Below are 251,346 nucleotides of genomic sequence, written 5' to 3'. Positions count from 1 at the left end.
TTAGCAGGCGGGTGGTGCCCTCCCTGTACCGGGCATGTCAGGAGAAAGCGGTGAACCATCTCTGCCAGGCAGAGTCGTAGATGTTGTACTTTACCTCGGACATTTGGTCCAGGAAGGGCAGAGCGCACGCTTACTTGTCCCTGATGGCCCACTGGTGGAAAGCCCCAGGGATGGTAGTGGCCAGCTCTTCTGGGACTGGCATGAAGGATGGGTATTGCTGGGCCCTCCATGCGCAAGTCATGGACCAGCCCCACATGGCAGCAGAGATAACGGAGGCCATGAACTGCATGGTGGAGGGGTGGTTGGCCAGTCACCCGCTCGCCTGCGGATACATGGCATGGACGGGGGCACCAACATGGTGAAGGCTGAGCGCGACGGTGGATTCGAGGGCATCTGCAGCATCGCTCATATCTTCCACCTGACTGTGAGGGACGCCCTCGGAATGGGCAGCAGCGAGGCGTATCCCACCCCCATGGCCAGCATCCGTGAGCTGTTGGAGAGCTGCAAGAAGGTGGCTGGGCACTTCCGCCACAGCGTCAAGGGCAGTAGGCTGCTGTGGGAGAAGCAGGTGGAGTTGGGGCTCTTGCAGCACAGGCTGGTGCAGGACGTGGCAACGCTCTGGAACTCCTCCTACCTCATGCTGGAGTGTATGTTGGAGCAACAGCGTGCTGTCCATGAGGTGTCTAGGGTCGAGGACATTAGCATCCAGGCACCCCTGGGCAGGCAGCAGCGGGATGACATGTCCCAGCTCGTGGTGGTCCTCAGGCCATTCCTCGAGGCCACTGAGATGCTGCGCACCAACACCGCCCTCCTCAGCGAGGTGATCCCTGTGACCCGGCATCTCCAGAAGCAGATGGGTGAGCTCCTGGAGAGCGGGGATCCCGTCACAGGCAGGCACTTCCTGCCAGACGTGAGGGAAGTGGTGACAAGGCTGAGGGATGGCCTAGTTTGGCAGGTAGAGCCCCTAGTTCGCCAGGAGAGGATGTACATGTTGGCCACCCTGTGCAATCCGCACCTGAAAGACAACCTTCGTGGGGAAAACTCCTGGACGCTGTGGGTGGAGAAACTGATGGGACAAGTGAGGGGGAACAGGTGAAGAAGCTGGGGCAGGTGCAGGAGGAGGACGAGGCAGGGAGACCGTCCCCCCAACGTTTCCAGTGGCATCACTTCCAACAGGACCATATGCCAGGGGTTATGGGGCAGGGCGGTGCAGTCAGCGGTTGGTGGGAGACGCACCCAACCCATCCGCCAGGACGCTGCCGCAACGTCTGTGCAGCGTAACCTGGCAGAGCCTCTGGAGGACTGGACCACGGACCCCATGGCCTACTGGTCATCCTGCAGCCAAGTTTGGCTGGACTTGGCCGTGTGGCCAGGGAAAGACTCAGCTGCCCACCCACCAGTGTCCCAAGCAAGAGCGTGTTCTCCATGGCAGGTGACGTGGTGACACCTCACCGCTCCTGCTTGGATGCCAACTTAGTGGAGCATCTGGTCTTCCTCAAAGTCAACCTGCCCCTGCTGGGCTACCCCACCCCCAATCCCTTGGGCGACTGAGCTGCACATACAATCACACTAACTGCGCTGTTTTCCCTTCTTTGGGCTGCTTTGTCTTGTCTTTCCTTAAGTCAGGCATAGCATTCCAGTCATTTATTTGTGATAAGTAGGACTTATTTTCTTCCAGTTATTCTTTCAATGAGTTTCAGAACACCAGCCCATGTCTGTATCTGCAAGGGTCCTCCACTCCGGGCATATATGTCCTCCTCCTCCATACTTAATTATGTCAGTCTCTGCGCTCAGTGATGGACCCTAGCTCTGAATGTAAGGGGATGCCATGGCATCTGTCTCCCTCCAATTCCACTGAGATGGCATTGGTCAGCTATGTGGAAGGGCCCTCCTGACAGGCAGGCTGTGTTGTCTTCCGCCCTCAGGGAAAGAGTCTCAGGAGAACCAATTTCGATATTTTATTATTTTTAATGTCAGTGTCCCCACCTTGCGTTGGTGGGTTTATTATTTCAAAACAGTACATTCCTGTATTACTTGGGCTGGAAGACAGTGATTCATTCTCCAGTTTCATGTCCCAGTGAATAATGCAGTGTCACTGTCAATCCGCTTGCTCTTCCCTTTGGCATATAGGGAGTGCTCTTTCTGCATTGCTCCTACATGAGCTCTTGGTGTTGGGCCCAGGGCGGTAGACCTAAAGCCACCCCTCAGGGTGTTCCCCTATGTAAGCGCCCTCTGGAAGGTCTTGGCTTTGGTTTGTTTCTGTGTCCAGCCAGCTTGACCCAGCCGGGCCTTCCGTGAAGAAAATGCCCTGTTGGGCAACTTGTTGTCCCATCTCCAGAATACCTTTGAGTGGGCTAGGCACTGCCCCCTTTACAGAATCGAGTTGCCACTCTGGGCCAGCCACTCTCCGCTTTGCAGAATAAAGCTGGCCTTTCCAGAGTCAGATGCCTCGGCAGGGAAGGCATTGTCGGGTTTCGAGGCACTGCTGTCCCGTCCCTGCCCCCACCTCCTCACCTAGCTCCTTGAGGGAGCCTAACCCTCTTGAGAGAGCATTCTGCTCTCTGGAGTCCAGCTGGGCGGTCTTATGCTCACTCTTTGGGGCAAAGCGTTTCCCAGTTACCCACCACCATCTCTGCACTACATTCGGCATTCTTCATAGTATGAAAGTTTTAATGGCAGGACCATTTTTATATGCTTTCGGAGCAGGAAAAAAAGCAGAATAACACAGCACATAACTATTGCAAAGCCCCACTGCCTCCCTGGCACCAGAATTGCCCTCCCATTGACGTACCGTAGAGGATTTACCGCGTACTCATCCCAAGAGGGCCCTCTCATGACTGTGTTTTGTTCTCAATCTTCCCCATTCCATTCCCTCGCCTGTGGTCGTGTCTGGTCAATGAGTCTGCGCTTGTTTTGTTTTCCCCCACCACCTCCTTGGAATTGTGCTGCTATGGATGTTCCCTTAGGGGAGCTGTAGTCATACCTCGAAAGAGTCCTGTATTGTTATTTGTCGTCACCTTCCCGGGTCACTGGCCAGGCTACCCCACCCTCCAGCCTTTGGGTAACTGAGTGGCACGCTCAATGACAGTGCTGTTTCTCGTGGATTTGTAAAGTTTCTGTCCTTCGTACCATCACAAAGGGCATCGCCTTCTCATTACCAGTAGCGGAGATAACCCTTGACCCATCTGCCTGCCATCCCCTCCCCAGCCACAGGAACCTGAACAGGTTTTATGCGATTTCCCAGTTTAACTGGGATGACCATGTTTATGAATGGCTTGTCTGAAAGACAAGCCTGGTGGGATCAACCAGGTCACCTGCCCACCCCACAGCCTGTGAACATTGCCTGCATGGAGAAGCTGGGCTTGGTGGCCAGGACCCCACGGTGCTATTGCCTATTGGCACCATCCTGCACCTGCGGGTGTCTCTCTGCAAGCCTCCGCCTGCCTGCCTCTGCCCGGCTACATCTGCAAGCCTCCGCCTGCCCGCCTCCGTACGGCTCCTGCAGCATGGCCTCCTAAAAGAGCTTATTGCTGCCCCTGCCATCCAGACCGTGCCTCCCTCCACAGGACTGGCTCAGCCTTTGACTTTGAGCCATAGCGGCGAAGACCCACACTCACCCAGCAGTGTCGTCCTTGAGGAAGGGATAGGCACCCTTGTCGGGCTGGAGCCGCTTTGTATCCACCTTTGTGGCACCAAGCCACTGCTCACTAGAGAATATGCATCAGTGTTGTCTTGTTAGTGGGCCCAGGCTTCTCTTCCCAACACAGTATGCCCTACTGGGAAAGGCACGGCAGTTCGGTCCATCATGCCCTTCTCTTTCGTTCTTTCCTTCTTTTCTTCCTCTCCTTGCTCGATCCGTCAGTTAAGAAAACATGGTACGCATTCCCTGGGTCAATGTCTGCACCCCAGGCAGCTCCTCCCTATAGCAGGCTCGTGGGCACGTAGGGGCAGTACAACCACCACTAGTACTGTCTGGCATAGCTCCTGTGTCGTCCTACCTGGGTCAAAAGACCCCTGAGAGCATGAGGTCAGCACAGATGACAATTGCATACACAGGACACATTATGCTCCCTTGCACCACTCTGATCCTTCGGATCCCTAGAATAAGCTTGGAACTCGGCTTCCATTGGTGGGGTTTTCCTTTCTTTCAGAATAGTAGATTCATCTAGGGCTGGAAAAGAATGGTCCTTTCTCCGGGTTACAGTCACGGGGAATAATGCAGTGTAAATCCCCTCCCTCTTCCCTTTGAGATGTAGGGAGTTCTGAACTGAACAGCCTTCCTTGGCTGTTTGGTGTCGGGCCCGGGGCGGCAGAGTGGCACTTGGACTTCAGGGTATCGCCCTCTGTGAGTCACCTCTTGATGCTCTTGGCCTTGTATTGCTTCCACATCCACTGGACCTGCCCCAGGCAGGCTTTTGACGAAGAATATGCTCTGTTGGGCTACTCGTTCTCCTGTCTCAAGACGAGTTCCCCCTTTTCCGGGCCAGGCGCTGTGCGCTATCAGTACTCAGCGGCCCTGCTGTGCTAGCCACTGCCCTGTTCCTGAGAGAATGGGGCTGTGGGGCTAGGCAGTGACCGCGTTGAAGATACTGCGGCCCTGCTGCTCTAGGCTATGTCTGCGCTCAAAAAGCAATGGCTCCTCCGTGGAAGGGTCTGTCCAGCTTCCTGCTTCCCTTCCCAAGACTTCGATGCCCCAGTGTGCAAGGCAGCAAGGATTTTCACTGCTCCTGTATGCCGTGGGGGGAAAAGGAGATGTGGGCTGAATCGGAGCACCCCTCTCATGATACGGAGTGGTTCAGAGCAGCATCATGCCGCCCTGAGGGAAAGCGCTGCCTCCACCAAGTGCCAGCTCCAGCTCGTCTGTTCGGAGGTCTGCCTAGGCCACATGCATGGTCCAGGAAGGCTGTCCTCCAGAAGCCCACACCGTTGCAAAAGCTGACGGAGAGGGGCAGCAACAGGTGTAGGGATTTTGAATTCCCAAATGAATGGGTGTATCTGGCAGTGCCTCAGCTGCTGACACCCGACTTCCCCTCCAGCACCGTTAGTCAGTCACCGGATTGGGTCCTGGAATCTGGCATTGTTTTCCTCCACCGCCTCCCGGGCACTGCAGTTGCCGTCCTGTCACCGTGAACCCTCGTTAAAGGATTTGAAGTGCGGTCCACCCACATGGGGGCTACACATTATATTTTAATCTCCTCCTCAGCCCATTCCCTCCCCTACCTGCCTGCCCCAGGCTCCGCCAGCCCGCCTGCCTCTGCCGGCCAGCCTCTGCAGGCCTCCCTCTGCCCACCTCCCCCTAGTTTTGGTGGAGAAATTCAAAGGGTAGCTCTGCCAGAAGCTATGTCCGGCAGCCTCCCCCCCTGCCCCCCGGCACCACTGTTGCCGTCCCGTCACCATGTACCCTCGTTAAAGGATTGGAACTGTGGTCCTCCCACAAGGGGTCTATGTATTGTATTTTAATCTCCTCCTCAACACTTTCCCTCCCCTACCTGCCCGCCCCAGGTTCTGCCAGCCCGCCTTCCTCTTCCAGGCTCCGCCAGCCCATTTGCTTGCCCAGGCTCCGCCAGCCCACCTGCCTCCGCCTGCCACTGTAACTACTCCCACAGTCTATGTCCACTCCCCTGGCAGATCTTCCCAATAGATGTGCTCGTTGTCATGTAGGAGCAGTAGAACCACCAAAGGTCCCGACTGGCAGAGTTGCTCTGTCTTCCTGCCTCTGTCACCAGACCACGGAGAGCCTGAGGTCAGCAGAGATGACTGACTGCATCAACTGGACGATAGTTAATATGCACTTGCAGCACTCTCTGTTCCTTGTGGTCCTGAGAATCGGGTTTTACATTGCAACCTGTTCAGTTTTGTAAAGAAAAGGTCTGGCCAAGAAAAGAAAAACTCAAACATAGAAATATCAATACTCATTCTGTGTCGGCCAGAGTACACAACAGCCGATGGAAATTTCTTCCAGCCTGCCTGGCAGGTAAAGTGTATAAGCAGCCATAGAGAGGCTGAGGTGGTGATTCCCCAGAATAAACTTGTTCTGCACGTCAGAGAAACCGGCACTATTGGGCATAGTGACCCCCGCTTCACCCCCTTCTGTGTTTGCTTTGAGTTTCATGTACAAATGAAATTTCACCTGCGCCTTGCACATGAGCCAGTGGGCCAAACTGCCAGAACTCTGGTGGATGGGATGCCCTCGAGGAGTGCTGGGAGGGGCCCAGGTTTCACACACATCCATGGAAACAGGGAGAAGTTACAGCTCTTGGCTTTGGGAGTTTTCCTGGAAAAAGTCAAATTTCACCTGCGTCTAGCACACAAGCCAGTGGGCCAAACTGCCTGGGCTTTGGGGGGTGCAATGCCCTGGAGGGGGGCTGGGAGAGGCCCAGGTGTGACGTGCATGTGTGGAAACAGGGAGAAGTCACAGCTCTTTGCTTTGAGAGTTTCTGTGGAAAAAACATCAGATTTCAACTCTGCCTAGCACAAAAACTGCTGGGCCAAACTGTCTGAAATTTCGCAGGTGGCCTCCTCTCCAGGGGCTTGGAGAGGTCCCCAAATGTCATGCCTGTATCATAAAAACTAAAACACATATGACCATTTGTGTTTTCCCATGCAAGTCTATGGGAAAACGCCAAAACTGCACGATCCGGATATCTGAATCTCGTTTTGGATTCGGATCCAAGTCAGATCAGAGGGGGTCCGAATTGGTCCAAGGTGGATTGGGGTTGCCTCGGATGATCCGAAGCGGCATCGGAAGTGGATCGGGGGGTCTGTGCACAGTCCTAGCATTTTCCCTTCTCCCACACAGCAAGAAGTATCTCTTCTTGGATGCTGCCGGAAATGGCGGAAATTAGGTAATACAAAATGGCTTGTATTACCTAAAAACCAAAAGTATATTTTGTCTTACAAACTATTGTTGTATTCCTATGCAGTTTTAGGCAGCTTTAATTTATTGATCATATTTAAATTTCCAGATTATATCGCCCAGTGGAAGCTGGCCTATGTGGAAGCAGAATGAATGCCATGAGGAACCAGTAATTAAATCATTTGCCCTGTCTTCTGCTTTGTTGCTCAAACATGCCTGCTGACATAGCCAAGGTCATGTTTGTCTTAAATGGAGCCAAGGGGAACAGGAATCCAAAACAAGGAACCCATCACTTCTGCCAGAGCAGAAATATGTTTTGTTGTTATGAGAATCTAAAAGTGTGATGGCCTTCTGGACCAGAGTGAAAAAAAATGCTTTAAAAGGGGACTAGAAGAAGGATAGAAAGGAAGGATTTTGCATGGAATCATGTGTGCTGCTTGAGGTGGGCTCTTTTAGCCTTATAGGCCTTATGGCCCTAAAGAATAATGAGACTTTAGAGGGAGTGAAAGACAAACAGGATTTTACTGTGCGGTTCATCCCTCATATTTTCATGTTTTGATTATTGTATGTAAGAGGTCTTATTGTATTTTTGTGAATGAAGAGAGCTGAAATCAGTTAACAGAACTCCTTCTGTTTCGTGTGATCTAATTTTTGGCATGTCACTCCCCAGTTCTGAATTAATTAAGGCTTTCTAGGCTCAGCCTAGAAGAGCTTTCTGAGTTGTTTCAGAAGTTGAGTCAATCAGCATGCTGATAAATATCTGCTCTTGACAATTAGATCTGACAATACAGTTAATTGTCCTAAGCACCATATAGAAGAATCATACACTTGTGTCCTATTTGAATTATGGACATACTGGAGACTGAACTGCTCCTAGACATGCCATGAAGGAAGAATTTGATTGGCGGGCACTAGAAACAGGGCCTTTTCAGCAATGGCCCCTCAGTTGTGAAACTCCTCCCCAAGGGATATACAGTTGGCTCTATCAATTCCGGATTTTAAACAAGTTTTGAAGACCCAATTGTTTCAGCTAAAAGTAATTTGAGATGCTTTTATTTAATATTTGGATTCTGTATTATTGATAGTTATCTTCTTGTTTAAAAGTGTGTTCTTAATGGCTTTATTAATTTTAGAAATATCTGGGCTGGACTTTGTTAACTTGTGCTTTCAGTCACAGTATTTTGTGGGAACTCTGTATTATAGTTTTGTCTCCTGATGTAGGCTGCCTGGGAGGATATTTTGCCCTGAAAGGTGGCCTAAAATATTTTAAGTAAATTAGGGCATGCTGGCTGGGGCATGCTGGGAGCTGTAGGGCTTTTTTTCTGTCTAAACGAGCATAGGATTGTGCCCTAAATGCATCTGATGTTTTCTTAATAGTGTGGATCTGCACTGAACATCATTACACAGAGTTTGTGTGGACGTTATCTGTGAACATTATTATACAGAGTTTGACCTTACTTTTCTTTGTTGTTGTTCAGTCGTTAAGTCGTGTCCGACTCTTCATGACCCCATGGACCATAGTATGCCAGGCCTTCCTGTCCTCCGCTCTCTCTCGGAGTGTACTCAAGTTCATATTCATTGCATCGGTGATGCTATCTAGCCATCTCATCCTCTGCCGTCCACTTCTCCTTTTGCCTTCAATCTTTCCCAGCATCAGGGTCTTTTCCAGTGAGTTTTCCCTTCGCATTAGGTGGCCAAAATATTTGAGCTTCAGCTTCAGTATCTGTCCTTCCAATGAGCACTCAGGGTTGATTTCCTTTAGGATGGACTGATTTGACCTCCTTGCAGTCTAGGGGACTTGTAAGAGTCTTCTCCAGCACCACAGTTCGAAAGCATCAATTCTTCGGCGCTCAGCCTTCCTTATAGTCCAGTTCTCACAGCCATACGTTGCTACTGGGAAAACCATAGCTTTGATTATACGAATCTTTGTCAGCAAGGTGATGTCTCTGCTTCTTATTATGCTGTCTAGGTTCGCCATAGCTTTCCTCCCAAGGAGCAAGCGTCTTTTAATTTCATGGCTATAGTCACCGTCTGCGGTGATCTTGGAGCCCAAGAAAATAAAATCTGTCACAGCTTCCATTTCTTCCCCTTCTATATGCCAGGAAGTGATGGGGCCAGATGACATGATCTTAGTTTTTTGAATGTTGAGTTTCAAACCAGCTTTTGCACTCTCCACTTTCACCCTCAACAAGAGGCTCTTTAGATCCTCTTTGCTTTCTGCCATTAGGGTGGTATCGTCTGCGTATCTGAGGTTGTTGAGAATTCTCCCGGCAATCTTAATTCCGACCTGTGATTCACCCAACCTGGCATTTCTCATGATGTACTCTGCATATAAATTAAATAAGGGCGACAATATGCAGCCTTGTCGTACTCCTTTCCCAATTTTGAACCAATCAGTTGTTCCATGTCCGGTTCTGACTGTTGCTTCTTGACCCTCGTACAGGTTTCTCAGGAGACAGGTAAGGTGGTCTGGTACTCCCATCTCTTTCAGAATTTGCCACAGTTTGTTGTGATCCACACAATCAAAGGCTTTAGTGTAGTCAATGAAGCAGAAATAGACGTTTTTCTGGAATTCTCTTGCTTTTTCCATGATCCAGCGAATGTTGGCGATTTGTTCTCTAGTTCCTCTGCCTCTTCAAAACCCAGCTTGCACTTCCGGTAGTTCTCGCCTAGCTTGTAGGATGAGCACAACCTTGCTGGCATGTGAAATGAGCGCAATTGTACGGTAGTTTGAACTCTCTTTCGCGTTGCCCTTCTTTGGAACTGGAATGTAAATGACCTTTTCCAGTCTTGTGGCCACTGTTGAGTGTTCCAAATTTGTTGGCATATTGAGTGCAGCACTTTAACAGCATCATCTTTTAGGATCTTAAATAGCTCAGCTGGAAGACTGTCATCTCCGCTAGCTTTGTTGTTACTAATGCTTCCTAAGGCCCACTTGACTTCACTCTCTAGGATGTCCGGCTCAAGTTCAGTGACCACACTATCGTGGCTATCAGGGACATTAAGATCTTTCCTGTATAGTTCTTCTGTGTATTCTTTCCACCTCTTCTTAATCTCATCTGCTTCTGTTAGGTCCCTGCCTTCTTTGTCCTTTATCATGCCCATCTTTGCACAAAACATTCCCTTGAGATCTCTGATTTTCTTGAAGAGATCTCTAGTCTTTCCCATTCTGTTGTTTCCCTCGATTTCTTTGCATTGTTCATTTAAGAAGGCTTTCTTGTCTCTCCTTGCTATTCTCTGGAACTCTGCATTCAGTTGGGTATATCTTCCCCTTTCTCCCTTGCTTTTCACTTCCCTTCTTTCCTCAGCTCCTTGTAAAGCCTCATCAGACAGCCACTTGGCTTTCTTGCGTTTCTTTTTCTTTGCGATGGATTGAGTTGCTGCCTCCTAAACAATGTTACGGGCCTCTGTCCATAGTTCCTCAGGCACTCTGTCTATCAGGTCTAATCCCTTAAATCTATTCCTCACCTCCACTGTATATTCATAAGGGATATGATTTCGGTCATACCTGAATGGTTTAGTGGTTTTCCCTACGTTCTTCAATTTAAGCCGAAATTTTGCAAGAAGAAGCTCATGATCTGAGCCACAGTCAGCGCCAGGTCTTGTTTTTACTGACTGTATAGAGCTTCTCCATCTTTGGCTGCAAAGTACAAAATCAATCTGATTTCGATATTGACTATCTGGTGATGTCCATGTGTAGAGTCACCTCTTGTGCTGTTAGAAAAGAGTGTTTGCTATGATCAGCGTGTTCTCTTGGCAAAACTCTATTAGCCTTTGTCCTGCTTCATTTTGTACACCAAGGCCATGGTTGCCTGTTATCCCGGTGATTTCTTGACTTCCTACTTTAGCATTCCAATCTCCTATGATGAAAAGGACATCTTTTTTTGGTGTTAGTTCTAGAAGGTGTTGTAGGTCTTCATAGAACCGACCCCACTATACTTGAATGGCATAAAATGGGGGTGCCTGGTCACCTGAAGATGAGTCTTTCTCACCACAGGTGACAATATGAGTGTCTATGTTCAAGCCTGCTTTAATTATCTTGTGATTTTAATTCTTTTTTTTTTAATAAACTGTGGACTGGAAATAGATCAGACGGTTGTTTTTTGTGCGCTTACGGTTAGATAGATGGTTGTGCATTTTGTAACAAATAAATTGGATTTAGGGCTGTTGGACACTTGCCACAGCAGATGTTTCCTCATTATTCCCCTGTGTGATTCACTAGGGGCTATTCACTTGATTTGATCAGGCTGGAGCAGAGGGAGAGATAGGAAGCAGAGCCACTCCACTGGCACTGCTGAGAGACCAGCTTCATCAGACTCCTGTCCCTGAACTATTCCCATTCCAGCTTGTCGTTTTAAGAGCTTCTATGTAACTTTAACAGTTGGTGCCTGAACGTGCTTGTTTGCCTCTTTGCTCTTCATCCCCTTTTCCTTTTGTATTGTCTCCTTTAGGTTGTAAGCCTGCAAGAAGGGACTGTCTTGTTTTTATGAATCGTATATAGGCTGCTTTGGGAGCCTTTTCAACTGAAGGAGAGGGAATGCATGTAATAAATAACAAACATTCGACTTGTCAACACCATAGCCTTTGAACAGGAGGCCCACCTCTAGACATATAGGGCCTTGAACTGTGGACTTGCTATATTAGACACAGCTTCTTGGCATGTAGCTACTGTATATTTATAGATGAGTGTTTTCTTTTGAAGTTTTATAGTGTTCACTGCGTGTCCACATGTTTATGCATCTATGCAACCCTCTCTCACAGCTCCTGAGCTCACTGCCTTCATTAAAGGAACCACTGGTAATCCTAAATCCTAGCCAGGGTGCCCATGGATTCAACTGGTGTTTGGATGATAGAATACCCCAAATGCCATTCCCACATGAGTGGGGGATATTGTTGGAAATGTAATACTGGAGAAGAGTTCTATGACACTTTAAAGTCTGCATATTCCTACAGGATCCTAAATTGGAGCAATGGCAGTTACCACTAATTGCCAGATTAAAGGGGTAAGAGAGTGTCTTCGACACCTCAAATTCTCCTGACTGTAAACATCTTGAAGTTTTAAAATTTAAAATGAAATTGTCTGTAAATGGGAAGAGGAAGGGGAGAGATTCTTGAATCCTGAGGGGCATGTGCTGCAGTCACATTTTGAAGGTGTTTCCCAACAAGCTTCATGTTTGAAGAGATTAGAGTTGTATTGCCAAGACAAATTACCAAGAGAACTAGTGTGATGAAGGGGCTAGAGCAGTGATGGGCAACCTTTTGAGCTTGGTGTGTCAAAATTCGCCAAAACACCGAGCATAACTTGGGTGGTGTGTCACTTCGAGAAAAAAACCATAATTTCGCGATATTTATAGTTTAAATAACAAAAATGTATAATTGTAATATATAACTGTATTTAATAAACCAAAAACTAATTATTTAACTTACCTGCTTAGTGACTTCTTTGTTCATCTGTCAGTCGGTTTCTTTTGTTGGTCTTGATATTATTTAACTTGTGTGGGGTGCTGTGAACTACGATAAGTGAGGGGGAGGGGGAATTCTTATTCTTTAACTAACCTGCCTATTAGTGACTTTTTTGTTGCTGAATTTCATTGGCTAAACCTTCAATTGAAGGTTGGTATTTTGTACACTTCAAGCCCAAGCAAGCGCTACTAACTTCATCTGTCAATCTGTTTCTTTTGTTGGTTTTGATATTATTTAACGCTGAGAATAAGGTCTCACAAAAGTACGTAGAGGGAAAAATCGTGAGTAAAGCCATTGCTATATTTTTCAGGGTGCTAAAAGTGTCTGGTAATCGGTTCCAGGCACTCCAAATTTCCTGTTCGTAGTGGCACTCCTCTTGATTCTCCAAGCGGCACTTTTCCAGATTCTCAAGCTTTGACCTCAAGTCGACAAACACCTGAGCCCAGATACTGTCTTGAAATTCTGCAAGTTGCATCTCCAAATCATCAATTTGCATCCATTGGAAACCATTTAATTCCAAACTACTGTAGACTACTACATCAGGATACTTAATTATTTTTATGCTCTGTTCTAGGCTTCTAAATTGATTAAATCTATCACTGAACTGGTCAAGTAACAAGTCTAAAACATGCTGGTACTTTATATGCAAGGGTTCCATTTCATTTTGTACAGCTGCAGTGGCCTTCTCAAAATACTTTGTTACTCGAGGAAAATACTTATAAGTTTTAGTTTCTGCATCTCGCTTGAAAATTTTAAGTTTACTTTCAAAAGCTTTCATGTATCCAAACATAACATCAATACTTTTGCCAAAACCTTGTAACTTTAAGTTCAGTTCATTAATATGAACAGAGAGATCTGTAAAAAATATCAGGGTGTTGACCCACTTATCATCATTGAGCTGAGAAAAGTTTCCCAGATCCTTATCCTCAAGAAATACCTTAATTTCTTCAAAGCACTCCACAAAGCGCTCAAGAACTTTGCCTCGGCTCAGCCATCTTACATTATTGTACATCAGCAGTCCACTGTAGGTGGAATCAACCTCCAGTAAAAGTGCAGAAAATTCTCGCTTGCGAAGGGGGCGAGCAGCTATTAAATTAACTATTTTTGTAACAACTGACATTAAGTCGTTTAAGTCGGTGAATCCTGCCTTGGCACATAAAACCTCCTGATGGATAATACAATGAAAAGGCACAATCGGATGTCCAATAGCTTCTGTAAACAATTTGACAAATCCGACTTTTTTCCCCACCATGTTTGGTGTCCCATCTGTCGTCACTGACACAACTTTAGAGATATCAATGCTTAGGTCACGGAATGTTTGTATAACAACCTTACATATTTTGCTTCCTGATGTACTTGTTGGCACTGATACTAACTTTATCAACTCTTCTCTCATTGTGAGACCATCAGAATATCGACCAATAATGGCCAACTGAGCATGTGATGTGACATCAGTAGTTTCATCAAGAGAGATCAAAAAATATTTACAATTACTTATGTCTCTCTTTAATTGATGTTGTACGTTTGTGTTCATTCTCATTATTCGGTCTTTTATGATATTTCTACTGAGTGGTAACTCAGATATTCTCTTAATAATTGCATCTTTATTCTGCATATCGTGAAATAGAACTGGTGCACATCTTAGGAGAGTTTCTTTAATAAATTCTCCCTCACTGAGTGCTTTTCCATGCTGAGCTATGGAGTGAGCAATGCTCAAACTTGCAGATGTTAAATTTGTAGAGCCTTTTATAAATTTAAGGATGGAATTAGATTGGCTCTTATAAAGGTATAGCTGCCTGGAAATGTATTCCTTCATTTCATCCTCACTTTTTTTCAAGAGCTGGGAATTATTAGTTTCAAAATGTCTATTTATATTCCACGTTGTGCTTACTACCGTTTCAGTACATAGAACGCAAAATGATCTGCCATTTTTTTCTATAATGCCATACATCTCGGTCCATGTCTCTTGAAAGGGTCGGCTACTGCTACTACCACTTCCTTTACTTAACCTTGGTTTTTTATTTTTTGGGTTCTCCATCAGGGGGGCAGTGACAGAAGATAGAATTATAGATAGCCTGTTAGCCCTGCAGGCAATTAGGGGTTAACTAGCCTAACTGACCACAAGATGGCACATGTAACTGTCTTTTAGGAAAGGGCAGGGTTAATAAGCAGAAATAGGGGTTAATAAGGATGCACAACAGTAATAGTGGTGAAATGGAGTCTGCACTATGCTGCAAAATGGCGTTCCTTATATAAATTAAGATGGCTGCCGCTATTTCTAATGGCGGGAAATGGCCCCCATAGCACAGGCCCTCGCCTCTCCCAGCCTCCCCCTCACTTATCTCAGTAATGATGGTCAATTAGAAATCCACGACACCCCAGAACAGTAGATTGGATGATGGTTGCTATGGTTATGTGGTTGCTGGTAATGGCGATCACAGGGCCCCCAGAGATGCGTCCCCCGCGGCATTCCGCTGCTCCCTGCTCCGCCGGCCGGAAGTGAGGTCAAAGATCCCCTAACGACCTAACCGGAAGTCCCAGAACTAGACACTCTGTGCCGGAGTTCTGTTGTTTTGGCCTACAGACCTCCGGCACAGAGTGTGTATACTACACTACAGCAAATGTTTCATCCTTGGCTACTGCACCTGGCCGTGCAGTAGCCGAGGATGAAACATCCTTCTCGGCATGCGGCCCCATACTTCTCTGCATGCGGCCCTATACTTCTCGGCATGCGGCCCCATACTTCTCTGTATGCGACCGCATGCGGCCGCGTGTCATCGAAAATGGCTACGTGTGTCAGTGCTGACATGCATGTCATAGGTTCGCCATCACGGGGCTAGAGTGTCAGACCAGACCGGGGGAGACACAGGTTCAAATTCCCACTCAGCCATGAAGCTCACTCAGGGAAGTTGGGCCAGTCACCCTCTCTCCTCTCAGCCCAGCTTACCTCACAGGCTTGTTGTGAGAATAAAATGGGGAGAGGAAGAGAGTCATTTACACCATCCTGAACTCCTTGGTAGCAGCATGGGATTTTTTGTTTAAAAAAGAGACATCTGTGCTTGACTTTTTCTCTCTCTTTTTTTGTCTATCTTCTATGCCGGAGGAGTGATTTTTCACACTTTCTGCTTGTCAGGAAACCCTTTCCAAATGCGGATTAATCCTTGCATGGTAGCCACAGGACCCAGTGTGGTGCACGTTCAGTTTATAGGGGGTGTTGGCCGGGCCTATTGGACCTCAGTCTTTGCCCCACTTGAACAGGGAGTGTGCCTTAGCATAGACCCAACCATCTTCCTGGGACTGCCTGTTGGCAGGGAAGATTAGTAGTTGTCAGCAAACATATTCAGAGAAGCTTGTCAGCCATTTCTGCAGTGGTGTAAATTTTGAAGTACTGGGGCTTTTCATAACATTTCCCATAGACCGGACCCCAAGGAGAGTCCAAGAATTCAGGCAGCTGTGTTGATCCATATCAACAAACCAGTTCTAGAAGTTTTAACTCCACCAGGAGCAGGCCTTTTGTAAAGTAGATGGGTCTTAATTGCCCATTCAAGACAAAGCCACAGCAAAATCCTTCTCATTACAACAGGGCACAAAATGTTTCTGGGGAAATTCATCCCCCCCCCCCCCAGCTTCTGTGAGAATTTCAGCTAAACTCAAAGGGAATAGGGGATTCTGAGAGGTGTGGGCTGGCAGATGACATCAGCATCCCTGCTAATAAAAAAAGCACCAGGAATGCGTCCCTCTGAGCCCTTGGCTCCACCACACCACTGCATTTCTGAACTCCTCCTTGAGGAAGCCCTGCTAAGCTTCTGAAGAACTCCGGGGTTCTGAATGCCAGGGAGGTGGAATAGCAAAAAGACCCAAGGGTTCCATGTTCAGAGCTCGTAAAGCAAATGCTAATCCAAAGTGGCTACGTTTTCTGAAGGGCAATTGATCGCATTATTGATGGCGCCTCGGAGCAAAGCCTCTCCCCAGTCCTTGGCAAGCAGGGCTTTGATTAGTATGAACCAACCAGTCAGTCAGGAAAGGCCTCTCGGCCAGGTGCAATACACCTGGAATTTCCTGGCACAAGGCTAATGGAAACACGTGGGAGGTGTCCGGATGCAACGTTGTGGGGAAGCTTTATTAAGACACAAGAGAATAACTTTCTCAATATCACTTCCATAAGATGTAATTCCTAATATTGTTTAGGAACCTGGAATGTAATATCAATTAATCAAGGTACTATGGAGGTGGTCAAACATGAGATGAAGACTGAACATCGACATCTTGGGAATCAGCGAACTAAAATGGACAGGCATGGGTGAATTTAATTCAGGTGACCATCATATCTACTACTGTGGGCAAGAATCCCTTAGAAGAAATGGAGTAGCACCCATCGTCAACAAAAGGGTGGGGAAAGCAGTACTGGGGTACAATCTCAAAAACGATAGAATGATCTCAGTACGAATCCAAGGCAAACCATTCAACATCACAGTAATTCAAGTCTATGCCCCAACCACTGATGCCGAAGAAGCTGAGGTTGATCAGTTCTATGAAGACCTACAACACCTTCTAGAACTAACACCAAAAAAAGATGTCCTCTTCATCATAGGGGATTGGAATGCTAAAGTAGGAAGTCAAGAAATCACCGGGTAACAGGCAGGCATGGCCTTGGTGTACAAAATGAAGCAGGACAAAAGCTAAGAGATAGTGCATAGCACCCATTTTTGGGTGCCAAAAAAGAGTTTTGCCAAGAGAACACGCTGATCATAGCAAACACTCTTTTCCAACAGCACAAGAGACGACTCTACACATGGACATCACCAGATGGTCAATATCGAAATCAGATTGATTATGTCCTTTGCAGCCAAAGATGGAGAAGCTCTATACAGTCAGTAAAAACAAGACCTGGAGCTGACTGTGGCTCAGATCATGAGCTTCTTCTTGCAAAATTTCGGCTTAAATTGAAGAACGTAGGGAAAACCACTAAACCATTCAGGTATGACCGAAATCATATCCCTTATGAATATACAGTGGAGGTGAGGAATAGATTTAAGGGATTAGACCTGATAGGCAGAGTGCCTGAGGAACTATGGATGGAGGTCCGTAACGTTGTTCAGGAGGCAGCAACGAAATCCATCCCAAAGAAAAAGAAATGCAAGAAAGCAAAGTTGCTGTCTGATGAAGCTTTACAAGTAGCTGACGAAAGAAGGGAAGCGAAAAGCAAGGGAGAAAGGGGAAGATATATCCAACTGAATGCAGAGTTCCAGAGAATAGCAAGGAGAGACAAGAAGGCCTTCTTAAATGAACAATGCAAAGAAATCGAGGAAAACAACAGAATGGGAAAGACTAGAGATCTCTTCAAGAAAATCGGAGATCTCAAGGGAACGTTTTGTGCAAAGACGGACATGATAAAGGACAAAGAAGGCAGGGACCTAACAGAAGCAGATGAGATTAAGAAGAGGTGGAAAGAATACACAGAAGAACTATACAGGAAAGATCTTAATGTCCCTGATAGCCATGATAGTGCAGTCACTGAACTTGAGCCGGACATCCTAGAAAGTGAAGTCAAGTGGGCCTTAGGAAGCATTAGTAACAACAAAGCTAGCGGAGATGACAGTCTTCCAGCTGAGCTATTTAAAATCCTAAAAGATGATGCTGTTAAAGTGCTGCACTCAATATGCCAACAAATTTGGAACACTCAACAGTGGCCGCAAGACTGGAAAAGGTCAGCTTACATTCCAACTCCAAAGAAGGACAACGCCAAAGAATGTTCAAACTACCGCACAATTGCGCTCATTTCACATGCCAGCAAGGTGATGCTCAAAATCCTACAAGCTAGGCTTCAGCAGTATGCGAACCGAGAACTACCAGAAGTACAAACTGGGTTTCGAAGAGGCAGAGGAACTAGAGAACAAATCACCAACATTCGCTGGGTCATGGAGAAAGCAAGAGAATTCCAGAGAAACGTCTATTTCTGCTTCATTGACTACGCTAAAGCCTTTGATTGTGTGGATCACAACAAACTGTGGCAAATTCTGAAAGAGATGGGAGTACCAGACCACCTTACCTGTCTCCTGAGAAACCTGTACGAGGGTCAAGAAGCAACAGTCAGAACCAGACATGGAACAACCGATTGGTTCAAAATTGGGAAAGGAGTACGACAAGGCTGCATATTGTCACCCTGCTTATTTAACTTATATGCAGAGTACATCATGAGAAACGCCAGGTTGGGTGAATCACAGGTCGGAATTAAGATTGCCAGGAGAATTATCAACAACCTCCGATATGCAGACGATACCACCCTAATGGCAGAAAGTGAAGAGGATCTAAAGAGACTCTTGTTGAGGGTGAAAGTGGAGAGTGCAAAAGCTGGTTTGAAATTCAACATTAAAAAAACTAAGATCATGTCATCTGGCCCCATCACTTCCTGGCATATAGAAGGGGAAGAAATGGAAGCTGTCACAGATTTTATTTTCTTAGTCTCCAAGATCACCGCAGATGGTGACTGTAGCCATGAAATTAAAAGACGCTTGCTCCTTGGGAGGAAAGCTATGGCAAACCTAGACAGCGTAGTAAGAAGCAGAGACATCACCTTGCCAACAAAGGTCCGTCTAATCAAAGTTATGGTTTTTCCAGTAGTAATGTATGGCTGTGAGAGCTGGACTATAAGGAAGGCTGAGCGCCGAAACTGATGCTTTCGAACTGTGGTGCTGGAGAAGACTCTTACGAGTCCCCTGGACTGCAAGGAGGTCAAATCAGTCCATCCTAAAGGAAATCAACCCTGAGTGCTCATTGGAAGGACAGATACTGAAGCTGAAGCTCAAATATTTTGGCCACCTAATGCAAAGAGAAAACTCTCTGGAAAAGACCCTGATGCTGGGAAAGACTGAAGGCAAAAGGAGAAGGGGACGGCAGAGGATGAGATGGCTAGATAGCATCACCGATGCAATGAATATGAATTTGAGCACGCTCTGGGAGAGAGCGCAGGACAGGAAGGCCTGGCATGCTATGGTCCATGGGGTCACGAAGACTTGGACACGACTGAACGACTGAGCAACAACAAGGTGTAAGGGAAGGACTATGGGCTGTTTATCAGCATCTCTTCTGTCATGGCTTACAGAAAACATGTAGCCCTCACAGAGGCCATTCCAACCAACTGCCCTGTGAACAAGAGAGGAAGAGGTAAACTGTCATCATTACCATCTCTTCAAATAGACTCTTAATTGAATATATCCTCCCTCCCTCTCTTTTATTCCTTGTGTGTTGTGGCTTAATTTTTGGATTGTAAGCCTGAGGACAGGGACTGTCATGTTATTTATCTAGGTGCCTTTTTGGCTAAAGGGTGGAGTATAAGTGCTTTAAATAAACAATCAAATAAACAAAGCCAATCTCCAAAACTTGGATAAAGCCAAATTGTGATCCACCTTTACTTGGATTAAACCAAGTTGTGATCCATCTTCACAATTACCCAATCAAGGCAAAGACTGACATAAAATGTCACAGAAGGTTCTTTGTGGTCTGGTGTGAGTCCAGCCCAGTTTGTTCATTAGTACATTGCTCCTTTACTTTGATTTTTAAAGCATGTTTGTTCATTTAGGTGTTGATCCTTTGCATTTTTTAAAAGACAGCAACATCATTAAATAGGCACATTAAATAGGCACTTTCCATAGGTGGATTTTCCTACATGGGGGAGATTTTGTGGGTGCCTTTTCCCAAATTTCATTACTATGAGTTGTTAGAGTTTCCATTCTTCTGATCTGGGCCTCTTCTTTTGTTCTCTAGAAGCCAAAGTGATGAGTGGGGAAAGAATGTGTCTTGATGTTATCATACATGTAAATGCCTGAGCATGAACACTAAGGGAACTCAAAGGCTGGTTCAAGTTTTTTTCCTGCCTGAAGCAAAGGACAAGATGACGAACAGACACACACACACACACACACACACACACACACACACACACTTAGATATAGAAGCAAACCACCCTGGCAATTGAATCTTACTTCAACAAGCATGGTGGGACAGCATTCTCCACTACACCTGAGCACAGCAAGTTAGCTTAGGGGGGTGCAGGCTTAGGAGTAGAGATGTAAAACTTCCAGAAATTTTCAAGGCATGGAAACTCCCCTCCCCTGCCCCCCAGGATTGGGGGTGGTGGTAGTCAGGGGGACAGAAATTTTGGGGAAAATTGAACAAAATATACAACCCTCTTCCTCCCTCTCTCCTTCCTTTTTCACTCTTAGAGATCTAAAATCACTTAGTTACTTTAGGAATTATCTGGTTGGTACTTGGCAATATATGTACTCTAGGATGGAATTAATGAGTTCATATGCCACCCACAATCCTAGGCATACTAACCTAGGCAGAACGCAAAATGATTACTGTAGACATCCATGCACTGGGTTCGAAAGGTGGAGAAACTAGCTCAAAGGCCGACTTGGTGTCTAAACCAAGGACTGCTATGCATGGAAGGCTAAGCCATGGACATGTTCGGTGAGTCTGGATCTGAATGGACTGGACTCAGGTTCTGGAAGCACTATTGGGAAGCAAACTGGGGCTCTAAGGCTTATGAGAGAGAAAGGCATGGGGGGAGAGAACTACAGGCTTGAGAGGGAAGAGGGGCTTTGCAGCGGTTTGTGTGGGGCACGTGCATAGCCCACAGGTGAGCCAACATACTGGGTCTAACTTCTCAACAATCACACAATCACATGATAAGAAAGCAGGTAAAGAGAATAGAGGCTACCATTTGTAGGGAAAAGATCTCCAGAAGATAGCACTTGAAAGTTATCTCTCCAGGGATCCTTCCTGAGGATGATGCTGGGATGCAGAGAAACTCCTGTGGCTACTGCAGAAAGAAGCCTTGAAAAAGGCAGGGAGTGGATCACCGTTTCAGCTAAAGCAGGGACTGTGGTGGCCAGAACTGGAGGTTCTAGAGAAAAGTGTTGATGAGAGTCTCTGGCACAACCCTGGGTTCTGTGGCTTGAGAGGGATTTCAGCAAAAGGGAACAAGAGCCTATGGACATAGCCAGGAACACGGAGCTTGTGACACAACAAAAATGTATGGTAACAAAATCTTTAGGAAAGGACAGGAACCAACAGCACTTGTGATAAAACAGGGATATATGGTGCTGGGGCCTTGGGTGGGCCAGGAACACACAGGCATTTGGAGCCCTGGGTTTTTATATCATTTTTTTAAAGGAAGCATGTCCTTGGGTGAAATGCATACTACAATAATACTTCTTCTGACACTTAGGAAGTTCTCTGTCCAAATTTAATCAAGCTGGGACTTCTTCAAGAATCTGGTACTTAAGGAGGGGGGGACCTCCACAGGACCCCCATACTTATCAGTAATTATGCAACACTGAGGGGTTTTAGTACAGCCAATTAAGTCACATTGCTTAATCTTGACCTTATTATTTGCTTGGGCCTTGTCACCCAATGCAGCTGGAGGCACAAGCCCTCCAGGCTTGTCTCTAGGTGGTAGGCCGAACTTCTGAAAGTGACAGCACAATGTCACACAAAATACCCAGGGAGAGTGTCTCTCAGGTTCTTATGCTAGGCCGACCAACACTGTTCAGTGCAGGTATTATAAGCTAGAACATCCCCAACAGATGGCTGTCCAGCCTTTGCTTGAAGATGTCCAGGGAGGGAGAGCCCATCAGCCCACTAAGCAAATTGTTCCATTGTCAAACTGCTCTTACCATCAAAACGTTTCTCCCAACATTCAGCTGAAATCTACCCTTCTGTAACTTAATCCCATGACATCCGGTCGTGGCCTCTGGGAGCCAACAGAGGACAAGTCTTTGCCCTCATCTATGTGACAGCCCTTCAGGAATTTGAAGATTATCCCTGTTCTTGCTTGGATGTCCTTGTTTCCATCTATCAAGTGTTAGAGGATATGCAAGTTCAAAGCGTAGATGTATCTGCTGCCCCAAGGAGTAACCCAGCCCGTACTTCTCCGCAGTTCTGGAGAGGAGCCTTTTCAGCATGGCTGATGTTATTAGGCCCTAGGATAGTGGTGCCAGAATAGGTGGAGGGCCAGAGGACTTGCTCTAGGAATTGATTTGTTGATGTATTTCTATTGGGTGGTAAGTTTCAGGGTAAAATATGGGAAGAGGGTGTTATTTGTAAGCACTGTTCAAGATTAATTATGTTAAGTCTAATTGTGGATGAAAGAGAAGCAAGATTATAGTGGTAAGAGAAGAAACAGATTAGTTACTCCTAAGGACAAGAGCAGTAAGTTAGTGGGGAGGTGAACGGACTTCCAAGTCCTGACTCTTCATTGCATCCTATATGAGGCTTTATGAGTGAATGTGCATACACACACAAGCACATACATACACACTTCAGCTCACGATGGAATCTGTGACTCAGCATTTCAGTTGTCCTGCATCCTTTGATGGTGTCACCAGCCCATGTAGGTTTGAACCCATGTATTGTGGGTGTTGTTCAATAAATTCTCATTTTGTTTTAACCTTAAATTGAAGCTGGAAGGACGTAGAAAGTCAGTGTGTCCCTGCTCTAAGGTAAGGGGTTGCCAACTTTTAAATTGGCCCTTATGCCTTTAAAAGCAGCTTGATGATCTACAGTTTTCAGCAAGTGGTAATCTCTATGCCCTAGAAAGCTTCACCTTGCTGATTTCTCCAGACCATGTTAGCAAAAGATTAGATTAGATCGTCTTGTTTTACTGATTATATGTAAGCTGCTCTGGAAACCTTTTTGGCTGAGGAACAGGATAAAAACTCTTCACATAAGCAAACAAATAAATAAATGAGCAACCTCCCACCCCCAGTTTGGCAACTGTAAGAACCCATCCACAAGATAACCTCCCTTTCCAAATTCATTCACATAATCCAGTGTTTAGGAAGCCACAAGCACACGGTAGGTGCAAGGACGGCGCACTAAGCCAAGGTGCCTGCAGGGTGGAGATATTCGGGTGACTCAAGCCAAGCCCCCCCAGGGGACAGAAAAAATAAATACAGTAACGAGCAAGCAGGCCAAAGGAATGGAAACTTGGTGCAGCAGCCGGAAGGAAATTCTGAGGCTCTTCTAAACATGTCACATTGACCTAGGGTGACTGCAGGAATCACTCCAGAAGGGGCAACTAATATCATAGACGTCCGCTACACTGGAATTTGTGGGTTGTGCCTGCAGCTTGTGCAGTGGAGGCTGGTGGCTCCGATGTCAGTGGGGCGGTGGATCTGCTCCGGGTTGCAGTCAGAACTCTAAAGGAGCTATCCAAGGTGGGGCTTCTGATTGAAACCTGGAGTGGATTCATTGCCCCATGACATCAGAGCCACCAGCCTCCACTGGAGATTAGATGACTCGGGAACAATCCAGGGAGCCAGAAGCCAATGGATCTGGATCTCTTTCTTAGTTGTGGTTAGAGATTCAGCCGTGGTGGGGAAGGATGCTATTACATAGCGCTGGGTTTCAGCTCAAGAGGCATGGCAATCCTGTCTTGCTGGGAAGGGAGACAGAGGGCTGATTTACAAATGCGAACATGTGATTTAATATCGCATCACTTGATGACTTTGACTTACCTGAGCAGGTGTGCAAAGCTGGGACAGGGCACAGGCAGTGGCCATGTGCAAGCACAGAGGTGTCTAATGCAGTCTTCCATTGTGTTTGGGAGATACGGATGTAAGACTTGATAAGAACAACGTAAAATAAATACACTCCAAACATCTAGTTTTTAAATACATTTTCTTTCTCTTTTTATTTGGTTTTTATCCATTTTTTTCTCTATACCTTTTGGGGTGAAGGGGCAGATTTGGGGGGATTAATGCATATTTTTCCTGTCATTTTGCTGCTGTTGTTGTTGGTATTTTTGTCATTTAAAGATGGAAGAAAAAATCACACGATATCGACCGGGGCAAAGAGCCGGACAAACCGAAACGCACAATTACGGCACGATCAGATACACAGACACTGAGTAATATATAGTCAGAGTGCCACTGGGGATGGGGGTAGGGTGGACAGGGGCCGGGGGGAGGTCTGGGGGAAGCTTTGGCTGCTGTGGAAAAGAGGTTGGTTTGGAGGCCACAGATTCTAGATTGAGAGAAGAGGTGCAGGATTTTTGGGTTAGACCAGAGATAAGGATGGGTGAATGGGAAGATGAATAGAGGAGAACCATAGCTAGTAAAGATGAGAAAAAGAAAGAGGTATAGAGAAAAGGGGGGAAGCAGTGATGGAGTGACAAATCAAACAGATAAAATGAACTAGAGATTGCGGCATGGGGGGAGAAGAGAGAGAGAAAGAACTTGATGGCAAAACACACAAGATCACACCCCTGCTAATCTATGTTAATTATTCCAGACTAACTGTCACACTGTTCCTTATTCACAATCTTGATGGTGGATTAGCGCTGCCATGTGATCGATGGCGGTCCTCTTCAGGAGCTCAGCCTGTGTGGGTACGCGGAGACGCCAGCAGGCTTGCAACCCAGTGAGAAGTGTGTAGACGGGGAGCGCCGGTTTCATGAACTCTTGTCTCCACGTCGGGCCTGTACATTTTTGATGTGCGGGACTGCTCAGGCCGCGGCAGCTGCTTGTATTGGTCCTGCATGGCGGTGCCGTCTCATAGAGTCTGTGCCTCCGCGTAGATCCTGCTGGGTTGTGCGGCTGATGGCAGCTCCAGACAACCTCCCGCGAGCGCTTCTGTGTGTGGAGGCCTCTGAAGCAGGGCTAGAGAGAGCCATGCACTGAAAGAGTGCAGACTTGGACCACCCTAATTGTGTGGATAAAAGGGTGCCAAGGTGAATCCACACTAAAATATAGTGAATATGCCACTTTAGATAGATTAATAAGAGAGGAAGATTAAATTACAGAAGAGAGAAAGAGTGTTTAGAGACAGCATGAGAAAGCGGATGGATAGTGGAAGTCTCCCCCGCAGCCCCCCCCACCCCAAACTGTGGGCCCCAGCTGCACTAGTAATTGTGGCATACATGCTGGTATTAGGGGAAATAATGGGGCTCTGACCCCCAGAAAGACAGCTCAGTAGGAGCGGCACCTCCACCCCCATTTTGCCTTTTGCCTCCCCACTAGAATAAACCCTTCTGCCGTGATTATAAACACCCCCCTTCAAACCAATAACAAGGACTCCAATGCTGTGGATCCCTCCTAAGCTCATCCATTTAACCATCCCCAGTACTGAGCAGCAGGAAGGGGAAACAGGAGAGAAGCACGCAAGAGTTAGGCTGCCCTCTATCCTGACCCCCAAAATGCTGGGGAGGGCGGTGGCCGGGACGGAGGGCTGTATGTGTGTGTGTGTGTATGTGCGTGAAAAACTTTAACTGAAGTGCTGGATACAGAACTGAACCCCAAACTCCCTAAACCTTCACACTGCGTGGCATTCAGACACTCCAGACAGCATCCAGATTGCCCCCACCTCAGACCCCTCCTCCTCATGACCAACTGGCTTTCATTGAGGGCATGCAGAAGGGAGGTGGAGGAGGGTTTACCATGAGTTGGGGGCGGGTGTCAAGGAATGGCAAGAGTCATGCAATGCCTCCCATAATATTGGGTGGGTGGGGTGGGATTCATAGGGTGCGGGGAGGGAAATTGGTAGGTTAGAGAGGAGATTGGATTGCTAGTTTTAGCTGGGAAGCTTAGAGGGCAAAGGCCTGGGGGTGGGACAGGAGGTCAAGGAGCTGTCCTGGGGTGGGTACTGATGTAGGGCGGTGTGTGTGTGCCTGAGGCAATGGGGAGTGGGAGAGGGGGCGGTCTACCTCTAGTTGTAGTTTCTCATATATATATAATATATATATATAAACAGCACGAACATCTACATTCATCCTGGGGGAGGGACCCCGCCAGCCCCCTCCCAGTGCGAGCACCCACGAGCCCCCCCTTTCCCCTACACAAGGGGGACAAGGGGGGGCAGGGACAGGATGGCGGCTTCCTCCTCACAATGCCTCCTACTGGGGGGCAGGGACCTGCGGAGAGAGGGAGAAAAAAAGGGAATGGATGAGCTGACTGCAGAAAACACCAACGCCATTCTGTGATAGGACAACACACGCATGCATGCACGCACGCAACCCCTCCAGGAACAAAGGTATTAGCAGAACTGAAACATACCTCTGAAAGGTCTCTAGGGTGGCCCAGGAGGGTCAACATCCAGGAGAGGGGTGGAGGGCCAACTCCAGCCCTTTGGGGTTCCCCAGAAGGCCACATCCCTTCCCTAAGCCCCACCCCCTTTCCCCTAACCACCAATTGTTTGGTAGTTTCCCAGTTTCTGTGCTGGGAAACCATTCCAAATGGTTGAAAGTCTTCTCCTAAGTTACTGGCAGTAAGGGCTTTACACTACAATATACTGGGGGCAGAGTGTGGGGTTGAATTTTGGCTCCACCCCTTTTGCCTCTGGCACCACCCCCTTTGACTTTGGCCCCACCCACCACTGGAATGTGGCTCCCAATGGTTTCTCTGGAATCGAATTTGGCCCTCAGAAAGAGGCTCTGCATCCCTGATCTGGGGCCTGTGGGTGGAAGGCAGCCTGTCCCTGGCTGAGCAGCATCGGGGAGGGATTGCTCCCCAGCCATGCCATCACTACCCCGTACCCCTAGCAGCTTGTCCTGAGAGAAGAGACACAGAGAGACGCACTGAAGACGTTGACAGGCACCATGAAATGCTAGGCTGCCTTGCAGGCCTGTTCGGAAGTAATAGGCTGCCTGAGTGGGGAAGAGGCAAAGCTTCATCTCCAAGCTGGAGAGGAGTATAGAAAATGTCTTTTCAGAAATCAAATCCTATGCTGATTCCAATTTAGGCTAGCTACCACCTAATTATTTAAGGCAGGGGTGGCCCTTTGAGGGCCTGCAGCAGGTGTCCTGGCCCCTGAATCCCCCAATTCCTCTGAATTTCACCATGCAGGACATGCAAGGGGAATCATCCCCATACACCCTCTTTCCCAATTCTCCTGGGAAACTGGGTGTGTAGGGATGACTCTCCCTGTGCGCCCTGTTTCCCAGCAGAACCGGGAGTGCTGGGAAAGAGGATGAGTGAGGAGAGTCAGACCCACGTGCCTTCTTTCCCAGTAAAATCGCTGTGATGAGGGTGGGGACGCTAAAGCCTCCTCCCCACCACAGCAATCTTCAGCAGGAGGATCTTGTGTGTCTGCATCCCGCGTTCCTGGGTTGTTTCATGATGTCCAAACCCAGGAATTCTGGATTGTTTGGGGGTTAAACAACCCAGAATTAACCCAACAATAAACAATGGGCAATTGCTGGGTTAACTCTGTCTTATTTAACTCCTAAACAACATAGAGTTCCTTGGTTCAGATGTTACAGGGCATTCCTGAGTTGTTCCAGAAAGTGGAAATGGCGAACGCACGGCAGACAGCATGCATGTGCATTCCTGCACAGCCACGCCAATTCCTGGGTTGTTTAACCCGGGAATTGAGCATGACGGACAAACTGGGTCATTGAGTGCATCACGCATAGGCCCTGTCCACTAGTCTGTACAAGCTGATTTTGGAGTGTACACATTCAAGAGGGACCTGCATGAACACAGACTGCTGGTACGCAGTACATTGTAGTGAGTGGTTATAAAGGGATTTTCAATTGGCACATGCTGAAGCAGGTACTCCCTCTTGCCTCAAATCAAATGGAAGTGTGGCGTCATCTGTGCAAGCCACTGTTGTAGCTACACAGATCTATAGAATTGGTGTATTTGTATAATGAACACCATTTGCTGCTGCAGAGTGCATAAGGGACTTAAAACATAAGCGCAACGTAACACCCCACAAAACAGTCAAAGAGAACAATGTGCAGACATTCAGAGATAACCCAACATACTCCATCTACATAACAAACTTACAAATTGTTTTATATCAGTTTAACTGTCATGGCTTCCTGCAAAGAACTGTGAGAATTGTAGTTCAGCAGCGAGGGTGCTGACAATTCTCTGCCATTTTTTCCTTAGTCCCCCTCCCCTTCACAGAACTACATTTCCCAGGGTTCTGTGGGGAGAGAGAATGGCTGTTAAGCCAATTTAGGTTTGTAGCATCGGTACAACAACAGCAGCAACACCACCACACACACCTGGCACAATATCTGTTAACAGAAATAAGGTGTAAAATGTATTTGTTTCTCCTCCATGGATATACATATGCCACATCGCTCCTTTGGTTTACTGTGCCTTGCGCCAGCCCTGTTTCTTTTTCCACACTCCCCATCTGTAAGGGCTTGACCTTATTATGAGTGTAACAAAATCAGGGGTAGTTAGGAGTAGGACACAATACTCTCCAAGTCTAGGACGAAGAGACTATCTTCTCCCACATGGACTACTTTAGTTAGGTATTGTAGTGGGTGCTGTACTATTGCTGTCCTTGTTTCTTACTTAACTGTAGCTTTGACCAGCATTAACTATGATCAGCATCTTGACCTGGGCTGGTAATTCTGGCCATGTTCAATTAACACTGGTTTATCTGTTTGCATATATGCAGGGCTGTGTGCATGCTCTGATTCTGCAGGAGCACAGAAATGGCGAAGCACGTAGTATTACTTGCAGAATCCTGAGCTTCCTGAGCTAGAAGCCTCCCCTGGTAATTGTAAAGGTGTGCCTGAAAGGGTTTGGCCAATGCCTGTGGAAATCTCAAAAGCCAGTGGGTGAGGGATGGGACTAAATAAGATTCCTAGTGGTCACGCCTCACTGCCCTGCATGACTCCTTGCTCCGCCCTATGACTAGCCAAACCACAATAGGTTCTGTAAAAGAAGACTGTGCACATGCTGTTGATTTGCATAATGCACATAGAAGATGCAGAATTCAGTTCCCCTGGCGCAGAATGTTAGCATTCTCAATGTGGAATGTTCACAGCTCTGTCTATGGGTGAGAGAGAACACCATCCCCCTGTCCCCATCCCAGCCAGCTAAATCTTTGTAACTCACCCGCCTACATCTGGTTTGCGAAGGAAGTGGGCCCGCCTTGGACGTAGCCCCCTTGCTGGCCATAGTCTCCCTGCTGACCGTAGCCCTGCTGGCTGTAATCGGGCTGGTAGCCACCCTGCTGCCCATACGTGTCCTGCTGTCCATAGCCTGGGGCTTGGTTGTAGGAATCGGCGTAGGTTTCAGGTGCTGGCGGCTTCTCCTGGGCAGGGGGGTACTTCATGAAGGGGGTGCTCCAACCTGTCTCTTTGAACACAAACCACATGTTCCCCAGCCAAAGCACCAAGTTCAGGAAACCAAAGACCTGGGGACAAAACGAAGACAAGGTGGAGAAAGGGCAATTAAGTATAGCGTGTGGTGTCCTTTCTCCATCTGGAGCAGGACTGTGTTGTGGGGTGAACAAAGGGGACTGTAAGGTAACCCATGTCTCAAAGCAGCAGGTTCATACTGTCTCTCCTGGTCAGACTCTACCCATACACAGCAATCAACACCTGAGGCCCTCCTCCAAGTGCCTCCTTCGAGGGAGGTTTGGAGGATGGCAACAAGGGAGAAGGCCTTCTCGGTGGTGGCTCCCCAACTGTGGAATGCTTTCCTGAGCAAGGTCTGCCTGGTGCCAGCACTGTCATCTTTTTGACACCAGGGCTTTCCTCTACTACCAGGCATTTGATAGCATACGATAATGCATCAGTTGAATTGTTGATAGCTGCTGCTGCTGCTTTAATTGTTTCACGTGTGGCATTTTATTGATAATTGTTTTAACTTTTTGTAAGTTTTAATTTTGTTGTAAGTTGCCTTGAGTCTGTTTTTGAGAAAGGCAACCAAGAAATACAACAACAACAACAACAACAACAACAACACAACATTGGTGCTCTATTCCCTGTCCTTGTGTGGCCATTTGCAAGAAGGGGCAGCTGTGCCTGGTGCCTTAGGCCTGTTCTTGGCTGCTCTTGCGTACTGCCAATGGGCAGCTAGCCACAAGGAGCTACTGCAGCCTCCTATCTGACTTGCTTGGTTGCCAAGCTGCAACCTAGAGGATGAGCATTTATCTTCGAAATGCACAGATGAACAGGATGGGCTGCGGCTCCGTCCAACTGCCCCTCTTCCAGTCCTGGCATCCACTGCTCTCCCCCACCAGCAGTACTGAGTGCTTCAGGTGAGCCTTTCATTGTGCAATCCCCCTGCCTCATCCACAGAATTGTATGGCAGGGTCCAGATGTCATCGTCCTCCATTTCATAGAATCATAGGGTTGGAAGGGGCCTACAAGACCATCGAGTCCAACCTGCTGCTCACTGCAGGAAGCCTGATTCCCAGGCGGTCTCCCATCCAAGTACCAACCAGGGCTGATGCTGCTTGGCTTCCGAGATCATTTGTAACCCTCCCATATTTTCCCACAGCTCCTTCATTCCTTCCTCCATTCCTTCCTTCCTCTTACCACAGAAAAGCCATTGCAGAGGGAAAGATGGAATGGCTGCACAGTGTTTTTTATTTTAGTGCTAGGAGCCCTGTGAAGCACCCCTTGTTTGTCCTACTGCAGATAAAATGGAAGATCAGATGAAAGGGCTGGGAGAGGGACAGGCAAGAGCAACCACGGCTCCCTCCTTAGTCCACTGAAAAGGGGTGGCTCCTATTTCACCTTGCAACCTGACAATCCTAAATGCTGCTGACTCAATAGCTTGTCAGGTGACACAAGGGACCAATGAGGTTTCACCCTGCCCTATAACCCAGTGATTCCCCAAGCAAATATTATGTGAAATGTTGCTCCTGAAGAAGTGGACAATGCTTGTTTGTTTAGGACATTTATTAGCCAATGTTCAGCCCTGGCTCGTGGGGAGAATTATAATTAAAAAAAAAAAGAAAATACAATAGAACCTAATCAAAATAAAAGAGCACCCATTTAAAATGAACATGCTGCATGATGATTCACATACAGGGTTGTACCTGGATTGGCAATTCTGCGAACAGAAGGACTCCTTCCGTTCATGGAAGGTTCCAGGATCTCATGCTTCTCTGGAAAGTCCCCCAGCCATCCAGAGCAGCTTTCAGGAGCCATAGAGTTGTTTTTGAATTGTGGGTTGTTGTTATGTGTGAAACCACAAACAATCCAGAGTTCACAACCCAGTAATAAACCATGGGCTCTCTTCCTGGGTGGTTTGTGGTTAACAACCCATAGTTAAACCATAGTGCAGAGTTTGCACACAATGACAACCTATACTCTGGGTTGTCATTACGTGTGAACCAGTCCATTGTTTAAAAATTGGGAGTTAGAAATCCTTGCTGATCTACTGTAAATCTCCCCGAGATCTTCCAGTAGATGCAGATCTGCCTACCCTGGCCTTAGATCACTACCACCCTGATGATGTATGGTCAGTGGTGTAGCGGAGCCAGGGTTCACTGGGACACAGTGTTGGCACTTTTTTATTAGCAGGGACGCTGATGTCATCTGCCCTCCCCCCCACCTCAGAATCTCTTGCTCTCTCTGAGCTTAGCTGCAATTCTCAAAGTGTCTGGGGGTGGGGTGGTGGTGGAATGAAGTTTCCCAACAACAATAGATTGTTCTCTGTTGTAATGAAAAGTTTTTTTTGTGGTAGCTTGATCTTGAACGCATAATTAAGATCCATTGGCTTTACAAAAGACCTGCTCCTGGAGGAGATGAAGGGCTTTTCTTCACAAGGCATTGTGCTGTCCGTCATGCCCTACTCACAGTTGCTTATGGGTTCTTTAGATAACATGGTGACCCTCCAGTTTTGTTTCTGTTTCTAAAGAGCATTTTCAGTTAGTTTTTTTTAGAGCACAGAAAGTGTGGTATTTAATTGTAAGAGTGAAAGAAAATGATTTTTCCACTTGTGTGTCTGTGCTATTCTGTTATACCACAGTGTCACCTAGAGTTTATGTAGTGGAAAGGCAGGAAAGGAAACACTCTTTGTGTAGTGGTAAATTCTGTGACTGAGATACAGTGGATTAACAACCTCATGTAGAAAAGCTTGAAAACTGTTAGAACTGGTTCCTTAGTATGGATTAACACAGCTGCCTTCCTATTTGGACTTTCCTCGGGAGTGTGGCTATGGGGACTGCCATGATGGGCACACTTCAAAATTTACCACTGCACCACTGTGCACAGTTGCAGGGGTGGGTGGGAAAAGATAGTGATGGGCAAACTATCAGGGAAGCTCCTCCATTCCTGATCCTCTTGCTGATAAACCCCAGAAAAGCTTCCACAGAACTCAAAGGTTCCCTGCCTACAACACAGCTTGAAAAACCACTTGCTCGAATGAATAAGCTTAGTCACGAGTAGATCAGCTAATGGAGGTGCAGCTGTTCTTCTCCCAGCAACAGCTGCATGTGCAAAAAGCTAATCTCAAAAGCTGCATGTGCAAAAAGCTAATCTCAAAAGCAGCATCTTTTCTTTTTGCTGTTGCAAACTGATACAGCTTTGGGAAAATAATAAATCACTCCAAACAGAAGAATATAGGACTGAATTGGTTTCAGCAAGGACAAGAAGGCAAGCCAAGATATCAGGGGGAAAAGACTAAACTCATTGCTTCTGGAATTTCAAGTGTTGGCAAGCATGTTGAAGGGGACATCAAGACCCATAGGGCATGGCTATGGGTCAGATCTGAGAATGCGCAATGATATGCAGATTTAATTAAGACCAGCAGAGGGCGGTAGTGATTATTTGTGTACCCATGGAACAAAAGCATTTCACCTGAAAACGCCTATCCATGAAACAGACATCAGCAAACACACTTATCTACACATCACTGCAGGCATATATACAGGATTTGGGTCACACATACACCCTTACATAGCAGCGGGTGCATGCAAAAGCAACAGCAATGACAAAAAAAAAGACAAAATGCTAACTCTGGTAGATCAGTGCATGCTGGCACCCATACATGCATATTCCAACACATAACACGATTAACAGAAACATAGGTAGTGTTTCAAAATATATTGGAAAAAGGACATAAGAATTTACAAAAGAGAACTTAAACAAAATGTGCCACTTGAAGAAGGAAAGGCCATTGTTCCTATGGTTTTTTAAAATTCCCTTGCATAGTAACACAAGCACATTGCAGCCCCCCAAATAAAGAACGTAACTCTTTTAACTCTCAGTGCCACTGATAAAAAGTTATTATAAGTTATTAAAACTGGCTCCACTGATTATACAATTAAGCTTTACACTGATTAACCTAGTGATTAAGCCAAATTAATGCTGCAGTCCTGTGCATGTTTACTTGGGAGTAAGCCCTGTTGAACACAGGGGGCCTTACTTCTGAGTAAACACATGAATGACTTGCAGCCCTAAGAAATTGAGATGTACAAATGAAGATGCCAAAAAAATATAGTAGATTTTGCTGGAAAACGCACACATACACCATGAAAAAGCACGCAGGAACATCAGCAGTAGCACAATGCACAAAAACGCCCACTACAAAATGCATATGTGAGGTGCACACGTATAAACACACAGCCACATGCATGTCTTGGCAATGGCCCATTCTGGAGGGCTGGAGGACTAACCACAGAGGTGTTGAGGCCAGAGGTGACTGGCTCCCGTACTTCCTCACATTTGACACCTTTTTCCCCACACACGGTCATGCCTTTGAACACATTGTCAGGGTCAGTGGCCGCCTTGACATCAGAAAGCCCCTTGGCCCAAGCACAGGAGCTCACCAACCACATGAAGGTGAAAACAGCCGTGATGACAAAATCCTGCAGCAGAAGAAAAGGAAAGAGGTTTCAGCCGTGGCTGTCCAAAGCATGACAAAGAAACAACTGGCTGGGTGGCAGTGGAGTCGTAGAACCTGCCAGTGCCTGGACCCCGGACCCAACAAGACCTCTGAGGAGGGGGAGCAGGAGCCTATGGCACCCTGCCCCAGCACAGACAGGGAGTCCGGAGAGTCAACACCCCTGAGGGAGAACCAGATCTATGACCCCAATGACACTCTGCCCAAGAAGGCTGCAACAGGAAGTGATCCAATGCCAGCTGTTGGGACCTTCCCCCCACCCCACCCATTCAGACCCTCCAACAATAACAACGTGCCTGTGCCTGTGCTAAAGCTCAGAGCCAGAGGCACAGTGCCTCCAAGTTGGCCCACAGGAGGAGGGGGCAAGGCCCACGTGTGCTTCGGATTAGGGTCCTGAGAAGGGCCACGAAGAGGTGGAGCCATCAGGCCCACTGTTAAATGGCCAGTTCCCAGCTGGAGGAGCTCCATGTGGAAAGGCAGCTTGGGTGGGACACTTCCCTTGCTCACCCAGGCCTCATGGTTGAGACCCTTCTTGTAATTCCTGCTGGACAGCTCCCTGGCTGCTCCAGGCCTCCTGCTTAGTACCTGCTCCTGCTCACTGGTCATTTGGAAATGTCGCGGTTTCAGGCAGTTGCTTAAATGCCCCTTGGCAAACCTATCATTGCATCTAGTCATTTTTTTTAGTTATTATTACATTTATATCCCACCCTTTTTCCTCTTGCAAGGATCCCAAGGTGGCTTACATGATCCTCCTCCTCCTCTCCACTTCATCCTCACAACAGCCCTGTGAGGTAGGTTGGGCTAAGAATCAGTGACTGGCCCAAAGTCACCCAGACAGCTTCATGGCCAAGGGGGGACTAGAACTCAGATCTCCCAAATCCTGATCTGTCAGTCTAACCACCACACCACATTGGCTCTTTCATCTCACGCATGCGCTGCATCCAACACTCACAATCATGGGGCCCTTGTTGTTCTCCCTGTACTTGTCCTGCATGAAGATATAAACAACAATGGCGGCAAGAGAGTAGAGGAAGGCGAAGACTGCAATGGTGACGAAGAATTCAGCAGAGGAGGAGCAGTCTCCGATCAAGAAAACCTTCTCCGTCTCGGTCCCTTTACAAGCTGGAGCATCGAAATACACCTGGTGGAGCCTGGTAAGGAGGAGAAGAGAGTGGAAGAAGCTATGACAGGGGTCCACCCAGATGGGGCGGTCATTATGGCAGAGCAGGATGTCCTCCGGGTTGCTGCTGTTGTTGCTTGAGCTACCAAGGTAACCCAAACTCTATGCTAGGAAATGCGGAATTTTGCAATCTTTATATTTATTACTAAGGGGAGACAGGACTGAAGATTATAAATGTGAATGATTCAGAGAGAGCGAGAGCAAGAGAGAGAGAGAGAGAGATGTTTGCTCTTGTCTCATTGTACTAGAAATCAGGATCATCCAGTGGAACTGATGAGCACTAAGCTAAGAGCAGACAAAAAAAAAAGCATGTCTTCATCTAAATCAGCAGTAGGCAACACGTGGCTCTCCAGATGTTTTGGCCTACAACTCCCATGATCACTTTCCATTGGCTATATTGGCTGGGGCTGATGGGAGCGAGGGCCAAAACTTCTGGATGGTCACACATTACCCATCCCTGATCTAAATGCATAATTCATTTATGGAGAACACACCACCACATGACTGTAAAGAAGGAAATAGACAAATTCACGCATGAGCCCAGGTCATAGTATCAACTGGCTATTAGCAATGATTATTAGCTAAATGGAACCTCCAAATTCAGAAGCAGCATGCCCTTCAATGTCATATGCTAGTAACAGAGGAAACTGCCTTACACTGAGTTGGACCCTTGGTTCACCTAGCCCAGTATTGTTGACATTGACTGCAGCAGCTCTCTCCAGGGTTTCAGACAGGATTTTTTTTCAGCCCTGCCTGGAGATACTGGGGTCAAACCTGGTGCCTTCTGCATGCAAAACATGAGCTCCACCACTGAGCCACGGAGAACAAACAACAGTAGAAAGCCATCATCTTCACGCCCTGCTTATGGGCTTCCTGGAGCTTCTGGCTGGCTGCTGTTGGAAACAGGATGCTGAACCCGGTGGACCCTTGGTCTGATCTAGCAGGGCCCTTCAGATTTTCTTATGCAGACTAAGCAAATGCACATGTTTTTTGCTCATTTGGCCGAATTATCCCCAGGAACTATGGTGGATGCCAAAGCCCTGCCCCATGACTGGTTGGGAATTTATCCAGAAACTCCTAAGGTTTGATCAGGCATGGCACACAGAGTGTGAAACATAACTTCAGACAAATAAGGACTAGAACCCTGCATTTTCTTTTTAAAATTAAAAGCTCAATTCTCAGGAAACTCAATTGTACATGACCAGTATCACCTTCTATAGTTCTTCTACAAGCACGTTGAAGCTCAATATATCCGCAGCCCTGCCTTGCATTCATAAGAACATAAGAAGAGCCCTGCTGGATCAGACCAAGGGTCCATCTAGTCCAGCATTCTGTTCACACAGTGGCCAACCAGCTGTTGACCAGGAACCCACAAGCAGGACATGAGTGCAACAGCACCCTCCCACCAAGCCACAAAGGTTGCAATTCATATCCAGGACTCTTGTATTAGGGCAGCTTCAGATGGATCACAAAGGATTAGGGCTGCAACCCAATTAAATACATTTAAATTGATTTGTCATATGAATTTAATCAATCAATACATTAATCTATTGAGTAAAAATGCACAGATCTGGAAATTGGTAAAAATAATATTATCTGAAGAAGCATACTTTATCTATTATTTTGTTTTGATCATGTACACATCTGCTGTAGTAGGCATCCTCTTAGAAGTGTCATCCCCTACTATGTGCAAGAAAAGGGGAAATGCCTCTTTTAAGATGGTGCTTGCTATCTGCAGTTTTTATAAGTGATTGTATTAAAACACATTTTACAAAGACTGCTGCACATTTTAGCTATTTTTTAAAAAACCGATTAACCATTTAATCCAGACTTCTCCAACCTGGTGTCCTCCAGATGTTTTGAACTTCATCCCCATCAGCACCAGCTAGCATGGCCAATGATCAGGAATGCTTGGAGTTGTAGTCCAAAACATCTGTAGGGCACCAGGTTGAGGAAGGCAGATTTTATCAATTAAACACATTGCAGCCAATGTGAAATCCAAAGCGCAATAACTTCGCATCGTGTATTTTGGATTACTAGATGTTACTAGAGTCATTTTCAAACTGTAGGGCAGTCCGTCCTTGGGAGGCATAGGAGACCTGAAAGGAGGCACCAAGTTCCGGGAACAGATAGGGCCCTTCTTCCCTCGCCAGCCAGGACCTAGGTGGAAGACCAACCCCTCCCCCGCTTAACCTCACTTGGACTGGGAGCGTTATGGCTTCTGCACTTGCCCATCAACTCAACTTGAATTAGGGAGAGCTGATTTTTTTTTTCCGGTGTGTGATTTTAGGATCTGTCAGAGATATTTATTTATTCAATTATTAGACAAATTTATGAAATGTCCCTTTGCGCAGTGGGCCACCCGAGGTGATATCTTGTGTCTATTCCCTGTTCTAAAGGTACTGTTGGAATAGTAGCCCAATCCACCGTTTTTGCACACAGCAGCAGGCTGCATGGACACAACTGCATGCAAGGATCTCTGTATTCTCTCCTGTGGAATGGATGGTGTCAGAGGGTGGGGAGGGGGGTGTTCCAGGAGGTCGAATACATTTAGACAGGGGGGCAAATGCAAAAAGACTGAGAAAAAATGCACTATCTGGGAGAGGAGAAATGCATTATTATTATTATTATTATTATTATTATTATTATTATTATTATTATTATTATTATAAAACAAAATATGGGGCTGCTGTTTTTTTGGCAGCAGCCACGTGTCTCCTGTACAGTCTCTTTCTTGCCCCCCTCATGCCTGCTCTGGGTGTGATCAGTCCTGCCCTTTGTCCAGAGAAGGTACCTTGTGAGCTAACACCTGCCGCCCATCCATTCATTTGTGCTTTACAGCAACCATCGCAGCAGAGGGCTGCATAGTTAGACTATGGAATTCAGTACCACAAAATGTAGTGATGGCTGCCAGTTTGGATGGCTTTAAAAGGGGATTAGATATATTCATGGAGAAGACTATCAATGGCTACTAGTCCTGATGGCTATATGCTGCCTCCAGTTTCAGAGACTGTGTGCCTATGTTGACCAGTTGCTGGGGAACATGGGCAGGAGGGTGCTGTTGCACTCATGTCCTGCTGGTGGGCTTCCCATGGGCAGCTGGTTGGCCACTGTGTGAACAGAATGCTGGACAAGATGGACACTTGTTCTAATCCAGCAGGGCTCTTCTGATGTTCTTGCGTTCTTATGTTCTAGGGCCCAACTCACCGGAAGGGATATGAAAACTGCACATCTATATCGAGATCACTCTCATTCTTGCTGGGGCATTCGACGCTCAGTTTGAATTCTCCAGTGTAGCTGCCACACGTCGCAAATGCAAAGATGGAAAAAAACTGGAGGACAAAATGAAAGAGAGAGAGAGAGAGAATGAAATGAGTGTTCAGGGGAACACAGGGCACTAGACTTTTTCCTGATTTATTTTATTCTATTTATATCCTGCCTTTCTGTCAAAAATGGTACCTAAGGCAGCGAATAATAAAATAAAGATTAAACTAAATAAATCTCACTTAAAAATTACATACCAATCTCAATCGCATACCAGTTTCCCACTTCGATGAGTATGCGAGAAATTACATGACTACCAGGTTTAGGTTAATGTGACAATCCTACACAAGTTTAAACCCCCATGTACAATGTTTTACCACTGTTTAGGATCATCACACAGCTACATACACATGGTAATATCACAGAGGGTTAAAGCAGGAAGGAGGGGAAGCTGCAGGCAGGAAGACTAGAAATGTACAGAGCAACAATCACACAGAAACCCACCAATTTCATAAATGTCTGCACCAACAGTATGACACACAGCAAGGATGTGGTGTTTTGGTTTTTTTAGAGCACAGCGCTAGACAAGAAAAATGCTGGAGGTGTGGCATGAAATCACGCAGATGTCAAACATAATGGGTGGTCATATGTAAATATTGTATGCTTTTGGAAAGAAGTTACAAAAGGAATTAAAGATGTGGCTGGATGTGAACTCCCTTTAGGCCACTTGTTATTTTATTGGGGAAAGTTGATGAAGTTATACAATGGAAAGAAGACTCTAAATCTGTAGCTAACATGTTCTTTGAAGCACATAAGGCAGCTCCCAGTTACTGGAAGCAACAAGGACTTCCAACAACTACGGAATGTCTGAGGAAAATACAGCGCAGTGTGTTTATGCATACATTCACATATAAATATTTACAGGGTGGTTTAAGATTTTGGGTTAAATCGAATGTCACGAGAGTGCAACGAGACTTCCCCTTGCCTTCCCCCTCCCCTGGTGCCCCCCTCCCGCACTCCCCAAAGCTGCTCCGGAGGATCCCTCAACCCTCTGGAGCAGATTGGGGGGGTGAGTCGGGGGCTGCAGGGGGAGAAGAAATCCGTTCCACCAGTGGCTTTGGTCTGCTGGGGGAAGGACAGCACTGGATCCCGTTGGATGATAGGAACAGCTCCACATGCTTCCAGACACTAGGGGGGACAGAGAATGTCCTGTGGCTTGAAAAGTTCCTATTTCTTGCTCCCTCCCCTTCCTCTTCCTTCTTCCTCTGCCTCCACAACCAGGACCATGCAGTCTCTTCCTGAAGTAAGCAAGTAACCGTATTTCATGCCTCTGCTTACTTATACTCATGCACCCAGAGCTAGGGGGTGCTTGTACTTAAACATAGTTACAGATGCTCATTTTATTATTTTTCCTGTAAATATAAAGTATCCTTTTCTGTGAGAAAATGAGGCCTATTCCCAAGTAAATGTATCACAGCAGCAGAAACAAACTCCATTTTATCCCTGTTGTCATTCATGGCAGTGCTAGGATTTAGGTAAGGTTAAAATGTGAAACTGTATGTGCTCAGAGTATTCTGTTTTGTATCAGGGTTGGCAAAGAGTTTTGTTCGGCTCGAATGTATCAGGAATTTAGAAGCAATTGTAAAGCATGGACTGGTGGCGGTGATGTCTATATATGTAGAAAAAGTAAGTGTTAAGTTGCGTGCTTCACAACTGAAGCAACTGATATGGCCGTCTCACCCGTAAGACCATTAAGTCCAAGGTCTAAAATTGCACCACCACTGGTCCTGATCCCCCGCAAGTGTTGCTGAGGGGAATACAAGGACTTCCCAAGTTGTGGGCTTTCCTTGGGCCAGCAAGGGGCACTGTAGAAAGCAAAGTGCTGGATGGTTCTTTTCCGGCTGCAGCTGCGGCTGCAACCTTCTGGTGCTGCGAGCAGCAATCCCGGCCCGGAAGGTGGCGGCAGTGGGAGGGGGATTTTGCTTCATGGTCATCACGGATCAGCTGAGAAACTCACTGTGCTATCATAGGTATTTTTAGAGCACAGCCTGAGCTCAGTATGGAAAGAGACAGAGAAGGAGGGAGGGAGCGCCTTTTCTCCCGTCTTTTAATCCCCCTCCTCCAGCGGCTGAGCGGGGACCAGATATTAACCCAGGCTGACCCACTTTGCTGTCTGCCATCTGACAGGTCTGCATCAGCACCGTTGGAATGGCTTGCGCACCAGGGGAGCAAGGAGAGGCCCAGGGCTTTAAGTGCGTGCTTGACTTCGATGGTTGGCGAGAGGGTATTTCAGATACATGTCAGCATTCATTATCTTGCAAGAAGCGTAAACCTTTCTAATGAAGTGGTTTGGAAAGACGGCAAATACAGTGGCCAAGTGGGAACTGCAACCAAGTGTTGCAGGGGGGAGTGCTCCTGTTCAGGGTCCTAGTTGAACCGCCGGCCTTGCCCTTTTGTAGGATATGGCGTCCTATCCACACCCCCAGGACAGTTAGTTGGCATTCCATGCCCACTGGCCAGGCTCAGTCCTCACTGAACTGTTTTGGGATTCCCCCCCTCCCGCCTTAGAATTTGTTTCCTAAATATATTTTTTTCTGTACTCCTGCAAACCCTGGGGTTCCCCAAACCCTACTGTCACCTCCCTCTTGGATGGGGATGGTGCCATTTTGGCTACAGAAGGAGCCACGTTTGGAGAAGGAGTTCGCAGTATATGGCAGGGCTGCTGAATGTCATGCCCACGGACCATATCTAGCCTGCTTGGGAACCAAATCTGGCCTGCTTGAGGTCCCAATCCATCCATCTGGGTTTCCCCGAGGCCTATGCCCCTTTCCACTGGACCCAACCTCTTTCCCCCTGACTGTGTGTCATTTAGTGGTTTCCCCACGTTTGGTGCACTTTCCCCCACATTCTCAAAGGTTGAAATGCCTCTCTGACACCTTAATGACTAGCAATAAGAGCTTTAAGCTCAAATATGCTGGTATTTTTTTGTATTTTGGCCCTGGCCCTTTTTACCTTAGCTCTCCCACCTTTGTCTTTGGCCCTATGCACCACTGCAATGCAGGTTCTGTGGAGCCTCTCCCAACCTGCCAGAAAGAGGTTCAACGCCCCTGTTTTAAAATGTCAAGATGAATAAGGAGAAGCAGGGAGAGATTGGGCAGGAAGGCCCCAGGCTGAGCACAGCCACAGTGCTTGAGGCAAAGTTGACCAAAGGTCCATCATGTCATGTGGAGGGGGCCACATTAGCATGCATGTGCTTGCTTGTGGAAACACGCACGTGCACACATAGCATTATTGAGCCCTTGACATGCTTGGGCATCAAGGTTGTGTGTACTGAGCCAGTTTGAAGGTTAGGTGCAGGAACGGGCTCAGCTGCAACAGCCACCAAGCAGTTGTGCAGTGTAGCAGCGCTGAAAGGGGTGCCACCAGAGCAGTGCGCAATGTGAGAATTGCACACCAGCCTCCTGTGTGACGCTGCAAGGCTGGCAAAACATCCTAGCAAAAATGTGCACGTCAAACCTCTCATGAGTCTGCAGGACTGTCAGACACCTTCATCCAGAAAATGTCATGTGCATCAGTGTTAAAGTGTAGGACAGGCACCCTACTGGAAGACCCCCTTTAAGAAAAGAGAAAGGGCCCTTCCCACCAGCTTTGTGAGCAGAAGTCTGCAGACAATGCAGCCAGCACTGCATCCCACCCTTCTGTGGTAGAAACCATCAAGCAGATGAAGGGGACTGTGGCAGAAGCTGCACCGCTTTTCACAGGTGCTACAGGGTTTGCGGGACCGCGGTGGCTTAGTGGTTAAGACGCTGAACTGCAGACTGGGAAGGTCGGCAGGTCAGCAGTTCGAGACCCGAGTGCTGCGTGACGGAGTGAGCTCCCGTCTTCAGTCCCAGCTTCTGCCAACCTAGCAGTTCGAAAGCAAGAAATTGCAAGTAGATAAATAGGTACCGCCTCGGCGGGAAAGGTAACATAGTTTCGTGCACCTCGGTGTTCAGTCATGCTGGCCACATGACCACGGAAGTGTCTTTGGACAGCGCTGGCTCTTCGGCTTAGAAACGGGGATGAGCACCACACCCTAGAGTCAGACATGACTGGTTGGGGATACCTTTACCTTTTTTTACCTTTACAGGGTTTGCACATACTTTAAAGGCACTTCTGGGCACTTTTAAAACCTCCATGCAGATGTGCCTCTAGACCAGTTGTTTTGAAGCACACAAGATGGGTTAAGAAGTGCTGGCGAACCTGATAAAGGGATTCAGGGTTTATCAAATGCCTCGGGGGGCAAGTCTGCGTATCTGTGAAAGAGCGAACTGGGGAAAAGGGCATTGGGGCCTAGGCTGCACCAGTAAGGAAGGTTTTGCGTTGATTCAGTTCTTCTAGGTGAAGTGTTTACACGCTACATTGGGCTTGAGCAATTCCGAATCCAGACTTTGTCAGTAAGAAAGATCTAGAATGGCTCCAGGCCCTCTAGAGGCAGGAAGTTTGGGATAGCATTTTGGACACCATCTTGAGACCCAGTGTGGTGCAGTGCTTTGCATGCTGGACTAGGGCTCAAGAGAGCCGGGTTCTAGTCCCCACTCGGCCATGAAGCACACTGGGTGACTTTGGGCCAGTCGCTGACTCTCAGCCTAGCCTACCTCACAGGGTTGTTGTGAGGATAAATGGAGAGGAGGAGGACCATGTATGTTGCCTTGAGCTCCTTGGAGGAAAAGGCAGGATATAAATGTAAAGAATGAATGAATGAATGAGAAAGCAACCTCCGTAATGGCTCCTCTGGCCACTGCTGTGTTACCTGTGGTTAATTGTTACAATACTGAACACTTCTCTTTTTACTGTATGGCTGATAGAAAAGGCAACATTAGCTAAGCTTCCCCCACTATCTTATCCAAGCCGCTCTCTGCTGAGCTCACCTGTGTTCCAATCATCTAGGGACAGGTGTGAGTGTAAATGCTGACTGTGGCATCAGGAAGGATGCTATACCAATGTTTTTGGGGTGTGCGTGTGCTCCCTTCATTCCTGTGGGGAGGCATAAACTCTAACCAGAAAGCAGATGTTTTGAGTTCTGGCCTGGTTTAGGACTCAGTTCTAGTCACAGATCCCCACTTGAGTGCACCCTTTGTAGTTTCTCTCCCTTGCACACATATTTTTGGAGATGGTAGGGCAAAATGTTCCGGAGGGCTGTGTGTGTTTATGGCACATAACATATGAGTTGAAGGACTTACATTAAGCTTAACAATGATGTAGCTGGTTGGAAGTAAGTCTTTCCCAAGCTGGTGCCCTCCATATGTTCCTTAATGGAGCCAATGACCTAGGGAGGTGGTGGGCTCTCCCACACTGGAGGCGTTCAAGACGAGGCTGGACAGCCATCTGTCAGGGATGCTCTGACTTGGATTCCTGCATTGAGCAGGAGGTTGGACGCGATGGCCTTGTAGGCCCCTTCCAACCCTACTATTCTATGATTCTATGATATCTGTTGGCCTGCAACTCCCATCATCCCAGCCAGCAGTGGCCCTACTGGCTGGGGATGTTGGGAGTTGTAGTCCAACATATGTGAAGGACAGCGGATCGGAGAAGTCTGGGAATGCTTAACTAACATTTGCTGAGGCACTAAGCTCCTCATCCTGCACTCTCACTACAGAGGTCCTTTGTGTCCTTCCCATCATGCTGAGTAGGTGCAAACTACTCCTTATTGCCTCCTTCCTTTGTTTTTAAACTGCTGAGGTATCTTTTCTTGACTTACTGGATGTTGTAGGCTGTTCCTTTGTGTGCGACTTTTCACTGAGCAGCCTAACGTGTTATGTCTTGCCTTTATCTGTATATAGAATCATAGGGTCGGAAGTATGACAATTCTCTATGGTTATTTTACGATTTTGTATGTTGTTCTAACCAAGTCTTTAAGGCTGCAGTCCCACAAACCAGGGCCAGTGTCAGGGGTAGGCATGGTGGGGCACCTGCTGAGGGCCCAGTTCCCAGCAGGGGCCTGCTGACAAGGGCCCCTGGAGTTGCTCCTCCTCTTCGCCATGGCAACCTGCTTGCTCACCTGTCTCTCACTCTGGCCCAGATGACAGAGGTGGTGAGAAGGAGGCGCACCTGCCCTGTTTGCTCCCTGGCTCCGTGCCTGTCAAGCAAGCGAGGGATGCGGAAGAGGACAAGGAGCAGATGGTGGTGGCAGTGAGAAGGCAGACTCATCGAGGCAGGGGGCCTCTTGAGGGTGTCTTGCCCGCAACAGTGCTACAAACACTTACCTGGGAATAAGCCCCACTGAACTGAATAGGATTTACTTCTAGGTTGCACTGCAAATGTTATCCATATTGCCTCAGTGTTCAATTTTCACTGGCATCCCAGTGTGATTACCTGAGACCATGTTGTGGACTAAGGAAGCCTTTCCTAACCTGGCACTCTCCAGATGATTTGGACTACAACTCCCATCACTCCAGCCGCTGGCCATGCTGGCTGGGGTAGATGGGAGTTGTAGTCCAACACACCTGGAGGACCCCAGGTTGGAGAAAGCTGGACTAAGATTTATCTTTTAGCAAATCTATATCAGTTGAGGCTATGGACTGCAGCTGTATTGGGATCTATAATCACCTTAGGCCTGTTGAATAAAAATATCTGAAATTATTCCAAACACTGTTGCTTGGGACCTAAAATGGTTGGTTCTTACACTACAATTGCTCCATATTGTACTAGAGGAAGGGCTTGGACTCCTGTTGCTGTGGGTAGGAAGATGTTCCAGATCATTCTGATATTATTGGTGTTTGCATTAATCTAATACCAGTCACCCACCATATACCAGTTCTGTTCTAATGGGTTAGGGCTCCTGGGTCAGAATCACCACTAAAAGATACTTCTAGGGTCTGTTTTAAGGCAGATCAGTTACTCAATAACATGCTTGAAATTGATTCTATGGTCCACTGTGCACAGCAAAAACTCTGATCTGTCTCTGCACAAAACCTGTCCTAGCCGTGCAGGGTCACACCAGCACAATGAGACAGCCAGGAAGTTTGTTACTTTACTATGAGGCAAAGTGAGGCTCCAGGCAGTGGAATTTGGGTAGCACAGAGAGACAGACAGACAGACAGACAGACAGACCTGGCGAATTATGAGCACAATCCACCAGGACATTCTCCTGTACAAGCCCTATTCCCATGCTCTTCCACAGTTTCCCTTCATCTCTGTGAAACAGAGCCCACAATCCAGTGAGTTGTGCCCTCTGTTAATCAGGGAGAAGTATTTTAATTTTAATTTTCCATCTCAAGCACCAAAGTGTTCCTGCTCCTCCCAACTTTTCTAAGGGTTGTTTCCCTGCTCCCCCCCCCCAACACTCGCTTCCAGATTAATGATACTTTGCTGTTCTTATGTTTCCTAAGGAGCATTTGGCTTACCAGGCCACCCCCAATGTGTGATGAGGGCTGTGTGGTACAGTGGTTAGAGAGTCAGACTAGAGCTAGGGAGACCTAAATTTCCACTCAGCCATGACACGCTCATTGGGTACCCTTGAGCTGGTCACTCTCAGCAAGCTACCTCACAGGGTGGTTGTGGGAATAAAATTGGAGATGGGACTGAAGAACCCTATACACTACCTTGGGCCCCTTGGAGGAAAGGTGGGATATAAACGTGATAAATAAATGTTGAATAGAGGACCAAATCTATCAGGAATATCTCTTGCAGAAGCCTCATTGAAATGAATGGGACATGTGCAAGAGCAGACATTGGTCTCTGTGGGAGTTGTGCAAGAGACGTTCCTTACAAGTTGTTCCTATGCCTTTTTAATCCCACAGTACTTGCCCAGTTGTTTGAAAAAACAGTACGACAGAGGTGTGCCAACACCACCACCCCACAATTGTTTTCAGTGAGCCTGATAATATATCTTAATGTTGCCCCACTTTTTGTGGATAAGGGAGCTTATTTCTTCAAATCATGATGTTTATCATTGCTCTTGTCCTTTCTGGGAAGAAAAATAGTTCTTGTCCTTTCTGGAGAAAAAATTGCCTGGAACTGCTCCAGGACATGCCTGTAAGAAAGAATCCAGGAAAAATCCCCACACAATCAGGGGAAGAAAGTTTAGAGTTTCTCCAGGATCTGGATTTGTTAAGATTCATGAATGTAAGAAGCAAATCTAGAAATGCCATCAGTTAGTTAGGAAAAGCTTTGCATCTAGAAGGTGTATGAGGGTGGTTCCTGTAAGGCAGCCTTTCCCAACCTAGGAGACCCAGATGTGGTTGGACTATAACTGCCCATGCCTGGGGGGGGGGGGGCTGATGGGAACTGCCCTTCTTCTGGCCTCTCACTCTCTTTTCCATGCCTCTTGCCAGGTTGCCATGGTCACAGTGATGGTCAAAGCAAGGCCATGGCTCAGTGTGACAGAGCCCCTGCTTTGCATGCCGAAGGTCCCAGGTTTGATCCCTGGCATCCCCAGGTAGGGCTGGAAAAATTGCTGCCTGAAACCCTGGACAGCTGCTGCCAGTCAGTGCCGACAATACTGGGCTGAATGGACCAAGGGTCTGACTTGGTATAAGGCAGCTTCCTGTGTTCCTGTGCCTTTAAAAACAGCTCAGCCCACAGAAAGCAGCCAGTGAAGTCTTTAATGCCTGCAGATTGTGCTTCCGTTACAAGCCCGGGAGGAGGAGCTGGCGTTAAGGGCCTGCAGCCCTCCTGACACAGAGGTGCCACCCTGCCCCTTCCAAGTCAGAGCCACAGGCTGAGCTGCTGCTGCTCTCCCTCACTGCTGCTGGGAGAGGGCGGGGAACGTGGTGTGAGGGCAGGGCCCTTGCCCCATCTGCTGTTAAGCAGCTAGAACCTGCTGGGAAGACCACCAGGGGTGGGGAGTAGAATTAGGGTGGCCAGATGCAAAAGGGGATGGGTGTTTTGAATCTTTAACAGTTTTGTAAAAACTGAAGAGGGAACATTGGAAGCTGCCTTCTACTGAGCCAGACCCTTGGTCCGTTTAGCCCAGTATTGTCGACACTGACTGGCAGCCAGGCTCTCCAGGGTTTCAGGCAGGAGTTTTTCCAGCCCTACCTGGAGATGATGGGGGTCGAACCTGGGACCTTCTGCATGCAAAGCAGGCGATCTACCAGCTCGGCCACGGCCCCTACCTATGAAGGTGCATCTTCTGCACAACTATTAAAGGTGCGGGAGCCCCATCCTCTTTTGCATCAGGGCACCCTAAGCAGAGCGGGCCGTGCGGATGGTCTCTTTCCCTGCCTGCTTTTGGCCTAGACAGAGGGTGGCTCTGCTGGGGTCTCAGACTCACCCACTCTAGCAACTTGACAAAGCCCAGAGGCTCCTTGAAGATCCGGAACTGCCCAACGGCCACAAGCTGTGAAGAGAGAAAGAGGTTTGGGTTAGATGTTCCTGGTTCGGATTGAACAGATGGTGAGTCAGACCATCTGGCCTAGGCCCATGCAGTGTGGGCTGGTGGCTCTGATGGCAGCAGGGCTGTTTCCGTCAGAACCAGTCCGAACTCAAAAGGAGCCATCCAAAGTGCGAGTCAGAGCGGATGTACTGCCCCACTGACATCAGGCCACCAGCCTCCATTGGTCCCATGTACTTCACAGTCACAGGCCTTTGAGGTATTTTAACTGGAGGTGTTGGGGATTGAACCTGGGATGGAATAGATGCAAAGCATGTGTGCTCCCACTCAGCTCCGGGGGCCCCTCCTTCCCCCCTTCATTAAACCCCAATCCCCCCTTAGAACTGTGAAGAGAACAGAGCTCTTTCCAGCTCGGCTTCCCAGTCTCCTGCTTGGCGCTGATCGATTGGCCTCTGCTCTGGTGGGCCAGGTTTGAGGGTTTTCAATGACTAGATAGGCTGAAGAGCAGGGAAGGCAGTCTGAAGGCCTACACCACCCTTTCGCAACCTGGCACCCCATCCCTGATGAGTCAGACTACAACCCCCATCATACCCAGTCAGCAGCCATGGTGGCTTGGGAATAACAGGGGGTGTAGTCCAATACCTCTGGAGGGTGCCATTTTGGGGAAGGCTGGCCTATGCCAAACACGCCGGAACAAGAATTAGCTATATTTGATTCTTCAGGAAAATGGAATTTGTTCCAGGAACCACACAGGGAACTGGGCACAGAGCTGCAGGAGCCCAACTAAGCTCTACTCCTGCCCTGCCCTGGCCCACTCACCTGCACTACCCATATCCTGGAAATCCTGACCGGCACAGGACAATTTACTTACTTGTTTGTTTAATTCTCTGTGCTGTCTTTGTGCCCTAACCACCCCCCATCCTCTCACTTGGACCCTTGTATTAATACATATAACAGAAATATGATAAAAGCAATCTCAAAAGAGCATAATTAAAGCCAATAAAAGAACAGCAATTGAGAGGGCGAGAGTAAAAACAACTAGACAGCAAAGATACATAGCTTAGAAATTTCCACACTCTGTGCCAGGGCATCCTAGCATGTGCTGTGAAATAAGTACATTAAATAATGAACGCCTGCCCTGAGACCCAGGTAGCGACCCACAGAGCAGACAGTCTTTGTAACTTACTGTACTGGTCTTTTATCCTTCCTTTCCTTTCCTTCACTGGAGGTAAGGGGTAATTCCACCCCATTCCCTGCATCAAGTGATCCCCAGTTGCAGAGATGCAGCAGATTTACCTGCTCTCAGAGGAGGCTTCTTTGGCACACCTGTGTGAGTCTCTGCTCTGGGCCTGCCTCCTTCCAGTGACTCATGCAGAAACCCAGGAGGGCAGGCTCCTCTTACAACACGTTCTAAAATCAAACCTGTTTCAGGCATAAGAAAGAAATGCACCTCTAGTTTTCATGCGGTTTTCATTTTAGCTATTAGAGGTTTGGGGAAATACTTGTCTAAACAAACCCTCTCAGAGGCTCCATCATGACATAACTCCCCCACCCCTGCCCCGTCATAACTGGTCTCCCAAAGGCCAGAAAGAGGCTGGACTTGCCCAGTACTCTTTACTTCACTTGGCGGAAGAGTAGCCTCCAGGGTCACAGGCCTTAGAAGTCTTTTTTCCCTGAGGGAAAAAGGTTGGCTTCATTCAGCTGAACTCCAGAGGAGGAGGATGACAGAGGGAGAGGGGGAGAGAGACAGAATATACCAGGATGGGCAAAAGGTAAATCTGGATTTACTGGGAGATCCCTGGGTCACCTGCAGAAGATAGCAAGGGTTTCTGATTCACAATTATTTAATGATAGCTACTTCAAAAGAACTTTCCCCCCGCCACCATCCCTCCAGCACTGAAATAAAGAAAGCATGGGGATTCTAACAGTGATTTTTAATACTTTTGTATGTAAACTACTTAGAGATTTTATTATGATAAGCGGTACTAAATATTACAAGTATCCAGCCAACCAGGAGTGAGTTTTTGTCTGGAAGGACTGTGAGCTCCATTCAGTTCTGGTCCTCAAAACCAATTCCTGGGCTTGGAATTCTTTAATTCTAAGGGTCCGTTTTTTGCACCAGGCTCCAATCGGTGGGTCATGTGGTTCTATTAAAAGCCAATGTGGATCACACAAGCCTGAAGTCTGCCCGCCCCTGGTTTACATGACATGTTGGTGTGTCTTCCTTGCCTTGGCCAGTGGCAGAGGGCAGCCAGGCAGACTGTTTGCCGGCCTCCAATAGCAGGAAAGGGTCCATCCCTGTATCCTGGCTTTGCATATGCCACTGGACAAAGGTAGAAACAGCCTGAGATAACTGACCTCTTGCAGGTCAAAGGTGGTCCGCTCAGGCTGCCTTGCCCAAGGGTCTCCAAAACCCATGGGTGGTGACACCGGTGCCTTGCAAACATACCTTAGCCCGATCTCCAGCAACAGAACATGGCATTTCCCTAATGCATCACATCTTAATCCCATCCACCCCCTCAGTCCCAGACTCAAGCACAGTAATGTCCTCCTTTGCAAGACACTAACAAGAGTTGCTAACCAGGAGTCAGCCTTTTATTGGTCTGACCAGTAAAGCCAGGTTCTGTCAGGTAACTAGTACTGGTGTCTAAAAAAATAAATAAATTATCTGATCTGCCTTTGACCCAGGGGCCTCTTACCCACCAGAATCTATCCTACAGGTTGTGTCCAATGTTGGTCCTACTTACAGCAAACCCATCGCTCGGGGGGGGGGGGGCACTCCAGTGGTGGGCGGGGCTGAAGGCAAAAGGGGTGGGACCAAGAATACCCCAAATAACAGCATATTTTAGTTTAAAGCTCTCACTGCCAGTAACGAAGCCTCAGGAGAGGCATTTCAACCTTTTAGGATGGGGAAAAACTGTGCAAAAGCCGTGAAACCACAACATGATTGGTGGGTGGAGGAAAGCAGTGGGGCCAAGGGAAGGGGCGTGTCTCCTGGGAAATCCTGGTGGGCCAGATTGGGAATCTCAGCGGGCCAGATTTGGCCCCTGGGTCTTAGGTTCTGCATCCCTGCTTCAGGTTTAGCCAGACTTGTCCAGATTTTGCCTTGGCTGTACCTGATCAGGAAACCAGTATCAGGGAACCCCACATTTACCACCATCAAAATTAAAGCAACCAGACAAGTTATTCATCACCCCGAGTGCTATGGCAACAGCCCCTCCCCCACGGCATTGGTCTGACAGACGACATCACTTCCTCATGTCAGCCCACTCCCAGGATCCAGGACCTGCAGGCCAAGGGGCACTGCACCCTGCGATATACAACACCAGCCAGGATCTTTTTAGAATATCGCCACTGACCTGGAAGCCTTTAGAAAACTATTTCCTCTACAAACCCACAAAAGTAATGCATGATACACCCCCGAATGAGAAGCTTCTCTTGATGCCATTGTTCCTACAGTACAGCCATAAACTCTACAAAAGAAAGGAAGAAAATCCATCACGCAACTTGTAAGACACATAAATCCTTCCTACATCGCGCAATACAAAACAAATGCTGAAACCTACCATCTGTCAATAAGTAAATAAATAAATAAATAGCATTTTCAGGTGTTCAAAGTGCTTCAGGTATATTACCTCAGTAACCCTTACAACAACCCTGTATGGTAGGCCAGTATTAATGCAGATGAGAGTTGAGGAATAGTGACTTTGCCAAGCCCCTGTGTGAGGTAATGGGTAAGGTATGATCTGAATTGGGGCTCACAGTTCACAGTTCAACCCTATGCATGTTTACTTGGAAGTTAGTCTCACTGTATTCTATTGGGCTTACTCATAGTTAGGTGTGCACTGGATTGCAGTCTTAGCCACTGCAGCCTCTGTTGCACCCTAAGACAATTTGACACAATATCCATCCAAAACAGCAACAAAATACACACACAGAGACACACATAGCTCCTTCTTCATACACACCCATGGCCCGCACACCTCAGCACAGGGAGAGAGGCAAAAACTTCACAACAGTAACAGTGACATTTACACAACAACCTATTTCTCAGTCTCCACCCACAAACACGTCATTACCACAGCCCGCTACAAAGTCAGTACATCCAGTAACACCATCACACAACATTTCTCATCCTTGCACTGATGCACACGATTGAAAGCCCCATCCCAGTTATGACACACTCTTCCCTGATTTGCACACCCACACAGAAGCAATGCGACACCACTGCCTACGCACATCATCAAAGACCCAAACTGTCCTCCAGCCATCAGACATTTTCCCCCTGCACCACAGAGCAAAACCTCACTCTTGTTCACAAGCAATTCACACCAATTCCCTTCCCAGCACAATCTCACACCTGCACAAAAACATGCCTCTTTGTAAACAACAAAACTTGTCCCCCCCCCCACTCCCCAATTCCTGGTTGCCATCAGTGACACAGATTAGCATCCCTAATTATAAGCATGCATTGGAAAAGCAAAGGCATTCGGAAGTGCAGGCAATAGCTCCTCTCCCCCAAGACTTTAACAAAGCTGAGCCAGGAGCCCCTGGAAGCTTGACACTTCGAGTGGGCTGCCTCTATGGCTAGGCTGGCTTTGCACTCCAGCAGCCAGCCATAAACACTCCTTTGGAGCCAAGAGACAACAACTCCACAATTCCACTTCTCAAATCTCATAATCGAACCCAGTACAAACATTGACGGTGCAATCCTATACAAGTCCACACAGAAGGCAGCCCCATTGAGTCCAATGGTATTTATTTCCAGGACTAAGATGCAACTGAAAAAAGAAATCAATCCATCCAAACCAGCAGGAGCAGAATCAGAGATGGCTGACACAGAAACTCACAGGAGCGAAATGAATGACCATCACTCTCTGATCAAACATCTTTGGGCATTTATCGAAATGTCATTTAGAAACCACCACACCACACCACCCCCATTCTGTTCTTCTTTTCCTCTTGTTAGTTAACTGGAGTTTCTAAATGGAAAAAGAGAGACTGAGTGAGACTGCAATAGTAAACACACTTAGAGGGAATCCTATGTATGTTTAGGCAGAAAAAAATTATTAAAACTCTCAGCATTCCCCAGCCAGACATGCTGGAGTTGTAGGGATTTTTTTTCCTTGTCTAAACATGTGTAGGATTGCACCCTTAGGCTGCAATCCTATGCACACTTATGTGGGAGTAAGTCCCATTGAATTCAGTGGGGCTTACTTCTGAGTAGACATGCATAGGAATGAGCTATGAGAAACAATGCAAAAGGATTCCCTGGCATATCCTCAAACTCTTTCCTCCTCCCTTTCCACAGCTGCTGAAAAGGGTCTTCACACCTCTCCTGACACAGACAAAAAACTAAAAACTCCACACAAGCAACTCTCCATTTCTGAACTCTCTCTCTCTCCCTCCTCTCCCTTCCACATCCTCCCCTGATTAAACAGCTCTGCAATTGCAGCCAAGACACTCCAGGCCTCCTCTGACTGCCTCTTTGGTAGCTCCACTTTCTTCAAATCATCATCGTAAACCAACTAATTTTGGGGTGCTCCATCTGGGAATTGTTCCACCTTGCCGGAACATGAATTCCATCACTTGCGCTAAAATTGTACAACATTGCACCTCCGCCCCCAAGCCAGCTGCTGGAATGGATTAGAAGCAACCCCCCTCCAAAAGCAGTGCCCCATCCCCTCTAAATGCCCCCCCACCGTGCATCCTGCTGCAACGGCTCTAGGGAGCAGAGATTAGAAGATGCCCCAAACTGCATCTCCTCCTTGCCTGCCTTCCAGTTCCTATAGCATGTGACTCCTGGACTGCATCCCTTTAGACCTATTTATTTATTGACAGCCCCTCCCCCCTTCCTACTGTAGATGCTGGAAATAAAATAAAATAATTCCTACCCATAATTCACTCCCCAATATCCCTTGCTCTGCTCCCCTTTCGTCTAAATGCTTTGAAGTTATTCTGCGGCCATATTAATGCTTTCTGCCACCATCTGCTGCAACCAGTCCAGGGAAGCCCTTCTGTCCTAACCCTCCCAATCCTCACGTATCACCTGCACCCCACTTCTTGCCCAACACCCCCAATTTGGATGGGGAGCAACTGCCATTCATCTGCTGTTTCAGTCTTGCCTCCCACCAGACCCACCTTCTACTGCAAAGGGTGGTGGTGTTATAATCATGTGCAAACCAGTCCCTTTTCCCAAATCACCTTCTTTCAATACACCTGATCCCTCGTTTTTCTCACCGCCCCCCTCTACAGTGTCTGTGGCATACATAGCTCTAGCTCTGCCAATCCTCTCTCTCCCCAGTTCCCAGTTACTGTTATGACTAATCCCACCCACCCCCCACCCCATACACACACTTTCTGCCTGTATGGGATTATTATTGACGAACACCAGGGCAGGGATATCAATTGCTATCACGTTCCCCCCCCCCCAATCTGTTTACTGTCGTTGAGCTAATAATGTGCTCTCCAATCCCCCCGCCCCCTCCTAAACAACTCCCCCCACACGGCTGTTCTCCAGCCTCCTTTGGCTCCCCCCAAAATGATGCCAACCAACATTGCGTCGCTTTACTGCATTGCCCCAGCCATTTTGGCCGGTGCATACACGGACTGTTTCGCTCCCCACTTCCACCCCGATCTGCTGCAATGACTAAAGGCGGAATATTCTAGCTCGACGCCACCTCCACCCGCCCCTCATCTTCTGGGGGAGAGATTAGATTTCCCTCGATAAATCTTGTTGCGAATGAAGACGGATGGGTGGGGAATGGGGTCGACCTCCAGCTATCTCTCCCTATAAATAATAATAATAACAACAATAATAATAATAATACCGGATCTGCCTCCCCCACTTCAACCTCCCTCATTGCAGCAATTTCACAGCAACCTCCCCCCCGCTCGGCGAGCAAGGGCTCAGTGCATTTGCAGCGATTTGCTGCAGTGGGAAACGGGTTGGGATCCTCTCGCAGCTCCCGCCTCCCCCCCCAGCTGTAAAACTGGGGCTCGCCCTCCCCTCTCTGCGCCCCACCGATTTTGCTGCACCCGCTCGGCGCAGGGAGGCGAACGCGGCACCTCGCCGTGCCTAGAATAAATCCCGACGGGGATGGGATTACGGGGGGGAAAGTGAGCCGGGAGCGGGGCGAGGCGGGCAGCCTCCCCCGGGACGGGCGCACCAGCGCGGCGGAGGCTCCGGCCACGGGGCGGAGGGGAGCTGTCCGTGGTGTTGAACTCCTCAGCGCTTACCTGATTGACGACTTCCATCTTTGCTTGGGGAAAGCGAGGGCGACGCAGCAGAGCGCAGGGAGGTTGGGGCTGGCGGGGGCGGGGAGAGCTTTATCTGGAACAGCCCTGGAGGGAGGGGCGAAGGGCCGGGTGGGGGGGGAGAGGGAGAACAACAGCGGTGGGGAGAGACTAGAAGAGCCCGAAGGGGATGACGACAAAGGTGCTGGCACGTGAAGGCAAAAGTGGAGCCATGTCCTTCCTTGGCAAAGGGGAGGACCACATTAGACTGGGAAATGGAGGTTAAGGCGGGGGGGGGGGTGTTGAGGGCTGCCACACATCCCTTCATAATTTTTAAGGGTTATCCATATGCTGGAACTTAGAATCATAGAATAGTAGGGTTGGAAGGGGCCCACAAGGCCATCGAGTCCAACCCCCTGCTCAATGCAGGAATCCAAGTCAGAGCATTCCCGACAGGTGGCTGTCCAGCCTCGTCCTGAATGCCTCCAGTGTGGGAGAGCCCACCACCTCCCTAGGTCATTGGCTCCATTGTCGTATAGCTCTATCAGTCAGGAGGTTTTTCCTGATGTTCAGCCGGGATCTGGCTTCCTGTAAATTGAGCCCATTATTCCATGTTCTGCACTCTGGGATGATCAAGAAGAGATGCTGGCCTTCCTCTCTGTGACAACTTTTCAAGGACTTGAAGAGTGCTATCATATCTCCCCTCAGTCTTCTCTTCTCAAGGCTCAACATGCCCAGTTCTTTCAGTCTCTCTTCATAGAGCTTTGTTTCCAGTCCCCTGATCATCTTTGTTGCCCTCCTCTGAACCCTCTCCAGCTTGTCTACATCCTCCTTAAACTGCGGTGCCCAGAACTTGACACAGTACTCCAGATGAGGCCTAACCAGTGCTGAGTAGAGGGGAACTAGTACTTCCTGGGATTTGGAAGCTATGCTTCTATTAATGCAGCCCAAAAGAGCATTGGCCTTTTTTGCAGCCACATCACATTGTTGGCTCATATTCATGTTGTCATGATTGACAACAATTCCAAGATCCTTCTCACTTGTAGTGTTGTTGAGCCACGTATCCCCCATCTTGTAAGTGTGCATCTGGTTTCTTTTTCCTAGGTGCAGAACTTGGCATTTATCTCTATTAAATGTCATTCTGTTATTTTCTGGCCAGCGCTCCAGTCTATCCAGATCACTTGGAATTTTGTTTCTGTCTTCCAAGGTATTGGCTAACCTGCCCAATTTTGTGTCATCTGCAAATTTCATTAGCATTCCCTGCACCTTCTCCTCTAAGTCATTAATACAAATGTTGAAGAGCACTGGCCCCAGGACTGAGCCCTGCCGTACCACACTCATTACCTCTCCCCAGTTTGAGAAGATCCCATTGATAAGCACTCTTTGAGTCCAATTCTGTAGCCAACTGTGGATCGACCTGATGGTTGTTTCATCTAGCCCACTTTGAGCTAGTTTGCTCATCAGGATATCATGGGGCACTTTGTCGAAAGCTTTGCTGAAGTCAAAGTATATTATGTCCACAGCATTCCCACAGTCCACAAGGGAGGTTACTTGATCAAAAAATGAGATCAGATTCATCCGGCAGGATATGTTCTTGACAAATCCATGTTGGCTTCGAGTAATCACTGCATTGTTTTCAAGGTGCTTCCAGATGGATTGCTTTATAATCTGCTCCAGAATTTTCCCAGGGATTGATGTCAGAGTGACTGTTCTGTAGTTCCCAGGTTCCTCGTTTTTACCCTTTTGGAAGACAGGAACAACATTAGCCCTCCTCCAGTCATCTGGCACTTCACCCATCCTCCGTGATTTCTCAAAGATAATAGACAGTGGTTCTGAGAGTTCTTCTGCCAGTTCCTTTATTACTCTAGGGTGCAGTTCATCTGGCCTTGGAGATGTGAACTCATTCAAAGTAATTAGGTGTTCCTTGACCATATGCCTATCAATCTCAATCTGCAATCCTGCCCCTTCAGCCTGTACTTCGCCTTTGCCAGGGGGGTCATAGACCCTCTTTTGAGAGAAGCCTGAGCAAAACTAGGAACTGAGCACTTCTGCCTTTTCTTTGTCATCTGTTATCATTTTTCCATCCTTACTGAACAGTTGAACCACCATTTCTTTCCTCTGTCTTTTACTATGCATGTAGTGGAAGAAAGCTTTTTTGTTGCTTTTAGCATCCCTCACTAACCTCAGCTCATTCTCAGCTTTAGCCTTCCTGATGCCATCCCTGCAATTCTGTGCTATCTGCCTGTACTCTTCCTTTGTTGCTTGGCTTTCCTTCCACTTCCTGTATGTGTCCTTTTTTGTTTTCAGGTCATCTCTAAGCTTTTTGTGAAGCCACATTGGCCTCTTCTGTTGTCTTCTGCCTTTTTTCTTGTTGGAATTGTTTGTAATTGTGCCTTGAGAATTTCCTTTTTTAAAAACTCCCAGCCGTCTTGGACCCCTTTTCTCATTAGAGTTGCTTGCCATGGGACCTTACTTGTCATTGTCCTGAGTTTATTAAAATCAGCTTTCCTAAAATCCTGGGTACGCGTTTGGCTACACTCGGCTTTTGCTTTCTTTAGAACCATGAACTCAAGTGCAACATGGTCGCTTTCCCCCAGAGTTCCTGTAACTGCTACTTTATCCACGAAGTCATCTCTGTTGGTTAGGATTGTTCCTTCCTCTACTTTCTGCAGGAGGAAGTTATCTGCCACACAAGTCAGGAATTTCCTGGAGGGGCCATGTTTTGCAGAATTTGTCTCCCAACAAATATCGGGGAAATTAAAGACCCCCATTACTACTATATCATGCTTCTTTGAAACATTGGCTATTTGCTTTTCAAAAGTTTCATTCTCCTCATCTCCTTGATTGGGTGGCCAGTAGTAGACTCCGACCACCATGTTCCTTTTATTCTTTGCTCCATTTATTTTATCCCAGATGCTCTCGATGGGGCTACCAAGCTCATCCTCCTGTATTTCTGTGGAGAGATATGTATTTTTCACATATATTGCAACCCCACCTCCCTTTCTGTTCTTCCTATTCTTTTTGAACAAGTTTTGAACAAGTCCTTCAATTGCTGTATTCCAGTCATAAGAGTCATCCCACCAAGTCTCAGGTACACCTTTCACGTCATATTTTCCCTCCTGTATTAAGAGTTCAAGTTTGTTCTGTTTGTTTCCCATACTCCAGGCATTAGTATACAGACATCGAAGACCATGTGCTTCATAGTCTGGCTTTCTTCCTACATGTTTGTGAAGACTATTATTGGGTGCTATTAGAGCTGTTCTCTCCATTGTGGTGCATGAGCCTTCGTCCATTGTTACCCGGAACACCTGTGCAGGGATGGATTTATATAGCTCGATCAGTGCATGTGTGTGTGTGTGTGTGTGTGTGTGTGTGATCAACATGGTAACAAAAGTGAGACAGGCTACTGTCCCAAGGAGTTTACAATCTAAAATTTGTTACAGGGGAGTAAAAGAGGGGAAGAAGGTGGTGAGAAGGGCCAGGAGAAGAACATTTAATGTGCAATCCTATGCACCTTTTTCTTTTTAGACAGAAAAAAGTCCTACGATTCCCAGCATTCCCCAGCCAGCCATGTATAGGATTGCACCCTTAGTTTCTGTAGGAGATGAATACTGACAGGCTATGTTAGAAATATAGCACTGATTATTATTTGTTCATTGGTTATTTATTTATTATGGCACAAACCTATGCATGTTTAGAACAAAAGAAAACCCTATAGCTCCCAGCATTCCCCAGCCAGTCTAAAAAGGCATAGGATGGGTCCTTAAATCAATTTATACACAGCTTACCATATCTAAAAAAATAACTCTGAGCTGCCTAAAAAATCAAAAATTAAAATACATAATAATATATACAAATGCTCATCAGTTAAAATGTTTAAAACCAAATCTAAAAGCACAATAATTATTAAGGAGATGAACAGGACAGCACAATCATTCAGGTAAGGCTTGGGTAAAGAGATGGGTCTTTAACAGGTGCCTAAAATATACCACAGTTGGCACCTCCCAAATACTAGGGGGGAGGGCATTCCATAAGTTGGGTGCCACCACAGAAAAGGCCTACTTCTGGGTTGTCGCCAGATGGCAATCTGCAGATCGCAGTGCAACCAGCAAAACCTCCTCTGATGATTGCAGCAGTTATACAGGTCTATACTGGGGGAGGTGATCTGCCAAGTAACCTGGTCCCAAATTATTCAAGGCTTTAGATACCAAAAGCAGGACCTTGAATTTGGCTCAGTAGTTAATAGGTAGCCAGTGCAGTAGCTGATGTGCATGGCCATACATGGCTAGGTGCTCCACTCCACATGTGCAACCCTGTCTAGAACAGGCAAACTCCCCATTTCCTGTCCTTGGGATCTGCCCACCCATAGAGTCTCTGTCTTGATTCTGCCAGGATTCAGTTTCAGTTTATTGGCCCTCATCCAACCCATCACTACCTCCAGGCATTGGTTCAGAACGTGCACGGTCTTTCCTGATTGAGATGTCACAGAGAAATAAAGCTGAGTGTCATCAGCCCCAGATCTCCCAGTGACCACTCCCTGCAGCTTCATATGCATGTTCAGTAGCACTGGGGACAAGATGGTACCCTATGGCAACCCAGAACATAATTGCCAGCCTACCTAGGTTTCAGTGATCCATACCAGATCAGCTCTCTCATCCATGATTGGATCACAGAAGAGTGAGGTCTTATTGAACCAACCTGGCATTGAGCAGCAGCAGCACCAGGTGAGAGGAACCAGCAGCTCTGCTGCCAAGTACCTGCGGAATACAAGAAAGATCAGCACAGGAGATGATCTGCACCAGGGGAGGCTGGTGGCTCCAATGTCAGTGGGACAGTGAATCTGCCCCAGCTTTCAGCCAGAACCCGTCAGAACTCTAAAGGAGCTATCCAAGTGCAACTGGCAATTACCTTTATAGGGACACCTCCATTATCCTCCCCCCTGCCCCTGCTATCCAGACACGTCCCACCCCACTAAGCAATTAACCAACCTCCAACAATCCACGTGCCCTAAAAACACATCCACAAACCCCAAAACATACACACTCATCCTAATACACACACATGCACACGCACCTCAAAGCTGCCAAGAAAATAAAGGAGCAGTGATTCAGTAAAATACTGCAGTCAAAGCCACAACAAGGACATATTCCTACAACCCACCCGCCAAGCATACAAAGTGTATATTCATGGGAAGAAACCAAGTCCTCACCTTGGCAACTGTACGTTGTCATACTGACCTGGTTTGCGAGATTACTGCAGCCCATAGTGAGTTGCAGCACATGCCAGCACATGCTGGACGGCTTTTCTATATTCAAGCCGCGACTGCCACTTCTCGTGTCATGCGAACCCATCAAGAGTGGGCTGTCGGCATTGATAACAAACCATCCACAACCCTAAAATAGCCCATGGGTTGTGGGTTAGCCACACCATCAACCTACCTTCGTTGAGTTTGCACAACACGACAAACTGCAGTTGTAGCTTATGCAAAATGGCCGCCCACACACGGTGCTAAGCCCCGGGGGTAAATTAACCCACCGTAGCTTACTGTGACATGTAAACCGGCCCATTGACTGCTTTCACGTGGGTTGGCCACTTCGGCATCGCCAAAAAAGAGGACACAGATTTGCATAATATTTGCATGTGCTAATTGATATGCATAGATGCAACTTGAGAAAGAATGACTATAACATAAATAGAAACAAAGCACAGGGCACCATAGTGGGGAAGACTGTGGCCAGGTGATCTGTGTGCCTTGCTCTGTCTGCTGTTTGGGTACTAGGTGTTGATGGGCAACTCCAAGGCCCAGTTCTTCTTTCTGATAGTTCTTTAACTTTGTACTGGCCAGCCCTTCAAGTGACAGACTGTCAGCTATAAAGCAGGACACATGGCCACCCTGCTCTCATGCTGTATCAATAAATATATTTTCTAAGTATTATCCTAGCTCTGGGTATCACATACGACCTTATTGTGATGACATGCCTGTGATTACACTGGGATTACATAGGCCCCTTGACCTCATTTTGCCTGACTGGTGTGAAGAGCAGGATGGTCCATCATTTGCCAGTTTGGAAGATGCCAACCCTAGAAGCAGTGTCTGTCCATCATTCATAGCTTCCAGTCTTGTCACAAGGAAGGAGAGTTTATATAGCCATTCGATCTAGGATGGACACTTACGAATTGTCAGAAGAGAGGAAATGCATTGTCAAACAAGAGGACAAAAGGGGGCTTACATTTGCAAAAACTCGCATGTGCTAATTTATATGTGTAGATGCTACCTTAGAAATAATTATTATAATTTAGTACAGAAGTCTGTGACCAGGTGATCTGTGTGCCTGCCTGCTGAGTCTGCAGAGGACAGTTCTTATGGTTCTGTAGCTTTTTTACCAGATTAGGACTGGACGGCCCTTCAAATAGAAGATGGTCCTCTGGCAGCCCTCGAAATAGAGGACTGTCCTCTGCAAAAGAGGATACATGGCCACCCTAATACTGGACAAGAGCCAAATTTTTCAGTGCTGGAGGAAAGAGTTTTATGTATTCATGATGAGTTTACTTTAATGCTTGTTTGTTTTTGCTTGCTACTTGTTAACTTCATTTTGAAGAAGACTGACTTTCTTTGCTGTTCATTCTGCACATTTCTAGTGCAAGCTGGGCCAATTCCTTGTTAGATTGATTCTGTGTTACTGTGTGCAGTGTTACAAAGTAGTGTAATGTTGTTCCTGGGAGCATTGTGAAATAAACATGAAATGTTAACATTATAATATAGGGCATCAAAAAAAAAAATCAATCTCATGACGTTATTAGCCAGAGATGGCCCGGCTCCATTCTAGACATTTTGCCACACCAAGCAGCTGCATGCCATGATCAGAGAGGTGGGCTCCATCATCTCTTGCAATGCCACAGAGCAATAATCTTCACACCAGGGGAGGCTGGTGGCTCTGATTTCAGTGGGGCTGTGAATCCATTCTGGGTTTCAGTCAGAACCAGTCAGAACTCTAAAGGAGCTATCCAAGGCACTTAACCCTATCCCCAAAATGGGTTTGGCACCTTGGATAGCTCCTTTAGGGTTCCAGCTATTTCTGGCTGAAACCCAGAATGGATTCACAGCCCCACCGAAATCGGAGCCACCAACCTACACTGCTTAACGCCCTTTCATGCCCAGGGTGGTGTGGCGGGAAGGTGGTGGCTGTAGCACACTGGAAGAACACACACTTTGCATGCACAAGGTACCAGACTTTGTCCCTGGCATCTCCAGGTAAGGGGCCCTAGGTAGCAGGGCTAGGAAAGCCCCATGAGAATTGCTGCCAAACAGAATAGACAATACTGGATTAGATGGACCAGTGGTCTAACTTGGCATAGAACAGCTTCCTGTGCCTTTCTCTTTGTCTCTGGCCAAGGAGGACAGAAATCATGTTCCTCTAATACTTAACACTGTAAAGGAAGGGGGTATTAAAGGTAAAGGAGGCCTATTCTCCTTTCTCTCTGGGGGATTCCCTTTATTTCTCCTGCTTTCTTTTCCCCTTTTAAAAATAAATGAGCAAAGCTATAAAAGAAAATGGTGGCAATGCCCCTGGTGCAATCCATCTTAGTGTGGGGTGTGACATGCTTGTGACTCCTGATCCACCAATTGAAGACCACTGTCTTGGGGGGGGGGGGGTTGGGAAGCAGCCATCAGTTTGCACATCACTTTATTGGCATCTCTAGTAGTATTGCTACATGACCCACAGAGTCATGTAGCTTTTCTACACAAGGGTGTTAGTCCACTGTATCTACTACTTTTGGTATCGTTGCAAAATTGAGCTCTGAGCACTACACAAGGAGCATTTCCTTTCCTCCTTTTCACAACGTAACCTCTAGCTGGCACTGTGGTATAGTAGAATAGAACAAGTGTGCAAGAGGAAATCACATTTTCTTTTGCTTTCGCAATTAAATGTTGCATTTTCCCTGTTCCAAAAAACTCGCTGAAAGTTCTGCTTAGACACAGAAGACGAACTGGAGAGTCATGACATCATCTAAAGAACCTGCAAACAACCGTGAGTAGGGAATGCCACCCCTTCATGGATAACTCCCTTGTTGTGGCGAAGGGGCTTGCGTAACTCAGTGAAGCCATAAGCTATGTCGTGCAGGGCCACCCAAGACGGACAGGTCATGGCAGAGAGTTCTGACAAAATGTGGTCCACTGGAGAAGGAAATGGCAACCCACTCCAGTATTCTTGCCAAGAAAACCCCATGGAATGTATCACAAGGCTAAAAGATATGACGCCGGAAGATGAGACCCTCAGGTCGGAAGGTGTCCAATATACTACTGGGGAAGAGCAGAGGGTATTTCCAAGTAGCGCCAGAAAGAGTGAAGCGGCTGGGCCAAAGCCGAAAGGACACTCAGCTGTGGATGTGTCTGGTGGTGAAAAGAAAATCCGATGCTGTAAAGAACAATATTGTTTAGGAACCTGGAATGTAAGATCAATGAATCAAGGTAAGCTGGCGGTGGTCAAATATGAGATGGCAAGATTGAACATCGACATCTTGGGAATCAGCGAACTAAAATGGACAGGAATGGGCGAATTTACTTCAGGTGACCATCATAACTACTACTGTGGGCAAGAATCCCTTAGAAGAAATGGAGTAGCACTCATAGTCAACAAAAGGGTGGGAAAAGCGGTACTGGGGTACAATCTTAAAAACGATAGAATGATCTCAGTACAAATCCAAGGCAAACCATTCAACATCACAGTAATTCAAGTCTATGCCCCAACCACTGATGCCGAAGAAGCTGAGGTTGATCGGTTCTATGAAGACCTACAACACCTTCTAGAACTAACACCAAAAAAAGATTTCATCATAGGAGATTGGAATGCTAAAGTAGGAAGTCAAGAAATCACCGGGATAACAGGCAGGCATGGCCTTGGTGTACAAAATGAAGCAGGACAAAAGCTAATAGAGTTTTGCCAGGAGAACACGCTGATCATAGCAAACACTCTTTTCCAACAGCACAAGAGGTGACTCTACACATGGACATCACCAGATGGTCAATATCGAAATCAGATTGATTACGTCCTTTGCAGTCAAAGATGGAGAAGCTCTATACAGTCAGTAAAAACAAGACCTGGAGCTGACTGTGGCTCAGATCATGAGCTTCTTGTTGCAAAATTTCAGCTTAAATTGAAGAACGTAGGGAAAACCACTAAACCTAAAACCACTAAACCATTCAGGTATGACCTAAATCATATCCCTTATGAATATACAGTGGAGGTGAGGAATAGATTTAAGGGATTAGACCTGATAGACAGAGTGCCTGAGGAACTATGGACGGAGGCCCGTAACATTGTTCAGGAGGCAGCAACGAAATCCATCCCAAAGAAAAAGAAATGCAAGAAAGCCAAGTGGCTGTCTGATGAGGCTTTAGAAGTAGCTGAAGAAAGAAGGGAAGCGAAAAGCAAGGGAGAAAGGGGAAGATATATCCAACTGAATGCAGAGTTCCAGAGAATAGCAAGGAGAGACAAGAAGGCCTTCTTAAATGAACAATGCAAAGAAATCGAGGAAAACAACAGAATGGGAAAGACTAGAGATCTCTTCAAGAAAATCAGAGATCTCAAGGGAATGTTTTGTGCAAAGACGGGCATGATAAAGGACAAAGAAGGCAGGGACCTAACAGAAGCAGATGAGATTAAGAAGAGGTGGAAAGAATACACAGAAGAACTATACAGGAAAGATCTTAATGTCCCTGATAGCCATGATAGTGCGGTCACTGAACTTGAGCCGGACATCCTAGAGAGTGAAGTCAAGTGGGCCTTAGGAAGCATTAGTAACAACAAAGCTAGCGGAGATGACAGTCTTCCAGCTGAGCTATTTAAAATCCTAAAAGATGATGCTGTTAAAGTGCTTGCACTCAATATGCCAACAAATTTGGAACACTCAACAGTGGCCGCAAGACTGGAAAAGGTCAGTTTACATTCCAATTCCAAAGAAGGGCAATGCCAAAGAGTGTTCAAACTACTGCACAATTGCGCTCATTTCACATGCCAGCAAGGTGATGCTCAAAATCCTACAAGCTAGGCTTCAGCAGTATGCGAACCGAGAACTACCGGAAGTACAAACTGGGTTTCGAAGAGGCAGAGGAACTAGAGATCAAATCGCCAACGTTCGCTGGATCATGGAGAAAGCAAGAGAATTCCAGAAAAATGTCTATTTCTGCTTCATTGACTACGCTAAAGCCTTGCATTGTGTGGATCACAACAAACTGTGGCAAATTCTTAAAGAGATGGGAGTACCAGACCACCTTACCTGTCTCCTGAGAAACCTGTATGAGGGTCAAGAAGCAACAGTAAGAACCAGACATGGAACAACCGAGTGGTTCAAAATTGGGAAAGGAGTACGACAAGGCTGCATATTGTCACCCTGCTTATTTAACTTATATGCAGAGTACATCATGAGAAACGCCAGGTTGGGTGAATCACAGGTCAGAATTAAGATTGCCGGGAGAATTATCAACAACCTCCGATATGCAGATGATACCACCCTAATGGCAGAAAGCAAAGAGGATCTCAAGAGCCTCTTGTTGAGGGTGAAAGAGGAGAGTGCAAAAGCTGGTTTGAAACTCAACATTAAAAAAACTAAGATCATGTCATCTGGCCCTATCACTTCCTGGCATATAGAAGGGGAAGAAATGGAAGCAGTGACAGATTTTACTTTCTTGGGCTCCAAGATCACCACAGACAGTGACTGTAGCCGTGAAATTAAAAGACGCTTGCTCCTTGGGAGGAAAGCTATGGCAAACCTAGACAGCATAGTAAGAAGCAGAGACATCACCTTGCCGACAAAGGTCCGTCTAATCAAAGCTATGGTTTTCCCAGTAGTAACGTATGGCTGTGAGAGCTGGACTATAAGGAAGGCTGAGCGCCGAAGAATTGATGCTTTCGAACTGTGGTGCTGGAGAAGACTCTTACGAGTCCCCTGGACTGCAAGGAGGTCAAATCAGTCAATCCTAAAGGAAATCAACCCTGACTGCTCATTGGAAGGACAGATACTGAAGCTGAAGCTCAAAATTTTGGCCACCTAATGAGAAGAGAAAACTCTCTGGAAAAGACCCTGATGCTGGGAAAGACTGAAGGCAAAAGGAGAAGGAGACGACAGAGGATGAGATGGCTAGATAGCATCACCGATGCAATGAATATGAACTTGAGCACACTCCGGGAGAGAGTGCAGGACAGGAAGGCCTGGTGTGCTATGGTCCATGGGGTCACGAAGAGTCGGACATGACTGAACGACTGAACAACAAGGGAATGCCAAGCACATGATAAACGCGTGATGTAGAAAAGCCCTCAGTCTGGAAGCTGCCTTATGCCAAGACAGATTTTGGTTCATCAAGCTGTGTATTGCCTACATTGACTGGCAACGGCTCTCCAGGGTTTCAGGCAGGGAACTTTTCCCAACCCTGTCTGAATATGCCAAGATCTCATAAGCTTAGCTGTCTGAATCCCATACACTATATATGTATACACGCACACACACACACACCACCACCACCACCACCGCTAAATATTAGGTGTAGTACCATAGAATTTATGCTTAGTAGCTGACTACAGTACTTAGTTTCTAAGGATCCAACTAGATAAGACGCCATATATACAGTTAGTATTTGCATGAATGACTTAAAAATTGTGACTAGCACCCACAGGGCAAAGCACAATCCAGAATGGGACTCTACCTGGGAGGCAGGGAGGCTTTAACCTTTCCCCCTTTGCTTTGGTCCCAATCCAGATCAGTCTCCCCAACACATACACCTTTGAGGGCCATTAATTGCAATTGATGAGTAAGGCCTGAAATCAATGGAGTTTTAAAGTGCTTAGTATTGGTGGATCATGATTATACACAACATAGTGTACACTATATAGTATACCACAATCTGTATAGTATACAGATTAATGTCATTTATTTACATCAATCATTATCATCATTTATTGTCATTTTTTAAATCCCCACCATCCTGGAGGGGGAAATAGTTTACAATAAATGGTGTTAAACTCTTCATTCAATAGAGGCTCCTAATGGATCGTGACCCTCCTAATCTCCGTTTTTCATACATTTCAAGTCAGCCTAGTCACAGCATGAGTAACACTGCCTTCCCCAACCTGATGCCCTCCTGATGTTTTGAACCACAACTGCCATCTTCATGGACCATGCTGGCTGGGGCTGATGGGACTTGTAGTCCAAAATGTCTGGAGGGCACCAGGTTGGAGAAGGCTGAGCTAGTTCATAAACCAGCACGGTGTAATAGTTAAGGCAGAAGTGGGGAACCTCTTTCAGCCTGAGAGCTGAATTCAATTTTGGAGAAGCGCTCGTGGGCCATGTTCCAGTGGTGGGGAGAAGACAAGGGGCGGGGCCAATGGCAAAAGAGGTGGGGCCACGAATACAAAAAATGCCAGCATAGTGTAGCTTCAAGCTCTCACTGCCAGTGACTCAGCCTCTGGAGAGGCATTTCAACCTTTTAGAATGGGGGGAAACCGCACAAAAGCCAGGAAACCACCAAATGACTGGCGGCTGGGGGAGAGGGGCATGGCCATCTGGGGAACCCGGAGAGCCAGACTGGGTCCCCAGAAGGGCTAGATTTGGCTCCTGAGCCTGAGGAGCCCACCCCTGAGCTAAAGTGTTAGACTTGGATCAAGGAAGCCCAGGTTCAAGTCCCTGCTGAACCGTTGGATGACTTTGGGCCTGTCAGTCTAATTGGCTTACAGGGTTGCTGTGAGGTTTATGGGGGTGGCCGGGGGGGCGGGAGACCATGCATTTTGTGTTGAACTCCTTCAAAGAAAGGTAATGCAATTATGCAATTAACTAATTAATTAATTAATGCAATTAATTAATTAATTAAACTATTACTATTGGGTAGGCGGACACACAAGGTGCACTACAGCCAAGCCTTTTGGTCAGCGCAGCTTCTTCCATAAGCCTGGTGTCATGAACATGGGCTTTCTTATAATATTGGCTGTGGGTGGGTGGGGGCTTTATTCAACTGTGGCTGAAGGGAAGCCTCACAAATCCCTCCCTTGCATTTTATTTATTTATTTACAATATTTGTATACCACTCCATATCTGGAACAGATTTCGGAGCGGTGAACACAAGAGATAAAACAGCAAAAGCATAAAATGATTAAAGCACCAGATTAAAATAATGTTTGTTTTTTAAGAAAGAACTTCGTGGGACAATGGGACTGCTGCCACATAGCAGACAGCTTCTCCTCTTGAGATTCCTCTGCTGCTAGGAATCTAGTACCCTATTTTTATCCGTTGCAGGTCTGCTGCTTGCTAAGCAAGTAGCAAAACCTTACAGGTGTCAGTGGCTGTTCTTTAGGACACAACAGGGGAGATGTTTGCAGCCTCGCAGGTACTGAGGAACAGCAGTTAATCAATTCCAGGTGGTACCTACAAAAGCGGTAGGCAAGAGAGAAAAAATCCAGCAACCGCTATAGTTCACATGGATGCTTGAAGACACACATCAGTGATCTTCAGTTACATGCCTATACAGTTGGATGCAACCTTTTCCGAGGGATAACTGCTTCAATGGTGCCTTTAGCCCTCCCTCACCTGCCACTGAGAAACAGCCATTTCATCAAGCTGCAGCAGTGAGAGGGATGGGAAGGACGGCCACTCTGGAAACACAGATCCTTTGGCTCCTCCTCTCCCTGAACTGTTTCCAGTGACAGCTGGGCATTACAAGAACTCTGTAACTTAAATAACTGCTGTCCGAGGGCTTTTTACATGAGGCTTTTTAACTCAACACTGTACAGAGGCTTCCGCTTCTGGACTCCTTGCAGGATTAAGATTGACTCTTTTACATGTGTTTTTTTTCTGGGGAGGGGTTCTCTTCCTTCCCGTATGTTCCATTAGACAAGCACTAAGATGGTACTGTGGTATAGCAGAATTACACCATTGCACTAGGTTTAATACTGCCATTCACAAATAATACCAGAGTTTCCTCATTAGGTAAAAAAAAACCCTCTAAAATCATTGCGAAGCACAGAGGCCCTGGAGGATGACAGTGATGATGTTGTGTACAGGACCTGCAAACTACTCTAAGTGAGGAATCACGAGCGCACAATAAAGGCCTGATGTAAAAAGGCTTGGCATCTACCCCCTGCCCCCCTCTCCCTCCACATCCCTTTTCCCTTTTGTGTCCCGTCCTTTAGATTGTAAGCCTGAAAACAGGGACTATCTTGATTTTTATATAAAATCTTTACCCCATTCTGGGAGCTTTTTGGCTGAAGAGCAGGGCAAGGTTTTAAACAAATAAATATTTGTGTGTATACATTTGTGTGTGTGTGTTCTAAGTGGTCCATTGACTGTGGGAATTATAAAACTGAGATTGCTGACCTCACAAGTGGTCTTATAATAAGAAAGTGGCCCTACTTTGCATGTACTGTCTTGCAAACAGATACTGTAAACTAGTGAGCAAATGTGGATTCAGTAGTTCTGCACTGTGGAAACCCACTTATAATAAAATATCTCTAGCATAAAGTTAGAAGTTGGTATGTAACCTAGAGTGGCTGGATGAGCAGTTTTGGCTTAGCCCTACATGGAACTGACACTAGGGTGGCTCCCTAGGAGGATCAGTGTTGCAAAACAACCAGCTGTCCAGGGACATGGTGGAATTTGTTTGGGTGGGGGAGATGGGTCAATTTCCTTGGATATGCTATAGGTTTAGAACATCTTGCTTCAGCACAGTAGATTGGACCAGGTATCCCTTGAAAGAGGTTGCACCCAACTTTATAGACATGTAACTGGAGCATCCCCCATTTGGACTATAGCGAGTGGTGGAATCCCCCCCCCCAATGCACAGAAGTGAACGAGGGATTCTAATCCAATCTTGTGAGTGTGAGTGCAGAACATGGATACCAGCAGCTATTCTGGGATAATTGGTGATACAAAGTACAGACCTGTGATCTCATTTATGAGGGACTTGATTCTATAAAGAACTGGTAGTAAACAAAATCAAGGAAAAGAAGGAAAGCCAGGGTGGAATGTTTACTTTTTTCACTCATTTTTTCATTCCATCCAGTAAAACAGGCCTCCTTGTCTTTAAAACAATATTTATTGTTTCCGATAGAAAAAAAGACATCTTCCAGTCTCCTTAGGAACCCCCAGCCTTTCAAAACCCACAATCCTTCCCCAGAGGAAGAAGCCCAGTGCTTTTCCCTTTCTGGACTACTATGGAGGTGTCACGCCTGGAGAAGGGGCAGCCAGGAGCAGACTGCCTAAACCAGAAAAGTACACACACAGTGTTTCTAATAGCTGTTGTTGCATCACCAGCCAAAGTGAGGGCAGCATTTGGCTTCCCATCCTTTGGTCTCCTTTCTTCGCAGTCACTCCCACCGTGGCACGCCTTTGGCAAATCTCTGCCCTTGGCCCAAAGGCTCCAGAGTGCTGGGCCTCTCTGCAGTGATCATCTCTCCTTGCCCCACCAGGGGCACTTCCTGGTCAATAAGAGGTGACGCAGGCCATCTCGTCAGCTAAGTCCTCTTCCTCGCGGGAGCGGAAGGGTTCCTCATCACTGTAAACGGGGCCTAGGCTCCCGACGCCACTGTGCTCTCCATCGCTGCTACACAAGACGTGGCTGCTGCCCCCTTGGCGGCTGCTTTCGCCACCAACAAGCTTGCTGCTCAGCAAGTCTGTTGCAGCACTTTCCATTTCGTCGATGGTCATGTGGCAGGCGTCAGCGATCTCCCGCTTGGTGAAGGCCACAAACTTGGGGTCCTGTGCGTAAAGGCCAAGGCCCTCCGAGATGAGCACCTAGAAGATAAAAGGGGCACGCTACTCAAAGCTACAGAGCCCACCCTGTCCTACCTAGCCAGTGGCTCAGATTAGACATCACACCAAACCATGGTTAGGAAGTTTACCTTTGGCTTAGAGTGATGTCTGAATTGACAAACCATGGCACACTACAATCAGAAACCATGGTTTGAAGTTGGCTTGCAAACCGTGGTTTGTGCGCACTGTGGTTCTGCATGATGCCAAACTGGACAAACCATAGTCATAGATACGGATATGCCTCCAGAAGCTGTTCCATCATGGAAACAGGAGTGAATGTATGAACCTAAGTCTAAGAGGATGGTAAACAAACTCAGACAAGCAGGTCTAAACCATACTTGGCCTGTTTTATAGTTGGCCTGAAGCTTTAAACCATGTCCTAGCTATGGTAAACTATAGCTAGGACAATCCATGATTTGGCATGATGTCTGAATAAAGCCAGTAAGTTCCATAGGTGAACAGCACAATGAACCAGAGGGTTGCACAGGTGAACAATCCTCATTTTCCCATCCTCCAGTATCTAAGACCACACATGTAAATTGATCACTGTAATTCAGCAGAATTTAGCAATTTGACTGCAGAATTCAGCAATCTGAGAAAGCTTGTCTTTAAATTAAAAACCAAGTGCCTGTTCTTAGCCCAAACATTGGTGCAGAGAGGCTCAAAAACACATGGACACTGCCTGCTGCAATCTTAGAAGGGAGTTGGGCAAGCAAGGCTCCCAGTGGTCAGTGGATGTGGGACTTCAGTGCCCTGCATTGGGTCTTTCTTATTTTGCCTTGTCTAGAAGAACTGGAATGAACTGTGCAAAATAAGTACACACACACAGACTGATGCACCCAATTAGTTTTAGACTGCAACATCTGGTTTTCCTTGGTGTGTAATTTGGGTGATTTAATAATTTTCAGTACAGCATGCACACAGTCTTCCCAGTGATCAAATCTCTCATGCCCTAACCAACAAATCTGGGATCAAAACCAGAGCGCGGCAAGGGCAGAGTTCCCACACTGGGGCAGCCAACCCTAACCCGCCTGCCCACCCCAAACACACACACACACACACCAAGTTGTGCAGCAGAGCGTATTTCTGTGTGAGGCACTGGAGGGTCTGAATCTCAAGCAGGGAGTGAGTGGAGGTGGATGCTGGGCCCCGAAGAAGAAGGCAGCCTGCCCTGCCTGCACTCACCGCCTCCACCAGGCTGTCTGCACTGCCACGCTTGCCCCTGTAGCTGTGCTTGAGCTGGCCGGGCATGTGGAGATGGCTGCAGGTGCGGTAGGGCAGCTCCGGCTCGTCCGCGTACCAGCTGGCCCGTGCCACGGGGGGCAGGCTGCTGCTGTTCTTCTCCCAGCTGTGCCCCGGCAACCCGTCCTCCTCCACCAGGATCAGCGGGGCATAGAGCAACCGGCCCCATTTAGGCGGTGTGGCCCACGACTGCGAGGAAGCCGTCAAGGAGCGGCTGCCGCTGTGCCATGACTCATGGCTGCTGCTGCCCTGGTATGGAGGGAAGAGGAGGCGAGAGGCAGCTGGCTGGGTGGGTCGCGACAGCCCAGCCAGACCGTGTAACACATCACATGCACAACTGAACACTGGCCAGTCACACAGCACGTTGCTGGAGGACACGGTGCAGTCAGGTCACAGCTGCAAAACCCAGCTGTGCTCACTATTTGTCATTCATAGAATCGTATTAGTATCCTATCAATGCTACAGTATTATATTAATAACAAGGTGGCTCAGTGTGGTGCAGTGGCTGACGTTCAGACCAACTGCAAGTCCTCATGGGGTGTGCCCTGTCTCCCAGCCTAACCTTCCTACTGGGTTGTTGGGAGGATAAAATAGCTTCTCGAAGGGGAGGGCAGGATACATACGTGATAGATTGGGCTGGAGAACATCCCGATGTTGCTGGACTACAACTCCTATCATCCCTGACCTTGGCCAGGTTGGTTGGGGCTGATGGGGCAACATCTGGAGGGCCACAGGTTACCCATCCCTGAGACAGATAGTTGTGCCAGTCGTGGTGCAGTGGTTAGAGTGCCAGGCCGGGACTCGAGAGACCCAGGTTCTAGTCCCCGCTCGGCCATGATGCTCACTGGGTGGCTTTGGGCCAGTCACTGGCTCTCAGCCTAGCCTACCTCACAGGGTTGTCGTGAGGATAAAATGGAGAGGACAAGGACCGCGTAAGCTGTCTTGGGTTCCGTGCAAGAGGAAAAAGGGTGGGATATAAATGCAATAATAAATAGATAAATCACGTAGGTGTGTTTTGTGGCAATTATTCATTCGGGAAAAGGGCACCGCTTAGCAGCAGCACAGCACCTACTCTCCCTGCAGAGGGTTCGTGCTTCAGTCCCCAGCATCTCAGTTAAAGGATCTCTGTGAGCAGGGCTGGGGAAGGCCCTCCGGACCCGAGACCTTGGAGAGCTTTCCCCAGCAAGAGTGGGCAGTCCAGGAACAGATGGACTAATGGTCTGATATAGGACCAGGCAGCTCCGTGTGTTCATTCACAGTAAAGCTGGGTGACAAGGAGTGGCCAGACAAGAGTCCCATGGACCCCAGCTGGACCACAGCCACATCGTCCTCCTTGTTACCACAGCGCCACAGATAGGACAGCCACGTGGCACAGCCAAATAAAGCAGCAGGATGCAGGATCAGCCGTCACCTGGTCCAGCCAGAAAACAGCAGCACAGTATGCCTGTATCACAGTGGCAGGATATAAATGCAATATGAAATAGATAAATTTATCATCTATAAATTTACATAATATTTATCTAATTGATAAGTATCTGACCCAGCATTCAGGTAACCCATGCTCCAAAGAGATGCGGGCAATGTAAGCTCTGCAAAGAGTCAGCTAACAAAGCAGGGTGATCAGCAAGAAAATGCCTGATTGAGGGCCTCTGCCACCGTACACTACGTTCAGCCCCGCAATTATGGAATGATCTCCCCGACGAGGCCTGCCTGGTGCCAACATTGTTATCTTTTCGGTGCCAGGTTAAAATTACCCTCTTCTCTCAGGCATTTGGCAGCATCATACAATGATTTTTTAATCAGGTCCTGGATTGTCTTTGCTTGATAGTTTAAAAATTGTTTTTAAGTATATGTTGTCTCTGTGTGTGCTATCTGTATATATGTTCTTATGTAAATGGTTTTGTACTTTGTATAATGTATTTTAATGGTTTAAAATTTTTGTAAACTGCCCAGAGAGTTTCGGCTATTGGGTGGTATAGAAATATAATGAACGAATGAATGAAAAAAAGACAGCCCGAAAGTGTACAGTTGTGCTATGTGCTTTGACTTTAACCTCCCCACTAAAATGTACACAGTGTTCCATTCCATGTGAGACAGGTCACACCAATGTGTGGTTGGCCTCATCCCTAGAGCTTATGAAGCGACCCTATAAAAGAGTGCCTTTGAGTATGTGCAGAGTGCCTTTCCCACAGCCAGCCTTCACACACTGGGACTGGCAGGGAAAGAGCTCCTAGAGCAAAGGGCATCATTTTCAAGAAGGTTTTTTTTCCCCCAACACTTGTCCTTTTAGAAATGGAGCCTTGTAGACACACATGTTCATGCTCTCTCACACACATAGCCTGTGCAGAAATCACCTGTGCACGTGCTCGGCAGGGGGGCGCATTCTGGTGGTAGGTGCCTGGGATGGGGATGTCGTCGCAGCTGCCTTGGCGCTGCAGGCACTGGATGCTGAAGGCTGGTTTGCGGCCTACCCAAGGAAGGGAAGGAGGAAATGACAGAGGAAGTGTGAGAGGTTCCTGTTGGTGGGTAGCTGCCACAAAGCACATTCCATCCCCCTTCCCCCGTTTTCTGAACCCAGCCATCACCAAAGTATTCCTTTGTTTGATCAGTTTCTATTCCACCCTTCAACAACATCAGCATCAAATGTCATGCAACAATAAAGCAAAGCAGAAAGAAAGGCAAATAAAACCACGGCACGTAAAGCAAGTCTGCAGCGATTTTAAAGGGCTGGGAAAGAAAAAGCGTTCTCTCCTGGCCCCAAAGTTTACCATCCCAACCATCCTTCCATCCAGTTCCCTCTAATCCTTCCCTCTAATCCTGTGCTTCCCGAATGTCTTAAACTTGGATCCTGCTTCTAAATTTAATTCTACCTTCTGCTCTCACCCCAACCCACCACTATCCCATCTGTTCCGCAGGTGAGTACATGGAGATCCTCGCGTGCGGTTGTGTACGCACAGCCTGCTGCAGCATGTGAGGTACAAGAGCTTCTCCGCCAAGCGCAGGGCCTGCACAGCTTTCGCCTCCGCAAAGCAAATGCAGACTGCCCACCCGCCATGCGCTGGAGCTTGCCAGATGTGCAACAACCCCTTGATTCCACTGATTGTCTACACTGGGCCCTTAACAAAAAGACAAGCTGGGGTGGGCTGCCGGCTAGAGCACTAGGTTCTCAATGTGCAGGTGCCCGACGGAAACCAAAGTTTGGTATTACAGCCCCTGCTTTAAGGAAAGAGCGAGAAAGCCCTGGCATGAGGCACGGGAGTTGCGCATGGGGATTGGGGGGAGGATGTGAAGTACCAGGAAGGGAGGGAAATCTTTCCAAGTTCCATCATCGCACCCAAGCTGAGGCCTGGTGTTCCTCCTTCTCCCCCACTCTCCCAGCTTTGGAGTATTTCCTTGCCCTAGGTCAGGTCTTCACAACTTAGGACCCACCAAGCCAAATGCAGCCCAACAACCAGGTTCTTGATAAACCTCATGTTCTTGCTGCCCAGCACTGTACCCTTCAGACTGTGAGTGAGGAGTGCGGAGGCCAAATAATTAAATGCTCCTTCCTACACATCTCCGGGAGAAGGCTAGGCTGAACTCTTCTCCCTGACACACTAGTTTTCTGTCTGCAAGGAGCTTTGCTTTCCTCACAAGGGAACTTTCAAGCATGCAGCCCTGCCCACCAGCTGTATCCCGAAGTGGCGCAGTCCAGGGCAAGTGTTGCCAGCCGATCCCGCTGCCTGTGGAAAGCGGCTTTCTCCTGAGGGATTCATGCGACACAAGCTGCCTCCCTTGCCCAGCTAACCCTGCGCCCCCCGTCCTGACCTGTGGGTGTCGGAGGCAGGAGGCGCCTGTGCTGGGTTTGCTTGCCGTCCAGGATTCCCTTGACGAGCCCGTGGTTGACGCGCCGGGAGGGGAGGGGCAAAGAGCCACCACAGCCATTATTCCAGTGACGGTGGTGGGGCTGAGGGCCGTGCAGAGTGGGCTGCCTGCATCGGAGAGACATGCAGCCATGAATGGCATTCCTCAGAACCAATCCCAGCCTGCCTTTGTTCTTAACGGCTCCAGCCATGGTAGCGGTGGGTATATGTAGAGCCTCAGGAATCTACACCCCCGGGGCATCTACTCAGTGTCTAGGTTGGCTGCCAGCCACAAGGAATTTGCCACCATCACTTATTGTCCACGCTGGGGGCTGGTTCACATGAGCACCGCAGGTGGGCTGCGGCATGTGCAGGTGGCCATTTTAAATATTCAATCCCTGGTGGGGGGTTGCCATGGTTTGTTGTGTCGTCTGAACCTGGGCGGCAGGGGTTGTTTGAGGGTTAAACAACCTGCAAAGAACCTTACAACAGAGGTTGTTTAACCCTCAAACAGCCCCTGCCACCTGGGTTCGGATGACATGACAAGTTGTGGCCGGGGCGTGAATAGGCAAACTGGCGCCCATAGGCTCTGTGGCTTGTCATGGCTCAAATAAGCCATGGTGGGGTGCAGTGACTGTGTGAACCAGGTCACTGTCACACAGTGCCACTGGGCCCAGATGCCACTTTCTGGTAACTTAAGTGCCACACGGCTCCGGTCAATGTGTGGCTGGAGGAAATGATGCAATCCCTTGCCTGTTGTTGTCTGATCCTCAGGGACGGTGACGATGGCAGAGGAAGAGACCTTGTCACTCCTCCAAGGAGATATTAATTGAAACAATGTGGAACTCGCCCCTTAAGTTGCAAATAGGACCCGTGTCATGTCCAAAGCTGTTCTACTGTGCCTCAGCACCTAATTCTTACCTGTCACGGGAGGCCAGGCTCTCAGAGTCCTCCTCCCGGCTGTAGTATCCCTGCTCAACGGAGGTGTCCTCCCCATAATCCTCGGTGTGCGTGGCTTCTTCTTGCACCATTGGTGGGATGCAGCTGCCATCAGAGCTCCGTCTGGACAGATACGCAGGGCTGTAAGGAACCCTGGAATCCAAGCTCCTGCCCTCCCCACCCAACCACACACCACTGAGACCCACAACCACCTTTCCCCCTCCCCAGGCCAGAACCTCGCTCTGTCCAGCACCTGCTCATCCTGTGTCGGGTAGGAATGTTGGGCAGTTCAGCAGGTTCATCGTTGCCACCGCTGTTCTCCTCGTAGTGGCCCGGCTCATTCGTCATGTGGGACAGGTTGACACCCGAGGGGTGCTGGGAGCCCACAAGGCCATTCATCCAAGTTTTGTTCTCCCGGTCCGGTGAAGTCGCAGCAGCGGAGACATGGCGGTCAGGAGCACTGCCATACAACGCCTCAGAGCTCTGCGGGAGGGAGGAGGCACTCATGTCTTGGAGGCCAAGACTCCTGTAATCCATTGCTGTCTTTGGATCGCTTCACACATTACCTGAAGATGAAAGGCCTGTGGCCAAAGTCCTGGCTGACTATATCAAATCAGTGTGTGAACCTCAGTCTTATCTCTTACTCATCACGTCAACTTCTTCTTTCTTCTTCAGATTCCCTTCCCTTCTGAGGCGCCTCCCTCTGGCCTTCCTCCTTCCCCCCATTACTCTGTCTGGACCATTCCCAAAGGGGACGCCCTTACTGGCACATCTGGTCTAAAATCAAACTGGTTTGATTGCTCTGACTTCCAATATAGGCTTTTCACCACAGAGATACCAAGGCCTGGAACAGGGGATGGGCAACTTGTGGCCCTCCATCTTTTTTTGGCCTACAACTACTATCAGTCCTCACCATTGGCTATGCTGGCTAGGGCTGATGGGAGTTGTAGTTCAACACATCTGGCAGGCACCAGGTTGGGGAAAGGCTGGTCTAGAGCAATGCTGCTTTACATCCATAGAACATCACAGCCTATTTCAGTTTATACCAGAGATATTGGCAGTGTATGATTTTTCTTTCTCTGTGACAATTCCTTCTTCCAACCCCCCTCCCTTGGTCTGCTGCTTTCTCCGGCCCCTGCCTCTTATGCCCCCTCTTTCCACCCTGCCCCTGTATCAGATCAGAGCAACTCAGCCAATGACAGTCAGGGATACTTCCGCCTGCCCTGCCCTCTCTGTCATATTAGGACAACCAGCAGCTTCACCAGTGCTACCTCCACATTTCCTAGGGTGCCCAGGTGGGGAACCTGCAACCCTCTAGATGTTGCTGGGCTAGAACTCCCATCATCTCTGACCATTGGCCATGCTGGCTGGGGATGATGGAAGTTGGAGTCCAATATAATCCGGAGGGCCGCAGGTTTCCCACCAGTTATAGTGCATTACAGTACAGATTTGTCTTATACAGAGATCATCCCTCCTGTGTAGGTCTGGAGTGCAGTGTGCATATTTTTTGTGGAGCTGGCTGTTGCACTGCAGGTTTCATCGTGCTTTCCCTGTGTGGAAATTATCTTTGTATAAGGAAAAAAATGTAATGTTTGAAGTGATCTGCTCATGAAGAGAAAGCACATGGAGGCCACCTAATCCAACACTTGCTCTAAAGCAGGGCTGTCCTTCTCCATTGTCACGCCCTAATTTGAGATGAAGAGGAGAACTGGTTTGCAATGCCAAGACTTGGCACTGGGAAATGTGAAGTAATTGGGAAGAAGAGAGTGCCTCTGAGCATGTGCAAAATGCCATTTAACTCTCTGAAAGTAAATTTTTATATCTGAGGGTAGAGCTTGAGCTACAGCATCTCCCCTTTTAGAAATTAGCTATGAATATGCTACAAGCTACATACAGTGCTGTCTCCAGAATCTGGGGAAAAGGACCTTCAGTGGGGCCCTTTAATCTGGAAGGGGGATGGAACGCAAGCCACGATAATTTGCTCACATCCTCTGTGACTTCCTTGGGTACTCCATGCAAAGTGAGAATGGTGGCTGGGCCCTTGCTGGCTTTGGGGCCTCAGCAAATGTCCTCCATGCCACCTTCTGAAGCCAGTCCTGACAAGCTAGAAATACATTAGGGGGTTTGCTTTGCAGACAGAATTCTTATCCCCTTCCCCCAGATCTCTCACAACCTTAGAGTCTCTCCGCTTCTGCAATTCAAAGCACCATATTGCACACAAATCTGCTGTCCCAGAAACTCAGTAGCAGCCTTTTCCAATTTGAGCACAGAACAGCAGGTATGGAAAAGCCAAGAGAACTGGCTAGTAGAAACATTTCTAATTTGCATTTAGCACTAAGCCTTCTGGGAGGAAAGCTCAAGGAACAGAAACCCGGTTCTGCCTTTCAAAATAAGAAGCTTATTTTACATTACAATTTTAATGTAAAACTACCCTGTAAATTCTTTCCATACCTGGTCATTACCTACATTTTGAAGCATACCCTGAGAGCAACAGCAAACCTAATTAGAACCAAAAGGACAACAACAAGGAGTATGTAGTGCCCTGAGTTCAAGGTTTTGTCTGGCTTGCTCTGTCCCTTCTCTCACCTCCTCTATGGGTTTCCTGCCCACTGCCTTAACTTGCTAAAACAAGCCAGATGGCTCAAAAGCCTGAGCTGAACCACACACCGGTGAAGAAAAGTATCCCTTTTAAACACAAACACAAGCCAATCCCCGCACAACCCCCCCACACACACACACGCACACACACCAATTCTTTCCCAAACTGAGATTTGGTCTTCAGTCTGGTTGTGAATATGAAGCAAAACCCATTGATTAAAACTCCAGTAGACAAATGTTCTAGGCCCTGTGATTGTAGTCCATGATAATCAACACCACATCTCCCCACCACCAATTAGGGGGCAAGGCGACGACTTAGTTCTCACTGGTGGGGCAAACCTGTGCCTGGGCTGTCCTACTTCAGAGTGCAGATGAGGGCTCCTATGACTGAATGCTCCTCCATACAAAAGTATTCCCTGCAGACAGAAAACTAGTGTATCAGGCAGAAGAACCCTAGTCTAGCATTCTCCCTAGCCTATGTTCTCTAAGTGAAGATAATGTTTTTATACGGAGGAGCATTCAGTCTTGTAACCCTGGGCCGATCTACACTGCACCCACCATCGCAATGAATTCGGTGTCCGGTCGGGTTAAATGCTCTTGCATTAAAACATGATTATTCACACTCACCCATTTTCCCCGTTGCAGTGCTTCATCAAATGTGCGAGCTCGGTTCACACTCGAGCGCTGTGCTGTTTTCCTGCTGTTTTCCTGCACGCGCTTGTCTGATCTCGGAAGCTAAGCAGGGTCGGCCCCGGTCAGTAGTTGGACGGGCGACTGCCTGGGAATCAGGCTTCCTGCACTGAGCAGGGGTTATTCTATCCCTTCAAATGAGATTAAGTTTTACCCCCTCCTATCCCCCGCTCCAGATGTTTTTTTAAAAAATTAAGGCGTTATCCTCGCAGAATCGGGGCTTCTCCGCGATGTGTTTTTTTCTAATTCAGGCATGATCTTCAAAGCTTCGAAGTTGTGAAGCTTCACAACTTCGAAGCTTCAAAGATCATGCCTGAATTAGAAAAAAAAACATCGCGGAGAAGCCCCGATTCTGCGAGGATAACGCCTTAATTTAAAAAAACACATCCAGCTCTTTGCTTGTTGCTGAGGAAACAGGGGCTGCTGACAAAGCTATGCGATCATTAGCAGGAAGAAGACATGGGGCCGTCGAGAGCTGTGATTGGACAGGAGGGCCATACAAACACCGCCGTATATGGACAGGCGGGGGAGGGGACTACAACCGGATATGGTAGCGAAGGCGGAAAATCAGAGCACATTAAGGGGAAATACCGGGATATTAGGTATTGAAAGTGGGAGCATGGAAGTGGGAAATTCCAGTTCCAATTTGAGGCGGGTACTGCGTAGTGTGAAAGGCGGGCAGTGAAACCTCATTGGAAGCGAAAAAAGGTGGTAAGTGTAGATCCAGCCCCTTGCACTCTAGGAACAGGTGTAACACCTGAGAGAATATTAGGCCGAAGGCTCACCTTGTAGGTCACTGTCTCCTCCTCACATGCAGTTTCCTTGGCTTCCTCCTCATCCTCTTCTTCCACTAGGTCACAGGACATTGCCCTGCGGATCTCAGGCCCCAGGTCTTGCAAGCTTCTCAACCCAGCCTGAATGGGAGGGATGCACCAGAACAACAGGATCAGCCACCCCGGTATCCTCATTGCCTTCCCTGTCCACTGGGCCAGCTAAGAGGCTCTTCCCCAAACTGGAAGACCCACCTGCAAGGCAGTCGAGTTGCTCGGGGACCCGTCTGGTCCCAGCAGCCCCTTCTCCTTCCGCTTACGGAATTTCCGGAAATAATCCTGGATCAGGAACGTGGCATAGAACTTTCCAACAGTGACCTCCTCCTCTGCCAAGGGAAGAGCTTGTTAGGTGGCTTATTTTGGAGTATCAACACTTCTGTAAAGCTCCCTGTAAACAGCCAGGCTAGTTTTTAAAAGACAGGGAGTCCTGTGGCCTCTTAAAGATCACGTTGTTTAGGGCTGTAATCGTGACAATGCTGCAGGAGTCTCTGGTTTTACACTACAACAGAACAACATGGCTGCTCTCTTCATCCTGGTGGAATGTTGGTTTTCCAAAGCTGATCTGTCTTGCACCCAGACTGCCACTCCCCATGAAGTATCGCATTGTTTTATTTTTACATTACAAAATGTGCAATGTCCATCATGACTGGTGCTGGCTCTTGGCAAAGCTGGCAGCAGCCCCAAGACCCAGGGATGTTGAAAGGGCCCATTGAGTGAACATGGTCTCTAATCTCCCCTACCCACATCTCTCTTGACACTCTAGAAATATCTGGAGAGGGTGGATTAGTTGCTAGGACAAGGGCACGAACCTTCTGGTGGGGGCATCACCTCATCCAATATTTTAGGCTTGGTCCGTTTCCAGATCTTTTTGATGACAGTGCGGAGCTCCTTATTGGCCACATCCAGTTCTCCTACAAGAGTGGGGCAGAAAGAGACTTTCAAATCCATCTTCCAGATTCTTGTAGAAGGAGCCACTGTAGTACCCACGGTCACCACAGGGGGGTGCCTTTAGAACTGAAAGGTGTGAATGGGTGGGTGAATGTCTGACCCAAATAGGTGTAGGGTAAAGCCAGGACAAGAAAAACTGTGGATGGGGCAATGACTTCTGGATTGGACAAGCTAACTTCATGGCCTACAGCAGCCTTCCCCATTGTGGGTCCCTCCAAATGTTTTGGACTGCAACTCCTATCAGCCCCAACCAGCATGGCCAATGGTCAGGGATGATGGGAGATGTAGTCAAAAACATATGGAGGACACCAGGTTAGGGAAGGCTAGTCTACAGCCTAGGGAGTGGCACTTAACTATCCAAAGAACATTTTCTCGGGGAACAGGAAGGGTGGAGCCTGGGAAGAGACCTGATTTTTTATGTTAGTGCTCTGCCCTGGATTACGTAACGTCAGGGGCCTGGATACACTGCCTTAGCTGAATAGCCAGCTATTATCTGTGGTTGCTGGTGATCCCTCCGACACCTTCCCTCCCTCTTATACTGCAAAAGCCAGGGAGAAAAGGAGAGAAGCCTCCCCTCCCCTAAGGTCTCCGGGAAGGGAATTGTTGTGTTGGGCATGTGGGACAGGGGCATTCTCAAGAGGGGTGGGCATTTGCTGCTGGCAACCGGGCTTGTGAAAACCTAGTGATGGTGCCCAGAGAAAAGAGTGGCTCTGAACATATGTAAAATGCATTTCCTCATCAGGAAGTAACCACTCTGCATCTACTAGAGAAGAACAAGAGCCACAAGAACTGTCTTGCACCTCACCTTCAGTCTTGATCTTAAGGGACGTCCGCACCAGGGCAAAGAGGGTGGCGTTGAAGGTGACCATTCCGTCTGAGCTGAGAGGCATGTTCATAGCCACCAGCCTCTGCGGGGACAAATACATTGAACCAAGGATCCTTGCCTCCTCCCCATTCCAGCTCCCCTCTCCAGCTCCCCACTGTAACCCACTGGACACGAGTCCCTTCTTGAGCCACAGAAGGAATCAAGGGCGAGGTCCCAGGCTGAGGGGCTAGGACTCTGCCACTGGACTTTATTCCCCTAGCAAGAGAGGTCCCAGGCGTCCCACTAGCAAGGGTCTCTGGAATTACCTTGCAGGCTACTCGGTGGGGACAGAGTTTCCCAAAGCCCAGGGGTGGCTGTATCCGGCGTAGGAGGGCCACCACATCCAGGTGCTTGATGCGGCCCCTGGAGGAATAGAAGCATTATTTATTGCTTTGTTTGCTTACATCAGCCTCCGCTGACCTGATGCCCTCCAGACGCTTTGGACTACAACTACCATAAGCCCCAGCCAGCATGGCCATTGGTGTGTTCCCAGTGGACACTGCTTCCCTCACTGGGACTACAAGTGGTGGCAGACCAGGATGGTGGAGTCATGACTGAGGAATGGCACCTGCTTCTTAAAAAGATCCAAATCAGGCAGAACCAGCACCAACCTGTCCTCGAGCTCCATCCCTCAGGGTCGGGAAGTGACAACTCCAAAAACAATTTTTACTGCCCCGGTGGTACCCTGTAAAACTGCAAAATATTAAAGTAATATCCTGCTATTGCCTCTAGCGGTAGGAACTGGGATTTCAGGACACTGTATCACTTGATCTCTGCAGTTCAGACAAGGGAAGGTAAAGACCTCGCTCTGCTGCCTCTGAAGGAAAGGTCCAGGACTACTGGCATATCCAGGCATACCACTGCATGTTCCCAGTAGTACAGGTAAAAGAGGTGTGTCTCTTACTTGGCCGCTGGATCATACTCTGACCAGATCCTCTTGAACTCATCAAGATGGTGGGGGCCCAGAATGGACCAATCTCGAGTGAGATAGTCAAAATTGTCCATGATGACAGCAACAAAGAGGTTAATAATCTAGGAGGGGTGAGACAGAGGTCAGTGGATACTCCTAAAGTGCCCATGACAGGCAGGGAGATCAAGACTTCAGAGGCAAACAACCTGAGCCTATGAGCTTTTCTACACGAGGCTGTTAATTGGTTATTAATCCACTGTATCTACTTTCAGTTTTTGTCACAGAACTGAGACCTGAGCACTACACAAACAGCATTTCCTTTCCTGCTTTTCCAGTATATTACCTCTAGGTGGCACTGTGGTATAGCAGAATAGTGCAAATACTCAAGTGAAAAAGGCAGCTTCTTTCGCTTTCACAATTAAATGCCGCATTTTCCCTGCTCTAAAAAAACTCGCTAAAACTTGAGGGTCACAACGTCATCCAAAGAACCTATAAACAATCATGAGTAGGGAATGATGAGCACACGATACATGCCATGTGGAAAAGCTGTATGAATGTTTACTCAGAAGTAAGTCACACTGAGTTGAATGAGGCTTACTCCCAAGTAAGTGTGCATAGGACTGCAGCCAAAATCGAAAAGGTGGATGTTACAGGGTGTCGTATGAGCCAGGGCTCATCAACTCTTCCTTATGGAAACTGTTTTCAGTGGTTGGCTTGGCCTTGGAATGGGCACAACAACAACATGGAGAGAGAGAGAGAAAGAGAGAGACAGAGAGAGAGAGAGCCTTAGAACATGTACTGTGGCCATTTCCTTCCAACACTAATCGCATGTCTAGGATTAGGGAGGAAGGTTGTCACTTTGGAGGATGGCTATGGGCCTTAGTGTCCCTCATTTTAGCAATGAAGCATGGGTAAATTAAGCATGCCAGAGGCAGTGGTGAAAGCAAGGGGGTAAATCAGGTATGGCATGAGGTGCAGGAGCACCACCCAAAGCGATTATGCTCTGAAACACTACATTGTTGCCGTGCTGCTGCTGCTGCTGCAATTCTCTGATCTGTTAGCAAGGCAGAGACAATGGGGAAACATTTTACCATCTTCTCTGGGCAAGGGCAGCTAAGAAGGCAGCTGGAAGCAGGAGGCAATTCTGAGCAGGCAAATGGTGGGCCTGGAAAGTGTTACGCAGACACACATGCAAAGCCCGGCTGCTCGTCTGCTTCAGCTTCTGAGGCAGCTCGCCATTAAAAACAAACCAAGACACCACTTGCAGAGATGGCTCACACACTGCCTGTGTGTGTGACGCCCACTTTGGCCTGCAGGCAGCATGGCTGGCAACAGGCACAAACCCCCCAAAGGCTAGGAGGACGGGGATGTGGGCTTTGTAGGGTAGACGGGGACCCTGTGTCGGGGGGCTGGCTGCAGCTGATGAGGCCATAGGGAAGGGCAGGGTAAGCCTCTCACTGTTGCAGAATCTCACCAGGAAGGCGCAGAGCATGAAGAAGCTGATGAAGTAGATGATGGCAAAGTTGCTGCCACAAGTGAACTCCTCCCCAGGCTCGTAATCGGACTCAGGGTCGCAGCGTTTTCCCGGCAAGCTGGCCAGCATGATCTCCTGCCAGGCTTCCCCTGTGGCACACCTGGAGGGATGGCATGTGAAGGAAGAGGGTGAAGGAGTCTGCCTGGCGCTTGGAGCAGAGCCCACTGAGGGGAGGGGGAGCTGGCACAAATAGCCTTCTTGTGGTTTGCTAGGATGCCCTTCAGGGACGGAGGTGGGCAAGGTAGTCGCCCACCTGTCTAGATCCTCAGGAGCAGCTATCCATGTTGGTCAACTCATCGAGTCTACAACTGAGGGTTCGTGATAAAGAATTCAGTGGGCCTATGTTTGCCAAAGGCCCAAATATTTTTGCTTTCAGGTGTGTCCGTGTCCCGAGGCTGTGTGCGCGCGCGCGTGTGTGTGTGTGTGAGGGAGGGGGACACTGTTTGACCTGTGTTGACAACATTGGTGTCATTAGTTTGAGGTATCAAAAGAGAAATAACCACAAATATTCTTACATTTGAGAACATAATAAGAGCCCTGCTGGACCAGATCAAGGGTCCATCTAGCCCAGCATCATGTACCCTTGCATCCCTTCTCTCCCCTCTTCCCTATCCTGAAATAACAGCCCTTGCTTTTATTTCTGATATGTCCCGAGGCTGAAGTGAACTAAAAGGAAGGAAAAGAGCCCCTGGATAATTAGGGGCCCTCACCTTATTCTGCATCATCATACATTATAATCTCAACTATATGCAGGGAGGGGAAGGAGAACGAGGAAACGTGCTGTTCTCAGTCAAAGTGGAAGAATGAGCGTGAGAAGGAGGAGGAAGAGATACCTGAAAAGCAGCAGCACAGCCTGTGGGAAGGTCTGGAAGTTGTTGTTGCGATTGATTGGTGTACCATCCTGCATGGCCACTTTGCCAAAGGTCTGAAAGGCGAGGAAGCCACTCTCAGGGCCATGCCAGGACGCAATGAATAGATTCCAAATGCTGCATGTTTCTGACACAAACTGGAAGGCAAACAGCTCGGCCCTCCTCCCAACTTGCCTCCTTGTACAGGAGTGGAGGTTGAGAAACAGCAATTCCATGCTGCTAGAGCTACGGCAGGAAGCAGGACTATGCTTCCAGGAATCAGCAAGATCTGGCTTTCTGGCTCCTGTGTGCTTGATCCAAGCCCTGCCCATATATGGGAGTAAGCGAACGTTCACATACGTTCCTCACACACATCGCCTGCTTAACCTGCATACTACAAACACGTATGTGGTACTCTGGTTGGAACAGCATATACATACATACATACATACACGTGTGTACACAAATGCACTTCTGTTGCACACACTCGCTGACATGCACAAGCGCGCCTGTTGAATGCCCCAGTTTTTGAAGCATGTGCCCGTTACGCACCCAGGGCCTTGCACAATGAGGGCACACTGTTCCAGCAAGCTCATCCATGGCTGCCGCTGAGCACACGAGTCACTCAGAGCTGCGCACGGACCAGTTTGCTTCTCGCAAGCACTGGCGAACGGTGGGGGAGGTTCTGTGCTCACCTGCATGCCAATGACGGCATAGATGAAGAAGATCATGGCAATGAGAAGGGCAACATATGGCAAAGCCTGGAGGGAAAACCGACACAGTGAATTCGGAGGACTGAATCTGCCCACCCAGCTGCCAGGCCCAAAGGCTCCTGGTTTGGCCAGCTACCCAGCACGTCCTACCAAAAGCTGCTCCTATTGGCACAAACACTCAGTGTTCCCCAGCATGCTCTTCTCCTTCCTGCCTAAGGACAGAGCAATGCATGCTGGGATCTACAGTCCCAGATCCACAGGGGAGGCAAAGGCCATTCTCCTCCCAGGGAAACTGCTGACCTGGAAGGATTTGATGAAGGTCCAGAGCAGGGTGCGGATACCCTCCCCTTTGCTGAGCAGCTTGACCAGGCGCATGACGCGGAAGAGACGGAAGAACGTGATGGAGATGCGGGAACTGTCCTCTGAGCTCTGTGGAGATTGAAACCAGATATTCAGGCCAAAGAACCCTAGAAAACATACACATGCAGACGTAGTTTGGTGCACAGACACTAAATGCACCCAACTGCCTCACTGGATCAGACCAGGGTTCAGCTAGCCCAGCAATCAGTTTCCAACAGAGGCCAGCAGTCTCCAGAAGTCCACCACTGGAGCATGGAGGTGACAGCCATTTCCTGTTGTCTGCCCAAAGCATCTGGAGCTCAGAGGTACACTGCACCTGTACATGGTGGCTCCATTTAACTCTTATAGCTAATACTTATCCCAGCCACCGATATTCACATATCCACCAATGACAGGGCTGTGAATGCCTTAAGGCAAATGAGGCACATGCCCCCAGCATCTGCCCTGCACAGCAGAGCAACCAGTCCACTGTTAAGCACAGCTGTTGCATCTTTTCTCAGGTGCATGGCTGCCTGCTTTCCCCTTGGCCCAGGCATTTCACTGGTCCAGGATTAAGGGGAACAGTGCTGCGCAGTTGCTAGGCAACCATGCTACTCTCCTTTCCCCTGCATCCATGAGCAGCAAAACATGAGTGGGGAGAGGGGGAGGGAAGTACAGCCTGGGAAAGTGGCAGCAAGAGCAGTGGGGCTGGATCCAGCAACAAGGACAATGAAGGCCCCGCATTTGAGATGGGGCAATGATGATGCCTACCAAACCAGGCCTGCCCATCCTTTGGGGCCAGCCTTGATACAGCACCATCAATCGTCCCCTGCAATGCTTGCGCACACCATGCCAATACTCCCATGCTACCACGGCGACTTCTGCATGCAAGCACTGTGTAATCTTGCAATGTTCACATGCCTTGCCTGGGTCCTGTTGCTGGGCCTATACCTGGGTGAATGAATATTGTGCTTGCGTAGGGCAGGAGTGGGCAGGTGTTGTTGGACTGCAACTCTCCTCAGCCCTGGCCAGCGTCACCTATAGTGAGGGATCATGGGAGTTGCAGTCCAGCAACATCTGAGGGCCACGATTTGCCCACCACTGCCCTATGCAAATGCAATATTCATTCACCCAGGTATAGGCTCAGCATCAGGACCCAAATCCAGCAGCTCAGACATGTCAGGTGGGCCTCCGGCCTTTGACCAGCACTGGCCAAAGGAGGGGATTACAGGGAGACCAACGGAGCTTCCTTAGGTCAACAGCCCAGAACAAGTTACACGATAAAAGCTTCTGGGACATACTGGCTGCCTGGTTTGGGCAACTGGGAGACTCCTGCCTTTGCTGCACCTTGTGCACTGTTGCTTGGCTTCACCTCTATCTTGCCCCACCAGCCCCCGTCTTGACCATCCATGCCAGGCCTGATGACCGCACATCAGTTTCAGCTCTTCACCAATGACACACACGTTGTCCCAAGAAAAAGCACACTCAGAGCTTGGCACGTATGTTCATGTGCAGCATCTGCACCTATTTCCCTGAACTTGAAGGCCATTTCCATTATCACTTGCAACCCCCAAGGCATCTGGGTTTCCTACATCAATCAATGTACCCCCATCCCTTCCTACAGGACTCCTTCGTTACCCCCAAGCCTATACCTCCTGCAGACACTTATTTGTTAAATTTGTATCCTGCCTTTCCTCTCAGGAATTCAAAGTGGCATACATGGCATACTCTGCATGCCCCATTTTATCCTCAGAACAACCCTGTAAGGAAGGATGGGCTGGAAGATAATGACTGGAGCAAGGTCGCCCAGTGAGCTTCAGTGCTGAGTGAACCTGGGCCTCCCCGTCCTAGACTGGCACTCTGCCCCAGCCTTCTCCATCCTGGGGCCCTCCAAAAGCATTGGACTGCAACCCCCATGATTCCATGCTGGCTAGGAATCATGGGAGTTGTAAGCCAACACATCTGGAGAGCACCAGGATGGGAAAGGCCGCTTTAGCCACTGCAACATACATGGACTCTCTTATGGATTTGTCTGTTGTGTACACTTAGCTTTGCCATAGTCAACCCTTCCATAGCTCACACCCCAAACCTTCTTGAGATGAAATACAGGTGAGATACCTCTCCAACATGCCCTCCATTCTAACAGAGGGTAATGAAGAAAATGAGATCCGTGATTGATGATGATGATGACGACGACAACAATGGTGAAGACAGCATCATGTTTCATAACATCCAATGGGAAGCAGCAGCACGGTGGAGAATAGGTGAGAGACAAAAGAAATAGCAGAATGGATGCAAAGACGGATAAACAAAAGATAAAGAGATGGATGATCGTAAAAGTGCATGGGTAAATGAACTCCTAGGGATGTTTTACACCGAAAATGTAAAACAAGTAAAACCTACATAGTGCAGGTTTTGTTTCCTGCATTATGCATATGCAACATTTTGAACAGAAGCTGGTATCTGGGATGGAATTTCGATCTTTCTTTCTTTCTTTCTTTCTTTCTTTCTTTCTTTCTTTCTTTCAAAGCAAGTTTCTAGCCCTCATAGTGGCAGTGGAGCTACGTTGGCATTATACATTCAGCAGAAAGATTCAAGTGTTCACGGCATTCATCCCATTCAACGCTTTCAAACCCCATCAATAGCTTTTCTGGAATTGTGCCTCAACCCCACACAGGTAGTTGCTACAAGGAGAGGAAAAATTAGGTCGTTTTATGGGACTTTTGTGATGATGGCGACGACTCACGTTGACTTCGGTAACGGCAATGTCCACGATGCTCCCGACCACGATCAGAGCATCAAAGGTGTTCCACGCATCACAGAAGTAGTGCTGGAAGAGAACAACAGAAAAAGCGCCCCCCCCCCTAGGACCAATCCTGCATGGATCCTTGTGAAAGGCAATCACAGCTAGGCCCACATACACCCGTCCCCCCACCCCTCTTCCAGCAGCTTCTAGCATTATATAAATCTGAGCAAAATGGCCCAGGATTTCTCCTAATAGGAATGGGGTCCTCTGGGACTGCATTGTGCGCATACACCAATGACCACACTGGCTCCTTGTTCTCTTCTGGGCACAATTCACGGTGATGTTCTGACCTAGAAAGCCCTCCACTGTTCAGGCCTTATCTGTCTTACACATAGCTTGCCACTCCTTGCAATTTTTTCAGATCCTTTGAGAATGACTGCTTAAGGATACCATCTGTGGGCTAAACTACACGTGACATTATATATGTACTGTGCATATGATCCCCACTCTTTTATTTACTTCTGTGTCAGCATGATCAGGACCACCACATACAGGGAGAGGAGGTTCAAGCTTTCCCACCCAGCTGCTTTTTTCCTTTAAATTCACTCACAGACACCCCGCGGGGGCTAAAAGGGGGGGGGACCTCCACTGGCACGAACGGGCACACAAGTCTCCCAGTCTCCCTGTTCTCCTTTGAAGTGTTACCTTGAAACACAGAAGGCGAGCAAATCGTCAGCGAGCTCATTTGCAGTAATATGACAGGTTTCAGAATCTCATGCAAAGATGTATACGTCTGCCCTTGCAGACACCATAAATCCCCAAACTAGATTCTTGGCACAAAAGGGCATTTTCCCACAGGAGGTTTACATTTGCCCTTCTTCAGCCTCTCTTGCTAGTGCCTGGTTCCAAAGATGGGTACGGTCAGGCCTTTGCTAGGAACAGAAGACTGGCAAATGGCCCGCAGCTTCCATCCTTGCTTTTGCACGGAGCAACCAAGAATGTCAGGAGCAATGTGAGAAAATTCTTGGATTGAATGCCCTGCCTCTCCTGGGATAAGGGGGCCTTGCCCGACAGCCCACAAAATCCTGGCGCCAGGATTTTGCCTCTCATGCTCTCCATTAGAGCAAGTGATTGTTGTTAATGCAGAAGACTGAAACAAGAACCGCTTGCATGGACAAGCTCAAACGCTGCAAGGGTTATGGCTCAGTTGAAGGCTACTGGGCAAAGTGGCCTAATGCCAGGATTCATGGCAGGCTTTGGAGCTGAACTTGAACCCTCAATGATGTTCAATAGGCGCAGGGGTAAGAATCCCCTAAGCGAAACAACTCTTGGGAAAAAACCCCCAACTCCCAAACCTTGGGCTTGAAGGCGATGATCTTCAGCACCATCTCGACAGTGAAGAGGCCTGTGAAGACCATGTTCAACAGGTCCATGACGTAATTAAAGGGCTGGGACTGTTCATAGTGCTGGAGAAGGAGACAAGGCACAAAACAGGCAGGAGTATCTTGGGTGTGCTGGCATCTCAAGCTGGGAGCTGTTGCAAATTGCCTTACAAGATCCAACTGCAGGCTCAAAAGACTGGTTCTCCCATGTTCTTTTGGTCTTCCTCCTCCTTCTGCGACCATGCATGGATTGGGTAGCAACAAGAGGCCTTCCCACTGGTCGTCATTTGTAGGAATAGGCTGGTCTGCCAGGACACTGCTTTGCTTGCACACAAAGCTTTCAGCAAGTTTCTCCCATGGACTCGGCCTTGTCTTCCTCACCTACTTTCCTACCCTGATGCTGGGTCCCACCTTGGCTTCCCCCACTTCACTGCCACCTCTGGCATCTCCACTGACTTCTCTTCAGATTGAATAATGCCTTGACTTCAGATCATGAATTTGCCTGTCCCTTCTTCATGCATGCCTTCTGGATCTCAGTCCTAAAGAAACTTGCCATTGAAACTTGCCACTGGTCACAGCACTGGTAAGGCATCCTGCCAAAGCAAGGCTGTGGGAGGAATCCTGCCACGTGTGTCCACCCCCGTTTAATAGTGGCTCTACCTTCCAGCATGCAGCCGAACCCCACCTTCTCATATTCACCACTTGGGATGGCCTCCTTTCATACCAAAAGTGCCTGCCCCCATGAACTCTTCTCCCACACAAGTTTCTTCGCCCTGAAAGGCCCAGCATCTCACAGCCATCGCATATCATTTTCTCAACACTTGCAAGACAAAGTCCTGGTTCCTCTCATCACTGCAGGCCTGGTTACTCCAGCCCCTCAGACCAAACCTGTCCCTTTCTCTTTCCTGCCACACAGAACTCTCCCACACCAAAGTGGGTCTTGTCTGCTTTAGGCCTGTGGTCTCTGTGTCTCTTAAAATTAAACTAATTGGTATACTTATATCCCGCCTTCCTTCCATCATGGAACGCAAGGCAGTTCCATGGGGTTCCCAGGAGGTCTCCCTTCCAGGCAGTGACCAAACCCAGACCAGCTTAGCTTCAGCAAAGTGGCTGTATCATGTGCCCTCAGACCTCTTAACATACCGAACTGTGTGCCCTATCACCTCAGCCCTACTTGACTGGTTCACGGTCCGCTCACTGAGAGACAAACTAGACAGGACAGGGACAGTCTTTTGTTTGTTCACATGTCTGTTCCACTGATGTCTGAAATTGGGGATTGTGGGTTGGGTGAGTCTAATGTTTTACAACAAAAGGAATATGTAGATGAGGGGAGTGGAACCCTCCCCCCTAAGGTAGGAAAAGTAGACCATCACCTTACCTTGCATGCTTCCAGCCTGGCTCACTTCCAATATTGGAGCCAGGCTGAGGCGATGGAGCATGGGGAAGTAAGGTAGTGAAGTATCAACTACATGCTCCTTTTGCGGTAAAGATTAGACCCTCCCTCATAGCTTTAGACATGAACAGAGCAGGTAAGGGAAAAACAAACTTGGCTCTCCTATCTAGTTTGGCTTTGACTGGCCTCCATCACTGATTTCTCCTTACCCACCCACACCACCCTTCTTGCTTGTCATCCAACCATCCTCACCTGTACAGCCAGCGCAACGGTGTTGAGCATGATGAGCACAAACATGATGTACTCAAAACCGGTAGAGTTGACTATGTACCAGAATTTGTACTGATATTTGTTCTTGGGGATGTAGCGCCGTAATGGCTGGGCCTTCAAGGCATATTCCACACACTGCCGCTGCGGAAAGGAGGAAGGAAGCCATTCAGCTGGTGAGGAATGGGGAAACCTCTTTCGCTTTCAAGCACCTCCGTCAGCAGCACACAAAGAAGCTTGTCGCAGCAGCCTTCATGGTGCATGCCATAAACTGAGAATAGTGCTAGGAGAGGCCTCAAGGACGAAGCAACCCTTCTTACGTAGAGACAGCTTCCTTGATCTCTTTGCCGTAGCTCCCTGAACCCATTTCCTATTGCATGGCCACTGGCAAAACACCTCTTTCAGCACTGAAATCCACACCACATTCCCCGTATCTTCAGCCTTTGCCTCCCTGTTTCAATGTTGGCTCCTCAAACCTAGTCGCTTCCCCAACCCTACGACCATCACCATCACCCCTGCACTGTGACCCCCTTCTTTGGTCATCACCATGGCTTCAAGACATCTCAGAAGGCTGCCCAAAGCCCAGGCGGGAGAAACAGGAATAACTGGGCCTCCAGGATGTTGGCGCAGCAGTCCTAAGTTGGCACTTTTGGCATTGCTTGGTCTAGAATCGGGGAGGACGTACAGATGTGCCATATTGTGGCCACAAGGAGGCTACTAGTCTTGCCACCCTGTGAGCAACAGACATCGCCAACATCATACTGTACATATGGTGCATCTGCTCAAACAGTGTTACCACTGGCACTATGGTTGGATGTGCTCTTACCACCATAAAGTTGATTGGAGTACCTTGGTGTTGACTTATCACCAGACAATCTAGTAGCAACTGCAAGCATCCCAAGGGGAAACAGTAGTCGAAGGCAAAGTTCTGGTTCTGGACTGCAAGCCAACTGATTTTGTCATCCTGACAAACATACTTGACTATTTATTTCTAATCCACCCAATAACTAATGTTCTCTGGGCAGATTACAAACAGTTAAAAAACTAAAATGCCATAGAACATAAAAATATAAAAGATAATACAAATATTAAAAAGAATAAAATACAATATACTATAAATTATAAAATATAATTTTATACAATTTAAATTACAATATAACAATTGCCCTTTTAAGAGGCAGCAAGCCTGTCTTGTGGTCTTTTCAGCGCCACCTTCATATTTTCCTAGGCATTTTAGTTTTTCAGTTTTTATTGTTTTTAAATCTGCTATTGTATTCTTATATCTTTACAATGCTGCTGGCTTTTACTTTGGTTTTATACTGTAGTTTTAAACTTTAAAAAGTTTTATATTAAATTTTATTGTGCTGTGTTTTATGGTTTTAATTGCTGTGAACCGCCCAAAGGGCTTTGGCTATAGGGCGGTATAGAAATGTAATAAATAGAATAAGTCTCCACATTCCTTTATTCAGTGCAAGGTGTTGTGGGACTGCTACCACATCTTCTCCATATGGAGGGCAAGACAAAGACAAAGAGCAGTAATTTAATCCCCATGGAAGGTAGCCAAATGGCAAAGTACTTGACTGCTGAAGTTAATGAGTTAATGTGGCGTTAAACTAATGTTGTTTGTGGTAGAAGTGGGAACGCTTCTTTCCACCAACAGAGCATGAAGACAGATACCTGGTTCTTGTCCAGTTCACAGTTCTTGTATTCCTGTTCTCCTTGAGCCCGGAAGGTGATGATGACAAAGCCCACGAAGATATTCATCATGAAGAAGGCAATGATGATGATGTAGACAATGAAGAAGATGGAGATTTCCACCCGGTAGTTGTAGATGGGCCCCTTGTTTTCTGCATTGGCATCAATGGCCTTGTACAGGAGCCTGGCGTGGGGAAGAAAGAGCAGCAATAAATAGAGAGCATAGGGGTAAAAGAAGAGACCGGTTTTTCATAGCCAAAAGTGCAAGCTTCAATTTCACAGACAGAATACATTTGACTGCTGGATTTTTGGGAGCTGAAGGGTAAGGGCATGGCCATCCTGCCCCACCTGTGAGACTCCATGAGGCATTTGCCAGACAGTGCTGGCACCAGAATTGCCAGGACCCAGACCCATTAAGGGTCCCATTGACCAAGAGCCAGCACCACCATCTTGGCTGTCACTTGGCATCAGGACCAGCCAGGTCAAAGGCAGCAGTCACTGCATTATATCAGTGTTAGTCCTACTTAGAGTAGACCCATTGCAATGAATGGGACTTAAATAAGTCAGGACTAATGTAAGTCCCATTCATTTCAATGGCTTGATGCGAAGTAGGGTTACCTTTGGCTACAACCCGCTATCTCCACCCTGGCCGGGCCCTGCCACCAGCGAGAGGACACCCAAGAGTTCCTTGCCACTGCACAGCAGGCTGTGGCATCTTCTCTGTTTGTGGAAGGTGCTGGGGGTCTCAGACAAGGACTAGCAGCAGGCCCCAGTACCTTACCTCCTGTGCCACCGAGCCAGGATGTTTGCCCAAGTAGGTGCAAGCTGAACTGGGTTAGTCAGAGGTTCCACCTTAACAGCATCACAAGCCTCTCCAGATGACTTTGCACCTGCTCAGGTGACCCAGGGAAGGGACCAATACAGCTCCACATAGCTCCATACAGCTTTCATCTTGGGGCCTAGTTTTCAGCTTGAGCAACTCATTTTCTAGTGAGAAGACGATCCTGCCAGACTGAGCTCCTGCCGCATCCTTCCTGCTCATCAGCGGCTGCTGCTTCTGGAACTTGGCCTCTGCCTGCCTTGGACTTTATGCCACTTGCTCTGGCCCCCACCTGGCTGGTGGCTTGTTCCCTGCTAACCATGAGGCTCTGATCCTAGACCAAGTTGCCCAAGGAGTCCCAGAAATGTGAAGCCCTGGTGCCAGCCATCAGTCCAATCCAGCATGGCAGTTTTTATAGACATTGAAAGTGTGGGTGAGAAGAGAGGGGTAAATCCCCTTTCTGGTGTTTGATAATCACCCCCCCCCCGCTCTCTTTATGGCAGAAGACAGAAACAAAGCCAACAACACAACATTTTGCGGGTGGCAGAACAAAGTCCTTTCACACTTAACAACAAGAATGTGAGAAATCTGGGAATGCTGAGCATCAGGAGAGCATGCGTGTTTCAAGTAGGTCACAGACACACACACACTTCCCACTACAATAACTCACGCTGGCCAGCCCTCGAAAGTGGAGACAGTGAAGAGGGCCATCATGCCCGACAGCACATTGTCGAAGTTGAAGTCACTGTTGAGCCACATGCGCTCACGCACCATTGGGTGAGCCACATCTCCATCCTTGTACACGATGAATGTGCCCCTGGAATTGTGGGGGAGGGAAGGGGAAGTGACAGAAGAAGATATAGGTCAGGTTGTAGATGCGGGTACTTGAATTTAGACATAATCTTAGACCCGAAGGCCTGATACAGTTACCACCTGCAGAAAACAATGCCTTTAACTATAAAAACAAGAAACAAAAGCAGGACTCTGCTATTTTTGCTGCAATAGACTAACAAGGGTATCCTCTGGAAATTTTAACTACAAAACTACCCTTGCCATCCTCCTTTCTACCTCTCAGTCCCCTGACTGTTAACTAAGAGCCAAATGAGAAGCCGCATGAGAGAAGTGCATGAATAGTCCCACACCCATCCATTCTTTCTCTCTCCTTTTCACTCTCCCGTTCACTGAAAAGCAATCATGGGAAGCTGCCAGTGAAAGTGGAGGAATAGCAAAGGGAGAAGCTGCGTAACCCTTCCCCCTTATCTGTTCAAAATAATCCTGCTGAAGCTGCTTCGCGCCCCCCTCCATGCCCACCCCCACACACTGGGAAAAAGAAAAAGGGGAAAGCATCTCGTGGAGGGACACCAATTCTGAGAAGAAAGACAGCATGAAGGGAAAGAGTCAAACAGCATCTTTCGCCCTGCCACTCTTCTGCTCATAGCTGTAGACTCCAAGGCTGCTTTTCAGTTTAAAAAAAAGTTAAAAAGCAGGCATCTCCCATGTAACATCTAGTTTGAGCCTCAACATTTAGTTTGTCCCACAAGCCACCCATGTTCCCCCAGCCATTATTTGATACTAACCCAAATTCTAGCCTCTAGCTTTGACCTCAGTTTATTTATTATTTATTTAAAATCCTTACATACTGTAGCATTTTGCTATTCTTATTTAGTTGGGATCTGTACTGGAGTAAAGAGTAGCAGGGCCAGAGAGCTAGGGGAAGCAATGGGTCCTATTGTTGCCAGGGCAGGGCCGGTACCTACTTGCACTCAGCCGGGGTGTGCTTGGCCTCATCTGTGCAGCTGTAGAATTTGCCCTGGGGACAAAAGCAAGTGGAGGTTGGAGATCAGGCAGTGACAAGGCAAGGAGGTTTTCTCTTTTGAGAAAGCTCCTATCCTCCTACCCCATACACTGACCATGTCCCTGCTTAAATTTGAAGGAGTTATTTCATAAAGCAGACCACACAGGGTGTGGCTTAGAAGTGTTTCCAGACCCAGGACCTACTTTTACCCCATTCTGTAATGTGGCACCCACTTTTATTGCTTTATCTTTGGGTAGAACTAGATGTTATGCTCAACATGTGGCTGCTGCTGAAAATGGCAGCCCAGTGTGAGGTTGTCATCCTTCTTCCTGAAAAGTTTAGGCATGCTTACCGCTTCTATGACATCATCATGTTGTGCATTTCCCCAGCCTATCTCATTGAGCTGTTGCTGGCGGAGGGTAAGGAAAGCATATGCGTAGGCATGCCTAAACTTAACAGGAAAAGGGGAGCAGCAGCCGCATGTCAAGCATTATGTTTAGTTGCTCTCTTTATATTATTTTACCTTTACTACATTGACCTCCATACTTCTTGTTCTTTCTCTCTCCTTTCTCTTCCCCTGTTTCTTACTGTTTTGTTTTTCTGTGTATCTCCCCAAAGTGGGCAGAGCATCAGTGATACAACCCTGCTTAATTAAAGTCTCAACCCACCAGCTTAAGAACGACAGCAACATTCTGTAGCGGAGACCACTTGATATGAATTGTTTTAAGATGTTTGTAACAACTATGACTGGTTGATCCATGTAACATGTATGGCGATGCATTTATTTGTGTATTTAGGTGCAACATAGGGAGCCCATCTAGCTCAGTACTGTTGACACTGACTGGCAGCAGCTCTCCTGTGTTTCAGGCAGGGTTTTTTCCAGCCCTACCTGGAGATACCAGGGATTGAACCTGGAACCTCCTGCATACAAAGCATGTGTTCAGCTGCCGAGCTATGGTCCCCCTCCTTTACTTCCTTTTGACCTTGTGTTTTTCTTTGCTATAAGCTATTGTTGAAACGAATAAATCAACTGACTGGTTTCTGCAATGAGGTTTAAGATTGGTTGCTAGGGTGATGGCATTTGAAAAAGTTTTAGGGTGCCTGCCCCAAAGAAACATAGCCACACTCCATGAACGCATTCACTCTCAACACATCCTCGACCTTGCAGACTCACTCCAGCTGAACCACCCCACAGAAATGCTCAGTCTTTACCTTGAACAGCTGAACGCCGATGCAAGCAAACATGAACTGCAGCAGGGTGGTGACTATCATGATGTTGCCGATGGTGCGGATGGCCACAAAAACGCACTGGACCACATGCTGTTGGGGAAGGAGGCAGGTGAGATGGCCACGGTCCGGCTCTCAATGGCGCCTGATGGAGATGATGGCCAGAAAGAGGGAAACACAGGGCCCATACCTTCATAGCCCACGTGCTGTGAGAAGCAGGAGTAGGACCTGCTTCCAGATGCACATTTTAGAGCAGCCTTCCCCAACCTGGTGCCTTCCAGATGTTTTGGACTACAACTCCCAGATTTCCTAGCCATTAGCCATGCTGGCTGGGGCTGATAGGGGTTGAAGTCCAAAGCATTTGGAGGGCACCAAGTTGGGGAAGGCTGGCATAAGGGCATAGGCACCATATGCCCTTCAAACGAGTCCCTCACCTTGAGCCCTTTGGCCCGGTTGATGGCTCGGAGAGGACGAAGCACCCTCAGGACTCGTAAAATCTTCACCACGGAGATGGCGCTGGAGCTGAGGGGGAAACAGGGAGGGCGGGGTGAGAGCTGCTGGGCTAAGACCAACCACCACGTGGATGCCTCAGTTAAACTAGTGTTGCCCTTTCATCCTGGACTGGACTAGTGTGATTCCATTCTTCTTCTTCTGAGGTCCCCCTCAAGGACTTTGCCCACTCCCCTTTCAGACTTACTGGATGCCAAAGGAGATGAGCGAGACGCTGACAACCAGCAGATCCAGAAGATTGAACCAATTCCGGCAGAACGAGCCCTTGTGTAGGAAGGCACCGTAGGCAGTCATCTGAGGAGGGAGATGTGCTAAGCACCCCATGCCACACACCAGGCTCCACCCCACTCCTCCCTTCAGCTATGGCTGGGACTCAGGAGCTGTGAGACTAGTTCCCCAGCTGCCTTTCTCTAACCAAACACCCCTGCCTCCCTGACCCCTTTCATTCAGTTGTATTGAAGAGGCAGGATACTGACAGGGCTGGGTAGATGAACATTGCAAAACTGCATGAGAATGACAGATCCCTCCCAAAAGGGTCGGCCAGAAATTCTGGAAGAATCCTGGCTTCCCCATTTCCATTAATTCTTCAGGCTCTACCCCAGATACTTTGCCTGTCCGTGACCCAGGACTTTGTGTGGGCCACAATTTAATGAGAACAGAGAAAACTCACAGAATGTGGCATTAGGTGCAGAATGCAGCTTCCTGGGAATTTCAGTTATCATTTAAAACAAAACAAAACACACCACCAAATTTCTAGGCCTCAAGGTTTCAAAGATATACTTGAAAGTGTGTGGACAATGCCTGTGAACTCTCAGGACTAAACTGGTTACTATGTTAAATGCATAGTTGTCAGGGTTCCATCTTATGACCTGGACCCCCCGAGCAACTTTTTAAGGTTCTCTTGCCTCCTTAAGAGTCCCACCTTCTTCCTTTTACCTTCCCATTTCCAATAACATGGGGTTTAGGCTGTGGGAGTGGGGTGATTGACACTCTAGACACAGGGTTTAACCACAAGAGTTTACTGGTAAATTAAAGCAAGCAAATTACAACTAAAGGCATGGACACAATAGAGCTGAGTGATACAAAAGTCCTTAAAAGAAAATAAAAGATGCAAAACACAAGTTCCTCTACCCTAGCTGTACTTAGACTTTTCCAGGCTGCTTCTTCCTGCTCCCTCTTCAGGCTCTGGTCTCTCAGATTTGGCTCTTACTGGCTCTCTCGCTCTCTTTATATACTCTCCTTCCTCAAAACCGAAAGTACAGGTTCAAACCTGAAGAAATTAAACTTAACTGGGGAAATGAAATTGAAACTTAACTGGGGAAATGAAACTACTCCCCTCAGGGATACCCCCTCCCAACAAAAACTCCAGGCCTATAGGCCTGACCTTTTTTCCTTTTGCCTCTGAAGGAGCCAAAAACCTTCACAGTAGTATCTAGGTCAGGGGTAGACAACGTGGTGCCTCTGGGCATCAGTGTGCCCCCAGACAACTTTCTTGGTGCCCACCGAGACACCCTGCTCCTCCCAATTTTTATCTAAATACATTTTTATATTTTCTTACTGGCAGCTTGGACTGCTTCAAAGCGAAGTGGGAGCCTCAGCAACTGCCATCTTAACTTCCCATTAATGCCTCTGGGCAGGCTACTTGTCCTTTGTTACTACCCATGCCCACCCATGGCAGCCATTTTATGGTTGTGCTCTGGACAGTTTCTCAAATTAGCCTCCACATGGGGGGGGGATTAGGGGGGGAAAGTGGCTGGGTCCCTGGGTGAGGGAAGGTATTAACCCCCTGCTCACACATGGTGGACCCAGTCTGGATGAGGACTCCATGTGCTTACACTAGAGTATAAAAAATTAGGATCATGTAGACACTACACATTTAATGTAACATTTAATTTAGTCCCCAGAAGCCAGAGGGATGGCTGAATTAGATTCCCAGTCATTAGAGTGGAGCTTCAGTGCCCTACATAATTCCTTGCCCTACATAACTCCTTGCCCTTCCTCATGACTAACAAAAGCAAGGGGGAGAAAAGAAATATGCGTATCTGTCAATGTGCATGATTTATAGAAGCTGCAGAATTTAGCTTTGTTGGGTGCAGAATTTTAATTTGGGGGCAGCAGAGTATACATAGGCCTGATCCTTTCCTACAAGTCTGCTACCTCCAGGCATCAGCATTTTGTTTGAGGGAGGCTGATTTTAGTCTTCCGCCCAGTGTTGTTAGTAACATTTAAAAAGCAAGAGTCCAACTTCAGGATCTCCTACCTATTAAGGCATAACTAATCTGTGTTACCTGAGTTACATGACTCATGCCTAAGGACAGAAGGGGTGCTGATCAGGCCAAGGGCTACCTACGCCAGTATTTTTTTGCAAGGATTGCAGCAACCAGCAGGCACCTAGCAGTCCACACTGAAATAGGCCAGAGGTTTACCAGCAGACTGCACACTACCTTCTGCCCACCCCCACTCTTACTGACACAGTTACTTGGAGCTCATTCTGCAGTTGTTGACCCCCTTCCTTCCAGCCCCAGACCCACTCCACTGGAAGGGCTGGCTGCTTGGGGCCACTCTGCAGATATGGCCTCTGGCGTCTCATCTTTCCAATGGATGGGCTGCCCCCCACCATGCTGCTCTTCCCATTTTCATCCCTCCTTCTCACTCTACTTAGATTTGGTACCTTGAGCAGGATCTCAACAGTGAAGATGGAAGTGAAGGCGTAGTCAAAGTAGCCCAGAATCTGAGTAATTGGGAGAAAACAAGGAGAGAGGGCAGGGAGGGAAGTGGGGAGGAGAAAGTGAGAAAAAAAGAGCAGAGTGAAAAGTGGGGAGAGGAGACTGAGGCTGCTGCCCCCACAACCTTTCTCCCATTCCACCCCATTGCATTTCTACAGCATGGGGCTTACGTTGTTGCGAAACGAGTGTGCCCGGATAGGATCTTCAGCTGCCAGAGAGATGCTGCTGAGGATGATGAAGACGAGGATGAGATTGGTGAAGATGTGGTGATGGATCAGCTTGTGGCACCCAACACGAAGCCTGGCGGGAGAAGGGAAGGCAGCCATCTTAGAGAGTCAGCAGCGCAGGACAGGGCTGCCAGGTCTCCTGAGGCTCAGACCCCGAGCAGGAGAGTGGGGAGCGAAAAGGTGATCCTGGCAGATCTGCGGGTGGAGCTTGGCCAAGTAGAGCCAGAGCGCAGCAAGTTTCTGGGAAGAGCCTAGGTGTGCCTGGTGCCTCAGAGGTGTGCCTGAGGGATATGGGCAGAGAGCCGACAGAAAACCTCTGAAGGTGGGCTGGAAATAGCCTGTCCTTTTGACTCTGGCCCCTTACCTTGAGGCTGTATTTCTTTTCCCAGAGACCCTGAAAAGAAGGCTAAAACGTAAACCCTGGCAACCCAAGGTCTGAATGAGATCATAAAATGACTGAGTCTGCCCAGGAAAAGCCAGTCAGTATCTCAAGTCCCCCCCCACACACACACACAAATTAATAGGTCCCCAAAGTGGGACCACAACAAAACCAGGACCTCTGACAAATTTGAACCATAACCTTACACTGGTTCATCCTTTCCTCTCCCCAGGGAACCCTGGCAGCACTAGAGATCTCAGCACCCTCACCAGAACTACAGTTCCCAGGAAGATTTGGGAGAAGCCATGACAGCTCAAATGGCTATAAAAACTGACTTGGTAGTATAGACATTACATACCTGCCCGTAAGGTGCCACGGAACTTGAACCAGGGACCATGGCTGCCCCTGACTCTCTGCGCTACCAGGGCAGCTCACAGGCGGAGGGAGCTCTGAGCCTGATGTCTGGAATGCTGCAGCACCACACAGATAATACCAAAGAGGGGCACTGTAGCTCAACAGACCAGGTGATTGAGAAGAGCCAATAGGGGCCTTCACAGAACTGTTGCGTTGGGCTTGGTTCCTCAGAGTAATGGATTGCTAGAAAAGCACCTCGCCTTGCCCATGTGCCTGCCTCCAGCCCTTCTGATTGCTGTTCATTGTTCTGGACCTTGAGTTCTGCCTGCCAGGGCCAGCCCTACCATTAGGCAGTGAGGTGGCCACCTTAGGCAGCAAATGCTAGGGCTGGGCAGCAGTGATGAGGTGCTGGAGAGCACAGCTGTGTTCATCATGCAGACCACCCTGCACCAAGCTAGCCTGTTGCCCTCAGGTGCAGTGGAGGATGCTGTCCCACTGCCAGTGTCGAAAAAGATTCATCTGCCAGTTTGGTTGGCTTTTGCACATGGAATGGAGGTGGGCCCCATCTTGTCCTTTGCCTCAGGCAGTGATATGTTTCAGGCCAGCTCTGCTGCCTGCTTTTACTTTGCATCTGCCTCCGACTTCCATTAGCTGTTCTGGACCTTGGCCAGAAGTGGACTGCACATCCAGCCCTCCCAGCTGACCACTTGTAGGCCTGACTCTAAAACAGAGAAATTCAGGACGTCACTTTTGCATAATTACAACAAGCTGAGGTCACATCTCACTGGAGTAGAAAGGCACCCTACCCTCTTCCCCCTTGTTCAAGCCTTGTTGTACTCACGGATTTGTCCTGCTAAGACAGAAGAAGGAGCTTCCATCAGGAATTGGCAGTACCTTCTCCTTGGGAGCCTCCTCCAGTTTGTCAAGGTGGGACTCTGCCAAGCTCTGCTGGTCTCCTTCTTCCTTTTCCTCCTCCTTATCTGAAAGTACAGCAGGGGGTAGGGTCAATCAATCAATCAAATTGATTCATTATATAGCACCATAAATACGGATGGTGCATTACAGAGTATCGACAGAAAAAAAGGCACATCCCTGCTCCAAGGAGCTTACAATCTAAAGTTCAAGGGCTTCTTCACACAGGGCTTTTATCCTGCTACTGAGATTGGTTACTCATGGAAGTTTGCAGGTCCTTTAGATGACATCATCAACCTACAGGGCATCTCCCATGCTAAATGACCTTTATCCCATTTTTTAAAAGATCGGAGATAATGAACTATCAAATTACAGCGTTTGAATTCCCTAATGAAAAAGGAAAACCGGCAATAAGAGGATCTAGACCACAGTACCATCTAGTGGCTGTATAATGAAACACATGGAAGACTCAGATAAGGGGGAAAAGGACGGGGAAAGAGGGGGAAGGAAGCGCATGTAAAGGGAGTCTGTCATGATCCTGCATTTAAAACAGAAGCAGAAAGCCCCATTTTAAATGCAGGACTTTAGGCTGGTGTAGAGATGCTCCAAGACATGAGGAAGCAATGAATGGAGGGGAGGAAGGTAGCAGGGAGGGGAGCCAGGGAACGAATATGTGTTTGGTCCAGAAGTACATCTTTTCTTTTTTGAAAATATTTTTTATTCTATTTTTTATCTTTATAAATGAAATAAACAGTAGCAACAACCTACTCATTATCTACAGTTTCCAACAATACAGTGTTCTTAGGAGGACACAGCAATAACGAAAAAGGGGGGAAAAAACAGAAGGAGGAAAAGGAAGAAGAAAGCAAGAAAGAAAAAGAAAAAATATAAAAAAGTTACTTAAAAGGATTAAATTTAAACTCCATTACACAAAAACTTCAAATATCATTCTACTTAAAAGTTATACCTATAACACTGCCAATATTACAATTCAGTAAGCATAGATAATCAACCTTACATTTCAATATCATATCATCAGTCTTATAGCAAGGGAGCAAGCCTACAATTCATAGAATCATAGAACAGTAGGGCTGGAAGGGGCCTACAAGGCCATCGAGTCCAACCCCCTGCTCAATGCAGGAATCCAAGTCAGAGCATCCCTGACAAATGGCTGTCCAGCCTCGTCTTGAAGGCCTCCAGTGTGGGAGAGCCCACCACCTCCCCAGGTAATTGGTTCCATTGTCGTATTGCTCTTACAGTCAGGCAGTTTTTCCTGATGTTCAGCCGGAATCTGGCTTCCTGTAACTTGAGCCCATTATTCCGTGTCCTGCACTCTGGGATGATCGAGAAGAGATCCTGGCCTTCCTCTCTGTGACAGACTTTCAAGTATTTGAAGAGCACTATCATATCTCCCCTCAGTCTTCTCTTCTCAAGGCTAAACTGGAGCATTCTAAGGCCTCCTGTGAGGCCTTGGCAAGGCACTTTGCAGATAAAATTGATCAGATTAGGTGTGTTACTCTGCACGCTGTGGATACAGTTAGTGAGCAAGAGGTGGCCTGTGGCAAACCGGTTTTGTGGGATCGGTTCCAGCTTCTTCCTCCTGATGAAGTGGACAAGGTGTTTTCTTCTGTAAGGCCGACCACCTGCTTACTTGATCCTTGCCCATCTTGGCTCATTATGGGCTGCAGAGAGAGACTGGGTGAGGGGATCAGGGCGGTGGTGAACGCCTCCCTTGAGGAGGGAGTGATGCCATCAGCCCTCAAGGAAGCAGTGATAAGACCGCTCTTAAAGAAGCCCTCCTTGGATCCTCAAGTTCTGAACAACTTTTGCCCAGTCTCAAATCTGCCATTTTTGGGCAAGGTGATTGAGCGGGTGGTGGCGGTGCAGTTGAAGGCACACTTGGAAGAAACTGATTATCTAGACCCATTTCAGTCGGGCTTCAGGCTTGGGCATGGGACAGAAATGGCCTTGGTCGCCTTGGTAGATGATATGAGGAGGGCTCTGGATAGGAGTGAATGCTCCTTCCTTGTTCTCCTCGACCTCTCAGCGGCTTTTGATACTGTTGACCACGGTATCCTCCTGGACCGCCTGGAGGGGTTGGGCATTGGAGACACCGTATTGCGGTGGTTCCGGTCCTTCCTCTCCGGCATGTACCAGAGGGTAGCACTGGGAGAGAAGGTTTCAGACCCATGGCCACTCACTTGTGGGGTGCCACAGGGTTCCATCCTCTCCCCGATGCTATTTAACATCTATGTGAAGCCGCTGGGGGCTATCATCAGGAGGTTTGGGGTGCAGTGTCATCAATATGCAGATGACATGCAGCTCTACCTCTCATTCAAATCTTCACCAAGGTTGGCCATAGAATCCCTGTCCAAACGTCTGGAGACGGTGAGTGGCTGGATGGGGAGGAATAGGCTGAAGCTGAACCCTGACAAGACCGAGGTACTTTTGGTGGGAGACAAGAGGAGGCTAGGGGATGTTGACCTGGTGTTGAATGGGGTACGGCTACCCTTGAAAGACCAGGTCCGCAGCCTGGGGGTCATTTTGGACTCCCAGCTGTCCATGGAGGCTCAGGTGTCAGCTGTGAGCCGGACAGCGCTGTATCAACTCCATCTGATACGGCGGCTGCGCCCCATCCTTCCCGACCATCTGCTCCCATTGGTAGTACATGCCCTGGTCTCCTCTCGTTTAGACTACTGTAATGAGCTCTACGTGGGGTTACCCTTGAAGACGGTTCGGAAGCTGCAGCTGGTACAGAATGCGGCAGCTCGCCTGATTAAAGGCAGCCACCGGCTAGATCACATCACTCCAGTGCTGAAGGAGTTGCACAGGTTACCAGTTGTTTTCCGGGCCAAATTCAAGGTGTTGGCTTTGACCTTTAAAACCCTATATGGTTCCGGCACAGCCTATCTTAAGGAGCGCCTCCAGCAGCACCAGACAGGCCGCTTAACAAGATCAGCCTCGGATGGCCTTCTCTCTGCCCCATCAGCCAGGACAGCTAGACTGGTGGGGACGAGGGAGAGGGCCTTTTCTGTAGTGGCCCCCACTCTGTGGAACTCCCTCCCTAGGGAACTCCGTCATGCCCCCTCTTTAATGAGCTTCTGTCGTGCATTAAAAACGTGGCTGTTCAGGCAGGCATTTGGGGTGGGTTAGGGTATTTTAGAAAATGTTTTTATTGTAGAATTTTATTGTTTTATTGTATGTTGTACATCGCCCAGAGTGGCTGGGTGACCAGCCAGATGGGCGATTAATAAATTAAGTAATAAATAATAAATAAAATAAAATAAAATAAACATGCCCAGTTCTTTCAGTCTCTCTTCATAGGGCTTTGTTTCCAGTCCCCTGATCAACTTTGTTGCCCTCCTCTGAACCCTCTCCAGTTTGTCTGCATCCTTCTTAAAGCATGGTGCCCAGAACTGGACACAGTACTCCAGATGAGGCCTAACCAGTGCTGAGTAGAGGGGAACTAGTACTTCCCGGGATTTGGAAGCTATGCTTCTATTAATGCCGCCCCAAATAGCATTTGCCTTTTTTGCAGCCACATCACATTGTTGGCTCATATTCAGCTTGTGATCGACAACAATTCCAAGATCCTTCTCGCTTGTAGTGTGGTTAAGCCACGTATCCCCCATCTTGTAACTGTGCATTTGGTTTCTTTTTCCTAGGTGCAGAACTTGGCATTTATCCCTATTAAATGTAATTCTGTTATTTTCTGGCCAGCGCTCCAGTCTATCCAGATCACTTGGAATTTTGTTTCTGTCTTTCAAAGTATTAGCTATCCTGCCCAATTTTGTGTCATCTGCAAATTTGATCAGCGTTCCCTGCACCTCCTCCTCCAAGTCATTAATAAAAATGTTGAAGAGCACTGGCCCCAGGACTGAGCCCTGCGGTACCCCACTCGTTACCTCTCCCCAGTTTGAGAAGTTCCCATTGATAAGCACTCCTTGAGTCCGATTCTGTAGCCAACTGTGGATCGACCTGATGGTTGTTTCATCTAGCCCACTTTGAGCTAGTTTGCTCATCGGGATATCATGGGGCACTTTGTCGAAAGCTTTGCTGAAGTCGAGGTATATGATGTCTACAGCATTCCCATGGTCTACAAGGGAGGTTACTTGATCAAAAAATGAGATCAGATTTGTCTGGCAGGACTTGTTTTTGACAATTAATTTCCAATAACCATATATTGCCCTTCAGTTAACATATAATAGTAAAGCGTAACAATTTAACCAGCCAAAAATATTACTAATCAAAGTCTCATAATAATGATAGTAATAATAATAAAAAGGAAGGAAATTAAAAAGGATAAGTAATAATAACAAATCACTAATACATTTTATGCTATCTATATTTTAGATAGTGTCATTTCTAAATCTATACATGAATGTATACATATCCATACACACACAAACAGGAATTTTATTATACAGTATATCATGTCTAATGTAAAAAAAGAGGAAGTAAGAGAAAGGGGGGGGAAGGGGATATATGTAAACAGTCCTCTGGACTGGCATACTGCCCGGACCTTATAACCCAAACAAATCCGAAGTACAATAATACTTGAAAAGTTCCCAGCTCATGAGGCTGGGGAAGATGTCGCCCATGCCTTACTTTGAATGCCAGCTAGCCAAGCCTCTGCCATTTCATGATTTAAAAACTTTTTCATCTGGCCTTCAAGAAGAATGCAAAATATAGCAGGATATTTGATATGATATTGCAGATTCATTTGTCTTGCCTGATTTCTCGCCTTGGTAAATTGCCTTCTTTTGTCAGCGATTTCTTTAGTGTACTCCGGAAATATCATAACTTTGTCTCGTGTTGGCCCCCCCAAAAGTTCTCCCACTTTTCTTGCCAAGCGCAAAATATGATTTTTTGTAGCGACTCTTGCAAATGGAACTATAACAGTATAGGCAGCCCCTTTGATGCCACAAACTGGACCTGGAACACGGTATGCATGCTCAATATCGAGTAAATAATCAGATGGCAGAGCAAGTAGCTCATGCAGAAATTTATCCAAGAATTTAGACAGACTTATATCAGCAGGTAGATCTTTGATACCAAGGATACGCAGATTTGCTCTATGAGTATATGCCTCCAGTTGGGAAATTCTCGCAGACAGGATATTATGGGAGGCATGCATAGCTGTCTCTTGGGCAGAAACCTGGTCTTGGAGAGCATTAACCTTCAATTCCATCTTTTGTAAAGAGCTATTAATTAAATCCACAGCCCCCTGAAGGTTAGTAATAGAATCTTGGATTGTATCCAGCCTCCTAGCCTGTTCTGCTAATTGAGAAGACAAAGTTTTTATCAGAGCCAGCAACTCCTCTACATCTCTGGCATCTCTAGAAACCTTTGCTAAGGGAGGGGTTGGGGGAGTTGGCGGTGGTCCTGAGGCTTTTTTCCTTCCCCTTGATGCTGCCATCCTCCTCTTCCATAAAGAAAGCAAGTAAGTATAATTACAAACAAACAGTCACTTCAACAGATTTTGCAGGTCCTCAGATATTGTTGGCATTTTTAATTCATAAATACTTTTGGAGCTTGTCAGCCCTGAAGTCTCCTAATTGCATAGGAGTTTCAAAACAGCTTTGAATAGATGACACTCCAGAAAACTGACCTTAGAGTCCAGCTCTTCTGCTGCTCCACAAAAGGAGTTGTCCTTCCAAGAACTTATCCAGATGGTACTCTAGCTTCCCCTTTTAATTCCAGGGGATGATGAAAAGGTTTTTCAACCTTTTAAAAGCTGTTTGAAGAGGCAACACAGAGCCTCCACAGGACACTTGCCAGGGCGACATGGCTCCTACGGGAAGTCTATCGGTCCAGAAGTACATCTTTGGGCTCAGTTTCTATAGTGGGGGAAGGCCAAGGGGTTGTAGACCAGCTTCACAAAAAAGGAGGGATTTGAAGATGTGTGTGTGTTGGGGGGGGGGAGACAGCCTCGTCATTATGGGAGGGGGGGCCCAGGCATATGCGGCAGCATGGGAGAAAGGGAACAGTCATTGGTGGCAGCAGGAGAACTTTGGAGTCATGGGCCCAACTCTAGGCATCAACCTCAACACTGACACAGAGGGTGAGGGGCCAGCTGAGTCAGGAGGGCCAGCGGTGCAGACTGAGGAAGCACTAGCCAGGCCCCAGTGCCAAGCCCAAGCCCCCAAAGCAGGAATACTTTGAGCCTGAGACCCCTAAGCCTGGACCTCCAGAGACTGCAACAACTGAGTCAGGCTCCCAAAAGGCCAACATCCTCACCCGCACAGGTCTCCCCTTCCAGAAAGGCCAACGTCCTCACCCGCACAGGTCTCCCCTTCCAGAAAGGCCAACATCCTCACCCGCACAGGTCTCCCCTTCCAGAAAGGCCAACATCCTCACCCGCACAGGTCTCCCCTTCCAGAAAGGCCAACATCCTCACCCGCACAGGTCTCCCCTTCCAGAAAGGCCAACATCCTCACCCGCACAGGTCTCCCCTTCCAGAAAGGCCAACATCCTCACCCGCACAGGTCTCCCCTTCCAGAAAGGCCAACATCCTCACCCGCACAGGTCTCCCCTTCCAGAAAGGCCAACATCCTCACCCGCACAGGTCTCCCCTTCCAGAAAGGCCAACATCCTCACCCGCACAGGTCTCCCCTTCCAGAAAGGCCATCATCCTCACCCGCACAGGTCTCCTCTTCCAGAAAGGCCATCATCCTCACCCGCACAGGTCTCCCCTTCCAGAAAGGCCATCATCCTCACCCGCACAGGTCTCCTCTTCCAGAAAGGCCATCATCCTCACCCGCACAGGTCTCCCCTTCCAGAAAGGCCAACATCCTCACCCGCACAGGTCTCCCCTTCCAGAAAGGCCAACATCCTCACCCGCACAGGTCTCCCCTTCCAGAAAGGCCATCATCCTCACCCGCACAGGTCTCCTCTTCCAGAAAGGCCAACATCCTCACCCGCACAGGTCTCCCCTTCCAGAAAGGCCATCATCCTCACCCGCACAGGTCTCCTCTTCCAGAAAGGCCATCATCCTCACCCGCACAGGTCTCCCCTTCCAGAAAGGCCAACATCCTCACCCGCACAGGTCTCCTCTTCCAGAAAGGCCAACATCCTCACCCGCACAGGTCTCCCCTTCCAGAAAGGCCAACATCCTCACCCGCACAGGTCTCCCCTTCCAGAAAGGCCAACATCCTCACCCGCACAGGTCTCCCCTTCCAGAAAGCCCACTTGCCAACGCCTTCCACTCCTTGCTAAGGGAGCAGAGGGATAGCTAAGGCACACATAAGGCAACTTTCCCTAACCTGGTCCTTCCAGATGTCTTGGACTTCAGCTCCCATCAGCCCTAGCTAGCGCGGCCAATCGTCCTGAATGCTGGGAGCTGAAGTCCAAAACATCTGGGCACCAGGTTGGAGAAGGCTGACGTAAGGGCTCAGCTGGCCTCCAGACGCCGTTGGAGAGAGTTACCTGCTTGGAACTGTCCAAGGTCCTGAAGCCTGAACCGACTGTGCCAGCCAAATCCCTCCATGCTCTCTTGCTCTGTGGGCTCCTGCTTACAGTCATAATAGGATGGCAGAAGCCAGTGGGGGCCTGAGAAGTGGGCTCTGAAAGGGAGGATGAAGAGTTTGTGCTGGAGCCAGGAATGGATTGGAAGCTGGTGTACCACACGCTTCCTATGCTCCTAGTCTGTTGCTGTAGCACACCCAGCCAAGCGTGTGAAAAAGGTGCAACAGAGATGGATTTCCCCGGGTGCCCCTGCACTTACTGCAGGAAGCCAGAGTGGACAGTGCAAACTCTGGTCCACAACAGCAAGGGCTCCCGTTCTCCCCCTTTACCAGGGACCGCTCTTACTTTCTGGCATTTGTCCTCTGTCTTGCCATTTGATGGGATTTGAGGGCAACCTTTTAAAAAACTCATCCCTGTGCACTCACTTGCACCTGGGGTTGCCATTCTTCATGTTTCAGCTTCCTCTGCCAGATCTCTAGCAGTAAAACTTCCACATGTATGTAGGGAAGCGGGAGGCATATCTCCATTCTAGATGAGTGTACATCAGGGGTGCAGACACTCTTTCAAGCTGAGGGGCAAATTCCATTTCAGACATGCTCTCAGGGGCTGGATTCCAGTGGTGGGTGGAGCTGAAGGCAAAAGGGGTGGGGCCAAAATACCAAAAAGGACAGCATATTGTAGCTTAGAGCTTGTACTGCCAGTAACTCAGCCTTAGGAGAGGCAACTCAACCTTTTAGATTGGGGGAGAAATTGCACACAAGCTGGGAAATCACAAAAAAAATAGTGGTCTGGGGAACAGGGTGTGACCATCTGGCAATGCTGGAGAGCCAAGCTGGGACACCAGGAGGGTCAGATTGGGACCTCTGACCTGACGGTCCGCACCCCTGGTGTACATGCCTATAAATGCATAGATATGGACATTAAAGCACCACATACCGCATTGCCTGCCTGCTGGATCCAGCAAGAACACCTTTCACCTGTGAAGTTCTGGAAAATGTGCAAATGTGTTGTAAATATGACCACAGCATCTGAAAAGCTCCAGCAATCGGGGCTTGGAGCTGCTGTGGCTACGTGCTCCTTCCTCCTGACCTCTGCACCTATTGCTTTCTTTGTGAACCACCCAGAGAGCTTTGGCTACTGGGCGGTACACAAATGAAATAAATAAATAAATGGCGCCTATTTCTCAATGTGCACAAAAACTTTACAGACTAACAACAACAAGATTGGTCCCTGCCCCAAGGAGCTTACAATCTAAAATCCCACTGGCATCAATCCTCTTCTCTGTTCCTTGTAACATAGTGACTGTTTTCATATTTGAGGCTTAAATAGCCCAGAAAAGCTCAAAAGACACTTTATGTTAATGTCTGTCTAATAATCATTTTATGTGGAATAGAGAATGTGGAGGAGGAGAGGGAGAAGGAGCAAACTAGCCAATTGTAGATTTTACATTCAATTACAAACCTGACAGAAATGGAGAGCTGCTTTAAGCCTCAAGTGTGAAAACATAAATAGCCCTTTTGCCTCAATAGGGTAACAGTCTTCATGACTCTTTCAGTGCCAAACACAACTGGAGTTTCGTTCCTCACCTGCTTCTTCGCTGCCTTCCTCCTCCTGCTCCTCACATTCCACCTGAGAAGAAAACAGATGGGGTATCACAATGTGGGGAGCCACATGAACAGGAGTGAGAGAGGCGATCCCCCTCAAGAGCTCCCAGGCTGTTACCTGTCTTGCTCACATTAGGGTCTGGACAGGGAAGGGCATACCAAGCACTTCAGGCCTGTGCCTGCAGGTGTGGACAGACCCAATAAGCATGCACAACTCAGCATGCATGTCTCCTGCAAGGGCTTCTTCTTGCAGAGTCTGTCCTGCCATGAGGCAAGCTGAAGAGGCAGCCATATTGGACGTGACTGGGCAAGCCAGATTTCTTGGGTTGACAAGCCAAAGAACCAGGGGCTTTTCTACATGAAGCTTTTAACCCACAGCTTTACCAAGGCTTCTGTGTATGATTCTTTGCTGGATTATGATCAGCTCTTTTACATGTTTTTATTTTTCTGGGGTTTTTCTTTCTCTGCTTTTCTATCTGTTCCATTATACAACCACTCAGCGGTACTGTGGCATAGTGGAATTGCATAATTACAGAGATTTCTATGGTATTATAGAAGCCATTCAGAGAAAACACCACACTTTCCCCCTTAAAAAAAACCAAACCCTGATAATAGTTGCAAAGTATGGGAGAGGCCCTGGAGGATGACAACATCATGTAAAGGACCTGCAAACTACCATGAATGAGCAATCTCAAGTGCACAATAAAAGCCTTCTGTAGAAAGGCTTCTGGTCTGGGTTTATAATCTTCTTGCTGCCATATAGTATATGCAGTGCACAATCCCCAACATGCATGTTTATTTATTTTATTCACAAGATTTATATACTGCTCTATATCTAACAAGATTCATGAGTGGTGAACATCAAAATAAAGAAAAAAGAATCAAAATACAGAATTAAAATACGATTATGTCAATAACCATGGCTGGTTAGTCAGGGAAGGTGTGTTTCAATAAAAAGTCTTCAGCAGGTGCTGAAGACAAAACAACATTGGTGCCTGCATGACATCAACAGGCTGGGAATTCCATAGGGAGAGAGCCAATACACGAAAGGCTCCAGTTTGAGTGGACTCCAAACAGACTGCAGGTCTAGGCAGAACTATCAGGAGTGCCTCATCTGACGACCTCAGTGACCAGGCAGGCTGGTAAGGGAGAAGGCACTCTCTCAAATATCCTGGTCCCGAGTTGTTTAGGGCTGGTAAACATGTACTAGTTTATTTTATGTGTGTAGGTGAGGGTGCATTTGTCCAGGAGGCCTCCCTGTCCCCTTCTTCTACCCACAGTTTCTCCTTGCAACCTCTTCCTTCAACTGCTTTTTTCTAGCCAGGTTCAGAATAAGCCTGGCTAGAAGGAAAAAAGAGCCGGTTGGAGGAAAGAGCCCTCTGGTGACAGCTCTTTCCCCGTTCTTTTCCTTAAGCTATTTTTTCTTCTAGCCAGGCTTATTCTGGTAGGTACAGGAAGGGTGAACAAGAAATAAGATCTCCCTGTGATGTATCTGTGTTCAGTGTTCCTTTCCCACTCACCAATATCTGTCCCCACCAACCTGACTTTGGTGGCGGGGGGGGGGGGACGACAACTCCTGGATCCCAAATATGGCAATCAGGTAGACCTTTGATCATGAAGCAAAATCCACCCCACCCACCAAATGTCATCAAGAAATCCACTCCCACAGACAAAATAAACTGGTATGTGTAACATGTACGTCTGGAATTGTGTACTGCATATATATGGGGCAGCAAACAGATCATAAACCTGATCAGGATCTTTGGCTTGTAAAGCCACAGGGAAATGTCTCATGCTTTTTAAGATCCCAGTGGACTTCCTTTGACCTCTGTGTCGGAGCCTTGCTACTTTGCAGACTACTCAGACCACAGTAGTTCTGCCTTTGTGTTCATGAGACATGCATGCTTTCGGTGCACAGCCTGTAGGACAGGAGCATGGTGAGGCACTCTTTATATGTTCATATGTATGCTCAGTTGTCTGCATGCAGCCTATTCAGCAACTCCAGCTTTCTCTCATGCAGCTATATGCTAGCACACCAACTCACATGCACACATGATTGAGGCTTGCGCTTAAACTGGCAGAGGGGGGCACTGTGGCAGTCTGGGGGCCTAGGTCTCTTGGGGTCGAAGCAGATGAGATGTGGAGTTCCTCCTGACCTTTTATTCTCACCTTAAAAGCAGCCATGGTGGGGCTCTGGTTTTGACTGGTGCAGCGGAGCTGGGCATGCCTCTTCAACACTCCCCCCTGCCCAGTGCCATTTTCTAGGTCTAAGATCCCTCCCCACGTAAGTTGTGAGCTCCCTAGCAGAAAAAGAATGTAGGTACCTGAATCATACCTGTATTTTTGTCTGCTGGGGTGCTCATAATAGCTGGGGGAGAGTGGTGGATTTAGATCCAGAAAATGGCTCGGCGGTGGGGGTTAACACAAAAACCCAGTGCCAAGGCAATGCTCTCCCACTGTTTCTTAACAGTGGGATTGCCACTGTCTTTCCACATGTGCATATATTACCTTTTATCCCCTGAAGACATCACACAGCTATTATCCCCAGGGCAAGAACACTGAAGTGGCTGGCATGTGGTAACGTTGATGGTATTTGCGATCTCATGTGGGTTATTCTCAGGCACCCCAGACTCATTTTTCTGTCTGTCTCATGTCAAAGTGTGTGCATCTCTGTGGCTGGTCACCTACTGCAGAGTGCATTTCTCGGAATGTTGCAGGCAGTATCGGTGACGACCCTATAGGATAGTTTGGGGTTGACTGTGTTGTTTTCTTTTCCTAAAGATGACTCTCAACAGGCAGCCTTTGAGAAGTCAGAAATTGTGTGCCCAAGCAAATGACCATTAGTTTAGCTTGAATATATATATATATATATATATATATATATGAGCAAATGAATGAATGACAGGGGAGGAGAAGGCTTTTCTCTACTTAGTGAAATGTAATAGCAACTACAGCAACTTCCCAAATACCCTCCTCCCCTCAAGTACCTTGTCCAATGCAGCACCTGTGCAGCTGTCTGTGTTGTGTATTTAAACTAAAAGGTAAAAGGTGAAAAGAGCAACTGTAGAGAAGGGATGTACAGATTTTGTTATGTGTTTTGCATCTGTGTTTTGTGGATTGTCAGGCATCTTTCATTCCATCATCTGTTCATTGATGGAATCAGATTTTTTTTTAGGGACGTAAGAGAATGTTGTTCTACTTGTGCTAATGCATGTTCACGGTAGCATGAATTAGTGCACACACACACCCCAAGTAAAAAAGTGGTCCACAAGTCCACAGAATCCATGTGACTTGGAAAAAGCCTATCCGCTGTGGAATCTGCAGGTTGGATTCATAGAAATCTGGATGCATTTGAATCCATTGCAGATTTCTCTGACATCCCCACTCTAGAGCTACGCAGCTCCATCAGGTGCTTCCAGACGGAGGGCTCCTAGCGCCAGCACTGAGAAGGCACTGTGCAGCTACCCCATCTTCTTCTCCTTAACAGATTTTTCACGTTAAGGAAAAAGTCGGAAAAGGCAGTTAGAAAACATGGGAAGGCTACAAGTGGAAGATTATGACATTGGCCCCTCCCTTCCTGTAAAATTCTGTGAATGAGGCAGGGCGATGGAGCTGTGAAAGCCTCGCCTGGAAGCACCCATAGCTGCACCACTGAAGGAAAAGAAAAAACCCTCCCCAACCTGTTGCCCTCCAAATGCACTGGAATACCAGCCTCATCATTCTCAGCCAGAATGGCCAATGGCCACACTGGCAGGGGATGATAGGAGTTGCAATCCAACGCATCTGGAGAGCACCAGATAGAGGAAGGCTCTCTCTCCCTCACACACACACACACACACACACACACACACACACACAGAATCAGTTATATTTCTGGAAACTGCATGCTCAGAGCTAAAGGTCAGAGACTGAGTTCTCACCTTTATATTTTTCTCCTCTTCCTCGTTGCTCTGCTTCTCTTCTGCTGGTGTCTCTCTGTATTGTGACAGGGATGAAGGGAAAGAGACAGTGTCAGAAGAGAGGAAGGAAAACACCAAACTCTGCCTTACACCTGCAGATTGAAAAGGTGGCAGCAGGAGGCCATTTCCCTACAGTATCTCATATTCCTATATTCATCATTCAGCAGACATTAAATATAGCATTTTTTTGGTATATAAGCTGTTACCTTATTCATTCTCACAACGCCTAGTAAGGTAGGCCATCAGTGTGTATGAGAAACTCAAGGTCACCCATGCATTCTAGAGCTGGGCAAGGACTTGAGCTCCACTGAACTAAGCCCACAAACAACACAATGGCCACTGAATTGCACTACCAAGAGGCAGACCAAGGGCTCCTCCAGTCTAGCCTTCCCCATCCTGGTGCTCTACAGATGTGTTGGACTGCAACTCCCATCATCCCCAGCCATCACACCCAAATGGGGCTGGTAGCTGAGGTGGTGGGAGTTGTAGTCCAATGCCTCTGGAGGGCGCCAACCTGGGGAAGGCTGATCTAGTCTGTTTCCCAACAACAGCCGGCCAGAGGCTTCTGCAATGCTTATAGGCAGGGGGCATGAAGACCTGGGGAATCAGTCCAAGGGCCACAGGTCTAGAAAGTGGTGATCGTTACCATCTGGAGTGAATACTCAAGGTAGCCTTTTCTTGATAGCCTATGACGCTGGTTAAACTATTACATGATGGCCATCAGTAATAAGTAGCTTTCACTGGGTGGAAAAGCACCTTAATTGTATAAAACAAATAGCCAAAAACAGATAATAATTGCTTATTCACACCAGATGGTATCGGCCAAGCCTTCTGGCCCAGGGACTATATCAGCCTTCCTTTGTCATTTGCGCCCAGCATCTGGCACTCAAAGCTATACTGCCTCTGAATATGGAAGCTCCGTTCAGCAAGCCATTGCCAGAAGACATCTTGTCCCTCCATGACCAGACTCCATTACTTTTTAAAGCTTCTTCTGCTGACCCTCCCCAAAGCTGCAGAGACAAGTTAGAAGTCCCAATTCCCATTTTCCACAAGATCTCATTGCCTTCCCAGACAAGAATATAACCAAATGCTCTGTCACTTACAATCAGTAATGTAAAAACCATCCAATGAAACAAGCAACTGCCCAAAGCTTCAAACTGAACAGCAGTTGTTCCATTGGTTCTCTTCCCCATCCTGCCAATACCCAATCCATTACTTTTCCCCATGTTGTATCCCTACGTTTGTTGGATTAGGGGCAGTTCTCACTTCTCCTTGCGCTCCTCCTTCTTGGAAGAATTGATATTGTCCCCATCTGCAAGGTTGTCCACAGCAATGGCCAAGAAGACATTGAGTAGGATATCTAGGGTTAGACATTTAGGAAAAGGTAACCTGATGCATGGGGCAGCCATTCCAACCGAGTATACTCTCAGAAAAGGGCTGCAACCCAGTTAAAGACATTTTAACAAGTTAATCATATGACTGTGTCCATTTCTGGACACCACACTTTAAAAAGGATTAGATAAATTGGAACAAGTTCAGAGAAGGGCGACAAAGATAACCAGGGGTCTAGAAACCAAGTCCTACAAGAAAAGATGGAAGGAACTGGGTATGTTTAGCCTTGAGAAGTTGCAGGAGGGGGTGGTATGGTAGCACTTTCAAGTACCTAAAGGGTTGTCACACAGAAGAGTTCTGCAATCTGTTCTCTATCATCCACGACTAAAGGTAAAGGTAAAGGTGTCCCCAACCAGTCGTGTCCGACTCTAGGGTGCGGTGCTCATCCCCATTTCTAAGCCGAAGAGCCAGCACTGTCCGAAGACGCTTCTGTGGTCATGTGGCCGGCATGACTGAACACCGAAATGCACGGAACGCTGTTACCTTTCCCACCGAGGCGGTACCTATTTATCTACTTGCAATTTCTTGCTTTCGAACTGCTAGGTTGGCAGAAGCTGGGACTGAAGACGGGAGCTCACTCCGTCACGCAGCACTCGGGTCTCGAACTGCTGACCTGCCGACCTTCCAGTCTGCAGTTCAGCATCTTAACCACTAAGCCACCGCGGCCCCTTATCATCCACGACTACACAACACTAAATAATGGACTTAAGTTACAAGAAGGCAGATTTTGGTTGAACACCAGGAAAACCTTCCTAAAGGTCACAGCAGTCAGACAATGGAACCAGCTGCCTAGGGAGGTGGTGGGCTCTCCATCACTGGAGGCATGTAGAGACTGGACAGCCATCTATCAGGGATGCTTTAAACTGGATTCCTGCACTGAGCAGGGGGTTGGACTCGAGGGCTTAAATGGCCCCTTCCAGCTCTATGATTCTTCCATAAATCTAATTTGCATAAGTGTTACATAAGCATCAAACAATAGTTCTGGAGCAAGAAGTATTGTTTCTTTGTTTTTAAATGATGCAAACGTGTCATTGCAGGCATCACCTTTTCCTTTCTTTAGCCCCTGCATGAGGGGGATTTGTGGGGGAGGTGGCTGTTTGGAAAAGTTTAACTCCCCTAACTGTGCATGGTGGTACTAATCTAGATTAGGATCTGTGTGTTTACACTAAAGTAAAAAAAAAAGTTAGAATGAGCTACATGCTAGACATTTAATGCAGCATGTAGATTAGCCCTAAGAAACCAGAACAGGGTTGAGCACTACAGCAAGGACATATCGACCTGGCTCTAATCAATGGGTTCAAATGTGTAATTAAGGGCCAATTCACAGAATCTATTTGTTCCAAGAAAAGTTGGGATAATGAGTTGGTAACCCCACCGATGTGATCCCGAACACAACAATCACCCTTGAGATCATACCCCTTTGTGGTGCAGGGAGGGTGCATGACACGAAGTCATCTGCAAGAGATGGTTGTGCACAGTTGCTCATCCAATGTGCAACTGACCCGAGCATGTATGTTAATGCAGACAAAGCCTAGCAAAGCTGGGCCGCTAGGGTGGGCAAGTTTAAAAACCCATATTTGTAAAGATATTAAGGTGATCCCTTTTATAGGAGCAGAAAGTGGTCGGATAAAAAGTACCCTCCGACCAATATTTTGCATCCATTTCACAAATGGCATTGAATTTGTGGGGCAAACACAGCAACACAGTTCTGTACTAATTAGCACTCTGGCAGCCTAGCATAATCCTTCTGGCAGTGTTAATCTTCACTGCCAACCCAACAGTCAAAGGATACAGTTGCCACAAATGAAGAGGATGATGAAATAGACACAAACGAGCATGCCTGGGAAATAAGGGCCTCCGTAGGCCATGATCCCATCATACATCACTGCATTCCAGTCCTCCCCTGTCAGGATCTAGAGCACAGGCAGGGAGAGTAGCAAAGATGGGCTACGGTTGTCCCAAAAGCACTCCTAGAGCAGGGTTCCTTGCAATATTTCAGTAAGCAAAACCTAGTCTTGCCCCAGTGAGGATGAATCCTGGAGTTCTGGCCCTTACAGGGCTTTTTTTTGGTTTTAAATACAATTGAGATTTAAAGATGGTTGCCTCGTGAGAGACACTACCTACAACGCCTTACATACACAAGCAATTCTAGGCTGTTTCAGCCACACAGCCTCCTATCTATGTTGGGTCATCTATGTGGAGCCATTCACAGCTGAACATGGGCTGTTCCATACATTTTGATTTGAAAAGGTGGCTACACATCAGAAGCACACACAAGTCTTTCTTTCCCCATCAGTACTCAAATCCTCTAGGGAGTCAGGGCCAATCACAATTTCCTGCAGCTTCTGCCACAGAGTTGTTGCTGTTGTTATTATTTATTTATTGGTGGTGAGGGTAGGGGAAATAAGATCTGTGTTTCCATTGGATATTAGAATTTTAGGTTCAGACTGGAAGGCAGTCCCAACTAGGGGTTGTGGGGCAGGGAACTGAACACATAGACTGGATTCACATAACACACTAACCCACACTCAACGGTTGAGTGTGGATTGTTAAACCGTGGGTTAATGTGTTTTTTGAACCCAGGACATTTTCTGCAGGGTGGCTTGTTAACCATGCAGTGTGGCTTATTTTTCTCAAACAAGCCACCTTGAAAACCCATAGCTTGTTGTTGGGTTGTTCAGGGTGGTTAACAAGTCACAGTGCATAGTTAACAAGCCACCCTGCAGAAAATGTCCTGGGTTCAGACAACACACTAGCCCACGGTTCAACAACAACCCACACTCAGCCACTGAATGTGGGTTAGAATATTATGTGAACAGCCCATAATGTAGGCAGAGGGACAGCTGCCCACACTTTTTGCCCTTAAACAAATTGTTTTTCTTCTGGTGGGCGTTCCTGCCATTTTTGTAGTTCCACCAGGAAAAAAAGGCTGAGGTGTAGCAGTTATAGGGCGAACAGCACATGGATTTGGCAGCAGAGCTGAATGGAACATACTAGTTTGGTCCTTAGTAAGTACACCTCTAGCATCTGTAACGTTCATCCATTAAAAATGTAACAGGTAATACTATGGAATTTTGAGCTCTTCTTACTTCTGCGTACTAGAGTCAACAACATTTCTATTACTTACATGATCGCGTTCCTTCCTTGAATTGTTCCCTAAGCCTGTTTGAAGGACATGCCTGAGTAAGGAACTACAGAGCTCTCCCTAAGATCACCGACAAGTCTAGGGAACCTGCATCAACAGCTGTTGCCATTTCCCCCAAATCCTGAGTAAATGGCAGGCTTGGGCTCCTGAATAGCCTTTACAACAGTCTTCCCTTGGCCCTCAGGGAGTTGGGGTACAAGGTGGTTTCAATACAATAGTTTTCTAGCAGCCCTCACACACTTGTTTTTTTTTCTTTTTTGTTCTTCTGGACTCCACTCTCAGGGCCAAACTAGATGAGATGCTATTCATGCAACTAGCAATTATAAGAATGGTTTTTAAACAGTAAATAGCAGAAGCCCCCCCCCAATCTAGCCTGAGACCTTCCCTGCTGCCCCTCCCCCCCCCACACACACCCCGTAGTCCCAATCTGGTTTGAGAACACTGCGCTCGCTATTTGCATTGGAAGAAAAGCTTCCATTGGGAAAAAGCTCCCAATTTGCCAATGTTAATAATAGGGCTGGGAGGCCTAATCCAGACTGGGGTGGGGGGGGCATCACCACTCCTCCAGATAAGGGCCCCATGCCTGTCATTTACTTTTTTAAAGGCTTTCATGGAATTGCTAATTGCATGAATGGCGTCTCATATAGGTTGGCCCTCCCAAACAGGTACCAAGTAACACAGTGTCTCCTAAGGTTATAGGTGGGGTGAGGTGAGGTGAGGTGAGGTGGGGTGAGGTGAGGTGGGGTGAGGTGGGGTAGGAGTTGCCAGGCCCACAAGTGTGGGCCTAGAAAAGGGGTGGGTAACCACTTGAGGTTGGGGCCACATTGCCCCCCCAAAAAAACCCTTTGGGGGCCACACCCTCCCCCACCATGATAAGTTGCTGCTGTTGCTGGAAGCTGCCATTGCCAAAATCCCAGCTATTTTGCTGAGAAACAGGGTACACCATCCCCATGTGCCCTGTTTCCCAGCAGAAGTGCATGCCTGACAGCCCACCAAACAGCTGACAGGAGACTAATTCTGCAGAGAAACAGGGCATGTGAGGGGCGCAACCTTAGGGTGCACTTTTGCTTGGCATGGGAACTAGCGAGGTCGGAGGGGGCGCGCAAAGCAAGAGCAAAGGCGGTGGGGCTGGCTCAGTGGTCTTCTTAAGGGGCCCAGGAAAGCACTCAACCACACCAACCACTGGCACAAACCCCACTTGCGCTGCATGCGTGCTTTTACCTGGAAGACAGTGAGCAAGGCCTGGGGGAAAGTGTCAAAAGTGCTGCGTTTGGTCTGAGTCTCATCAAAATTGAACTTGCCCCCAAAGAGCTGCATGCCCAGCAAGGAGAAGATGATGATGAAGAGGAAGAGCAACAGCAGCAAGGAAGCAATGGACTTCATGGAGTTCAGCAAAGAGGCTACGAGGTTGCTCAGTGAGGCCCAATGCCTGGAAGGGAAATCAGGTACGGGTTAAGTGGCCTGGGGCAGTCTGGCTCACAGGTGGGAGCCAATTTGATAGATGGTGCATCCTACTACTAGGGAATCCTCTGAAGGCATGAGATGACATTGTGGGACAGCAGATGACTGGCTACCAAACCCACAAAAGTTGGCAGGAAACCCAGGAGAGCTCAAGTCACCTTCTGATATCCAGGTGAGGGGACAGAGCTCTGGTGGTACACATAATGTTTGTTTGTGGAGCTGGCTGAGGAGCAGGAGGAGGGAGAGCCTCAGCTCAAGGCCTTGGAGGTTGTGGTGAAAGCTCTGAGGCAGAGGTGCCAAACCCGAGGGCCCAATTTCATGGGAGGGGGCAGATTACAGTGGTGGGCAAGGCCCAAGGCAAAGACTGGGGCCAGAATACTAAAATTACCTGCATATCTTAATTTAAAGCTCTTACTGCCAGGAACGAAGCCTTAGGAGAGGCATTTCAACCTTTTAGGGTTGAATCCAATGTTGGTCCTAGGTAGAATACACCCATTGCAATGAATGGAAGTTAAGTTAGACTAACACTGGATAGAATCCCTTGGATTCAATCCTTAGAATGGGGGGGGGGGGAACCATGCAAAAGTTGGGAAAATAACAAATGATTGGAGGTGAGAGTGCAGAGTGGCGGGAGAAGAAACAACTTTGTGACCATCTGAGGAACCCCAGAGGGCCTAATTTGGCCCCTGGTCCTGAGATTCACCACAGCAGCTTTAAGAGTTCAGCTCAGGAACTAAGTTCCTGTTGGGGTTGTACTTGGGCTCAAAACCCTCACAGCAGTTCTACCTCTGAAGCTAAATGGGTCCCTCTCTCCGTAAGCTTTCTGGATGGGAGAGCAGCTAGAGGAGTTGGTTTGTTAGGTCTTAAGCATTTTAGGATGGTTGTCTCTTTCTCAGGTTTTCCTGGGAAGTACAGAAATCTTAGGCCTATTCCCAGCCTTCCCTCCCCATTCTCAAGTTTAAACCATCCATCTTTTTCTGCATGCTCTTCCTGTCTTACTATCTTTCTCTCTCTTAGGGCTTTTCTAAATGAAGCTTTTAACCTGCACCTTTACTGAGGCTTCTGCTTCTAGATTCTTTGTGGGATTAAAATCGACTCCTTTACATGTGTTGTTGTTTTTTCCGGGGCAGGGAGTGGTGGTGGTCTTTCTCTGCCTTTCTATATGTTTCATTATACAACCACTAGGCGGTGCTGTGGTATAATGGAATTGCACAGTTACATGAGATTGCTATGGCATTATAGAGGCCATTCAGAAAAACTTTCACACATTCCTCATTAGGAAAGAAAAACACAATAATGGTTGCAAAGCACAGGAGAGATCCTGGAGGATGACAATGTTGTGTAAAGGACCTGTAAACTACTATGAGTGAGCAACAGGAGCACACAATAAAACCCTCGTGTAGAGAGGCTCTAACTCTGAAGGAAGAGTGAATAAGGCTGCAGTCCTATACTCACTTATCTGGGAGTAAGTTTCATTGAACTCAATGAGGCTTAATTCTGAGTAGACATGTTTAGGATTGCGGCTAGAGAGGTGAAAACTAATACAGGCGTAGTTGAATCTCTGTTGAAAACCCATGGGAAAGAGGGCGATTATCCAGTACTGGTGATCAGGTAGAACAGGGTATTGAACCTAAGGCCCATGGGCCAAATCTGGTCCACCTGGGGTCCCAATCTAGACCTCCAAGTTTCCCCAGGTGGCCCCACCTCCTTTCCCCCAGCCACCAATCGTTCGGTGGTTTCCCAGCTTTTGTGCAGCTCCCCCCCCCCCCATTCTGAAAGGTTGAAATGCTTCTCCTAAGGCTTAGTTACTGGCAGTGAGAGCTTTAAGCCACAATATGTAGGAATTTTTGGTCCTGTGGTCCTGCTCCTTTTGCCCTGCCCACCCCTGGAATGCGGCCCCCGAAGAGCTTCTCTGAAACTGAATTCAGCCCATGGGCCGAAAGAGGTTCGACACCCCTGATGTAAAAGGAAAGGCTTGAGATCTCTTTTAAAAAGCCACACACCAAGTGTCTCCAGCCTCCGCCCTCTGCTCTGAGAGGAACCACCCCACCAGCCTCAGGAAACCAGGCAGTCTTTTATAGGAAGCCAAATCTAAGCTCCCCTGAGCTCTTGGGATGAGCAGGGTACAAGTGTAAGAAATAAGGGTGCAATCCTAGGAGATCTGCCCTTGACAATTGGAGGCTTTTGAGTATTCATTGCAAAGCAGGAGGTGTGGAAGAAACAATCCTTCCCTCCGCCACGCCTTCCACTCTGCATTTCAGCTAGATGGGCTTTTTCGCCTGTCTAACTGAGGTGTTGCGGAGGGGGAGGGAATGAGGCTGGAGAGGCCTCAGGATATGGCGTAAGCTGGCCCCTCCAGTCCCCTCCCTTCACAGCCCATGGGAACGCCCACTTTACCTTCTCTGCAAGGTCACTATTATGACCTTGGAGAGGCAGCTGGTACAGTTCTCTCCCTACTGGCTGGGAGGAGGAAGGGGAAAGGGAGCTCAGATTCCTGGCTCCGAGGTCGGAACACTGTCTCCGACCTCGGATCCAGGAATCCAAAATACCCTATGGCTCCCCAGACTCTGTCTAGGGGCCATAGGATTGCTCCCTCCATAACTTAAATACTAATTCCGGTCACCTCCTCGGGATACTTCAACATGAAATCGTCTTGCAACAAGCACAGCCCCATATGAATATGATCTTCTATTAGGCAACAATTTTGACTTCTGCTAACCCTGAGTGAATGCCCCAACCCCAGCCAATGGCCACCCCCTGACCTGGTGACTTTGAAGATCCGTAGGAGGCGGACACAGCGGAGCACAGAGATTCCAAGAGGCTGCATGATCTCAAACTCTACCAAGACGGTCTCCAGGATCCCACCACAGACCACAAAGCAGTCAAAGCGGTTGAAGAAGCTGACAAAATAGGCCTGTAAGCCCAGGCTGTACATCTTCAGCAGCATCTCCATGGTAAACAGCGACAACAGTACTTTGTTGGCATAAGCTGTGGGGATGAAAGCTGTAGGGTAGTAGAGGTTCTCAAATAGTGGTCCACAGATCACTGGTGGTCTGCAAACTCTATTCAGGTGGTCCGCAGAACAGTCAAGAATGTCTGTACTTTGCTCTGTGTTTGATTTCCCCCCTGACAATGGAGATCAAGGCTGTTTGGATGAGAGTTAGATTACTGAACAGGCTAACAAGGCCCTGTAATAGGGCCTGTGATTTTCATAATATGGCACCAGTGTAGTCTACTAGTAATTTTACACGTTAAAGGGTCTCTTCTCTGTGGCCTGGCGTACAGCCCATATTTTTCATAATCAAGGCTGGTTTTGACAATGATGCCAGTGCTGAAGGGTTTTAAAATGTAGACGTGTATTAAGTGGCCCGCCAAGACCCCCAGTAATTTTTATGTGGTCCATGGCGGGGCAGGGGATTTGAGAACCACTGGTCTGGAGGAAGCAACAGAGTGACTCACACCTCAGCATAGGCTTAGGCAAGCCATTGCTCCTACTGCTGAACATTAATTTGGTCACACAACACACCGGTTACTGCACAGACCATAGGAGTAATATTACTTCCCAGTTCACAACAGCAAAATGGGAATATTTTGGCCTTCAAGACGAGGCTGGACAGCCATTTGTCAGGGATGCTCTGACTTGGATTCCTGCATTGAGCAGGGGGTTGGACTCGATGGCCTTGTAGGCCCCTTCCAACCCTACTATTCTATGATTCTATGATTCTATATTATAATGGAAATGCAAAATAATCTAAGCTGAGCGGAGGGGGCAGGACAGAGAAAGAAGAGACTCTCCTTCCCTCACTTTAATTCTCCCACACATGCCCCTATCGCAGGAGTGGACAACTCATGGCCCTCCAGATATTTTGGCCTACAGCTCCCATGATCCCTCAACATTGGCTATGCTGGTTAGGGCTGACCCCAGTTTTAGGCCAAAACATCTAGAGGGAAACAAGTTGCTTACCCCTGCCCTATTGCCAGGCCTTGGCAGCTAAGGGTAGCACACAGTGGCCTGGGTTTGCACGATCACAGAGGGAGAAATATGCAACAGTGACTTATTTCCCCCGTTGCACGTGCCCATGGGCTGTTGTAGGGTTCTGGGTAGCTTGTTACATGACACGACAAACAGTGCTGCTGAGGGTGATTAATCCCCTGGCACACGACTGGCACACGCAGGGTGGTTAGCAAACCACCATCACGTATTAATCACCCAGCAATCATGCAAACCAGGTCATATCCAGGCAACTTTGGGGTGGACTGGGATGAGGTCTGTTGCCTCTGAAGTATTTTTGGGCAAGCCTACAGGTTCTAATACAGGGATGGCCAACTGGTAACCTGCAAAGCAGATTGGCCAGGTGGCTATAAGGGGCGGGATCAACCAGGGCAGCCTTGGGTCAGTACAGGGAATAACAACCTTTAGTGGTTACATCATGCATTGCAAGCATTTCAGAATGATTTGTCAATATTAGCTCAAGGCTGGCCAATGTCTGCGTTCTCCGGGGCCATTTTATTCTCCAGACATCAGTCCAGCGATGGGAAATACCACACAAATGGATGAGTGACCAGGCTCGGTAATGAAAGTGGTGACAGTTCGGCTTCCCAGTTTTGGAGCAGATGCGCTCAGGCATTGGATGGTGTTACATACAAATATGTAACTGCCTTGAGCACTAATTTTATTGGAAAGGTGGGATATAAACAAACATTTACGTATTACATACTCATTACATACAAAGATCAAAGAGAGGGATGCAAAATAGAAGTGTTGAGTACCCTAGCTCTATTTCATACAGCTAGGGTACATTTTTCTTTTCCTTACAAGTAAAACTGTGGTCAACCATGCCTTGATTAACATTTGGCAGGGCAGGCAAGGACCAGATAAAATTGCCTTAAGGCACAATCCTCTGCATGTTTAGACAGAAAAAAGTTTTTTTTCCCTGCATAAATATGCATAGGATTGCATCCTTAGAGGCTGTAAAAGGAAGAGTGGAAAGGTCCCAAGAAAGGGCTTGCGCCTTCATTGGAAACTTTCTGTACATACCTCGCTAGGGTGGCAGATGTGACCCTCTGAGAATTACAGTACTAGGCCACATGGGATTAGAGCATTATATATCAGATTTAGGTTGCATTCAGTGAAATCATAGCTGAAAAGAGAGGATGGCAGCCTCTCTTGGGGGACAAATATGATTATGTGACTAGTTTTTCTCAGCGGGGAACCAGTATAATTAAGCAGTTAAAGCAACTCAGTTTAATTTAATGGTATGAGAATTTGAAATAAGCCACTGGACATTTTGTGAATTGTGATACCTGAGTTGATTATTGTTTCCAAGGTGTAATTTATTTTTAAAATAAATTTTAAAAACATGTGAAGTTTCCTATAGAATAGATTTCTCAAAAAAGGCCAGGAGTAATCCGTCCTATGTCTTGAGTTCTTAAACAGCAGGAGAAGGTGGGCTTTGAGGTGGAAAGCTGGGCTTCTTTCAGGAATACAAACTTGACTGAACACATTTGGCAGTATGATCTGAGGCCAGAACTACATATTCTATCAGGTTCCAGCAGAGAGAAGGGAAGCAGGGCTCTTCCATTCACGCTGTTGAAGGACCACCTGCCTTTCACTCTCCCTCAGCTGTCACTTAGTGGTAGCCATTCCATCGGGCTACCTGAACGGTTTCTATCCAAGCTGGTCGTTTTAAGAACTGTAACTTTAAGTAGTAGTGCTCACGTTTGCTGTTTTCCTCCTCCCTCCCCATCTCTTTTTTCTTTTGTGTGGTATCTTTAAGATTGTAAGCCTGAGGGCAGAAACTGTCTTGCTTTTCTACTGATCTGTAAGCTGCTGTGGGAGCCTTTTCAGCAAAACAGTGGGGTAAAAATGCAGATAGATAGACAGACAGACAGACAGACATCATGTAGCTGGCACCACAAACCACAACCGTATGCTGTTTCTCACTAATAACAACATTTAATAAGGCAGAATGTGTGGCATGATGTCAGGACACTGCAAGTTTCCCCTTGCTCTACTTTATTGGCTGCCACTGGGGGGTCAGGAAATTCACAACATGACAGTGCCATGTCACATGACATTATAAGGGGAAGAGGAGGTGATACACAGAACCTACTTTCAGGCACTGTCGTAATGCAAGATAGCTGTGGGACATAAAGAGTAGACTGCAGTCACATATCTTTAAACCAGTGTAGGAATTGTTTAAGAGAGAGGTGGGGTAGCTGGAGATTTTTAAAAAAAAAACATAGTTTGGTATAAAACATAGGCAACCTCCAGCCCCATGCATGCACCCCTCAACCAAGTGTATCCTGAAGCTTAATTTAAAATGATGAGCTTCTGCTTCTCAGCCCCATCCTGACCACAAAAGGCTAAGCTAACCCCCTTGGATACCCCCCTGGAGACCCCCCCCCCCAATGCTGCACTAAATCCCTGGCAAGGCTCCCTTGCAGAAGCTTGTCTGTCTTCCCTGCATATTGCAGCCCCACCTTGGATTTGCGTGAGCCACTCAGGCTGGTTGTAATGCTCAGAGGCAATGGTGAGGGTGTTGAGGAAGACAAGAAGCAGGACCATCCAGTAGAAAGAGACTGACTTGACAGCCAGCCGACATTTCTTCCGGAAGAGGCGGTTGAAGCGTCGAACTCGGCGGCTGCAGCAGAAAACAGGGGGACAGAAGTCGTGGATAAGAGCAGGAGAGCACAGGGCAGATGGGAAGGCAGCTTTCATTATACTCACCAGAATTTGGTCTTGGAGAGCTTGCCTCTGTGAAAAAGAGGAGAAAGTGAACAGGAAATCAAAGAAAGCCTTCTGTTGCAGTTGAAAGCCCCATCCCCCTCTGTGAAAAGCCACGAATGTATCCAGGCTGCAGGGACAACTGTTCACAAAGGAAGTCCACAAATGTTGGCAATGCATCATATTTCACAGATATTCCAAACCCAGAATGGGGGGTGGGGATCATTTTTTTTTTTTAACTGCCCCTTATCCTCTTTTCAATGCAGCCCAATGTGCAGAAATTAAGCAGGTGTGAAACACATTTCCCAGCACTGCATCTCCATACCAGGAAAAGCTTCATTTGCGATGTTTCTAGAGACCAGGCTGCTGTTAAAGGTACAAGAGCAGGGGGGCGGGGTTCAGGTGTTTAAGAATTACAACCTTGGATGATCATCTTGGAACTGGACAGGACAGAGTCTATCCATTCCACCTGCTGGACCCCCAGAGTTCTCTACAGATGTGATTAGGGCACTTGCTTTTGCATTCAGTAGGTTACTTTATTCAGCAAAGTTGCATAACCCTTTACAATAGGAATACCAGAGGTGGGAGAAGTGATCTGTTGAGGTGGGAATTTGGTGTGAGCTTTAGGGAAAATTGACTTCTCAGAAAGACTTGTTCTCTCTTTCCGTAAGAGCTCAGGGGCAGGCAAGAATGCTAAAAATAGTAAAACTAACAAGGATTGATGATCAGATATATCCAAACAGGACTGTCTCTAGCAGGGCCACCTTCTAAATTCTGGCTAGTGATGTTCAATTTTATGGGCTAAACTAGAATCTGATAGCTAGGCCTCCCCCTTTAACCATAAAGTTTAGGCATGAAAGCTAGCATGTCCCCACGGGCCTTAGGAGGCCTTGGCCTGGCACTCAAAGGCTGGCAGCAAATCAGGGAACAATCCTATCACATGAAAGCCAGCTAGCTAGGCTTGCCTCTCACTCCCACTGTGCCCAGGGTCTATCCTGCCAATCCCCTTGAGAACAGGGAGGCTTGGTGGGCAGAGGCCTTCCCTCTCTCAGTCTTTGTTCTGCCAATCCCCTTCTCATGCTCAATGAACCCAGAGGCACCCCTGCCATGAGGCAAGGTGAGGCAGCTCCATGAGGTGGCACACTTTGGCTACTGTTATGCATCTGGGGGGCACGGAGTCTACTGTGGGTTAGTTATTATTTTTGAACCCTGGCAGCTCCTATAGAGTTGGGAGCAGCAACAGTGGGTGGCACTTCTGCTAAGTTCTTCATTTCTGTGTGTGCTGAATAAAGAACGGTTGTGTTTGAAGCCTACTGGTTCTTGCGGTCATTCCTACTACCTATACAACAGTTACCATGAAGGATGGCAGAGTAGGGGACAGACAGATCTGATGCGTGGGCACAATCACCCCTGGGCCTTTCTCCTGCGCAAGTCCCACTAAAGTGTATAGAAGCTGCTGATGAGCCCCAATGAATTGTGCCATATGAAGTGACAGGAGCACGGGTGACCAAGGAATAAAAATGGCTTAGGCTGGCCGTGGATACTGCTACTTCCTTGGCAAGGAAGAGTTGCCCTGCTGTGCTTCTAGACAACGCTCCAACCTGGGCACCATTACAAAGAGAGAAATGCACATGCGCGCACACACACACACACATGAGAGAGGGAGAGGGAGAGGGAGAGGAGAAGGTGGGATGCAGGAAGAAAAAGAGAAACGTAAGGCTCAGTGAATAGCCTTTAGCAATGTGGAATGGGGGTGAAGGGGGCCTCAGGCAGTGGTTTTTGAAACTGGGGTGCTACAAGCATGTCTGTATTGACACCTGGGAAATGTTTGGAGGGTATGATTTAGTAATCCAGGCAAACACAATAGCAATGTTATCATCACTAATGTTACTACTATTGAATATTGGTTCTAGGAGTTTTCCAGCAGAGTAACTTCTGGGCTTTCCACACCTCTGGGCCCCACCCCAGTACCAGATGTTTTTTGTCTTTCAAGAGTGAGCAAACATGTGGCATCACCAGGCCCCACCTTGTGAGTCTCAGGTTTTGGGATGCTGCTGACCTGGCAACCAACCTTATAGCAAATACACAAAAATGGTAGTATTGGCTGAATAGTTTGCCCTATTTACCCCTAGGTCAGCCTTCCCTAACTTGGTCACCCTCCAGATAATGCTGGACTATACTCCCCATAATCCCCAGCACAGCCAATGGCCATGCTGCCTGGTAGAGAATGGGACTTGTAGTCTAGCCCATCTGAAGGGCATGAGGCTGGGGAGGCTGCCCTAGGCAAAGACTGGACCACCTATAACACAAGGGTCACCTACTGATCCCTTATCATCCTCCTTGCTGCAGCAGAGAAACCTCTACTGAGCAGGGTCTGAGAAATATGTGAAGCAGCTTTATATGAAATCAGAGCAATGGCTTTATGTCCATCCATCCCAGAATTGTCTCCTCTAACTGGGAGCACCTCTCCAGCTTCACACACAGAGGCCTTCCCTTTCTCAGTCACCCCTGCTACTCAAGATCCTTTCAAATGGAAATGCCAGGGACTGATCCTGGGACCTTTTGAGCTTTTCTACATGAGGCATTTATTGTGTGCTCGTGATTCCTTACTCATAGTTGTTTACAGGCTCTTTAGACGATGTCATGATCCTCCAGTTTTGCTTCTGGTTTTTTTAGAGCACTGTCCCGTTGCTTTTTTTAGAACAGGGAAAATGTGGTATTATTTCTGAACGTGCTGTTTGTACTGGTGCAACTGCGCTATTCCGCTATAGCACAGCACCACCTAGAGGTTATGTACCAGAAAAGCAGGAAAGGAAAAGCTCTTTGTATAGAGCTCGGTTCTCAATTCTGCGACAAAACTGAAAGTAGATACAACTAATAACAGCCTCATGTAGAAAAGCTCTTTGCCTGAAAAACATGTGCTCTGCCACTGGGAGCAGGAAGGAAAGTAGCCAAGCACCCATGCTTCCCATTGCCTTCCTACAGAAGTCAGCCTGGAGCACAGGACCATGGAACAGTTAGCACTACCCTGTGGTCCCTCCAGCCCTCCTCCCTGTGGCCAAGCAAACTCACAAACACACATCGCAGCAGTTGTTCTGATGGTGTTCATCCCCAACATTCTCTGTATTCACTGAGGTGGTTTCACTGGCAGGAAGACTGGCTGGGGAGAGAAAAGCAAGTGAGGTTTTTCAGAAAAGTAACAAGGCCTCCTATAACCAGGGTGGTGGTGGTGGTGGGAACCTGTGGTGCTCTAGATGTTGGACTCCAGCTCCAAGCACCCCTGACCATTGGCCATACTGGCTAGGGCTGATGGGAGTTGGAGTCCAACCACATTTATTTATTTATTTATTTTATTAATTGCCCATCTGGCTGGTCACCCAGCCACTCTGGGCGATGTACAAAGTATATAATAAAACAGTTTAAAACAATAAAATTCTACAGTAAAAACATTTTCTAAAATACCCTAACCCATCCCAAATGCCTGCCTGAACAACCACGTTTTTAATGCGCGGCAGAAGCTCATTAAATAAGGGGCATGGCGGAATTCCCTAGGGAGGGAGTTCCACAGAGTTGGGGCCACTACAGAGAAGGCCCTCTCCCTCATCCCCACCAGTCTAGCTGTCCTGTCTGATGGGACATAGAAAAGGCCTTCCAAGGATGATCTTGTTAAGCGGCCTGTCTGGTGTTGCTGGAGGCGCTCCTTAAGACAGGCTGGAGGGCCAACAGGTTCCCCATCCCTATCCTACAACTATCCAAGCCCCACTGCTGAGCATTAAAACCACAATACTCCCCCCTCAGTGTCATGACCCACTTGCTTGTCACTTTCATGATATGGTGGGCTTAATGTTTGAAAAGTCAAACTTTTCTCTGAATCTGAGGGGTGTGTGAACTGGCCTACCACTTTTGCCATCAGGTGCCACTGGCTGGGGGCCACTGCTCTGTTTTTCCCATATTGCCCCAGTGGGCAAATTTCACACATACGCCAATGAGGATTGAGCTGACAGTGACTGACTCGGAAAGGGGTCTTGGGTTTATGGTGGAAAGCTCAATTAAAATATTAACCCAATGTTCAGGTGCTCTGAAAAAGGCTAATTCCATGTCAGGGATTATTAGGAAATAAATTGAAAAGAAAACTGCTGATCGCACAATGCCCTCATCTAAATCTATGGTGTGACCACACTTGGACAACTGCATGCAATAATGAGCACTGCACCACAAAAAGAATACTGTATAGCTGGAAAACATGCAGAAAAGGGCAACTAAAATTATCAAGGGGCTAGAGCAACTCCCCTATGAGGAAAAGTCACAATGTTTGAGATTCCTTAACTTAAAAAAAAAAAAGGTAAGGGGGGACATGACAGAAGTGTACAAAATTATGCATGGTGTGGAGAAAGTGGATAGGAAAACACTTCTCCCTCTCTCATAGTACAAGATCCTATCTCCATCCAATGAAGTTAAGTGTTGGGAGATCCAAGAGAGATAAAAGGAAGTATTTCTTCACACAGCACATAGTTGAACAATGGAATTTCCTATCACAAGATGAAGTGATGGCCACAAACCTGGATGGCTTTAAAGAGGATTAGGCAAATTAATGGAGGATAAGGCTATCAATGACTACTAGACATGACCTCCAATATCAGGCAATATGTCTCTCAGTACCAGTTGCTGGGGAACACGAGTGAGAGGGTGCTGTTGCGCTTATGGGCTGTTTGTGGACTTACCATTGGGGCATCTGATTGGCCACTGTGGGAACAGCACGCTAGATAGATAGGCCTTTGTTCTGATCCAGCATGGCTCTTCTTATGTTCTTAACATAGTACCGAAAGGCATTATGGGCAAAACAAAATGGCCACTGGGAGGAGTGTAACGGCTCGGGATTAAATGGAAAATTCATCACTGTGACCCCCAGAAACCCCCCCAATCTCTGGAATGCCCCCCTCGTTTCACCACCATTAATGGGGTAGCAAAATGGGGCAGGGATTTTGGCTCAGCCCTACACAGGAAATCGTGATGCATTCCAAAACAGACTTCTAAGGCTGGAGACCAATAGAGTTCTTAGGAGAGTTTAACATAGTTTGGAACTGACTTGACTTCCATAGTGTACACACACAGTCGCCTCTGCTCAAACAGGTTTTGCAGGTTTTTGAAACAATACAAAATATACGCTCAGCAGAGGCAAACGTGGAATAAGTGTAGGCATAACAAGTAGCAATCCTGCTTGCAAGCTGCATTACCTTTCTCTAGTTTGAAGGTGAAGACAGATGGAATGTAAAGAGATCATTAACAGTACGTCCCCGAGCTGTAGGTTGCACTCAGGTTTTTCCTGCTTTTGCGGTTTTGTAAACGGATGTATATACTAACTTCGGGGTGGGGAACATGCGACCCTACTGGGTCCTCTGCCTCTGCAGCCCCCACCTCAGCCGTGCTGGATTCCCAGTGATTGTACTGGGAAACAAGGGGATGTGGGGAGCATGCAGGTCCCATTCATTTCAAGGGGTTTAGCACAGGAAAATGCCCCAGTGGAATGTGCCACAGGTTGAGCAGAAGAAAGGTTTGGATTTTCAGCCTCAGGCATCAAAATGACTTCTTGGGTGGACCTTGGCTAAGTAGTTCGAGTAGTAAAGGGAAAAAAGCTGAACTCCGTAACCTGTGTGCATTAATGTTACCAAGTGGTACTAACAACGGACTTCAATGCCAGACATGACTTTTTCCCCCCAAGTGAAAGACCCTGAATTTAGCACTAGAGCAATGCTTCTTAAAACTGTGCTCCAGACACCACCAGTAGCCCCCGGTGGACTTTCTGGTGGTCTCTGAGACCATGAAGGAAACAACAGAAGGAAACACTGAAGCTCCCTAGCAACTTTCTTAGAAGTTTGCTGAAAAGGCAAACCGTTTTTCTGTATAACATTTAAAACGTACACTGAAAAGCACCTTGCCTCTTGTGCGGTGCAAGCAGCTGCCATGGAAACTTCAAGGAATGAAAGGATGATAAATAGACACAAAACGGAGATCTTCAGGCTCCAGAGTATGAATACATGAAGTTGCCAAATACTGAGTCACGCCAGTAGCCCATCTAGATTAATATTGCCTGGTCTGACTGGCAGTAACTTTCTGAGGCCTCAGGCCCTGCCTAAGATTCCTTGACTGGACATGCCGAGGACTGAACCTGGGACTTTATGCATGGGAAATAGTCTCCCACTATGCTATGGACACTGCTTGACCCACAGACCAGGGCCCAATCTACATGGAAATGGAATGAGCAGCGCTTTCTGGTTATATCTGGATTTTCATGAAATCACTTGGGTCCATCAGAGGTACATGAAGCAGGAAAAGCAGAGTATACATTACCTAAATACCAGCTTTCCCAGGTCACGCAGCACTTGAAACTTCGGGGTTGGGTGGGTGGAGTCCAGGGAATAGAACTGAATGTCATCAACCCCGTAGGTGCTGCTCAGCAAATGAGAGAGGCTTGTCCCCCACCCTTGTCCATGCTCCCCTGCTCAAGGAAGTTTAATGGAAGCACTGAATTAAGCCCTAGTAGTTAAACCCACACCTCTCCCCTCTCATTCACCATTGGGATATTGTGAATGTTTGAAACAGCACTACTGCACTCTTATGAACGGGAAAAACGGGCTACAGTGAATGGGGAAAGAAGCTATTGTGCCATTGCGAATGCTTGAAACAATATTGTTTCAGTACTCTGATACTATGAATAGGGAAAAGAGGCGACATATTGTGAATGGGATAGCAGCCGTACTGCGAATGGGGAAAAAGAGGGGATGGGGGGAATAAAGGTGGCAGCCCCACCTCTTGACCAGGTCACAGAAATAAGCATGCTCAAGATTTAATATGAGGGGACAGGGCACACTGCAGTGGAACTGTGCAGGAGCCACATTTAAGGAAAAAAGATGCACTAAAAGGACTTTCTGAAAATGTGCCTTTTCCAGAGGGAAGCTGTGGGGTTGCTGCAGATTGGCGACAATGTCATCTGTCGTGAATGACCCTGATGTGCTATTGCTCCGCAATAAATTGGCTGTGTAGATTAGGCCCAGAAAGCCTTATGCAAGAAGTCTGCAAAGGATTCCTGCCTCTTCTGTTGAGTAGGAGGAGGAGGAAAGATGTATCACGCTGAATGGAACCCAGTGGGGAGAATCAGATTCCTGGGTGGAAAGCAATTGGTGGCAAAGAACAAACAAATCAGAATAGCAGTTCTCAGTATAAGAACATAAGAAGAGCCCTGCTGGATCAGACCAAGGGTCCATCTAGTCCTGCATGCTGTTCACACAGTGGCCAACCAGCTGCCTGTGGGAAGCCCACAAGCAGGACATGAGCGCAACAGCACCCTCCCACTCATGTTCCCCAGCAACTGGTATACAGAGAGGCATACTGCCCCAGATACTGGTGTTACTATATAGCTATCATCACTAGTAGCCATTAATAAAAATATAACCACCATAGGAATGGGAGCTCAATGAAATCAATGCAGGCTGCGGATGAAACATGCGTGGAAAATGGGATGGAAATGTGTGGTACCTTTAGAATGTCTTCTGCTGCTTAGCCCTTAAAAGGAACAAAACATCAACACATATGTAAGAAAATGAGGAAATTACTGTGGGTGTCAGTGGAGTGGCTGCTATGTCTGAACCATTTCTTCTTCTTTTTCTCTGTTAGGTCTGCCACAGTCACGCCTTCCATAAGGGAGGCAAGGAGGGATGAAAGGATGGAAGGAGATGAGCGGAGGGATGGATAAATAGGAGAAGAAATTATTTAGAACAAAAGTGAAAGGAAGTGGATGATGAACAACATATACTGATGAGAGTCACATGGCAAAGATGGCAGAGGAAAGGGGAAGAATTAAACTCTTAATTCTACTTCCTTGTTTCTTTGCTTCTAGAATTAAACCAGGAGCTAGAGGTGCTTCCAGACTGGCAGCTCCGAGTACAGAACCTCAGACCCTGGGGACCCAATCCAGCCCTCCAGGGTTCCCCAGATGGCTATGCCCTCTTACCCTAGCTCCACCCCCTTTCCTCCAATCACCAATTGTTTGGTGGTTTCCTGGCTTTTGTGCAGTCTTTTTCCCCATACAAAAAGGTTGAAATGCCTCTTCTGAGGCTGAGTTACTGGCAGGAAGAGCTTTAAGCTAAAATGGGCTGATATTTTTTGGATTTTGACCCCACCTTTTTTGCCTTGGCCCCACCTGTCCCAGTGCTACCCAGTGATTGCAGTTATGATGTAACCTACATGCAGATTTGCAATAGATTCTCTATGCTTCAGGAGTAATTGTACTTTTTGTGTGTGTACATCCCACTAAGTTCCATCCATGTGGGAGAAGGTACAATTCACTTGAAGACACCATCTGTTATTCAAATTTCTAAGAAAGCAATCCTATATTCCCTGGGTGAGCATCCCAGGGACCACAGGATAGCTCAGAAAACCCCTTTGGAAACCCGACCTCAAAGGCAGCGGGGGGGGGGGGGGAATCAGTATTCTGGTGGGTGGGGAGAAGAGACGAGACCAGAGAGGCCAGGATACAAGTTTTTTCTGAGCCTCCTCCAGCATCCTGCCCTCCCCCTCTGAAGTGCCCTTGCTAGACTGGCTGAAAAGGGGAGGTAAAGATTGCCTCCACCACTCCTCCTGCTCTGTTGGCTTCAGCCCAGTAGGGCACAGGAATCTAGGAAACCTCTGAGGAGCCAGGTTGCAGTCCATAGAATTATGCCCTAACTCACTTTTTAAAATTATTCTAAAGCACTTTTTATTTAGTCACTATTGCAGTATTAAATAAATTTCTTGTGCAACTACTTGAATAAATGACTTTACAGGCTATAAAGTGCTTTAATGCTGATTAACAGATCTGGAACAAAAATAAACACAGTATTAAAATGGCGCTGACTGAAAAAGCAGTGTGTTGTTGTTAACTGATTTTCATATTTGCACTAGAACACTTTTCAATTTAAGCTCTATCATGAAAAAAAAGGCAAAAAGGAATTTTAGGACAAATTAAAAGAAGGATTAAAAGAAACAAACACAGTTATAAAGTGGTGCCTACCAGAAAGGTAATAGCAAAGGTGTGCCTAAGCGTAGATGCAGGGAAACAGGTTTACCTGCCTGATACATCACTAAGTATGTCAAAACTACACCTCATAAAAAAGATGGAGGAGTAGCGTTAAGTTGGTACAAACTTGCCAAGACTGTACTACTGTCCAACTTTTTTAGAGGGAAGAATTTTTTCTGTGGTCTGAATAGAGGCAGAAGTAACATGGGGAACACACAGGAGGACAACAATTTGATGATGATGTCCTGAAGATGCCCTGTAAAAGTGAGGGAATGTGTGGCAATTCCACAGTAGTGTGGGAGCTCCTGAATTTGCCTTCATTATTGAGTGGGGTGCTGAGGACAGAGTAAGGTGAAAGTTCCCTGGAACTTGTCCTCACCTGACGGGATAAAACACAGACTGATGGGCAGAATTGGGAAGGCAGCATTCACTCATAAACATCTATTTGCCATTCCGGCCTTAGCTGCTTTCACATCTTGCTCAGTGACCCCAAAGCGGCTAATGAGGTCCCAATGACCTAATTAACTCAGTGCCAGGGGTTGTACCCTTGGAACTCCCTGCCATTTTCCCTTGCTGCAGATTATAGCTATGGGGAAGGGTATGCACAAGTAAGAGCTGCTAGTAATTGGCCAAATTCTGGGCACTGCTGAAGGAAAGAGCGCAACCTCTGTAGCCCTTCCCTCACCAAAAGGCAGTGGGGGTGGGAGCAGGGGCGAAAGAAAGAAGAAGGACAGAAGCAATGTTGAAAAAATGAAACAGCAGAGGGATCAGCCCACCCGACCCCCTATTCTATTCCTGCCACTCAGTCGGTGTGCCATACATTCTCAGTGGCTGAGGTCCTCCTGCTTTCCTTAGCATGTACACAACACCAGACTTCCCCTCTCTCCTCACCCCGAGCAGGATCCCTTCCCAAGCTGGCAATTTACTCAGGTTCCCTCTAATCTTGCATTGCCACAGCTTGGATTGATTCCTCTCTAATCCCCTCACCCAGAGCTGCCACGAGGCCCAGATGGTAGCATCCAGGCTGCTAACTAAACCATCCCCAAGAGCAGCAGGGCAATGTTCTCTGGCAAAGCAGGGCTGGGAGGCTGGGACTGGGCGGCAGGCAGAGCCCTTACAAGTGTGCTTATCATCTGCCTCGTCCCCTTCATCGTCGGGCTCTATGTCTCCAGCCTGCATGATCCAATCCAGATAGCCCTTCAGATCCTCCTCCATCTGCTGTTTCTCCCGGAGCTTCTGGAAGTCGCCCCGGGCTTTGGCCTTCTCTCGCTCCTTGGAGAATTCTCTGTGGGGAGGAACCAGTCAAATTAGCCGAGCACATGCCCACTGAGCCGCCTGCCGAAAAAACGCCTACAGATGCATAGCCCACCTGCTGTCAGTGTGGCCTTTGATCCAGGTCTTTGACATGTGTTTGGCACAGCCAGACAGCTCTCTGGGTGCTCCAGTCATACATGGAGCCGAATCGAAACATCACAAAGTCGTCCTTAAGATAATCAAGTACAACCCTCCCATGCAGCGGAGGCTGGTAGCTCTGATGCCACTGGCACTGTGCATCTGCTCTGAGTTTCAGTCAGAACCAGTCAGGCCTCTCAAAGAGCAATCCAAGGTGCTGGCCCTAGTTTGGGGATTGGGTTAAGAGCCTTGGATGGCTCCTTTAGAGCTCTGGCTGGTTCTGACTGAAACCCAGGGTGGACTCACAGCCCCACTGACATCGGAGCTGCCAGCCTCTCCTGCCCCCACGCCCCCTCCACACACGCGCTCCCAAGGCAGGGTCATGCACGCGCTGGCTACTCACAGATTCATACAGACACACGAGGCCGTGAGAGAGTCACAAGCAAAGAGCAAGTGTTAACAAAACACCTCATGGGTGGGCAGCCTGTGACATGGGGGGGGGCACAGCCATGTGTGGCATTCCTGGATTAGAGCAGGAGGGTCTGTGGAGCAGCTATAGTGTAAAGTCAGGCCTGAACTCGGGCCCAACCCTCCAGCGTTGCCGATTGCCTGCTCCACAGAACAGCAGACTAGGCAAAACAAGACCAAGGCGCAGGGGCTGCATAAGCAGTATAGTACATCAACTGATACTTTGGACCATTTGCTGAAAAGATTAGCTGCCACTGACACCCTGCAAAGCAGATAACTCAAGTGAAGGGCTCTTCCCTTGGGCTGGCATCTGGCATCAGCCACTGTATTGCGCCGGCCGAGGGCTTTGAAGGAGCGTAACCGCTCCTGGGGGCCAAGACAGCCACTTAGTCCCTAAATGCACCATCCGGTACCTTCTTCTGCCCATTCCGGGGGGTGGTTGCAATGGCGCAGCTAGGTGATTTTAGACCCTGGACTTAATGTCTTGTAGGGACCTCCTTTAGCTGGCAATGTGTATTATTTCCATTGTGAAGCACACCACTAACATTTCTCCCCTACTGCCCATTCCATACTTCACAACTGCTTTTACATCCTTGATATATTAGCGCGAAAACAAATAAAACCAACCTGGAGAAAAAAGAAAAAGAAATATCCTGAGCATGTGCAGTTCTGCATTTTAAGCTCATTTAAATCTTAGCACCCTTACAGCTGCAGGAATAAAATGGGAGCTTGCGTCTGCTGCCCTGATGCTAGACACATTTATGTGGGAACAAGCGGCATTTTGTAGTAGAAAAGGATAATCTATTTTACAAATAATAATAATAATAAGCCTGGCCAGCCACCCCTTGACTAAATAATGTTTTTAAAAACACGAAGAAAGAAACGATGCTGTGGTGACCGGTGTCAGCCACAGTAGGCTCAGACGTGCCCATGCCAGTCTAGTGTCAGGAGCGCCCTAGCTGCCTCTTACAGTCCCCTCCAGTAGCCAACTCAGGACACAGACGATGAGGATTCTTTCCAAGGCTTTATTCCTTTATTCCATTATGACTCTTACAGATGCTAATCACTAGCGACTAAGCAAGGAACTGCACTGGGGTAGATCGCAGAGTAGCCTAAGCTCCAGGTAAGACAGCTGGTCCCCGTTTGAAGGAGAACTGCAGGAAGGCTCTGAACTTATGGGCTATGGAGAGATCCCCCCTCTTTCCCTTGGGTCCTTGGGACGCGACCATTGTTTTAGCGCTAAACGAGCAGAGCGCCTCCTTTCGGCGCCCTCCATATGTCACCGCTCCCTGCGTCTGCGCCGAGCATCCAGCAAGCCCCCCTCCAGCGCTCTCTCGCTGCCAGGGTTACTATCTATCCCAGGAATGCTGGCAGGAGGAATCTGCCAGCTGCTGTGCTTGTGAGAGATGAGTGAGCTCCTCTCCCACGGATTGCTGTTCTTCCTCAGAATCAGAACTGCTCTGGGGCTCCATGGGCTCAGTTTCCACCCTGACACCTAGGTGCTGACCTGACACCAAGACTGTTTGCCATTCTCTGGGTAGTCATTTGGGCCCTAGACTTCAGCCCAAAGGTCCACGCCTAGCTGCACTGCTGGGTGGGTGGATCATAGAACCTGGACTGCATCAACTTCCAAGAGTCATTATTAAATACACAATTCAGATATCACACCAAACCATGGTTGGCACTAACCATAGTTAAGTAACCATGGTTTGACCTTCCAAACAGGCAAACCATGGTTTAGAGATGCTGGTCTGCTTCTGTTTTCTATCCACTCAGCACTCAGATTCATCCCATTTCTATGGAACAGTGGTCTTTGGAGAAAGAGCAGCAGCTGTAACTATGATTTTCAATTCAGGTAGCACACGCCATGGTAAGAAAACCCACTTCGGACTATTGTCTCCAATTCCAATTTGCTAATTCTAACATCACACAAAGCCATAGTTAAGCTTCCTAATCTTTCTGCCTTCTTGCCTCTTGTGTCTCATCTTTACTTAGATTGGGAGCTCACAGGCAGGGGCTTGTCTTTTTTTCCATACTCGTGAAGCATTAACTTTGTTTTAAGCACTATACAAATAATAAATCAAAATAGTTCCATGTGAACTGAGCAAGCAAGTCAAACCACATCCCCTCCTCCCCTTTGCAGCTAAGAGGGCAAGTTCTGAACTAGGAAGTCCCAGATTCAAATCTGGCATCTGCCATGAACTTACTCTGTGGCCTTAGCCAAGCCATTCCCTCTCAGCCTTAGCCCTCCTCGCCTTTGCATTCAGGGAATAATAATACTGATCTACCTTACAGGCTGCAAACAGGCATGTAAGGATTACTGAAATCATATGTGAAGCATAGAAAGGAAAGGAAAAGAAAGGTTTCTCCTGTGCAAGCACCGGGTCATTACTGACCCCTGGAGGGATGCCGCTTGCACTGGCGTTTTCCCGGCAGACTATAGCGGGGTGGTTTGCCATTGCCTTCCCCAGTCGTGACTACCTTTCCCCCAGCAAGCTGGGTACTCATTTTACCGAGCTCGGAAGGATGGAAGGCTGAGTCGATCTGAGCCGGCTATCCGAGACCCAGCTTCCGCTGGGATCGAACTCAGGTCGTGGGGAGAGTTTCGGTTGCAATACTGCTGCCTACCACTCTGCGCCACACGAGGCTTATGTAAAGCATACTGTATGCTCAAAAAGCACAGTATAAATGTGAAGTATTAGTGTTTTTTATTCACTGTAATAATTTATTACTGTACTAACACCATTGATCTTTGTAGTCCTGGAATTGTTGCAGACTCAAGCTAGGTCTGTATGGATTCCCTGATTCTCTGCAGGAGAATCTGCAGGAGACAAATGCAGAATGTGGCATTGCATGCAGAATCTAGTTTCCTGAGAATCTCAGCTTTAATTTTCTTAAAAAGCAAAACAAGATTCTAGCCTTCATGGCTGAGAACATATATTTGAAAGTGTGTGGGCAATGCCTGTTGCAATCTCAGAAGCCAGAAGACTAGCTGTGTAAGATTTTCAGTGCTGGGAGGTAAGGCTTCAGTGCCCTGCCTGGTGTAGTTCTTTGCCTCTCCCCACATGTTTAAAAAAAAGCAGAATAAATTCAGTAAAATGTACAAATATGAACAGGCATTTGATTTGTAAAATTTATGCAGGTCACAGAATCATAGTGCAGAATGTGGGTTACTTAGGTATACACTTACTTCACACATTACTTTTTTTTCCTGGAGAGGAGATACAACTTGGTGTAACAAAACACAAACACTTTAACATCAACTGGAGGCTGGCTTATATGCCTTTTCCACCTTGGCTATATGCCCTGCAGAGCTGATTCTCATGCTAAGCATGCTACAAATATGACTTACCCACTCAGCACACCCAGAACCAGATTGAGCACAAAGAAGGAGCCAAAGATGACAAGGCTGACGAAGTAAAGCCAGGGCAGTTCGTGACCCATTGCATCCTGCATCTAGGGCAGAGAGAGGAAAAAGGGTGAAGGAGTCATACATTTAGATGGGTAGCATTGTGTGAATTACCTTCAGGAGGTGTCAGATGTGCAGCTCCCCCCACCACCACACCAGAATTTATTTATTTATTTATTTATTTATATGCTGCCCAATAGCCGAAGCTCTCTGGGCGGTTCACAGTAGGGGATGCTGGCTCACCCAGTAGAGCACGTCAGTCCAACCTTCCATTGTGATGCACTGGAAGACGGTCAACATGGCAAAGAAGAAGTTGTCAAAGTTGGTGATACCACCATTGGGTCCGTCCCACTTGCCACGGCACTCGCTATTGTTCACTGTACATTCTCGGCCATGCCCAGAGAAGGCACAAGGTGATGGGTCCTCCTCTGCTTCCAGATCTGCAAGGGCGGTGGGGAGGGAGACAGAGATTGCACGTGATGACAGGGAGAAGAGGGACAGGATCATCGGGGATAGTTTATTCTAGTGCTGAGCCAACCAACCCTTACAAACATTTCCAACCCTCTCAAAATGTGCCCCATATTTTTAGTATTTTTTCCCAGGGGCCACTCAACATTCACACAAGGGAAAATGGTCACTTGGGATTTCTAGAATGTTTTAAAATCCAGGCATTTAAGGATATCAGCACTCAGTTCTTTAAATCCAACCATGCATGTGCATCAGTATGAACCTGATTGGCTATCAGGGTCAGTGACATCATCACACTCATTATGTGATCCCTGATTGGTTGGGATCACATCATGAAAAGCCCTTTCAAGTTTTTTTTTTAAGGCACCAAAGCAGCAGCAGACATGGAAAAAAGGCATCAAACAGGCATATGTGTGCCTGTGTGAAAGAGGTGCCTGTGTGAAACATGTGTGAAAGAGAAGCCTTTCATGGTCTTCAGAATGGCAACTCTCACATTGAAACAAAAATCCAACCATGCACTATTCCCCATCCTGCAAGCGAGGAGAAGGGTTGTTCCTGAAAATTCATTTGTACACACTTGGATCCCAGTTATTGTGTGGACGTAGAAGGGCAAGAGTCGCCTATATCCCTCCCCCAACACCTGCTGAACTGTACCTGAGCCAATGATGAAGCAGGTCTTGTGCATGCGGCCGATGAAGAGCTCCAAGCCAACGATGGCGTAGATGATGATGACGAAAAGGACAAGCAGCGAAATGTGCAGGAGAGGCATCATAGCTTTCATGATAGAGTTCAAGACAATGTGCAGGCCTGGGGGGAGGGAAGGGTTTGGGACATGGCCTCAGTGTTGCAGAACTGTGCTCGGGAGCAGTGTTTCAGCAGGCAGTGCAACCTCCGCTGGCCCCAGACACAGGGCCACATGACGGGGATCTGACTGTCCATCTCAGCAGCAGAGTACAACCAGAAGGGGAACGCCTTTCTTCCATAGCACAATGCATGCTTAAAACGAGATCATTCATACATGACCCGATTCCGGGTCATGGTTTCATACACAGGAGAAGCAGCTCTCATGCTGCAATCTGTGGGGAGTCAGCACGCAGTGCACTAACAGCGGTGCAAAGTGTGGCGATTGTGGCTGTGTGCTGTTCAGTGCATGCGCTAAGATGCGATACGGAGGCATGAATTGCAACGCAGCACTGTAGTGTGGCCCTGGACAGGAAGCGTGCAGCTTGCTCTTGTCAGGGAGGCTGAGCGAGGCACAAGGAGACAACCCCGTGTGCTGTGCAGCAAGGTAGCACGCAAAGCTGGGCATGTGGTGTGATGTCACTGTGGGCCCAACAGTGCACCTGCGTGTAAACCACCATGCAGGCCTGTGCAAGTCTGGTTGTATGTGGTGCAGTGTCTGCGATGCAGCGTAGCAGATTACATATGAGCTGTAATGTGGTACTGTGCCGCGACCTAGTGCAGCGCAGAATGAAAGCATATACTCGGGTCACGGGGGGACAGTGGCAGTGGCTGGCGCCACAGCATGTGGTGAGGCAATTAGTATGTGGCCATCCTTATGTGGAGTACGAACAAAAATGCCATGGAGGGCTGTCACTGCACTGCAGTACAGCAGAGCTGTTGTGCACCACACACTGTGCACGTGGCCCCACAAGAGCCCCAGGGCCATGTGCAGCACAGCACCGCTATGCTCAAGAAGAGGTGTGTGCATGCGACAAAGAGAGAGAGATGCTTACTGGGGACCCCAGAGACGAGGCGCAGAGGTCGCAGGACACGGAAGGCTCTCAGGGCTTTGACATCAAACCCACCCGGCTTCCCGCTCATGTGATGGGCTTCCCCGGGCTTGTGGGAAGCTTGTTCCAGGATGACACTGAAGAGGCTGTGGGGAAAACGTTGGATGAGACAGGGGGCCCTTCCTCCCAGGAAGTGCCCACCCAGATCCAGACAGAAGAACGACTACCTAACCCAGCCTTCCCCAAGTTGGTGCCCCCCAGAAGTCTTGGACTGCAACCCCCCTCGTTCCCAGCCAGCCAGGCCAACGACGCTCCCACCCTGCTCCCACCACCACTCAAGGTGCACCGTACCCAAGGCCGGTCAAGTTAGTCTGCCATCTTTGGCAGGAAACCCCACAAGCATCTCTTGCCCTCCCTGGCAGTAAAAATATAATTATAACATTAGTAACTATCCATTTGCTGCCTTTTCATGTCACCCAAAATTAGCTTCCTGCAGCAGCCACCTCACTCTGCTCAGTCCACAAACTGGGCTCCACAGCCAAAAATGCCCTCCCTCTGGTCACCACCTGCCTCACTCCTGGCAGCAGGGGCACCTGCAGAAGGGCATTGGCAAATGACCTGCAGAAATGGGCAGGTTGGAAGAAGAGCAGGTGTTCCCTTTCCTTAGCCTGAGAGGTTTTACAAGTCACTCCAAGCCCATCAGGCTCCACCCTGAGACACCAGGCATAGGCAAGCTCTTTCCCCTGATCAGCCAGGTGCCGTCCCCAGTCCTGCCTATGCACCACTAGGCTTTACCCCTCTCTCAGCAGGCTCCACTCTTTGAACTGCCAGGCAGCACCCCTTAAGTCCCAGGCCCCACCCCTTGGCTTGCATCTCAGGGTCTGAGCCTCAGAAGACCTGGCATTCATTGTTGTTGTTGTTGTTGTTCAATCGTTAAGTCGTGTTGGACTCTTCGTGACCCCATCCAGCACTTTGTTTACAGCCCTGGGCATAGGTAGACTCATCACTACGACAGAGGGTACAGTCAATGGACTCTGGGGCAATAGGAACACACCAGCCCTGCCCTCTACTCATCGGATGTAACGTCTAGATGGCAGGGATGCAGTCAGAGATGCCTGAGAAACACAATCTTCACTCCACCCCGGTTTTGAGGGATAAGCAGCATGCATCAAAATGCATAGGAATCTATGGGTGTGTATATAGACATTAGAGGTTACACAAGGAGGTGGCAGGGGCGTGACCATTTACAGCTACGGTCACGCTTTCTGGCAACTCTATATCAGATCCCTCAAAACCAAAACTCAGGCACGCCTCTCCCTTCCAACACATATTGCAGGGTGTGTGTGTGTAAAGGAGCCAGGGCTCCCAGGGTCAAAGTGCCTGGACTTTTCGATTAGCACAGGGATGATGAGATCACCTGCCACCTTCTCAGCCTTTCCTGTTCTCTCTGCAGTCCTCATCCAGCAAAGGGGGGGGTGATTTTCCCAGCAACATATATACTTGTGAGCTACCCCTGTTGTAATGCAAAGTATTTTGGGGTGGCCTGGTCTTGAATGGGCAATTAAGACCCACTAGCTTTGCAAAAGACCTGCTCCTGGTGGAGATGAACTGGTTCCTTGATATAGATGAACACAACTGCCTGCAGTTTTGGACTCTCCTTGGGGGCGTGGCTATGAGGACTGTCATGATGAGCCCCCACATTTCAAAATTTACCACTCTGCCGATGTCAGGGCTCATATATTTTTAGAAGTTTGGTCAGTGGAGGCGGGTGGCTCCGATCTCAGTGGGGCTGTGCATCCATTCTGGGTTTCAGTCAGAAGCAGCCGGTTCAGCACCTTGGATAGTGGATAGCTCCTTTAGCGTTCTGGCTGCTTCTGACTGAAACCCAGAATGGATTCACAGCCCCGCTGAGATCAGAGCCACCTGCCTCCGCTGAGTTTGGTAGAGGGAAGAATTCTGACAGGGGCAGCTTTGCTCATCAAAGTGTTGCAGTGATGAGCAAAGCCTTTTGTACACTTCTAACCAACGTAGGGGTCCTCTCAGGATGTGGATCTACTTCCTCCTCTGGGTTATCATTGCCTGCTCTATACATTTATTTCCACTGAGGTACTGGAGGAAAGCTAAGCGTCTGCAGTTTCTCCAGCTCTCCCCGTCCCCATTGGCAGATGGCCCACCACTTCAGAATCAGGCAACCTGCTGGAATGATTTTCACACACCGTTTTTTTGTTTGCCAACAACTCACCCCACCACAACGATGACAAAATCAAGAAGGTTCCAGCCATTGCGGATGTAAGCACTAGGATGCATGACCAGACCATAGGCAAGGATCTTGAGGAAAGTCTCCACCGTGAAAATGATGAGAAAAACATACTCCACTTGCTCCTGCAGAGTTGGGAGGGAGAAGGCCAGGAGCCCCAAGTTATCCTTCCAAAGCTTTTGCCTTCATGTCCTGGGAAGCAACATAGCACTTCCTTGCGATTTGAAGCTGGAAGCCCTGTCAAATGCTGTCAAAATCAGGGTAATTCCAAAGAGGTGTATTTGAAAGAAATGCTGTTCCAATTCTGGGAAGCCAACACTAGAAACCGTGGCTGGAAATTCTGCTCAAGGAAAAATGGCAAGGATTTCTCTGGATTAACACCATCTCAATTCAACACTGGCATCAGCAGTTTACAGAGCCAGCAGAGAAAAAGCAGTGACATGCAAACTCACATGCCTGCAGGGGAAAGGCCTGGGAATACCACATATATACCCACACAACAGCAACAATGTGCGTGGCAGCAAGCATACATACTTTCCAGAAAAAGGAGCATACATGTGTCGCACAGCAGGCAAAACTAGGGCAACACACGGAGAGAAGAAAACAGTGTAGGGCTAGAGCACAGAACCTGGGAATCTTGGTTTATAGGCCATCCCCACCATTTGCTTACTAGGCCCCACTGCCTTGCAAGTGCAGAATACAGGTAGTGTTTCTAGTCCCCTTCCTTCCTTCTACAGCAGTACATGCTCTCCTCTCCTGTAGTGAGAAGAGAACCCAGAAACCCAGAACTCCGTCCCGTCATTGTGAACAATGGAGCCCTCCTCCTTTCTCATAGGGGTATGGGCTGTGTGAACAGTGTACCTTTCCATGCTTAAGTCTTGGGGTGGGGTGGGGGGAATTAACTGGCAGAGAAATTAGATCAGGTTCTGTCCCTGACCTCACTAGTGTCAAGTGTGTCTGGATTTATCCCAGAGAGGACAATAAGGATCAGGAACTGGCCCACCTCTAATTTCAGTCAACAGATTATTCTGGATTTACTCCAGAATTATTCTGGATCAGACTCCAGCTCTGACCCCAGCTGCAAACGGCAGATGACTTCAGCTTCATAGGGGAGCTTCTCTGGCATCATTGCAAGACCCTCATTTAGTCACCAGAGCAAGGATGGTGTGTTGATGGGCAGGAGACAACTGTTGCCTCAGCTGGCCCCAGTCAGGTGGTGGATTAATGGTTATTAAGAGATAATAGTTTTAATTAGCATTACCGTGTTGCCTTGGGCAGAAATCAAGAGGTAAGGAAGGAATAATTAAGAAAGAAGGAGGCCAAGACAAAGAGTTTATTGGGATTCAAGAATAAGAAAAGGGAAGAGGAGAGGAGAGGGTTATGATCCAGGATTTCGGGGGTGGGGGTTAGAAGGAAAGTGGTTAGAACAAGGGAGGAGAACTGGGAGCCAAGACTCCTGGGTTCATGTGAAGCTGCCTTACTGTGTGAGACTCTTGGTCCATCTAGCTCAGTACTGTGAGCTTTGAATGGCAGCAGTTCTCCAGGGTCTCTCAAGCCTTCCAGAGGTCCTTCCCAAGTCAGCTGTCCAAAATCCTTTTAGCTAGAGATGCCAGGAGCCAGTGCTATCTCCAGGTTTTGGAGGGCCCTTGGGCAAGACACCCTCAATGGCCCCTCCCTCAGTGTGTCGACCTTCTCACCACCATTGTCACCAGCTGCTAGTGCTCCTCATCCACTTTCTCAGCATTGTTAACACTTGTTTGCTTGAACGCAGAGAGCCAGCGAACAAGATGGCAGTGGTATCTACTGCTCCTTCTCACCAACCACCGTTGCCTGGGCCAGAGCGAGAGGCAGATGTACAAGCAAGTTGCAATGGTGAAGAGAAGGAGGAACTCCAGGGGGATCTTGCTACTGGGCCCCTGCTGAGGTGTGGGCCCTTGGCAGGAGCCTGACTATGCCTGCCCTTGATGCCGGCCCTGCCAAGAGCTCACCCTGTGAACTACAGCATGCAAAGCATGTGTTCTACCACTGAGCTATGCTCTCCTTCCCTCCCCCATCACTTCCTTCCACCTATCCATAGTTTTATGAAAGACACTCACCAAGTTGTGGTTGGAGACATTGGAGTCGTCCTCCGGGAAGGGGATGTAGACCCCCAAGGCCACACAGTTGGCAAAGATGGTCATAAGGATGAGGATGTCAAAGGGTCTGGGAAGCATTCAGTTAAGGAGACAAACAAGAATCTCTTCTCCCTCCCCACCCTCAGTAAAAACACAAACCAGTCCCTCACAAGCCCCTAGTCAAGTTTCTCCCAATATATAAGCACAGGATGCTTCCACTCAACGATGCTGATAGCAGCCTGGCGGATGGGGTTGTTCAGCCTGAGGCAGAAGAGGGCTCGTGGTGACCGGTGCACCACATTGATGCCCTGCATCTTATGCTTGTTGTGCTGGACACGCTTCTTCTGAGCACCGCTGCCCGTAGAGTCCAGAGCATTGGAGCCCCCATTGGAAAGTGTCCATGCCAGGGCCTGGCCTGTGGCCTCCACAAAAGCTTCTGCCGCTGAGTGTGGTACCTCAGGAGTGCCAGCTGCTGCGAGGTGGGAGTAGGGGTGGTGGGAGAAGAGGGGTATTGTGGGGAGCAGACAGTATATTATTCGACTAGTAACTACACTGTTTCTCAGTAAAGGCCCAAAATAGAAATTCATCCTCCCTTAAAATAAAACTACCACCTGTAAGATCGTGAAAAAGACAGAACAGCCACTTGGTTAACATAAAATACAACACAGCATGCTCCGGCGTGGCAGACTGTTCCAAGATGGAGGCCTCTGTGAGATCAGGCCAAAATAAAACCTCCGATGTTCGCCTTGTACCTCTGGGGTGGCCTCAGCACTTTGCACTTATCCAATCCCATTTGCAGTCCTAGTTATATATCAAAACTCCCCCATTTCACTTTAATACCAAATTCATACGCTCCACTGTTGCTTTCCCAGTCCTAAACCATGCCCCAGACCTCCTACCCTTTACTTCACCCTCTTTTCTATTCCAACAGCACTCCCTCTCTGAGAGCCACTGTCATGCCAGAGTTTTGCGTGATGCTCTTAATAGCTGGACTCTAGATTGCCCATCTTCTACTAACCCCTACAAACCTACTTATTTCAGTACCCCCACTTACCGCTATCTTATCCCTCAGCATCTTCTGAACAAGCCCCTACAGCTGCAATCCTAAACATGCTTATTAAGGAGTAAATGCCTTTGAACACAACAAGCCTCTGAAGAAACATGCATAGCGTTGTGCTGTAACATTCCTGCTTCCCTCCCAACACCTTGCCCCCTACCCCTGTCACCAAATACATCAACATGGGCTCACTCACGTCTTCCATTGCACTCCGACATCTTGCTGGCTGGTTGTGGGGGCGAGAGGGCAGCTGTGTCAAGCTCCAGAGGATGCTAGCACTTCAACTCCATTATCTCTCCACCATGCAAGGGGGGACCTCCCTTTCTTTTGGCCTTTCTCCCTGGATGGGGAGGAAGGGCCAAAGTAGCCCCTGAGGCTCTCATGAGAGGGCCAAGGCAGGAACCTTTCCAGACCCCCCCCCTCAGATGTACAGCTTGCTTTCACCACAGGGTCCCCTCTGAATGGAATTTGTGCCCCCCGCTCCTGCCTGTTTCATACTTGCTCACTCACTTGCTCCCTCTCTCTCTCTGTCGCTCTCTCTGCTTCGTTCCCTCGCTTGGTTGAGGATTAAGGCAGATTGCCTACTTTAAAGGGCAGCGCGGGAGGCAGGGAGGAGGGAGCTCACACAGCTGGTTAGGTCACCGACTGTGGAGAGCTGGGGACATCCCAGCCAAGAGCCAAGCTAGGCCCAGGAAAGGGGAGCATCGTCAGTGGTGTGAGGAAAACGGGAACAGCCTTGTCCTAATGCAATACACTGTTGCCGAGGGGGTCGCAAACAGAGTAAATGAACTCTTGTATATGATGGATCCTTCCACTGGGACCAAGAATGGACAGGTGCCAAGTCTTGATGACAGCAACAGGTTCTTCTTCTAGGCAGTCTTGCTTGGACCCCCCGCCCCGGCACCGGCTCAAGGACATGCCCTTCTGGAGTGCATGATGGGGTGGGAAGTTGGGATGGTTACTCCCAGCTCAGGCTCTTGCTCCCTTACCTTCAGGCTCACTTGCCTGAAATACCTCTTTCTCCCATATGTTCTTACCCGATTATTAAAATCTACTTCAGAGGCCCTGCTCAGAGTGTCCCAGACAAATGAAAGATGGGTGACCATTAAGGAGAGGGTGTTTTTGGTAGTGGCACCCTGGTTGTTAAATAGCTTTCTCAGAGCTGTTTGCCTGGTGCCATCTTTATGGTCTTTTCAGTGTCAGGCAAAGACCTTTTTTTATTCATCCAGGCCTTTTAAATAACGTAGGGCACAATCTTATGCATGTTTAGACAGAGAAAAGGCCTACAACTCCCAGCGTTCCCCAGCTAGCCAGGCTGGCTGGGGAATGCTGGGAGTTGTAGGCCTTTTCTCTGTCTGAACATGCATAGGATTGTGCCATTATATAGTCAGGGCATCCCAGTTTAAAATCTACATCTTAACTGTTTTTGTTTTTAATAGTTATGTTTAATTGTACTTTTAATGTTGTTATCTGCTTTTGTGAGCTGCCCAGGGGATTTGTGTTATGGGGCACCTATATAAATACAGTTAATAAATACATAAATACTGGGTGAAATGGTCCTAGTTTTTTCATTCCAATGCACTTGTTCCAGAAAAAAAGGGAAATAGCCAGTATTACTTTGCAAGTTGATAAAGCTGTTAATACTTCCTATTGTTACTGCATAGCACTTGAGACCAGTTAAACAACCAAGACAATCTTAGCCTGCTGTCAGATCACAGGGAGAAAAAAAATGTAGCCCAGCACTTTTAAAACATTGACTTTGCACATGTAAAATATATTTATGTGGTCTTCCTGCCTCCTGGCACCAAGCACGTTTTCTTTTGCTCTCAGGAAATGTAAAGCATTGATCTTTAACTGGTATGTCAAGACTATCAAGTGGGTTGTACCTCAAGCTAAGGTGGGCTATACCACAAATATCACTACCATTTGTTTTAATTAGGGTGTTTAAAAAAATAGAGACAGAGAAACAGAAAGACAGGAAAATGGGGGAATTAAAATAGAGAGACACGACAACAAGATCAAGAGAAGAAAGTTCCTTTGCCTTTAACAGGTAGGCAAAAGAGTGAATTTGAGCAGGTGCAGCTTTTCTCAGCCCTACCAGGCAGGTTGAACTTGACAAAATTCCCTCTCCTGTGCAATGATTAAAAATGCAGAATCACTAGCTGTTGAATCTTCCCATCCTAGAAAGAGAAGCAGAAAGACAAGACATAAACTGTAAAAAATCAAAAGTGGCTCCCATATGGCCGATTGAAGATAAAGGTGAGGCCTTAGGACCGAAAAGCTTTAAAATTACTGATTTAGAGTACTTGTTTACAGGTATCTCTTTGGGTGCTTCCACACAAGGTTTTTATAGTGCCGTTGCCCTGCCTCATTCATGGAATTTTATAGTGGGTCCAGTTAACATCATCTTCCAGTTGTAACTCTCCTGTGTTTTCGTAATCCTAATGGGAGGTTAGGGTTATAAGTGGAAGGTGACAATGTCAGAACCCCCTGTAAAATTCCAAGAATGAAGTAAGTGGGGTTGATGGCACAATAACAGCCTCATCTGGAAGCAACCTGAGCTAACAGGGCTCATGCAGGAGAAGATCCAGGTGGATTGTGCCTCAAGGGTTAGATCTTCTTCAGGGCCAGGTAAGGGTATGCCTCTGTTAACTTTAATGGCACACCGGATCCCCTGCTTGCAGAACCCGCTGCCTCAACTTACTTCATGCTAGGACCACCTCTGTAAAAGAGGTGAGTTGGCTGCATTTATAACCCAGATGGCACTACTGCATGGCTACAGTAGTCCCATGCCAAGGACTCCTTTACAGGAATCTTGTAGTACAGGAATCCTGCAGCTGCATAAAAAGAGTTATTTTTCAACAGGTCCAGCTTCTACCAGCCATGCAAGACAAGATGCACCTTCCAAAATTCCTTCATGGTACAGGTGACCTGGGAGGCCTGCAGCTTAGCGGGATTAATTTAAAACAGCCTTCCCCAACCTGGCGCCCTCCAGATGTGTTGAACTACACCACCCAGCATCCCCCAGGGTGCTGGAATTTAAGTTTAAGCAAGTTTAAGCAGGAGAAGTTCAAGTGGATTGTAATCCATGTCCGTTAGCTGTGGGTGCTATTTGACTCTACCAGTTCAGGCATCATAAAAATGTACTGGCCCACCTTGTCCTTTTTACAATGGCCTGAGCTATTCCACCCGCACCCCCCTTTGTCAGACTGTTTTGCTTATGTGATTTTGTTTTGATTGCTAGGCACAATTAGTTTACTTAATTAAATTGGATACCCAATTCAATTACTAATCTCAGGCAATAAACTACAGTAGCTTTGTGAGCTGCCCAGAGAGCTTTGGCTATTAAGTGGTATAGACGTGTAATTAATTAATAGATAGATAGTCTTTTTGATGGGGGAGTTGAGGGTTTGTTTAATTTTCCGCCTGAAAATTGTGGAAAGCCGCAATCCTAAAAAGACAGGTGTGGGAGATGTCCCAGCCAAAGGCCGATTTGGGCAACAGATTGACACGACGGATGTGTTTTAGTTGCTAGGAGACCGTTGCTCCTAATTTCATGGCTTCCGCTCTCGCCTCCCTCCCCTCAGCAGCCATTTCTAAGCGTGAGTTAAGACTACAAGACCCAAAATGCTCTCTGTTCTCGCGTGGATGGGAAACACGTGGCAAAGCTGGACTATAAATATAATATATAAAGTGACAGACGCTTCTGGGCTCGGTTAGACTGCACCGAGAATAGAAGTGAGAGCTGCCCATAGAAATCGATGGAGAAATATAAGGTTTTTAGCATACCTGTGCAACCTGGCAGCAAAGACAGGAGTTTATGCGTTTTCTAGTGCAGGCCTTATTTTGTGTGGGAAACGATTTTTTTTTTTTTTAGTTTTTAAACATTTAGAAATGGAAGGCGCTTGAGCGCTGGATTTGAGCTGGGGGTGAGTTTTAGGGGGAATTTTAGGTAAATTGACCGTTGCTGCAATCTAGGGGAGGGGGTGTATAGCAGCGGGGGGTTTTCTATGGAAATCCAAACCAGCCTCAGCAATACCTCTAATTCGCAATATTCTCAGCAGACTACATCGCAAGGAGGTCATAACCCACTCTCTCCGAGCCTCAGCTCATCCTTAATAATATAGGGATAATGAACTGTATTGCCATTGGCATTTGCAGGGCAATTCTTCAAATAACTCACATTTTTTTACACAAAGAGTTAGAAAGAGTAGGAACTTTGCTACTCTATTTTGCTTGAAGAGGAACACAGTGGGTTGTATCCAATATGCTGTCTCCAATGCTAAGTCTAACTGAAGCCCCATTCGTTTTAATCGTCTATTATCCTAAATAGGGCTAACCATTGCTACAACCCACTGCTGCCCAATCACAGAAATACGAAAATCCTGGATTCCTCCATTGGTTCTTATGGGCCCCGCGGGAGACACACACACACACACACACACACACGCTTTCAAAGTGAACCCAGAAGTTTTTATCCACGGGCTGTGCTACTCTACAATATGTCTTTCCTATAGAATGGACTACGAATCCTTTGAAGAGGAAGAGAGGTGCTGGACCACAAGTCCCAACATGCAACGCGTTGTGGAAAAGCAGCAGAGTCTTTGCACTACATTTCCCGTCGTACCCTGTAGTAGGTCCTGTGACTGAGTGCCTGGCCCAGCTCAGAGCAGAGGGAGCGGTGAGTACGGTTGCCTCCTCCCTCTTCTTTCCCCGCCGTCTCGGGCAGCCTCTTCCCTTTTCCTATAGCAACCTTCCAAAGTTCGGGATCGCCCGGTGTTCATATTATCGCCTCCAAACCTCTGTCTCCCCCTAACACTCACCCGCAGCTGGGTGTCCCCGCTTCCTCTTTCATACATAGGACTTACGCACCTCCTGGGGTTTGGCTTGGTGCATGCAAAAAACGGTTTTTTCTTTCCATAAAACTGGCTTGAAAACGCCTAGTATGTAAAAAAACAAAAACAAAGGTAGCTGTATGGAGCGTAAGAAAAATCCCAAAATCCATATTAGTGTAATACCTTTACAAGGCCAACAAAAACATCACCGAAAAATTTGCAAGCTTTCGAGATCTCCATATCTGTTCACCAGGCAAGATGTTACAAAAACAGGTGGGGTGAGGGGAGAAAGTGTATATATACATTATAATGTAGCGGAATTTTGGTTAGCGCAGCTTACCATGTCCTGGAGCTTACAAGGGTGAGAAAAGCTGCATGTGCCAAAATGTATTCGTCTCAGTTCTTAAAAACCTGGTGGCTTTGTAATGGTATATTTGGGATGGTGGCGGGGAGTGTGATGTTACCAGACTGCAACCCAGAGAACTTATCTTTAACAGTGAGCAGTGGACAGATTGCCACAAGTGTTGACTCCTGCCTGTGTCCTTCCTGAGCTCTGCTCATCCATTTCCCCCAAACTGGCACCCTCCAGATGTTTTGGACTTCTACTCCCATCAGCCCCAACTAGCATGACCAATGGTCAGGAATGCTGGAGGTTGTCACCCAAAACATCTGGAGGGCACCAGGTTGGGGAAGGCTGCTGTTCACTGGAGTAAGTGGGACTTCAGGAGTTGGCCTACAGCAGACAGGAGGAGGAAAGTGACAGAACTCTGGAAGGGATGGAGTGGAAGCTGCAGTGGTGACAATGTCTCTCACAACATCAGTACTGATAAGAGTTACTGTGCTGCAAACTGGCAAACCTATACTTCTGTATATCCTGTAGGGTGGTTACAAGTTGTAATGTTGCATTTTAAACCCACTTAAGGACACTTCATATGTTCCTTGAGCCTAACCTTAGTTCTATAGGGCAGTCCTGGCCCAAACTAAGCCTTCAATATTGAAGGATGAGTGCAGCTGCCTGGCAATCCAGCAGTGCTTGGGATGGGGAGGGCATGGGTAGAGAGATCCTGCCACAGAACATAGCTCTTACTTTTGTTATTCTCATCTGGCACACCTCTTGCATCTGTCCTTCACAGCTGCTAAGAATTTGGTCAACTTTATATATCCCATACACTCAGCTGGTGCCATCACAACTCTATAACCCCTCTTTCTTCTTCCTCTTGGACCCCTCCACTGAACTGAGTCATATCCCAGCTTGGCACTTCTCTCTTTCACAGTTCACACTCAAACGCTTTAGTCTCATCTGGATAAAGAAGGTGGCATCTACATTAGCTTAGAGAAAAGTTGACTAAGAGGGGATATGAAAGAGGTCTAGAACAAGGGTGTTGAAACTGAGACCCATGAGCCAAATCCGGCCCTCCGGAGTTCCTAGATGGCCATGCCCCCTTTCCCCGGCCACGCCCCCTTTCCCCAGCCACCTATCATTTGGTTTCTCAGCTTTTTGTCATCCCCCCCCATTCTAAAAAGGTGACATGCCTCTCCTGAGGCTTAGTTACTGGCGGTAAGACCAAAATACCAGCAATATGCTGGTATTTTGGCCCCCTTTGCCTTTGGCTCCGCCCACCCCTCGATTGCGGCCCTTGAAAGCCTCTCTGAAATGGAATTTGACCCTCAGGCTGAAAGAGGGTCAGCACCCCTGCTCAGATGCATTGGCCTGGCCTGGATAAAGAAAGGGCCGGCATCTACGTTAACTTAGGGAAAAGCTGACTAAGCGGACACACGGGAGAGGTCTGTAAGATAGTGAATGGGGTGATGAGAGGAGGTTTTCTTCTTCCCCAGTAGCACTAGAACTTGGGGGTCACCCTAAGAAATTGGTAGGAAGTAGATTCAGGACAGAAGAAACAAAGTACCTTGCACAACACACTAGATTAACTTCTGGAACTCTCCGCTACGAGATTTGGTGATGCCCACTGGCTTAGACGGCTTTCAAAGGGGAATAGACAACTCTAAGATCTATGAAGGGGTGTGAAGCATAATAGCTAAATGGAACCTTCTCATTGAGAGGCGGTATATCTCTGAATGCCAGATGCGAGTGATAAACAGTAAGGAGTTCCTTTTGCCGTCATGTCCTGCTCTTGAGCTTCCTGGACAGATCTGGCTGGACACTGCTGGAAAACGGATGCTATTTGATGGATCAGCCTTCCCCAAGCTGGTGCTTTCCAGATGTGTTGGACTACCACTTCCAGCATCCCCCAGTCAGCATGGGGAAGGCTTCTGTGATGGATCTTTAGAGTGATCCAGCAGGGCTGCCTTTAGATTGGTTCTTGCTCTCTTATTTGGAGCATTACTCAGGGTAAGAATTGCCTGCAGGCGACCGGGCAGTGAAGTATTTTCAATTGGAGAAGAGCCTTTTCATTTTCTTTATCAGGCCATTATGTGCTAGACATGATTAATGTAAGTACATGTGGCCAGTAAAAACTACTTGTGATGAGTAACCCTTGAGAGTGTATTCACAAGGCCACCCTAATCTGCAAGCAGGAGTGCAGATGGGGAGGGGGGAGCTTAATACTCCAAACCGGCTTTCTCCAACCTGTTGCTCTCCAGATGTTCGAGGCTGCAACACCCAGCATTCCTGACTATTAACCATCCTGGCTGGGGCTGATGGGAGCTGTAGTCCAAAACATCTGGAGGGCATCAGGTTGTGGAAATCTGCTCCAAGCTATTGTGGCAAAGGGAGGAGAAATGAGATTTGTCCCTGTAACTTCATAGAGCTTGCTGTTTGCGGGACCGCTGACTTGAGCATTGTTGCTGTCACCATCTGCGTGATTGGCTTTCTTCCTATAATGTTGTTTTGTCTTTTCTCTCTTTTTTTAAATAGGGGTTCCCACATCCCTAGATGTCCCAACGGCATGGAGGAGGTGGACAAGATCCTCATACGTTCTCTCCGCCTCTCTGGGACGTAAGGCTGTCTTTGGGCCGTGTGTCTTGTGTATTGGGAGGTGGTGGGTGGAGGTGAGCAGTGAAGTGCTGTGCTGCTCATAGCAGTTAGCTCACTTGCAAGATGGGGGTCAGAAGGGCTCTGAAATTGTGCCGTATGGAAGGATTGGAGATGGGGGTGCTTGATTGTGCTCTGCTATGGCACGTCACAGGCCAGGAACATACACATTCTGATGTAGGTCTCTAGAAATCCAAAATACTTTCCCCACTGTCAGCTCTTAATATAGCGAGTGCCATGATACAGGGCATAGGCTAAAATTCCCTAGGAGAGCTCATTTGCCCACTGCCTTCATGCCAGGCTTCTCTGAGCCCTGGCAAGATCTTAATTGGGGTTATACATCTGTGGCTTGCTTTTGCTATGTCGCCCGTCGGCTTTTGCTTGGGGAGTCATGCGCTCTCGCAGATCTCCTGCTTTGGCTCCAGCCGGGCATTTTGCTGCTTCTGAGGGTTGTGTGGGAGGAAGGAACTGGCGGTTGCTTAGTGACAAGGCTTGGATTAATCAGGGCACTGCAGAGCCTTGTTAGTGGATCTGTGACTCCCTTTGAACAGCAAGCTTCATGATGAGCACCCGTACAGCCCCTTCAAGCAGGCCTGCCAACGCATGACCCACCAGTCATATACAGTGGTCCACCAAGGGCTTGACAACCGTCCCGTTCTGGGCAGGCAGCAAAAGCAGGAGGCGTGTGGAGCATTTCCTGGGCTGCCATACATGCCTGGCAAGCTGAGTTTGGCTCGGTGAGTCACGTGTTGGGCATGCTTGAGAGTGTGCTCACTTTGTTCCTTGCTGTCTGGTTCCAAGCAGGATGCCCAAAGGCAGTGTACATAAAATTGCAATCAAATATAAAAATTTAGAACATTTAAAAATACATAGAGCCAAAGTCTGCCTCAAAAATGCTGGCAGTAGCCATAGCATCCCTCTGCTCAGGGCCATCATGAAGGGTAGGTATGGTGAGGTGCCTGCTGAGGGCCCACATCTCAGCAGGGACCTGCTGATAAGAATGCCCTGGAGTTGCTCCTCCCCATCACCATTGCACCCTGCTTGTTCTCCTGCCTCTTGCTCTGGCCCAGACCATGGGGGTGGCAAGAAGGAGGAGCAAGAGATGCCCCCGCCTACATGCTCACGAGCTCTCTGCCTGTCAAGCTAGCAAGTGTAGCAACGATGGGAGGGGGAGAAGCAATAGCAGCTGGTGAGAATGGCCATGAGAAGGTCGACTCAGTGAGGGAGGGGCCCATTGAGGGTTTCTTGCCCAAGGGCCCTCAGAAACCTGGAGTCTGCACTGTCCCTTCTTTCTCGAAATTAGCCTTCCTCAACCTGGTGCCCCCATCCCCAGAAGTGTTGGACTACAGCTCCCATGCTGGCCGGGGGATGCTGGGAGCTGTAGTCCAACAGATCTGGAGGGTACCAGATGGGGGAAGGCTGGTCTGAAATCCTCTTCTGAATAGCATTTCACATACATAATGTCAGTAATCTTCCCTGTGTAAGGTAGGTGGTGTTCCTATATTATAGGTGGGGGGCTGAGGCTAATAGAAGCTGGCCTCATAGCTGAGGTGAGATTTGAGCCATGGGCTTCCTTCCCCTCTCTCTCTCTCTCTCTCTCTCTCTCTCAATCTCTCAATCTCATGCATGTTTACTTGTAAGTACGTTTTGCTAGGCTCAGGAAGGCTTATTTCCATGAAAGTGAGCACAGGACTGTCACCTTGGCCACTATGCTGGCAGTCCAAGGAGGCTGTTGACAGTACAGGTGTTCAGTTGCCCTTTTGCAGTGCAGGGCCCTGGGAAAGAAGCTCCTGTATTCAGTGTCTCCTCTGTGCACACACAGACACATCCCCCCACAGACAAAAGCCGGCAGCTTGGGCAGGTAGTACAATGGCCACGCAGAGTTCTGTTAAGGACAAATTGTGCAAAAGTGTGTGGTGATTGGCAATCTGTTTCCTAGTGCAAGTTCTGTTTTTCCATCATCTTGAATTCAGAGTAGAGTTGTGAAGGTCTAGGGGGAAATGCCCAGAGAAAATGGGCAGGAGAACCAGAATTTCTTCTTTTTAAAGCATTTTCCCACCAAGGACTTTTGGAAATTTGAGGCAAGGGGGGGGGGGGGAGTCTTCCCTGCCCCCAGATTTTCCCTAGCCTTCACATCTAGGGTTCAGAGGCAATGTTCTCTATCATTGTTGGCAGCCATGTCGTGTCCTTGACTGTGCCCCAGTTGCAGGTGAATAACTGGATGGAACTGAAGGTGTAGGCTCTTCCACTGCAGCAAGGGAAAGGGGGTAGTACTGGTGGGTGATCAGTATTGACCCTTTTGGGGGTGCCCCATAATGCCTGCATTCCCACCCACCCCAGGGACATCCCGGATGAAGTGCAGAGCATCCGTGAGTTCACCACTGAGCTGATTGTTGAATCCGTGGTGCGATGCCTCCGTGTCATCAATCCTTCAGTGGGGGCGGGCCTCAGCCCCATCCTGCCTCCAGGCATGTCTGCTCGCTTCCGGATTGGCATGAGCCTGGCGCAAGCCTGCCAGGTGAGTACAACTGCTGCATCAGCTCTGGATGCAGCCAGCTCTTGTCTCCCAAGAGTTCATGCTGTGACAAGGCAGGTAGTCTCTGAAGCACCAGGGGGCATTGCCTTGAAACTCAGGACTGTTACACTGTGAGGAATCTGTATAAGGTAACCCTGAGTCCTTTATTAAGCCTGACAATTGTAGGATATCGAGGGATCACAGTGAGCTCAAGACCCTTGTGAGTCTGGGCTGTGGCATTCCAGAGCACTGGAAGCCGCTCTCCTGATCCCTAAATTAGAGCCAGTTGGAGGTGCCTTTATTTTAGGACAAGGGTGCAGAACTTCAAGCCTTGAGGCCAAATTCAGCTCTCTGGCCTCTTTTCCCCAACCACTGATTGTTTGGTGGTTTCCTTGCTTTTGTGCCACTGTTTCCCCCATTCTAAAAGGTTGAAATGCCTCTTCTAAGGCTGAGTTACTGGCAGTTAGAGCTTTAAGCTAAAATCTACTGGCATTTTAGGTATTTTGGCCCTGCCCACCCCTGGAATATGGCCCCCGAGAGCTTCTCTGAAATGGAATCCAGCCCTTGGGCTGAAAGAGGTTCAACACCCCTTTTTCAGGAGTTCCATCTCTCAAAGCTGGGGACCCAAGAGCCTTTTTCCTAGCCCTTGGCCACCCAGCCAATCCACCCCAATTCCTGGCTTGCATTTTATTGTCCACCATCCAGGACTTGGGATATCAAGGGGAAGTTGGCTATCAGACCTTCTTGTACAGCAGTGAGCCTGAAATCCGCCGCCTCCTCCTCTTCCTGGTCGAGAAGCTGCCGCGGGATGCCTCGGAGGATGCCGACCAACCTGTGGGTATGGAGGCCACTGGGCAAAACCAGATTCAGGAGGTGGGGAGGCAAGTTCTTCATTTGGGGTCATCTCCCTAACTTGCTCTGTCCTTGCAGGCAAATCCACGGCGCTTCACAGAGCCATTGCAGCTGCCATCGAAGAGCAACTGGCTATCCCATGGGTGCCCCCTGCCTGCCGCACCCCCCGCCTACAGCTATTACAGGTGTATTTCCTCATGTGAATGGCTTCATAAGCAGGCTCTGGCACTGCATTTTGATTTCTGAGCACCTTAACTTTGTAGATATAGTGTGTGGTTTCTAGCCCTTTCATATTTGGGGGCAGGAGGATACTTTTGAAGAAATACAGGAAGTGTCTGCAGAAGGTCCTGGTAGATTTTGTGTCTGTTTGGCTGCCTCACCATCCCTGGTCTGCTAAGGTTCCCCTGGCCTTTTCCGTCATTTGTCCTTCATTTGACAATCCCTCTCCTCCTGCTGATAACACTGTTTCAAGAAATGCAGAAACCCAAATACTGGGTCCTGAACAAAGCATATAGATGTCTGTAAATCGAGCACCTTTATACACGTTGACCTGTATATCTTAAGCCAAGAGATTGGGATATTTTTCTTGCAGTACATATGAACCCCTCCAGTGAGTACTTCTGCCCCACTCCCTGCTTTTCTGCTGATTTATTTGTTTTCTGTTTCTATTTCCAGCCCTGAGTCTTTAGCTTGACTCTACATACGCAATTTCTCCATATGGTTTTGCTTGTCTTTTTAACGGGGTGGATGATTTTTCAGACTTTCCCCCTTCATCCTTGCTAGGGTTCATGCCTACTGAAGCGATTCCGGGCTCAACCGTTGGTCCTACCTCAGGAGTCGGACCCATTCATTGGGAAAGTACCTCAAGGTGAGTTCGGGCAGAGGGCTTGTAGCACTACCAGTCAAAAAGCATTTTGCACCTATTCCTTCTTTCCTCCTAGAGGGATTTCCAAGTTAGAAGGATGACAGAAAGGGGCCTTTTTTCATTAGCCTCCGAAGGAAGAACATAGATGTAGAGCAGCTTCTGAAAGAGTTCCATTGCATGACTGGACTTGAGCATAGATAGGACTGCTCTGTTCTTCGGGAATTGCAGTTTGTGAGCCTTGCGTGTTCATGAGCATGTGCAAAAAATGCATGCCCATTTGTAGTTCTTGTTCGGTTCTTTTTACTTTGGCTCTCTGGCCAATTAGAAATCAGGTCAAAAATGTCTTATTATCCCTGGAATCAAACATGCAGCCTGATCTGATGCTAGTAAGTGCACACAGGATTACAGCCTAGGCATGGTTCCCTAAATTTGTATAGTTTATTTTGGTTCCGTTTCTGGTTGTGGAATTGGTAGGCTGTTTAGATGCAAAAGTTCTTAGGCCTTCTGGGTTTGAAATGGGGTAGTGGGAGAGCAGCGTTTACCACCCAACATCAGGCTTGTGTGATTACCCCAAAGAATGCTGGAATGTGGGTGTCTGGGGCTAAACAGTTGGTGTGGGTGTGACTGGTCTCATCCTCTTCTCCCTAGAGAGGAAAGAGTTCTTTGTCAAGTTCCTGCCGCCTGTGTCAGCTCAGCTGCCTCAACCTGCATCCTTTGTGCCATCCTTGTTGGAGCTTAATATGGCTGAGCTGAGCACAGCCCAAGACTGGGAGAGCGAGTGGAAGAGCCAGGGTCTCGGATCACGCATGACTCCAGAGGTTAGCATGACGGACTGAATTATTCCGGCTCAGCGGCTGATGCTGTGATCATAACAGCAGGCAATTGCAGTGACTCCCATCTGTGATCTCGCTGATCCTTCCCACTGTTTTGTTGGGTAGGACAGTATTGTCCCCTCTGTTGGTGGTGGTGGTGGTAGAGTTGTGAGGTCAGAGGAATTGTGACTTGCCTAAGACCTCCTAGGAGGTCACGGAAGTGCTGTTTGAACCACGGCTTTGCTGACTTGCAGAGCAATCTCTACAATAGGCAGCACTCATATGGTTTACTGCCCTTATTAGGGGCAGCAAAGCAGCAGTACCGGCTGCATGGGAGTCACCACCCCATTTTTTTGGCAGAGGCTGGTGGTCTTGGGGGGCTGCCAGACAGAGCTTGGAGGGCCACCTACAGTCCACGGGCCGTGTTTTTTGCACCCCTGCTGTGGATCAAAGGTTCTGCAACTTACACTTCCTACTTGCTCTGGTTGGCAGCCAACTTGGAATGTTTTTTGAGGAAAGGTGGGATAGAAACATGTTAAGTAAAGAGGCAGAGCCATGCAAGTTAGAAGATTGTCACCTCCAGTGGAAGGAAAGCTTCTCCCCACCCCAAGTTTCAATTCTGCCTGCTCTGCACTGTCAGAGCTTGAGGACAGCTCTGCTCCATCTTTGTTTTTAGCTGTCCATGGGTGGTCTTTTTCATCTTGTGCCTACCCCACTCAGTCCCAGTGTGGTCTGTTAGGAAAGGGTGTGTGTGTGTGTGTGTGTGTGTGTGTGTGTTGCTATTGCTTGGACCTTCCCATCATTCTGGGGTCCCAGTTGCCTCGTTGGCACTACATGAAGCCATAACAGTGGCTGCCCCCAACTGTCAATTCAGCAAAACATGACCAAGTAGTGTGCACAGTGAGATACCTCAGAATTGCTGAAGATATATTTATGGAATAACCTGAAGGCTATAGGGATGGGGGAATCCTGGTTTTCTATCTGGGCTGAGGAGAGAGACTTTCCAGTCAGGGGCTGCTGCTACTCGTTTAGCAGAGAGTGAGTCTGGAGTTCCTTGGAAAGCCTGTCTAGACAGGGCAGCCATGTTGGGCCACCACCATTTTTAAGAAAGGTACCAAGGTGACCGACACAGGGAACTGCACGGTGTCTGCCAATCTTCTCTTCTTACCCCTCCTGCCAATTGTGGATGGGGACTCTTTGCGTCCTGTTTTTTCAAAATGAATATTTTTGGCCAAAAATATAAAGGGCAGAGGCACAGAGGACATGCCGAAAGGACAAACTCCGATCTCAATGCCCTTGGAGATACTTCCTTTTTCTTCTTCCCCATGCCCTTCTAGTCCAGGAGTTTCTGGTTATTATGAGGGGGACATGCTCACCTGAGGAGTCAGACTGGGATTCCACTGATCCTCATGTACCTGAAAAAGGGGTGAACCTTCCCCACACAGGTTTTTTTTAAAAGATCTAATTGACCAAAAAGTGGGCTGAGGAGAAGGTAAGGTTCCAAACATTCCCACAGCTTGGAGAAATGGTCATGGGTATCCTCCTACTTTCAGGTCAGGAAGACTCCTTGGTGCTATAACCCCTGCCTTCAGAGAAGAAAGAAGGGAGTGATCCAGAGAGCAGACTGCTTCTTTAGATGTTTCTTTTTCTCGCCTTTTTCAGGTTGAAGATATTTTTTTTTGCCCTTTTCAGCTTTAAGTTGCAGGGTGATGAGGAAAACACCCCAGGATTCCAATTGCTCTAGAGGGGCTGAGGAGATTTTTCCCCAGTGGAAGGCAATCCCTGCTATCCACCTCCCCCCCACCTCTCCCTCAGATCATGCCTTTCCATGACCACTTCAGTGAGGGCCCAAGCTGACATTACTTTCAGTCTGTGTCGAGCAGCTATGTCTTTTGTTAATTTTTACTCTAGAGTAAAAATGAAAAAAAGACCTAGCTGTTAGACATGTATTTAAAGTAATGTCTGTTTTGGCCATGTGAGGCTTCTCAAAATGTGTGGCGTGCCTTGCTAGATGCCTGGAATTTGTAAGTGGGCCCCTCTTTCCTGCCACTTTGTTTCCAAAAATCCGGATCTATCCAGCCTTCCTAATTTCCAGCCTCAGCATAGTGGGATAGAGTCTGCTCACACCAATCCCCAGTTTGATAGGTTGCTATGCTTACCACTGCCCTCGATTACCTCGATTACCATTGGAATATTTATTTCTTTATTTCTGTTTATATCCCACCCTTCAGAAGAACAGTCCCAAGGCAGGTAACAACACTTTTAAAATAATAAATATTTTATTTATTAGCATTTATAGACCGCCTGATCTGGTGAAAAGCTATTAAGGCGGTGTATAAATAAACATAATAAGACAATCAGCAGCGAGACTGATTGCTGCGGCAACTCAACACTTCTAAATGTCTGGGCAAACAGGTGAAATGTCAGTAAAGTTGGCACCAGGTGTACCTTTTCGGGGAGGTCATCTCAGAGTGGGGCACCACCACGCAGAAGACCCTGTCTCATGTCACCACCTGGTATACTTCCCTCAAAGGTGGGACAATGAGATCGGCCTCCCTCCCCCCCGCCATCACCACAAGATCTAAGAGCACAGGCAGGCTGTTACAGAGTACCCCGAACATTATTTCCCTTTGCCCTTTTCTCAGGAGTACCGCCAATGGAAGCACCAGCGGCTGCAGCATCGCCTTCTGGACCAGCTACGGCAAGCCTCTCCTCGTGCTGGGCCCACCCACCAGGGGACAACAGGCCGTGACCTGATTCAGCTTCTGGGTACTTTTGGTGCTGGCCATGAGCGTGCCGGGACCCTGGCCAAGGGGTCTCGCTTCACCCATACTCAGCGCCTGGCCTATAAGGAGGTATGAGGGGGAGTGGCCTGGGCATATGCTTGTGCCCTAAGGTGGGCGAGCAGGCTTTTAAAAAAAGAAGAGAGAATAGAACTTGTTCTGGATCAAAGTGTTGTTCAGCAGTCACCAGCTGGAGAATCCCATTTGTGGAGGCATGTTGGGGGGGAAATGGGAGGGAGTGGAAGAAGCAAGAGTCTCAGCTGACTCTCCATTTGAACATCAGAAGAGCCCTGCTGGATCAGACCAAGGGTCCATCTAGTCCAGCATTCTGTTCACACAGTGGCCAACCAGCTGTCAACCAGGAACCCACAAACAGGGCATGAGCACAACAGCACCTTCCCGCCCATGTTCCCCTGCAACTGGTGTATATAGGCACACTGCCTCTGGTACTGGAGGCAGTGTATAGCCATCATGACTAGTAATCTTTGATATAGTCTTATTCTCCATGAATTTGTCTAATCTCTTTTTAAAGCCATCCAAATGGGTGGCCATCACTAAGTCTTGTAGCGAATTCCATAATTTGACTATGTGCTACGTGAAGAAGTCCTTCCTTGTATCTGTCCTGAATCTCCCACTAATCAGCTTCATGGGATGACCTCGGGTTCTAGTATTTTGGGAGAGGGAGAAAAATGTCTCCCTATCCACTTCGTACACCTCTGTTGTGTCTCCTCTTACTTGCCTTCTTTCCAAGCAAATCAGTCCAAGCAGTTGTAACCTTCCATCATAGGGGAGTTGCCCCAGCCCCTTGATCATTTTAGTTGCCCTTTTCTGCACTTTTTCCAGCTCTACAATATCTTTTTTTTAGGTGTGGTGACAAGAACTATACACAGTATTCTGAGTGTGGTCGCACCATAGATTTGTATAGGGGCAGTATGATATTGGCAGTTTTATTCTCCATTCCTTTTCTAATTATGCCTAACGTAGAGTTTGCCTTTTTACAGCAGCCACAAGCTGAGATGACATTTTCATTGAGCTGTCCATGACAACTGCACGATGTCTTTCTTGGTTGGTTACCGCTAGCTCAGATCCCATCAGGTTATACTTGAAGTTGGAATTTTTTGCCTCAATGTGTATCATGTTGCTTACATTGAAACTCATTTGCCATTTGGATGCCCATTCTCCCAGCTTAGAGAGATCCTTTTGGAGCTCCTCACAATCCCTTTTTGTTTTTACCACCCTAAATAATTTGGTGTCATTGGCAAACTTGACCACTTCACTGCTTATTCCTAGTTCTGGATCATTTATGAACAAGTTGAAAAGCATTGGTCCTAATACAGATCCCTGTGGGACCCCACTATTTACTTCCCTCCATTGGGAGAATTTACCGTTTATTCTTACTCTCTGATTTCTGTTCTTTAACCAGCTGCTGATCCATAAGATGACCTGTCCTTTTATCCCATGACTGCTAAGTTTGCTGAGGAGTCTGGTGTGGGACTTTGTTTGCCTGGACCTCCAAAAGGCTTTCAACAATGTCTGCTGGATCACCCCTGTCCACATGTTTATTGACACATTTGGTTTCCCAACAGGAGGCAGAGGCCCCGATGCCCGTGGAGATGCTGCCAATCTCCCGGACAACAGAACAGGTAAAACCACATTGTGAGTTCTGCTTAGGATGATGGTGTTAGGTGTGGGGGGCAGTTCTCTTTTATTCTTTTTCTGCCAGGACATAGACTGGTGAAGGTGTGCTATTTTATGGGGAGAGGATTTTGGTGACTCATCTGGGTAGGTTCCACCCCTCTCGTTCTGTCTTTTGAAGTAATGAAACCATTCATATGCATTTGCACAGTGCACTTGTATACTGTATCTAGATGTACTCCATGTCCATGTTTGAATACTGTTTGTTCAATTCTAAATTGCTGATTCCACATTTAGCCAACAAAACCAGGGGATCTGTCATCCTTCATAGCTGTGACTTGCCCCCATGGAGCAAAGAGTACACCTCTGATGCGGGACCTAGGAACTGCTGCTGAATTATTGTCAGCCACCTTGAGCGGCATTTCCTTGGTAGAACAGCAGGGGTATAAATCAAATATATAAATAAATACATTCTAAAAATGTGAGGGGGCTTTATTTTCCTCATAATTGCAGAAGAGACGCCCTGATGACATAAAGACAGTTTCTGCTATCTGCTTATGTAAACTAGCTTCCAGCAATTGATGGGTATTTATTCAGATTCATGGTTTGCCTCATCCCAAAACCCTGGAGCAGGTAATAAACAAAAGCTTGAAGCCTTCAGCAAAAGGAAATAAAAATCTGTCTTGTTCAGATGTTGCTACAGACCCCACACCCTCTGCTGCCTTATCCCTGAAAGCCAGCCCAGACGGTTATAAGATGATTCTGAAGGGTGCTCAAACTTGAGCTTTGAGTTGCCAAGGGGAGTTCAATAATTGGGCATGGTGGGGAGAGATGTGGCTACCACTGAGAATCCATCTTTTTGTGTCCTTGCTGTCTGAACCCGACACTGAGAGAGTACTGTTAAAGGAGTACCCTCAATAGATCTAAGAAATGGTAAGAGATCACAGAGGAGGTGGGAGTTTCTAAGGCGGGAGCGCCAACCCTTTTTTAGCCCAAGGACCAAATTCAGTTTCGGAGAAGCTCTCTGGGGCTGCGTTCCGGTGGTAGGTGGAGCCGAAGGCAAAAGGAGCAGGGCCAAAATATAAACAATTCCAGCATATTTTAGCTTACAGCTCTTATTGCCAATAACTGACCCTTAGGAGGCATTCCCCTCATCGTTAAACATGTCTTGCTGGAGTGTCCACGATTCTCAAACACACGGCAAGGCTGTCTGCATAGCCAGTTAAATTCAGAACAGGAAACTTTGTATGCCTCAAGTCTAGGTGACGGTGGGTTGAACCTCTTTCAGCCCAAGGGCTGAGTTCCATTTCAGAGAAGCTCTTGGGGGTTGCACTCCAGCGGCAGGTAGGGCTTGAAGGCAAAAGGAAGCAGGGCCAGAATCTCTGCATATTTTAGTCTAAAGCTCTGGCCACCTGTAATGGAGCCTTAAGCGAGACATTTCAACCTTTTAGAATGGAGGAAAAACTGCACAAAAGCCAGGAAACCACCTAATGATAGGTGGTCGGGAGGGGGCGGAGGAAGGAAGTGGGGCCTGGGGAAGGGTGTGTTCCCTTCTGGGGAATCCCAGTGGGCCAGATTTGGCCCGCTGACCTGAGGTTCAGCACCCCTGATCTACAAGCTTTGTTTGGGTTCCTGAACTCTATTGGATGGCTGTCCACTGAAGACTGTGGGGATAACTGGGGAAAAGTTGCTGACGAAAGCATGACCTTGCGTTTGCAACAATAGGCCGTAGACTTCAACTTACCCATCAGCGTGCTTCACATTTGAGGAGTAATAATTCACTCAGTATGCACGCTATTCTCTGATCCTCTGTGCCTGGTGGTATCCTGTGAGACTCAACCTTCCTTTTAAAAAAAAAAAAAGTATGACTAAAGAATCCCAGCAATTATGGGACCCAGAGTGTCCCAAATTAACTTCTTATGTGAAGCTGTCTAATTTAGCCTTTCATTCTGTGATACAGTATGAGTTCTGTATTTATACAGTGTGGGATTTCCTAAGACAAAATTCTAATCCCCCAGAACACTGGCTCCTGAGGACCCCTTTTGATTCCCTCCTTGCCTCCCCCCCGCCCCGCATCCCTCCTCTGTCTCCTCCCATGTTTTCAGGAGTTACGGGAACAGCAGGCAGCAGAACTGGAGACCTTGGAAGGTGAACTGGGCCGCCTCATGGGGCAGATTGAGGAGCTTGAGAGCCAGATGTCTACATTGGGGCTGACTCTCACACAGGTGAGAACAGAGTAGGGGATGGCCGCACTCTTGTCTGGCTTGACCACTCCAGCTGAAAAGAAACGTCTCTAGTGCCTTCTCGCTCTGTAAGTGGTAGTGCGACACCTTTGGAAGAGGAATGGCTGATGGAAGGATGGTGGATTCTGAGGGCTCTGAAGGGACACAGCTCTGATAGGAGGAGGTTACCTCATGGAGCATTAAAGGCGGCAGAGTGGAAGAAATCTAGCACTGTCCCACAGGGCACAATCTGGAAAGTTCTCCAGAGGAAGCCCCTTTGAAACAAATGGGAACTGCATAGGAACACAGGAGTGCTCTTTGGCCCCTCCAGTTCATTTCAATGCACCTTGTGCAGGAGAATTTCCTGACGGATTGCAGCCATGTTATCTAGTGGGGGTCTTGTTTGGGCTTCTTCTTGGGTCAGCCCTGAAGCAGGATCTATTTCTTCCTCAGGTGGAGGGGGAGATGCGGCAGCGGCAGTTGGGCGTGACAGAGCAGGAGCAGGCCCTGCGTGTGAAGGGGCGTACTGTAGAGCTGTTGCCCGATGCAGAGAACAACATGGCTAAGCTACAGGTAATTGGCAGGGTAGGAGGGAATGGCCGAGGAACTCGATTGAAAGGGGGAACCTGCTTTCTCTGGTTTGGAAGCGGAGCAACCAGGAATGAAGAGATGGGTGTGTGTGATATAACTGTAGATGCACGTTGCAATAAATATGGATAGAAAAGGCTGTGACCACGAGTGGAAGGTCAACTCCCTGAATCACATTTGGGAGGAGCTTCTTCTTCTTTTGTAAGTCAAGCACTTTTCACCATTGCCCTCCCATCCATCTGTTGGGTATCCTCCATGTGGCTGGTTTGCAGATGTCAGTATGGCCCACGGGTCTAGATGGGTGGGGTAGGATTTATAATCCTCTGCTGGTAATGCATGGTTTAGTGCATGTGGACACACAGGGCATTCCCTTTGCTCCTTTCCTTGCTACCTCCATAAACAGTAGATACTACAAATAGTAGAGAACATCACGTAGCAAATGTGTGGAAGGGAGAATAACGTTACCAGGGCTTCAGGTCTCAGCAACTCTTTGTTTCCTTCAGGTGGTGGTTGAGAGCAGTGCACAGCGGCTGATCCAGCTGGCCGCCCAGTGGGAGAAGCACCGGGTGCCGCTGATCCAGGAATTCCGGGACCTCAAGGCCCTCCATGATTCCAAGGAGGTGATGCAAGCCAAAGGGTATGATAGGAGCCCTTCTTGGGGTAGGAGGCCTGACAGCGGTGACACTTGTTCTGTGTTTTTCCTTGCAGCTGGAATCATCACGGCGCCTGTCGCAGATCAGGGAGCTGCATGAGCGGATCCGATCTGCTGCTGCTGATGCTAAGCACAAGGATGATCTCTACAAGCAGCTGGTTGGTGGCTTGTGTCAGGGTGGCAGTTGGGGTGTGGGGCACACATGTAAGGCAAAGTTTGGCATGCACAAGACAGTTATCAGGGAGTGGCGGGGGGGAAAAGTTGTTTCTTGTAGTCATACGGTTCTTCAGAGGACCATCAGAATCTTTCCCCCAGTTTTTTAGTATTCTCTGTAATGAGGACATAGTGGCTAGCTTGGCATGGGTAACAGTAAATCAGGAAATTTACTGTTTACTGTACTGGATTACCACCTCCAGTAATACTGAAAGGACTTGTGTGTTTTGTAAACCAAATGGCTAGCTTACTGAATCATAGCTTACATAGTCACGTCCGAATAATTCTGTTTGCAACAAATCTGCAAAATTTAAATATTCTGGGTTTTGGAATGATGAGTGCTCTTTTTAATTTGCTAGTCTGGTTCACTTGTAATGCTAAGCCAGGTTTTAGTGCTACGTGCTCTGGTCCATTTCAAACAAGCCAATGACAAACCCTGGATTGTTTTGCTGGATTGTTTAACTACCCAGAGTTTGTTTTAAACCACAATGGAACGTAAGGACAAGTCAGCTTTCTTGAAAAGTGAAACTAAACTTGGCAGGAGTGCTTTTCTTGGATGCACAGGAAGAGAAATGGTGGGGGAGCAGGGGAGTATGCAAGCCTGAGGCTTTAATCAGTCTCGTTCCAGCTCATGCACATAGTGCAAAATCTGGCTTAGTACTACATGCAGACTGTACCACTTCATAATACACTCTTCCATTTAAAGACAAAAATTTGCACAGAAAACTGGCATGCCAGGGGGACCTAGCCTAGCATTCCCCTGACATGCTAGTCTTCTTTGTGCAGGGAATGTTATGTACGAATGGAGGAGCATTCAGTCATGTGAGCTCTGACCACTGGTCTGAAGTGGTACAGCCTGGACACAGGTTTGCCACCTTTTTGAGAACTAAGCCCCTGAGTTCTTCTGCACTGTAGGATGGGGTTCAAGTGTGAAGAATGCTTAGCCCCCTACAAGAGTCCATACTTCCTTATTGTGTCCCATTCCTGTTTTCACTCTGCCTGCAGCTTGTGGAGTTAGAATCCCTTCCCAAGGATGTCTCTCGCTCTGCCTATACCCAGCGCATTCTGGAGATAGTCAGCAATATCCGTAAGCAGAAGGAGGAGATCACGAAGGTAAAACAAAAACACCTGGGAAGCTGTTCCTCAAATGTTGTCTTCAGTCTGCTGTACATAGTCAGTAGTCCCATGTGATATGTCTGTTGGACTGTACCACTTCAGATGGGAGGTGGGGGAATGGAGTGTTTCCAATGCTCTCTGTTAAAAACACACATACACCATAAAACTAGCATGTCAAGGCAAAGCTTCTGAAGTTTTGAATGTGCAGGGAGCTCGTTACAAGAGGGAACCTACAAAAATGTGTTTCCTCCACCTGCAATCTGAAGTGGTACAGTTAATGGATACATTACGTGGCGCTGCTGATCATGTGTTTTGCATCGTAGGGACTCTTCCCTAGGATGACTTTGCACATGTGTCCTAGTCATTTGATAACTACAGCCTTGTGGATGACTTGCGTGTGTGAAATGGCTATGCTGGACCAACCAACAGTGAACTTTCACACTTATCTCAAATGCAGAACCCTTCAGTGGCTGGTTCCTAAGCTACGTCATCAAATGATGTACATTCATCTGTGAATCTGCCCCTTTGTTGTCATCGTCAGTTTTAAATTATTTGAACCTCCTAAATAAAGCAATACTACTTAATTGCCACTTGGAAGCAAAATGTTGTTTCCTGGTTATAACCCTGAACTACAGGAAATGGCAAAACATTCCTCCTGTCCAGTTCCCACCACAAAGGTAGAAAAAGTCTGTAGAGTTGCATACCATCACAGTCCTTATTATTTCTGGTCTATAATTGTACTAGTTTCCCATTCTGACTCCTAGTTCAAAGTATAGAGCATTTTCATTCTAAAGATACCAAGGATCAGAACATCCATAGGGAATTGCAGCCACTCTGCATCCATAGGGAGTCGTAGCCAATGGTGACTTTCAGTTTTCCCCAGATATTCAAGCTGTATATCACTCTAGTCTTTTTCCTGCTGCTTTGATTCCCCTTGAGAGTATGAATGGGCTGGCAGTGTTATTCATGTACATTGGAACTTGCCCACGTGGAGGGAATATTCTAGAGGCAGCGCTCAGCCAAGATGCAGAACCTGCCCTGAGAGGGGAATGGCCAGGAAAGAGTGTGTCCCTTTCCAGGTGGTGGCCCGTACATCCCCGGGAAGCAACTGTGGTTTCTGAAGTATGTCCAGGTACAAATTCAGTGTATATCTGATCATGCACGCAAGGCCAAGCAAAGACGTTGGCAATCAACATAATTTCTCAGCATCTTCAGTCAGTGATGGTCTCCTGCGGCCTGATAGGTGCCAACAAGTGCCTGGCCATGCTGACCGCCAATGCTTGTGCTTGTCCTGAGCCTTGAAGATACAGCAGGCTATTCACTTGACTCTTTACAGCAGTGGTGGGCTACTTGTGGCCCTCCAGATGTTTTGGCCTACAATTTCCAGCATGCTTCACCATTGTCTGTGCTGGCTAGGGCTGATGAGACTTGTAAGCCAAAACATCTGGAGTGCCACAAATAGCCCACCCTGCTTTACAGTGTTGTTGTTAGTGTCGTCCTCTATTCTGAATTTAAGAGATTTTTCATAAGCACTGGTAAATCTGTTTAATAGTCACCATTTGTATAGCGTTGATTTCTTTGCTCCTGCTATTTTTCTTTGCCTCTCAAGATCTTGTGTGATACCAAGGAGCTCCAAAAGGAGATCAATAGCCTCACTGGAAAGCTAGACCGAACTTTTGCTGTCACTGATGAGCTAGTTTTTAAGGTGAGGGCTGGGGATCAGAAGCTGATGGGGGGTGGAGAGGGAACTTTGGCTGGCTTTGACAGCTTTTTCCATCTGTCCCGTCCACATTTCTTTCTGCAGGATGCTAAGCGTGATGAGGTTGTGAGGAAGGCATATAAGTATTTGGCTGCCTTGCATGAGGTGAGAGGTTTTCTTTCTCTCCCCACCTTGGCATCATATATATCTTTACATAAGACTTTCTAGCGCACACCTGAACCACCCCTGTTGCATGCCTTCCTGCGACCCATCCCAGCTGACAGTGCCTCTTCCCTCTCCCCTAGAACTGCAGTCAGCTGATCCAGACTATTGAGGACACAGGTACCATCCTGCGTGAAATCCGGGACCTAGAGGAGCAGGTGAGGCTGACCTGAAATGGGCTGGTAGCGGGAAATGCTTGTGGCTTGCAGGCGCATGGATAGTGCTGGCTTGCAGTCCCCTGCATTTCTATGCAGATTAAAGTCTGTGTGAAATACCAGTAACTGGCAATCTTTGGCATATCCCCACCCCCCTTTGAAATAAAAATGCAGATGTGCAGTTTCTTTGCCAAGCATAGAGGCCTGCCCCTCTGTTGTAGCTTCCAGTCCTGCTCCCTTCTCCTGTTTTGCCCATAACTCTCACCTTGCCATTCTGTTCGTTCTTGCTTAAAAGCACACAAATTCTGCAATAATGTATACGTTGGATTTGGGATAGAGCTTGCAAATGTCCATGCAAACTCTGTGTAAATATTACAGGTTTTGTTATTTTATCTTGTTTTTTGCTTCTGTAGTCCTGCCATGCACCTAGTTGATACTGGGAGCAAAATTCAGCATCCTAAGAAACTTGGCTTTTGTTTAACAAAAAGGCAAATCTTTTTGCCATTAAGACTGTGTGGGTGGCTGAACAGATTACCTCTGACTTTCATTGTTCTCTGCCCTTACCCATGATGTGCAGGAACAGAATTATGATCCCAGGAATTGAACCTGGGAACTCCTGCATCATGCAAAGCCTGTTCTCTGCCACTAGATTAATGATGCAGTGTTAAACAAATGATGCACATTACATTTTGGGGGGTGGGGTTGTTTTTGTTTTAAATACTACCTCATTTTGCAGGCAAACTCTGTTCAGGTGTAAAAGCTGAAAAAGCTTTTGTTTAAAAAATGATCCCATTAATGCTTGATCATAACAGCACAATAGCAGAAACAAGAGGAGGCATTGGACTCCTAGTCCTGATGGGCATTTGCAGGACACCAGGGAGCTGGGATTTTGAGTCCGGGGGGGGGGGGGGGATAGCCAAGAAACACTGGACTCTGGAGTAGTCTTTCTAGAATAATGGCTGGGAACCTCTCCCAGATTGCTCTCACCTTTTTAAAGTATTTGTTTTATTTGTAACCATTACGGATGAGAAACCAGAGGGTTGGCTTTCTCTTTTTCCTTTCTTTTAATGTGAAAGCTCTAATTTCAGTAATCTGAACGTATTCAACTTTTCTCAGGAGGCCTGATGGGCTGATTCAGCTCAGTGGGTTGCAGAGCGAGCAGGCGTGCTTCTAGTGTAAACTATATCAAGCTTTCTTTACGAAGTGCAAACTACCCATAAGTCTGTCTTGCCTTCCCAGATTGAGAGCGAAACCAGTAAGAAAACCCTGAGCAATCTGGAGAGGATCCTTGGTGACTACCGGGCTATGAAGCAGGAAAACACAGCACTGCTCAGCCGTTCCCGAGAGACGTGAAGACCTCATCCCAACACACAACCACAGGGTGCTTCTGGGACCTGGCCCCTCTCTTTTTTCCATTCAGACTCTTCTGTGCCTCTAACAAGGAGGGGCACAGGGAGTAAGCAGGGCTCATCCTTCCAGGCTCTGTTTGCATTGTGGGTTGCCTAAATCCGAGCCAAAGTGCAGCCCATTTTGATGGAAGTGGACCCCTGGTGCCATCCTTCTGACATGGAATGTATATTAGTGAAGCAGATGCGAGGGCGAGGCATTGATTTCTCCATTTATTATTTCAAGCAAAGCCCCTGTTTCTTCTCTCCTCAAAAAACCACAAAAAACAAAGCAACAATAAAATCCCTTTTTCTTTTCTCTCTCTCTCTTTTTTTTTTTTTTCCAGAGTACTAGTGCTGATTGGTGTGGAGTAACATAAAGCTGGGTTATGTGGGTGGTTTAGGCTGCATTCATTTCTACTCTTCCTGTCTCTGAATTTGATGCCTTTGCAGTCTTGCTTTGTTGTTTGGAAGCAGGGTCAGTTGTAAGTTGTATGTGTGTGATGAGGACAGCACTACCAGAGTAGTTCATTGTTACAGAAAGCCAGCTTCATTCTCTCGCTCGCACACACACAGACACACACCTTTCTACACCCCTACTAGGACCTCTGAAGGGGGCAAGTCAGTATCAGATCCTTCAGCTCACGGTCCCTGGGGAAACAAAAAGCGGGGAGAGGACTCTGGCCTGTAGTGGACACTCCTTTCTGTTCTTGGCTGGCCTGTTCTCTCCCATGCTGCTGAAAAGCCTCCTGCTCCCTGGCTGTCCAGAATTGGATGCGGATAAGTGGAGCAACGCTGGTTCCTCTTCTTCTGATACTCAAACTCATCCACGGTCCACACAGCTCCCTTCACGTTCTCCACACGCACAAAGCATTTGTGCAAGCTAAGGTTGTGTCGGATGGCATTCTGTGGGTTGAGGAGAATCTCTGAGAGGGGGGCCACAGGCTGTTAGACCTGCATTATCCTTTACACTGACCTTGAGTCTTACCTCTGATTGCCCTGCTTTAGGCCTAGTTCACACATAACACTAACTCATGTTTTATTTGGCCCATGGTTTGTTTCCCCACTCAGGGTTTGTCTGACAGACAGCTGAGCAAACCAGGGTTTGTTTTCTCAATCCCTGGGTTGTTCCCCTCCTCCTTCACCCACTCCCTCCCTGTATCCCAAATGCCTTTGCAGCACTGTAGTACTGGCATGAAGAGTGGCTGGGTTTTTTTTTTACTGCTCTTGCCATTGCCATTCTAAATGGTATCTTGTGCAATGCAAAATCAGACCGCTTTATCTGTGTGAGTTCTGTCTTTTTGGTCCACACATCTGTCCCACATTTTTCATGGTATCTCTCTTTTTTCTCCCTGCCATCTCTTCCCCCCCCCCAACTCAGTTTTCAGTCCTGTTTCCCCAGACTGTGGTTAAAAAAAGAGAAGTGTTTCCAATTCTTCAGAGTATACAAATCAAAGCCCTTTGTGAGTTTGCTTAATTTTTGAACTGGAGAATTTGCAGATTCTGTTTTCAAAAGTTGAGATTTTAATGCAGAAATAGATTTTCTACTCCACCCATTTCCTTGCCTCTCCTGTTGCCTCTTCCTGTGATCTCAGATGACACTTCCCCCCCATCCCCCAGCCTTAAATTCTCAGCTGCTCCATACTTCAATCCTGATACCACTTCTTCACATTCCCCCTTCGTGGCTCAAAACTGGGGTCCCCTCACCTTCCAGGTAGGTATGTTGTGCCTGAAGTAGCCAAAATTGTTGTTGAACCAGCAATAAATCTCATTCAGGCTGAGCTGTTTCTTGGGAGATTCTAGGATGGCCTGAAAAACATAGGCATGGATGGTTAACAGCAGGGTCTTGGAGTCAAGGCAGCCTAGCTCTCTGGTGGTGGGTAGGGTTGTTTTTTTTTTTGGTGAAGTAACAAGGGAGCCTTCTATGCTGTTGGTATTACAGTGCTAAATTGCACACATGTGGAAGGTGCTGGGAGGCGGGGAGACACGCAAGTAGAGCATCTCTCGGAAGAACTGCACACCCACACTGTAAGGTCAGTTATGCAGGCTGAATGCAAGGGTAGCCTGAAACATTGTTTTCTTTAGTAGTTGTTCTGCACGGCTCTAGAAGTGGGCCCCGAGGTCTCTTGCAAAGCCACAGAATGCTGGGCACAGCTCAACACTTGCATGTAGCTGGAGAGCTGTGCCCCAACATCCAGTGTGGTCCTCCTGCAGGGGATCCACAGGGGGGCTCTTTGGTGTTGCTTCTCAAAATACTGCTACCCAAATGACCACTTGGGAAGCTGGTAACCAGGCCAGCCCTTCTTGCACAGCCCCCCAATTGCCACTTGTCTATTCTGCTAGGCCAGGTGTACATGGGGATCAGATGAATGTGCGTGGGGGGTGTCCTTCACCTTCCTCCAAGCTTACTTTTTAAACAAGTTGATAGCTGTTTAAGCAATCCACATAGAACTTGTTCTTGGAGTGTATTTAAGTAGGCTCTTGGCTGCAGGAAATGGACACAGGTTGAAAGTGGCTTCGCTAAGTGAAGAGATGGAAGAGGTTTCTGGATGTAGGATAGTGCTGTAGCTGGGAAGAGGAGTAGGGTGGTAAGGGCATGAAGGGGGAACCTATTTCTAGGGCATTCAATCTTATCTGGAAAATAGAATACAGATTTATTTTTTGAGTGAGCTGATAAAATGATCTGTTTAAATATACTCTTGTGCTATCTGTATCAGTTTCATATCTACCTTTTGCAATAACTTACCCAACCAATGAGGGCAGCATATGTGAAGGGTGGACGGTTGGTGGTGTGCCTGTAATATTCCATGCTGAGATTTCTCTCTGTGGTGAAAAAGAAGGTGGAGATGTTAGTAGGAGCGATTCTTCGCTGGAGTCTTCTGATCCCAAGTCCTCTCTTGCTTGGGAGCCCAGTAAGTAAGGGTTCTTGTTTGTTTTCTAAATGACCTTTCGTGGGATTCCTTGCCTCTAGAGCTAGGAAGGCTAACAGTGGTGACTTGTGTGAAAGGATGCTCTGCACATGCTTAAGGGCACTCCTTTCTAGTGAGTCTTCAGGTGCAGCAAAGAATGATCCTAGTTTAATGGCAGGAGGCTCAGATTTCTAACCACCATGCTGAGACAGCATGGGATCAAGCCAGCCTCAAATATTGAAGCTGTTTCCTGCTCACAGGCTGAGCTGCGAAATGGAATGGACTCTGATACCTAGCCAGAGTGTGTTGTTCTTGTCCTCTTTGTGAAAAAAGAATCTAGAAGACAAGCAGATTGTATTCTATCTATCAAGATATCACCATACAATATGGGTATGTCCTTTTAATAAAAACCATCCACTACCAGCCCATGGCACCTATATGTCAACCCAAGCAGCCATGAGATGGGATACGAATCCATCTGGATGGATAAGAGTAAAACGAGATGCAGTGGACTCAAGTGCTTCCACCCTATAGGGCTAGAACCCCTCCTTCATTCTACTTCCTCTTATCTCTCAGACGCAGGCACTGTCTTCAGCCTTCACAATCCTTTGTTGGTTTCTGCAGCTCTTTCCCCTACCCTGGCCACAGAACTTGATCTTTGATCCCCAGGCCTGTATCCTGACACCTGTGAGGTGCCAGCACATTTCCAGAATGAGTGATGGAATTCAGAATCCCATCCCTGTGAGTGCACTTCTCACCTGAACTGCTGTGGATGGCGTGGTGGTTAGAGAGGAATCTCTCGCTCACAAACTCGCTCCTTGGCCCTTTGGTCTGCCGTGGAAGGACTAGTCCTGGTGTATACGGATACTGTGAGTGGGAGTGGGGTGCCAGCTCTGCCTGCATAACATGCAGTCTCTGCCTCTCTTGTGCCAGCTGGATCATGGAGGCAAAGGTGGAGAATAGAACACAATCAGTTTCGAGAATACAGATGTACCACCCACCTTTCCCCTTGCTTGGGAAGTGACAGAGTGTCGCATGTTCCACCCTTGGTCGTATCCCTTAACCCAGGACTACTGATCAGTAGCAAATTCTTCTGGAGGATGCCCAGAGTGAGTGAGCAGCTGGGCGCAGACTTGGGAGAGAGCAAGTGCACGTGCCTTTGCTTCAGTGTGTCTTGTCTTTCTCCTTTTTCTAGCCACCCCATTCCATTCCATTCCCCTTCCCACCTGGTCTTCAGTTTTTCTCCCCTCTCAACAGTCGTTCATCGTTCTGTGGGCACTGAGCATGCTTAGCCCTCATTTGGTTGTTTGGGGTTCTCTCCCCCGCCCCTGCTCTTTTGTACTTCTGCAAGCCTTAGGGTGGGACCAGGTCTGCTGATTTCTCCCTCTTGCTGCCATTTTGGCTACATAAGTAACTGTACTCAGAGGACCAAAACAGACATTACTTTAAATCCGTGTCTAGACATTTTTACATTTTTATTCTAGAGTAGGTACAAGGGTTCCACTCTGGACTGGGATCCTAGCTTGGGACATAAGGAGGCCTTTAAGATCTGCACTGAGAACCCTCCACCTACTCTACAGTAAAAATGGAGCTGCTAGACACAGGTTTAAAATACTGTTTGTTTTGGCCCAGAAAATTGGAATTGGAATATAGGATGGGGCTTGCTAGCCACTGTACCAGTGTACCTTTCCTTCGTCCCAGCCAAGGTTGCCCTTACCTGATCTTCTAATTTGCGCACCAATTCTTCTTGCATGTACCACTCGGTATTACCCGGTCTGCGCTCCCTGCCCATGGCTCTGCAAGAGAAAACAGGCCTCAGGCCACCTTCAGACGTATATCCACCAATTGTCCTGCCAGAGAGCCTGCTTGCAAACCCAGTCTATGACTGTCTTAAGGCAATCCTGCATGATTTAGTTGCCTCCCTGCTGATTCACACTTCCGCAATAGGCGGCACCACATCCTTCAGCAGAACTCAAGAGTGCGCGAACCTTGCAAGGCAAATGAAACTGCAGCTAGCCACCTCAAGGGCTTCTAAGCTGAGTCTGATCTTCAGGACAGTGAGACATAATCCAAAGGTTCTTTTTGTCTTCTCAGCTGTAGGCTTGAAGTTTTAACTGTTTAATTTGTTTCAGCCTGCAATCCTTCCCTCCATCAACTAGATCTAGAGCCAGACTCCAGGAGTTGCCTGATTTACCTTTTTTTTTTTCAAAGCTGCTGACAGTACAATTGAGGAACTTGCGTATGTTACATTTATATCCCACTTTTCCTACAAGGAGCCCAAGGCAGCATACTTAATCCTTCTCCTCTCCATTTTATCCTCACAACAACCCTGTGAGGTAAGTTAGGCTGGGAGTCAGTGACTGGCCCAAAGCCACCCAGTGAGCTTCATGGCGAAGTGGGGACTTGAACCTGGGTCTCTCCAGTCCAACACTCAAACCACTGTACCTCCCTGGCTCTCTCAACAGGGTATTCAGGAAGAAGGTAGAAGGGCATTCTGGACTAAATTTGAAGCAGCTGAGCCCCCTCTTCAATGGTGAGGCTTAACAACAGACCTCGGAAGTGGCTATGTTTATATGCATTGGGCTGTAGACCATGTGTTTTCTATGCAAACGGTCCGGGGGTTCAACCCATGGACATCTCTAGGTAGGGCTGGAAAAGACCCTCTTCTGAAACCCCAGAGAGATGATGCTGGTCACTGTAGACCGGTGGTGGAACGTTTTTGGCCCAAGGGCTGGATTGCCTCCTGGGAAACCTCTCGGGCACAGCATTCCAGCAGTGAGCATGCACACCCCTCTTCCACACAGGCCAGCCAACCCTTCAGTTCACCCACACAGATTAGCTGACAGGGTAGTATTTTTCAGCTCCCTTCCTCAGTATTGAGCAGCAAAAAGCTTTTATGTCCCATCAGCAGGAACTTTCCCCTACTCAGTGCTGAGAAAACGAGCCTTTCTCTCCATGTAACAAGGAAAAGCGCTTATTTCTGATCAGCTGCCGATTGGAGGTAAGAGATTTCCCCTACCCAGGGTGAGGAGGCAGGGTCTGGGAAAGAGGCTGGTGGGCTGGAGGGGGAACTGAGGAGACACTGAGCTTGATGCAGCAATTATCTGATTCGGTTCCATCAGTTCTAGACACTGCTGCTCCCCTTCTACAGGGTTAGAATAGTACAATTAGGGATGTATGAGAATTTCGTTTCAATTTGCAAATCACTCAAATGCCTGTTTGCAACCCTGAACACAAGCTCATCTTCTCCAAAAACATTCACAAATTCCTGAATGTGTGTTCACGTTTGAAAAATGTACAACTTCTCCCATTCAAACGAACCAAAAAACAGGTTGCAAATGAGAATGGGAGCAAGTTGAACTGAATTGAAGTAAAGTTCAGAGAATTTCAATAAGCTTGGGGATCCCTGGTTTTCCCATCCCTAAGGGCACTAGCTGTCCAACAGGTTTGTCCCTTGCTTGTATTGGGCCCAGGGACTTTATCCCCCTCTCCCAATGATTGTGCATTAGTACCCAGAGCTCAATTCTCCACCTCCTTCTGAAATTGCAGGCTGGTTGGAGAGTAGCATTTTCCTTCTTCCACAACCACCTCATTGAGTCACCATGACTGATTGATGGGGCTGAAGTTACTATTTGGGGGCAGAATCAAGTGGAATTAAAGGACAGTGGTTCTAGGCCAGAGACTGGCCTTGTGCACTACCACTTTTTCTCCTAACCAAATCGATGTGCTGCAAACCTATTTAGACTAACAAAATAGTAGGGCAGAGTGCAGAGGTGTCAGATGCAAAGAGCAACGGGAGAAAGATTTGGAGTGAGCTTCTAACACCTGCTCTTCAATATATTTTAAGGTTAAATTCCAAAAAGAAGCACTTGTGGTAGTTATCTTTATAATTCATAATACACATTGCAGGTGTGCTTGTTTTACTGTTTGTTTTTTTAATTTTTTGTTCGGAAAGGCAGTATAGAACCATCTTAAATAAAATATACATAATTAACACTGCCAGCTCTTGAAGCCCTGACACCTAGAGGGCAGAGCCTGGAATCCAAAGTGTAATGCTTGGTGGGTCTGACAGTGGACCTTTGGGTAGGACTAAATGTAGTAGTGTCTGCTGGGCCAGGGCAAGAACCTGGCTGAGCATGGTAGCTCAAGGGTGGAGAGTAATGGACATGGTGGGGCAGAGCAAAGAGTTCAAGCTCTCAAGCCAAGCTAACCCCATCCCACCCTGAGATTGTAGTCGTTTCCCTGGAGAATGTAGTATCCTCTTCAGACCAGGAAACAGCAGTTGAGGCAAAATGACTGAAATACAGCTATTTATTAATTGAGATATCAAGAGGATAACTAGGCCTCAGCCAGGCTCCAACTGCACTGAGTTCCCTTTGCCTCTTAGCCCCGTGACTAGGGATGGCATGGGTGCCCGATTCCATCCAGGAATCCGGCGGAACCACCCCTGCCTGCATCCCGGGGCCTCGCTCGTGGAGCCCCTGCCCCCTCTCACCCCCTGCCCACACTGGGAGAGTGGCCCACACTCACCCCAGAGGCCTCATCAAGCTCCGTGGTCGCCATTTTTTAAAAAATAAAATGGCTATTGCAGAAATTCACATATTTGCATATGCATGAAAATGCATTCTTTACTAATGTGCATTTTTGTGCACATACAAATATGCACATTTGCAAAAATGTGCATTTTCGTGCACATGCAAATATGTATTTTTGCGATCGCTGTTTTATTTTTTCAAAAAATGGTGACCATGGAGCTCAATGAGGCCACCAGGGTGATTGTGGGCTGCTCACCAATCTTGGGAGGAGCTCGAGCACAGTCCAGGGACCAGCGAGTGAGTGCAGGGTCTAGGCGAGTGCCCAGAGAACCCAGACGAGGGTGGAGTCACACATCCCTACCTGTGACTAGCTTCTTCCTGCAAGAGGTCCTCTGGGAGTTGGTCTTAAAGCAACAGTAATACACACACGCACGCTACAGAGAACCTTAAAAGGTGGCTACCACTGTGAAATTTCAAATCAAATCTGCAACCCAGCAACCCTGCAACCCTATTGCCAACTTTTTGATTTAAAAGAGACCAGTATCCTCCCCTGAGCTGAGAGCAAAGCTGAGAGCACCAGACCCTGGTGGGTGAAAGGTGGCAGAATTTGGCAGGCACCAGAGACAGCCTAGTACAATCTAGGCAGGTTTAGAGCATCTCTACACCAGGCTAAAATCCCGCATTTAAAATAGGGCTTTCTGCTTCCATTTTAAATGCAGGATCACAGCGGACTCCCTTTACATGTGTTTCCTTTCCCCCCTTATCTGAGTCTTCCATATATTTCATTATGCAGCCACTAGCTGGCGCTCCTCCTATTGCGAGCTTTCCTCTTTTCATGGAGGGAACTCAAATGGAACTCAAGGCACTGTAATTTGATAGCTCATTATCTCCGATCTTTTAAAAAATAGAATGAAGGTCATTTAGTACAGAAGATACCCTGGAGGTTGATGATGTTATCTAAAGGACTCGCAAACTTCTGCAAGTAACCAATCTCAATAGCAGGATAAAAGCACTGTGTGAAGAAGCCCAAAGTGGCTTTTCAGGCCTCACTACTAGCTACCTGAGATGTAGGGTGGCCATGTGTCCACTTTTGCAGAGGACTGGCCTCTATTTTAAGGCATACTTTATTTGAAAGACTGTTCTGTCCATGTCAGGTATACAGATAAAAGAACCATCAGAACTGTTGCCCATCAATGATTAGCACCTGAACAGCTGACTGAGCAGGCAAGCACACAGGTCACCTGATTATAGTCTTCCAAACTATGGTGAGATGTAATTTTTTTTATTTTAATTATAGTAATTATTTCTAAATTTGCATCTATACATGTGAATTAGCATATGCAAATGTTATGCAAATCACTGTTCTCTTTTTTGGGTGATGCATTTCCTCTTTTCATGAGTGGCCACCAGCATAGCATGGTTCTACTGGTTGGAGAGAAGCATTAGCAAACTTCCAAACTCTGAGAGAAGTTGCAGCAGTCAGGCCAACTGCAATGAGAGGCAAAAAGTCTTCTACCTCTGTGTTTTGCTGTGGTTTAGGCAGTGATAATGAGGGTAGAATAGGTCAGCTCACCTTTCCTCAAAGGTGTGGAGGCCCACAGGTAGCCGCTTCCCTGGGGACCTCTCTCTGATGTGGGGTGCAGTGAGAGCAGCCTGGTGAATCCAATCCAATTTCACGGTGTTCATCCCTGAAACAAAGCCAGACAAGAACGAGTGGTGGGAAGTGAAGCAGCCAAAGAAACACCTACCATCTTTCCCCTGCCTCTACTTACGAGGGGATGAAGCATGGTCTGAGCTTGCTGACTGGACTTCCTGTGGCAGTAATGACCCAGGAAAGGGCAGTAAGAGAGGTGGTGGTGGTTGGCTGCTGTCTGTGAAGGTGACCTGAGGGGAATAAAGAGGAAACTGTGGAGTGAAATAAAAATCAAGAATCTGAACTCCCTGCTGTCAGTGACAAGGCCCCTCCATCCTCCTATGGTCTTAGCAGGCCAGCATCATGGGTAGGCGTAGCTGGGCACCGGCCGGGGGCCCACACCCCCTCAGGGGCCCACTGACAAGAGCCCCCTGGACTTGCTCCTCTTCTTCATCATTGCAACCTGCTTGTTCATCATCCTCTTGCTCTGGTCCACACAGAGCAAGGAGGAGCAGTAAATACCACTGCCTACTTGCTCACTGGCTCTCTACCTGTCAAGGAAGCAGGTGGTAGCAGTGATGAGAAAGAGAACATGGAGCAATAGAGGGTGGTGATGAGAAGGTAGACTCACTGAGGGAGGGAGCACATTGAGGGTTTCTTGCTCACTGGCCCTCCAAAATCTGGAGCCAGCACTGGTCTTACCGCAGGATTAACCCCAGTCCTGCCAAATATGTTGTCACCTTGACTGGAGCAGGAATCGTAGTGTTGCTAGTCACATGGATTGCCAAAGTTGGAGAATCACAGAGGCAGCCATTTTCTCCCAAAGCTTTATGCTCTGTAACCTGAATCAGGTTGCCAACTTACCATTAAAACACACACAGCCTGGCTGGATTTTGTTTGCTTCTTTTTGGTTTGTTTACTTTGCTTTGGGGCTATTTGCCATAGAATCAAGGTGCAAGGCTATTTATTGATGTTCCACCCCTGCTTGCCTGCTGTGCTCTGCTACCTTTTTAAAGCTGTATGTCCTATGTCAGCCTTCCCCCAACCTGGTGCCCTCCAGATGTTTCAACTATAACTCCTAGCATTCTTGACCATTAGCCATAATGGCTGAGGCTAATGGGAATAGAAGTCCAAAACATCTAGAGGGTGTCAGGTTGGGGAAGGCTGCTCTGCGGTAACAGGTTTTGCATTAGGCTTTGCCCTTGGTCCTGACAAAAGCTGTTGGGCTGTGCCTGCTGACCTGGTAGAAATTGCTGGGCTCTGCCTTGGACTTCCCCCAAACCTCCTGGGCTCCAATGTGGATTCACCACTGGGCCAGTTCTGGATTCCACCTCTGGTTGCAAAGGGCTCTGCATCCAGACCCCATCCAGATCTTTTCTTTCTTTCTTTCTTTCTTTCTTTCTTTCTTTCTTTCTTGTTAGTAACTTTGCCTCAAAGTATTGTGGGCTTGTGTAATATTGCTCCCTGTTCCTTTTCATCAGCAAACTCCTGAATTAAGGATAAGAGGGAAAATTGGAGACGGTCTAAAGTTTTGGGAGGGAAGTTCTTGACTTGCGGAGGCTCACAACAGCACAGTTTTGAGCCTTGTTTGTTAGGGCAGAACTGGAAAGTAATATCCACGTCTCCTTTCAGTGCTGTATAATATGATGAACTGAGTCCTATGCACTGCACATTTTTATGTTCAATGTGTTTAAAAGCCTTGTTTTTAAGTTTTATGTATAATACTTCAATTACTGGATGCCTGATTTTATCAAGGGGGGGCGGTAAAAATAAAATAAATTATACACACATACAAGATCTTGCTACCATCCTTGAGGGCCTAAAATTCTAACTTGGAATTCCAGACCTCTGATGATATACTGCTCCATTCTTGGAAGATATTCACTGCCCTGAGAGAGTTCCATCCTTAAAGGCGGAAGTAATTTTTAGATAGAAATAATTTTAGATAGACAGACTGGGTGGGGGGAGTGTTTCCTGGCAATACCTGTTGGATCGGCACAGCTTGGTTCTTTTTGTCCTGGGAAGAAGTAGTGATGGTCTTCGGTTGGCTCAGCATCAGTGGTGAGTGCACCTAGGAAGGAGCAGATATTATGGCAATTTTTCTGGAACAGTGGGGCATGGCTGGCTCCAATATTCTGTAGGCCCTCGGGCATCTTGGTTTAGAAGGGCTGGGATAGGTGGCCTCTTTCAGCCCAAAGGCAAAATTCAATTTCAGAGAAGATCTTGGGAGCTGCATGCCAGTGGTAGGTGGGCCCACAGGCAAAAGAGGAGGGGCAAACATAAATATCAGCATATTTAAGCTTAAAAGTCTTACCGCCTGTAACTAAGCCATAGGAGAGGCATTTCAGCAATGGGGGAAGAGCAGCACAAAAGCTGGGAAACCACCAAAATAATTGGTGCTTGGGGGAAAGGTGGGGCCAGAGCATGTGGGCACGGGGAAAGCCCAACATGGCTGCATTTAGTCCATGGGCCTGAGGTTTCCACACCTGCTATAAGGCATACCCTCTTTTGGTGCGGGCATAGCAGCTCCAATCTGACTGGGCTCAATGCCAAGAGACAACGAGTAAAGATGGCAACACAGTTTTTCTGTCAGTTGGCTTCAGCAACTCCCTGCCCATGCCAACCTTTTGACACTTGCCATGAGTGGGTTGGCCTCCTCACCTCCATCTTATCCCATGGTACTTACTTGTTGCTTGTATGGTGCAGCACGTGTCAGGACTGTTGGCCGATTCTGGGTGCTTCTTCTTGGGCTGGGCTGCAATATGCTCTTGGGAGCCATAGAGGAGGATGGCTTGGAGCCAGGCATCAAGAACTGGGAGTGTCTAGAATAAAATGTAATCAAATTAATTGAAATTTCCACAACTTTTCTGCACAACCTTGAGGCCCAGAGACCTACCCAAACAGATAAACCTTATAAACCTGTGAAAGATGCTTAGATTTGGACCTTTGTGAGTCTGCTGTGGAGTCTCCTTCTCTGCCCAACCACCTTACTGCTCAGCCACGGAAGAGAAAGTCTGAAAACTTAATTCGCCAATGATGGCAGTGCAGCAACAAAAAAACAGATGCCGGGCATATGCAACAAGAGAAGGGTGAGGGTGTTTCCATTTCTCTGAAAATGAACAATTACGAGACTAAAATTCATTATCTACATGTACTTCCAACATGCAAAGTGCTTAACAATATGTGCATTTCTCTGTCCCAAGGACCTGAGGTAGCTCATTATTATTCCCCTGAGGCAGCTAGGCCTCACTGCCTGACTCACTCACGAGAGTATAAATCTTGGTGTTTTCACAGCCGACAGAAAGCTGAAATCTACTATACACAGAGTCCGAAACACCTCCAATACTAGTAAAATCCAAAAAGTGGCATTTCTATATCTTTACAATAAAAAAACACACAACTTTGTCATAATAGTAGCCAGCACCCTAGAAAAGTAAGGCATGTCACTCATGTGACAGAATACAGTCTGCAGAGTTCTCCCCTCACAAACCTGAACCAGCTTTGAATTGAGGGGTGTGGGATTATCTTTATATTGTGTTGTGAGCCACATTTTGTAGGAAAGCAGTATACAAATTAAGACAATGATGATGTATTTTAAAGACAGGTTACATGCTTATAAAGAAATCTCCAAACTGTGTGGGTAGTTTCTGTTGAAAGCTTATAAACGGAAAAGTGACGTCCAGCTGTCATGTGCTGGAATTCCTTCACTCAGCATGGACCCCTGAACCCTTCCTATGACACCCAGCTTGTCCTTCCGATTAGAATTTATTCCACCCTTTCTTCCCTAGTTAGTAAAAAATAAGTTGAACACAATATTACACATTCTACAGAACAAATGAAAGTGAGCCACTGAAATGAAATGAAATGAATAGTAATGAATAATAATTAAATAATGCTGATGCAATGAACCTGAGCACACTCTGGGAGAGAGCGGAGGACAGGAAGGCCTGGCGTGCCATGGTCCATGGGGTCACGAAGAGTCGGACACGACTGAACGACAAAAAATGCTCATGCATCTAAGGTCTTTCCCGACCTGGTGCTCTCCAGATATTTTGGACTACAACTCCCAGCATTCCTAACCATTGGGCTTGCTGGCATGGCTGATGAGAGTTGAAGCCCAAAATATCTGGAGTGCACCAGGTTGGGGAAGGCTGATGTAGGGAAACTACATCCTATACAAGGGAAATATAGCAAGGTGCTCCTTGTAAGCTTATTTATAATCAAATAACAATTGTGCCTGCCTCATTAAGGCAAATGTTCAGAACAGAGCCCAGACAGTCATTTTTGCTGGAGGAAAAGCTACTTTGGGACAGAGTAATTTGGAAGAAAGAAGCAGGGAGTAGTGGTTTTTACACACCTGCCGGTTTTATGCGGGAAAATCACTCCCTTCTGTAGCCATTACCCACCCAATGGGCAATTTATTATGTACTTTCTTCTGGAGTATGATCTCCCCACAGTGTTGTCCCTGCCACTGCCACTATCTAAATCTCATAGGGATGGATACTAGGGACTTACAGGAGGATTTTGCAAAGAGAAATAGTTTGCAGAATTCTGTAGATAAGCCTGAAAAGATTGCTGCACAGAAGGACTGACAGGTGCAGCCCTGCCCTGTTCATGGTAATTGGAGGTGTTGTGGCTGTAATGGAAATGGATTCTTACCTAGGGTTGTGCTGGTATTATTTTTCACATGCAAGTGCTGCTCTGAGGTCACAAGTCAATGAATACAGCACAGTATCTGCTGAGTTTATAATGTGATCAAGTGCTGCACACCAGTACATAGAGTTGTAATTGGAGAAGTAGGAGGAGTTTGAAAGGTCATGTGTGCTTTAGAGCACAAGCACATGCCACAAGACACAGTATAGTGGTGCAAATGCAGGAGAAGTGCGAGGTCATGCTGCCATTTGAGGTTCCTCCTCCTTTTTTTAAGTCCATTAAATGTATGTGCACCTGCTCAGCTGTGCAAGAATGCAGGTTTTAAAGACTGTGTGGTTATTTGCAGCTGTGCAAGTGGGCATTGAAAATTAGCCTCCCCCCAAATGGCTGACCAACCACCCCTGTCAACAAAGGAGAGAAGAGGAGGACAGCTACAGATTTCCTCCCCGCAAATCCCTTCCTGCCACCTGACATCAAAGGTTAAGGGGTGTGTATGCCTGTGGGGAGGGAGTTGCAAAACAAGTACTAGAGCTTTGGAACCACTCCCACCATAAGAGTTATAATACTGCTAGATTGGAGCACGCATAACTCAGTAGCATGCAAAAACCACAATTGCCAAAAAAAACAACCCCAACCCCACCCGAAATCATAAAATTAGGGGGAAAAAACAATACTGAAGGAGAAATAGCATCAGGACAACCAGTTGGCGAGTGCAACATGGGCTGAGCAAGTGAGCCAGACATTGCAGCACCAGTAAAAAAATCCAGTGTGGATTGGCCCTTATCTTGGGAGAGAGAAGAGAGATTCCTTACGGCCGTGCCCTTTCAGGTATGTTGGCCCTAGCCTTTTACTTCCCTGCATATGCATCCCTACACAGACTCTGTCACAGTCCAAAGCAGTCTTCTCCAACCTCAGCATGCTGGCTGAGAATGATGGGTTTGTAGTCCATCTGGAGGGCACCAGGTTGAGGAAATCTCCAAAGGAATGCTAATGTATGATGTTTAAATTACTGCTTCCAGCAGAGTGCAGGCTGCAGATCCAAAAAAAATGTATGATGGTCATGAGGGAAATTTGACAGACTCTTGAGTTTACTGGCATTTCAGATCCCCATAATTATCATCGGACGAGTATACAACACAGTCCTACTGGTCATATTTGGGCATTTTAAAAGGCATCTGCTGCATTTTTATCTAGTTTTGATTTTAAAACATGCCCAAGCTGGAGATATAACTTGATTTAATACATTAAGGCATAATCCTATGCATGTTTCAACAGAAAAAAGCCCCAGCATCCCTCTGGCCAGCCATGCTTACTGGGGCATGCTGGGAACTGTAGAGCTTTTTTAGGGTCTAAACATACATAGGATCGCGCCCTTAATTAATTAGTTAATTAATTGTAAGTTGGCCATCTTGTTTTATTCGCCCATACTCTCTGGCAGTACTGTATGACACACAGAAATTGCCATCAGGTGGAAGGGATCTTTTCCTAGCATGCAGATAACGTGACGGAGGCAAGCGTCGCCTTTTTAGATATGTCAGGCTACACTGTAAACAGGGCTTGTAGTAGAGTTGTCTAATTTAATTAAAAATTGACAAGTTGCAACTTTGCCAACGGCATATTAGACCTTTACATTTTTTTAAACCGAACCAGTAAAGGGAGGGTTAAGGGAGCTGCCACGCCTATTCTGCAAAGCCCTCTGGGAGTTGTAGGCAGTCTAGCTCGCCTGCGGGCTCTCCTTCCAAGGGAAATTCCTGCTAGGAGAACACAGGAAACTACGCAAGGCATGCTAGGAATTGCAGTTCAAAACTGGTCCACGTTTGGATGATTTTGCAAAAGTGGGGGTCTCTTCCTTTAAAAAATAATCCATAAGCCGTAACTCCTTTCGGCTGCAGAAACACCAGTTCCCGCCGTATAAGCCTCTCTTATTTATGGGCTGAGAGGGCAGCCAAGCGCGCAATTTCCTAGTCAGCTTTAGAGCCCCAAGGAGTGATGGCTGCCGAGATTATCAGGGCGGCGGGAAGCTCTCGTGCAGGAGGAGAAAGAGCTGCCGCCATCTCCTGGCTGTGCAAGCGGGGCTTGATTTGGAGTTCTTTTTAAAGGCAAACGTTGGCACCTATCGCAACCTGTCCCGATGTATGTTGTTTGTTTTTGTTCTTATTTACAACATTTGAATGCTGTTTTTTCATACAGGTGTTTTCAGAACGATTGAAAAGCACAGCATCCTAGTTGTTATTGACTAATATTATGTGATGTACAATACATGCAGTGATAATACATAAAATAATGCAATATGCTTGGCACTTGACAGAGTAACAAAGCAGAAGTGAAAAAGGTTGGTCTCTTCCGTGTGGAACTGAACAATCTACATTTCAGTACTGAGAATGGAGAATCAAGGGTGAAAAACCACAGGAAGTGGGAGGGGGGAATGGTTGGGAGATACACCGGTGAAAATAGATGCATGTAAGCCAAGCCTCCCGCAACTTTGTGCCCTCCAGATGTTCTGGACTACAATTCCCAGAACTCCTGATCATTGGCTATGCTGCCTGGGACTGATGGGAGTTGACGTCCAAAACATTTGGAGGGCAGCAGGTTGGGAAAAGGTGAAGTAAGCACATGTAATAAATTGTATTTAGGCTTAGTTTCTCAATTGGGAATAAGGACAAAGGCTGCAACCCTATGCCCATTCACCTAGGAGTAAATCCCATTGAACTTAATGGAGCTTGCTTCAGAGTAGATGTGTATAGGATTGCATTGTAAGGGATTATAGCAAGGGCCTTGTGAGTTTTGAGGAGCGATCTTAAAGATGGGAAAGCTTGGCTGATCTTCTCCAAGAATACAAATAAGGGTATGCTTTCACAATTGAGAATTAAGAGTGCATTTTAATCTAGAGAGTGCATTCACTTGTGTGAATGTTACTAATGGACCTTGGCAGCATAGCTGTGCTAGGGCAGCTGTGCTTATGGTTGCTTTTTAGCCCAGGCACAGGACATCCACCTTTAAATCTCCTGTTGAAGCAGGAGACAATGCAGGAACAGCTCCTCTCACTTGTTCCCCCATGGTCCTGCCATCTACCTCCGTTGAACCTGTGGGGTGGCAGGGGTGCTTCTAAACAGACAGCTTCTAGCACTAGTAAAAAGGCATTATGCAGGTATTCCGTCTTTCTCTCCTTAATGGTGTTGTTGCTGTTCTTGTTTTGTGGTAAGAATAAAGACAAAAGGAGTGGTGGGAAAACATGGGAAGATAAAGTTAGTGGGACAGACCCTACATAAAACTCCATGTTTGAGGCATTGCAATTACACAGTGGACGCCTCATCAGGAAGCACCCATGGACATGAGAAGCTGCAGCTGCCTTGTCTCCTTCTGCATCAGAAGACATAGTGCAGTGCCTGGGCTGCAAGGTGGCAACCACCTGTATGCCCTATGACTCAGTCCCTAGTTCTTTACAGAGCAGCTGGGAGCCCATGATTAGAGTCTACTGTGCCAAGCTGGCGGGGGGAATGCTGGGAGTTGTAGGACTTCTTTCTGTCTAAATATGCATAGGATTGCACCTTTACTGTCTTTCATTCCAACATCACATATAGTTGTTGGATTATTATTTGGGGTGGGTTTATTGTTCCTTACCCTTCTGTCATTGTATATTTGGATTTTATCCCCTGTATGATATACATGTATACAATTTGTAATAAATTACATGACTTTTGTATGCATATTAGAGTTTAGTAGTTTAATTATAATAGTTGTGTGCTCTTTAGCACGTGTTGGTTGGTTGTATTTGCATCTGATGTCCTCAGTTTATTTTGCTTGTCAGATGATAGAACAGCTTCCCTCTGAGCCACAGGTTGCTGGCAAAAGGACTGGCACACCTCAGCCTTCATTTTCTAAAATGCAACAGAAGCTTTTTAAATGAGGGACATCAAACATTGAAATGAATTGATATTGTATGTAAGGTGAAGGTATTTGGAAGAATGGCATACCTGCTGCATGTAGCCCTATGGAGCCACTATATTGAACGACATTTCCTAAAAGAAAAGTATCTGCTGTATAACCTAAATATAGTAAGGCTGGTTATTGAAGATATGTGCAACCTGGTGGAAGAAAAGAGTTTTTGTTTTTTTTAAGAGATGAGTATAGAAACTCTGGGAAAAGAGATTCCCATGGGAAATTCCCAGCCTCGATTTTATTGGAGCTCTGTTTTTTTAAAGAATAATTTTAATATTGTGTTTCATTCTTTTTACCTTTTGTTTTAATCTCTTGTTGTTCACTGCTCTGGAATCTGTTTAGATGTGTAGCAGTATACAAGTGCTGTAAATAAATAAAGTCACCTTTCTCTCTCTTAATAATCTAAGTTACCTCTAAGGGTTGCTATAAGGATAAACAGAAAAAGAAGCATAAAGTACTTTGTATATTGAAAGGTGTTATAAAATATTAGTCTTGTCCAGGTATCCACAAATATATAATGTTAAGTTTGAAAAGTTCCACAACCTAGTCTCCAGGGCCAGCATCAAGGGTAGGCATAGCTGGGTACAGCTAAAGGGCCATATTTCAGCAGGGTTCACTGACAAGAGCCCCTTGGAGTTGCTTGTCCTCTTCACTATTCATTCACTGCCTCTCACTCTGGTCCAGGGAATGATGGTGGTGAGAAGTGGGGGCAGGAGATGCCGCTGCCTGTCAAGTGAATGAGGAGCAAGAGTAGCTGGTGGCAATGGGGGCGAGAAGGTAGACTTGCTGAGGGAGTCTTGCCCAAACACCCTCAAAAACCTGGTGCTGACAATGCCAGTGCCTCAAGAAGCAATTAGGGTTTCAGCCACACACAGACTAAGGATATATCTACACCACATATTAAGTCTGAGACGAGTTTAGGAATCATGATTTGCCCCTCAAAGAATCCTAGGAGCTACAGTTCTGTGGGAGTTTTGTCTATATCTCCACATGGAACTACAATTCCTAGTCTTGCTTGGGTGGCCAATATGACAATTAAAACAGATATAAGATCGGTTTATATTTCTGTAGCGTAGAGATGTCTTTGGAACATTTGCATGTCCAGGTCCAATTTAAAAGTGCTGTCGTCAGGGCCCTCACATAACATGCTTTCTAAGGACCACACAAGAGAAACAATTACTACTCATGAGTTATCAGCGGAATGTGTTGCACACAGCACAGAGGAAATCAAGGGGCCATATATGTGTAACAATACATGACACACACTAGTAATGTGATTTTTCTATTCCCCACCACTATCACCACAGTTCCACCCTTGCTCTAACAACTAGAGACCACTCCCTTCCCTCCCACTGTTTTGATGTCATCTTGTTTCTTATCAGTGAGTTTTGCAAATTTGACGCCTTTCGTAGAAATTAAGGGAAAATGCCTCCCCGCAATGGGTTTCGAATTGCTGACACCAGTTCCCAGAGAGCGTGCGTTGGTACCATCTTCTGAATACTTTCCTATACGTCAAACCAAGCATCAAACCGCTTCCGTGGGGTTAAAAATTCCCCTTTCGGTGTCTTTGTTGGACTGAGGGGTTGAAAACCTCCAACTTGTACAATGTGCACTCAAGACCACCTAATACAGATCTATAACTTTTTACCATCCTTTAACCATTCATTTAAAAACATCAGTTTAACACTAGCAAAAGAGGGGATTTTCTTTATGCGTGCAGTAGAGATTCTAGTCCATATGAATGGACTAGTCTCTGTAACTGCATAACCCTCCATGCATCTGATGAAGTGGGGTATAGTCCATGAAAGCTTATGCCAGAATAAATTTGTTAGTCTTTAAGGTTCCACAAGACTTTGTTGTTTTTGCTGCAATAGAGTAACTTGGCTGGCTACCCTCTAGAAATTATGTGTCTGGAACCAGAAAATTCCTGTTATTCCAAGCTGATAACAGTGTGGTCTTGTCTCTGTGTCTGAGGGTGGGCTACCTTGTCTATTGGAGTGTTATTCAAAGATCTCTTTCTGAGTCTCAATCAACATGACACCTATCATGATTCCTTGTGTTGTTTGATAGATGCATTTTTGTTGATGTAAACTATCAGCAAGGAGACAACCACATCACACCAGTTGGCTTCTAATATACCATAGTTCATTTTGTTGAACTATGCAAAATAAACTTGTCTAAATTAGCAGCCATTATGATCTGCTGCACTAGTGGTAAGAAATTACATTTAATGAAGGCTGAAACCATTAAGAATACTTGGTCCCTCTGTTTTTTTGGTGGGGGGCGGTTGGTCTCCTTCGCTTAAAAAAATAATAATAATAAAAATATTTTAAATACTTCTGCAAACTTCACTGTTTCCCCAAGCCTGCTGATATCTCCCTCTTGTTACTCAGCGGCCTCATTTTGGCTACAATTGTGTTGGCAGCACTCACTATCTGAGTTCACAGTATTAACAGATGGGGTGGTTGGATTTAGAAGACTCATAAAGTGTTTACCTTGAGATGCTATGTATCCACTCCCAATTCTGAGACAGAGGAAATAAAGAGAATGATGTAGGAACCATATGCTGTGTATATATCTATATAGATACACGCGCGCGCACACACACTTCATACACAAAATCAGTATTCACACACAAAGCTAGTTCCAGTGCATCACTAAATAGGCCCTGAACTGGTCCAACATGTGGATTCTCTAGGCCAATTTGTGACAGGTGATAAATGGAGCAACTGAACTACTGATTGTATGAAATTACTGTAAACGTTCAGGAGAAATTACCTCCTGTCCATTGCACAGTTGCTCCATGTTTTCTCACAGGAACTGTTTTCTTGCATCCCAAATTGTGGGCTAATTTTTATGATCCATGAAATCACCCAGAGCTAAAATGTGAAAAGTTAAGATTTTTCTTCCTTCTTGTCAAAATCCAATAATATATTAATTGTTTAAATATAATGGTATTTGTTTTACTTTCCAAGTTGCAATGAGACAAAGGAATTAAAGCGTGCCACTCCATCACCTTTTTCAAACATCCCACATTCAGGTTTTTTAGAATTGCAAATTAATAATATCACTTTAGGAATCGAAAATTCATCCTGTGTTCCGTATTTGATGTTAGATATCATGGCATTTTGCCAAATATTTTTATACAGGGATTCTGGAGGGAGATAGATCTGAAATATGTTTAGAAATATCTAAAGTCAAAGAGAGGTACCTTAAATTCCTTTCCCATAAAACAGTTAATTGGAAGTCAGAAGTCAAGGAACCGCCAATCAAAAGTGAATTGCTCCCAACCAAACTGCTCCTTCCACATACTGAATGCTTTTTATCACATGAAGTCTTCCCCAGTTATTTCAGTGGAGGGCAAAATTCTGAGCACACTTCCTTTTGAACACAAGAAGAGCTTGGCTGGTCCATTTCATCAATCATTCTTGTTTTCAGCACTGGCCAGCCAGATGCCTCTAAGAAACTCACAACCAAGACATGGAGGTAACAGTCCTTCTTCCCTTTTGTTTGTCCCCAGCATCTCATATTCAAAGACATGTTGCTTGCAAACACAGAGGTTCCATTTAGTGATCATTACTAATAGCTTTTGGTAGATCTATCCTTGGTAAATGTGTCCAGTTGTTTTTAAAAGCCACCTGAGCTAATGATAATCACCACATCCTGTGACAGGGAATTCCACAAGTAAGCATTATGTGAAGAAGTACTTTATTTTGTCAGTCCTAAACCTAAAGCCAAGCAATTTAATGGGATGACCCCAAATTCCAGTATGATGACAGTGGGAGAAATAAATATTTCTATACTGTACAACATTAAGTATTCACTCAAGAACATTTGTGTGAATCAAAGCACAAACAGGCCAGTGGATCTGGAGCTGATTTTTCTGACACTGAATTTTACAGTTGCTTACTACTCAGCACTTTTCAGATGAAAATAAGTACAGTTATAATAGCATAGCTCATCATAACAGGGTAGTTGAGCAGTTTTCACAGGACCTGGTGGCTGGCATATATTTTAGCCACCTTAACTTCAAAACATTCTATTCCACCCGGGAAATTAATATTTTAACAGATACCACAAATCTGTGTGTTTTGCGGTGTACTATGAATTCCTGGCTCCAAAATACCATAATGGTTAACATTTCAAAACTAGCAAATTTGTTAGATTTGTTAATACCAGATAGTAAATCTGTCACCCCAATGGGTCCATCATGAGTCTATGCTCCGGGTCCATCATGAGTCTATTCTCCAGGTCCATCATGAGTCTATGCTCTAGTGTTAGTAGGTACAAAACTGGTACACATAATGAGAACAGAAATAGGTTTGTTTGGAAAGTGTGCCACTGGAAAAATATGTGTTTAAACTTTGTGCCCCAGAGAAGATAAATTACTTGTCTCAAGTCCAGTTGTGTATATTAAAAGTTGTTGTTGTTGTTGTTCAGTCGTTGTGTCCGACTCTTCGTGACCCCATGGACCATAGCATGCCAGGCCTTCCTGTCCTCTGCTGTCTCCCGGAGTGTGCTCAAGTTCATATTCATTGCATATTAAAAGTAATGCTAATTAAATAGGTTTAATGATGCGCATTTATAGAAAACTTGAACATCACTTCAGGTGTTGTGACAGGAGAACTTCAGGTCTAACAGAGTACAGCTAGTTTAGTCAGTCAGTGACTTTGGATTGACCCAGGGGGGCAAAGAACAGAATCTGCCCTTGTTCCCTTTAAAGCCAGAGGGTGACTGCAACAAATCAGAGATCAGATTTCACTGGTTTATAGCCTAATAATTCTAGATTGACCCAAATTTTAAATAATAATAAACATTTTTATTAATCTAATTTTGCATGTTTTTTCCCCTTCCTAAATCAAAGAACAGTTTTATCAAATCCTTCAACCCCAAATATTTTGAAAACCAAATCAACTTACCGCTTGGGGCTTTTCAGATCAGATGAGGTCAGCAGATGGATAAATAGTGAAGAATCCTCAAACACAAGCCAGTATTTATGTTGTGAGGAAGCCACCTGCCAAAGCCACAGGCCCTTGTCACAGCCCAATCTGCTTGCTATCAAGGGTATTTTTCTTCTTTCTCTGACTACATGGAAAATATGAAATTTTCAATCTTTTTTTTGGTTGTCAACCTGCCCTTTTGCACAAAGTGACATAATTTTTTCTTTCCTCTTTTGAGAAATATGCCACAGAATATGAGACTGGCTTTTATGTTAAACCACAGGCAAGTAGGTATATGGGTTGTATGTGTGTACGTGTCATTCATGCACACACTCACACACTCACAAGAAATCCCAACAGACAATTTAGAGGCAGTATAATTGTAGAAAGGACAATTGAGTGTGTATACATTTTAATAAAACCGCCCCACAGAATTTTTACAAATACATCCCACCGACATCATGCATATCCTCCGTTTCTCAGATGTGCATATGTAACATGATCATGGCATGAGAATCCTTCACCTACATTGGTGAACGTTTTCCTCTGTGTTCATTTACTCTGTGTTAGTTTGTCCCATGCTGATCTGAAAGCAAAGGTGGCACTTGTTAATTTAATGAAGTATATAGCAACAGAGACACATAATTGGCCTATAACCAACAGCTCAAAATGAATTTCTCAGCTGCAGTGTGCGACCCATCAGACTGTGAGCTACATAGTGCCTTAGTGTTCATCTGTGTGCATTTCATGCATGCAGACTAGAAACAAGTTGTAAATGCCACAACCACCCCAAGATACTTAGCGCCTAGAGAAAGGCTGGAAATCAATTCTGTCAGCACAAAACTATATAAAAAAATTAAAGGCACACCCTGAAAGGCAAAATAGGGATTATCTACCCTATTTTCTGTAAAAATTGCAACTGTCCTTGGTAACCACAAGATGTAGTAATGGGCATCAACTTGGGCAGCTTTAAAAGGGGATTAGACAAAGTAATGAAGGATAAAGCTATCAGTGGGTTCTAGTCATGATGGCTATATATTACCACCAGTATCAGAGGCAGTATACCAGCAGGAAAGTGTTGTTGTGCGTTCATGTCCTGCTTGTGAGCTTCCCAGAGGCATCTGGTTGGCCACTGTGCGAACAGGACTAGATAGGCGTTTGATCTGATCCAGCACAGATATAGCAGTACCAAACCAGCAAGGGCATAAGGAAATAAAATCTAGCTATGCATGTATCTTCTTTATTTATCTACAAAGCTCAGACATCCTAACTCAAGTAAATGAATAAGTTACATTTATAATTCAGTTTTCTTCAGTGCATTGGACTTTGGCTTCACTCTCCCAGATAAATGGGGGACAATATGAATATGTGCATAATTTTGTCTATGTTCAGGAATCTGCCACTTTGTTTAATTACCTTAGGTATTTATATAGTTCTTTTCAGGCAAATGTCACAAAGCATTTTACATAAAATTGTTAAAATGATAAGCATGAATAAGACTTCTACAATAAAGCAAAAAAGGCAAATAGCACGGGTGGGGCGGGAGAGAAATGTTTTGAAAGCTGGATCTTTTCATGCTGCCTTCTTACACCAAGCTCTCTCTTCTCCTTGTAGTCCTGTAGTGGCAATTAGGGGAGGGAGGGAAGCATGGCAAGCTGTTTCTGCGTTGTCTTTCCTCCCTTCCAGGCAAGATCGGTCTTCAGCAGTCCCTGTGGTGGCAGTTGGGAAGGGCGGTGCCAACTTATCTGGAACACCCACCCCACTTTTTGGTCCTTGGGCTAGATTGTCTTGGACAAGCCATTCCAGAACACCTCAGAGACATGGCTGATTGATTGACAATCATACTTGTCATTTGTATATTATCATATTGTCCTTTGTCAGTCGCCCCCATTGCCCCCCCCCCCCCGCTTGCTGGTTATACATACCTGCCCTAGGACAGCTTGCCTATCAGGGTTTGTTTGTTTTTTGCCATGTTTTAATAGCCAGACTACATTTATGTGGGAATGCCTGTTCCTTAGAGTGGTATTTAAAAGAAGAAAACAAAAACAAAAAACCTGTTACCCACCCTTTTGCCTGTATAGATCACAAAGATCCAAATGAAGGCATTTACTATTTATTGCAATTATTTATATCCCCCCCCCCCCCGCTCAGGATACAAATCCTACCAAGGCAGCTTACAAGTAAATAACTTCACAATAAACAATATTAACAAATACCAAATAAATAAATAAAATATAAATCATCAGGATCCATTATGGCGTGTCAGGTTGGTGATGGTGGTGGTGAGTGCTTCTGGAGCAGGCTCTGATAATGTGTTATCAGTGCATTTAGTCTTGAAGTGTACTGATGAATTTGAGCAGTGTGGGGAACTGAGACAAGAAACAGAGAAGGAGAAGGGTTCTGGCCTAAATAATGCTCCCAAATGGTGAAGAAGAATCTATATCCTAATCTAGGAGCTTTGATTCTTTGGTTGGCTAGTGTTTTTGCTTTCAGGCTATTATCAGACAAAGAAGAGAAAAGGTAATTTTCCTGCCCTCAACTGTTTTGTTTTTTTTTAAGCTGAGGTGAATGAATGGACAACGTTTGTGCTGGGCTCTGCCCCAAATCCTGGATGAACCAAAATCAGCTGGATTCTGTCTCATTCTGAGCTCTGCCCCCTGGATTGACAGGGTTTTTCTGCTCCAGAGCTCTTCACAAGTATCATAATTTATTTTTATTTCAAATTTTGGTGGTCCTGGTACCCAAGGTGTGGTAAAGAATATGCAAACATTACTGGGGGCGGGATTTACTGGGACCACAGTGAGAGGAAAGAATTAAATCAACCCGCCCACCCCCACCCCCGCGGCCTGACCTACTGATGAAATTCAGTGTATGCATGTCTGCTGTTTTTGTAATGAGGCTTTTCTTGGCCCTTGTTTTAAAGATGAAACTGCTATTATTTCCCCTGATTAGCATTTGCTAGCTAGCTAAGGTGCACAAATGTGGTTGCCAGCTTTCATACTGGTCTCTGCACCTGTGCTTTTGTCACCAGTTTACCCATCTGCAGATTTTAGCAGAGCCTCTTCATGCTTCACCTACTGATTAAGGTGTTGCTGTTAGGGGCACAAGATTAGATCAGGCTGGAGTTTTGTTGTTTTCCTGGCCAGTTGGTGATCCTACCACAAATTAAAGTAGACCATGATACAACAAAAAGGAAGCAATTAATGTGCTATTTCTTAGCCTTTACTGGTGAGGATGATCTTTGTCATAATAGTTTTCAGGAGAAAGGATGTGGTTTATGTGTTGGGTTCTGCTTTACCCAGTAACCCGATTTTGATGCACTGAACTCATAAGAACATAAGAACTGTGCTGAATCAGACCAAAGGCCTATTTAGTCCAGTATTCTATTCACACAGTGGCCAATCATATGCCTTTGGGAAGCCCACAAGCAGGACATGAATGCAATAGCACCTTGCTGCTTATGTTCACCGGCCATAATATATCGCCATCATGACTAGTAGCAGAAATTGATGGGCTTATCCTTCATAAATTTCTCGACTCCTCTTTTAAAGCTGTCCAAGTTGGTGGCCATCACGGCATCTTTTGGCTGTGAATTCCATAGTTTAACAATGGCTGATTGTTTTTTGGCTCAACCCCCCTCAAGTGCTCCCACGCCCATGGAGTTCCAAATACGTATTTACACAGACAGTTATTTGAAACAACACCAGGGGTGGAGGGAGCAGTGTGGGTATGATTTTGAGCAGAAAAATTATCGGTTGGGGAAAGAGTTAATAACTCCCCAGCACACACACTCTCCCTGCCACTCCTCTGCTCAAAAAAAATAGCAGCTTCCTAAGGCTGCTTTTCGTTTAATTTTTTTGTTTAACTGTTGGAGCTTCATTACAAACATTTGCACAAAACGTGTAGTTTGCCCCTAATCTGTTGTGGATTCTGGAAGACTTGGACTCCAAGCGTAGTTATTAAACAGGAAGGCCAGTTTAATAACACATTTCCACTGCTGCCTTAGCAGTGAAATAAATTCTCCATTTTCTAAAGTGATCTAGGTTTTCTCTCCACTAACATTAATGAGCTAGCTTCTTAGTTGAAGGCACTACAAATTCACATGGACTGATATCTACACAGAATGACAATGTGGATAACTGTTCCACATGTATAGCATTTTTCCTGGCCTGTACAAATTTCAAATACAGTGCCAGATCTTTCTAGTTTGTTGCTAGAGTTAAGTGGTGAGGGAGCAGAGGGACTACTTAAAACTGGTGATATTTGCTGGATTTAAAAAAAAAAAATGCAGTTAACATTTTTTTACCCATCTTCAGTTGACTGGAAGAGTGGGATGTGAACTTGAACAAGCAAACAAATAATCCATGCAGACATTTGTCTACCTGGATTAAATATGTGTCTGGTAAATAAATCATACAAATTGATTGCAGCAAACATAAACACTGCCTTCAGTGAGCTATGTATAATTTCTCAAGGAGATATTAAATTATCACAGTGCACTTGTGGATGTATGTAATGCATGAATACAGTATGTGCAAGTGTGTATATGCGAGAGAGGCAGCACCATCAACCTCTGATCTGAAACACGCAGAGGTGCTACGGGCTTGTCCTAGGCAGCTACAGGTCCACCACTTAGTGTAAACTCAAAGAGAACATAGTCAAAGGCAACGATGTTTAATCCTTAGCTATTCACAAGTATAGATGACCTTGTCTGAGCACCGTGTGTGTGTGTGTGTGTGTGTGTGTGTGAGTGAGAGAGAGAGAGAGAGAGAGAGAGTTGCTTCTTAGGTCTAATCCCAGGGTCACAACATTATCACACCTGGGGACAACTAAGAACTGAGCAATTAACAGCTTCACCACCACCACCACCACCACCACCACAACTTAACACCCAATTAATGGTTGAGTGTGAGACATTCCAGTCTTTTCAGCCCCCTCACCTTAAGACACTTTGGTGGTCTCATTGTCTTGGCACATCAGGAAAGTGGTCTGGTCACTCGGCAGGTATTTCCAGGCAGAGAGCAGCACTCTGAGCTACCACACCTGAGCCCACCTCATTTTATTGGTGTGCCCTCTTACGTCATTGTACAAGCCCCTCCCTAGTTGTATGGCGCAGTCCCCCTTAGAAAAAGGTGGGGAAGGGTTTTTTTTTGGGGGGGGGAAGAGGGGAAATCCTAAACTCCTCAGCTTTTCTTCCTTTATGGGGCAGTTTCTCATATGCTCTTTTGACACTGAAGACACACAAATATAAATACCTGAGGTAAGCAGCCCTCGCTCTGACATACTTTCACTAGCTCTTGTTTTCTTCGTTCTTTCTCTTACCAACAGTTCCGCCTGAGAAAGTGAAATCGACCTGTCACTTACACTGCAAGGGCAGGAACCAGTGGGGCAACTAGGTTGGCAGGTCCAGTTAATTTCTCAATGTGTTCTTCTCTCTTTCAGAACATTTGGTATTTGTGTTGGCTCCACATAGTTATCTAAAGAAAGGCAAGAAGGATTTTCGAAAGGGTATGATCAGTAGATGGGGAATGGGGAGATTAATAACCATTGTATTAAAAACAAGGTCTGTGGCACCTGAAAGACAAGCACCTTTATTGTGGCATAAGGATCTGTAGGCCAGAAACAACCTGAAAGCTTATATCACAATAAAGTTGTTAGCCTTTATGGTGCCAGAGGACTGCTGTTTTGCTGCAGCAGACTGACACGGTCGGCAATTACATCAAGAAAAGATTGGGTCTCACTTTTTAAAAATAAAAATGGTATTCATAGGTGAATTAGTGGTAGCATCCTGAGGAGTACTAAAATAATATTTAAGTGTGCACAGCAATTGGTATGTTAAGATGTATCTTTGTGTAGACATGCCTAATAATGCACATGGACTTGAGCAACACATGACAAGAATCTTTAACCCAGTGTGCCTTGACAGCAACTGTGGTGCCCAGTTAGGGAATTAAGAAGATAACAGACAGACCAGAGCTTTAGAATAATCAAACTTGCAGTTTCATTACAAAAGTAAAAGTAAAAATGGACATGTACACAAATAATTTTCAAATTGGGCCAGTACACAACCAATACTTGGACAAGACAGGCAGTAACCTATTTGAAATTATAGAGACAGGATGATAGAAGGAGAAGCTATGCTAGGCCCAGTAGCAAAGGAGCAGATAGGGGGAGGAAGGAGGGGGAGCCTTGCTCCAAAGAGGGGGATGGGAGGGCCTAGGGAAGTGGTTGGACACCCAGAAGGCCTAATCACAATGGGGTAAACTGAGATAAGTGACATAGGGCTTGGGTTGGCACAGGTAGGGAGGACTGAGATTTGGAGAGGCAAAATAGAAAGTTGGAAACCGATGAAATCAGAACACATAATCTTGAGCAGGAGGACAAAACGGCTTTTCTTCAGAGAGCGAGAGAGGCAGAGAGAGAGATCAGGTTCACACACAACACTAATCCATGATTTATTTAACCCATGGTTTGTTGCCCTACCCAGGGTTTATCTGGCAGATGGTTGAACAAACAGTGGTTCATTTTCTCAATCCCAGGGTTGTTCATTTCCCACCACCTTCGCCTGCTCCCTTCCTCTATCCCAAATACCTTTGTGGTGCTACAGTACTGGCATGTAGAGCAGCTGGATTTTTTCCCCACTTTTGCCTGCCACTGCTGTGGTTTGGCAAAACAACCCATGAACAACCCACGGTTCTGGGATCACATGTAATGACAACCCATGGTTTAAACAACCCAGAGTTCACAACCCACAACAAACCATGAGTTCTCTTTCTGGGTTGTTTGTGGTTAACAAATCATGGTTTGTTAGCATGGCTGGGTTCAACATCACTACAACCCATGGGTTAACTAAACCATGAGTTAGCATTATATGCAGACCAGGTTGTGGAGTTGAATGCCGCAGGTCAGGAGTTCTGCATTCCAGGCTACAGCCAGGTGTTGTTCTTTTGGAATCTATGATGGGGGAACTGAGACCCAGTGAAGCACTCACAGGTCTCTTTAACCTTTGCAGGTGATGAAGCTTTTTTGTGAAAAGCTTGGAGGAGGAAGAACATGAGGTTGTGCATTCATGGAATCCTGGCTACACTTTGAGCAAAGTAAAAAAACATGGATGGGTAAAGAAAACTGGTAAAAGAGAATACAAGTGAGGGAAGCAAATCTAGGTATAGCTATAAGGCTGAGCAAAAAACAAAATCTGAAAATTTACTGGCAAGAATTCCTTTCTAAGACCTTGATTTGAGAGAGGGTTTTCCGCTAATAATGAAAAGGACAAATGGGGAACTAGGAAAAGCTTGTTCTTTACCATGTGTGCAAAATTAAAACGGAGATCTAAGTTGAGCTGGTTTTCTATCAAGGGTGCAACTGGAGTTCGAGATGCAAACTCTGGGTGCAAATCCCTAAACTGAAGGAATTATAATGAATGCTAAAGTGTTTACTAGTAGCGACAGGGCTTTTGGCATGGTGCTTTACCTTTGCCAGGGCTATGACTGGCCAAATACAAACGTGCACCCAGAACAGACTGTGTGCAGTAGGAGCTAGGTACAGAAAAAGACATTTGCATATGTAACCCTACTTTTCCTACCAGAAACTCCTTCTGGTAGAGGAAAACCATGGGCCCTGGATTCAGTCATTCATGAGACAGGTGAGAGGAGAGAATGACAGGCCTCTCAAAATAGTGTGTGGTGCCTTCAGCCTACCAGACCCCACATCTACTGAAAGGTGACAGTAGAAACCAGAGGGCGACTTATTAGAATAGGAAATAAACCCCAAGAACTAGGATTTATTTAATGAGGAGGGGAAAACAGAGGAGTAAACTATAGGAACGGATGATATACAATGTTAAAGTCAATCTATAAGTAACACAATAAGAGGTGATAAAATTCAATAACTGAGTTAGGCACAGGTGAGCGTTCAAAGTCTGTCAAAGCTGTCTCTGGACTAGGTGTCAGGCAAAACGTGGCTTCTGCCCTCTCCTCCACAGCCTGCTCTCAGTGGTTCCTTCTCACTTAGTCCATCTTTTTCTGTTCTTTCCTCCGTCACTCTGGATGCTTCCAGACAGAGAGCTCTTAGCACTACTGATCAAAAGACACTGTGCAGCTATTCTGCCTTTCCCTCCTTAAGAGATTTTCTGTGGTAGGAAAAAAGATGGAAGAAGTGGTGGAAAAAGATGGGAGTGATACAAGTCGAAGGTGTCATCTGGACTCCCCATAAAATGCCATGAATGAGGCAGGGCGACTGCACAATTGAAAAACTTGTCTGGAAGCACCCTCTCTTCTCTCTCCAGTCTTCTACTCACCACTGGATCGCCTTTGTCTCTCCCAGTCTCCTCAGCCAGCCACACCTCTGATCACTCCTAAAGGCCAAAAAAAGGATGTGCTCCATGAATTCCACAGGGGGCTACAGTTCCCAGGAATAAACTCTCTCCTCACAACAGGATCTGTGATGCTGCACCATCCACATTATTTTCCACTAAAGCAGTAATAATATAGATGTGTACATTTAGTGATCATATAGATGCTTACATTTATTTGAAAGAATTGATTTTACATCCTCAAGATCTGCAGAACATTCTGGACAGGTTCAATCCGGGAGCGCTCTTGTTCTGTTGGATGCCATCTGTTATAAGAGCCTGAGTGAGCTCTCCCACCAGCATCCGTCAACGAATATGAGTTGTTCTTGTTGTTGTTCTTGTATTTATTTTATTTGTGCACTGCCTTTCTACCAAAATCGGCACTCAAGGTGGTTACCATATAAAGATAGATACATTCAAAGGGAGAGTAGTAAGAGTAATAATAATAATGGTTTTAAAAATGAAAGGGAATAAACTGTCTCTGAAATGCACATCTCACCCACACTTATAAAATGATCCCAGTGGTGCCTCCAAATGTGCCCCCACTTTCCTTACCAGGAACTCCTAGTGCTAGAGGGAAATATTGGGACCTGGATTTAATTAGCTGTGGGACTGGTGAGGGGGAAGAATGCCAGGGCCCCCCAAATAGTGTGTGGTCCCTTCATCCCACCAGCACTCATGCTTCTTGGAGTAAGAGAAACAACAAGTGGGCAACTTTTTAGAACAGGAAAAAAACAAGAACTAGGATTTATTTAACAGGGAGAAACAGGGAGGAGGAAACAACAGAAACAACTCAAGTGGTATACATTTTTTAAGTCAGTCTCTAACATAAAAAAAATCAGGTGGAGTCCAATAACTGAGGCACAGGTGAGTGTTCAAGGTCTCTTGAATCTGTCTCTGGGATAGACTCCAGGCTCTGCTTTGTGAGGGCAAAAGGCAAATGCTGCTCTCTCCTCTTCAGTCTTCTCTTGGTGGTGGTTCTTTCATCTCTCAGCCTCAGAATCTCTTCAGCTAAAGGGCTATGGTCTAGAAATGCCACAGCGGGCTACAGTGGACATATATCTACAGTTCTCAAACCTCTTGGGTGATGAGAGTAAAACACTTCATTTGTCAAAAAAGGATAGGTAGTGTATTCATGGCTTACTTCCTCTGTGCTGCCGTAATATGCTTTTGCTTTGGACAATCATGCCAGCCAAGTGAAGCTTTCTGGACATCAAAGCACAGTAACAGGTAGTGATGGTAGGTAGTCCAGCAAAAACCATGAAGATTTAAAGATATTCACATCCCAATAAACATTTAAACTACATACATACATAACTAACCACTGGGAAAAGTTGTCCAAGAAAACTTATTTTGAGAGGCCCATCATTTACATCTTGCAAGGCTGCATACACAAGGTGGCTTAGTTCCAACCTCTGTTATCTAATATGGAATAATTACAACCCACAGGTTCCATGCTAAGCTAACAGTCACTAAAATGGAATAGAATGCCCACCTTATCTATAAATAGGAATTAAAAGGGGGTAATAATTTCACTGCTCTATGATCACCCTAATTGTGAGCATGGCAGAGTGGTTAAAAGGTGTTAAGACTTCGGTAACCCCCCAGCAGCAATTCTATGCACACTTACCTGGGGTCACACTGAAGTCAATGGCACTTATTCTCAGATAAACATGTGTTGAATCAGGGAGTAATCCATACACAATGCTCTTGAATGTGTTTCATCAGTTGGGGAGGAAGGAGAAGGACATATTGAATCCCCAAGCCTAAAGTAATCAAAAGGCTGTGAGAGAGGACTCTTGGTGAAGGAGTTAACCCACCGTTATCTTTCTTGTCTTGTAAAGTCTTGCTCACTTAAAGTCACTCCCTTCTGATTTCCACTTAAACCAAGAAAATGAAGTTTGAAAGTTGCGCTTACCTGAAAGCTTAGTGTTGATTGAGCATTAGCTCTCAAGGTAATTAGTTTTAACAGCTGCCTGACTCTGAAAAACATTGCCAGGATTGGTTCAGGAAACTCTGTGGGTTGTAAGGTCACCATCATAACCTCTGCACATTCTGTCTTTAAAAATACAATGTTTGGGGAATATTCTCATGTTGTGTTTTTGAAGAATGAACTTTACTTTCTGACTTCATGAATATGTTTTAATGACTATTGTATGTGACACAGCTAAGCAAGCTTTCAGTGCCTGCTATAGCAACTAACAGCTAGCTAGTCCATGCATCTTTTGTTTATGTCCTTCAAATGTATGCATAGCAGCCTATTTTTCTATTATTTATTTTATTATATGTTTAATCTGCCCAATAACAAATGTTTTCTGGGTGGATTACAAACAGTTAAAAGACTAAAATGCCATACAGTTAAAATATAAAATGTAGTGCAAATATTTGAAAGAATACAGTACAATACAAAACAACAAACAGCACAGAAAAAGATTAAGATATATAAGAACAGTCGGAAAGATCTAGAACTGGGTCTCTAAAATGCCTGGGAGTAAAAAAAGGTCTTTGCCTGGTGCCGAAAATATAACAATGTAAGTGCCAAGTGGACTTCTTTGGGAATGGCATTACGTAAGCAGTGTGCCAAAACTGAGAAGGCCCTCTGTCTTGTAGCCACTTGCCTTGTTTCCTTTAGCGGAATAATATGTAACATATTCCTATGTAATAAGGATATATGGCTAAATACACTACAAAAATCAATGCTGCGAGTTGCAGGACTTTATTTCTGTCTAAACATGGATAGAATTGCACCCTCAATGTATCTAGGCTACTGCTAGAGGTACGGTGTGGCTTTTCACGTTCAGTTCTAGAATGTTAGGTTAGCAGTCTCCGTACCTGTCTAGCCCTTGAGACATGGGAGTGTCTCTTGATGTGTGTGTGAGAGAGAATCAACCCCCAGCTTAACAGCTTTGTTCACTCCCAATGAGCATCCTAGAGGAGTCCAAAGAGCTGTGTTCTTTGCATCATTGCCGCCCAGTCTCTTCTTGCCTTAGCTTCAAAACACATTAGAGCCCTTGGCAGACTGAACCCAGATGGATCATTAGTCTAGCTTCTGAGCAGACAGGTCAGACAAAGGTTTCTTGGATGAGGAAGGAAGTAATTTAAAGCAGACAATTGGGAATTGGGATTTCCTCCTTGGCAACTCTGTTTTTTTAAGTGGCAGGTATCCTATGAGGAACCATAAGGGTCACCCCAGTATCATAGTGATGAATATAATAAGTATTCAGATCTGCCTCAGGCACAGATTGCTGAGGGCCAAGCTATACGTTATGTTATTCATGCTTTTTAACATGCTTAAACTGCCATTTTTGTTTTGACGAAAAAGCAACCATAGGCCCCCAATCCAGAATGTGTTCCCAGTCCAGTCTGGGGTCCTGCACTGGTTTCCTGCCGAAAATCAGCTGCCCCAACTGGTATTTACTCCCAAAGGTGCTGTGTGCAGTACACAACACCTTAGGGGCAAATAGTGGGGAGGAATGTTTGGCAGGAAATTAATGTTCTCTCGGCATTCAGGAACAGGGTCGTTTTTAACTTGGCTTTTAAAATTGTTATGGTTTTTAATGCTTTTTTACCGTTTTACTATGTTTTTATCTGATTATGGTTTTTATGTTTTGGATGTTTTGTAGACTGCCTTGATTGGTCAAGAATAGTGGCATATAAATACTAAATAAATGTATGTATGTATGTGGGGGACCATATTGGGAGCACTTTCTAGATTGGGCCCCCATGCAGGTGGTTTGCTCTTAAAATACAAGTGGCCAATGTAAGCATGCTTTAAAAAAAAAAAGTATGAATATCGTATAGTTTGGCCCTAAATCTTCTCCTTTGCATGTATATTACAAACAAATCTGAGTCCAGGTGATAATACCTTCCTAGATCAGACAAGACTTTATGACAGTCCTTCCATTCTCTGGAATCATCTCCTGAACGTGGAGGAACAATTGCTTGTACAAACCTTTGTTGCCACAGTTTTGGACCATATCTTTTACCTTTTATTCAAACAGGATGAAAACACTGTGTCCCTTGTTTGTCTTTTGAATAGTACAATTTCATGGTGTCCTTTATTCATTTTTAGTGCTCTGAATATATCTTCTTCAAAATCACTATCTTCTCTCCTTGGAATATGAAGCCATTTTCTATAGATAGAACAGTACCACCATTTCAAAAATCTTGGCAACAGCAACTTGCTCTCTTTACATGGGATATCCTGCCCTTATTATTTCTTGTCTGAGAGTAACCACAGCATCACTTCCTATCTTCCTGGCTATTTTAACTAGCATGTTCATAGCTGCAGGTGAGGACCAAATGACAGTGATTAACTCCATCGCGTAGGTATGGCTGGCACTGCATCTGGACTATTTGATCTTCCTTTGTCCTGGCAGACATCCTACATGCTCACAAAAAGATAAGAAAACACCCCCTTTGAGACCCTGTTTGCTTAGAGATTAATCAGTGGGACCTACTGTTAAGGTTTTCAGGTTTACAGACTGGAAGACTTTTAGTCTTGGTACTGACTTAGCTGGTCTATCTACTACATGGAATCTCAATAATGGCACTTTTTCTTGTGTCTGCATCTGTATTGAATATTTCTACAAATCAAGAGGTGGTGACCTCCATATCCTGCTCCTTTTGTTGATAAAAATATTTTATCTTCCATTTTAACCATGGCTATACCTCACCCTATCTTTCTGCCTGTTTCCCATTATACCCCGTGGCCTTTGCTTTGTCAGCTTTACCTGCAGCTGCCTGAATGTCTCCTGCTTCCTGAAGCATCTCTTGCTGCTCCTTATGCCTTGGTGAGACTCTTCCAGAACACATACATGGTGCCACTTGTCTCTCATCCTTCAAGTACTTTCTCAGTACCCATCTTTTCTGTGAAAGTTTTGGCTTAACTCCTTAGTCCTCACCTCCCTCCAATTAAACTAAACCTAAGAGCACAGTTGTAAACCCCCAATCTGCTGGTTGGAGGGGGTTAGGCTAGCCATGAGGGGTGGCATCTGTTGGAGACCCATTTATGTATTTATTTGTTATTTACATAATACATAGTGATATAATACTCAATACGTAATAACACCAAATACTTACAATGATCCAATTTTAACATCAAAGATAATCATAAATTAAAAACAGCTGTTAAGAATTAAAACACAATTAGGTTTTATACCAAAGCTCGCACGAATCATTCCCAGAAAAGGGTTTTAATGATTACTGAGCTTGTTAATTCCAATAAATAATAAAAAGACTTAATTTTTAAAATAAATTGTTCCTCTATCTTCCTTCTCTAGCTCTTATCATATTAGTCAGTTTAACCATAGTAACCATATCCCAGACCCTAAGGCACCAATAATTAATTGAAGGTGGGTTAATGTTCTTCCAACTATGGGTGCAATCCTATGTATGTTTAGACAGAATGAAGTCCTACAACTCTCAGATGTAAATCTATCACCAGCAGTGTTCCCATCAGTGACAGGCCAAATTTGTTCAGTCGTTCAGTCGTGTCCGACTCTTCGTGACCCCATGGACCATAGCACGCCAGGCCTTCCTGTCCTGCGCTCTCTCCCGGAGCGTGCTCAAGTTCATATTCATTGCATCCGTGATGCTATCTAGCCATCTCATCCTCTGCCGTCCCCTTCTCCTTTTGCCTTCAGTCTTTCCCAGCATCAGGGTCTTTTCCAGGGAGTTTTCTCTTCGCATTAGGTGGCCAAAATATTGGAGCTTCAGCTTCAGTATCTGTCCTTCCAATGAGCACTCAGGGTTGGTTTCCTTTAGGATGGACTGATTTGACCTCCTTGCAGTCCAGGGGACTCGTAAGAGTCTTCTCCAGCACCACAGTTCGAAAGCATCAATTCTTCGGCGCTCAGCCTTCCTTATAGTCCAGCTCTCACAGCCATACATTACTACTGGGAAAACCATAGCTTTGATTAGATAGACCTTTGTCGGCAAGGTGATGTCTCTGCTTCTTACTATGCTGTCTAGGTTTGCCATAGCTTTCCTCCCAAGGAGCAAGCGTCTTTTAATTTCATGGCTACAGTCACCGTCTGCGGTGATCTTGGAGCCCAAGAAAGTAAAATCTGTCACTGCTTCCATTTCTTCCCCTTCTATATGCCAGGAAGTTAAGCCACCTCATTTTATTCAAGAGATTGTTGTTTGCTTCCACTAACTCCAAAATATCTCTAGGAATGTATATGCCCTGATATTTTAGGGCAGGGATGAGCAGACTTCAGGCTTCTCGGATCTGCTTTTTTCTTTTCTTTACTAGAACCCCAAGATCCAACGAAAGCCAGGTGCAATGTAGTGGTGTTGGGGCCAGATATACTTAGAATTAAGAAACAGGATGTCTCAGCACATGCTCAGTCCAGGAAACTGGTTTTAGTATCAGAACTGAGCTCACAGTACTTTCACATGAACACCTCCCCTCCGCCCCCGCCCCCCGCCAGCTCTTTTGGTTTCAGCACCTGATTTAGTACTGGAAGTAATATGCAGTCATCATAACTTGTAGCCATTGATGGCCTTATCCGCTATGAATTTGTCTAATCCCCTTTTAAAGCCATCCACATTGGCAGCCATTACTACATCTTGTGGTAGCAAATTCCATAGTTTAACTATGGGCTGTTAGAAGTAGTATGCCCTTTTATCTGTCCACCTATATTAATATTCCACCTTTCAGCTACAGTGGGTGACCCCAAGTTCTCATATTACGGAGAAAAACATTTCCCTATCCACTTTCTCCAACCATGCATAATTTTATACACCTCTATAATGTCCCTCTTTCCATTTTTCTAAGGTAAAAAGCCCCAAGGATTGTAACCTTTCTTCATAGGGAAGTTGCTCCAACCTCATAATCATTTTAGTTGTCCCTTTCTACACTCTTTCCAGCTCTACATTATGCTTGTTGAGATGTGTTGACCAGAACTATACACTGTTTTGGTACAGAGCTTTTCTACAAGAAGCTGTTAATCATTGTATCTACTTTCGGTTTCATCACAGAATTGAGATCCGAGCTCCTTTCCTGCTTTTTCCACCACATAACTTCTAGGTGGAACTGTGCTGTAGCACATACACAAGGAGAAACAATGCAATTTTCTCCATTCTAAAATAATACCCCATTTTCTGTGTTCTAAAAAAAATCCTGGGAAGTGCTCTGAAAAAACAGAAGTGAAACTGGAGGATCATGACATCATCTAAAGACCCCATAAACAACAGTAAGAAATCACGAGCACACAAAAAATACCTCATGTAGAAAAGCTCTAAGTGTGGTTGCACCATAGGTTTGAATCAAGGCATCATGATAGTGGCAGCTTTATCACTGCCAGCTCAGACCCCATCAGCTGAACCACACTTGCCATTTTAATCCTCATCACTCAGTTTTTGGAGAAATCCTTTTGGAGTTCTTTGCTGCCCCTTTTTGTTTTAACCACTTTAAATAATTTGGTGTCATCAGCAAATCTGGCCACTTCACTGGTCACTCCTAACTTCCCATAATTTATGAACAAGCTGAAAAGCACCAATCTCAATACAAATCCTTAGGGGATCCCACTGTTTTCTTCCCTTCATGGTGAGAACTGTCCATTTATACCTACTCTATGCTCTGCTTCCTGTTCTTTAAGCAGTTACTGATTCATAAGAGTATGTCTCTTCTTAGCCCATGGCTGCTGCATTTGCTCAGGAGTGTCTGGGGAGAGACTTTGTTAAAAGCCTTATGAAAGTCTAAGTAAACAATGTCTACAGGATCACCCCTATCTGCATATTTGCTGACACTCTCAATGAGCTCTACAAGGTTAGTGAAAAAAAACTCTTTGAAGAAGCCATGTTGATTCTTCAGCAAGGCTTGTCCTTCTGTGTCCTTGATTTTAATTTTAATGTGCTTTAATTTTAGAACACTTTCCACCAATTTACCTAGAACAGATGTTAAGTTAATGTAATTAACAGCTTGTAATTCCCAGGAGCTCTCCTGGATTGTTTTTTAAGAAATGCATTACACTGGCTGTTTCCCGGTACTCTGATACAGAGGTTAATGATGATCTTAGGGATGTTACATATTTTTGTCATAAGATGAGCAATTTCACATTTAAGGTCTAAGAACTCTTAGATGGTCCCCAACAACCACAATGCATTTTTAATTATTAATTTTGAATATACTTGGGAATATTCAGTTGTACAGTATTTATTTCCTATGAGTTCAAGCTGATGACTTCCAATAATCCTGGAATTTACCCACTATGTGTATAGTTGGGGGGAAATTATTCAGGTCAGCCTTATTTGAGAACTGGATTTGACAAGTTTGCTACTGTGTATTGATTTTTTAAATAATGAACATTGTAGTATTTTGGCCATGTGTTGCTGTGTGACAACAGAAATGTATGAATTTATGACACCTTGAGTTTAAAAATGTGGTATCCGGACAACATATATCTTGGACTTTAATATTTCAACACATTTTTGCGTTGGTACAAGCTCAAATATTTTGGCCACCTAATGCGAAGAGAAAACTCACTGGAAAAGACCCTGATGCTGGGAAAGATTGAAGGCAAAAGGAGAAGGGGATGGCAGAGGATGACATGGCTAGACAGCATCACTGATGCAATGAATATGGACTTGAGCACGCTCCGGGAGAGAGCGCAGGACAGGAAGGCCTGGCGTGCTATGGTCCATGGGGTCACAAAGAGTCGGACACGACTTAACGACTGAACAACAGCAACTGCTGGCAGACACTATGCCCTTTTCCTCATTGCTTATTTTTAAAAAAGTGATAGTGGGCTCACGTAGGCCTGAAAGCCACATCCACTGCCCTGCGAGCCCCTTGTCCCTAAGCCCAGTTTATTAGGTGACAGTTTATTATAATACTTTATCTAGCACTATCAGTAGACATAGCACATGTCCCGAAGCCCAGTTTATTAGGTGACAGTTTATTATAATACTTTATTTAGCACTATCAGTAGACATAGCACATGACCCAGCAGCTAGAGCAAAAAAGATAGATCTCTGCCCCAAGGAGCTTACAAGCTACAATCGCATAGCAGGGAATCAATGGGGGAGAGCAGAGCAACAGACAAGGGTAACAGGCTGAACGTGCATAACTGCAGTAACACACCCGCAGGCTTCGTTTCACTTGAGGATGGGACCAGGAGGTAAATTGTTATGGAGAGGGCCAGGTACTCCACACATGCTCAAAACGCCTTTCTTGGGGGAGGGTATTTTACCGCTTTACATGTTCTGGAGCTGAGCCGTGGCATTAAAAACAGGTGCATGGCACACGTTCAACTTTCTTTTTCCACCTCCTTCCCTCTGTCAGATGTTGGGCGTATAAAACAGGTGTCCCAACACCACCACGACCAGCACCCTCGATCTGTGTCTTCGGCTTTTCGATTCGGGGGAGAGGAAATCCGACTGCATGCCCAGCGACGCGACGGTGCGGCCAGTCTTCGCGCCGCTCGCCTATGTGCGTGCGTAACTCGCCTTGAATGATTTGCCTGATGCTTTGCTGTCCCCCTTGTTGTCGCCCCACTTTTGTTTTGTTTTGTTTTCCTGGGGAGAAAAGGAAAAGAGAAGGATCTTTCTTGTCTTTCTCTTGGCGCCGCCGCTCTGCCTGCTTGCCTGCCTGCCTCCAGCCTCGCAATCCTCTTCTCTTGCCTGCCCGGCTCGCTCCACCTCCCTCTCCCGGCTCGCTCCACCCCCACATCCACCCTAGCTCGTTGTCGTCGTCCCCCCCCTTCTACCCCCCACCCACCCCAAGCAGCTTCGGCAATAGCAGCAGCTGCTGTCTGCGCGGCTGGTCCGTCGTCCTCCCTCAGCCGCCCGCCATGGCTCGCGCGGGGGCCTCCCCCTCCTCCCCACCACCCCCACTGCCTCCCTTGCCTCTGACTAGGGAAGCGGCAGAAGGGGGGGAGGAGGAGGAGGAGGAAGAGGAGGAAGATCCCCCACCCCGGGCTCTCGTGCCACGCTCCTCCCCGGTGCCCAGGCCCCTGCACCCCCCCGCCCCAGGAGGGAGCTGCTCTTCCTCAGACGACGACGACGTGGGGGAGGAGGAAGAAGGGCACCACCAGCACCCTTGCTTGGCAAGGCCACTCTCCCAGCATCCTCCAGGCCTGGCTGGGCCACTTTCCCAGCATGCAGTGCAGGATAGGCAAGGGCTGCCCTCCCAGCATGCTCAAGGGCAGCCAGGGCTGTTCTCTCAGCATGCTACCGCTGTTGACACCACAGTGGAGGAGCCCTCCCAGCAGGCCGCAGGCCGGCATGTGCTGTTTGCTGATGCCTTGGGCCTGCCCTTGGCACACTGGCGACGCTACCAGCCTTGGCCGCCACCTTCGCCTGAGTCCCCCCCTGAGGTGATGCCCCCCTTGGCTTCTCTCCCACCCTCCACAGCTACCTGCTACCTTCTGCCATCCTTCGTGTTGCAGCCAATGGGTCAAGGTGAGGATGAGAAGCTCGAACGCCTGCGCCAGGCCAAGGTAGAGCTGGAAGAGGTGTTGCCACCAGAGCCGGGAGAGCCACGGGTGCTACGTGGCACTGTGCGTGTGCTTAACATTTCTTACCGCAAGGCAGTACATGTGCGGGCCAGCCGAGACCGGTGGCAGAGTCATCGCGACTACCCTGCCCTCTACATCCCAGGGGGTTCACCAGATGGGGGCCTGACTGACCGCTTTGCCTTTCGTTTGGACTTTGGTGATGAGGATGAAGAAAATGAGGAGGAAGGAGGAGCCCGGCTTGATTTTGTGGTGCGGTATCAGACCGATGAAGGTGTTTATTGGGCCAACAACCAGGGCAGGAATTACAGCGTGGTACTGAAGGGGGTGGCGCCTTCCCAGAGTCTACCTAAGAGATCTGGCAAAGAAGGTGAATCTCGCCGGCTCAAGAGCTGCATGAGGCCAATCAAAATCAGGTAATGTTTCTCAGTACCCTATGTGCCCTTGCCTGGACATGATACATATCTGAGAGTTATCAGCTCCTTTGCCCTGGTCAAAGACCTGGATGACTCTGCTTCTCAGATCCCCAACAAATCCACTAGATTACACTCCTCTCCCAAAGGAGAAGGGTTGTATTCAAGTTTTTTTATTCCTAATCCCTGTGCCATTATCAGTTAATTTCTGTCCCAGATTGACCAGGACTTGTTTCCCAGTTAGCTTACACCTTACATGCAGCAGCACCACATATTTGCAAATTGGAGACTCCCTTTTAGACAAAAAGGATTCCCTGTGAAGAGAGAGAACAGCTATAGTTTTAAGAGGAGACAGAAAAAAGTACGACATTAATTTAAACACTCAAGTGAACTTGCTTCCAATTCCTGCTCCCTTCCCCTCTTTGAATTGCTTTTGATGGGCTCCTTTTCCCTTCTCTATGTCTCAGTGACACAGATTCTCATAGTGTGAGATGGGAATCCCTAAGATAGGTGCTCACACTTGCCAGAGAAGGTGTGAGCTGCTTCCTGTCCCTTCCCAATTAATGCATTAGGGCATTTTCTCATGTGACCCTGAAAGCACCGTTGAGGTATTTGTGTGTATATTTGAATGTTAACAAAGTGGAAGAGGGCCATTTTAAGGCAAATGTGTTTTCTAGCTACTGGTAGTTTGCATCCACATTACAGAAAAGCAAAATGATTTCAGGGCAGTTCTGCAATTTATGTGGCAAACTTCATTTATGTTTTCAGTAGTGAGCATGTTATATATAGATGACATACAAGCTTCTTTAAATGTCTGTACACACGCATCTGGTTGATCCATGTTTCTCAGGCTTGCTTCTCACTTAAGTAATAAACCTGTGTCTGGGCCATTTCAGTCTGAAGGCAGGGGCTCATGTGAACCACTACTGCAGTCTTCCTCAAACTGATGCCCTCTAGATGTTTTGGACTTCAACTCCCTCCAGCTCCAGACAGCAGATTTCCAGCTCCAGACAGCAGATTTCTAATTATTTGGTTGATTAACATATTTTTATCACCATAGGGAGGATAATGTTTGGATTTTGCTGTAGGAAATAAGGCTGTGTACACAGCAAGTGAGTTTGTGGGGTAAAGTATAGCTTTCAGTGTCCTGTGTGAAAACATCTGTAGCAGGGCCCAAATGCAGACTTTCTTAAGCATTGTAATAAAGCAGACTTTGACAGACATTGTGATGATCACCAGTGCTGGGGTATAATTTATAAATAGAGTGATTAACGCTTTTCCCCCTTGGTTGATTCCACACTGGTCTTTTTCCTTGGAATTGCCGTCCTTTGCTGACTCACTTTTTATGGAGAATCCAGACATACCATAATCATCAAATTGTTGCAGTCTAGTATTTTCTGTGTTGGTCTCCCTTGTTTTTTCAAACTTTTGTGGAGACCTTGAGGGCTGGGGTGGCGAGGGAAATAAATGTAATTTCAGCACCACTTTGGACAGGATGGACATTAGTTGAGGCTTTTCAGGGCTTCTGTGCTGTTAATTAAAGATGTTTTGTTTGCAGGTCCTGGCTATTTTATTGCTTTTTCTTGATTGCGGCTGGGGGATTAGACATCCTCCATGGGAACAGAAACTAACTTTAGAGTAATCCAGAGAAGCTACTGAAGGGGAAATTAAGAGGCTATTAATCTCTGATCCCCCAGCTGCAATCAACAGGAAGCAATAAAATGGCAAGGATCTGGAAACAGGAAGCTTTTAATTAGCATTAGGCAAGACCTTTGCTGAATGGGACTTACTTGTGAGTACATACTTGATCTAGAGCAAGATCTCCTTGTAAGTAACTACCTGCTCATGAGTAAACACCTATTCACAAGCAAGTCATGGGAGACAGGGAATTGGTTTGACGTTGGCTGGGGAGCTACATATAAAACACAGAAGAAGGCAGATGAGGTGGGGGCGGGGGGGAGAAGAAACTAGGTGACAATAACCGTTTTCCCTCTGGCCGAGGCCAAAGCGGCTTCAACCATTCCTCTGCTTCCTCATGCTATTCTATCAGTATTTCGGATACAGTATAAAAATGGAGAGATTATTTCCTATGGGAATCTTAAGGCATAAGGTGCATGTGCAGTCCAGCAATTTTTGATCTGTTGCACTTGCCCTGGATGTTGACAAGAGTGACTCACCTGTTGTTTTGCCCTAGTTACACCTGGGGAAGCTTAAACAGTTGTTTTCTTGCCTGGGGATAGACTTCATTGTGGCTGTTTGACATCCCTTGTGTTTTGTCCTCCATAAAGTGATGATAATAATTAATAATATCCTATCTCATGGGATTTGTGGAAAGTAGTAAGAACTATTATCCATCCTGAGCCTTGGGATAAGATAAGTTATTCTTTTCCAAGTTTTGTAAACTGCCCAAACAGGGAGACATCTAGAAATATACGACCTTGATTACCTGGTGAAGTTTGTGAATACTAATTTTTTTTTTTAGTAATACTAAAACTTTAGTATGAAGTTTGTCATACTAAAAAATTAAAATGTTTTTAACATTTGTGCCATTGGGCCTAAAGTGCTCTGACCTGAATTTTTTTGCTCTGACTTGGAGGTTCTTTGTTCTGGACAGTTTCTATCATATATCTTTCTTCTGTCATGTTTGTTTATTTATTTAAAAGCATATTTATCCTACTGCCCAGCCCCCCAAAATTCTCCTGGAGCGGTTAACATAAATCAGTAAAAACAAGACAGTCCCTGCCCACAGGTCTACAATCTAAAAAGACATGACACAAAAATAAAAATGGATGGGGAGAGCAGAGGAAAAAACCAAGTGGTCTTTCATCTGGGCTGGTAGAATAGCCCTGCTCCCCATCTCATCTCCCTCTGCTGCAGGATGCTGAAATTTGTACTTGATAAGCTTATTTCCCAGTTCTGTTGCTGGGCTGCCTACAGGATCAGACCATGAGGGATTCTTATGGGTCGCTCAGCTTCTTCTCTGTTTGACATTAAGGATGTCCTCCTTCAGAGACCACTCACAGAATAGAAAGGGGCAACATTTGTAGGTTTCCTCTGTGCGGTGTTCTGGCACCAGTTCCCCTTTCCTTACTTTTGTTGTTTATTCGGTCAGTCGCTTCCGACTCTTTGTGACTTCATGGACCAGCCCACGCCAGAGCTTCTTGTCGGCCGTCACCACCCCCAGCTCCCCCAAGGTCGAGTCCATCACCTCCAGAATATCATCCATCCATCTTGCCCTTGGTCGGCCCCTCTTCCTTTTGCCTTCCACTTTCCCTAGCATCAGCATCTTCTCCAGGGTATCCTGTCTTCTCATGATGTGGCCAAAGTACTTCAGTTTTGCCTTTCCTTTCCTTACTACTCCAAGCATTTTATCTATTATCTTGTGAGTGCTCATTGGAAGGACAAATACTGAAGCTGAAGCTCAAATATTTTGGCCACCTAATGCGAAGAGAAAACTCTCTGGAAAAGACCCTGATGCTGGGAAAGACTGAGGGCAAAAGGAGAAGGGGACGGCAGAGGATGAGATGGCTAGATAGCATCACTGATGCAATGAATATGGACTTGAGCACGCTCCGGGAGAGAGTGCAGGACAGGAAGGCCTGGCGTGCTATGGTCCATGGGGTCATGAAGAGTCGGACACGACTGAACAACAACAGGGTCTGCCCATTTTCCTGCCTCACCCTCTCTCAATTTCTGCTTACGGTGGGGAAGAGTGCCTGGCTTGTTGGTGCACTTCTTTCTGCTCTCTATTGAGGAATTTCCCCACAACATAACCAGGGCTGTGTGTCCTCCATGCGACAAAAAAGGTATTCAAATTTTGCATCCAAGGAATCCAAATTCTGTGTGAAGAAAAGCAGAATTATGCAGCCTGTGTAAACTCTGCAAACTGGACAAGTTCCCATCATTTTTCTTAACTGCATAGCCTATTCTGCAGTTTTTAAAAACTATTTTGCATAATTTATTTTGGTTTTCCAGTCACAGAAGGAGCAAGAAACTATGCAGGGCAGTGAATGCCCACCCCTGCTCACGAAAATCTTTTACAGCACAATCCTATACATGTTTGCTCAGAAGTTAGTCCCACTCAGTTCAATGGGACATACTCCCAGGTAAGTGGGTATGGTATTGCAGCCATACCTATAGTTTTTGACTTCAGTAAGCACTGCCCACACACTTTAAAGCATATCCTGCAGCCCTAAGATCTAGAAATTTGCACTTAAAAATAATAACAGCTGAGATTCTCCAAAGTGGATTCCTGTGCCCAGCATCAGATTCTGCACTCCTGAAGAGTTATGTTGTAGTTACTTAGCTGTACACATAACCTGCTCTTTACAGTTCTTTTCTCCTGAGTTACAACAGACTTCTATTCCAGTTCTGATGTTTATGAAGCACTTTCTGCTGCCACCAGTGAAACTGTTGGTATGATGCTTCTCCATGCCATTTCCTTTTATTAAAGCCTTGCTTCTTGTCTTGGCAGGCATGCTCTTAAGGGGCCTCAGAAATTAAGATACCGATTGCCACATTGCTGTTTTCCTCTTGGCCTGACGGAAGTATTGTACGTAGCAGGATTATCATTCTTACCCAGTGCAGCTTTCATAGAGCAATCTCCCCCTTTTATATTCATTATTCAGGCCTGACCACACCCAAAGCCTGTCCACAGTGTACTTCTGCAGATCAGTTGAGCATCTGGCTTAATCACATGGTGCTCCTGTAGGTCAGCTGTCCCCATGGCTGCATCACAATTGACAGCTCTTGTGTGAAAGAGCAGAGGAACAACTTCTATTCTGTAAGGGACCAACAGTTGGGGTCTAAAGGAAAGATTTGGGCAGGTGCATTCTGTAATGCCCTCTGCTTTGGCTTGATGGTGAGAGGCAAGAAGAATAGAATGATAGCATTTATATATCAGAGGCAGGCAGCCTTCAGGCTTGCAGGATCTATTGTGTTTTACTAGAATCTCAACGTCCCCTAACTGGATGCCGGTGCAAAATAGTGGCTTGGGAGAATGGATATACAGTTAGAATTAAGCAACAGGGTGCCTCTGAGCACAATCTCAGGCCAGGAGTTCATTTTTAGTACCAGGACTGAGTTTACAGTCCTTTCATATACAAAAATCCACTCCTGCTTTCCCTGCTAAGCTTCCTTCATTTATTTCATCAGGCTAATTTTAGAGTTGGTGGGGGGAGAGGAGGCCTTCTTGTTATTACTACTGTTAGTCTTAGAAACCTTTTTCCAATCTATGGCAAATTACCCAGAGATCTTCCAGTAGATCCCAATCTACCTTCTGCCAATTTCTGATTTATACCTTATTTGTGACATGCTTAGTTCATCCTGTTATCCCATTAATCCTTATAGGGTGCTTTCAGATGGAGGGCTTGTAGCACTAACAATCAAAAGGTGTTGTGCACTTATTCCCTCTTTTCTTCCTTAAGAAAAAGACAGAAGAAGTGGTGGGAAAACAGGGGAGGGCTACAAATTGAAGATGTTGTCATCTGGACTCCCTGTAAAATTCCTTGAATGAGGCAGCGCAACTGCACAATAAAAGTCTCATCTGGAAGCACGGATAGCAATCCTATTAGGGTGAACTCACATGTGGCCTTAAGTGAGCTACTTTTTTTCAGCTTCTGCCTTCCATCGTCAATGTGAGGACAATAATACTGGTCTACCTTCAGGAGTTTATTACTATTATTTATTTACAGTGCAATCTTGTCTATGCTTTTGTTGTTGTTGTTCAGTTGTGTCCGACTCTTCTACTCAAAAGTAAATCCTATTGAGTTCAGTGGGGCCTACTCCCAGGTACATGGGGATAGGATTGTAGCCTCAGCTAGGTATATAGAACCATCAGTTTGCATGGCACTTTACAGCGTCTAAAAGGACAGGTACCTGCCCCGGGGGGTTTACAGTCTAAAATTCCACGCAGCGGAAATAGTAGAGCAAGGGAAAGGAAGTGGAGGCAAGAGTAAACAGGGAAGCAATATGCCATTGTTTTAGCTGTATTTGCTAAGTTATACAGTAGCACATGGGCATTAGTGAGTTGTGCCAAAGGCTTCATGGAAAAGGTGGGTTTTCAGAAGCAAATTGAATCATGCAGATGTTCTGGAAGGCACTTCCAAGCATATGGGGCAGCAAAGGGGAAAGGGCAGAATCTTTTGTTGCAAGAATTACTGAAATAATGTGTTCGAAGCAATTTGAACTCCCTAAAGTATTATATAAGGCCTAACTATTATTAATCCCATATTTCGATGGAAAGCAAAAATAGAGACCTAAATACTTTTAAGAAAATAGTTAAAATGGGTATTAAAAGTTGCTTGTGTAGAGTCAAACAAAAAGCTGGAAACGTGTTGTATGTGCCAGCCTCAGGTGTGAGCAACTGTTCTGTGGTCTCTTGACTATACTGATGATAGTACTTCAAACAAGTAGATGGTATCTGGATAGTTCACTCTCAGCAGAAATCCCCACCCACCCTTCACATGCAGAATCAGTGACGACCTTTGTAAGTTGCTTTGTCAGGTGATATTTTACAACTCAGGGAGGGAGAGGTGGAAAGGTCCATGGAACCATGACCTATTCTGAGTCTCATGTTGTAGTCTGAATTACAGTGAAGACAGATACAACATTCCTAATCTTAACAGTGGGCATGGCAACTTCTTCACTCATGAGTGAAGCCAGCTTTGCAGTTTGCTTAACACACATGCATACCAGGAAGTTGAATGCTGGATCAACTTTTATCTTGCCTTTCCCTCATGTTTCAGGCACCTATTCACTTTTAAAAAATGAAAGCAGCAATTATGCATATATACCTGTATAAATTAATCCTTCTCCTCACCCTACCCCCTCCCACTCAAAGTTACAAAACTGCATTGCGCATTGGGTAGAGAGGTGTATTGATGTTATGGATATTATGGGTATTTTCTCCTTGATTCAAACTGAAGCATACTGAAAATTTGCAAAACCATTTTTTCAGAGCTTGCCCCAGGACAGAAAAATGAACAGGTGTTTTGAGGCTTTCTGGCACTCTTAAAATATTGGGCAGAATCCCAAAAGTCCAGAGTGGACTTTCTCCTCTATTCCTGCTCCCCTGCCCCAGATCTGCTCTGGAGGGTCGCCCAAACTTCTGGAGCAGATTTTGAGGGCATGCACAGGGCTGCATGTGGGGAGGGGAAATTGTCCCCCCTCTGTTTCTGTTGACAATCTAGTGAGAAATAGTCCTGTTCATGTCCTGTTGAAATGAATAGGAGCTGCTCTGGCTCAGCTCCCATTCATTTCAGTGGGGCTTGAATAGGAGAAGCCCCCATTGAATTATAAGCAGTCTGAATCCCTTCCATATCTCCCAGTTTTGTTGATGGGATGAAGATCAGTTCATCAGTCCTTCTTGCTTTGTGGGGTGTTCTGGGAAGAAAAAGGTATCGGCCTTGTCCGGGAATTGTGCTCAATACTGTTCTATAGCATCTAATCTTGGAATGTGGGAATTACCATTTAGGATTGTGTAGAATCTGTACCAGAGAGCAAACTTTTGAACCAGTGTACCCCAAATTCTGCACCAAGCAAAGTTGAATTCCAAGGCATATATAAATTATACAGATTTGCATACATTTGCTTATTTCTTCAAAATGTATTCACGTCTGCTAGTTGGAAGGAATTTGGCAGAGTATTATATTACTTCCCCTAATAAGTGGGAATCTTATTTGGATCTCTGCCTTTTTGAGCCTTTACCAGCCATGGGCTGCACACTTTTAGGTGCATCTTTGCAGCCATAACTTGCTTTAAAAAAATCAAAGCAGAGGTTCTGAAGATGCTGAATTCTGCTACCAGTGAAAAATTCTGAGCTTTTTCTTCTCTTGTGCAGTGCATACACAGCCATGGCCTACAGTTCAGACATGACTACAGGAGATAATGTAAGTTGTGCTTGAAGATACACTCTAGCCAGCTGTAGAGGAAAGCAATAGGTATTACTGAGCTGTCCTCATTATCCCTTAAACCAGCCTCCCCCAACTTGGTGTGCTCCAGATGTACTGGGCTATAACTCCCAACATCCCCAGCCATTATGGCCTATTGGATTATTAGAGCTGTAGTCCAGCACATCTGGAGGGTGCCAGGTTGGGTAGGCTGCCTTAAATGTCATTTTCCCTGGGAACATCTGGAACTGCTGCTAACTAAATCAGATGAAATGTTGGAAAAAGGTGAAACCTTTAAATGACAGAGACACGTTCTGTGGTACTTCCTGCTGTAAAGCAGTCTAAAATCCTTGGGCAAAAAGACACACGTTAACCTGAGTGTGTCATTCAGTTTCCAAGAGAGCTTCTGGTGTGCAAGTCTGACTGGAAGCCATACTCTTCTCGTTCAGTAAGCCCTTCTCATCCTGCCTCTACATTTCTGTCCCCCAACCCAGATGTTTGGAGATAACTATGTGGTGACTCAAATGTATGCTGTATATGCTCAGGGGCATTCCTGCGTTGTTACTTCTTTGCATATTCCAAAACTGAGCCTTGGCATTGAAAGCACATTCTGGGGCTGAATTCTAGTGGGACCAAACTCAAATTAAGAATCCCGCCTAAATATATTTGGTCACAGAATGGGACCCTGTGATTTGGCTGAGGAGGGTGAAAAAGACTTGGGTTGGATTACTGCGGCTACAGTGGGATTGAGGAATTGACAAATTCTTCTTTAAATACCATGGCCTAAATTCAAAACAGAGTTAGGCATGCTTAAGCCCACTAAAATCAATCATGCCTAACTCTGCATTGGATTTAGCCCATGTTCAAAAACCTACACAAGGCCTTAACTGTCTGTGATTCAGTTAAGATGCAAGGTCAGTTATGGCTTTCCATTCAATTTAAGACATGGAGAAATGCCCTCTTCTTCTCCCCCACCCCAAATAATGATTTGACGGTTGCTGGTGAAAACAGCCAGAGTCATCTTTCTTCTCCCTTTTTCAGAGCTAATGAAGCTATAATAAACCCATCATTTTGGCAGGTGAGGAGTAGGAGAGCTCATGGATTGCAGAGACCCCAACACACACACACACACACACTCTCCTAGTCACTTGTGCACCAGGTGCCAAATGAGATCCCTTCCTGTCCCCTTGTTCAGGGTGAGGGAACGGAGCCCAAGCTTTGCCAGGCTAGCGGAAGCAGCTTGTTTGGGCCCAGGCTGCTCTGTGTTGAGAGCAGGCTACTGCCACTGCCTACCAAGTGCTGGCGAGAAAAAAGGCCTGTGTACCACCAGGTGCCCAGTTATCTTGCTGCTCCTATAGTCTGTAGTGGAAGTGGGTCTGTTGGACGTGCATTGAGTAGAAAGAGAGGGAGCAAACTCTATTTCACTGTCCCGAGATACTGTGTAGGTTCAAGCGGCGAGACCAGGGGTAGGCAGCCTGGTGCTGTCCAGATGTTTTGGGCTGCAATTCCCACAAAACCTTGCCATTAGCCCTGCTGACTGGGGCTGAGCGGAGTTGTAGTCCAAAACATCTGGAGGGCACCAGGTTGACTACCCCTGGGCTAGACCATGTTGAGAGGTTGTCTTCTTTCTCTAGGAACTACAGTGCCCTTGACTTTGGAAAGTTTGGGGGAGAACTTCCCTTCTCATGCACGTCCTGGTTTTTGTCCGTACAGGAGGAGCATCCAAGTAAGAAGGAGGGGATAGTGTGAGGTGGGGCAGACAGGCTTGTGAAAAGGGCCCTCCACTGCTCTTTGCATTTCCCTGTTCTTTGGTCATTCTGGAGACACTTGGTCTTATTTCTGACAAGTAGCTCTCAGCCTGGGCAAGTAAAATCCAATTTATTTTTGCTCTGAATGTCTGTGATGAATTTTAAAAAAAACACCTGCAAGTTCAAAAATTGTATTTTTTTAAAGTAAGGTAAATAAAAAACTATTTGACATATATAATATCTCTCATTCTGTGAAACCGATGTGATATAAACTCCTAGCATAAATGATACCATGGGCTGCTTGTGAGAGTCACCTTGTTGTGTGAGAAATGTAATGTGTGAGTCATAAATCCATGGATCTCAGCTGTGACAACTTCCATGACCTCCAAAGCTAAATGTACCTTCAAGATGGCTGAAGTTGCTGCAGCAGAGATCTATACGCTCCAGGAGTATATGTTGCATGCACTGTTTATATTGAAGGGATTACTTTTTTGAATGAAAAAAAGAAGCCTGAGGTAACAGCTGTACAGGCCAGTGCCCAAAATTACCTCAGGCCTTATAACAGGCTCTGGAGGAAAACAAGGTTGTATGCACTAAGCAAGTGGTGTTGGGCATCAAGATTCCTGTGTTTTGTTCCAAAATATGAGAGGTGTGATACAGTAGGAGGAGAGATCTACACAAGGTGTGACCCACCATGCTTACCAGCCATGAGTGGCAGCCTGGACAGCCCCCTCCCCACTTTTTTTTTTTTTTTACAGTCCCAGGCAATTAACAAAACCAAGAAACTTCTTGAACCCCTGGCAGTCTGCCCATACTTGGGAGGTGAGTTGTGCTTGGTCTGATGGGTCACAGGTTCTTCAGGCCTGCAATGGTAATGTTTGGCAAAGTCTGAGAGTATTGTCCCCCAATTGGAAGGAAGGCTGAGAAGAGAGGAGATGTAAACACCACACATTTAATCTGTGTCAAGCTTACGTTTTTCCATTGCGTGATAAAAACTTGACACTGCCAGTCACACATGTCTGCTCTCACTGTCTAGAAATCCTCACAGACAGGCAGGTGACACATTTGTCCTTTGGCTTGTCTGCCTTCCCACCCTCAACCTTTCTCCTCTGTCATCTCCTGAAAGGTTTTGATTCCCCAGGTGGTGGGGTTGCCACAGCTCAGTTGGTTTATAGTGGTACGAGAGAAGTTCTCGTTTACTCACACGAACCTTCCTGGGCCCTGAAATCCTCTGAAAAACTTCAGGTACTTCTACCTGAATTTGGATTGTTATCTATGAGGAGTACTACTGTGGGATTTTAAAAAAATGAAAAACAGTATAGAAATTCTCTGAAATAAAATAAATAATAAATAAAATAAGGGAGTAGGGCCTTTTCTGTGGAAGCCCCATCCCTGCAGTTCTCATTTCCTAGGAAAGGTTGCTAGTCTCAAATGTTCCAGCTCTTAGGAAGATATTTCTTAGGAAGATATTTGGAAGAAATTTAAGTTGCAACAAATGTTTTATGGGTGTTGCTAAAGTGACCTCTTATTCATGAATTTAAATGTTTTCTATTGACTGTTTTGAATGACCTTTTGTATTTTTATTGTTCTTATATATTATTGTGAGCTGTCCTATGGGACCCTTTGGGGCTGAAGGGTGCGGTAGAAATGCAAGACATCATAAAATGAGAATTAATAATAATGATGAGTGTGAAGTTCAATAAATAATCAAAACCTTTTGATCAGTTAAAAAGGTGCCCCTGATTAGCTGTGGAGCAGACTTTTTTGTGAGGGAGGGATTATTTTCAGTAGAAGTACTTACAAAAACAATAGGTGGCAGGAGCCATTTTACAAGAGACAGCGTCCCTGCTTTTCACACGCACAGGATGGAATGCCTGCGATGATATGTTCATGTGTCATATAAAAAAGGAATTGTTTTTTCTTCAGTATGTAGATCTGTGCAAATTTAATTGATTAACATTCATACAATTAATTGCCTAAGTTTTCTTTAATCTGGTGACACCCCTAATCATAATAAAAATAACACTTCAGAAGGTCCAGCTTACCTCTTGGGTCAGTGCTGCATCTTGCAGTCAGTGCTGCACCTTGGGTCAGTGCTGTATTCTTCCACACACCCCACCGGTACAGCAACTCCCAATCCAAGGCATTTCCTCAGCTCAGCTATTGACACCAAAAAAGTGACCACCAGTTGGGTGGGGCTTGTATCATATTATTCCCTTGGAACTGTGGCATATTTCTTCCCCTTCTCCCATCCTTGGCTGAACACCCAGAAGTGGTAGCAGAAGCTGAAGGGAGGATCATCAGGGCTTGAGGAAAATGAACCCACTAGTTTACTGGGTGGGCTACACACTTTGGATCCCATTTGAAATAGGTAAACAACTCCTGACCGCACTGTTGGAAACAGGAGAATGGTTATATCACGTTGAACTTGCAGGGAAAGCAGTATAAAAATAGGGCAAATAAATAAGCACAGGAGAGTTATTTTGGTGCCTTTGTAATAATCTTTGTGTAGGTGTAGCAAATATTACAGAGGTGCCCAGTCAAATAGTAACTGGCCCCTCAAATAACTGTAAAAATAGTAACTGGCCCTTCAGATCTCAACCAGACCTTAGTACAAGAAAGAAATAGAAACTTTTTCTAGCAGCAGGTTGGTCAGCTCAGGAGCACGTTTTTAATTCTACCCACTCTCCACCCTCAGATGAAGAATGATTTCCATGGAAGTACTGTGCCTTCAAAGTAAATTTGAGGGATTTTATGAAACAGTGTGGTTGTAACAGCTTCTTGTTGCAGGTTATTTCCCAATTAGCATTCCCTGTAACTAACAGGATGTAATATGCTCAAGCAAGAAGGCATTGTTGTTACACTTCATCAGAAAAAAACAACACCACAATCACTGTATTGGTACTGCATGCAAGACGGAACTGGAAGGCCGGAGACCTGGACAGTTCCTGGCTCAGTAGGCCAAATCTGCTGCAAAGTGGAGTGGAAGTCTCTGTAAAGTGGGAATGGGGGTCCCCTTTGAAGAGGGAGGTTAACAAAATGGGTTTGGGATGTTCTGTGCTTTTGCTGTACAAGGATGGCATTAAATACACCCACTCTCATGGCTGGCCAGCATTATTCTGCACATAGGTCTGCCACTGCTAAATCTAGTTTGCCTGTGTTCCCTCAGAAGAACAATAGATACCTAGCACTGCCTTGGAGTATCCATGTCTAAGTGTATTCCATAACATCTTCAATCACCTTCCTTTGTTTATGGAGGCATTTTTGGAACTGAGTTGTTGGTGTCCTGCTTCCTTAGCCTCATAAAACCATAGGATATTCTCACATTCTAATTCCTGATCTTTTGGTTCAAATCAGGAGCAACCACTATAGTTACACAGCTGTAAGATGAGATCATTCCTTAAATCCTACCCTTCCATACCTCTCAGGTAGACAAAAACTGATGGTCTTAATGGACTTCTAAAGACACAACTTTTCATCACAATGTTTGCTCAGATCACATGAAGCCCTGGGTTTTACCACATACCCCAATGTGAAATTAGAGAGGGTTGTGGGACCTAACTGCATCTGGGAGAGGGCATGCAAATTTGTCAGTTAGCTTCAAGGCTTTGCTTTCGCTTTTCTAAGAACCTCTTGGTTTCGAGTTTTCAGAGTTTCATTTGCAGTTGGTTTGAGAGTTAAAACACTGTTAAAGTACAGAGAAAAGAAAAAGCAGAGGGTGCTGCAGGAAGGTTCCCCTTTCTACTGGTCACTGAATAAGCCCTTGTCTGGGCAATTGATTTGCATACTTTTGGTTTGGTGCTCTACTGTGCACCTGGAGTTTGAAGTGTCCCAAAGAAAGATATTAATTACTATCTCTGGAAAGAGTGGACTAACATCATTTAGATTATGAATTTAAATCCTGGGTTGTCTAGAGTTGTTGCATGACTAATAATTCTAGGGTTTATTCCCAGGGTGCTCTTTGTTGAGGACTGGGATCATCAAATGAAATCCAGCATGCTTTTTATTCAAATATGTTGATCAAGTACACTCACAAGAAAGTGTTAAAGTTGCACAGCAATTCTGGTCCAGTAATTTGATGTAACTTCTAACTGCCAGCACTCACTTCTCTGTTGCAGGTCAAGTGAGAATGAGCTGCGAGTAGAGGACATAGCTCAGCCGACTTGTACTGAAGGTAGGTGCTCCCTGCATCTTTCTGGCCTAGCATTCTAACGCTGGGCAGAAAATGTCACTGGGGTCAGTGGGGATGGGTTGAGCAAGTCCACTGAACGTAGGAAGGTGCCTTGTACTGAGAAACATGATTACTAGCGTAGGCATCTAACTGGCCCCTGTGACAAACAGGATGCTAGTCTGGTCCAGCAGGGTTCTTCTTATGTTCTTATGTCTACTATGATTGGAAGCAGATCATTCCCTGTTCTGCTACCTGAGATATTTTTACCTGGGTGCCAGGTATTGAGCCTGGGATCTTTGACACTGAAAGCATGTGCTCTAACACTAAGCTATGGCCCCTCCCCATAAGACAGTAAAAGGGATGTGATGTGGAGTGGGGAGACATCAAGAGAAGAAAGGGTGTAGAAGCACCACATCCTCTCCCTTGCTGCTTTTTGACTTCATATTGCAGCATAAGAAAACTCCTGGGGAGGGGAGGGTCATTTGTTAAAAGTATTTCCATGATACCTTGCATAGCTCTAAGAACAGAAGAAGGCTAGGTCAGATCAGTAGATTATCTAGCTTGGTAGTCTGTCTATAGGCAGTGGCCAACCAGATGCCACAGGGACATTCCCCAGCAAGGCAGGATAGAAGGTATGTTTCTGGCCCTCACTACTTGTAGCCATCAGCGATCCTGTCCTCTGTGTAATTATGTAATCATGTAAATGCTGGTGGACATGATAATATCCTAGAGTGGTAAATTCAGCGGGCTAATTATTTGTTGCATGAAAATACTTCCTTTCATTTTATACTATTTCAGGGCCTGTCAATTCTTTTAATGTTAGCGTGCATGGATAATGTTTTTCTTGTTTGCCAACACCAAACTGAGCTCCTTCTTTCTTCTTCTATTGTTCATTTTTAGAGCACTTTCTGGGTTCAAAACACATATATTATCTTGGTTATCCTTACAAACCCCCCATAAGGTGGGCTAGTATTATGGTCTCATAGGCTTTACTGCACTTTACACTTGGCATGTAAAATGAACTACACTTGACAAAAATGACACTTGATGTGATCTACATTTACCAAAAATGGTAAGTGGTAGAAACATTAATGAAACCTTTGGCTCTGCAGCAGTTTCCTCTGTTATTTTCTTTGTAGTTTCAGAGACCACTGGAAAGTTAGTTAGGGACCACAATTGGTTCAAGAAATAGTGGCCTAAGGTAGCTTTTTGGGACCTAACAAAAGTGTTTTAGGGCGCAATCCTATTGGGATGCCTGTCAGCTTCTGAACCCGGAGGCTGATGGGCATCTTATGCAGAATGGGAGGAGCACGGAAGCAATCTTCCCCTCCGCACTCCTTCTTCTCTGCATTTTTGATAGATGGGCTTTTTTGTCCATCTAGCTGGGCTCTGTGGAGCAGGAGGAAAGGAGGCTGGGAGGGGACTGGGGAGGCCAGCTCATAAAGTTTCTTTCTGAGCTGGCCTCCCCAGTCCCGTCCACTCCCTGTCCACAAAACCACCCCCTTTCACTACTCTCCGAGGTCGCTTTTGCGATCTCAGAGAGGCAGCCAGTGTGATTCTCTCTGTGCTGGCTGTAAGGAGGAGGGGAGCTTGGACTCCTGGGTCCAAAGTCAGAGCTCTGTCTCTGACCTCAAATCCAGGAATCTGAAAAATCCTGTGACCTCCCAGGTGCCATCTAGAGGCTATAGGATTGCTTTCTTAGGGCGCAATCCTATGCATGTTTAGACAGAAAAGGCGTACAACTCCCAGCATTCCCCAGCCAGCATGGGAATGGCATGGGAGTTGTAGGCCTTTTCTCTGTCTAAACATGCATAGGATTGTGCCCTTAATCTTGTGTTTTCTAAATGTAGAAATCTTTTGTTTCATCCCCCCACCATATACACTTTTGTTCAGAGGCCTTCTGGTATGATACACATTTCTTAAAAACTGTATCATGCAAAAAATAACCAGAAAAATGGGATGCTGGGGGCTTCTTGGCAGCTGTGTTCTCAGATTTGCAGATCAGATTATTGCTCAACACATTCACTGAATTCATTATATTGTCCAAGCTCAATTACACTGAATGGAGACTGTAGGGCAGCAGTGCTTGGTGGATTATGAAGAAAAGCCAAGTCTTGCAATCTGACTAAGTTTTACCATATTAGATATATATTTGCTTGTGTTGCATATTGTTTTGCTAGCTGTGAGGAAGGTCAGAGAACGAGGCGGAACAGTTGTCCCGCTCCCTCACCATGGCTGTTCTTCTTAGCCTCAGATTTCCTCAGACTTCTCCAGATATTACTGATACCTTGCAAGTGTCTCTTTGCAGCCATAAAGACAAGAAACGTGTGTGTGTGTGTGTGTGTGTATACATGCTGAAATTGTTAGGAAACTGGAATCTGAGCTCAGGATCAAACACTGTGCCCAAAGGAGTGCAGAAAACAGTTCTCATTGCACCCAGCAGTTCTGAGGCTCTGAGTTGCACACATGCATCCATCCACACGGAATTGCTGCCAAATATCACCTTGGATGACGAAGGCCAGTTCTGACCCCTTTGCTCTCTCCACAGAATGGAACACTGCAAGAGACCTGGCCAGTGAATCTCTAAACCCTCCTACACCGCAGCCCCCACCTTATATGACACAGGTAAGGAGCAACAAATCATTTTGGAGAGTTAACCCCCTAGCACTACACTGAGGCTTCAAGGTTAGCAGTCACTTCCTAGGGAGAATGCCCTCTTTGTTGCAGAATGTATTTACTCAGATTTATTTACAGCTTGCCCTATCCCAAAATATCTGCCAAGATAGCAAACACCTCTATATCTTGTTCATCATTGCAACAGTAACATTTTTGTTGTTCAGTCGTTAAGTTGTGACTGACTCTTCGTGACCCCATGGACCATAGCACACCAGGCCTTCCTGTCCTCTGCTCTCTCCTGGAGTGTCCTGAAGTTCATATTCATTGCATCGGTGATGCTGTCTAGCCATTTCATCCTCTGCCGTCCCCTTCTCCTTTTGCCTTCGATCTTTCCCAGCATCAGGGTCTTTTCCAGGGAGTTTTCTCTTCGCATTAGGTGGCCAAAATATTTGAGCTTCAGCTTCAGTATCTGTCCTTCCAATGAGCAGTCAGGGTTGATTTCCTTTAGGATGGACTGATTTGACCTCCTTGCAGTCCAGGGGACTCGTAAGAGTCTTCTCCAGCACCACAGTTTGAAAGCATCAATTCTTCGGCGCTCAGCCTTCCTTACAGTCCAGCTCTCACAGCCATACATTAGTACTGGGAAAACCATAGCTTTGATTATATGGACCTTTGTCAGCAAGGTGTCTCTGCTTCTTACTATGCTGTCTAGGTTTGCCATAGCTTTCCTCCCAAGGAGCAAGCGTCTTTTAATTTCATGGCTACAGTCACCATCCCCACTAATAATCTAGTGTGGTAGAAGACCCCTGGAGGAGAATCTGGAAGGCATATGATAGAGCCACCTTGCTCAATAGAAACAGATTTAGGTCAGATTAATGCCTGGATGGAGACCACTTGGGAACTTCATGTGCGCCCCCTTTAGTTTCATTAGGGAAGAAACTTGGGATATAAATGTCATAATTACAAAATAAAATACATGTTTCTTTATAATCGTTATGGCAATAGGCAACTGAAGATGAAGGCAGACGAAATATTTTTAGAGCAGAGAGCCGAGTTTAGACAAGCCTTCTCCTGGATTCTGTTCTAGAAAAAAAAATGGTTCTGTGTGTTTGCAGCAGGAGCTGGCTATGCAGAGCACTGATTGCTTATCACCTATAATGTCATTAAGAATCTTCTCCTCCAGTCCCAGAGCATTTAAGTGGGCTTAAGGGCACCACCACCTCCTTTTTGAGAAGTTAAGCACTCTTCTGCTTACATCATGTTAGTGTTAACTTCCTATTTTGCCACTGCTAACATACCCAGCTGAACCTTTTTGAGGTTGTCACATCTCCATACAAATCCTTAACACATTTCATCTTAACCTCATATTTTATTTATTTATTTACCTCATGTTTTGTTTATTTGAAAGATTTATATCTAACCTTTCAACTGAATGATCTTCTAGGTGGCTTACAACATATTAAAACGGTACAACAAACCACCCAGCAGCCCTTGCTCCTGTGGCAGCTGGCAGAGGCCAGAACTCTGGAGTCCCAGGCCAACGGGCAGTCGGAGCAGAATTCTTCCTGAAAGGGAGTGGGAAAGCAAGTTCCTTCTCTGGCCAATAGCTGGGGCTAGGGTGATCTTCCTCTTTTGGGAAGGAGGGAGGACATGTAGCCTTCTGGCCGGTGAGGCCAGAGTGAACACATATAGTGAACCCTCACAATAGCAGCCGGAATAGAATTCTTTCTGGCAGAAAGAGGGAAAGAAGCTTCCTGCAGCTGCTTGTCTTCTGGCCAGTGCCTGGGGCCAGGCTTGTGTTGTCATGTTGTTTCTCTTAGGAGGGTGGGGTGCAATCTCCAAATGCCATGTAAAACTTTTTCTCTTTTTCAATTGTTCTCTATTGAAAGGAACAACAATTCCTTTACAGCAGAGCTGGATAATTCATTCAATTTGTTGGGATGCTTTTGAGTAAATATGCACAGGATTGTACTGTTTACTGCGCAAAAGTTATCTGTTAAGTGTATTTTCCCATCCTAGAAGCCTAGCTTTTTCAGTTGTTTATTAAGACCATCTGCCTCATTTTTCTCAGCCATTTGTCTAAACTAGGAGTAAGTTCTTGCAATATTTTGCCAGTAATAGTCTTACTGTCAGTAACAACTTACCAACTAATATGTGATGTTTCCTTCTCACAAAACCTTTAAGATAATGCAGAACTATTTTATTTATTTAAAATTACTTTAGGCTGTCTTTAAGACTAGAACCCTTACAACACTTTCCCAATATATTTTTCTCTTTTATATTGCTGAACCATGTGTGAAAAACGTTGGCATCCATAGATTTACATCTCCAGCAATGACAGAGTGCTCAGTATTTATAGCTGCTGTCCCCCAACCACCCACCTTAATACCGCTCAGCAGCATGGTAAAAGGTCTAAGGAGGAGAGAAGGGGTGGGGAGAGGGAGAGAAAAGAGGGGAAAGGATGTTGCCTTTTTGGTATTCAAAAGAGAATGGTGGGAGAATGGCCTATGAGGACCATTCTGACATGATATGACATTGCTTGGATTTGGTGTTGGAGGAGGGAGCAAAAGTAGAATTCACATCCTAACCATCACTCATACTTCTTTCTGTTACATTAGCATCTTGTGGTCTTCGTTATCTCTGAAGCCTTGCTAAATCATACACATCACAGACTTGAGGTATTAACTACGTTTGAGCCTGGTATATTTGTTGAGAAAAGGCTGAAAGAGTTGTGTGTGGGAAACAAGGGACAAAATAACTTATTATGTGCAAATGTGTGTGTACCTTTAGTCCTAGGGCAAACACACATTTGAAACCTATGGTGAGGAAAGCTGCTGGTGGAGAGATTTGGAACAGGGAAATAGAGGGCAAGAAAAGAATTAAGCACCTCCTTCCCCTACTGCTTCTCAGCTCTCAAATGCCCCCTCCCAAAGCAGCTTTTGAAGGTAAAGAGGGGGCATCAGGCTACATTCATATGTGTTTGCAGGTAAGGTGTAATTTGGCCCTGACACGCAGCTCCCGTTTCCTTTTCCATTTGAAGGCTGCCATTTGAATAGCAGACCCATAACACATACAGGATGAGTTACTCTACCCCCGCGGGGCAATGACCTGTTTGTCAGGCATAGTTTGCCACCCAAAATGCTGTGCTTAGTTAGAAAGAGAAAATGTCAGTCAAACTGCATCAGACATGGGACCTTAAGAATTGAATGGCTAGTAATATTGGCTTCATCCATGTAGAGCATTTCTACACCAGGCTAAAATCCTGCAACTTTACTGGGGCTTTCGGCTTCCGTTTTAAATGCTGGATCACGACAGCCTCCCTGTACACGCTCTTTCCTCCCCCCCTTTCCCCCTTATCTGCGTTGTTCTATATATTTCATTATGCAGCCACTAGATGGCTCTGTGGTCTAGCTCCTCTTATTGCGGGATTTCCTCTTTTCAGAGGGAACTTAAGGCACTGTAATTTGATACCTCATTATATCTCTAATCTTTTAAAAAATGGGATAAAAGTCATTTAGTGTGGGAGACACCCTGTAAGTTGATGACGTCATCTAAAGGATCCGCAAACTTCTGTGAGTAACCAGTCTCAATAGCAGGATAAAAGCCACAGGTGGAGAAGCCCCCAGCCCCACACAGGACAAGACACAGGAAAAAGAACTTTTTAACCCCCTCCATCCTGTATCAAGAGCCAGAGATATTTTGGCAGAGCCTTTCCTTTATTATGCACCTCTATTGCTTATCCCACTTTGTAAGCAAAGTCTGGCAAATGTGCAGGAACAGCTGAGGTGCATAAGTGGAAAACAGCCATGGCCCAGGATACTTGAAGGGCTACCTCCTCTAATATGAGCCTGTCAGATTGTCATCAGGGCTCCTGTTCAGTGTTCCTCCCACTCTCTGCGGTGGGCAGGTGGTCCCACATGGGAGGACTTTTTCAGTGCTTTCCCCAGGCTCTGAAATTCTCTCTTCAGGGAGGTCTGTCGGCATTCCTTCCTCATGTTCTCCTGGCGACTGGTAAGGATCCTCCTATTTCAGAAGGCTCTTGGTGATATGGCCATTTAATAGCCCATTATCTGCTTCTATTGTTATTTATTATGTGGTTGCTGCTACTTAGTTATTGTTTTATGTTGTTATGCTGCTATCTTGTGTTGCACTATCATTTTAAATTTATTATTGCTATTTTTTAATGATCTAGGTATTAGCTGACTCTTCTTGATTTTGTTAGCTGCCTTGGCTATTTTATGTAGAAAGGTCGGATAAAAATACTTTTAATAAATAAATAAAACACTGCCAGTGTCCTTTTTGCTATTCATGCCAAGGCTTTCCCCCAGGCATGAATAGCACAAACTTTTGTGCATGCGTGCGTTTATATATGTAGAGGGGGAGAGGGGAAGAAGCAGCTGGAATGAATAATGCAGGGGGCAGGGCAGTTCTTAGGAAGAGTGCGGAGGCTGGATTGAGCACCTAGGCTGCCAATTACCTATCCCTGCCCATGTCAGGAGTGCCCTAGCTGCCTCTTACAGCCCCCTCCAATAGCCAACTCAGGACACAGATGACGAGGATTCTTTCCAAGGCTTTATTCCTTTATTACTTTATGACTCTTACAGATACTAATCACTAGCGACTAAGCAAGGAACTGCACTGGGGATAGATAGCAGAGTAGCCTAAGCTCCAGGTAAGGCAGTTGGTCCCCGTTTGAAGGAGAACCGTGGGAAGACTCTGAACTTATGGGCTATGGAGAGATCCTCCCTCTTTCCCTTGGGTCCTCAGGACGCGACCGTTGTTTTAGCGCCAAACGAGCAGAGTGCCCTTTCAGCGCCCTCCATCTGTCGCCACTCCCTGTGTCTGCACCAAGCGTCCAGTAAGCCCCCCTCCAGCACTCTCTCACTGCCGGGGTCACTATCTATCCCAAGAATGCTGGCAGGAGGAATCTCTGTCAGCTGCTGTGCTTGTGAGAGATGAGCGAGCTCCTCTCCCACAGATTGCTGTTCTTCCTCAGAATCAGAACTGCTCTGGGGCTCTCTGGGCTCAGTTTCCACCCTGACAGCCCAAAGCAGAGTCAGAAGCATCCCTGAGCGAGCTATCGTACAACTCTCTCTCTCTCTCTCTGACCCGGTTCACACCTAATGGTGATAAATTGTGGGTTAATAAACCCATAATTTGCCACAGTGCATGTTGGGCACATTCTGCAGCCATTTTGAATTCTCAACTCCTGATCAAGCTGATTAGGGGTTGCTCTGTGACGTCTGAAGCTGAACACTATAGGTTAATCGTGGGTTAAACAATCCACAGTTATTCTGACTACTAACTGAAGGTTAACTGTAGATTGATTAACTCATGATTAACCTATAGTGTCCAGGTTCGGATGTCACGTACCAACCTCCAGGAGCTGAATATTCAGAGTTGGCCATGGAATGCCCCTGGTACATGCTGCGGCAAATCCTGGGTTAATTAACCCACGATTTAATGAGTTAATTAACCCATGATTAATTAACGTAATCTTCCATTACGTGCGAACAGCCCCTTTCTCTCACACACACATATACACACCAGCAACCTCAATTGCATGAAAGAGCCAAGTATGTAAAGCCTGGCGTGGATCTTTCCTCACTGAGAACACGGTTTCACCTTTAAATCCGGAACATCCATATTACATGCCAAAACATCCAAATTCTGTATGCCAAGTAAGCCCAAATTCTGCCATCAAATTCCAATTTGACTTACTTAAATCAATAGTATTTTTATTGCATATATTTGATCGTTGTACTAGTTTTATTCTAAAAATAAACTTTTCTTTAAAAACAGTTTTGAATTAATTGATAAGGAGTGGTGTATTGGTTGGAGGACAGTTAATGGTAGGTGAGAGCAGTAGGAGTGTATGGAATGGTAGTCCTTATATAGGCTGGGTATAGCTGTTGCCAGAAATTCTTCCCTAGCAATGGCTGTCTGTCTGTCTGACTGAAACAGCACATATAGGTTATACTCATATATATTCATCCTTTACCTTACCCTGCCAAAAAAGTCATGAATATTTGAAAAACAGATTATTATTATTTATGTATTTATTTCATTTCTATACCACCCAGTAGTCAGGCTCTCTGGGTGGTTCACAACAATGCAAAACTACTCCAGGATGGTGAGAAAGGCCTTATAGGCACTTGCTAATGACATCGGCACTAGCCCACAGCCACCCACCACAATCAGCTTTTCTTTTTCCTGACATACTTGAAATTAGCATAATTCTTTATTTCCTGAGCGGGATTCATTAAAATGTATGTGTGTTTTTTAGGGCAGTGAAGGAACTTTCAGTTCACATTTACCACACTTCAAATGTGATCTCTGTCTCCACCCTTATTTAATAAAATAACATTTCAAAGAGAAAAGGATCTTACATTATTAAAAACATTATTTTAAAATATATGATTGTCTTGAGAGAGAGAGACACACACACACGCACACACATACACACACATCCCTTTATGAAAATACAAAAATACGTAAAACATAAGTGAAAAAGAGCAGAGTGATACTCAAATTATAATTTAAAGTTTAACAGAGAAGCTACACAATAGCCAGTGAAGATATCACCTTATCCTCAATAGATTAACTACAATAGCCTGATCTCGTCTGATCTTGAAAGCTAAGCAGGGTGAGGCCTGGTTAGTATTTGGATGGGAGACCACCTGGGAATCAGGCTTCCTGCCTTGAGCAGGGGGTTGGACTCGATGGTCTTGTAGGCCCCTTCCAACCCTACGATTCTATGATTTTATGATTCTATGGTTTAATATACCTAATAACTGGACTCCATGGCCAGGTTTGGAACTAACAATCTCAGGCCAAGAAAACCATGATCAGATCTTGATAGATTAAACCACAGTCTCCCATTTTAGACGTAACAGGAAACTGTAGTTTAAACGAACCAAGATCTTAGCACTAAAGCCAGGAATGTGTCAGGGATGAGTTGAAGCACCTTGAGATGTCTGTCAGCTCCAGTTCTGAATCAGAGTTGGAACAGCTAGATCAGAGCTCGGGGGAGGGTTCCTCCCTAGTGAGCCAAGACACTGGGAGAGATTCTGCCAAAGGCCTTGACAAACAGATGGCCCAGGCTGAGTCCCTGCCCCCTCTCTCCTCCGTCTGAACTCCAATTTCTGAGGAGGAGGAGGTGGAGGAAGAGGGATGTGACTTGAGAGACGCTAGGGTGCATTACAAAGCAAAGTGGGAAAAGTTAGGGGCAGGGCTCAGATGCTCTGCCAGCATAGCCACAGTTGGAAGCCAACATAGGAGGGAGCTGTCCAAAGGGAGGAACATCACTGCAAAGCAAGTCTGGCCATGAGGTTCATGCCCAAACTGTTAGCAACTTCACAACCCTCTGGTTCATCTCCTGTAATTAGGGATTGCAGATTAGTTGTTTAGGGGCCTGAGGCAGTCTGAGAGCTTTCTGGAATCTGCATTTGTAGAGAGGCTAGTCTCCAACAAAATAAAGTAGTATTAGCCTGAAGCTTTGTCTCCTTGTGGTGTTGATAGCAAAGAGGAAGGATGATCCATTTCTGACAGTACGTAAGGGAGGGAGCAAGGAGGGAGCGTGCAGACGCAACCTGGTTTGCATGTAATGACGAACCATAGTTCAATTAACCATGGTTTGTTGAATTGTGGGTTGTTAGGTGCGAACCTGGAACTATGGGTTAACTATGGGTTGTTAACTACAAACAACCGATGAAGAGACCCCATGGTTTGTTGTTGGGTTGTGAACTGGGGGTTGTTTAAACCATGGGTTGTCATTATGTGCGAACCCAGAATTGTAGGTTGTTGAAGAGTTGTTTCTCCAGGCTACAGAGGCAGCGGGCAAGAGTGGTAAAAAAACCCAGCCTCTTTACATGTCAGTACCATGTTGGGATACAGGATGTGGGTGATGGAAGAGGGAAACAAACAACCCAGGGACTGAGAAGACAAACCATGGTTTGTTCAAGTATCTGCCAGACAAACCCTGGGAAGGGCAACAAACCATGGTTTAAATAAATCACGAGTTAGCATTACGTGTGAATCAGGCCAACAGATGTATTTGCATAAAATGCTAAACCATGGTTAGCATTACACAAGAACAAGTCTGTGAGAGCCTCAGGCTTGTGTACTCCCCTCTTCCTCTCGTGCAGCCCCAAGGAGATCAGAAGCTTCTGATTCCTTTTTAGATTAATCACTGTTTAGTGTTACATCTGAACCTTATGATCTAAATTTGTTACTGTATTTTAAATCTCTGCATTGCTGCTAGGTTTTATGGTGGTTGTACTTTTATACTGTAGATTTAATGCTTTTATATTTTAAATTGTTTTTATGCTATACTTGTGGTTTTAATTTTGGTGAACTGTGCAGAGAGCTTCAGCTAGTGGGCAGTATTGAAATGTAATAAATAATGAACTAACTAAATAAATAAACTGTGGTTAATCTCTTAAACAAGTCAGCTTCATAAGTTATGGTTTAAAGTTGGCTTGTTTCAACAAAACATATTTAAGATTAACCACAGTTTGTCAGGGTTTGGACATCACAACAAGCTGTGGTTAATATAAAATGGAAGCAAACATTTCTGAACTTCTCCTTGCAGCCATGCTGGAGTAGAGGGAAGATGACATAGGAGCGTGAGGCTTGCTATGGCGCATTCTTATAACACTAAGCCTAACTGACAGTATATTAACATGATTTTAAAAACCTTGTCTTATATAGCTGTTTTGGCCCTCCGTCTTAGTGTATAATGTAATAATTTTAATCAGTGTGTCCTTACAGAAAAAAAGGATATTTGTTTATATTATTTGGGTAGTTTTTAAAATTAGATGTTCTGTGATTGCCTCCAGTTCTTAGAAGACAAACCACCCTATTTAAGCCCTGAAAAACTAGCGTCTACTTGCTTTGGATCCAAACTGGGGAAAAACATTGTCAGACTAAATCCTGGAGCCCCCAAGCCCAAGTGCTGGGAAAGTCTAGCCCCCACAGCTAGAGAGACAGCAACTCAGTTCATGTGTAACAACAATTCCTGGACTGTTTAATCCAGGAATTGGTGGGGCCACATGGCAGTGAGAGCACTTCCAATCAACAACCCAGGAATGCCCCATTCCTGGGTTGTTATCGTGATGTCCAGACTTTGAACTCCAGGTTGTTTAGGGGTTAAACAACTCAGAGTTAACCCAACAGCAAACCATGGGCGATTGTTAACCTCTAAGCAACTCAGAGTTCTGGATTTAGATGTCATGACAACAACACAGCAACAAGGTGTTCCTGGGCTTTTGATTGAACGCAGAAGCAACGTGCATGTTGGAGGCAGCACGTGCACTTGCTGCTGCTCGGCCCCGACAATCCCTGGGTGAAATGTTATGTGTGAACTGGTAGTACCTGGAGCAATGAATAGGACAGGCAAGCTGCGGAGGGATACCCTCGGGGCTTCCCTCAGTAATGAGCTGCCCACTGGCCTGTGGGGCAGATGTTCCTTCTCAAGTCACTGGCCTTAGCGGCAAAGACAGCAGGGAGCTGGAGCCAGGGGTCCTGATCTGATTCCCGTGGCTCCTGGCAGACATTTGTCTTTACTAGGTTTTAGGGCCCTAAAATTTAACTGTGTCATTAGATTAAATACCCCAGAGATTTTTTCTAACCTTATGTGTGTGGCATATTTTGACAAATGGGTGTTCTTGTGGAGTCCACACCACTGGAACATTTTGAAAAAGATTAGATCAGTACTTGCTGGAACAACTGGTTTGAAGATGAAGTGGAGGGTAAACTAACTGGCTGTTTTTCCCTCTGTAGGTATACAATTGTGGGTATATGGGTTGTTGTTATTATTAATTTAAGTAATGCCATAATTATTTAGCAACAAAGACAGGTCCATTACAATCTTAATGATGAAACTTGATGCTAGCAAGCCATTCCCCTAGCTCTGCTGCTCTTATAGGTCCCCAGGTAGTTGTGAGTGTTCATCACTTTGAAGATAAAAATCACAACCTGCCATTTTCTTTGTATATCTTTTCTTCTTTCTTCCTATTCTACCTAGATTCCAGAGCTCATGGTCACCGCCAACTCCCCAGAAAAGAAGGAGCCTTTTAAAGACCATCCTGTGGATTTCACTGACTCCCCACAGGCACTCGCTTTCAAGGTCCACCCTGCAGGCCATGAGGAGCTGAAAGTGCCATGGGGCTTGCTGCTGGGAAGCGAAGCCCATCCTTTGGGCCAGTGGGATTTGCCTGAGTTCAGCCGGTGTGACCTCACTACAGAGGGCTCTTTCATGGAGGAGTGCAGGGAGGAGCAGTTGAGAAGGTACCAAGAGCTGCCCTACCGCTTGGAGGAAGACGCCATAGACCGGGAGCTGGAGCAGCTTTACCTGTCCCACTTGAGCCGGCTTCGAGCAGAGGAGCTTGGAGGAAGAGGGGAGTGGGCTGAGGAGGGCTCAGGCAATCCTAGCAGTCCTGCACCGTCTCTCATTGCCTTGCGGCAGAGTGTCTTAACTGATCGTGACCTGATCGTCAACTGGACAGGCCCTGAGAGAGCACTGAACAGCTCCCTGGCGGAGGAGATCACACTGCACTATGCCAAGCAGCGGGGTGATGACTCCAGGGATAGTGAGGAGGAGGGATTCACACCAGGGTATGCAACCCTGGCACCGCCAGAATTGGTGGGACCAGGCCGTGATAGTCCACCGGTCTTACTAGAAGGCTGCTTTCTAAATCACCTGGAAGAGGGGAGTGTCCAGCAGAGTCCAGCTAAGGACTCTGACTCCTTGGTCAGCTTGAGAGTGGTGTCACCCAACACTCAGGAGGCCACGGTGATGCCCCTGGTAGTCCCAGCCCGGACTCTAGTGCCCCTACCAAAGCGGCCCATGGATCTGCTGTCCAGCCCTCTTGGTCCCCATGGACAAAGCAAGAGCCAGGGCTTCTCGATAGGGCAAGGCAGCCTTTGGCTGGGTGAGGGCCTTCACATCCACAAGCCTACTGAAACCAATCCCAGCTCTCATGGCGAACTTGAAAAGATCTTGACCCGCTCCTTGCGGTTCCTCAGCCTCTTCGTCTTCCTGCCTGTGGTTTTCAGCAGCTGCATGCCCCTGGTGGCTGTTACGCTTTACCTCCTCCTGGATTGGTTCTCATAGTTTGTCATCCTCACTCAAAGGGCCCAAGGGAGGACCTTCTGTAGCTTGGCTCCATCCCTGTTTCTCCTGAACAAACATGGTTTGTATACAAGAGAGAGAGAGTCAGAGACAGAGGGACAGAGAGAGGAAGAGAGAGAGAGAGGACAAGTCAGGCCCTCTTGGGAGATCGTGGTATGTCTATGTTATGGCTGCTCCAGATTTTCCAAAGTTCAGTGCACTTTTATTTTTTGTGAAATCATCGGTATAAGAGGTGGATGATTGGAGAAAAAATGCATTATTTATGGCCATCCATGAGAAAATTACCAGGATTGACTCTAAGGATGGCAAGATTCAGCATTTGCCAGCCCTCCATGAGTCCCACTGTCCCAATTGCACTCCCATTCTCACATTAGATGGAGCGCCCAAGATGGTCAAAGGCAGTGTGAGAAAATCCTTAGGTTGCCTGTCTCTCCCACTTGCAGGTTAAGAGGGCCAACTAAGGATGCGTTGCCCAAGGACCACCAAAGCATGGAGCCAGCACTACATGACATGTTTCTCATTGTTGTCAGGTATGAGTTTGTAGAAGGCAGCTGTAATGGGGAAAAGCATTACATTTTTCTCCTTAAAAACAAATTCTCTTGTTGGAGTTTGGCAGACTTTAATCTGAAATTTTCAGCTTCTCCATTCTGGTCTTTGGCTTTTAAAGGCTGAAATCATAAGCATACTTACGTGCAAGTAAGTCACATTAACTTGCTTCTGGTTTAGGACTGAGGCAAAAGTTCCTAAAATTATCACATTCTTTGATTATCATCATTATTTAAGGGAGAAAGTATACTTAATATATGCACTATGAGCAGGGTTTGACCTGTTACTTCTTTTGTGCAAAAGCTAAACATTTTAAAAGGGATAATATTAGGCTATTTGAAAATATTACCCAATAAATCAAACATTCACATTTTTTTAAATGTAATTTAAACCCATGAGATCATTTTTTAAAAAGAGTTTTAAGATCAAAAGATTTTTGTGAAATCAGTGTGTGCCCATTCTGTACAAAATATAGTGCAGAATTTAGCAATTAGATTCCTGGGCAGGCCAGATCTTTGGGGAGCCATTGGCTGATGGTCTCATGAAGCCCCCTGCTGTTGTGTGTGAGACAAAGAAGACTGGTGAAGGAACAGGAACAAACTAGTTAACTCAGTTTCTGTCCTGCTCTTCTCAAGGGCCATGGGCAGGTAACAACCCTTAAAAATAAAATGAAACACACATAATAAAAACAAAATATCCAATTGAATTAAAGTTACCCCACTCCTTATTAATCCTGTACCACAGAGGAAGCTTTCACAGCTCTTCCAGAAAGTAAGAGGTTCAGACTTTGACAGACTGGTCCATAGGGTAGCTAATATGTGAGCTACCAATTTTATTAATGCTTTCATGTCAAAAATAACAGAAAAATGGACAACCCCCACCTCCACCAAAACGCCTAGAACATTTTATTCTTGGGAGGCAGGAAAATTGACAATTTTATTTAAATGAGGCACAATCCAGCAGGATTTTCTCTTGTGCAAGGCCCAGTAAAAATAAATAGAACCGTGCAAGTACATAGTAATGCTTTTGTACAGCTCTTACTAATTTCAGAGGGGTCTGTACAGGTGAATGTCCTGCTGGATGGTGCCCTCAGTTCCCATAATTTCACATTATTTTAATGAAACAGGCAAACAGAAAGATGCTTTCCATTCCAAAGAAGATGGTGAAGTTTTCAGTCTTCTGTCCATCAAGCTTCTGCTAAATTCAGCTGCTACCATTCCAGATGGTCTCAGAGGTGGTGCAGCTAAGTTTCATTCATGCCACAGTGCTGAACCACACCCCAGCTTCTTAGTGAGAGTCTTCAGACTGCTGATTCCATCTCTGCTCTAAGGAGCCCTTTTCTGCTCATGGATCCTCCTACACTTCTGTGCTACCAGCAAGGTCCAACACAGAGGACTACAGGAACGCTTCCCAAAACAGATGGCCCCGTATTTATTTTTGTACCTGGTGGGAAGGCCTGACCTTTTCTACCATAGAACTCACCCCAAGATAGAAAGATTTAATTTATTAACCACTAGCAGTACAAACCCAGACTGATGGGTTGACAGAAGATGAAAATAATTTATTATTCTATATCCATTTATGTTGTCTGCAGCAAAACAGTAGATTGGAAACATCTTGCCTTCATGTGCAATAGGATTAACTGGCATTGAACACGCCATTAAAAGACAACCTACCCCCATGCTGCAAAACATGCTTCGTTACTTCCTCTGGAATGTTGTGCTGTGAACAGCTGGTGTGATATAGTTTGTGAGGCCTTGTGGAGGAAGAGGGAGGTGTTTGTGCGGGTTCTGTGGCCACCTCCCTCTGCTGATCCAGACTTGGGCCTGCTGTCCTCATCCAACGGCAAATGCTTTTATCTAGGGAATGTAGGTGTTTTTGGAAGGTGGAATGTTGCTTGTGCTTCGTGAGTGGAGATCAGAGTCCAGTCCTGATTTCACAGTCGTCAGTGGAAAAATCTGTATTCATTGAACAGAAGCTGAGAGCAGAATGTAACTAGCAGTCATAGCCATGTGCCTGTGTGTGTGTGTGTGTGTGTGTGCACGTGCGCTCATACTTTGTTGGTTTGTCTCATGGTTATGGACTTTGTCCTTCCATCACTGTTTCTCCTTTTGCCTTAGTCAACCTATCTGATCCCCCATCAGAGGCCTACTGCTTGTCCAAATATGTCTGAAGACACCTGTTCCACCTCACAACAGTCTTGGAAGTCTTTTGATACATCCACCTGGCTACAAAATATGCATCAGTTACACTCCACACATCTGCAGAAGCACTGGGAAAATTCAGAGGTAGCCTTGCCATGAGGCAAGGTGAGGTGGCTGCCTTAGGTGGCAGATTTTGGGGCAACATTAAAGGCTGTATAGTGGGAGGCAGATAGATCTGAGCAATGGGGTACCATCCACCAGGGAATTCTGCACAGGCTGCATTGAAATGAATAGTAGCTGCACAAGAGCATTCATGTATTCTTGCACATATTCTTCTCACTACAGTGCAGCTTGTGCAGGAGACTGTCCCTGCTAAATGTGTCCCATGTTAATTAGCAGGAGGTGCCTTGGGAAGTTTCAGGCATCACAGTGTCTTGGATTTTCCTGGATGAAATCCAAGTTTGGTGTAATGCAGGGGTGCAAAACGTCAGGCCTAGGGCCCAATCTAGCCCTCCAGGGTTTCCCAGATGGCCACGCCCCCTTGGCCTGTCCCCAGGCCTTTCCTCCAACCACCAATAGTTGGGTGGTTTCCCAGCTTTTGTACAGTGTCCCCCCCCGCCCAATTCTAAAAGGTTGAAATGCCTCTCCTAAGGCTTAGCTACTAGCAGTAAGAGCTTTAATCTAACGTATGCTGGCATTTTGGACCCACTCATTTTGCTTTTGGCCCCACCCACCACTGGAATGTGGCCCCCAAGAGCTTCTCTGAAATGAAATTTGGCCCTCAGGCTGATAGAGATTCAACACCCTGGCGTAAAGGATGCTGTATTGCTGGTTTGTGGCAACTTTTAGGCCTGTTTCTCACCCAGAACACTGTCTGGGCTGTAACTGTTCAGATTGCAGGAAGGCTCAGAGCTCACATGATTGAATGCTTCTCCATACAGGGAAAAAAAAAAATCTAAACTAGCTTGTTGGGGAGAAGGTTAGGCTAGAACCCTTCTTCCTTACATGCCAGCTTCTGTATGCACAGCTCATTATGTTTTTATGGAGAAGTGTTTAGTTGTATGAGCACCCACTTTCAGTCTGATGCAGTACAGCCTAGACACAGGTTATCACGTCAGTAAGAACTAGGTCTCAGTATGTTAACAAAAATCCATCTGTAGTATTTCTCCCCTGTACTTGCATTTGTGTACAGAATATTGGTCCTGCTATGGTTCTGTTGGGTCCCATGTGCTATCTAACCTCTCACCAAAAATAGTCTCATTTTACACAAGTCAGTGGTTTCTCCGTTCTGAAAAGCAATAATCTGAAACAGTTTGGCAGGGACTCTATGGAGTTTTGGAAAATAAACTTTACCGTGAATGTCAAGTCTGGGTGCATCCAGGAGAGCATGTATGTAATGCGTGTACAAGGTTAGCCTGCTTTTATGGGCACCCTTGCCTGTAATGTGTGAACAAGCTACAAATGGCATTAACCTCTTGTGGAACCTGAAGTATACAGACTAAAAACAACAAATACAGAGGACCTAAGTTTCAAATTACTGATTCCTTCCATGTGTGCTCAGGACAGCATACATACCCTATTTCATCCATGTGAAAGGTAAGTTAGCATGAGAGTCCGTGACTTGCCCCAAGGCTACCTAGTGGATGGGGATGAACTTGGACTTCCCCAGTGCAAATAAGACAAGGTTATCCATGACATCACACTAGGTAAAAGAAACCATGTCTTCTTATCCCACTTATAATCCCATAAGGCTTCCTACAATTCCAAACTGGAACAAGATCTTGTCACCGTTGACTTTCTCAGCTTCAGAATGTTGATAGCTTGCTTGAGTTGCTGTACTTGGAGTCTTCTAAGAGAAGCTTACCCAAGTAGTGTGCCAGTGTCTAACCATTTTCACATAGATGTCAGGGCTGAGTGAAAGCTGGTATAGTATGGTGGATGAGAGTGTGAGTTGGGAAGTCCCTGGTTCAAATTTCACCCTGGCTGTAAACTCACTAGATGGTCTTAGTCAAGCCATTCTCTCAGCCTGCCCACTCCGCCTGCAAGAACAGAAACACCAGCTTATCTTACAGGGGCGTTGGAAGAATTATTGCAATTCTGTATGTGTAGAATTCCAAGCTAGCAGAAAAAGCAGTATATAAATACTGTGGCCCCAGTCTAACTAAAATTTGTTGCGCTTCAGTTTCCTTGAAATTGATGGTGCATAGGCACTCACAACTAACTTGACCCATTGATTTCAATGCGACTTTTTTGTGACTAATTTCAGCTAGCTAAAGGCCTAAGTATTAAGAGCTAGAAGTGACATAGTGGCAAAGAGCGTGTACTCGGAAATCTCCAAATCTCACTTTAGCTGTGAACTCTCTTGATGGCCTTAGGCAAGCCACAATCTCTCAGCCTCTGCCCTCCGTTTCGAAGATGGTGATAATAGTATTGTCCTGCATTGCAGAGTTGTAAGGATTATTGAAATAATGTAAGGGAGGTGCTTTGAATGTTCCTCTGAAACAGTATCTAAATACTGACTACTATTACTAGGTTTCTTTCTAGCTCTGGGATTTTCAAAACCCTTCTTTG

General features: G+C 46.6%; 5 protein-coding genes and 1 long non-coding RNA gene across 12 annotated transcripts; 2 read left to right on the top strand and 4 right to left on the bottom strand.

The window, feature by feature from the left end:
• Positions 1-29,185: 29,185 nt before the first annotated feature.
• Positions 29,186-54,944, bottom strand: SYP (synaptophysin). Its single transcript, XM_084832207.1, has 6 exons — positions 54,927-54,944; positions 47,628-47,693; positions 38,315-38,439; positions 34,880-35,078; positions 33,701-33,892; positions 29,186-29,482 (listed from the first exon to the last, which is right to left on the bottom strand). The coding sequence occupies exons 1-6, from the start codon at positions 54,942-54,944 to the stop codon at positions 29,186-29,188; spliced, it is 897 nt and encodes a 298-aa protein (XP_084688333.1).
• A 15,047-nt stretch (positions 54,945-69,991) lies between these two features.
• CACNA1F (calcium voltage-gated channel subunit alpha1 F) lies at positions 69,992-151,372 on the bottom strand. Its single transcript, XM_084835956.1, has 48 exons — positions 151,351-151,372; positions 150,311-150,569; positions 150,080-150,185; positions 147,969-148,108; positions 145,730-145,872; positions 144,648-144,800; positions 143,769-143,965; positions 143,469-143,572; positions 139,375-139,541; positions 136,815-136,892; positions 132,277-132,364; positions 129,208-129,234; positions 128,961-129,121; positions 125,240-125,465; positions 122,238-122,445; positions 119,664-119,784; positions 117,746-117,839; positions 116,441-116,495; positions 112,503-112,545; positions 103,379-103,517; positions 101,748-101,877; positions 101,523-101,582; positions 99,039-99,145; positions 98,776-98,863; positions 98,327-98,434; positions 97,077-97,129; positions 95,990-96,136; positions 94,482-94,683; positions 92,790-92,948; positions 91,118-91,228; positions 89,763-89,846; positions 89,135-89,155; positions 86,978-87,106; positions 86,660-86,725; positions 85,950-86,041; positions 85,057-85,216; positions 83,577-83,704; positions 82,939-83,035; positions 82,613-82,715; positions 81,669-81,770; positions 81,055-81,185; positions 80,815-80,943; positions 76,995-77,224; positions 76,724-76,864; positions 75,768-75,931; positions 74,315-74,427; positions 71,904-72,209; positions 69,992-70,700 (listed from the first exon to the last, which is right to left on the bottom strand). Exons 1-48 carry the CDS (start codon positions 151,370-151,372, stop codon positions 70,389-70,391), a joined length of 6,204 nt encoding a protein of 2,067 aa, XP_084692082.1. The 3' UTR covers positions 69,992-70,388.
• Positions 151,373-155,784: 4,412 nt separating this feature from the next.
• On the top strand, positions 155,785-177,014 carry CCDC22 (CCC complex scaffolding subunit CCDC22). Its single transcript, XM_084835949.1, has 18 exons — positions 155,785-155,835; positions 158,865-158,945; positions 161,322-161,499; positions 162,202-162,334; positions 162,427-162,533; positions 163,132-163,216; positions 163,862-164,031; positions 166,671-166,880; positions 168,395-168,451; positions 170,549-170,668; positions 171,119-171,238; positions 171,757-171,873; positions 171,962-172,063; positions 173,124-173,231; positions 174,844-174,939; positions 175,039-175,098; positions 175,239-175,313; positions 176,550-177,014. The coding sequence occupies exons 2-18, from the start codon at positions 158,896-158,898 to the stop codon at positions 176,661-176,663; spliced, it is 1,902 nt and encodes a 633-aa protein (XP_084692075.1). The 5' UTR covers positions 155,785-155,835; positions 158,865-158,895; the 3' UTR covers positions 176,664-177,014.
• Positions 176,912-199,325, bottom strand: FOXP3 (forkhead box P3). 5 transcript variants are annotated; one of them, XM_084835951.1, is made up of 10 exons: positions 190,432-190,873; positions 188,459-188,594; positions 187,757-187,843; positions 185,912-186,023; positions 185,713-185,827; positions 181,322-181,400; positions 180,363-180,537; positions 179,442-179,518; positions 178,403-178,504; positions 176,912-177,601 (listed from the first exon to the last, which is right to left on the bottom strand). In XM_084835951.1, the coding sequence occupies exons 2-10, from the start codon at positions 188,576-188,578 to the stop codon at positions 177,338-177,340; spliced, it is 1,131 nt and encodes a 376-aa protein (XP_084692077.1). In that variant the 5' UTR covers positions 188,579-188,594; positions 190,432-190,873; the 3' UTR covers positions 176,912-177,337. The 5 variants fall into 5 exon arrangements, with proteins under 5 accessions (XP_084692077.1, XP_084692080.1, XP_084692079.1 ...); XM_084835954.1 differs by lacking the exon at positions 190,432-190,873 and adding an exon at positions 199,284-199,325 and having other exon boundaries at positions 176,918-177,601; XM_084835953.1 differs by lacking the exon at positions 190,432-190,873 and adding an exon at positions 191,238-191,711 and having other exon boundaries at positions 176,919-177,601.
• Positions 199,326-216,541: 17,216 nt separating this feature from the next.
• On the bottom strand, positions 216,542-217,725 carry LOC146353207 (uncharacterized). Its single transcript, XR_014788013.1, has 2 exons — positions 217,379-217,725; positions 216,542-217,176 (listed from the first exon to the last, which is right to left on the bottom strand). It is a non-coding gene; the product is annotated as an uncharacterized LOC146353207 (long non-coding RNA).
• Positions 217,113-249,717, top strand: PPP1R3F (protein phosphatase 1 regulatory subunit 3F). Of its 3 annotated transcripts, XM_084835948.1 has the most exons (6): positions 217,113-218,530; positions 232,283-232,338; positions 234,884-234,960; positions 244,979-245,568; positions 246,529-246,615; positions 248,752-249,717. In XM_084835948.1, exons 1-6 carry the CDS (start codon positions 217,113-217,115, stop codon positions 248,762-248,764), a joined length of 2,241 nt encoding a protein of 746 aa, XP_084692074.1. In that variant the 3' UTR covers positions 248,765-249,717. The 3 variants fall into 3 exon arrangements, with proteins under 3 accessions (XP_084692074.1, XP_084692073.1, XP_084692072.1); XM_084835947.1 differs by lacking the exon at positions 248,752-249,717 and having other exon boundaries at positions 246,529-248,312; XM_084835946.1 differs by lacking the exons at positions 246,529-246,615; positions 248,752-249,717 and having other exon boundaries at positions 244,979-246,148.
• The last annotated feature ends 1,629 nt before the right edge of the window (positions 249,718-251,346 follow it).

This window comes from Heloderma suspectum, chromosome 2, assembly GCF_057233095.1.
Source record: "Heloderma suspectum isolate Gila_16-S chromosome 2, 16-S_ref, whole genome shotgun sequence".
In the NCBI taxonomy this organism is placed as follows: Eukaryota; Metazoa; Chordata; class Lepidosauria; order Squamata; family Helodermatidae; genus Heloderma; species Heloderma suspectum.
This window is presented reverse-complemented; position numbering and strand designations above follow the sequence as displayed.

What these genes read in the sequence shown, in the direction of transcription:
- SYP (XM_084832207.1), bottom strand. An exon ending in CAGTTTTCATATCCCTTCCG is followed by an intron (nt 35,079 to 38,314) that starts GTGAGTTGGGCC and finishes CCTCCTTACCAG; the next exon opens with GCTCCACCAGGTGTATTTCG. An exon ending in ACAACAAGGGCCCCATGATT is followed by an intron (nt 33,893 to 34,879) that starts GTGAGTGTTGGA and finishes CTTCTGCTGCAG; the next exon opens with GATTTTGTCATCACGGCTGT.
- CACNA1F (XM_084835956.1), bottom strand. Translation starts at nt 151,372, where the DNA reads ATGTCGGAGTGCAATGGAAGAC. An exon ending in CCGTTGCGCTGGCTGTACAG is followed by an intron (nt 91,229 to 92,789) that starts GTGAGGATGGTT and finishes CTCCTTCTCCAG; the next exon opens with CACTATGAACAGTCCCAGCC. An exon ending in AGCCTGGCCTCCCGTGACAG is followed by an intron (nt 75,932 to 76,723) that starts GTAAGAATTAGG and finishes TCTCCGATGCAG; the next exon opens with GCAGCCCACTCTGCACGGCC.
- CCDC22 (XM_084835949.1), top strand. Translation starts at nt 158,896, where the DNA reads ATGGAGGAGGTGGACAAGATCCTCATACGTTCTCTCCGCCTCTCTGGG. An exon ending in GATCACGCATGACTCCAGAG is followed by an intron (nt 164,032 to 166,670) that starts GTTAGCATGACG and finishes CCCTTTTCTCAG; the next exon opens with GAGTACCGCCAATGGAAGCA. An exon ending in ATGATCTCTACAAGCAGCTG is followed by an intron (nt 172,064 to 173,123) that starts GTTGGTGGCTTG and finishes CTCTGCCTGCAG; the next exon opens with CTTGTGGAGTTAGAATCCCT.
- FOXP3 (XM_084835950.1), bottom strand. An exon ending in CTGCACCATACAAGCAACAA is followed by an intron (nt 187,844 to 188,458) that starts GTAAGTACCATG and finishes GCTCCTTCCTAG; the next exon opens with GTGCACTCACCACTGATGCT. An exon ending in ACAACATACCTACCTGGAAG is followed by an intron (nt 177,602 to 178,402) that starts GTGAGGGGACCC and finishes CTCAACCCACAG; the next exon opens with AATGCCATCCGACACAACCT.
- PPP1R3F (XM_084835946.1), top strand. Translation starts at nt 217,113, where the DNA reads ATGATTTGCCTGATGCTTTGCTGTCCCCCTTGTTGTCGCCCCACTTTT. An exon ending in ATGAGGCCAATCAAAATCAG is followed by an intron (nt 218,531 to 232,282) that starts GTAATGTTTCTC and finishes TCTCTGTTGCAG; the next exon opens with GTCAAGTGAGAATGAGCTGC. An exon ending in CCCCACCTTATATGACACAG is followed by an intron (nt 234,961 to 244,978) that starts GTAAGGAGCAAC and finishes TATTCTACCTAG; the next exon opens with ATTCCAGAGCTCATGGTCAC.